We start from the raw sequence: 288,358 nt of genomic DNA, 5'->3' as shown, positions 1-288,358 counted from the left end.
GTTGTCTTTCCTCTGTGAGTCCCCCTGTGTGGAGACCATCCTGCACTGTTGCACTGTTTTCTCTGCTGTAGGAAAGACTGGGAACTGGAGGGAGGTTCCCTGAATAATTTAGACACAACTTCTTACTTGCAGAAGCAACACACCACTTATTTCAATGAGCATAGGGCCCCTGAGCTCTGTAACCCAGGCAGTTACAACCATAAGAGCTATAGTGGCACCCTAAGATCATCATGAATTATGGACTCCTCTTAAATTAAGGGCAGATGCTGAGGGTGGGGAAGAGAAGCTGGCTCCATTATTAGGTCAAGAGCAGAGGCTGGGCAGAAACCAGCACTCAGTTGGTCTCTGGCAGCAGGGTTATTACAGACATTTCTTTTTAGACCTAAGGGGCATGTGAATGTGCAAGTGTGCATGTGAATCCACACATTCTGTCATCCTAAGAATAGATGGCTTTTGTCCGTGGTCAATAAAATGAGAGTGTGTGAGGCAAATGATAGTGCCCTGTACTGGACGGGAAGACTTGCCAGCGCTATTAATTCTGTAATCAAGCCAGGTAAGCCAAACCTGGAGGCTTGGGTCATCCATCCAGGCTGCCTGCCCCCACGGTGCCTCTGGGGGTGAGTGAATCACCTTGTTAGCTCATTTCTAGGCTACCCAGGGAGTGCCCATGTTCAGCCCTCACAGCAGCCTCCTGCTTGGTCCTCCTGAAACTTCTTCTTTGTCTAAGGACAGGAAAAGAACAGCTGGAAGCCACAGAGCCCTTTCACCAGAGCTCAGAGAGCTGCTGGAATAGCAAGACTGCTGGTGCCACCACATTTCCAGCAGCTCTACGGCAGCCAATGGACTCAGGAGTCAGGCAAAACATTGTCACCTTACCCTGGTGGCAGAAGCCTTAGCAACACTGTCTCCAGATGGCTTAGGAAGCATCTTCAACTGAAGACACCATGAGTGCTTCTTCCTGGCATCTTGATGACTTAAGGGTCCTCCTTCAGGATTGGCCATAACAAAGTTCTCCCAAAAAAGCCAAATCACCCAAGGCTGGGAAATGTCAGTAGCCTGCAGATAACTAGCAGAATATCGTTTTATCAGTGGATCATTTCTACCATTTCCTTTGGGCCTAGCCTTCCTTAAGAGAGTTGGTTCAGAAAGCCTAGGTTTGGTTTTCTCAGGGCACTTTTGAGGAACTGCTTTCCTTGGCCAAGTGGATGAATTTAGTTCATTATGGGACTTAGTGTTTAGAATCTCTATCCTGTTCACAGATTTGTTCCCCAAGCTTGGGGTGGCAGGTTCAGCCAGAAAGCACATGGATGAGACCTGGCTTAATGTTCAGCACTGCAAAAAGAGTCATTCTCTAAGAAAACCTTCAGTCAAGAATGGTTAATTGTTTGGAGCCCAAACCTATCTGTGTTCAGAGGTCATTTCTGACAGTGCTTAGGGGACCCCCATTGCAGTGTCTGGAATTAGAACAGGATGACTGCAGCAAGGCAAATGCCTTCACCCCCTACACGCTCTCCAGCTCAATCAAGAATTTGTTTCTGGGGTTGAAGAGGTGGCACAGCAGTAGGGCATTTGCCTTGAACACAGCTGACCTAGGACAGGCCATGATTCGATCCCCCAGCGTCCCATATGGTCCCCCAAGCCAGAAGTGATTTCTGAGCACATAGCCAGAAGTAACCCTTGAGTGTTACCGAGTGTGGCTCAGCCCCCAAAAGAATGTTTTTTAATTGTTTTTGTTTTTGTTGTTGGTTGTTTTGTTTTATTTTGGTTACAGCACACCTAACAGTATTAGTGCTTTGCTCTGGCTTTGTGCCCACAGATTACACCTGGCAGAACTCAAGGGAGCATATGTGGTCCCAGCAACCAATCTGATCTGTCATGCCTGCAAGACAAGCAATATCTACTAAACTATCTCTTCAACCAGTTAGGAATTTTTATAGCTGTAACTTCAACTTTGTATATGAATATTTTGTCTTTTATATATATTGACTCAGAATTGATGGAAGGGAAATGTTATTTAGTTCCTTAAACACTCATTGAATCACTACCATATCATCCTTCCCACCACCATCATCATCACGAGAGCCTTAGGGCCTTCTATCATTTTTTTGTCCCTTAAACACACAAAATAAATCTGAGATAATACATAAATTATAAAATATGTGAGGGGCCAGAGTGATAGCCCAGTGGGTAGGATGCTTGCCTTGCATGCAGCCAACCTGGGTTCAATCCCCAGCATTTATTTTTAAATTTTATATTGGCCACACCTAGCTATACTTCTGAGAGTGCAGAGCCAGGAGTAACCTTGAAGTATAGCTAGGTGTGGCCCAATATAAAAATTAAAAATAAATAAATAAAAAGAAATATATGTACTTGGCTTGTTTTTCAAGTCTGTGTTTTCCCTTTAACATGTATTTCTCTTGCTTGTCTCAGTATCTCTGTTTTTTTTTTATCTAGAGAAGTCTGTTTTCTCTCTGAACGCACATTTATTTCCTTTCTCTCCCCTCACATATTTCTAAGAAAATTTTATTCAATAAAAGTATCTTGCATCACTAAAAAGGATAATAATAAATAAAAATATGTGCACTGTTAACCCTGGGGCATAGCAAAAAGATCTGGTTAAAATTTGAGGGGTATGCAATGGAAAGAAGGCATAGCCAATAAAAAAGTATTTGACGATTGTGGTTCCATTTGTTCCATAAAATTGATATGCCCCAAGGAACATAACTTACTCACTTATTTGTCTACTTTTTCTTTGTTTTTGTTTTTGTTTTTTTTTTTTTGATCATCCCAGCAATGCTCAGGGCTTACTGGCTCTGCACTCAGGGATCATTCCTAGTGGTGCTCAGGGGAACGCAAGTGGTGTCAGTGATAGAAATCATGTAGACCACATGCAAGGCAAGTACCCTACCCAGTAAGCTATCACTCTAGCCCCTCTTCATTCATACTTTTGAGAAAGCTCTTGTGAACACTGAATATTTACTGGGCAAGTAGATGATCATTCCTGCAATTGATCTTTAATCCAAGGAATGATTGATAGTACAAGTTGTTATCATCAGATAATTCTGCCTGTCAAAATTACTGGAAATTTCTGGAAGAATTGAGGGCAAAAATATCAACTGAGGGGCTGGAGAGATAGCATGGAGGTAAGGCGTTTGCCTTTGTCATCGGTTCAAATCCCAGTGTTCCATATGGTCCCTCGTGCTTGCCAGGAGCAATTTCTGAGCATGGAGCCAGGTGTAACCCCCGAGCACTGCTGGGTGTGACCCAAAAACCACACACACACACACACACACACACACACAAATCAGCTGAAACCTATGGAGTCACAAAGTGGTAAAGAAAGAAATGTTGGGACATGGAGAAAATTACTAAGTGGCTTGGCAGTTTTTCTGAAAGTCAGCAAATTTCAATGAACCGGTTACCCATTTGTTCAAATATATAATAGCAAAGTATTTATTCTATACAAGGATCTTCCCTGGGACCAAGGCAGAGGGAAGTACTTGTATGTGTCTCTTTATGACAAGAAAACTACCTAAGAAATTAGGTGATTTTTATCATTATGCTAACCTCAGAGTGTGCAATTATACAAACTTAGATGGTACTGCCATCTATACCCCTAGATTATAGAGCAAAGCCTATTAGGAAACATGGTCATGTAGTCATTTGGTCATGTGAACATGGTCCTGTGATCCAGTGTAGCAGGTCAGCCCCTGAAGAGGTTGACTGATGGAGGGATGGAGAATGAGGCCCTTTTCTTCCAGCTCGGAGCACGCGTCTGCCACCCTGTCTAGCCCACGGTTCTGAGGTGAAACGGCGGGTAAACAGCTCGCAGACAATCAGGCTCGTGGAAATATTTGCTTTATTCGGATGGACAAAACTGAAGTCCAAAGACTCAGATTCAGTTCCATCCAGCAAAAGGCCCTCGCCTTCCACAGACCCTTGCTCTTATAGTCCAGAGTCAGGTCCCACCCAATGGTGGGATCATATACCAACCAATGGTGGAAGCAGAATCAGGTCCTACCCTAGGGTGGGGGCAGAATGCCAGGTCACACCCTAGGGTAGGGCACAATCACCTAATCAGATTAGGGTGAGCAACATAGTAATCCCCCAAAATATTTACATACACAACAATTCCCCCTTTTGTTTTTAGTAAACAAACAATATTGTCTACAATTATTAAAAGAAAAATTAGTCACTAATAAAAGAGCGGCTGTTTGCATAAGCGCATCACAGGAAAATGTAAAGAAAAACTTCTAACCTAAGCACAGGGTGTCTAAAACCAGAAACATGTATCAAGGAATCAACTACAAGCTCCTGAGAAGATAAATCTAAGATGTACATAGAGCTTTCGAAGAGACACCAGAAAGGTTGTGTAGCAGGCAAGAAGAAGCACCTTTTCTTTATTTGTTGTTGTTGGTGGTGGTGGTGGGTCACACCTGGCAGTGCTCAGGAGTTACTCCTGACTCCACGTTCAGAAATCGCTCCTGGCAGATACCGGCATTTGAACCAATGACCTTCTGCATGAAAGGCCAATGCCTCACCTCCATGTTCGGCCTCCATGCTATCTCTCCAGCTTCATTTTCATTCAAGTTCAGGTAGACCAGAAAGCCCATCTTTGAGGGCATTGAACTAGGCCTTTATTTCGGAAGAAGAGGCACATACACCCTCTGCACAGTGGGGAGCCACTGCAATGATGATCAATAGGTATCTGAACTTAGTCCAAGTTCTTAATCCAGTCTGAAGTCCATAAGATGTCTGAAATTGATGTCGACTATTTATAGATGGGAGCTTAAGTCACAAACCAAAACAAAATGTTTAAGGCAGAGACCCTCCCTGTGTAAATAAACAACTTGAGGGCCCATCCAAAATGGATGGAACCTTCTATAAACCTAGTATTTTGCCTATGATGCGCCCAGCAAAAAACCCTTAGAACAGACAAAAATATCATTTAGGAAATTATAGACAATAATATCTAACTCACAAACCTAAAGTCAAGAAAGCAAAACATTAATGTAATACAACATCGATTCCTAATATTAAAAACTAAAATAGAAAAACATTAATTACGATAGTCAAAAGAAGTGTAGTACCAAATATAACTTCAAAGGATTACAGTTATAGGAAAAACAACAGATGAAATTACTACAGAGTTCAATACCAATCTGTAAATATGAGGGGTCTGGAACTCCAAAAAGACCGGCAGAAGACACTTGATGGGTCTGGAAAAGCGGGTTGAAGCCTTGTACAGGAGATAACATCAAGCTGAATAAAGAAGGAAGGCCAGTACAGTCATCCATGTGTTGGGGCATCCCCAAGCGTTACATCATTACATCATAAGTTGGTTGGGCTTCTGTATTTCCTTTGGGATCGGTGCAATCTTGGGGTAGCCATTGTAGAAACGGTCAACAATAGCATTGTGTATGTGGATGGAAAACCAGAAATTCAGATAGCACAGTTTAACTGGGATCCAGAGACTGTGGGTCTTGTCCATGGATCTTTTCTCTGGTGTTACATTGTGACACAAATCCCAGGTGGCTTCATTTCCAACAAGTTTGCAGCATATATGGTGTAAAACTCCAACAGTCACGGATTTCTTCTTCCAGCCGAGATCAGGAAGCTTGTAGTTGTGGGTGAAGGAGATGGGTTGCACATGTGAAATCCTGAAAATTAAAATGTTAAGGACTAGGAAGAGAGAAGGAAGGATAAGGAAGACTAATTTGGGGAAGATAAAGTTAGGAAAAAGGAAACTATATACAAAATATGCAGAACAGACAGACACTAAACAAGACATACATACACAGACTTCACAAAAAATATGGCCATAACACTCACTCATACTAAAAAATATTTGTTGGAAAGGATCCAAAATAGAGCAAAAGAAAAGAGAATTCAGCTGAATCAATTAAAAGCTCCTTAAAATGTAATAGCCGGCAATTGTTTAGATAAATCATTTCAAATTCACTAAAAATATTTTTTTTTTTTGCCTAGCAGATCTGAAAGAGAATTTCATGTGTAATACAAACATGGACAACTCTACTATACGTGTATATCAGTATATATACAAAGTTATTGTATAACAGTAACTTTATGATAATCAATCATAGGCAAGAAGCACTGTGAAGAAAGTCCACCTAAAATTATCATTATGTAAGCGTCTTAAAACCTAAATTGAGGGAAATAAAGCAATGATGTTAAAATAAAAAGAGTGAAAGTCGTTAAATGAGTATACCTAGAAAGAAAAACAACATTAATATGATGAGAAATTTCTCTTTCAGGTGAACCTTGACTAAATTAATTTGTAAAATTTCATGATTAACTGAGACCTAGAGCAATAATGAAATTAAGACATAAATCCATCCTACAAGGAAACACATTGGGGATTCATGATTTTCAATCTATATTCATTGATCATGCCTGTGGAAAGAATCCTAGAGCATTAATAGCAACTGATAAGGAAGTAAAATGATTATCTGGTGTTCATTGTAGATCTCTAAGAAGTATAAAACAGGATGTATGCTGCTGTGGATTTCACCAATGTATTAGGGACTTTTTTGATCTTCTTGTCATCAAAATTGATCCAGTGTTGTTTTGCAGCAATTTTACAGTATGAAGTACAGTGTCCATAGTGAACTTTACCATAATGGTTTGACACCGATGATAAGTTGTATTTCTTAATCTTGCTTTTATTCTCTGAAGTGAATTCCTCTAAATTGAGGTCTTCTAAAGGAAAATCTACATAAGTATGCAATTTTTTTATTTGTTTGCCATCAAAAGCAAAACGTTTCAAGTGTATTATAAGTACTGGTGGCAGTTTCCATAAATACGTTTTCTTTGAAAAATCCCTTCTATTTTTGCAACTGTTGCACAGAACTTTGTTGTCATTTCTTAATTCTTCTTCCTTAAAAAATTCAGTGAGGCATTCCTGTAATGTACATTTATCTGTAGATGTAACAGCCAAAGACAAATGAACAAATGTCTCATAAACCTCAGACTTTTGGTGGCAAGTGAGACACTGGAGTATAGATTTGAATTGTCCTTGAAAGAGATCATAAATAATAGATTTATGAGCCTTTTGGTGTTCTGGACTAAATTGTTCATAATTTTCATTCCCATGAGATGTGTAGTTTTGTCTGTCATTAGATTTACAGTAAGCAAGTCCTGATGTAATCCCTCTATTAGGAACATCAGTAGTTCGTGAGGATCCTGCTGATTGTGTCCAGCAAACTGGTCATTAAGTAAACCAATTGTTACTTTGAAGCTTTCAGGGTTAATATATCTATGAAATCCATTTCCCATGGTTTTGATGAGCCGACCAAATTCTTCGGCTAATTTACCTTCATGCCCCATCGGATTTTTCTTGTTAATATCCTTTTTACAATGATCTTTATAAAAAATACTGAGTTAAGTCTGAAATATTATACAAGCATTGCAATATTGAGTTCATGTAGCAAGAGTTTCCTATATTTTGGAGCCCAGTTAAGACAGGTTCCTGTCTTTCCTTTTGCATCTCAGAGTGTAAGGGTTTATCACTACCATCAGTCTCACTCATTGTATGGTGTGTGACAGCTAAATCGTTCCCTGCCCCAGAGACCTTAGTAATATTACTGCTGTTAGTGTCTGAAGTATTCTGTTTTTTCTCTGAAGGGGAGTTTGTAGTCTGAACCTGATCATTTGTGCTAGCCCGATTTCTAACAAGACGTAATGGAACCCAAAATTTCTTGGGAGGGTCATCATCTATAGAAACATAGGCATAACCCCTTCCTCTTAGGAGAAGATAGCCAGCTATCCATTTTTCATCCTCCTTGATCCAAATAGGTTTATGGGTTGTTTCTTGTCTCTGAATATCTTCTTTAAAATGTCTTTCCGCTGCAGTGTAGCTTTCCCCTTGGGGTAAGTTAAAGTAATTTAGTGTGATAAGAGTCAAAGATAGCAAATCCGTTGGTGGTAAACCTCTTTTTCTATTTTTTTGCAATTGAGTTTTTAAGGTTCTGTGAGTCCTTTCTACAATGGCCTGTCCCCTACAATTGTAAGGAATTCCTCTGAGATGTCTTATCTGCCATTCCTTACAAAAAAATTCAAAAGTTTTGCTAACATAGGCTGGCCCATTATCAGTTTTTATAGAATATGGAATACCCATCACAGAGAAACATTGTAAAAGAAAACTACAAGCAGCCTTAGATTTTTGAGAAGACATGGGAATTGCCCACATAAACCGAGAATAAGTGTCCACCACAACATGAAGATAAGGTTTCCTTGGAAATAAATCTGTTTGAGTTATATCCATTTGCCAAAGTTCGTTAGATTGTAAGCCTCTTGGGTTTGCTCCTGCTATGTGAGTCTTTTTTGTTAACGGTGCACATACGTTGCCGTTTTCTACAATTTCTCTAGCTTGCCTCCATGGAATTTGGTAATTCACATGTAAACGGCGAGCATTTGTGTGTAGGGCTAAATGTTCCTCTACAGGTGATTTAAATATAGGCATTGCTAGCAAGTCAGCAGTTTTATTTCCTTGAGCCATAGGTCCTGGAAGACCTGAGTGGGCTCTAATATGTGTGATGAAGATGGGCTCAGTTCGTTTTTGAAGAAGCTGCTGTAATTGTTTAAGTAAGTCCTGTATGATCGGGTTATTAGCATTAAGGGATGCAGTGGCTATCACATGACATAAATTTACCACATACAAAGAATCAGAAACTATATTCATGGCTTCAGATACATTTTCTAATAGGTAAATTAACGTTGCTAATTCAACTTTCTGTGCAGATTTATATTTGGTATCTATGGTCATATTAATGTTGTCTCCAGTTATTCCTCCTTTTCCATTTTGGGATCCATCAATGTAAAAAACCTTGGCATTGGGGATAGGGGAATCCCGAACAATTGAAGAAATAACAAACTGAGTTTTCTTTAAAAAGTCCCAAATTTTTCCTGCTGGATAATGGGAGAATATTTCTCCTGTGAAATCTGAGAGGGCCCTTTGTAGAGATTCATTAATTGGCAATATTGACTCAATTTCCTTTTTTGGTACTGGCAAAACTATTATATCTGGATCAAAACCTAGTAAAGATATAGATCTGAGTCTTGCCTTGATAATAATCTCTGAAATCAGTTGTAAGTAGGGGACAACTGAGCGAGGTTGTTTGTTATGTAAATACACCCATTCCAAAGGTCCTGACTGTTGCATCAAGGCCCCTGTGGGGGTTTCTATAGTAGGGAAGATTAACAGTAATACCTTTTCTCCTGGGATGAATCTTGAGAGAAACGATTTTTGTAATCTGCTCAAGAAGATGTCCAATTCATTTTTTGCAGCTGTTGTTAAATTTCTCGGGCTATCTAAAGCAGGATCACCCTCCAACGTTTTAAACAGATTAGATAACTCTGCATTTGGGATTCCTAGTGCAGGGCGGAGCCAATTTACGTCACCTAAAAGTCTCTGAAAATCATTAAGCGTTCTGAGGTTTTCTTTTTTGATAGAAAATTTTTGTGGACGTATAGACGTCCGGTCCAAAATAAAACCCAAATATTGATACGGTGGCATTATCTGTATTTTTTCTAAAGCTATTTTCAGTCCTGATGTTTGTAAACAGTCAGTAACATAAGAGTATAATTCCTGTAAATCTGTTTCGTTGTTCATTGTGAGCAAGATATCATCTGTATAATGAAATATCATGGCTTGAGGAAATTTTTCACGAGCAGGGCTCAAAACCTTATCTACAAAAAACTGACACATGGTTGGGGAATTCAGCATGCCTTGGGGGAGAACAGTCCATTGGAAACGTCTGCAGGGATGGGTATTATTGAGAGAAGGAACTGAGAATGCAAAACGTTTTTTATCATCTGGGTGGATAGGAATATGGTAGAAGCAGTCTTTCAGATCAATTATAATTAGTGGCCATTCCTTTGGAATAACTACAGGTGATGGTAAACCAGTCTGCAATTTGCCCATAGGTATCATGGATAAATTTATAGCTCTAAGATCCATCAAAAGTCTCCATTTACCGGATTTCTTTTTTATAGTGAATATAGGTGAATTCCATTGAGAAAAAGATGGTTCAATGTGTCCTAAACTTAGCTGTTCCTCCACTAATTCTGTCAGCACCTTTAATTTATCAGTTTTAAGGGGCCACTGACCTGTCCAAATTGGTTCATCAGATTTCCATTTTATTTTTATTGGTGCTGGTGTTTTTACGGCAGTGGCCCCCACTAAAAATTTTTGGTTTTTAAATCAAAAGAAGGTTCGGGCTCTTCTGGAGCTAATGGGATGTGGAATTCTGCTTTCCACTGTTTGTGTAGGTCACGGCCCCACAGGGATGGTGAAAATGGGCCCACGTGAGGTCTGATTATTGCTTTTTGATTTTCTGGGCCGTAAAATAGTATAGTCCTCGTACTCAACAGACAGGAACTCAGGCCTCCTATTCCTTCTAGGGAATACGGGATTTCCTGAAGAGGCCAATTTTCTGGCCATTCTTTATCAGAAATTACGGTAACCTGAGCACCCGTATCTATCATTCCATCAAAGGGTTTGCCTTCCAAGTGAAGTTTGATCATTGGGTGTTCATCTTTACATTTAGTAACCAGAGCCACGATTGGGTTTTGAGCAGCATCTGGATCTGTGCTTCCAAAACCTCCAATTCTAGTCTTATCTGAAGTCCCAAATTTGACATAAGGCACTATTACTATCTGGGCAATCGCTTCTCCTTTTTTAAAGGTCCATGTAACTGGTACAGTAATAACTACAATGATTTCTCCCATAGAATCTGAGTCAATGACACCAGTGATTACTGATATACCCTTTATGTTGAGGGAACTTCTGCCAAGAATCAAACCCATGGTATCTGGGGGTGGCGGGCCTACAATGCCAGTTTCTAACATGTAAGGGCATGCTCCTGGGTAAATTGTAATGTCCTCTGGGCATAATATGTCTAATCCGGCACTCCCTGAAGTAGAGTGGATTAATTCCCTTATCGTGATGAATTTTCTTGGGCTGGGCTTGGAAGGATTATTGTCTGTGAACTTTGCCCCTGATTTGGAAGGGCCTGGGGGGAGGCCCTGTGGGCATTTCCCTGCATCTAGTATGTGTGTTCTTGGGGAGCTGAATTTATAAGGAGACGACAATTTCTTTTGATATGTCCCTGTTTTCCACAATGGTAGCAGGCGATTTGCCTCCTGGGGACTGTGTTGAAACCTCTACTTAGGTTATTATTAATGAGGTTTCTGGATCTGCAATCTTTCGCCCAGTGGCGACCCCTTTTGCATTTTGGGCAAAGACCTGGTTTCCGGAAAGTGTTCTGTCCCCGAGGGGAGTAAGGCATTGTTCCCTTGGTAACTGGGAAGGTTTGTACTGAGTCTGAGTGGGGTGGGGGTTGGGGTTCCACATAGACATTCTGGCAGGCATAAAGGTAATCATTCAGATCTGACTTTTCATTTAATGTATTCAATACTAATCTACAGGCTGAATTTGCATTATGATAGGCCAAAGATTTTACTAGGAAGTTTCTAATCTCCTCATCTTCCACCTGTAACTTCAGAGCATCTTTAATCTTACCTACAAACTCTGCAAATGACTCATAAGGCCCTTGGGTAATTTTTAAAAAGTTTCCTCTACCAATGCTGTTAGAATCCATTTTTTCCCATGCTGACAATGCAATCTCCCTGATTAAATTTAAGATTTCCTTAGGTAAAGCTGCTTGTGTCTGAATATTTGCAAATTGATTTTCTGCCATCAATAATTCATACGATAGAGTAACACCTGCCACTTGCTTTTTCATACCATCCGGACTATATAATTTAGCTTTTACGCCTTCTGAATAGTACATTTCCCATTCAGTTCGCTGTTTAGACGACAGGCATATTTCAGCGATTCTTTTAAAATCATACAAAGTCCAAGATGAGTTATGACTCCAAAGTCTTAATAGCTCCACACTGTATGGCGATTTTGGCCCATTTTCTTTACATGATCTTTTAAACCGATCTAATTCTTCCATCTGATAGGGTACATAGTTAGAAACATTGACCCCGTCTATAGGGGATAAGGCCTGATAAGCAAAATTATTCTGAATAGAGCTCTGAGACCGAGCATGTGGTTCATCGTTTGAATCTGCTCTGCTCTGCGATTCAATTTTGTGACTAGAAGGAGGCATACTTCGTGGAGTTAGCACTGGAGGTAGATCATTATCTGAGTCCAACTGTCAAGCAATTCACTAGAATCAGGCTTAACATTCTGAGTTGTTTTTCTTCCAGCAAAAATTTCTATATTGTTGATGGTGGGGCTGGATTCGTCAGCCTGCACCTTGGTCTGAGTTTTCGTCAGATAAATTTCCTTATTATCTATACTGGTTTTAGCCTCACCATTTCTACACTTTCTATTTCCTAAATAGAAATAACAGCAAATAACTATGCTCATAATAATAACGTTAGTCAACACAGAAATTCCACAAACTATGATGGCTAGAGACACTACACTTTTCATTTGAAATATAGACCACAACCATCCAACTGCAGTGATTGTCCTTAGATCAAAACCAATTAGTTTTAAACAAAATGGAATGATCCACTTGTATACTAGAGCACCAATGCGTAAGACTAAGGGTGGTAAAATCCACATGACTAACCACAGAAACCATTTGATGGTCAGCATAGGAAATTTCCAATGAAATATTTCACTTACAGTTCTGAGGGTCCAGGGTTCAGGTCCCTGTCCGGGCGTCATTATGTAGCAGGTCAGCCCCTGAAGAGGTTGACTGATGGAGGGATGGAGAATGAGGCCCTTTTCTTCCAGCTCGGAGCACGCGTCTGCCACTCTGTCTAGCCCACGGTTCTGAGGTGAAACGGCAGGTAAACAGCTCGCAGACAATCAGGCTCGTGGAAATATTTGCTTTATTCGGATGGACAAAACTGAAGTCCAAAGACTCAGATTCAGTTCCATCCAGCAAAAGGCCCTCGCCTTCCACAGACCCTTGCTCTTATAGTCCAGAGTCAGGTCCCACCCAATGGTGGGATCATATACCAACCAATGGTGGAAGCAGAATCAGGTCCTACCCTAGGGTGGGGGCAGAATGCCAGGTCACACCCTAGGGTAGGGCACAATCACCTAATCAGATTAGGGTGAGCAACATAGTAATCCCCCAAAATATTTACATACACAACAATCCAGTACTTTGCTAAATAATTTTAAAAATCATAGGCTTCCTCAATATTGTCTCTGTACTAGGTTCTCACTCCAAGGATTTGTACTTGGCAAAAGTTGTCTTCCCAGGAGATTTTTTCATGAGAGAGAGGTGGTGTCAAAGTACTTTTGCTTAGACCCAAATTTGAACCCATAGTTCTGGATATATATTAAAGTGATCAAAATCAGAAAAAATATTGTTTCAAATATTTGAACCATTTTCTGAGTTCAAGATAGTAAGAAAGAAAATTGCCTTGGGACAAGGACTCCTTTGCTTGAGAAAATGATCATCCCAACCCTCAAAGTACGCCACAGCAGAGATGTCCTTGTCAAATGACCCTTTCTCCGCAGCAATAGTTAAATAAAACAAAGCATACTCTTCTAAAATGAACTCATCTCTTTCTAAAACAAATCCTGGCTCAGAGAATCTTCCAAATTGTCAATGTCTGACTGCATTGAGGTCATATAAATGTGGGCACTTTGCTGAACTGAGTAATAGAAACTTAATTGAAATAATATCACATCCCGGAGAGATAGCACAGCAGCATTTGCCTTGCAAGTAGCCGATCCAGGACCAAAGGTGGTTGGTTCGAATCCCGGTGTCCCATATGGTCCCCCGTGCCTCCCAGGAGCTATTTCTGAGCAGACAGCCAGGAGTAACCCCTGAGCAACGCCTGGTGTGGCCCAAATATCAAAAAAAAAAAAAAAAAAAAGAAAGAAAGAAAGAAAGAAAGAAATAATATCACATAAAAACTCGGATACTGGGGCTGGAGAGATAGCATGGAGGTAAGGCATTTGCCTTTCATGCAGGAGGTCATTGGTTCGAATCCTGGTGTCCCATATGGTCCCCCGTGCCTGCCAGGAGCAATTTCTGAGCCTGGAGCCAGGAATAACCCCTGAGCACTGCCGGGTGTAACCCCCCCCCCAAAAAAAAAAAAAACCCCACAAAAACTTGGATACTTTCTCTCCACCTTGCCACATATGGAAAAACTGAGGGCAATTTGGGAAGACAGGAAGCAGATGCAGAATAAGAAAGTGCCCATCAGCAGTTTCTTGGTTAAGTCCCCATGAGAAAGACACCTTAGCTCTACTCTGGGTCCTCTTAGAGCCTAACAATCAATTCTGCATACACTGCTTTGTTGACTAAGTTTAATGGAGTTACCCAAAACTCCTTACACTATGAAAAGAAAAATTAGAATAAAGGCCTTCATGTGGGATTTATGGTTTGCAGTTTCCAAATGCAAATGGTTCCATTGACTTCCATGATCCTGAGAGGTCTCATATTACTTGGAGGAGACTTGCCAAAAAGGAACTTAGACATTGTCTCCTACAGATAACTGTTTGCTCTAGAAAAATGCAGTTGATCATAAAGATTGACTGTGGAAATTCCAGGATGGTGATTGATAGGTAGGCAATGGTGTTACCTCCAAACCAAAGGCAAACTGAAACCCACAAGCCCCACTTAGTGGCTCAAGACTGGAGTGAGTTTTGGACTTCTATCTAACACCATGCACAAAAATCAAATCAAAATGAATTAAAGACCTTGATATCAGACTCGAAACTATAAGGTATATAGAAGAAATGCAGGCAAAACACTCCATTGAGACTAGAGGCATCTTCAAGGAGGAAACACCACTGAGAGAAAAACAAATGGGATTACATTAAACTGAGTCACCCACAGAATGGAAGAAACTATTGACATAACACCCATCAGATAAGGGGCTAATATCTAAGATATACAAGGTACTGGCAGAACCTAACAAGAAAAAAATTATCTAATCCAATAAAAAAAATGGGGAGAAGAATAGAAATTTTCTCAAAGAAGAAATACAGATGGCCAAAAGACAAAATAAAATACTCCACATCACTAATCAACAGGGAGAAGCAAATTAAAACAATGAGATATCATCTCACGCCACAGAGACTGGCACACATCACAAAGAACAAGAACATCCACTGTTGGTGTGGATGATGTGGGGAGAAAGGAAATCTCATTCAGGGATCAGAGAGATAGCATGGAGGTAAGGCGTTTGCCTTGCATGCTGAAGGTCGGTGGTTCAAATCCCAGTGTCCCACATGGTCCCCTGAGCCTGCCAGGAGCAACTTCTGAGCATAAAGCCAGAAGTAAACTCTGAGCACTGCCAGGTGTGACCCCCCCTCCCAAAAAAAAAGGAAATCTTATTCACTGCTGGTGGGAATGCCATCTATCTAGTCTAGTCTTTTTGGAAAACAGTATAGATGTTACTTAAAAAACTGGACATTGAGCTACCATATGATCCAGCAATACCACTTCTAGGGATATACTCTAAGGCCACAAAAACAAATTCAGGGCCCGGAGAGATAGCACAGCGGCATTTGCCTTGCAAGCAGCCGATCCAGGACCAAAGGTTCGAATCCCAGTGTCCCATATGGTCCCCTGTGCCTGCCAGGAGCTATTTCTGAGCAGACAGCCAGTAGTAACCCCTGAGCACTGCCGGGTGTGACCCAAAAACTAAAAAAAAAAAAAAAAAAAAAAATTCAAAAATCCCTTCCTCACACCTATATTCATTACAGTGCTATTTACAATAGCCAGACTCTGGAAATAACCAAGATGCCCTTCAACAGATGAAGGACTAAAGAAACTGTGGCACATATACACAATGAAATATTATGCAGCCGTGAGGAGAGATGAAGGCATAAAATTTTTCTATATGTGGATTACATGGAATCTCTTATGCTGAGTGAAATAAGTCAGAGGGAGAGAGATAGACACAGAATAGTCTAACTCATTTATTGGTTTTAAGAAAAAGTAAGGACATTATTGTAATACTTTCCAGAGACAATAGAGATGAGGACCAGAAGGACTGGCTCACAATATGAAGCTCACCACAAAGAGTGGTGAGTGCAGTTTGGAAAATAATTCCATTAACAACTATCATTACAATCTTAATGAGTGAGAGAACTAGAATGCCTGTCTCAAATACAGGCAGGGGTTGGGAAGGAAGGGGGTATTGTTGGTGGGAATGTTGTACTAGTTAAGAGGGGTGTTCTGTTTATGACTGAAACTCAACTACAATTATGCTTGTAATCATGGTGCTCAAATAAAAATTTTATTAAAAAATACATTAAAAGAATATACAATGAATACTATATGTATCTTGTATATATATATATACACAATTGTATATATATGTATATAGAATGAAATACTATTCAGCTATTAGAAGAAATGAAGTCATGAAATTTGCTTATACCTGGATGGATTTTGAGACGATTATGTTGAGTCAAATATGTCAGAGGGAGAGAGAAAAGCACAAAATAGTCTCACTCATATGTGGGATTTAAAAGAAAAATGAAAGATAGTATAATAATAACACCCAATAGAGATGAGCGCTGAAAGGACCAGCCCATAAAAACAAGCTTAGCACAAAGAGTGGTAAGTGCAGTTAAGAAGTAACTACACTAACAGTTACCATGACAATGATAGAGTGAAATACAGTGCCTGTCTTGAAGACAGGCAGAGAGTGGTGGGAGGGAGAAAATGTTGGCAGAAAAGTTGCACTGGTGAAGGGAGGTGTGCATTTTAAGGCTGAAACCCAATTATGAACTTGTTTGTAACCATTGTGTTTAAATAAAGAAATTATTTAAAAAAAAAAAGACTGGAGTGAGTTTGCCTCTGATGTGGTGTGGTTCTAATTCAGTGGAGAAACAAATACTCAACTGTTTTCATCAAGATTTGTGCTTCTTAGGCTAGAGGTCATCTTCTATGTACTGTGAGCATGGCAAAGTTGATTAAAGGAAAGAGAAGTTTCCTGGGCAAGACAGTGCAATGGAAAGATCCAGAAAGAAAATATTTAAAGGTTGTAAATGTTTTAGATTTGGGGACACCGAGGTCTGTGCTCAGCAGAGAGGATTCTGCTTCAAGTCTCTCTCCTGACTTGGGAGAAGAAAACTGACCCAGCCAGTCATCACATGGATTTGAGCTTCTGGGACTAACCTCAGACAAAAGGGTCTAAAGCAGGGGTCCTGTGAGTTTTAAGAAAACAAGACAGGGGCCGGAGATAATGAAGATAATGCATTTTTCTTGCATGCAGAAGGACGATGGTTTGAACCTGGCATCCCATATGGTCCCCTGAGTCTTCCAGGAGCGATTTCTGAGCATAGAGCCAGGAGTAGCCCCTGAGTGCTGCCAGGTGTGACCCAAAAACCAAAAAGAAAAAGAAAAAGAAAGAAAAGAAAAGAAAACAAGAAAGAAAAGTATTTGGTGTCAGGGGGCTTACAGCCTCATGGACTGAGAATCCTGACTGTCATTTCTACATTACTTATTGTTAAGAAGCAGTAAACACAGGAAGAAGGGGAAACATAACAGGCAGTTGCCTATTCATGCTAATCTAACCTGGCTATGCCTTGACATATCAAAGGAGCCTGGGTCTGCTAATGCAAAAGTCTCTGAGTTGTCTTCTGGAAGATGGGGAAGATAAAAGTGTGAAGACAAGATCCCCATTAAGAGTGAGTTCCCTAAGTGTTCCCTAGTTATAGTAATTAGTAATTAGGGATTAATTTTTGGCCCCTCTCCTCAGACTATCATCTTTCTAGCTAAGTGTATTTATTTCCTGCATGTCCAATAGGTGCCAGAGAATAATCAGAACTCTCACTAGTTTGACTTTCTCAGCATTGCCACCTCATTCTCAGAGATAAGACAGTTGTTTCGTGACAGCTGGGACCTTGATTTAAATTTACCTCAAGGAAGGGAAAGATCTATTTAGCATGGCAAAGAGGAAACTCGTTTTCCTCTTCCTCGGATTTGTTTTATGGTAGTAGCATTGTTTAAAGGGAAAGAGGTTTTGGAATTGTTAAAGAGACCAGCAGGAAAGTGAATGGAAATTCCTGTCTGAATGGAATTTAGTTGTCTGGAATCAGGCCTAGAAGAGATTTTGGTGTAGACATGAATGACCTGGTTCCAACATGAAGCACCATTCTTCATCCATCTCTTCCCAAACAAGCTAGAGATGAGGAAGTGATATGAAGAAGACTGTCTAAGTGCTCTGCTGTCTCATTTCTGTCCTAGCAACTTTGCAAAGGCTATTGAACAAGACAGACAGTGACATCACTTTTAGGTCTGGACTCTAGCATGCTGTCTGCTGCCTCGTCCCTCTTTATTCTCTGTTTATCTCAGTTCAGAGGATGCAAAGAGGACTCAAGGGCAATGGACAACAAACTTAGAAGATGGAAGGAGACTGAATTCCTGAGTGACTGTTGCGAAGAGAGGTGCTTACCTGACCTACTTTGACTTGTGATGTGAGCAAAGATGACAGTTTTCATATGATACCACTGAGATCCTTATTGTTTTGCTAGGACAGCTAACTTGACTGTAACTAAGACAACTTAGTAAAGATATGCCTGGGGTCTTTTTATTACTCATCTGAAGGCCTTGAGACCTCTTAAAAGTTAGGTTTATAGATACATCAATCCAATCCAGCTCCTTTCCTCCAGAGAGCTTGCAATCCCTTAAAAATCTTTGGGGAAAGGAAGGTTCTGCAGAAAGTTAAGGAATGGCTTTGCTTTCCTATTATAGGCACTAGAGCAAGGCAGTCACCAAGGAATGTTTAAGCAAAGATTCTTGTAGAATTTTTCCTTTATCAGAAGTGCCAAGAACTGGGAGTTTGTTTCCCAGTCAGTGAAGTCATTGAGATCCTACCCATTTCCTCTCAGTTCAGCTCACAGTATTTTTCAAAATAGCTTTTCTCTCTGGCTTGTTACTTCCCCGTGACTATGAATAAAACAAAAATCAAACACATGAAAGAGATAGCCTACTGAATTCTTCCTGAGCAAAAAACTTGGTAGCACAGTGCTCTGAAGTATGCATCACTACAGCCCAAACTCAAGACTAAAAAAGAGACCCAGCATTCCTGGTGAACAAGTTGTTTACATGGACTTTATAGACTCTTTTCTTTTAATTCTCCTTCCCTCAGCAACTGAATAAGACATCAAGCCCAAGGTTCACCACAGAGCACCAAAGCAAAGTGGATAACAAAAAGATAGTAAAATGGGTCTGTGACTTTTCAATGTTTTTCTTCCCTTACCTGTTCTAGTAGCAGGTCAACTAAGTCAACCTTGAATAAGTGATAGAAGCCAGACACAAAAGGCCAAGAGTGTATAATTCCATTTATATGAAATATCCAGAATGTTAAATCCTTAGAGACAGAGGCAGATTAGTGGTTGCCAGGCACTGGTGGGGGGAATAGAAGAAGGGGGGGTCAGGGTGATGATGGCTGTTCAGTAGGGATAGGGCAGTTTTGGGGGATGATCAAAATGTTCTGGAACCAGATTAGGAGGAAAGTTGCATAACTTTCTATTAATGTACAAAATGACATTGAACTAGACATTTTCTGTTCTTATTGTTTGGCACTAGACATGGCAGTGCTATAGAGTCTGTGTCCACTGGAGGGGGAGTGGTGACCAGGGAGAAACCATTCCATGCCAGAATCAAATCCAGGCATGCTCATGCAACTACACACTCACACTCTGAGCTTTCTCTCCTGCCCATAACCTGTGCATTGGGTAGTGGGAAAGGGAAGGTCAGGGGGAATGGTTGGGGTCACACCTGGTGAAATTCAGAGCTTATTCCTGCCTATGTGCTTAGGGATCACTCCTGGCAGCACTCAGGCAACCATATGTATTGCTGGGAACTTGAACTGCAGTTGGCCTCTTTACTATCCCTCGAGTCTATAGAAATTTGTTTGTTCATTTTGGGTATTACAACTGATGTTCTCAGGACTTACATCTACCTCTGAGCTCAGGGATCACTGAGCTCAGGGCCATGTTCAGGGAGACCACCTGCAGTTCTGAGGATCCAACTTGAGTCAGCTTCATGCAAGGCTAGTGCCTTCAGTTTTATTTTTATTTTTTTAAAAAAATGTGATTTTTAAAAACAATAAGAACAACAACAACAAAAAAAACCTTTTGTTTGTTCATTGTGGTTCTAGTAATTCTACATAATCTTTGTGATGGTTTTTATGTATATAATTTTAACATCAGGCCCATCACCAGTCTGTCCACCTCCCTGCCCTAAGGGCCCCAAAGTCTCTTGCTTTCTACCCCAGCATGATGTCTTCTCATTCTACCCATGTTGCAAGCAAATCGCATGATTTTGTTCTTTCTTAGAGTCTCTTAGTATTTCATTGTGTATATCAACCATAACTTCTTAATCCATTCATTCATGATTGGGCATTTGGAATGTTTCGATGTCATGGCTATTATACTCAGTGACACAATGGGTATTGATATGCATGTATCCTTTAGAACAGGGGTCTCAAACTCAATTTACCTGGGGGCCGCAGGAGGCAAAGTTGGGGTGATTCTTGAGTGCAAAGTCAGTAGTAAGCCTTGAACATTGGGGGGTGTGACCCAAACAACTAAAACAAAACAAAACAAAAAAGATTCCTCTAGGGCAGGGCCACAAGATGTTGTACGAAAAGCCGCAAACAGCCCTCGGGCAGCAAGTTTGAGACCCCTGCTTTAGAATAAATGTTGATGTGTTGTGGGGATAGATGTCAAGAAGAGATACTGCTGGGTCATATGGAAGATCTGTTGCAGTGTTTGGGGGACACCTCCATATTTCTTTAAATAGAAGCTGAAGCGGAAAACATCCCCATCAACAGTGAATCAGGGCTTCTTTCTCATCCCAAATTCATAAACACTGGCTGTTTACAGACTTTTTTGAAATGTGCCCATTTTCATGGGTGAGATCATATCTCAATCTTGTTTTGATTACATTTTTCTAACCATGAGTAACGATGAGCACTTTTTCATTGGCCTATTGGCTATTTGTATGTCTTCCTTGAGACTCTTGAATGGCGCTTTTTAAAAAATGATCAAATAGGGCCCGGAGAGATAGCACAGCGGCATTTGCCTTGCAAGCAGCCGATCCAGGACCAAAGGTGGTTGGTTCGAATCCCGGTGTCCCATATGGTCCCCCGTGCCTGCCAGGAGCTATTTCTGAGCAGACAGCCAGGAGTAACCCCTGAGCACTGCCGGGTGTGGCCCAAAAACAAAAACAAAAACAAAAAAAAAAAAAGATCAAATAATAACTTGTACATCAGATGACTCTTTCCTCAGTGAAAATCATTTTGACATTTTCAGTAACCATTAATAATGTCAGCTTTAATTGTAGGAGAAATGAAATGCAATGCACTGCCAGCAAACTGGTAAACCCCCAAAACTCAGCATCAGGATGGGGGCCAGATCAATGGGAAAATCTGAAAGGGGAAATCACATGCTTTTCCATTATCTTGGGGGAGGCAGCTAGGAGCAGACCCAGAAGAGGCGGCTCGTGAGCAAACACAGTCTTTGGGTCCTTCCCAGATCCCTCCCCCAAAGGCATGTTACTGCTATTTATAAGTTAGATTCATTTTTAAAAAATCCTTATACCTCCCAAAAATGGGTTGGGTGGCAGACTGCAAGTGGGAAAGCAGAAAAGGAAAGCTGGGTGGTACTGTGGAGAGCCCCCATCTCTGTTTCTGCTGGGGGAGTCTTCAGTGGGTGACTGAACAGACTTACGGCTGGAAGAAATGGAAAAACACTTGCCTTCCCTCTTTGCTTCCTCACCTCCTCACCTAGCTAGCACTACTGCCTGAGCCTAAGCTAGGAGATCCAGGGTGTTCCTGTCAAGGACATTCACTTTATAACAAGGTCCCCTCTCCTGAACCTGAGACCCCAGTCTGTTCTGATAGCTGAGTTTCAACTTACTTTCCAAAATTAGCAGAAGCTCTGCTAGCTCTCCAATTTTTCATGGTCCTGCACAGAAGGCAAACAGCTCTTGGCTATTAAGTCTTTGGTGCTGGTCCTGTTCAGGCTCATCTGTAGATGGCCTGTGGCTTATGGAGCTCCCAAAATTTAGAAAAATTTTAAGCTAGTTCTTTTATCTTATTATTTTGATCTTTTTGTTTATTTGCTTGAGAGCTATCTCTGATTGTGCTTACTTCTGGTTCTGTAATCAGGGATCACTGCAGAGATACCTTAAGGGACAATAGGTGGTGCCAGAGATTGAAGTAGGATTGACCCCATATAAGGTAATTGCCCTCACTGCTGCCCTCACTCTGACCCAAATGTCAATTCTTAAATATAATCATTTTTCTTTATATTACAAATAATAGAGTTGAAAGAGCTCTCTAAGCATTAAAATTTATATAAGATTCCCTCTCTGCCCCTCAGGTGATCTTCTTCATTCCTTCCAAAGACCCCTCCCCCCAGAAATGGGCAGGTCTTACCCTAAAAAAAAGTTATGTAGAAGATGGGGGATGGGGTAACAGTAGGGCATTTGCCTTGCACGCAGCCAATCCAGGACAAATAGTGGTTCAAATCTTGTCATCCCAGATGGTTCCCTCCCACCTCACCCCGTGCCTGCCAGGAGCAATTTCTGAGTACAGAGCCAGGAGTAATCCCTCAGCGCTGCCAGGTATGACCCCAAAACCAAAAAATATAAATAAATAAATAAATAAATAAATAAATAAATAAATAAATAATAAAAAGGAGAAGACTCCAGAAGAAAAGTCCAACCTTAAACTGTCATAGGTAATCCAGGACTCTCTCAGATGGCACAAGGCTGAGATCAGTCCAGAAGGGATTTCTGTAAGCCTCAAAGCTTCACAAAAAAGAATGTAGCAATGTTCTGGAAACTCATTTGCTTCGACTAATTTGGTGTCCACATGGGTGCTGAGCTGGCCTACTAAACCATGTGTGTAGAATTATTAATTATGGAGTCCTGGATGTTGGTGGATGAAGGTGATGGATGGTCAGGCCTTTCTCTGCCAGGCCAGGCACCTACAACCCCTTCAAGCTGACGGGTCTGAAGGTTCAGGGTAGCAGCGAGGAAATGATCCATAGCAGTCAGCAAAAGTCAGGAGACATGAAGCTTTATTAACAATGTCTTAACCACCATGTGTGGCTTCTAGGCTAACCTTTTAAGCAGCCCCTTAAGATGCCCCGAATTTATTCCTGAATCTGCCATATCTCCATGTTGCCTACTTCTGCTGAGCCTTCTTGCTGCATTTTCTACACCCCTACGGCAACCCTTTTGTTACCTTACATAGACTCCTCCCAGATGTGGGCAGGTCTGACCATCGAGTAAAATTAGCATTTAGTCTAGGATGGGGTGACACACGTGAAAAAAAATAAGGGGGTCCAAGGACCTTCTGCAATAATGTGAGGGAGAAGTGCAAGTGGGAGGTTCTATAAAATAGAGATTCGTTAATGAAGGCTCATTGACATACCTAATGTGGTCATTCCCACCTTATTTACATAGGGCATAACCTATCAGAGAGCAGGGATGGCCCAGAAGATACAAAAAAAATATCAGCTCAGATATTGTGTCTGGGGGCTGTAGTAATGTATTGTTCCTGCTACTGATTTTATTCGAGTCAGTCCACAGACATGAATGTACCCATGGAACCTTAAGGATAGAGCTGCAATGTGGAAGTAAGTACCTGGTGGCTAGCTTGCAATTTTTCCTCACCATCTACAAGTACCTTAACTCCAGTTATCCCCACAATGACACTCTGATGATACACATGTTAATGTAGATTCATTTAGACCAATATACCATACTGGAGGGGAGATAAAGTATTAGTGAAGGTGTGTGTGTGTGTGTGTGTGTGTGTGTGTGTCTGTGTGTGTGTGTCTGTGTGTGTGTGTGGTGACAGGGTTGTATGGGAGCTCTATGCTTTCTACTCTGCTTACTGTATACAATAAAAAACATTCTGAAACCTTGATCTATTTTTGTTGTTGTTTTTTGTTTTGGTTTTATTTGTTGTTGTTGTTGTTGTTTTGGGGCCACACCTGTGATGCTCAGGGGTTACTCCTGGCTATGCGCTCAGAAATTGCTCCTGGCTTGGGGGGGCCATATGGGATGCTGGGGGATCGAACCGCAGTCTGTCCTAGGCTAGCGCACACAAGGCAGACGCCTTACCATTTGCGCCACTGCTCTGGCCACTCAAATCTATTTCTAAGCCACAAGAAGTCTCAGATTGTGTGTGTTTGCCTTATTAGCTGTCCTATTTGCAGCTTCTTTGAACCTTTCCATCCCCCTCAGAAGGTCTGACTGTGACATAAGAATTTATAATTCTTAGAAATCTATAATTAGAACTTAATAAATAACAGCTCTAGAAGTGTGGATGTTTGTATCCAAGCCCTTGCAATCAGATGAAGAAAGAATAAAATCTTTTACTTTAATTTCTCAAGCCCTTCTTCCTTTATGGTCCTCAGATCAAGTTGCTACCCCCAATTTATTTCAAATTATGCTTCGATTGATCTCATTCCAGATAGATTAGGTTTTCATTTTAAAATTTTATCTAATTTTATTTCCTATTGCACCTCCTCTTTGTTCTACTATTAACTTGCTTTCCTCTTAACACAATGAGCAGATCCTAAAGTTATGGCTTATTTGTGATCCAAGGGCTTCCTCCATTATATCTTGTTGGAAAAGCCAAAGGTCAAGAAGATGCTGAATTGTAGCTCTTGTGTGTACCTCAAAGCCTTAAACCTCACAGGAGAATGACAGCCTCGCCTCTCTACCTGATACATACATTTTAGTGAATATCTAAAGTCAGTTGTGTGGAGGCCAGAGAGATAATACAGCTAGAAAAATGCTCTGGGATAAGAAGTGACCTTAAGCTCAAAGCCAGGTATAAGATCTGAGCATAGTTAGATGTGGGCCAAAAACAAACCCCCAAAAGGCCAAACCAAAAAAATAAATAGCTAGGTCATTATGAATGAATGAACAAACACACATAGAGCAAGTATAGCCTTTAGAGGTATAACCAGGTCATCAGAACTTTGGGCATGTTTCTTTGTCAGCAGAACAGAAATGGACTCCAGATTAAGAAAGCAGAAAATGCACTGGCTAGAGGCTCGTTGTTGGGACACTGTGGCACCCTAATTCCTGGAAGCAACTTCATGTCACAACATCTTTTAATGCTTGATTGGGCCACAACAGAGCCTTGGCAATGGCAGGCACTCCAGTCCCTGAGGAGTAGGCTTGGGCTATGAAAACTGGTCTGGATACCTCTCTGACAGGCCAGCACTTTAACCTCAGAACCTCCTAGAAATCAGGCCCCAGATAGTTCTCTTTTCCTGCGACTGATGGTTACCTCTATTGGCCAATGGTTCATATCCTCACAAGGATTCCTGGGTTTCCCTTTGAAGTGAAATACCCACAGACTGGTGCATACTGCTGCCTCTGATCTGCTTAGAAGCAAGACCCCACTCCAGTTTGCCTTCCACTCTGGGATCTCACTCTGCAGCCTATGCTAGCCAGACTGGCTTCCCAACTCCCCCTGTTTTCTTTCTCCAATAAAGCCCTTCTTGTCCAGCCAGTTGTCCCTGTCAATCTCCTGTGACAGGGTTGACTATCTATGTCAGGGCAAGGTGGAAATTATCCCTGGGAGTGGCAGACACACTTCCTTTGCGACCTGCTGTCCTGCTTAGCACAGTGTCATCAGAATGGCAGGCAAACCTACATACCTGGATCTGCTTCTTTCAAAGAGAGTTCTGGAAGTTTCTCCACACACTCTAAATCTGACTTCCTCTGTCTCTGATCTCCTCCATCAACTGCTTTTATATCTGCTCTGCCTTCCTTAGTGGTCTAAGATCACTTTCAAATAGAATCACAATAAATTCATAAAGTCCTAAAAATCCCCTGCTTGACCCAATCAAGACAATATCAAGTCTAGAGATTCTCTGCTCTTCCTCTTCATATCTCACACACCCTCCTGGGCCTGTGAGTAAGAATGTCATTTTCTCAACAACTGATAGATGTGGAAAGTGTGATCCACATTCTCAACTTCTGGTGTCACAATCCTAAAAACCAGCCACAAGATCAACTCAGGCTGGAGAAATATCCATAGGAGGCTCCCTACAAGTAGGAGCACACCCAGGCATCCCTAACTGACATTGTGGTAGGTAGGGTGAGATCTATGCTGGTACCAGAAGAGCAGTGGGAACACTTAATGACAGTAGAATTTAGTAGTCTGCTATGAGCATACTGCTAGGTGTCTCTCAAAAGCCACCCCAGAGCTGAAGCAGGTCCCTCTCTGCTCTGGGGACCAGGACTCCTGGGTCCAGAGAAGATGTCATAAGATATATCTAGTCACAGGGCCGGAGAGATAGTATGAAGGTAGGGCATATAGTATGAAGGTAGGGCATTTGCCTTGCATGCAGAAGAATGTTGGTTCGAATCCCAGTATTCCATTTGGTCCCCCGAGCCTGCCAGGAGCGATTTCTGAGCTTAGAGCCAGGAGTGCTGCCGGGTGTGACCCAAAACCAAAAAAAAAAAAAAAAAAAAAAGTTATATCTAGTCATGGGGCCGGAGCAGTAGGGCATTTGCCTTGCACATGGCTGATCTAGGATGGATCGCGGTTTGATCCCCCAGAGTCCCATATAATCCCCCATGTCAGGAGCTATTTCTGAGCATATATCCAGGAGTAAACCCTGCGCATCACCGGATGTGGCCCCCTCCTCAAAAAAGATATATCTAGTCTTCCCTGCCAGAGGCTGATCTCACAACTTTCGTGTGGAGAACAAACAGAAGAAGCAGGAGGCAGGGACCCCCAAGGCGCTTGCTGAGCCCTGGCTTCTGGGCCTACAAGGGCTCTGGCACAGAATTAAACAGGGAGATGGGAGCAACATCCTGGCTGGGTATAGGCTTTGCAGACAGGAGGCATAGGTTCACTTCTCAGCCTCCAATCATGGTTCCCTAAGCACAGTTGTGACATCTAAGCACAGGGCCCCAGAGTAGTCTCTGAGCACTGCTGCGTTTGGCCCAAACACATCAAGAAAATTAATGCAGAAAACTCATAAATCCATTGAAAAGATGACCTGGATATTTGTAATATGGGCTTCAAGTCCATCATTTCATCTCTACAGTGACAGCAGGTCATTCCCACTGCCTTCTTCACATCTGGAAACTCAGGCTTCATTAACTAGACCAGATCAACAGGAATATTTATACATTCCTTTCATAGCAGATCTAAGGTAACCAGGAATAGTATGTCAAATAAGAAAACCCAGAAACTACAAAGCCACAGGTTAACCATGAATACAGCAGTGTATCACCATATTTTACAATATCCTAAAATACCTAGAACCTCACTATCTTTTACAATCACTATTGTCTGTGGCCTTTAAATTTTAAAGTACTTAAAATTAAATATTAAAACATAATTCCTCAGTTACACTAAATCTATTTCAAGTGTTTGATGGCAACAAGTAGCTATATTTATACTTTTTTGGAGAACACAGACTCATAGAGTGCTTCCATATTTTTAGAAAATTTTCTTAAGAAATACTGTTGTGGGATAGAGCCTTGTGAATGATAAGGTGATAACATATCAGAGGCTGTTTTCTGATCATCTTAGATGATAGTCATTTCTCAATCTTAGAAAATGGTCATTTATCAGATGCTGTCCTCATTGCACTTCCTTTAGAGTTCACAACCTTGTGTCTAAAGACCCAATATGCTCCTGTTTTTACTTTCTCCCTTTTAACATCGAATTTCTTGCAGACAGAGAAACTCAAACCAGTAACTTCCTGGAGAAACAGTGAATACTAACTATTCAAATCGGTCCTTTCTTCAAAAGTCCTATGACAATCTTTCACCAAAACAGTATTTCTGATAAATGATATTCTATAGCAACAAAAATGTCAAAATTCCCAGTGTAGAGAAATAACAGTTTAGGCTCTGAGTTTGAACCTCAGTTCCACTACTCACTAAGTAGTTTTATGGCTCATGCTTCAAGTCTGTGTTCTCCCTTGAACATGCATCTCATTTGCTGGTCCATTTCCACTCTGGAGAAGCCTGTGCTTTCTCTAAAACATGCTCTTCTCCCTTTCACTCCTCTCATTTCTTTCTATAAAAGTTGCAATAACACCTTTCAAAAAATAAGTAATTTTGGGGGGGACCAGAGTGATAGCACAGCAGTAAGGCATTTGCCTTGCACGCAGCTGACCAGAATGGACCCTGGTTCAAATCCCAGCAAATCTGGTCCCCCGAGCCTGCTAGGAGTGATTTCTGAGTTCAGAGCCAGGAGTAACCCTGAGCACCCGGTTGTGTGACCCAAAGCCTCCCCGCCAAAATAAGTAATTTTGGCCAAGCTTCTTACTTATGATGCCCCAGCTTGTTTCCTATAATAACAGCATAATCAAGGAGTGAAACTTGAAGAAAGTTATCATTCTTGGCCAATTGCTGGTGTGTCATCCCCACCCCACCCCCGCACCACTTTGAGGTACTAGTCACTTTACTAAGAAAAAGGATATTAGAAAAAATTAAACTTGTCAACAGCTTCCACCATTCATGAAAGAAATAACATCTTTTTAGGAACCCAAAGGTTGAGCAGGAAATTTTAGGTGGTATGAACCTAAAATAATTTAGGTGATTATGAACAGAATCCTCCCACATCAGGAAAAAACGGGGCTGGAGTCTTTGTTCTGACAGCCAGTAATTCCCCTTTCAGTATTTCCTTGGAAACCCTTTTGCAGGTTCACAGTCTGATAGGGAGGGCTACTCAGCCCCCCATGGTCTCAGGTTACGCATTAAGAAGGAAAGCCATATAAAGACCAGGCCAGATGAGTAATATATCACAGCTCATTTATTTTCAAAAGCTTTTTGAGGCAGAAGAAAAGATGGATGGGAGAAATTTTGAAAGCATCGCCATTTTTATGAAGTGAAAAAAAATATCATTTTCCTAAATTAATACTGGGAAGCAGAATTATCTTTGATGAAATAGTTCTCTGAAGCCCAGAGTGGGCGTTATTTCTTTTGTGTTTCTCCCTTGTTGAACAAGAACATGACAGTGAAGGACCATCTGCAAATGTACTTTTCATCCCACCTCATTTATTTCCACCTCCTCTTGTGCCAGACCTAGAAAGAGAAGCAGGAACTTTCAAATGCTTATTTTCTTAATGAGCCTCATATACATTCCCCCAAACCATCAAAAACAATCGTAATTTTTAATATCCTTATTTAAGCACCATGGTTAGAAACATATTTGCATTTGGGTTTCAGTCATAAAAAAAAGTACACCCCCTCACCACTGCAACCTTCCCACCACCAATGCCCCCATATCCCTCCCACTGCCTGTATTCAGGACAGGCATTCTATTTCTCTTACTTACTACCATTGTCATGATAATGTTGGTGTAGTTATTTCTCTAACTGCACTCACCACTCTTTGTGGTTAAGCTTCATATCATGGGCTGGTCCTTCCAGCCCTCATCTCTAATGTCTCTGGGTATTATTAACATACTGTCTTTTATTTTTCTTAAATCCCACAGATGAATGAGACTATTCTGTGTCTATCTCTCTCCCCCTGACTTATTTCACTCAGCATAACAGTTTCCATGTCCATCCATATGTAGGAAAATTTCATGACTCCATTTTTCCTCCATAGTTCTCCCTGCATAGTTGGTGTATTCCTACTAGAAAATCAGTATAAAAAATTAGATGTGAAATTATCATAGAAGCCACATAAGCCCTACAAACAAAACCAACAATAGAATGCTCAACTAGTAATAAAGAGCTTAGTAAACCTTCAGACATGACATAATGACTCCTTTTTGAGATATGAAAATCCTCACAACTTTTTTTTAATTTTTATTTTGACCAAAGTGGATTACACATCTTTCACAGTAATTTTTTAGGTACATAGTGATATTGACTCAGGGGCATTCCCACCACCAATGTTGTCCTCTTTCCACCCCTATTCCCAACATGCATCCCATATCCCCCTCCTTTACCCATGGGATGCTAGTATAAGTGATCCCCTCTGTGTCTAGCATGTTGTAGAGTGGGTGTCAATTCTGTTGTCGTTGGATTTGGATTTGGTGTTTAAGTCTGATCATTTTTTTTATTTCTACTTAATGTTCATATGACTGTCTGGTGTTGGTACTCTTCATTATTTCCCCCTCAATTTGTGAGGCGCAACAAGATGGTTCAAATTATGTGGTTCTATTTGAAGGAAAGAAAAAAATAAATTAAAATGAGGCAAAAATCAAATGAGCAAAAAATGGGAGGAGTTCTTCTAGAGGCTATAAATATCAATCTAAGAGAAGAAAGGGAAAAAGGAAGAGATATAACAACAAAACTAAAAAAAATTTTTTTTAAATCAAACAAAAAACGTGAAAAGCACCATAGCAATAAAGACACCAACCACACAATAAAACCACAAACCTGAAATAAAAAAAGGGGGGAATGGAGAGATAGCATGGAGGTAAGGCATTTGCCTTTCATGCAGAAGGTCATTGGTTCAAATCCCGGCATCCCATATGGTCCCCTGGGCCTGCCAGGAGTGATTTCTAAGTGTGGAGCCAGGAGTAATCCCTGAGCTGCAAGGTGTGCCCCCCCCCACACACACAAAAAAATCAAACGAAAAACGTGAAAAGCACCACAGCAATAAAGACACCAACCACACAATAAAACCATGCTCCTAAAATTAAAAAAAAAAATGGGGGGGGGGCGGAGAGATAGCATGGAGGTAAGGCATTTGCCTTTCATGCAGAAGGTCATTGGTTCGAATTCCGGCATCCCATATGGTCCCCTGAGCCTGCCAGGAGTGATTTCTGGGCATAGAGCCAGGAGTAACCCCTGAGCGCTGCTGGGTGTGACCCCCCCAAAAAAACCCTAAAAAAATAAAAATTAAAATTAAATTAAATTCCTCCCTATGCATCCAAAAACTACAGAGGCACGGCTGGGCTCAGAACACTCCGCATGCCAGGATTTCTGGGCGTGTTTGACTGGTATGTTGGGGGCTCTGGGCAGGACAGCTAGCCATAGGACCCCTGGGCTGACCACTTAGTCCAGGGGAACAAGATTCCCCCCACACCAGGTGGGTCTTCAGGGCCACGCCTGGTTAATCAGACCCTGAGGGGAGGGGGTGAGAAATTCCTCCCTATGCATCCAAAAACTACAGAGGCAAGGCTGGGCTCAGAACACTCCGCATGCCAGGATTTCTGGGCGTGTTTGACTGGTATGTTGGGGGCTCTGGGCAGGACAGCTAGCCATAGGCCCCCTGGGCTGACCACTTAGTCCAGGGGAACAAGATTTCCCCCAACACCAGGCGGGTCTTCAGGGCCACACCTGGTTAATCGGGACCTGGGGGGAGGGGATGAGAAATTCCTCCCTATGCATCCAAAAACTACAGAACCTCGCGCGTCCGCGCGTACTTCATGTATTGAGAGTATTCCTTATTCTTATGTTAGGTTTTGCGTATCCAGAATATTCATTTTTTATTCTGCCCTTTCACACACCCCTACAACGCTCTTTTTTACTCCTTAACTCTCTAACCCCCCCCAAATGTCACTAACCTACATCACTCTTTTTAACTTCAGTAGTATACAAACCTAATCACAGACCAAAGCCATGCAATGTGTGTAACAACCCCAAACTGTTTCAAAAACATACATAAAATGGACACTTATTTCTTTTGAATATTTTGTGTTCTTTCTCCGACAGCTATAATTCTTACTAAATGTTGTCTTATGCAGTGACGATTCTAACCAATTTTTATCTTCTCTTTTTGAGCTGTTTAACAAGGAATTTTGGTGAAAGAGTCCCCCAGTTTAATGCTTATGATTGAACCATATCATGGGAATCGTTGAAATTGTTTTTATGGCCCCCATATGCGCCAATAACACCATGTGGCATTGCTCCTTTTTTGCATAGGCACATTAAAATGGGAAAATACTATACATACAAATAAGATCCTATCTAATAGAAATTGGAACACACAAATCTTGTAGTGCAAAGGGACCTTACACCCTGAACATTGACATAACGACCTGGCACAGACCTCTGAAGAAAGGGCATTTTCCATTCACCCCTGAACCAGGGAAGCCATCCACGAAACATCCAGGCTGGTCTCTAACATCACCTGGAAGCAATCCTCTACCACGGAAGACCCCACACTGCTCAGACATCGACCTGCTCAAAAGAGACTTCCCTTAACACTGAGAAGACTTAACAACAACAACGACCTGCTTACAGGACAGGGCTCCCTGCATTGCCCTTTGATTGTGAGGTGAAACGAGAGGACGCTCCACATCCTGACTTCAATGTAGGATATGAAGATTCCAGGATCTTTAATACAGAAACATGATACCAACAACAGAGACTGTGTGAAAAATAAAAGTATGTTGGCACTACAGACAGTGTCTTGGATTGGACGATCTAGCTTGCCTGGAGCCTAGAGTTGGTCTTGTGCCAGGAAACTTCAGGGGTCGGGTCTCTTTGTATTTAGGCCAAGGTTATTCCTTTCCATGTCCCTCATATTTTGGTGGGCCTATGCAAACAACAATTGCCACTCTAACACCATTTTTACTGTGCTCCTTTGACTCTAATCCTTAAAAAGAACCCACTTAAAATTTGAGGTTAACTTAAGCTAATATGCATGTATATGGAAATGTAAAAAAATACTATGCCTGTAATGTTTAAGGAGTTATGTATGTTTTATGGCTTTAGATTGCCTTGTGTGCAGTTAAGAAATATTATAATGTGTTACAATCTGGGGACTTGAGGGACAAAGTAATTGTACATGGATTCTGTCTTATTTATCTTAATGTTCTTTGGCTGAAATTTCAAAGTTAAGATATCAGCAAGGGGACTTCTGAGAATTATGTTATGGGTGATTGTCCTTCCACTGTAACTTTACCTTGTCCTCTTTCTTTGCATCCTTGTTCTCATAATTAAAAATTAAAAAGTTAATAAAAAAAATTAAAATAAAGAAAAAAAAGAAAACCCTCGGGGAAAAAATAAGCAACAAATCTGATAACTCCTTTACCACTTGGTTGTACTAAGAAAAATTAAATAAATTATTCATACTTTCCCAGGGAAAGGCTTTGAGAGGTTGGAAAACTAGAGATAAAGGTGGAGGGAATGTTTTACTGGTGGTGAGCTTGGTGTTGGAACATTGAATGCCAGAAATAATACTATTAGAACAACTCTTTAAACCATGATATTTAAAATAAAGAAATTTGATTTTTAAAATATGAAGTTTGGGGCCAGAGAGATAGCACAGTGGTAGGGCATTTGCCTTGCACACAGCCAACCTGGGGTGGACCTGGGTTCGATTCCTGGCATCCTATATGGTCCCCAGAACCAGCACGAAGAGATTTCTGAGTGCAGAGTCCGGAGTAACCCCTGAGGACCACTGGGTGTGGCCCCAATTTTTTCTTTTAATGTAGGGTTATGCCTGAACACAGAACCAGGAATAGCCCCTGAGCACTATTAGGTATGGGCCAATTCCCCCTACCCTGGGCAGAAAAATTCTATCAGCTTATTTACTCTTGTTTTTGTTACCTATGCTTTTAGAGTAGCAATAATAAGCAAAGCTCATAAAATTTGGAGGTTTTAGAAAGGTTTACACTCAGCAGGGGTCCTCAAACTTTTTATACAGGAGGCCAATTCACTGTCCTTCAGACTGTTGGAGGACCAGATTATAGTAAAAACAAAAATTATGAACAATTTCTATGCACACTGCATATATCTTATTTAGAAGTGAAGAAACAAAATGGGAATAAATACAATATGTGGCCCACAGGCCATAGTTTGAGGACCATTGGTTTACAGTTTAGGAGTGGAGAAAAAACTGCACAGGTAACAGATTAGATAATATATAAAGATATTATAAGAAAAGATAAGACAGGGCTAGAGCCGTAGCACAGCAGCAGGGTGTTTGCCTTGTACACAGCTGACCCAGGACATATATAAGTTTGATACCCAGCATCCCATATGGTCCCACTAGCCAGGAGTAATTTCTGAGCACAAAGCCAGGAGTTACTCCTGAGTGCTGCCAGGTGTGGCCCCAAAACAAAAACAAACAAAAAAAGAAAGATAAGACAGAGATGAATATTTTCCATACTCAATCTAACACAATTAACAGAAGCAAACTATAGGACCCAGACAGTTTCCAGAGATCATTATAAAGAAATATTTCAGATAAAAGAAGATATATTCAAACTCTGCCCTGTGTGTTTGGGGTAGAAACTGCAGTCAAATAACTACATTGTGAACTATCCTAACATTGAGAATGTGTGAGGGAAATAGAAAACCTGTCTAGAGTACAGATGGGGGCAGAGTGGGGAGAAGGGATATTTGGGACATTGGTGGTGGGAATGTTGCACTGGTGATGGGGGCTGTCTTCTTATATGACTGAAACCCAACCACAATCATGTTTGTAATCAAGGTGTTTAAATAAAATATTATTTTTTAAAAAAAGAAACTGCAATCAAGATGAAACTCACCACAAAGAGTGATGAGTGCTGTTAGAGAAATAACTACACAGAGAACTATCTTAACAATGTGAATGAATGAGGGAAGTAGAAAGGCAGAGGTGGGGTGGGGAGGAGGGAGATTTGGGACATTGGTGATGGTAATGTTGCACTGGTGAAGGGGGTGTGTTCTTTTTTGTTGTTTGTTCATTTTTTTGTTTTGTGGGTCACACCTGGAAGTTCTCAGGGGTTACTCCTGGCTCTATATTCAGAAATTGCTCCTGGCAGGCTTGGGGGACCATTTGGGATGCCAGGATTCGAACCAACATTCTTCTGCATGCAAGGCAAATGCCTTACCTCCATACATCTCTTCGGCCCCAACGGGGGGTGTTCTTTACATGACTGAAACCCAACTACAATCATATTTGTAATCACGGTGTTTATATAAAGATATTAATTTAAAATTAAAAAATAAAAAAAGAAACTGCAGTCAAGAGCTCAGAATTGCTGGGGCCGGGCGGTGGCGCTAAAGGTAAGGTGCCTGCCTTGCCAGCGCTAGCCTTGGACGGACCGATCCCCCGGTGTCCCATATGGTCCCCCAAGCCAGGAGCAACTTCTGAGCGCATAGCCAGGAGTAACCCCTGAGTGTTACCGGGTGTGGCCCAAAAACCAAAAAAAAAAAAAAGAGCTCAGAATTGAATCAGGTTTGGGTGATGTTGTCGAATGTGAGTCATTTCTGTTTATTGGCTCAAAGGAATGAACTCTGAGTGAGAGTCAATATCTGCTTCCCTATGGTCAGAAGTGAAATAAGAGAACATTAGGTGGCACTGAAAGAAGACAAGGTCTGCATTTAAGACCTCTGCCATCCATCCTCACCTCACAATAAAGACACAGCCTTATCCCCTTTTCCTGGAAGGGAGAAGAGGAAGAGACTATCCCATCTGCAAGTATTTCTAGAATAACAGAGCAAAAGAAAACAACTCTTGCCAAATATCAGGTATTTGGTCTCACCATTGGTATGACCAAGAACATTCACTGCTTTACCAACACAAGATCAAGCAGCCCACCCAGTGCCTTTAAGATATCTTCACCCTGACTTCAGCAGGGATTTCATCTGTGTACAATGGGTCATTCCCCCACCGATAATGTTGAGCACCATTGAATCAGCTCTCTTCAGCAATATGAATATGGATCCATTTAGATCAACTTGAGTGCTTTCCAGGATTAGCTCAAGGAAAAATGGCGTCAGTCACATGTGCCTTAAATGAAGTCACCATGTTACGCCTGGGGAAGTCAGGAAATGATTCAGTATACAGTTCATCAGAAGCTTCAATCCTCTGGGCCTCTATTCGTGTCTCCTTTGAGCAATAAGCCTGCAGACTCCTTGCTGTATACACAGCCTCGAGTCACGCTTGCTTCATTTTGGATCCCAGCCTCATATTTATAAACTCTTCTGCCAGACTTCCTTCTTTTATTTCTCCCATACCACCCCCACCCATCCTTCACCATTTGTATTTTAGCTTTGTGTTTTGAAAGACAGTCCCTAAGTCCATGAGGTATTTTCTTCCTTGCATTCTCAACATTTGTGTTGCCCTCCTCTTCCCCCAATCCATTGGAAAATTGCCTGCTCCTCAGGCCTGGTCTCCTAGCAACACTCAGCTCTTCACTGTTTGGGAGCTGGAGGTGTTGAAGGAGCCTAGATGGCAGAGGTGAGAAAGTGAGGAAAGCTCTTGGCTCCCAAGCCCTGAAGTCAAGGATGGCTGCTTCACAGTCACTAGTATATCAGAGCAGAGAGAGTGACTTCCTCTTTTTCTTGGAGATTCAGCCATAAAGAGAACAAGGAATTCACTAAGGAGAGCAGGGCCATAGCTGGATGCTGGAAGCAGACATTTCTATTTGAAGTGTGTTTAGTGATTCTTTACCTAGCTTAACCTAAGTTCTATTGAAAAGTAAGGATAAAAGTGATTTTGGGGCCTGAGTGATAGATAATACAGTAGGGAGGGCATTTACCTTGCATACCAGGTTGGATCGCTGGCATCCCATTCTGGTCTCCCAAGCCCACTAAGAGTAACTCCTGAGTACAGAGCCAGGAGTAAGTCCTGAGCACTGCTGGGTGTATGTACTCTACCCCCAAAAGAAAATAAAAGTGGATAAATGTGATTCTCTGGGGCCGGAGCAGTGGTGCAGCAGTAGGGCGTTTGCCTTGCAAGTGGCTGACCTAGGATGGACCGTGGGATGGACCGTGGTTTGATTCCCAGCGTTCCATATGGTCCCCCAAGCCAAGAGCGATTTCTGAGTGCAAAGCCAGGAGTAACCCCTGAGCATCACTGGGTGTGGCCCAAAAACAAAAACAAAACAAAAAAGTGATTCTCTTGTGTAAAAGAGCACAGGCTGATTCGCAGAGATCTTTTTTTTTTTTTTTTGGTTTTTGGGCCACACCCGTTTGACGCTCAGGGGTTACTCCTGGCTATGAGCTCAGAAATCGCCCCTGGCTTGGGGAGACCATATGGGACGCCGGGGGACCGAACCGCGGTCCGTCCTATGCTAACGCTTGTAAGGCAGACACCTTACCTCTAGCGCCACCTTCCCGGCCCCATTGCAGAGATCTTTGAGAATAAGATCGTTCTAGGCCAGACAGTGTCAGGCAAGTATCTCATTTTTAGTGGAGATTGGTTTTAAAGTGAGTAAATTAGAACCTAAACAATTGAATAACTCTTAGGAGTCATTCTTGGGAGTGATGGCAGAAGAGAGTGGTAGCTAAAGAATATGGTGTCATAGGAAAACATGCCTGTATGCCCAAAAAACAATTGATATACAGTTCACTGCATGCTGGAACCCAACTCAACTGTCATTGCCTCATGCTATTTCTCTCTCCCTTAAGACCTCATGTATAGATATGAAGCATTAATAACTAAACTAGATGAGGACATTGGTGGTCTGGGGAATCTTGGCAAGTTCATCACCCTTGTCAAAACTGATCCTAGTAGAGGCCAGTGCTCTGGGTTTTCTCACTGATCATCAACTCTGGAACCTCACACAACTCTTCTCATCTCTCTCTAGGTTTGGAAAATTGGAAACTTGGCCCAGAATATAAGAAGGTCCTTCTAGCATTAATAGCCTGCAGCTGCAATCAGGTTTGGTCATGGGGTTTATTATTGTACCTTCTGGGGACTAATTTAAGGTAGGAAATGAGCTCAGTATCCCAGTGTTCAAATCAAGAGACGGAGCAATTTTCTCCACAGACCCTGGCAGACAGATTAAGCTACATGTAGATTAAAATTAATCTTAAAGTGGATTAAGCTAAAAGGCAAAGTTCTTAGGGCAGAAGAATACACAATTTTGCCACTTAAAGCACTGGAGAGGAACAAGAAGAGAGAAAACTTAACCCATGGAATTGCAGCTACCTCACACCTTTTCAACACCAGCTGTTCAACCAGTAATCGGTACTAGGAAGCCCAGTAGATCTAGTTCTCAAATGATCTCATTATTCCTTCCCAATTCGTTCAACTGGGAAAGCAAAATTTTGGACTGGATAGTCTCTAGGTTTATTTCCAACTCTAAATTTCTATTATTCCAATGCAAGTTATAATTACCTAATTACTTTTTGTTAACAGCTTTTTCTCTATTCAAAGGGATTGTATATTCAAATCCTTGATAATATGTGCGAAATGTTACAAAGCATTACACTTTGTTTACCAACACTTTTCTACTCCACTACCCTGATACCAATTTATTCTTTCTTGTTTGTTTAAGCTAACCCAGATGCAAACACAAATCTTCCTGATATTTGATACAGTAAATGTCACATTTTAATTTTTGGATTATTTTTACAGTGATTTTAGAGTTGGTAGTAGTAGTGAAGGCAAATGACTATTTTTTTATATATAACTATCATGAATACTATAATTTTGGATTATTAAACCTTCCTATAGGTCAGTTACATTAAATAAAAAGGAACGAGAGGGGAGCAGTTGCCCCCCCAGTCTGGGGGGGGGCAAGTGAGAGGATCGAGAAGCATGCTAGGAATAATGGTGGAGGGAGGACAACACTGGTGGTGGGAATGGCTCTGATTTATTGTCACTATATACCTTAAATATTACTGTGAAAGATTAGTAAATTCACTTTGGTCACAACAAAAATTATTAAAAATAAGTAAATAGGGGCCAGCGAGGTGGCGCTAGAGGTAAGGTGTCTGCCTTGCAAGCACTAGCCAAGGAAGGACCATAGTTCGATTCCCTGGCGTCCCATATGGTCCCCTCAAGCCAGGGGCAATTTCTGAGAGCTTAGCCAGGAATAACACCTGAGCATCAAATGGGTGTGGTCCAAAAAAACAAACAAAAAAATAAGTAAATAAATTTTTTAAAAGGAACAAATTTGTGGTAGAATCCTTGCTCAATAAAAGTAATCTTATATGGATTTACTTAAAATAATGCGATTCTTTTCTTTTTTTTCTTTTGATTTTTGGGCAACTGGCAATTCTTGCAGATCACTGTTGGCTCTGCACTCGTAATTATTCCTGGGCTCAGGAGACTTTTGGAGGTCCTGGGATTAAACCTGTGTTGGTCATGCATGCAAGGCAAAGAGACCTACCTACTATGCTATCACGCTAGCTCCTCAAATATTGAAATTCTTTATATGCAATCCTTAATTTCTGTTACAAAAAATTTTAGTAGAATTTTATATCAGATATTCATTTTATACATATATACATGTATGCACACATGACAAAGAACTTCTATACAGATAACATAAAAACTCAATATGGCAAACACCTTAAGCAGATAGTTCCCAAATGAAGATGGCTGTCTAGTTTACAAAAATGTGTTCAACATAATTAGTCATTAGAGAAAAAAAAAGTTAAAAACACAATAGGGGCTGAAGTGGTAGCACAGTGGTAGGGCATTTGCTTTGCATGCGGCTGACCCAGGACAGACCTGGGTTCAATCCCAGGAATCCCATATGGTCCCCCAAGCCTGCCAGGAGCGATTTCTGAATGCAAAGCCAAGAGTTACCCCTGAGCACTGTTGGGTATGACCCAAAACAAAACACAGTGAAATGCCACCAGCAATCCATTAAAATAAATGAAATTAAATGACTAAAAATACCAGGCATTGGAATGTGGAGTAGCTAACTCTTTTAGTATGGTTGTTAAAAGTATAAATGCTGGGGCCGGAGAGATAGCATGGAGGTAAGGCATTTGCCTTTCATGCAGGAGGTCATCGGTTCGAATCCCGGTGCCCCATATGGTCCCCTGTGCCTGCCAGGAGCAATTTCTGAGCCTGGAGCCAGGAATAACCCCTGAGCACTGCCGGGTGTGACCCAAAAACCACAAAAAAAAAAAAAAGTATAAATGCTACAAGCAAGCACTTATCTATAAAGATAACTGAACACCTATTTTCTGATAGAGCAATTTCAGTTTCAGTTTTTATCCAAGAGACATATTTAATCCAAAACAGACATGTTTTGGGCATGAGTATGAAAGTGGAAAACAAAAGTTATCTCTGTAAATGTCTCAAGCTAAAACAACCCAATTCCAGGTATAAGTGAATGGACAAACATATTTTGGTATCATCAAATTGAAAGGCTACCATAAAACTGAAATGAACAAATTTCTGTTTCATGCACAAAATGGATTAACCTCACAGAGATGGGCATCATTGAAAGAAGTTGAACCAAAAAGAGCACATATCTCCAAGTTCAATATATGACTTTGTAAAACAGTCCATACTTCCCGATTAGGAAAGAGGTCATTGTTTTTCTAGTACTGGGATTAAATTATTGTTGGCCAAGTTCAACCACAAAAAAAGCAGAAATAAACTTCTCAAGGTGACGAAAATGTCCAATACCTATCTATACTGGATCTAAACTCCATTAACAAATGCAATTTTTTAAAAAAATCATCAAACTGTCCTCTGAACATCAATATAATTTCATGTATGTGACTTATTACTTACAAAGTTATTATACAAGAATGGTCATTATATATCACTAACCAGTTTTGCTAAAGAGAAAGGATTTTTGTCCTATGTTGACTCCAATATTTAAGTCCTATGTTTAGTCCTATACATGTTTATATAAAACCAATTGGTTTTCAAAAGAGGTTCATTTGTGCCTTGGTGGCAAAGGGCAATGTTCATAGATGATTGAGATTGACACAACTGAGGGTCAAGCTGGCTTCTTGTGTGAGAAAATTTGCAAAGTACTAATCTCCCCATACAGTGTACATGACAGAACAGCTCCACCACAAAGAATAATGGGCAGCAAATGCTGTAAAACATTTCCTGAAATTATATCCAATTTTGTACCTAAAGGTAGATGAGATGCTCGCATCTATCCTTTGTGCACATCTATGCAAGAATCACAAATATCTAAAGTGACTAAAAAAAAAATTTTTTTTTTTTTGTTTTTGGGCCACACCCGGCAGTGCCCAGGGGTTACTCCTGGCTGTCTGCTCAGAAATAGCTCCTGGCAGGCACGGGGGACCATATGGGACCCCGGGATTCGAACCAACCACCTTGGGTCCTGGATCGGCTGCTTGCAAGGCAAACACCACTGTGCTATCTCTCCGGGCCCTAAAAAAATTTTTGCAGTTGCCATGCTAATAAATAAATTCTTCACCTAACATCATAGTGACCAAGTGAACTGCTAGGTATTGGGATGTAGCTTAGTGATAGAGCAAATGCTTTGCATATGTGAAGTCCTGGGTTGATACCCCAGTCCCCCCCCAAAAAAAAATTAGACTGCCAAAATACAAAACAAAAAAATTTTCAGTTAAAAGCATTCTACTTTTGTTCAACATTGTAGGAACATATGACTAATATAAGGAGTTGTAAGTTTAATGATGATTTTAATGTTGTGTTTCAACTTAACAAGTCATTTCTGGTGAGACTAGTTTTAATGATTATAGTGAAATAAGATTTAGGAGGTGACCAATATAGATCTTTGCATTCGAATGTCATACCATTAGTGAGTTTAGTTTTCAAACATTTTTAATATTCATGATTGGCTTTTGCTAAATGTATTATCTATAGTTCCATGATCAATAGCACCAACCACTGTCAACTGCGACATATAAAACATTCAAAGGACTTCACTTAAGAAGATATTAACATGCATTAACTACTAGGACTTGTGCCTCATTAAAATATTTATTAATATTGTTCTATTTATTAATGTATCAGTGAATTATTTATTCTCTTTTTTATTCATTACTTAACATCTCAGCACTTTTGAGATTTAATTTTGGGGAGAGGGGAATACTCTCAAAATAGACTTATCCAGTTTCATAAAGCTTAATGACATATCCTACCAATATATTCTTGTTTTCCAAAGAATAAGTTAGTTTATGTAAAGTGATTTTTTGAGAATGGCTGGGCCATACCAAGTCATCTGCATATAGGATTGTATGTGTACCAGACCATAGAAAATTATTGTGGGAAGATAATTTGATGATGGGAAAGGTGTACAAGGACTAGGAGTAGATAAATAAAAGCCAAGGAATTAACAGTATGAGGCTAAATTAGTAAAATGTCAGATGAAAGGAGAAATGAATTTTTGTTTTGTTTTATTGCTGTTTTTGCAGAGGGAAAGGAGAGCTCAGCCACACACAGGCTGTGCTCAGGAGCTATTTCGTTCTGTACTTCTGGTGATGCTCAGGGCTCAGACTCAGGCTTTCTCCTGCTTGTGCTCAGCCCATTGTGCTGTCTCCCCACCCCCAACACATGTCCTGTTTGTTTTTTTTAAATTCTGTAGGTGAGTTTTGCCCACCTATCAAATCTGTATTGATTTTAATCATCATTATTGACAGTGATATTAAGCTGAACAGTTAATAGATTTGCCACATACTAAGAATAATTTCTTAGGGGCCTGGGAGATGGGGAAAGAAGTGATCCAATTGAATTTTGAGAGATGAAAGAAACTTAGTTGATGATATTTAAATAAAAATGTAATGCAAAAACAACAGTTGTCATAGCATAAAAATAAACATTGCAAACATTAACATTGTAAACATAAACATAAACATTGTAAAACATCTAAAACTCTGAGACTTTTTTAAAAGTATTTTAAAACTGTTCTTTTGGGTTTTTTGGGTCACACCCAGCAGCGTTCAGGGGTTACTCCTGGCTCTACGCTTAAAAATCGTTCCTGGCAGGCTCGGGGAACCATATGGGATGCTGAGATTTGAACCACCAACCTTTTGCATGCAAGGCAAATGCCTTACCTCCATGCTATCTCTGGCCCCAAAAGTATTTTTAAACTTTTAATTATAATTAATTAATTTGTTTTGGAGTCACACCAAGCAGGGCTCAGGGCTTACTCCTATCTCTGTGATCAGGGATCACACCTAGTGAATTTGGGGGACTATATGGAGTGCCAGAGATCAAAGCAAGTCAGCCTCATGGAAGGCTAATGCCCTACCCACTGTACTATTGTCCTGGATCCAATTTTTCAAATATAAAAAAAAATTTTTTTTAATTTGTTCTTGGGTGTGCCATGCTCAGTTGTGTTCAGGAATCACTCCTGGAAGAATCAGAGGACCATATGGGATGGTGGGAATGGAACCTGGGTTCCAGCTGCATACAATACAAATGTCCTTTCAGGCAGTACTAGTGCTCTGGCCCCTAAACTTCTTTTTCTAAATTACTTTGATTGATTACTTTGTTGATTTCTAGGGACTAAATATTCCTATGAGGACTGATATGGAAATTTCTTAGAAAGTCTGCAATCAACTCTGGCAAGTAGGTGGGCGCCAGCTCTGACAACTAGAAGTAAAATCTAACAGTGAAGAAAACATTTTATCTGTGATCGAATCTTAAACAATTTTGTTTGTATTCTTAATGGCAATGGACTTGGAGAGAAGGAATAAGAACATTTATAATAACCTTATTCTAACACAAATATAACATCAAGGCTAGCCCTTTTAAAGGGGGTTGTACATGGAGAATAATTAATTAGTTCAGGATATTTGTCTGTAAGCATTTACGGAACATCCACAGTGGATTCAGCACTTTTAACTCAGAGTCTATAAATAAGTGGCTTGAATGTGATGGTCAATCTTTAAGGATTTTCTGAAAGTGGAGGAAAAAATCAATAGGGAAATTTAGAGATTAATTTAAAATTGAGTCTATTGCAAACAACAGCTAAGATTCAAAAAAAATGCAAAAAATGCAAAAAGCATAGAAGACAAAGATCCATCAGCTGAAGGGGACCCTAACAGCAGAGCTTATCAAAGCTCTATGTCGTGGTAAGAGATGGCATGACCTCCACAACCAACAATAATGATAACGATAGAAAAGAGAAGAAAATACATTTAAATTTCCCAAAATGGACCTAGAGTCACAGTATAGCTGGTAGGACATTTGCCTTGCAAATGGCTGATCCAGGATCCATCCCTGGCATTCCACAGGGAACCCTGAACTAGTCAGTATTGATCACTGAGCACAGAGCCAGGAGTAAGCCCTGACACTGCCAGAAGTGTCTTAAAACCAAAAATCAAATCAGCTTTACAAAACCAGCCCATGTATACGCTCCTCTGTCCCAGAGGTTTCACCTTCTCTTTACTTTAAGGCTCACTCTATTTCTGGGTCACCCATCTCCCATCTTGGAGTGCATGATCTTCCTTTGACTTGACAAGGTCAAGTCGTTTTGCTCTGCTTCTCTTTCCTTTCTCATATTTTCTCTTCCTTATTATGACTTTGGTGACCACACCTTGTGGTCCTCAGGAGCTATTGCTGGCAGTGCTCCAGAGAACAAATGTAATGTCAGGGATTAAACATGCATTCTCCAGCATTAGCTACATTAAAGACAAGTGTCTGAATTCTGATACTATCTCCCATGTTTTCGTAATGGACTTTTACTTCACTGTCTTTTGTAGAAATTCTTTTCTCCTGCATTGATAGCATAATGTAGTGAGTATTTTAAATCTATTTCTTCCTTCCTTCCTTCCTTCCTTCCTTCCTTCCTTCCTTCCTTCCTTCCTTCCTTCCTTCCTTCCTTCCTTCCTTCTTTTTTTTTTTTTTTTTTTTGGTTTTTGGTTTTTGGGCCACACCCAGCGGTGCTCAGGGGTTACTCCTGGCTGTCTGCTCAGAAATAGCTCCTGGCAGGCATGGGGGACCATATGGGACCCCGGGATTCGAACCAACCACCTTTGGTCCTGGATCGGCTGCTTGCAAGGCAAACGCCGCTGTGCTATCTCTCCGGGCCCTCTTTCTTTCTTTCTTTCTTTCTTTCTTTCTTTCTTTCTTTCTTTCTTTCTTTCTTTCTTTCTTTCTTTCTTTCTTTCTTTCTTTCTTTCTTTCTTTCCTTCCTTCCTTCCTTCCTTCCTTCCTTCCTTCCTTCCTTCCTTCCTTTCTTTCTTTCTTCTTTCTTTCTTTCTTTCTTTCTTTCTTTCTTTCTTTCTTTCTTTCTTTCTTTCTTTCTTTCTTCTTTTCTTTCTTTTTCTTTCTTTCTTCATTCTTTCTTTCTTCCTTTCTTCTTTTACTTCTTCCTTCTTTCTATTTCTTCCTTTCATTCTTTCTTCTTTCCTTCCTTCCTTCCTTTTTCTTCCTTCCTTCCTTCCTTTCCTTTTCTTTCTCTCCTCTCCCCCTCCTTCCCTTCCTTTATTTTTCTTTCATCTCCACCTTTTCTTTTTTCTTTTATTTTTTAACAGCACCACTGATTGATCCCTGGGCCTCTTGACTCTCTTTATTTATTTATTTATTTATTTATTTATTTATTTATTTATTTATTGGTTTTTGGGCCACACCCGGTGACGTTCAGGGGTTATTCTGGCTATGCACTCATAAGTCGCTCCTGGCTTGGGGGACCATATGGGATGCCAGGGGATCGAACCACGGTCCATCCTAGGCTAGCGCTGGCAAGGCAAATACCTTACCTCTAGTGCCACTGCGCCGGCCCCAAGACTCTCTTTTTTTAATCCCTTCTTTTCTCTATTGCTCAGTTTAGCTTCTTTCAGGAAGCCCTCCCTAACCCTTAGTCTTTGGGGGGGGGGGGGTGTTATTATATTCTCCTTTGTATGATTTCCAACTTTCAAAATGTAGTTATGGTTCCTGCTAATTACACTATAAATGTCTTTTGAGTCTATTATTTGTTAGTACAGGCGTGTTTCTTTTGGTATATTAAGTATGAATCATAGGTATAGCTCCCTGCACCTAAGGAGATATTGTTAAGCATATATTGAGTGAGGGGCTCTAGAGAATATTCTAGTGGGTAGGGCACTTGCCTTGCACATGGCTGACCTGGGTTCAATCCCCAAATCACCATATGCTCTCAAGCCCCACCAAAAGGGATCCTTGAGCACAGAGCCAGAAGTATGAACAAATAGGGTAAGGCCCCAAAACAAAACCAAAGAGAAGCATGGAGTGAATGAATGAACGAATAAATAACATATGAAGGTAAACAGTCACAACTACTGCCCTTGAGCACATCACCATCTAGTGGAGAAGAGAGAAACTCGAACATAAACTCGAATACAAACAAGTGCCAAGTTAGAGGATTCTAGATGCAAAGATAAAAACCAAGGGTGAATCCAAAGTGGTGAAGCCTAGAAAGTCAAGCCTCTTGTAAAAAGGCACACCTGAATCAAACTTTCAAAGTTTTCTGGGTAAGAATAGGCACTGAGTGATGCTCAGGACCTGTGCTAGCTTCTGCAGTGGCACCATCCTGAGAGGCCTCAATCACACATGTGGTTTTCTATGCAAGAAAGATGAAAAAGGGAGGAGAGAGTGGCCACCAATAGAACTGAGCATGTACAATGATCCCCAAATACAGTTATCAACTAGAAATCACACCATGGCTGACAGCAGTGCCCTGCCTACTGATTGTTGGAGCAACTGCTAAAAGAAGAAGCAAGTTCCAGCACCAATGCCATACAAGGAGCAAACATGGAAGGTCTGAGAAAGAAAGGCAGGTGATTAACCAAAGGAAATAGCTTCAACTAGGAACTCAGAGGTATGAAAGCTACTGAGGAACAACAGAACATTATGGTCCAGTTCGAATCAGATTCAGTCCTCAAGCATGCTCTGTGGCTGGAGCAGAGACCAGGCCCACCATCCTCCCTCACATCCTGTCCTGTCTGCCAACCAGGTGTGAAAGGACAATAGATAATGCAAAAGGCATGAAAAAAAAAAAACCACAACCAGACAGATATGGCTTTACCCAGTGAGGGGACTAAGAGGTGTGGTCAGGCCTCCCATTCTGGAGAAAAGGACATGAGAGGGTGTTAAAGACCACACAGACCCCTCTTTGAATGACCCATCCATAGCCCATGCTGGAAACAACACTTTAGGTGTCTCTGAGTACATATCTGGTGGCTGCTTTCCTGGTAGTGCTCATGCCTAATGGTGTTCTCTGAGCACATACCTGGTGGTTGTGAATGGGTTTCCTCAACTTGGGTCTCTCCTCCTCCTCAGCAGCCAATATGTCCAACCTGCTTTTCCTCTTCTGCAGAGGGATTGGGCTGTGGTGGTGAGATACACCTTGTAGTGCTCAAAGGCTATTCCTATACTCAAAAGCTCTGTACTCTGGGTTAACCCTGGTAGCACTCCAGGGCATGTGGATGCCGGGATTGCACCCAGGTTGGACACAAGCAAGGTAAGTGCCCTACACCCTACCCAGACTCCTTTTTTTGTTGTTGTTGTTGTTGTGTTTTTGTTTTGGGGCCTACCCGGTGACGCTCAGAGGTTACTCCTGGCTATGCGCTCAGAAGTTGCTCCTGGCTTGGGGGACCATATGGGACACCGGGGGATCGAACCGCAGTCTGTCCTAGGCTAGCGCTGGCAAGGCAGACACCTTACCTCTAGCACCGGCCCCTACTACCCAAACTCTTAAAGCTCAATTTCAGGGGCTTGGAAATAGCTGAGCAGACTTTGGGAGACTATATGTAGTGACAGGAATAGGACTAAGACCAGCCATTTGAAAGGAAGTGTCTTAATAAATTATGCACTCTCTGTTACAGATACTTCCCAAATTTCTTCCTCCCACCCACAAAAAGTTTCTGTTTTGGGACCACACCCGGTAGTGGTCAGAGTTTACTCCTGGCTCTGTGCTCAGAAATCACTCCTGGAAGGCTCAGGGGACCATATGGGATGCCAGGGACCACACCCAGGTCAGGTCCAGGTCATCTGTGTGCAAGGCAAATGCCACCACTGTGCTATCGCTCTGGCTCTGACAAAATTATATTTTAAACCAGAGAGAAAGTATAGAAGTTAAGGTGCTTGCGCTTACATATGACCAACCTTGGTTCAATCTCTAGCACTGCATATGAAGGCCTAGAGTTAGAAATAAGCGCTTAGCACTCTTGGATGTGGTTTAAAATTCAGCTATTAGGGCTGGAGAGATAGCATGGAGATAGGGCATTTGCCTTGCATGCAGAAGGATGGTGGTTCAAATCCCGGCATCCCATATGGTCCCCCGAGCCTGCCAGGAGCGATTTCTGAGTGTAGAGTCAGGAGTAACTCCTGAGCACTTCTGGGTGTGACCAAAAATAAAATTCAGCTATTAAACAAGTACATGACACTTAAAAAACACATTCAAGACTGAATTCTTCTTGACAAATGAATGAAATTTCTGTACTTAGGACAAAAAATTATAAGCTACTTAGAGTTTTCCAGAGTTAACCTGAGAAAGAGGTCAGGGAGAGATTATTAGGATTCAGTCTAGTTTGGTGCTGGACAATCATGAGGTGGGCAGTGAGGAGCACTGTCCACCAGCCTAATATCTAACACTCAGATTCCAAGGACCTCTGCTTTCCTCATTCAGTGCTGACCATGGCTCGCTAACAAAGAGGATGGAAAGCCAGATTATCTGAACAGTACTTATTAGGCAAACGAGACCAGAATAAGTAAAAGGGGAAAATCAGCGCCCAGGTAAAAGAAGAAAGGATTTTCCTCAGGCAGATGTTTCAGCATTTTTAAAAAGTTAGCACCCATCACTCTCCCTTAAGTTTCCCCTTCCCCATCCCACCTCAGCCCTGCAGTTGACCTCAGTCCTGCTGGTCCACCATCACCATGTGCTTCTTCTACCCCTTTGGTCAGTTTCAAAAACATTTAGCTCTGTGGCACTTACTGAACTGGTTATAGTTGGCTGGATGTATAAAATGATTCTTAGTGTAATTTGAATGGTTCTTATTCCTTATGTCCACTGGAATTCTATTAAGATGCTTGTCAGGCTATAGTTAGTGAGTATATTTTCCATATTTTTGTTGGAAAAGGCATTTTGATCTTCTATTTTAAAAATTATTTAAAAATTAAATCATTTTGCCATTGTCACATGAATAGCAATTCAAAGCATAAAATTATTTTACTTCCATTTCTAATTTTTACTGTGTAATTATAGTCTGATCTAATAGTTTGATACCCTCACATTGACTATGGATAAAGGGAAGTAAAGTAATGGCAGAACAAGTGGCTATTCCATGACTTGTGAGTAATTAGAAGCACAGCTGCAAATAACCTCAATAAAGGTAAAGATAAATAAGTAGAATCAATATGCACAAGTCTCTTTATTAAAAACAGTTTGAGATATGAAAAGAAGATCAGACTGATGAAATTATGCAATGAAAAGATGACTGTATTCTTAGGAATAAAGAGATGTATTCTTTCTTTTTCTTTACTGTTCTAAACACTTGTACAGTAACTGTCCTATATTATTTATCTTTAGTAGTACTTTTTATTCAACATTTTATGAATATCACTATTTTGTTATGACCATAATGCTTCTAGCTCTACTTTTCAGTTATGCCCCTCTCTTTTCTAAGGTCATAAATCACTTCCCAGTAAAACAAAACAAGAAATTATGATCTATTATAAATTAACTACCAATAGTAAATTGGAAAATACAAAATGTCATAATTGTAACATTTTTTTTGCCTTTTTTTTTTTACGTGTTCATGCTGTTTATTATGAGGAAAATACAAGTCAAAACAACAAGAAACCATAGCACACCAGTGACAATAGCATAAATAAAAATGATTACAAACAAAACAACCTATGTTGGTGGGAATATGGTAACAAAAGTAACCCTTTTCACAATTAGTGACAATATTATCTGGTTCAGACTCCATGGGGAAACTGTATGGAAATTCTTTTTTTTTTTTTTTTTACAAGTACAACAATTTTAACCAATGGGAGCATAAACACATTTTGATGGCGGGAAGGATAAAGAGGAACCTGGCAGGATGGGGGGAGGGGAAGCAAATTCTTAAACAAATAGCTAATTGATATTTACGCAAATACAATTATTTGTTTAGCCTATTTTTCATTTAGATCTATCTTTTGTGCAAGCAATAAGGATCATAATTTAAACTTTACAAAAACATATCTATAACTACATGCTTGAGAGCAGTTACAAAAACAGGTTCCATGGAAAGGTTAAGGCATCTGGTTAAGCCAGATTCTTTGTGCTGAGCTAAATTTATTTGCAGAGTTTTCTGTTGGTTCGGGGCTATGCAAACTTTTGTGGCTTGAATCAGGCAGGCGGTGGAAAATTCATTCAGAGTTCCTTTGATATGTGGGGTGCTCGATCTCCCACATCTCCCCCTGTTTAGTATACAATATGGAAGGGACAGACGTGCCTCGGTGGACTGGCCACACTGGGTGAAGAGGTGTGGGGCTTCCAGTCACCGCATCTGCTACCCTTGAGTCAGTCGTTTCCAAAGCTTGGCAAGGCGCGAGTGCACAGATTGAGGTCTATGCGCCAGCTCCTCGATAACGTCAAACTTAAGTGGCTGAGAGTTGGCAGGAGGGGAGATGTCAGGTGTCAGCTGGTCTTCTGAGGTGCATAGTTGTTGGTACAGAACCTTTGAGTCCTTTCTGGTTGCTTCATCCACTTGATTCTTTACGAAGGTGGTGAGTTTGCAAAAAGCCCAAGGACCAAAGGAAACAAGCAACATAAAGCCAATGAAGGGCCCCAAAAAGGCTGGGAGCACTGTTGTTATCCATGGAGTGGTAGAAAACCAATTTTTGTACCAGCTCTCACTCTGCTCTATATCTTTTTATCTATTTACTAAATTATCCTCTATGTGTTGAATGCTATCTCTAGCTAAGCCGAATTTATTTTAAAAAGCAACATTTTACTCTAAGGATGACACAAATTCTCCCCCTCCCTCAAAAAAAAATGTTAATTTTGAACCATGGTGGTTATTCTGCACTCTTTGCTAGGAAATCAACAATAGTGTAAACTTCTTTAAGTTTGTAAACATTTTTAGCAACAGTTATAAGGCATTAGCAGATTCTAGAGTATGAACCAATGAATAAATATTTGTGCTTACACCAATAACACCTAGGCCTTTTAATAAGGCTAGGGTGATGGCAGTGTTTGATTTTTGTACTGCAGTGGGGGAGAGACACAAGATTATATTTAAGAGGTAATAAGGCAATTTTTGATCTAACAGTCAATTTAGGCATTAAAACAACCAAAACACAGTGGTACACAGAGATGTATTCTTAATAAAAACAACATGGCTATTTAATTAGAAGATTTACCCCATCCGGTCGGTGAGGTGGCGCTACAGGTAAGGTGTCTGCCTTGCAAGCCCTAGCCAAGGAAGGAATGCGGTTCGATCCCCTGGCATCCCATATGGTCCCCCCAAGCCAGGGGCAATTTCTGAGCACTTAGCCAGGAATAACCCCTGAGCATCAAATCGGTTGGCCCGAAAAACCAAAAAAAAAAAAAAAAAAAGACTTACCCTTTTCATTTCAGATGATAGCACCTACCAAATAATAGCATCTACCAAAAACTGATAAATTACATCTAAAAAATCAAAATTATTGATGTGAAAAAAAATCAAAATTATTGATGTGAAAAAAGGAAAAAGTGAAAATTTTCATTAAAATTATCTAAGGATAGATCCTGGTTCGATTCCTGGCATCCATATGGTCCCTCGTGCCTGCCAGAGCGATTTCTGAATGCAGAGCCAGGAGTAATCCCTGAGCACTGCTGGATATGCACCCCTCCAACAAAACAAAACAAAACAAAACAAAACAAAACAAAACAAAACAAAAAAACCCAAACATTCTTAAGGTTATAGATTTTGACAAGCAGGTCACCCAAAGTAGAGGAGAAATTGATCATTCTAATCAGTGAGGAAAACATAAGGTATTTATCTGTAGGTGGGGGTGGGGGTGGGAGGTTCTAGGGAATTCCAACACCCTGATTAAAGATCTTACTTAAGCATCAGATAAGATGTAACCCAGGTCTGAATGAAATAAAATCCTGGAAATGAGAGCTGAATATCCATGTATCTGCTCAAAGAAGGTCAGGCTCCAGAGCCTAGTAGTTAAGTTGAACAGAAGATAGTGGAAAGATAAGTTGGGTATCTCCCAGCTCTTCTGTGTTCAAGGGGAATCATTCTTTTTTTAGAAAGAAGAGCCTTGAGGAAAATTTATCTTTGTTCTATTTGTTGTTGTTGTTGTTGTTGTTGTTGTTTTTTGGGCTACACCTGGTGACGCTCAGGGGTTATTCCTGGCTATGTGTTCAGAAATTGTTCCTGGCTTGGGGGACCATATAGGGGGATAGAACCACAGTCGGGCCTAGGCTAGCACGCTCAAGGCAGAAGCCTTACAGCTTGCGCCACTCCTCCAGCCCCATGCTCTATTTTTTTTTTCACACTCTTATCTGCCCCTATTCCAAACCTCCTTTTACATTGTCTAGTAAAAATAACGCCCTCATTCCAGTCCTTTAGACAGAACACTTGGGCAAAACTTTAATTGGTCTTTTCCTTCCCTTCCTTCCTTCCTTCCTTCCTTCCTTCCTTCCTTCCTTCCTTCCTTCCTTCCTTCCTTCCTTCCTTCCTTCCTTCCTTCCTTCCTTCCTTCCCTCCCTCCCTCCCTCCCTCCCTCCCTCCCTCCCTCCCTCCCTCCCTTCCTCCCTTCCTTCCCTCCCCTTCCCTTCCTTCCATTCCTCCCTCCTTTCCTCCCTCCCTCCCGCTCTTTCATCCTTCCTCCTTCCAAGTTCACAAGGAGTCACCACTGAGCACTGTCAGGTGAAGCCCCCAAATCAACTAACAAATAAGATTGACCAGGACCTGTGCGGATGCCCTCAGGAACCTGTGATTATGAGAATCTCTGTGTTCACAATCTTAACAGGCCTCTAACCCAACACCGGCTGTTGGAGTGTAAGTTTGTATCTAGATGAATTACTTGGAATACCTCTAACTCTTAGCTGAGAGGTACATCTCCAGGTAAGTAAAGACTGTTATTTCCAGCCATGTGCCATCCTGTGACTGTGCCTGACGCAATCCACCCACTTGCCACAGAAACCATGGCAGCAGGATGCTGGAGAAAGCCCCTGCAGTTTCAGAACTTCCGGGAGGGGAGAGAGTTCAGTTGGTGGACGGGCTGGCACTTCTCTCAAGAGTTTCTGATACTCTAAAAAAAACCCTCACTAATGAGTCTTTTTAATTGCAGTTGGAAAGAAGTCAGAGATTTTGCCATCAGAAGGGAGAGTAAGGAACAATAGATGAGTGCTTCAGGGCAGGACAAGTCCATTGGGTAATGCCAGGGCAGTACCAAACTAGGCACTGAGCCAAATAGAAACTTGCATGATTTTGGTGGTGGTGGTAGTGGCAGTGATGTGTGTGTGTGTATGTGAAAGAGAGAGAGAGAGAGAGAGAGAGAGAGAGAGAGAGAGAGAAAGAGAGAGAGATTGAGAGAGAGAGAAAGAGAGAGAAATGGGGAGAGAGAGAGAAAGAGATTGAGAAAGAGAGAGAAATGGGGAGAGAGAGAGAGAGAGAGAGAGAGAGAGAGAGAGAGAGAGAGAGAGAGAGAGAGAGAGACCTATCATCATACCTGCCTGTGCTCAAGACCCTCTCCTGGCTCTGCTCAAGGATGACTCTTGGTAGGGCTCAAGAATCACATGCACTACGCCAGGGATCAAACTCACAATGCAAGCCCTAAACTCTCTCTCCAGTCCCAGGAGTATGAGAGGTATTCAAGGCGACACCATTTCCTCCCAAACAAGGGTGTTATGTTTTTCATCATTCTGTAGTGAAGGCATCTAAATTTAACTGGAATTCTAGTTTAGTATTGGCATCATATTTTAGGGTTTAGTCATCAATGTGAGCTGACTATTGGAGGAAACACTTCTATTTTCAGATGGTCAGGGAGAGCAGAAGGGGAGAGCTGAAAGTCACCTTTTCAGCAAACTTTGATTACAGTCTGATAAGTCTTCAATGTGGAAGGAAAAGGAGAGCTAATTCAACCATTATCTTCTAGGTATTATCCTGATAATATAGAAATCACTATTTTATTCTGTGAATACAGTTCCCCCGAGCACTGCCATGGAGCTCCCCATCCCAAATTAGAGAGAGGAAAGTAATGGATAGGAATGTGGGCATTAAATTATAGGACACAGTACCAGTACTAGGTGCATATTTGAGGGAAATAAACACTGCCTATGGATGTCTATGTTCCTGGGGGAAACGTGTCTGCAGGTTTTGTGTCAATATTAAAATCATTCTTTCCTGGGACAGGATTGGTAATAACACAGCAGGGACAGTGTTTGCCTTGCACAAGATTAATTCTCAGCATCCCATCTGGTCCCTAAGCATTGCCAGGAGCGATCTGAGTGCAGAGCCGGGGTAACCATTGTGTAACCATTGCCAGGTATGGCCCTTAACAAACAAAAAAAGTTTTTGTCAGTTAAGTGAACTGTTAAATCCAGTTGAATTATATATAATAAGTAGTTTAAGTGCCTTCTCAGAATCACATATTTATATCCATTTTAAAATACAAATATATGATACTTTTTCAAGAAGACTATCCAAGTGGACAATCACAGGCAAGTGCTCTCAACAATATCAAAGTGGGAACCAAGGAGATGTTCCAAGACTGGAACATGTGGTGATACATTGCTGTAGAAGCTCCAGTTCCCCTTTTTATGTCCAGGCAGAGCTCTCCACCCCAGCCCTGATGGCCTTGCCCCAAGGCTGCAGCAGCAAGAACAGTGAAGCCTAGCATGGACTCTTCAGACCCTGCTCAGCCAGCTGTGAATTAGTAGGACTAGCCCTTGGGCCCATGAGCATTGCTGGGAATCACCCCACTCCAAATATATTTGTTTTAAAAATTAAATGGGTTTAAGGTTCTTTTATTCACTTTTGCTTTTTCATTCAGTTATTTTAGCATGTGACATGTTTCTAGAGACAGTGCCTAGAAAGTGGTGCTAAATGAGTCTCCATCCTCTGGGCTCTAGGGTATAACATTGAAAAACTGTTCTGTATCAAGGTAATGCTTTCCCCTACAATGCCAAGTAAAATCTTTCTAGGGCGCACCTCTTGTTCTGTTCCATCATAGTATTGTGGACTTTGCACTCAGCTGAACTGGAACAAACCAAGGCTAGTTCACAGAGCCTTAGACACAAGATATTTTTCTTTTTCTTTTGGTTTTTGGGCTACACCCAGTGGCGTTTAGGGGTTACTCCTGGCTCTGTGCCCCTGGCAGGATCGGGGATCGCTCCTGGAAATCACTCCTGGAAATCACTCCTGGCAAGCTTGGGAATTGAACCCGGGTCTTTCCCGGGTCAGCCGTGTGCAAGGCAAACTCTTACAACTGTGCTATCTCTCTGGCCCCTAGACACGAGATTTATTTCACCTGGGAATGAGAGTGGGCTCTTTTGCTCTGGGCAATAAACAAATACAAAGCAGAGAATTTATACTTCTATAAGCCCCATCGATGGGGTGGGATGTTTCCTCCCAAAAGCAGACAAAGTTAATATTAATAGCAGGAGACCAAAACAATTATGAGGTACCATCTCACACCACAGAGACTGGCACACATCAGAAAGAATGAGAACAAGCAGTGCTGGCGGGAATGTGGAGAGAAAGGAACTCTTATTCACTACTGGTGAAAATGCCATCTAGTCCAACCTTTATAGAAAGCGATATGGAGATTCCTCCAAAAGCTGGAAATTGAGCTCCCATATGATCCAGCTATACCACTCCTAGGGATATACCCTAGGAACACAAAAATACAATACAAAAATCCCTTCCTCACACCTATATTCATTGCAGCACTGTTTACAATAGCCAGACTTTGAAAACAGGCTAGATGTCCCTCAATAGATGAATGGCTAAAGAAACTGTGGTACATATATACACTGGAATAGGATGCAGCTGTCAGAAGAGATGAAGTCATGAAATTTTCCTATACATGGATGTATCTATTATGTTGAGTGAAATAAGTCAGAAGGAGAGAGATAAACACAGAATGGTCTCACTCATCTATGAATTTTGAGAAAAATAAAAGACATTTGTGTAATGATTCTCAAAGACAAAATAGAGGACTGGAAGGTCCAGCTCATGACATGAAGCTCACCACAGAGAGTGATGGGTGCAGTTACAGAAATAATTCACTGAAAACCATCATAACAAAATGTGAATGAATGAGGGAAGTAGAAAGCCTGTCTAGAGTACAGGCCGGTGTGGGGTGGGGAGGACATTGATGATGGAATGTTGCACTGGTAAAGGTATATATATATATATATATAATACTAAACAACAAAAATATATATCCCATTCATAATTTTGCCTTAGGAAATCAAGTACTTTGGAGTCAACTTAATTAAACAGGTGAAATCAATACAAAGAAAACTATAAAAAATAAATAAAAAATGAAAGTGAAAGGGCAGACAAAAGAAAAAAAATAGCAGGAGACCAAAGGAAAGGTTGAGGGAGGTCCAGGGCAGAATATCAGGAACTCCATGGGGAACAGAAGGGAGGACTTTGCAGCTACTCATGAGAACAATTAGTTTTGTTCAGGATGTCACTTTGGTTTTTATTTGTTTCTTTTTTGGGTCTATACCTGGCAGTACTAAGGATTGAGTTCCGGCTCTGCACTCAGAGCACCTACCAGGCTTGGGAGACTGTAAATATGGCCCAAACCCAGGTTGGCTGCATGGAAGGCGAGTGCTCTTCCTGCTGTACTAAGACTCTAGCCCGGATGTCATCCAGTAGGGTCTGTTCTTGGAAACCCTCTAAGAGACACCCCCCCCCTCCATAAATGCCTGCTCCCTGCTACAGCAGCACTTTAAAAATATTATTTTTGTTTGTTTCTTTGATTTTGAGCTGCATCTACTAGGGCTCAGGACTGATTCCTGCCCCTGTACTCAGGGATCACTCCTGACAGTGTTAGGGCAACCTTATGAGGTCTGAAGAGGGCCTTATACAAGGCAAGCATCTTAACCTCTGTACTATTTCACCCAGTAAAAACATCTCTTATGTTGGCTTATATCTCTAGCCTTTTTGTGTCTCTTTTCCTCGCATTACCATCCTGACAATGAGATACCTAAACAAACCGCTCACTACCCTTATCGTGGGAACAGGTTCTGTTCTGCTTTCCTCGGCGCCTTGCATTGGCTGGCTTGGCAAAATAAATAAATAAATAAATAAAGCAACAAGCGTTTGTGGAGTGAATGGATGAAGAAGGAATGAATGGAAAATCACCGGTGACGACAGTCCCAAGCTCGTGACTCGCATCACAGGCACGCTCCTGGGCGTGCAGAAGAAGTACTATGGGAAGGAGGATCGTGGAGGAGGAAGCCCGCTTGGCTAGGATGAGTTTCAGAAAATAAAATAAAATAATAAAATACAATAAATCTCCCTAAAGTCCTAAATCCCTGCCCTCTCCAGCTCCCAAGCACGGGCTGCCCAGTTGAGGAGCATTCTCTTGCATCAGATGCATGAGGCTGCCTGAAAGCCTGGGAGGCCAGTGGGCTGGCGTGGTAGGAGGCTGAGCCAGCCGGCACCGAGCAGCTGACGCCCGAGGCCCGGCTGGCCGAGAGCCAGGGCCAGAGCCAGCGCAGCGCACAGAAACAGATCCAAGGAAGATCCACGTCGCAGACCCCGGCCCAGGGACGCGCGCATGCGCTCACGTGACCGGCCGGGCCCAGCCCCGCGAGTGCGCCTGCGCCTTGCATCCCGGCGCCTGCGCCTAGCCGCCCGACGCCGGCCACTTCCGTCCAGCTGGCCCCGCCCCTGTGTGGCCGGAGTCGCTCCGGCAGGCGAGCGGTGCGCGGGGGTCCGTGCGGAGAGTCGGGCGAGGGGTGCCGGGGTGACCCCCCCACGCCCCGAGCCATGGCCTGTTCCATCGTCCAGTTCTGCTGCTTCCAGGACCTGCAGGCCGCCCGCGACTTCCTCTTTCCTCACTTGAGGGAGGAGACCCCCGGCGGCGCCGTGCGAAGGGACCCCAGTAAGTGCCCTGGCACCCCGCAAACTCGGCCCCCAGCTTGTCTGATCTAATCGGCTCCTAACCCCCACCCCGCGTCTGCACCCCGAGTTTGCTCTCCCGCTCCCCAGCTGTCAGGCCCCTCAGCCAGGACCCTGCCTGCAAGGGCCCATGGTCTCCACCTTACCCCCCCCCCCCGTCTCCCCAAACTCTCTCCGGCGGGGATGAGCTGTGGGGGGTCCGCAAGGGAACGATCACCCTGCACTTGAGAGCGGGACGTGACCCGGAGAAGTTCCCGGCCCCCACCGGGGAAGCCTCGAACCTCCCTCCCTCCGGAACCGGTGATCCGTGGTTTTAGAAAGGGGGTTCGTGCCCTCGAGTTCTCACCTGCACCCCCAGGATCTTCCCTGAGTGACCCCAGTTTGATTGGTTAGAAGGGAGCTGTGTGTGTGCGTTGAGGGGCTGCAGGGTTGGAGGCGTCCTGGGCCCCCACCACCAACAGCTGGTGCCTAGCCTAGGGCTCCTCCTCTCATATTTACAAGCAGCCTGTGGGGCCCCAGAGACCAGACTGGACTTAAGGCTCTTGTTTTGGACAGAAGGTTGATCCCCCGGATCTTCCCCCTCCTAGGGCTCCTCCTCTCACATTTACAAGCAGCCTAGTGGGGCCCCAGAGACTAGACTGGAGTTCAGGCTCTTGCCTTGGACATAAGGTTGATCCCCTGCATCTTCCCCCTTCTCCCACACCTGAAGAACTACCAGGTATGGTCCTTGAGCCCAGAGTCTGGAAGAAGCCTGAGACAGCCCGTGTGCACATTCTTAGAGCCCCTCCACTCCCCCCCCCCAAAAAAAACCCAGCAACAAAAAAATAAAGTGCCAGATTAAACCCTGGGATTTTTTTCATCTGGACTAGCCTTGTGATTTCTGCCCTCTTTAAGAGTTTCTATGTTATGGGAGAACGTTTAACTTAACAGCCCATCCCCTCTGTGTTGTGGTTGAGATAGATGTTGAAGTGGGGGCCAAGGGAGGCCCTGACACTTTAGTGGGATTATTAGCCCCCTCCTCCTCAAAATGAAGTTTAGATGGATGAGGGAGTGAAGGAATGGGGCAAGGTAGTTAGAGCCAGGAATGCTGAATAGAGGTGAGGAGAAAAGGAGGGATCTGGCAGTGGGATGAGGAACTTAGTGTTGAGAAGCCTGTGGGAAGCTTCAGGGAAATTAGAGGGAGGCGCCACTGCCACCTGTAAATGTTGGGGTACTTAAGGTATGTGTGTGTGGTGTGTGTGTGTATGGGGGGGTGGACAGGATGCTACATTAGGCATCTGAGCAAGATCTGCCTCCATCCAGTCTGACTGGACTGAGCAGATTTGAGCATCAAGGCTAGACTCGAGCCCTTAAGGAGCTTTCAGGAAGCAGGACCCAGAAATTCTGGTGATAGTTTGTGGCCCATGTGTTAGTGTGTGTTAGTGTGTGTTTATGAGAGGTGAGGGGGTGGGAACTGATAAAAACCTTTGACTTTGCTTGGGGTTTCGGTATAATCATGAAAGTTGGGTCTAAGATTTGTGTGGTTTCTGTTTTTTGTTTTTTTTTGGGCCACATTCAGTGGTACTCAGGAGTTAACTCCTGGCTCTGCTCAGGATCACACCTGGCGGGCTTAGAGGACAATATGGAAAGTCAGTAATCGAACCCTGATCAGTATTGTGCAGGCAAATGCCCTACCCTTTGTGCTATCGCTGGATTTGGGTGTTTTGAACTTTAAGTGTGTATGGCAGGGGCCAGAGCCATAGCACAGCAGTAGGGCATTTGCCTTGCATGTGGCCAACCGAGGACGGACCCGGGTTTGATTCCCAGCATCCCTTATGGTCCCCCGAGCCAGCCAGGGGCTATTTATGAAGTGTTCAGAGCGAGGAGTAACCTCTGAGCATTGCTGGGTTGTGGGCCCCCCCCCTAAAAAAAGTGTATGGCAGGTGCAGGCAAGGCGAGGGGGATCTTGTGCCCCAACAGATGGAGCCACCTAAAGCTTAGTAGGGAACAAAATAAGGGAGGAGCAGAGAGATAGTACAGTAGAAGGGTTTTTGCCTTGTACATAGCTGACGTGGGTTGGTTCGGTCCCTGGTGTACCATAGGATTCCCCCAAGCCCTGCTTAGGAGTGATCCCTGAGCACAGACCAAGGAGTAACCCCTGAGCATCGCTGGGTGTTGCCCAAAAACAGAACCAAAAAAGAAAATAGTGGGGAGTCCATGGTTGGGGTGTTCACTCAGGAGCTCTCAGCAGAGGATAGTACCAGGTCTATCTTGAGGATAGTGCTAGTTGTGAAATGAGTTGGGGGACTATAGCTGTAACTCTTAGGGTAGGGAAGTGGAGGGCTGAGGAGCAGAGCTAGAGAAAGAGGGGATACAGAGACAGGCTTCGCTGGCAGAGTGGGCAGCAGGCAGCCAGGCCGAAGCCAGTCTAGATAAACCTGGAGAAGCATGATCGGGCACTCGGGACTGTGTCCAGGCATGGGGAGAGCAGGGCATGCTCTTTGGGAGGCTGCCAGGCACCTGCCTGAATGTCAGTGGGTAGTGCCCAGGGCCACCTCCCCTTCCAGCCCACCTGCTCTTCGCCTGGGTATGTTCCATAGTTCCTGAGCCCCTGATTTTTTTCTCTGGTGTCATGGCCCTACCTCACCCTCTGTGCCCTTATTGGCACTTGTTGCAGATGGGCAGTTCTTACCTGCCCTCAGGTTCCACGACCTGTGTTGCCACCCTAGGTCCTCCCTTGGCTTCCTTGGCTGCTTCCTTTGCTTCCTGTTGTTTCTGGATTTGGACCCAGCATGGTGCTGGGCCTGGACTCTCACCTGCAATGCTCAGGTAGCCATGCTCCTGGGCCTCCAGGTTCCAGCTACAAACATGGTCTTTGCTAGGGAATCCGCAAGGCTGTGAGGCCCGGATCTCTGCCCATTTGTGTCTTTTGCTGGGATGTTTGGTGCTTGCTTGCTGCCTCAATCAATGCCAGCCTTCCCGAGAGGCTTTTCTTCACTGGGGAGCTGGAAATGGTCCCTCACTTGGCTTGCAGCTGTGCCAGCTCCTGCCCTACCCTGCCCAGCCCTGCCGTGACACCTTGATACTCAGGTGCATCAACTGTTTTTTCCCAGTATGGGGATCTTTGACTACGTCTGGCTCTCTAGCCCTTGCAGTGCAGCAAGAGATGCCCAGAAACTGGAATTTACCTAAGTATAAAAAATGGGGGTGATACTCAATTGGACGGGGGCTTCCCAAGTGGTACTAAGGCCACTCCTGAGTTGGCTCATGGTTGATGCCAGGGTTTGAGGAGTCAGCACTATGCTCTGCAGTGCTGGGACCATTTTCCCTGACTTTCCATAGTGCTAAGGGGTCTCTGGGCTCTAGTGCTGTGTTCAGGGGCTGGACAGGGCTGGATAGTGAACCCTGCTTTGCTTATCTTTGATGTGAACGTTAATGACTAGTCAGGCCTGGTGGCTGCCATGCTGGCTCTGCTGTGACTCTGTTGGATGGGATATTTGACATTCCTTTCCTAGAGAAGGGGAAGACTTAAGGGAGTTCACTACTTGCTTGGGGCTTTTTGCCACATCCCAGACACTGAGGCTGATTGGAATTTAATGCATATCTGGTTCATTAATCCTTTACATCTTTAGGTATCTATAGAGGTTCCTGTAGTTGCCATACATGGGAAATAAGTGGAGACACTGAAAGTGAATGCTCTGCAGGCAAGAGGGTAGGCTTGGGTGCTGGCACCATATATTTGATCCCTACTGCTGTGTGATCCCTGAGTAGAACACTGGAGGGACTCTCCCTGAACTGAAAGGATTCCCCCCCCCCCATTACTACTGGTTGTGACTCAAACACGTGGAAAAGGAAGAAAACAAAAACTTCTTACGTAATGATTTCCCTTATAAAATTGCCAGTTTAATTCAATTATAGATTTCAGGAATCATTCTATCATTCTGGACTATCTTACGCTAAACAGTGGTTCTTATCAAGAGCATTTCATTAAGAAAATAAGACCCTGGTTCAAATCCTTGTCATTTCATCATTTCCTGAGGGACCCCCTCCCCTCTGGGGTCACTCCTGAGCACAGAGCCAGGAATAATGGCCTCAGCCCTACAACCCTTCTGACCCAGATATACAGAGTTAAAATGAAGTGACTGGAACTTGCCTTAAACTTGCTGATGATTCACTTTGCTTTTCGTCTCCTTTACAAGTGTAGTAAATGATTGCTGTATGGAGAAGCAGAAATCATAGAATCATTTACTTTCCTAGTTTATACAGTTTTACTTTCTTACCCTAACTCATCTTTGAGTATAAAGAAACATATATTAAGAAATTGCCATTAGGGGCAGGAGAGATAGCACAGTGGTAAGCATTTGCCTTAGACGCAGAAGGACGGTAGTTTGAATCCCGGCATTCTATATGGTCCCCCAAGCCTGCCAGGAGTGATTTTTGAGCATAGAGCCAGGTGTAACTCCTGAGCGCTGTTGGTTGTGACCCCCCCAAAAAAACAACAAAAAAAGAAATTGCCATTACTTCTCGTGCATTGAATGTCCTAGATAAATGATAATTTTAAAGGACTAATCATTTGCTTTCTTCCATTACTTTTCTTTTACCAGGTACAGCAGCCATAGAGCTAGTGCCACATGGGCACTCAAACTTGGCACTCCTGTCTTTATTTAAAGTGCCAGTTAACTTGAACTTTCTCAGTTCAGTTGGAAAATGAGATGGTGTTTTGTTTGAAAATGGATCTCAGTGCCCATAGATAGTATAGAGGTTTGGCAACACAATCCACTGCACTTCCACATGATTGGTATCTTTGAGCATTCTTGTACATCCCTGGAGCCTTCCAGATACCTGGATAAACTCTGGTACCTACCACCAGTCATTCTGGGTAATCCCTATCATCACGGGGCTTAGTAGCAATGCATCCTGTGTAATACCTGGTACTGTAGGGGGAGCAGCACTGCATACTGGGTAACCCCTGGCACTACAGGACGGATCAGCATTGCATCCTGGATAATACCAAGGCTTTAAGGCATTGCTCTATTACTGCACTACCTTCTTGGCCCTGTATTTTTTGAGCTCCTGATAGTTTTAAGTTGATGCTGGGGAAAACTTTTGAGGACTGAATACAGGCTTTACAGGTAGGAGTCCTGGCACTGTGTCTCTACTACATGTTGCCTCAACATGAAAAGAGGTGTCCCGAGCAAGTTGGCTTTTACTTGATAGGAGGGCCTTTATTTTGAATTTAGGTTAACCTTGGTATTGTGTGGAAGTTTCTTTTTTCTTTTTTTTTTTTTTTTTTTTTGGTTTTTGGGTCACACCCGGCAGTGCTCAGGAGTTATTCCTGGCTCCAGGCTCAGAAATTGCTCCTAGCAGGCACAGGGGACCATATGGGGCGCCGGGATTCGATCCGATGACCTCCTGCATGAAAGGCAAACGCCTTACCTCCATGCTATCTCTCCGGCTCATGTGTGGAAGTTTCTTAAGCTGTGCTGGTAGAAGTAAGTTGGATAACTGAAAGTAAATCCACTTCCAGATGTGCTGATGAAAGCATTTCACCCCCCCTCCCTCCTTCTCTCATTTTTCTCAGGCTCATTTGCCTCCCACATCTATGTACTGACTTAGTGAGTCACTCCCAAGAGACACTAGAAACTTTGCACTTTTCTCCTTAAGAGTTTTGAGTTAAATTTTGCTATTTAATAGTTACCCAAAATTGTAATTTATGTATGGTCCTTTTCATAAATCACTGCTTCTAATAGACCAGTCTTTGACGGGGAAAAGAAATCCCAGATGATATTAAACTAAATCAACATTTTGCTTAAAGTCGCAGTTTCTAAGACAAGGTTAAAAGAGGACTTACATGATTGCAGCAAATCAGTCAAGATGAGAAGTTTTAATAGTTAGAACCTCATAGTCACAGGAAAACTGTTCTATTCATTGCCCTTTTGGCAGTTATTTTTGGACTGATAGTAAAAATCTGGAATTGTATTTCATGGAGGAAATGCAGTAGAATAAGAATTCAAGGAGAAAAAATAAGAACTGATAAAAATTTTTTTTGAGGGCCTGGAGAGACAGCACAGCGGTGTTTGCCTTGCAAGCAGCTGATCCAGGTGGTTGGTTTGAATCCTGGTGTCCCATATGGTCCCCCGTGCCTGCCAGGAGCTATTTCTGAGCAGGAGTAACCGCTGAGCATCGCCTGGTGTGGCCCCAAAACCAAAAAAAAAAAAAAAATTTCTAAGTGAGAGATCATATTTTAAAATAAATCTTGGAAGGTTTTCTTTCCCTGTCGTAGTTAGAATTCCATGAATTCATTTTAAAGGCTAATACTTTCTTATGAAAAGGCTTGTTTTGATCAGAAGTTAAAGCTTTTGAGTAAGAGATACATTCTTAAATTCTCTGTGGATCATATATGTGCTGAAAGTTTAAAGACATTCTCCTCTGGCTCAATGATGACCAAGTACATGTTTTAAATATCATATCATAATTTAAACAAAATATGGACCCTGCATAGCAGAATTCCTTCCCACTGACCTTGAAAAGTACAGAATTCCCAATTATGTTTTAAAATGCATTATTTTGGTTACTCTCAGCCTTGATGGATGAAAAGCTCTGCTTATAACACTCTTTTTTTTTTTTTTTTTTTTTTGGTTTTTGGTTTTTTGGGTCACATCTGGCAGTGCTCAGAGGTTACTCCTGGCTCTGTGCTCAGAAATCACCCCTGGCAGGCACAGGGGACCATATGGGCTGCCGGGATGTGAACCACCATCCTTCTGGATGTAAGGCAAATGCCCTACCTCCAGGCTATCTCTCAGGCCCCGAAAAGCTCTGCTTATGATGCTGGTTGAAGGGCACCAACCTTCATTGAACAGTTAACAGAAGGCAGGACTGAGCCTGAATAAATTTATTTTTATATAACTAGCAATTTATTATACATTCATCACCTCCATTTTCCTCTCTACCCCATACCCAAAGTATGTACTTGACCTGCTTGCTTTGTTTGAAGGCTTAAGAATCAACTTTGGGATGTATTGAGATTCTAGCTCTTAAATAGGATCTAATGATCTCTCAACTACATCAGGAGGCTGCAAAAATATCCCTTCTACAAATGGGCACAGGGAAGGGAAATCCCCGTCCCCCTCAACCCCAGTGTGCCAAAGCTCCCTGTTCCTAAATTGGATTGGAGGGCAGAAAGCATAGCTTTCATTAATCAGTAGATGGGATTCTAGATCAACCCTCAAATCCGTCTTGCAACTACCCACTAGCTAGTTCTATCTCTTTAACCATTCTTTGTTCCTTACCTTTCCAGAGTGTATTTCCTATGATATCAGGAAATACCCAGTTAAGTTCTCTTTTCTACCCTGTTAATAGAAATTCTATGATTTGGGGCACTGCAAAACAAAACAAAAATGAAAAGGGTGCCCTCTCTCCCCCCAAAGGTCACACAGCTGGTATTTCTGTCTTACTCTTCACGAATGTTTTCAAATGAGACCTGAAGAGCTCCTAGTCACGCGGCAGGAAATTCAGATGGCCGCTGTCTCCTGTGTGATGATTGCATGAGTCATCTGTGGGGTGAGTCGGGTTCTATTCAGACCTGAAACAGAGGCAAAATGGCCCCTCTTTCAGAGCTGCGTAGACACTCGTTCGAGTTTCTGCACACAGCTCTCATATGGATACCATTTTGCTTCTCTATCTCATATGCTTAGCTTGGTGCTCCAACACTCAGGATTCTGGTTTGGTGGATGAAGAAATAAATGGGGGATTGAACGGGCCTTTCTGATGTGCTTTCATTTGATGTTTTCTTTCTGAAATTGTGGTGCATTGATGAATATCTGATAGCAGATTAATAACCAGATCTTTGACTTTAGACATGTTTTTCAGGTGGAAGCTGGTATAGGAGGTAATGGAAGGTATTATTTGCTTACTGTCATATGGTCCTCTGAGCACTGCCCAGGAGTCACTCTTGAGTCAAGAGTCACTCCAGAAATAGCCACTGAGCATCGCCAGGTGTGACCCCAAATCAAATAAAGTAGGTTTCCTAGAATCCTGTACGTGGGATGGTCTGGCTGCTGTCCACTCATAGCTTCGCAATTGCCAGTGAGAAAAACATCATTAACAGGGCAAAGATGGCCTGTGTCAGTCGGATTGCCAAAGAACAAACAGTACTTTTCCTAGTGAGAAAAACAGCCCACAATACTAAAGCACCATCATGGTTTGAAAATAACTGTTCTCAGGGCCAGAGTGATAGACCAGCAGGGAGGGAGGCTTGCCTTGCATGCCAAAGACCAGGGTTTGGTCTCTGTTGTCCCATATGATCCCCAAGCACTGCCAGGAATGATGCTTGAGTGCAAAGTGAGGAATAATCCCTGAACATGATCAGGGATAATCAAACGAAAACTCAGCAAAAAGAAAAGAAAAGAACTATTCTCCTTTGATTTTAGTTGTAAACACAACTGTTCTCTTATCTTTTTTGGGAGGCAGAGAACCATACCTGGTGATGCTCAGAGGTTATTCCTGGCTCTCACTCAGGAATCACTCTAAGTAGTGTATAATGCTCAGAAATTATAATTATATAATCTGGGATGCTGGGGGTCGAACCCAGGTTGATCTTGTATAAGGTGAGCCCCCTCCCCACTGTGCTCTTTCTTAATCCACTAATCTTGTCCTTCTTAGTAAACCATCAGAGTAGAATAAACATTGCAGGATATTTAGGCGCCTGGCTTTTGGGATCTGTGTGGCCTGAGTTCATCCCCCACTGCTACTGCTTCATCCACTGTAGCCTTGGCCTAGCAAGCTTACCACGGTGTTTCCCATAGACATGAGTTGCATTCACGTTGAACTGAGTCACTGTCTCTGAAGTAATGTCACTGTCTCTATGCAGTGCTGTGGACACTCGCTGTTGCTGTTATGTGGGACCCTGCCAGGAGTCTTGAACTTCTACTCTCTGCCCTGCTCATTGGACCCACTTCCATCTCAGCCCCAAAGATATCTTCAAAGTCTCTGTATGAGAAGAGTCCTAGGTGTATTTTTTCCTCTTTCTCAAACCTCCTCTAAGTTTCCTTATGGTGGATTCTAATCTTCACCACATGTTCCTTCTCCTACGCTAGATCTGGATGTACAAGGAGTGTGTTTGGGCTTTTCTCTGCACCCTTACTACGGGATTTGGCACATAGTATTTAGCAGAACATTTGTTAAATTGTTTAATTGATGTGTATGTTGAGCCCTTCTATAAGTTGTGCAGCATTAACCAAGCGAGAGTGCTATTTTAGGACTTACACGGGCCTCACCCATACACTTGGCATATTAGGAAGTAGCAATTTGCTATTGGAGTGCCAAAGATAAGAATATTGCCACAGAGTAATGGGGCAATAATTCCAAGTTCCAGATTCTTTTTTTTTTTTTTTTTTTTTTTTGTGGTTTTTGGGTCACACCCGGCAGCGCTCAGGGGTTATTCCTGGCTCCATGCTCAGAAATTCTCCTGGCAGGCACGGGGGACCATATGGGACACCGGGATGCGAACTGATGACCTCCTGCATGAAAGGCAAACACCTTACCTCCATGCTATCTCTCCGGGCCCATCCAGATTCTTAACTGTTTTTTTTTCTCCTTCTAACTATATGCAATGGATTAATAACAACTTCTGAAGACAGTCTAACTGGAAGCTCTGATTTGTTTCTTTCTTGTTATAAGCATCCTAGGTAGAGGGTTAAGGACTGATTTGAAGTGTTATTCCTCCCAGAATGTTGAAGCTGGTTTAAATATCAGCTTTTGTTACTATCTTTACTACTAGTTTTGAGAACTCAGCTGAGGGTCAGGCCTGGAGTGCTTTGGTGTACTCTGATAAGAGTTTCTAAGGCCAAATATGAGGTATATCTACTGCTGCTTTCCACAATTTATGGTGAGAATGAAATTTGGGGTCATCTACACTAGATCCCAGAGCTCCCAATTCCAGTGCTGAATCCTGGAATTGAACTTCGCTAACTGTTGGTGGTCCCTTATTTCATCTTTATTTGTTTTGTAATTGAACCTGACTTAATCATGTCTATGTATATATTATGTATTTAGTGTAGCAGATCATAGGTAGAGCATTTGGGGCCAGAGAGAAGAGTTAGAGGCCTGATGTGTGCACTGTGTCTGAATCTCTATACCTCCTAGTTCCAGGAGCACTGACAATTCCACACGATCCCCCAAGATTTCTCCCCTCTACCTCATGAAATTGCAGAAGAGAAAGATTTAAAGATAATGATAGACAAGCAAATGGCATGAGTAAAACACACAGATTCTCCTGACACTGTTTATTACCATGTTTATTACACAAACTCAAGCTCCCATGTAAGGTGAACCTAGCTAAAACCCTAAACAGAGGTGTTTGCCCAACTTCCTCTTCCCAGTAACCTCTTACTTTGATATGTAGAGGTCCACCTGGATTTCAGGACTTTCTTCCACCCTGGTGGATTTGGTTCTGGATAATAAAGAGAGAGTACTTCTGGCCTGGGGCACAGAGAGGTCATGAGGCAAAAAACAGGCAGACTCCAATGAATGTCTTTTCTGACTGGCTTGGTGTTATTTCTTCACCCTGCTTCTTCAGACCCGTCTGCCTAATGGGTTAGAAACATGGTGCCTGGGATATTATTCTCTGTGTATTTTTATTTCACACCCCCAGCAATCAAAGCATGCTCTCTCCCTGGAGCCTCAGAGCATATTCATACTTGAGAAAAATCAAAGTATCAGAAAAGTAGGTAAGGAGAAAGTTCTGACTTGGTGCAAAATTCAGGTTTTTGTCATTTCTGTTGCTGACTATCTTGTTTTATAAAAATACACGTTGGGTCTGGAGAGGTAGCACAGTGGTAGGGTATTTGTCTTGCACTCACACGATCTGGGAAGGACCTGGGTTTAATTCCTGGCACCCCATATGCTCCCCCGAGCCTTCCAGGAGTGATTTCTGAGCATAGAGCCAGGAGTAATGCCTGAGCGCTGCCAGCGTAACCCAAAAACCAAAAAATAAATAAAAAAAAAATAAAAACAAAAGACATCTCTTAAGGCAGATGTGTGAATATTTTGATATGCTTTTTGTCAGTGTATGCTTAATATATCTGACGTTCTTAAAGAACTGACATCTATCATTTGAAGAATTTTTCAAGTGACCTTTGCCATTGATTTAAATATAAATAAGCTAGTATTTTAAGACTCATAAGTAACTTACACAGTTTTACTGTTGGCATAAATTTGGAAATTCAGGACAGATGTTTGCTGACTATCACTGCACATATCACAAAATCCTGATACAATGTAATTTGACTACTGTTTCCTTTAGTACAGCCTTATGTTTATCTAATGTAAATTATATAAACAATTTTATATATTGGGTTGGTTGGTTATGCTTAGTGGACAATGTTTAAAAACTGTTTTGTTTGTTTGCTTTTGACTACACCCAGCAGTGCTCAGGAGTCACTATTGGCTCTACACTAAGAAATCACTCCTGGCAGGTTTGGGGAACCATAGGGGATGTTGGGGATCAAACCCATATTGGGTACATGCAAAGTGAGTGCTCTACCTACTGTGCTATCACTCAGGCCCTAAAAACTGTTTTGTTTTGTTTTGTTTTGTTTTGGTTTTTTGGGCCACACCCGGTAACGCTCAGGGGTTACTCCTGGCTATGCGCTCAGAAGTTGCTCCTGGCTTGGGGGACCATATGGGACACCTAAAAACTGTTTTTAAGCTGTATATTTTATGTAGGTGTTTTTTTCTCTTGAAAATAGGTAAATCTAACTGGGAAGATGATGGCTGGGGAGCATGGGAAGAGACGGAGCCCAAAGAACCTGTAAGTCCAGTGTACCTACTTTGTGATGGTGGCATTTTACTTTTTTTAATTTTGTTTAATTTTTAACTTAAAGCATTGTTATTTACAAAGTCATTCATAGTTGGGTTTTAGACATACCATATTTCAGCACCAATCCCACCACCAGTGTTGACCTCTTTCCACCAACGTTCCTAGAGTCCATCCCATGCCACCACCCCCCTCCCTAGTCTGGTTGTTAAAAGTTTGGGCCTTGTGGATTTATTGTTGTTGATACCTTCCTTTACACTACCAATGCACCTGAATCTCCAGCATTTTATTTTTATAATGACAGTGGCCAGAGTCAGTATCAGTGTGACCTTTAAAAATCTTTGCAGAATATGGTCCCCCGTGCCTGCCTGGAGCTATTTCTGAGCAGACAGCCAGGAGTAACCCTTGAGCACCGCCTGGTGTGGCCCAAAAACAAAAACAAAAACAAAAAAAAAATCTTTGCAGAGACAATTCTTGTGTTAGTCATACTAACATCGATACCTAAGTGAGCGAAAGGGAGAATAGTCATCTTTGGATTCTTTCCCTTTCCTTAATTATTCTGACTCTTTCACTTAAGTGTTCACCAGTCGTCTAGTTAGTGCTGGCAAAACTGGGTATGGGGAAAGATGAGAAAAAGGGTGTTATATAGACAAGGTTGGAGATGCTGCATTACTCTCTGTAAGTTAACCTTGAAGGCCTGTACCTTCTTAGAAAAGTCAACTGTATATGGGGTGGTGTTTGTGTGTGTGTGTGTGTGTGTGTGTGTGTGTGTGTGTGTGTGTGTGTGTGTGGCCCCACATCGGGGCTTACTCTGGCTTCTACTCAGAGGTCACTCCTGGTGGGTGCGGGGAACTACCAGGGGATTGAACCTGGGTGGGTTGTGTGCAAAGCAAGTGCTTTACCAGTTGTTCTATCATTCCAGCCTTGCACATGGCATTGGTACAGCCACTTTTGTTGATTAGTAGCTGTGTTCTCGAACCCTATTCCTAAATGGCTGTTCTGAGTAATGCACATCTGAAGTTTTCGTGAGTGACCAATCCTCTGTGATGCTGTGTGTCCAGTGAACATAATTCATTTCCCATCTCTGAGGTGTGCCCTGCAGAACACTTATTATTAAATATATAAAATTGTATAATTGAAGGGTGACTGGGTGGGATTGGTGCTGGAACATTGTATGTCTGAAACTCAATAAAGAGCTTTGTAAATCACGGTGGGGTTAATACTAGTAATAATAATAATAGGGGCTAGAGAGATAGCATGGAGGTAGGGCATTTGCCTTGCACGCAGAAGGACAGTGGTTCAAATCCCTGTATCCCATATGGTCCCTTGAGCACTGCTGTGTGTGACCCAGAAACCAAAAAATAATAATAATAATAAAAATAAAAATGGTCTGTTACTGTTTGCTGTGGGCTAAAGACTGCAGGGAGAATGAGCTAAAATAAAAATTACTTTTCCTTTTTTCTCCCCAACATCTCTTCCCATCCCATCCCCTCATATGCCAAAAATAGAAAGGAATAAACAGACTCAGGCCAAAGTGATAGCAAAGTGGGTAGGGCCTTTTCCTTGCACACAGTTGACCCAGGTTTGATTCCTGGCATCCCATATGGTTCCCCGTGCATACCAGGAGTGATTTCTAAGCGGAGACCAAGGAGTAACCCCTGAGCACCATCAGGTGTAGCCCCCAAACCAAACCAAAACAAAACTTCAAGTCATGAGTTATGTTTTATAGCTAATGAATGTATTGGGGCCAGAGAGATAGCATGGAGGTAGGGCGTTTGCCTTGCATACAGGACAGCGGTTCAAATCCTGGCATCCCATATGGTCTCCTGAGCCTGCCAGGAGTAATTTCTGAGTGAAGAGCCAGGAGTAACCCCACACATACAAGGTGTGACCCCCAAAACAAAGAAAAACAAAACAAAAAATATAACTAATGGATGCATGTATTGTTAACTTTTATAACTAGGTAGGTATTGAGTTTTGTGAAATGTCCAGATAAATCCCCGGTGATGCTATTTTTGTTTTTGTTTTCATTTCATGCCTCACTGGGGAAATTAACTGCCCCATCATATGATGGTGTTGATTTCACATCAGTGGCTTCCAGGGAGAGGTTACTGTTGGGGAGGTTTACAAGAAATCTAATTGGGAGCAAATGCCCTTCAGGTATAAGGCAAAGTAATGAATTTGCAAGAGATGTGCTCATCCTTTAACTCTTTGATGACCTAGAACCCTCTTATGTATGGGTGAATGGATGTAGTATGTATGTATTTATATCTCTCTAAGTCCTCTTTTTCCACCTGAGAGTTTAGCTGGCAATGAAAGATTTGTTGTCCAACCCAGTATTGTTTCATGGGGTGCAGCCTGGAGCAAAAATGCTGCTCTTACCTTCATGGCACCATGACTTTCCTGGAGCCACCTGTGCTGCTGAGGCCTTCCTGAAAGGTCTGGTGCAGTGACCACTTGCTGAGGACCTGGGTTATTCCGTCCCTGTTGCCTGGAGCTGGGAGTAGCCCTTCTCAATAGAGGCAATTTGGAGCATGGCCTGGTGGCTACATTAAGGAGTCAACTGCAGGGAATAGGGGAGTGCTAGAGGCCAGCAGGACACAGGAATCCCTTACCCCACCTTCTGTGAAGACTGGTTCAACCTCAGCGATGCTGAAGCCCAAATCCTATGGACTGCTGGTGAGATCCACTCACCTGTAATCTGGGTATTTCCTGGTAAAATTTATTTGTAAGCCAGGGGTTCCCTGGTGAAATACACTCACCTGTAATCCAGGGGTTCACCAGTGATATCTACTACCTGTAATCTGGGTATACTCTGGTGAAATCGACTCAACTGTAATACAGGGGTTCCCTGATGAGGTCCACTCACCTTTAATCCAGGGGTTCTCTGTTGAGATCCACTCATTTGTAATCGAGGGGTTCCACAGTGAGATCCACTCACCTGTAATTCAGCATCTTCCACTTCTTTGAGTCTGTCCTCAATTTGGCCCCTCACTAGTACTAATGTTACCCTGCATGTACCTGCACAGGTGTTGAAGTTCAAATCTGGGAGCAACAGGCCCAGGACTCTGCCCCCAGTCTTTCTTCCCAGGTGGAACACTCTCCCCTGTTCCTCTTCTTTCCTGCTCTATTGCTGCTGCTCTCCTGGGGCTGTACCACTTCAGGCAGTGCCTTCCTGCTTGGGTCACTGCCAAAGCCCAGGTCTGAGAACCCCTATGACTAACTGCAGTATGTTCAACCCCCGAGTGTTCCCCCTCCCTGCAAGGCTCCATCTGAGCTTACCGGAAGGGGCTGTTTTCTCCTCTCCTGATCTAGCTGCTGTGTGGACAGATTAAAGCAGGGAGAGAGAAGAGGAGCCTGGGGTGTGGCTGGGCCTTGGGTGTCCCCACTGGCTCTCCTCTCCCTGCCCCTTGACTATAAGAAGCGAGAAGGCAGCTGGTGAAGGAAGGTCACAGATTGGTCCCTCTTTCTTTTCCATCCCTTACCTGGGACATCATGGCAACACCCTTTTATTCCCAGCCTTGCCTTGCCTTGCCTTTCCCTGGGGTGTGCAGAGTTTGGATTTCATGAGTCCTTCTCTAGACAGGACTTTTTGTTTCCACCTGGTGGCCAAGAGAGATTGGGCCAGTGGGAGGGTGGGGGGTGAGGCTGTTGGCTGTGGATGACATGTCTCCAATTCCTTCATCACGGCCTCTGGAAACTAGGACTTCAGCACCTCAAGGATCCAAAACCTTCTGTTTCCTACTCAGCGGAAGCAGTGCCTGTTCCTCCAGAGACAGATGGCAGGAAAAACTCAGGGTATTATGGGGGAGGGAGTGGTGCTCAAACTGCAAGCAACCAGCAGGATGAGAGCCTCTTGTGGGCCCCAAGAGGTCCCCTATAAAGACTCCTTCCCCAGGGTCTGCCTGCCAATCCCCAGAGCTTGACTTCCTAGCTGAGCTGGCACAGCTCCTGTTTCCTTCCTTCCTTCCTTCCTTCCTTCCTTCCTTCCTTCCTTCCTTCCTTCCTTCCTTCCTTCCTTCCTTCCTTCCTTCCTTCCTTCCTTCCTTCCTTCCTTCCTTCCTTCCTTCCTTCCTCCCTCCCTCCCTCCCTCCCTCCTTCCTTCCTTCCTTCCTTCCTTCCTTCCTTCCTTCCTTCTTCTCTCTCTCTTTCTTTCTTTTTTTTCTTTCTTTTTTTTTCGTTTTTTTTTCTGTTTTTTTTGGGGGTCACACCTGGTGACACTCAGAGGTTACTCCTGGCTATGCGCTCAGAAATTGCTCCTGGCTTGGGGGACCATATGGGACACTGGGGGATCAAACTGTGGTCCGTCCTAGGTTAGTGCATAGCAAGGCAAATGCCCTACCGCTTGTGTCACTGCTCCAGCCCCTGCTTTCTGACTTTGCTCCTAGCACATGACCCTTTGTTTGATAAATGCTCCACATATGTCAACCTGTGTGACAAATCCCACAGCCCTGTGCCCCATTTCAGAGAAACCCTCCAGAAGAGTGGAAGGGTGTGCTGAGAGAAAAGAAAAGGCCCATGTGAGGTGTGTTCATGCTGCTCTGGCAAGGATATGGAAGCAAGAGAGTGTGTCTGCATATCTACACAGGAGCTTAGCCTATTGTGGGGCTCAGAAGGAACATTAGGGGCCATGAGTATAGGAGTTGGAAAGAGACTTTTTATACTCATTTGAATAGAAATATTGAATTATAAACTCTTTATAGTAAATACATTTTTAATTTAAGAGGAAAATACTTGTTAGATCAAACAGTCTGTGGAATCTCCAAGCATTCCCAGGAGAGGCTTTTTCCTCTGCCCTGTCTCTCTGCACACATGGGTGCTGACTATATTTGCTCACCCAGGGCATCCCTGTTGGACATTCTGTGAATGTCTTGGAGTAAATGTGTTTCTGTTTGCATCTGTGCCTTCTGTTTGTTGGTAGGGGGCTTTTTCTGTTTTTTTTTTTTTTTCTGTTTCATTTTCATGTTCTGCTGCGGCAATAATATTGCCAATTATTTAAAAAGACAGGAAGGTTTCTCTTGCCTCTTTTCCCTCCTGTACCCTTCAAGATAGACCAGTGAATTAGAAAACTGCTGCAGGCGTCTTGCGTCTCAGCATCTCTAGTGGGGAAAAAAATCCTTCACGAGAGGAAAATGGGTAACAGGAGCGGCCAAATATGAAATATGAAATAATAACCACACAAAATAAATTGTATGGGAACCCATGTCTTCAATAGATGTGAGACAGTTTTACTCTTCCATGTTGGTAATATATTTACCCAATCATCCCAGTTTCAGGTATGAAAGGCATTTCCCTGCCTACAAAAGGCGGGGAGTCATAGAAGAAGGGACACAATGACAGCAGGCCCTAAAATATACATATCTAAAACTAGCCAATACAGGTGAAAAGAATCCCAAGCTAAGAGGGAGGAAGTAACATAAGGAGACTGGGGTTTGCATCTTAGCTGGTCCTAGGCTTTTGAGATGCAGATTTATTTGACCAGAGGGGAAACACTATGTAGACTTGGTGCTGAAGATTTGCATGAGTTATTGACTGTAGTTTTGCAAGGTAGAGAATGTGCCAGATAGTAAGAAAGAAGTTGTAATGTCATTATCATGTCATGAATTTCAGAAATATTGCCAGTAATCCACGTAGGGGTATAATTAATATCCACCAACAGGCCTGCTGGCTAAAATATTTCTTGGGGAAATATCAGCTCACTGCTCCAGGAAAGTCTGTAGACACATCTAGTGGGCCTGCTTCCCCTAAAATGGAGATGTCTATGCTGCACGGCGTGGTAGAAAACACTTTTCATTTGAGGATACACAGTGAACTGAAATATACTCATCATTTTTAGATACACAGTAATTGTCGTTTCACCCACAGGAGGAAGAAGGAAATGCCTGCAAAACCCAGAAAACATCTTGGCTTCAGGATTGTGTTTTATCCTTATCGCCAACCAATGACCTTATGGTCATAGCTCGGGAGCAGAAAGCTGTATTTCTTGTGCGTAAGTACTTGCTTGATTGCAGTGACCTTGGTTTTCATGCCCACAACATAATGTCTGAGATTGGATCAATACCTGGATCCTATGGTGATCTGAGAGTATTCTCAATCTGATTGTAGATACTCTATGACACTTGATTTGGTCTGGGTAGTTTTCTTCAGGAACCCTTTATCTCTCTCTCAGTGCTTTTGATTTCTTCTATAGGATCCTTTCTCAACACATCTCTGAAGATCTCTGCAGGGCTCTTCACAAGAGCACTGGCTGGGGCCTAGTTCTCTCCAGGGGCACTGCTCTGTTACCAGACTTAGTTACCTGAGTAACTGAGCCTGACCTTAGTAACAATGGGAAAGAGCCAGGCCCTGATGGATTCACGAATGAATTCTTTCAAACCTTTTAAGAGGAACTACTACCAATCCTGGCCAGGCTCTTCTTTGAAATCGAAAAAACAGGAACACTTCCAAATAGCTTTAATGAAGTCAACATCACCTTAATACCAAAACCTGATAGAGATGCTGCCAAAAAAGAAAATTACAGACCAATATCCCTGATGAACACAGATGCAAAAATCCTCAACAAAATCCTGGCGAACAGGATCCAGTGCCTCATCAAGAAGATCATTCACTTTGATCAAGTAGGCTTCATCCCAGGAATTCAAGGCTGGTTTAACATCTGTAAATCTATCAACATAATACACAACATAAACAACAAGAAAAATAAAAATCACATGGTCATATCAATAGATGCAGAAAAGCATTTGATAAGCTTCAACACCCATTCTTGATGAAAACTCTCAACAAGATAGGAATAAAAGGAACCTTTCTCAATATAGTTAAAGCCATTATCCTCAATGGAGATAAACTAAAATCCTTCCCTCTAAATTCTGGTACAAGACAAGGCTGTCCTCTCTCACCACTCCTATTCAACATAGTACTGGAAGTACTTGCTATAGCAATTAGGCAAGAAAAAGATATCAAGGGAATCCAGATAGAAAAGGAAGAAGTCAAGCTCTCACTGTTTGCAGATGACATGATACTCTACTTAGAAAACCCTAAAGACTCTACCAAAAAGCTTCTAGAAATAATAGATTCATATAGCAAAGTGGCAGGCTACAAAATTAACTCTCAAAAATCAACCTTTTTATACACTAATAATGATAGGGAAGAAATGGACATTAAGAGAACAATCCCTTTCACATTAGTGCCACACAAACTCAAATATCTTGGAGTCAACCTGACTAAAGATGTGAAGGATCTATACAAAGAAAACTACAAAACACTGCTCCAAGAAATAAGAGAGGACACGCGGAAATGGAAACACATACCTTGCTCATGGATTGGCAGGATCAACATCATTAAAATGGCAATACTTCCAAAAGCATTGTACAGATTTAATGCGATTCCTCTGAAGATACCCATGACATTCTTCAAAGAAGTGGATCAAATACTTCTGAAATTCATCTGGAACAATAAACAACCTCGAATAGCTAAAGCACTCCTTGGGAAAAGGAATATGGGAGGCATTAATTTCCCCAATTTTAAGCTGTATTACAAAGCAATAGTTATCAAAACAGCATGGTATTGGAATAAAGACAGACCCTCAGATCAGTGGAATAGGCTTGAGTACTCAGAGAAGGTTCCTCAGACATATAACCACCTAGTTTTTGATAAAAGAGCAAGAAATCCTAAATGGAGCAAGGAAAGCCTATTCAACAAGTGGTGTTGGCACAACTGGTTAGCCACTTGCAAAAAAGCGAACTCAGACCCCCAGCTAACACCATGTACAAAGGTAAAATCCAAATGGATTAAAAATCTTGATATCAGATCTGAAACTATAAGGTATATAGAACAACATGTAGGTGAAACACTCCAGGACATTGAGACTAAAGGCATCTTTAAGGAGGAGACAGCACTTTCCAAACAAGTGGAAGCAGAGATAAAAAGATGGGACTATATTAAGCTGAGAAGCTTCTGCATCTCAAAGGAAATAGTGCCCAGAATACAAAGGCCACCCCACTGAGTGGGAGAAATTATTCACCCAATACCCATCAGATAAAGGGCTAATATCCAAAATTACAAGGTACTGACAGAACTATACAAGAAAAAAACAACTAATCCCATCAAAAAATGGGGAGAAGAAATGAACAGACACTTTGAAAAAGAAGAAAGGCAAATGGCCAAAAGGAACATGAAAAGATGCTCAACATCACTAATCGTCAGGGAGATGCAAATCAAAACTACTATGAGGTATCACCTCACGCCACTGAGATTGGCACACATCACAAAAAAGGAAAACAAGCAGTGCTGGCGGGGATGTGGAGAGGAAGGAACTATTTTTCACTGCTGGTGGGAATGCCATCTAGTACAACCTTTATGGAAAGCGATATGGAGATTCCTTCACAAACTGGAAATTGAGCTTCCATACGATCCAGCTATACCACTCCTAGGAATATACCCGAGGAACACAAAAATACAATACAAAAATTCCTTCTTTACTCCTATATTCATTGCAGCGCTATTTACAATAGCCAGACTCTGGAAACAACCAAGATGCCCTTCAACAGATGAGTGGCTAAAGAAACTGTGGTACATATACACAATGGAATACTATGCAGCCGCCAGGAGAGATGAAGTCATGAAATTTTCCTATACATGGATGTACATGGAATCTATTATGCTGAGTGAAGTAAGTCAGAGGGAGAGAGAAAGACGCAGAATGGTTTCACTCATCTATGGGCTTTAAGAAAAATGAAAGACATTTTTAACAGTATCTCAGAGACAAGAGAGATGAGGGCTGGTAGGTGCAGCTCATGACATGAAGCTCATCACATAGAGTGATGAGTGCAGTTGGAGAGATGACTACACTGAAAACTATCACAACAATGTGAATGATTGAGGGAAGTAGAAAGCCTGTCTCGAGTACAGGTGTAGGAGGGTGGGGAGGAGGGAGATCTGGGAAATTGGTGGTGGGAATGTTGCACTGGTGAAGGGGGGTGTTCTTTACATGACTGTAATCATACAACTATAATCATGTTTGTAATCACAGTGTTTAAATAAAGATAATTATAAAAAAATGGGAAAGAGGTAGTTTGTAGATAACTTAGTCACGGTAGTTCACCATCTTTTAGGGTGGACATCTTCAGTTTATGCTTTTCATTGAAGATTAGGATTATGATTTGGGCATCTGGGAACTGTGAAAAACTGTCAACCTAAGTAAGATAACATTTAAAACATTTCCAGAATGGTTTTCTAAATCTAATGGAAAAATTTCTTTGCTACCTGAAATGAAAAGTACCTACTTATAAATAAAACAAGTGAAGGTATAACTTTGTTCTATAAGCATGGTAGCATCATTCTATGGATTTTACTAAAGGAAGGAGAGATGAACAATTGCAGGACTAAGGTAGAGTTTTATAAAACAATAAGAAAAAATTTAAACACTAGTTTTACTTGTAAAAATCAGATAACATTGAACTGTTAAATTTTTAATAGTTCATTCTAAAGAAAGGGAAATTTTTAAGTCACTTTTGGCATAAGATAGATTTTTATGTATATATATATTTTTTTTTTCAGCAAAATGGAAACATAGTGATAAAGGAAAGGAAGAAATGCAATTTGCTGTTGGTTGGAGTGGTTCTTTAAATGTTGAAGAAGGGTATGTATCAGTTAATACAGATATTTGTATATTTTTGGGTTTTGTGTCACATGTTGTAAAATTAATCCTTGCACACCATGTCTCCAACCCCAGGCATTTGGGTCTGAAGCAGGTAGGGTAGCTGTGAAGAGTTGATAAACCAAGCCAGTCAGGAGAGAATCATGGAGTCAGTGGCTTCTCCCTCTTGGTGTGTTTCTGCATCTCAAAGCCAAACTGAATTTTCTTTATTCTCAGTACAAAGGAAAGAGTAAGATCCAGGGGGACTTTTATATATCAAAGGGCTAGGTGAAATGGGAAGAGGAAATTGAGGGAATGCCTTTGTTTTGGGTTAATGGCTGGGTATCATCTTACAACCCTGCCAGTGTTCCGGGCACACTCCTCACTTTATACTCAGGAATCACTCATAGTGCACTCCGGGGTGCCAGAGATTGAACCTGGGTTGACTGTAGGTAAATGCCCTACCTACTGGACTATATCTCCAGTTAGTATTTTATTTCTCTGTATTAAATGCATATATAAAATTGACCCATGAGTGAATCTACTAAGACATTTTATTATTTAATCAGCATATTCATCAGAGAGCATGATTTAGTCAGCAAATTTAGTTTTATCATCTTGATGTGATTCTTAGAAAAAGTCACAACTCCCTATTAGAGAAAATGTGCTGGGGTGGGGGGCTCTTGGGAATCAAGCCTGGGGCTCTCACATGTGAACTGTATACTTTACCCTTTAAGACATCTTTCCAGCCCCAAAGATTCCAGAAGATTGAGAATTCCTAGTCACCTTGGTGCCTCTTGTCTTGTCCTTTCTCCAGTCCTCATTTTATTTCATCAGAGATGCCTGCGACTTCCTGAAGCCAGCACCTCTTGTGCTCTTGTGCTGCCAATCCCCATTCTAGTAAAAGTTCCCAGCTCCCAGGAAGGAAAGAGAACCTTAAAGAGCTGGAAGCCCAGAAGTTCACCACCTCCACCCAAACCCTCCCTTCGGAACTGGTTGGGAAATGGGAAAAGCTTGGAGTCCCCTTTAAATTCCCCACCGGGACCTACCTCACTGGCCCCCTGGGTGTGTGGCCCAGGGGTAGCCCTGGAATTCCGAAGGAAGGAGGTGGAAGGGTGCTGGGGTGCCCCAAGCCCTGCACCCCTCCTAGACCTGGTTAAAAAGGCCTTTGGCATGGCGGAGGCCTGCCATTCCCCATGCTGGCTAAAGCTCCCAGCTCCCAGGAAGGAAAGAGATCCTTAAAGAGCTGGAAGTCCGATGTTCACCCCCACCCAAGCCCTCCCTCCGGAGCCTGCTGGGAAATGGGGAGAGCTTGGGGTCCCCTTTAACTCTTTGCCAGGACCCACCTCACTGGCCCCCTGGGCATGTGACCGTGGGGTAGACCTGGAGTTCCAGAGGAAGGGGGCTAGGGTGAGTCTGTCTTGTCTTAAAGTAGACCTTTCAGTTTGTCTTTTAAGAATGGTTTTGAGTCTATAAAGATTCTGAGTTGTTGTTTATCCTTGAATCCTTCCTTCAAACCTGAATATACTTTTTTTTTTTTTTTTTTTTTTGTGGGTGAAGTATTTTTGGTGAAACATTCATTTCACTGAGTTTTGTCACAATATCCCCTCACTGCCTTCAGGCCTTGAGGGTTTCTTGTGACAGATCTGCTGTAAATCTTAAGGATGCTCCTTTGAATGTTATTTCCTTTTTTGATTTTGCTCCTTTCAATGTTTTATCCCTATCTGTGGGGTTCATCATTGTCACTAGGATGTGTCTTAGTGCGTTTTCTTTGGATCTCTTTGGATTTCTTTGGATCTCTTATCAGGTTTTGGTTACATGCACTCTTTAACTCTGGAAGTTTTTCTCTGCAATGATGTCCTTGACTGTTGATTCTTCGTGGGTGTTTTCTTCTTGGGTCTTGGAACTTCAGTGATTCTTACGTTGTTTCTGTTAAATTTTTCAAAGACTTCGTTTCTTGTTTGATCACATTCTTTGAAGATTTTTTTCCATCCTCTGATCCTTTATTTCAAGGCTCTTTTCCTATCTCTTCTGTTGTATGGATTTGTTATGCATCTCATCTTCCAGCTCACTAATTTTGACCTCAGCTGCTGTTACTCTGTTGAAGAGGCTTTCCAGTAAGGTTTTTATTTCTTCTTCTTCTTTTTTTTTTTTTTGCATTTTTTTTTCTTTAATTAAACCTTGACTACAAATATGATTGTGATTAGGTTTCAGTCATGTAAAGAACACCCTGGCTTCACCAGTGAAACATTCCCAACACCAATGTCCCAAATCTCCCTCCATCCCACCCCACCCCCACCTGTACTTTAGACAGGCTTTCCAGTTCCCTCATTCATTCACATGATTATGGTAGTTCTCAGTGTAGTTATTTCTATAACTGCACTCACCACTCTTTGTGGTGAGCTTCATGAAGTGAGCTGGAAGTTCCAGCCTTCCTCTCAATGTCTCTGAGGATTGTTGCAAAGATGACTTTTATTTTTCTTAAAACCCATAGATGAGTGAGACTATTCTGCGTCTCTCTCTCTCTCCCTCTGACTTATTTCACTCATGATAGACTCCATGTACATCCATGTATAGGAAAATTTCATGACTTCATTTCTCCTGACGGCTGCATAATATTCCATTGTGTATATGTACCACAGTTTCTTTAGCCATTCGTCTGTTGAAGGGCATCTTGGTTGTTTCCAGAGCCTGGCTATTGTGAATAGCGCTGCAATAAATATAGGTGTGAGGAAGGGGTTTTTGTATTGTATTCTTGTGTTCCTAGGGTATATCCCTAGGAGTAGAATTGCTGGGTTGAATGGGAGCTCAATTTCCAGTTTTTGGAGGAATCTCCATATCGTTTTCCATAGAGGTTGGACTAGATGGCATTCCCACGAGAGGTGGGTAAGAGTTCTTTCTCTCCATGTTCCCGCCATCACTGCTTGTTCTCATTCTTTGTGATGTGTGCCAATCTCTGTGGTGTGAGATGGTATCTCATCGTTGTTTTGATTTGCATCTCCCTGATGATCAGTGATGAGGAGCATTTTTTCATGTGCCTTTTGGACATTTGTATTTCTTTTTTATCAAAGTGTCTGTTGATTTCTTCTCCCCATTTTTTGATGGGACTAGATGTTTTTTTCTTGTAAAATTGTGTCAGTGCCCTGTATATTTTGGATATTAGCCCTTTATCTGATGGGTATTGGGTGAATAGTTTCTCCCACACGGTGGGTAGCTCTTGTATCCTGGGCACTATTTCTTTTGAGGTGCAGAAGGTTCTCAGCTTAATGTATTCCCATCTGTTTATCTCTGCTTCCACTTGTTTGGAAAGTGCAGTTTCCTCCTTGAAGATGTCTTTAGTCTCAATGTCACAGAGTGTTTTACCTATGTGTTGTTCTGTATACCTTATAGTATCAGGTCTTTATCAAGGTCTTTAATCCATTTGGATTTTACCTTCATACATGATATTAACTGGGGGTATATGTTTGCTTTTTTGCAAGTGGATAAACAGTTCTGCCAGCACCATTTGTTGAAGAGGTTTTCCCTGCTCCACTTAGGATTTCTTGCTCCCTTGTCAAAAATTAGGTGATTGTATGTCTGGGGAACATTGTCTGAGAACTCAAGCCTATTCCACTGATCTGTCTTTATTCCAATACCATGCTGTTTTGATAACTATTGCTTTGTAGTACAGTTTAAAGTACTGTAATTACTGAAAGTAATGCCTCCCATTGTCCTTTTCCCTAGGAGTGCTTTAGCTATTCGAGGGTGTTTATTGTTCCAGATGAACTTCATAAGTATTTGATCCACTTCTTTGAAGAATGTCATGGGTATCTTTAGAGGGATCGCATTAAATCTGTACAATGCTTTGGGGAGTATTGCCATTTTAATGATGTTAATCCTGCCAATCCATGAGCAGAGTATGTGTTTCCATTTCCATGTGTCCTCTCTTATTTCTTGGAGCAGGGCTTTATAGTTTTCTTTGTATAGGTCCTTCACATCTTTGGTCAAGTTGACTCCAAGATATTTGAGTTTGTGTGGCACTAATGTGAACGGGATTGCCTTCTTGACGTCCATCTCTTCCCTATCATTATTGGTGTATAAAAAGGCCATTGATTTCTGTGTGTTAATTTTGTAGCCTGCCACCTTGCTATATGAGTCTATTGTTTCTAGAAGCTTTTTGGTAGAGGGTTTTCTAAGTAGAGTATCATGTCATCTGCAAACAGTGAGAGCTTGACTTCTTCCTTTCCTATCTGGATTCCCTTGATATCTTTTATTGCCTGATCACTATAGCAAGCACTTCCAGTACTATGTTGAAGAGGAGTGGTGAAAGCAGACAGCCTTGTCTTGTACCAGAATTTAGAGGAAAGGCTTTTAGTTTTTCTCCGTTGAGGATAATATTTGCCATTGGCTTGTGGTAGATGGCTTTAACTAGGTCGAGAAAGGTTCCTTTCATTCCCATCTTGCTGAGAGTTTTGATCAAGAATGGGTGTTGGACCTTATCAAATGCTTTCTCTGCGTCTATTGATATGATCATGCGATTTTTATTTTTCTTGTTGTTGATGTTGTATGATGTTGATGTTGATAGATTTACGGATGTTAAACCATCCTTGCATTCCTGGGATGAAACCTTTTGGTCGTAGTGTATGATCTTCTTTTTTTCTTTTTTCTTTTTTCATTTTTTTTTTTTTTTTTTTTGGTTTTTGGGCCGTACCCGGCATTGCTCAGGGGTTACTCCTGGCTGTCTGCTCAGAAATAGCTCCTGGCAGGCACGGGGGACCATATGGGACACCGGGATTCGAAACAACCACCTTTGGTCCTGGATTGGCTGCTTGCAAGGCAAATGCCACAGTGCTATCTCTCCGGGCCCGTGTATGATCTTCTTAATGATGCGTTGGATCCTATTTGCCAGGATTTTGTTGAAGATCTTTGCGTCTGCATTCATCAGGGATATTGGTCTGTAATTTTTTTTTTGGCAGCATCTCTGTCTGGTTTTGGTATCAAGGTGATGTTGGCTTCATAAAAGCTCTTTGGGAGTGTTCCCATTTTTTCAATTTCTTGGAAGAGCCTGGCTAGGATTGGATGTAGCTCCTCGTGAAAGGTTTGAAAGAATTCATTAGTAAATCCATCTGGGCCTGGGCTTTTCTTTTTAGGCAGATATTTGATTACAGTTTCAATTTCCTCAGTAGTGATGGGGGTGTTTAGATATGCTATATCCTCCTTACTTAACTGTGGAAGGTTATAAGTGTCCAAGAATTTATCCATTTCTTCTAGGTTCTCATGTTTAGTAGCATAAAGTTTCTCAAAGTAGTCTCTGATTACCCTTTGGATCTCTTCAGTATCTGTCGTGATCTTCCCCTTCTCATTTCTAATATGGGTTATCAGGTTTCTCTCTCTTTCTTTGTGAGTTTTGCCAATGGTCTATCAATCTTGTTTATTTTCTCAAAGAACCAACTTCTGCTTTCTTTGATCTTTCGGATTGTTTTTTGGTTTTCCACTTCATTGATTTCTGCTTTCAGTTTTGTTATTTCCTTCTGTCTCCCTATTTTTGGTTCCTTTTGTTGGTCATTTTCTAATTTTATGAGCTGCGTCATTAAGTTATTCAGGTATGCCCCTTCTTCCTTCCTGATGTGTGCTTGTAAAGCTATAAATTTTCCTCTCAGGACCGCTTTTGCTGTGTTCCATACATTCTGGCAGTTTGTGTCTTCATTATCATTTGTTTCCAGGAAAGTTTTGATTTCCTCTTTGATTTTACCTCAGACCCACTGGTTGTTCAGTAGCAGGCTGTTTAATTTCCAATTGTTAAAGTTTTTCTTCTGTGTGGCTTTGTAGTTCACATCTAATTTCAGAGCCTTGTGGTCAGTAAAGGTAGCCTGCAAGATTCCTATCCTCTTGATTTTTATGAAATTATGTTTTATGTGTCAGCATGTGGTCTGTCCTGGAGAATGACCCATGTACATTGGAGAAGAATGTGTATCCAGGTTTTTTGGGATGGAGTGTCCTATATATATCTACTAGTCCTCTTTCTTCCATTACTTCTTTCAGGGCTAGTATGTTTTTGTTGCGTTTCAGTCTGGTTGACCTATCAAGTGTTGACAGGGCCGTGTTGAGGTCTTCCACAATTATTGTGTTATTATTGAAATCGTTCAAATTTGTCAGTAATTGTATTAGATAATTTGCTGGTCTCTCATTGGGTGCATATATGTTTAATAGTCTGATTTCTTCCTGTTGCACATATCCCTTGATTAGTACATAGTGTCCATCTTTGTCCCTTACAACTTTTTTGAGTATAAAGTTGTTGTCATCAGATATTAATATGGCCACCCCAGCTTTTTTAAGGGTGTTGTTTGATTGGATGATTTTCCTCCAGCCTTTGATTTTGAGCCTATGTTTGTTCTGACTATTCAGGTGTGTTTCTTGTAGGCCGCAGAAGGTTAGATTTATCTTTTTGACCCATTTTGCCACTCTGTATCTTTTAATTGGTGAATTTAGCCCATTGACATTGAGGGAGATGATTGTCATAGGATTTAATGTCATCTTTGTAGATAAGTTTGCTGTGTTTGTTGGTCTCTCTTGTCTTAAAAGTAGACCTTTCAGTTTTTCCTTTAAGGCTGGTTTTTCATTTGTGAAGTTTCTGAGCTGTTGTTTATCCTTCCTTCAAACATGAATGTGAGGGCCCGGAGAGATAGCACGGCGGCGTTTGCCTTGCAAGCAGCCTATCCAGGACCTAAGGTGGTTGGTTTGAATCCTGGTGTCCCATATGGTCCCCCGTGCCTGCCTGGAGCTATTTCTGAGCAGACAGCCAGGAGTAACCCCTGAGCACCACCAGGTGTGGCCCAAAAACCAAAAAAAACCAACAAAAACAAAAAAAGACAAAAAAATCCTGAATGTGAGTCAGGCTAGGTGCAGTATTCTCGGTGAGGCATCCATTTCATTCAGTCTTGTCACAATATCCCACCACTGTCTTCTGGCCTTGAGAGTTTCTTGTGACATGTCTGCTGTAAGTCTTAGGGATGCTCCTTTGAATGTAATTTCCCTTTTTGATCTTGCTGCTTTCAGTAGTCTATCTCTATCTGTGGGATTTGTCATTGTAATGAGGATGTGTCTTGGGGTGTTTTTCTTTGGGTCTCTTTTAGCTGGTACTCTTGGCTCATGCAGGATTTGATTGCATGTAGTCTTTAACTCTGGGAGTATCTCTTTGATAATGTCTTTGACAGTAGATTCTTCCTAGAGATCTCCTACCTGGGCCTCTGAAACTCCAATGATTCTTACGTTGTTTCTGTTGAGTTTATCAAAGACTTCTATTTTCATCTGTTCACATTCCTCGAGTACTTTTTCCATTGCCTGATTGTTTGTCTTAAGGTTCTTTTCCAATTTCTTCTGCTGTGTTGAGTTTTTCTGCATCTCATCTTCCAGCACGCTGATTCTGTTCTCTGCTGCTGTTACCCTGCTGGCAAGGCCATCCACTGAGTTTTTCAGTTCAGCTACTGTGTTTTTAGATATGTTATTTCAGTTTGGAGTTTTCTGATTTTTCTGTCTTTGTGTTCTGTTCAGATCGATCTATGCTTTCTTTGAGTTCTACAAGCATCTTCCATATTAAGTTCCTTCCATTTTAAGTTCCTTATCTGAGAGGTTAATCAGATGGTTGGAATTTTTTAGGTCATCCGAGCAATCGTCTTCATTCTCTGTGCATGGTGTTTGCCTGCAAGGTTTCCCCATCTCACGCTTGTAGTGCGATTTTTTTTCTGCGTGTTGTGGTGGGGTTCATTGGTTAGAAAGAGTGTGCAGCCGTGAAGTGAAGGGGAGCTGCCTTGCTCTTCTGGAGCCTCTTGGAGAACTATTTTTCTGGGCCCTTTTCGGCCCACTCCCAAGAGGTTTCGGAGACAGGACAGTGGAAAAACACACACAGGCAATACTCACAGTTGGGAATCACTGGGCGGGTGTAGATTTTCCCAGCCTGACATCACAAACATGGGACCTTCCTTTCTGCAGAATATTGTAGATAGCCGGTTTTCATGGTAGGACACAGTTCCTTGGTGTTCCGGCCCTTGGATGAGCCTCTGGGACAGCTGTTTTTCTGGGCCCTTTTTGGCCCACTCCCAAGAGGTTTTGGAGACAGGACAGTGGAAAAACACGCACAGGCAACACTCACAGTCAGGAATCACTCGTAAGGTTTTTATTTCACTTACCAAGTTTTTAATCCTGTTATTTTAGTTTGGACTTTACTCATTTCTACTTTCATATCTTCTTGATTCTTTGTTCTCTTCTGTCTTTGCGTTCTCTGAGGATCCACCATATTTCTTCTCTATAGATTTTTTTTGGGGGGAGCGACTCTGAGGATCCTCCATATTTCTTCTCTATAGATTTTTTTTTGGGAGGAGCGGGGTACACCCAGCAGCTTTCAGGGATTACTCCTGGCTCTGCACTCAGAAATCACTCCTGGCAGGCTCAGAGGACCGTATGGGATGCTGGGAAATGAACCAGGGTCCATCCTGTTTTGATCACATGCAAGACAAAAGCCCTACTGCTATTCTACCACTCTGGCCCCCCTTCTCTAAAGATTTGAGAGGCTATCTAGGTGGTTGACACTTTTCATGTCATCAGAGCTATCATCTTCATTCTCTTTGCATGGTGGAGGGCTTGCATTATTTCTCCATTGTCATGCTTGTAGTGTGGCGTTTTCTGTGTGTTGTGCTGGGATTCGTTGACTAGGCCATTTGTAAGTCTGTGGAGTGAAGATGCCTTGCTCCTCTAGCTCCTCCCTTTGGGGGCAGGGTTAGCTTACTTCCATTGACATATGTTACAGGTACCAGGGTTTCTGCTCTTGGGGCAGTGTGGGTCCTGGCACTGTGGGGCTGATGTGTCGGATGGCATCCATGTTAATATGCTCATAGCTGGTGGGAATCAGGCTCCACTCTTTGTGGTCAGAGTCTGCTCATCTTCGTTGATGTGCATTGCATCTGCAGTCTCTGTTGACATGTGTGCAGCTCAGGTGCAGTTTTCTCATCTCACCTCACGGGGATGTGAGTGCTATTTTTTCTCTCAATGCAGGAATAGAAGTGTCCTTAGAGCTTCTGTGCTCCTGACCTAAGCATGTGACTTGGCTTTTGTCTTTCAGGGAATGTGTCACCAGTGTGCTCTGTATCCCGCTAGCAAGCCAGAAGAGGTAAGGGATGTGGGTGCTGCCTGCTGGTACGGCTCAGCCTTGCTTTGGTGTGTGTGAGGCACCGGGGTTCACAGGTTCTATCTGTCCCAGGAGCTCCACTGGCCGCCCAGATTGGACCTGCATCGTGGTGGGCTTCACATCAGGCTATGTGCGCTTCTACACCGAGGTGAGGGCCTGTGGCTTCCCAAAAGCACCAGAGTCGACCACAAACCTTAGGGGCTCAGTGCCTGCTGCTTAGGGGAGTGAGGAGTTGATGATTTCTGGGAAGAGGGGGGACAGAGGTGATGGAGACTTAGGGACTTTTGGAGAGATGATGGGGCTCTTTTTTCTCTGCCCCTTTCTAGAGTGGAGTACTCTTGCTGGCTCAGCTGTTGAATGAGGATCCCGTGCTGCAACTCAAGTGCAGGACCTATGAGATACCTCGGCACCCTGGGGTCACCGAGCAGGTAGGTGGGAGGGAACTGGGGTTCCCGGCACAGTCTGCCACCTTGTGTTCCAGAAATGCCTCCTGCTCAGAGCCCAGGAAGGAGTCAAAATGTTTCTAGTTTTTTTGGAATAGTCACAAGCCAAATTGTAAACTCACTTTCATATCTTTCTAGATTGTATTTAGATTTGAAAATAATAGAGTAGGAGCAAAGAAAGCATTATTAGGTTGGTGACTTTAGACTTACTGTTTCTCAGAAAAGGGGATAGTTTTATAATGGCATCTGCTTTATGTCCATTTGAAGATTTTATTTCTTTTTATTATTTTTTCATAGCATCCTGACTGTGCTCCAGGAGCACACAGATACTCATGACTCTGTGTTAGGGGTTTGCTCCCAGGGATCATATGTGGAACCAAGAATCAAGCCACAGATAATTGCTTGTAGGTTATTCCCTGAACTGTCTGTTTCATGTATCACTTTTCTGTTCGTCCCCTCCCCCCTTTTTTGTTTCTTTGTGGGAAGCCTCTTATGGTGCAAGAGATAACCATGATGATTCTTGACCAGCAGGGCTGTTGGTTCAAAGTGTCCCCTGGTAAAGCTAGGCAATTGCTTCATTTAGTTTGGGATTTGATAGTGCCAGGATCACTGGAGATTGGGCTGAGGATGATGCCTAGCACTGTCTGTTCCCAGCATGGCAGAGCCTATGAGCACAGCTAGGAGACCTGGGGGCTCCCTGCTTTATTGGGTTGAGTAGCACCACGCTTCATTTTTATGAAACCTTTTTGTTGTCATTGTTCATCTCACCAACTGTCTTGAAAGCATTGTTCACTGTTTCCAGAAGCTCTTATTTAGAAGAATTTTAAGTCTTTAGCATTGTTCACTGTTTCCAGAAGCTCTTATTTAGAAGAATTTTAAGTCTTTAGCAAATAGGCATGTTGAGATGAAATTTTTATTTTATTCTTCATGATACTCTGCTTCATGTTTTGTGTGTTGGCTGATTGACAATCATTTGGTCTTAGCATTTTTTTGTTTCTTTTTTTGGGCCACACCTGGCATTGCCTAGGGCAGTGATGGATAACCTTTTTGAGTCCAAATACCCAAACTGCCGCACAATGCCTGGTCCTCCCAATGGCCAGTCTGGCCTTTTTGCCAGGTGAGCTGCAAAGCAGACACTGGCACACTCGCCTCCGACTGCATATCTTAATTGCAGACCCCTTCCCGCGTGCCAGCTGAAAGGCCTTCGAGTGCTACCGCTGGTACTTGTGCCATAGGTTTGCCATCGAGGGCCTAGGGGGTTCTCCTGGCTCTGGGCTGAGAAATTACTCTTGGCAGGCACAGGGGACTATATGGGATGCCAGGGAGCGAACCTGAGTTGACTGTGTGCAAGACAAATGCCCTACTGTGCTGTGCTTTTGCTCCAGCTCAGCATTTTAATTTTTTTTAATGAAATCTGATATTCAGTTATTCTGGGAAAATAATAAGAGATACTTAGGTGGCAATGTTGAATATCTCCAGTAAGTTATCATTTATCCAAACAGAATGAAGAGTTGAGCATCTTATACCCTGCTGCCATTTTGACCATTGATGGATTCAGCCTTTTTCAGTCCTTGCGTGCTTGTCGAAATCAGGTGGCAAAAGGTAATTCTGCTCACATCATCTACTGTTAGCTTTCCTGTAGCTGACTTAAATCAAAACTGATTACATATATCTCCTCAGTTCAAAGGTATCAGGGCTATCTTTAAGAGGGTGCCAGAACTATAGAGTAAGCCAGGCATTGGTGGGTCAACTGCTAAGTAAGAGTCATCAGCTACCTTCCAGACCATAGTGGATGGTGCCCAGCATCAGATAAACAGACCATCTACTCAACAGTGCATCTTGGTGGCCATAGACAGATCTGGGATTCTATGGGGAATCAGCATCGGTCTGTGGAGTTCACTTAGATAGAGCTGAGAAACCAAGTTTCCCACTCAGTCAGAGGCTGCCCCACCAACCTCCCGAAACCCCATGAGTTCACACTCTTCAACTCCCTTCAAAAGTGACACTGCTACCACACAGGGAGGTTTTTTTCTATGTTAGATCTATAGGGAATCCCGACTGGCTTCCTTGGACTAACTTGGAATCCTTTTGACTGGAGGAAAGTGAGAGCCTAAATAGAACATGGATATACTGGCAGCTGCATTATTTTCAGATTTGGGAGATGGGGAAACATGTGCAAAGAAGCCATTTTTATCACAGGAAGAGGATGGTGGTTTGTGAATAAGGATGCTGTCCCTGGCTCTATGCTGGAAGGTCACACCTGGTAGTGCTCAGGGAACCAAGCAGGGCTGAGAGTGAATCTCAAGCCTCTGGGAATCGGGTCCTCCACTGAAATGGATCATTGCTCTCAGTGCAGACCAAAAAATCTCTCTCTTATCACCACTATTTCCTTTTATCAAATTTAAGATCTCAGTGACTTCTGTGCCACTAAGAAGGCAAACTTCTGCTGGCAAAATTTAGACCACTGATCTCCAGTTTTAAAGATAATAAACTTAGGGGAAGAAAAGCAGAAGTGAAAATTCCAGCTTCCCTTTGATCTATTGGGCTTGGTTAAGGAGACCTTTGTGACCATTTTTGAAAGACAAGTTACAGACAATAACTGACAAGTCCGTGAAACTGTAGGTCAATTCATGGTGGGGATCATGAAGCCAGAGCTCAAATGTAAAATGATGTTTCTTCTAGAGGAAAGAAAAATATAAGTCTTAAATAACAATAGAAAAAAGTTGTGATGGTTGATATGATCAAATTCTGAAGTCTTATATGTTTTTAATGTAACAAGCTTTTCTCTTAAGTTAGAATTTGTTTTGAATTTTTATACATATTGTCATAATCCAAGTGTTCAGATTTAATCCACCAAGGTTCTTTTTATCTTGGGAGCATTTAAAGTAGGCCCCATTTGTAGAAAAGCCCAAAGAGACCAGTGAGTTTCTGTCTGGAAGAGTTCTAGCAACATAATGGACCAATAATACACATTCTGCTACAGTTGGTGTTGCCAGCTCTGAGGTGTTCACTAGTTCCATAAAGTCATATTTTTTATTTTGTTTTATTTTTATTAGTATTATTTTTTTTATAAAAATCTTTATTTAAGCACCATGATTACAAGCATGATTGTAATTGGGTTTCAGTCATAAACAAAATACCCCCCCCCCCCTTCACCAGTGCAACATTCCACCAACAATGCCCCCCTCCCTCCTTCCCAACCCCTGCCTGTATTTGAGACAGGCATTTTGCTTCTCTCACTCATTAAGGTTGTCATGATAGTTGTTAGTGTAGTTATTTCCCTAATTGCACTCACCAGTCTTTGTGATGAGCTTCATATTATGAACTGGTCCTTCCAGCCCTCATCTCTATTGTCTCTGGGCATTATTACAGTAATATCCTTAATTTTTCTTAAAATCCATTCATTAGTGAGACTATTCTGTGTCTATCTCTCTCCCTCTGACTTATTTCACTCAGCATAATAGATTCCATGTACATCCACATATAGGAATATTTCATAACTTCATCTCCTGACGGCGGCATAATATTTCATTGTGTATATGTACCACAGCTTCTTTAGTCATTTATCTATTAAAGGACATCTTGGTTATTTCCAGAGTCTGGTTATTGTAAATAGCGCTGCAATGAATATAGGTGTGAGAAAGGAATTTTTGAATTGTGTTTTTGTGTTCTAGGCTATATCCCTAGGGGTGCTATAGTTGGATGATAATGGGAGCTCAATTTCCAGTTTTTTGAGGAATATTCATATTGTTTTCCATAAAGGCTGGACTAGACAGCATTCCCACCAGCAGTGAATAAGAGTTTCTGTTTCTCCACATGCCCGCCAGCACTGATTGTTCTTGTTCTTTGTGATGTGTGCCAGTCTCTTTGGTGTGAGATGGTACCTCATCATTGTTTTCTGATTTCTATCTTTGTCTTCTGTTCAGCTAGAGCTATGTTTTCTTTGATTTCCATGAAGATCTTCCATATTTCTATTCTAAACTCCTTATCTGAGAGGTTAATCAGATGGTTGATATTTTTTGGGTCATCAAAGCTATCATCTTCATTCTCTGCACATAGTGTTTGCCTGCAAGGTTTCCCCATTGTCATGCTTATAGTGTGATTTTTTTTTCCTGCGTGTTATGGTGGGGTTCATTAGTAGAAAAAGTGCGCAGCTGCAAAGTGAAGTGGAGTGGCCATGCTCTTCTGGGACCTCCAGGAGACAGTTTTTTTGGGCCCTTCCTAGCCCTGTGAGGAAAGCTTCAGGAGATCAGAGAAGAGAAACACGCAAAGCCAACAGGTCCCTTCAGCTTCTCGCAGTCACCAATCTCACAGCAGGGCGGACTCCTCCACAGACAAAGGAGTCAGCTCTCTGGCTGGCTCCCTGATAGCCAGTTTTCACTCACTCCGTCTTTCTTGGCCTTTCGGCCTGAGTGGCTCCAGGAGACAGTACCTTGTATATTTTCAATATATACTTGCCCATGAAGTACCAAGTCATTTAGTGCCCTCTTGTTATGAATGGTCTAAAAACAAACTTGCCCACTTACCACAAAATGAAAGTTCAGACTTTCATTTTGCAAATAGAAGAAAAAGAAAAAAAATTTTTTTTTATATTGAAAACTAAAGCTTGTAAAAGGTTGCATTGCCCATATCTAAGTGCCTTTCTTCACTTACCAGAACATCCCAAGAATTCAACATGATTCAAATACATAGTGTGAGGGTTTTTTTTTAACTTTATTAATTGACTGGTTGATTGATTATTTGGGCCATACCCAGTGGTGCTCAGGGATTACTCCTGGCTCTGCACTCAGAAACCGCCCCTAGATGGGGGAACCATATGGGATGCCAGGGATCAAATTGGGCCCTTCCTGGGTTGGCTGCATGCAAGGTAATTGCCCTACTGATGTGCTATCCGGTCCCATGAGGGGGATTTCTGACAAATGGGCCCTTGTGCATGTCTATGTTGGCAGACACAAACCTCTCCTTTCCTTCCTGGCCTTCCCTCCATTCTCCCTGGCATTGCTGGTGCTATCGGCTTTATTGTTCAGCCTGGCCATCATCACTTGTTTTGACTTGAGCTTTACAGAGCTTGCTGGGCATATGCCCCTGCCAGGCACATTTGTTTGTTTCCCATTGAGTCTGCCTGGCAGCTATTTCTAGGAATTTCTTTCATGAAGAGGTAACTTGCTTATTGGGCCTTGGTTGTTGGTTGAGTCTATATTAGTTTCTTGAAGGAGTCAAAACTCACTCTTTTTTTTTTTTTTGGTTTTTGGGCCACGCCCGGCATTGCTCAGGGGTTACTTCTGGCTGTCTGCTCAGAAATAGCTCCTGGCAGGCACAGGAGACCATATGGGACACTGGGATTCCAACCAACCACCTTTGGTCTGGGATTGGCTGCTTGCAAGGCAAACACCGCTGTGCTATCTCTCCGGGCCCTCAAAACTCACTTTTGAATAGTTTCCCCTGCTGAGAGACCCCAGACTCTCCTGGAAAGGCCAGATGTGTGTTGTCTTGTGACAATACTCATCACAGCACTTTAGGTCTTGTTTAAGACATCTCCTTTCTCCTTATTCCTTACTGAATCATGTAATATGTTAAAATGATTTTGGGGTTAAAACTTGATCTATACTACTTTCCTAAGTATAAAGTTTGCATCATCTGATATTAATATGGCCACTCCTGCTTTTTTTTGGGTGTTGTTTGCTTGGATGATTTTCCTCCAGCCTTTTATTTTGAGTCTATGTTTGTTCTGACTATTCAGGTGCGTTTCTTGTAGGCAGCAGAAGGTTGGATTGAGTTTTTTGATCCATTTAGCCACTCTGTGTCTCTTAACTGGTGCATTTAGTCCATTGACATTGAGAGAAAGAATTGTCCTGGGAGTTAGTGCCATCTTTATATTAAAGTTTGGTGTGTTTGTTGGTAAGCCTTGTCTTAAAGTATGCCGTTCAGTTTTTCTTTTAAGAATGGTTTTGAGTCTGTGAAGTTTTTGAGCTGTTGTTTGTCTGTGAAACTATGTATTGTTCCTTCAAACCTAAAAGTGAGTTTTGCTGGGTACAGTATTCTAGGCGAAGCATTTATTTCATTGAGTTTTGTCACTATGTCCCACCACTGCCTTCTGGCCTTGAGTGTTTCTGGTGACAGGTCTGCAGTAAATCTCAAGGATGTTCCCTTAAATGTAATTTCTCTTTTCGATCTTGCTGCTTTCAGAATTCTGTCTCTATCTATGGGATTCGTCATTGTGACTAGAATGTGTCTTGGGGTGTTTTTTCTGGGGTCTCTTTTAGTTGGCACTCTTCGGGCATGCAGGATTTGATCACATGTATTCATTATCTCTGGTAGTTTCTCTTTAATGATGTTCTTGACTGTTGATTCTTCCCGGAGATTTTCTTCCTGAGTCTCTGGGACTCCAATGATTCTTAAGTTGTTTCTGTTGAGCTTATCATAGACTTCTATTTTCATCTGTTCCCATTCTTTGAGTAATTTTTCCATTGTTTGATCATTTGCTTTGAGGCTTTTTTCCAATTTCTTCTGCTGTATGTAATTGTTATGTATCTCATCTTCCAGTGTACTGATTCTATCCTCAGCTGCTGTTAACCTGTGGGAAATCTCAAACATGTTTTTCTTCAATTCATCTACTGAGTTTCTCAGACCTGTTATTTGATCTGAAATTTCCGTTTGGAGTTTTCTCATTTCTATCTTCATATTCTCCTGATTCTTTTTAGTTTTCTCTTCTATACTTTGTTTGAGTTCTTTGAACATGTTCCATATTGCAACTCTAAACTCCTTATCTGAGAGACTGACTAGGTGGTTGATCATGTTCAAGTCATCAGAGTTGCCATCTTCATTCTCTATGTCTGGCACTGGCCCATGTTGTTTCCCCATTGTCACACAAGTACTGCGTGTTTTTCTACGTGTTGTGATTGTATTCATTGGCTAAATGCTGTGCACCGTCGCGAAGGGGAGCGGAGCAACCGTGCTCCTCTGGCTTCTCCCTTTCTGGGCGTGTCGACTCACCTCCACGGAAGGCTCACAGGAAGGCAGGCTGGCAGATGGGCTGCACCCAGGATGAAATCAGGCCAAAAATGCAGGACAGCAGAGTAGAGAGGCAGAAGGGTGCTGGCATCTGAGATCCAGCGAAGTTCAGTGGCTCCTCCCTTTCTGGGCGTGTCGACTCACCTCCACGGAAGGCTCACGGGAAGGCAGACTCCCCGGAAAGTTCACAGGAAGGCAGGCTGGCTGATGAGCCGCACCAAGGGTGAAATCAGGCCGAAAATGCAGGACAGCAGAGTAGAGAGGCAGAAGGGTGCTGGCATCTGAGATCCAGCGAAGTTCAGTGGCTCCTCCCTTTCTGGGCGTGTCGACTCACCTCCACGGAAGGCTCACGGGAAGGCAGACTCCCCGGAAAGCTCACAGGAAAGCAGGCTGGCTGATGAGCCGCACCAAGGGTGAAATCAGGCCGAAAATGCAGGACAGCAGAGTAGAGAGGCAGAAGGGTTCTGGCATCTGAGATCCAGCAGAGTTCGGTGGCTCCTCCCTTTCTGGGCGTGTCGGCTCACCTCCAAGGAAGGCTCACGGGAAGGCAGACTCCCCGGAAAGCTCACAGGAAAGCAGGCTGGCTGATGAGCCGCACCAAGGGTGAAATCAGGCCGAAAATGCAGGACAGCAGAGTAGAGAGGCAGAAGGGTGCTGGCATCTGAGATCCAGCAGAGTTCGGTCTTTATACTTTATACTTTATACTTAGGAAAGTAGTAAGAGACAAAGATGGACATTTTGTATTAATCAAGGGATATGTACAGCAGGAAGAAATCACCCTCCTAAACATATATGCACCGAATGAGGGGCCAGCAAAATATTTAATACAACTGTTGACAGATCTGAAAAATAATATCAATAACAACACAATAATTGTGGGAGACCTCAACACGGCATTGTCAACACTAGACAGGTCAACCAGACTGAAACCCAACAAGAATATACTAGACCTGAGGAGAGAAATGGAAGTAAGAGGCCTAGTAGATATATACAGGACACTCCACCCCCAGAAGCCTGGATACACATTTTTCTCTAATGTACATGGGACATTCTCTAGGATAGACTACATGTTAGCACACAAAACATATCTCCATAATATCAAGAGGATAGAAATTTTGCAGGCTGCCTTTGCTGACCACAAAGCCCTGAAATTATATATAAACTACAAAGGGACACAGAAGAAAAATTTTAACACCTGGAAGTTAAATAGCCTCATACTGAATAATCAGTGGGTCCGAGATGAAATCAAAGAGGAAATCAAAACCTTCCTGAAAACAAATGACAATGGAGACACAATTTATCAGAACCTATGGGACACAGCAAAAGCAGTACTGAGAGGAAAATTTATAGCTTTGCAAGCACACATCAGGAAAGAAGAAGGGGCATACCTGAATAGCTTAATGACGCAGCTCATAGAATTAGAAAGTGCTCAACAAAAGGATCCAAAAATAGGGAGGCAGAAGGAAATAACAAAGCTGAGAGCAGAAATCAATGAAGTGGAAACCAGAAAAACCATCCAAAAGATCAACGAAAGCAGAAGTTGGTTCTTTGAAAAAATAAACAAGATTGATAGACCACTGGCAAAACTAACAAAGAAAGAAAGAGAGAGAAACTTGATAACTCGTATTAGGAATGAAAAAGGAGAGATCACTACTGATATGGTAGAGATTCAAAGGGTAATCAGAAACTACTTTGAGAAACTCTATGCCACTAAAAATGAAAACCTGGAAGAAATGGATAAATTTTTGGAATCTTATAATCTTCCACGATTGAATGAAGAGGATGTAGCATATCTAAACACACCCATTACTATTGAGGAAATTAAGAAAGTAATCAAATGTCTGCCCAAAAACAAAAGCCCAGGCCCAGATGGATTTACTAATGAATTCTTTCAAACCTTTCAAGAGGAACTACTACCAATCCTGGCAAGACTCTTTCATGAAATTGAAAAAACAGGAAAACTTCCAAATAGCTTTTATGAAGCCAACATTACCTTGATACCTAAACCAGACAGAGATGCTACGAAAAAAGAAAATTACAGACCAATATCGCTGATGAATGCAGATGCAAAGATCTTCAACAAAATCCTGGCAAATAGGATTCAATGCCTCATTAAGAAGATCATCCACTACGATCAAGTAGGTTTCATTCCAGGAATGCAAGGCTGGTTTAACATCCGTAAATCTATCAACATAATACACAACATCAACAGCAAGAAAAATAAAAATCACATGATCATATCAATCGACGCAGAGAAAGCATTTGACAAGGTCCAACACCCATTCTTGATCAAAACTCTCAGCAAGATGGGAATGGAGGGAACCTTTCTCAATATAGTTAAGGCCATCTACCACAAGCCAGAGGCAAATATTGTCCTCAATGGAGAAAAACTGAAAGCCTTTCCTCTAAATTCTGGCACAAGACAAGGCTGTCCTCTCTCACCACTTCTATTCAACATAGCACTTGAAGTACTCGCTATAGCGATTAGGCAAGAAAAGGATATCAAGGGAATCCAGATAGGAAAGGAAGAAGTCAAGCTCTCACTGTTTGCAGATGACATGATACTCTACTTAGAAAACCCCAAAGACTCTATCAAAAAGCTTCTAGAAACAATAGACTCATATAGCAAGGTGGCAGGCTACAAAATTAACACACAAAAATCAATGGCCTTCCTATACACCAATACTAATAAGGAAGAAATGGACATTAAGAAAACAACTCCATTCACTATAGTGTCACACAAACTCAAATATCTTGGAATCAACTTGACTAAAAATGTGAAGGACCTATACAAGGAAAACTATAAAACTCTGCTCCAAGAAATAAGAGAGGACACGCGGAAATGGAAGCATATACCCTGCTCATGGATTGGCAGGATTAACATCATTAAAATGGCAATAGTCCCCAAAGCACTGTACAGATTTAATGCGATCCCCCTAAAGATACCCATGACATTCTTCAAAGAAGTGGACCAGGCACTTTTGAAATTTATTTGGAACAATAAACACCCTCGAATAGCTAAAGCAATCATTGGGAAAAAGAATATGGGAGGAATTACTTTCCCCAACTTTAAACTTTACTACAAAGCAATAGTTATTAAAACAGCATGGTATTGGAATAAAGACAGGCCCTCAGATCAGTGGAATAAGCTTGAATACTCAGAGAATGTTCCCCAGACATACAATCATCTAATTTTTGATAAAGGAGCAAAAAATCCTAAATGGAACAAAGAAAGCCTCTTCAACAAGTGGTGTTGGCAAAACTGGGTAGCCACTTGCAAAAAATTGAACTTAGACCCCCAGCTAACATCATGTACGAAGGTAAAATCCAAATGGATTAAAGACCTCGATATCAGCCCCAAAACCATAAGATATATAGAACAATACGTAGGTAAAACACTCCAGGACATTGAGGCTAAAGGCATCTTCAAGGAAGAAACTGCACTCTCCAAGCAAGTGAAAGCAGAAATTAACAGATGGGAATATATTAAGCTGAGAAGCTTCTGCACCTCAAAGGAAGTAGTGCCCAAGATACAAGAGCCACCCACTGAGTGGGAGAAACTATTCACCCAATACCCATCAGATAAGGGGCTAATCTCCAAAATATACAAGGCACTGACAGAACTTTACAAGAAAAAAACATCTAATCCCATCAAAAAATGGGGAGAAGAAATGAACAGACACTTTGACAAAGAAGAAATACAGATGGCCAAAAGACACATGAAAAAGTGCTCCACATCACTAATCATCAGGGAGATGCAAATCAAAACAACGATGAGATACCACTTCACACCACAGAGAATGGCACACATCACAAAGAATGAGAATAAACAGTGTTGGCGGGGATGTGGGGAGAAAGGAACTCTTATCCACTGCTGGTGGGAATGCCGTCTAGTTCAACCTTTATGGAAAGCGATATGGAGATTCCTCCAAAAACTGGAAATCGAGCTCCCATATGATCCAGCTATACCTCTCCTAGGAATATACCCTAGGAACACAAAAATACAATACAAAAACCCCTTCCTTACACCTATATTCATTGCAGCACTATTTACCATAGCAAGACTCTGGAAACAACCAAGATGCCCTTCAACAGACGAATGGCTAAAGAAACTGTGGTACATATACACAATGGAATATTATGCAGCTGTCAGGAGAGATGAAGTCATGAAATTTTCCTATACATGGATGTACACGGAATCTATTATGCTGAGTGAAATAAGTCAGAGAGAGAGAGAAAAATGCAGAATGGTCTCACACATTTATGGGTTTTAAGAAAAATGAAAGACATTCTTGCAATAATAACTTTCAGACACAAAAGAGAAAAGAGCTGGAAGTTCCAGCTCACCTCAGGAAGCTCATCACAAAGAGTGATGAGTTTAGTTGGATAAATAACTACATTTTGAACTGTCCTAATAATGAGAATGTATGAGGGAAATTGAGAACCTGTTTAGAGTACAGGCGGGGGTCGGGTGGGGAGGAGGGAGACTTGGAACATTGGTGATGGGAATGTTGCACTGGTGATGAAAAAAAAAAAAAGAAAAGGTTCTAAAAAAAAAAAAAAAAACTTGATCTATATATACCATTAACTTTGAAATTTCTCATCTTTATCTTGAACAGCTGCAGCCTCAGGCAATGAGAATATTCAGCCCCCACCGCTAGCTTATAAGAAATGGGGTTTGCAAGATATTGACACCGTTATTGATCATGCTAGTATTGGTAAGCATAATGAGTTCAACTTCAATATAAAAAAGTATTAATTTTTTATTGTTTTCTTTAAATGGAATTTACTTATTATACTCTGAAGTATTTTTTTTTTTTTTTTGGTTTTTCGGGCCACACCCGTTTGATGCTCAGGTGTTACTCCTGGCTAAGCGCTCAGAAATTGCCCCTGGCCCATACACCACCAAAGCACAGAGTGCAAGTGATCATGCAAGGAGTCTACAATTATCCCATGACAGTATACTACAGGGGTGGAGAAATCCTATAACTCCTAGGCCAAGGGAATTCCCTCTATAATATCCCCAATACTTAATGTGCCTATTCAGGGGGAAAAAGAAAAAAAACACACAAAATAATCATCTTTCCACACATTTATTTATTGATTGATCGATTTTTTTGACATATTTATTTTGGCGTAGATATTGAAGTTGATATCTCCAATTTTATTTCATTTTATTTTATTTTATCTTATCTTTCTCTTTCTTTTTGCACTCCGGCATGATTTGATTTCAGAACCGAGACTATTGTGTGGTGCTTGTCTTTATTGCTGTAGTGCTCACTGGATATTTAATTTGATATTTCTTTCTGTATTGTTGTAGTGTTTCAATTACCTTTTTCATGTCCTCTCTCAAACTGAGGTTGAAAGCCTCTAGACTGCAGGGGTCCTCAAACTTTTTAAACAGGGGGCCAGTTCACTGTCCTTCAGACTGTTGGAGAGCCAGATTATAGTAAAAACAAAAATTATTAACAAATTTCTATGCACACTGCATATATCTTATTTAGAAGTGAAGAAACAAAATGGGAATAAATACAATATGTGGCCCGCGGGCCGTAGTTTGAGGACCATTGCTCTAGAGTCTAGAAGGTCTCCGCTCATTTTCAAAGTATTTGACTTCTTTTTTTTTTTTTAATTTTTTCTAATTTTGTTTGTTTTGTTTTGGTTTGGTTTGGTTTGGTTTTGGGGCCACACCCAGCGGTGCTCAGGGGTTACTCCTGCCTGTCTGCTCAGAAATATCTCCTGGCAGGCACGGAGGACCATATGGGACACCGGGATTCGAACCAACCACCTTTGGTCTTGGATCGGTTGCTTGCAAGGCAAACGCCGCCGTGCTATCTCTCCGGGCCCATTTTTTCTTATTTTGTACCCCATTCTATTGCTTTTCTTTCCTTCAAACAAAACCACATAACTCGATTTATCTAGCTCCGCCTCTTAAATAGAGGGGGTAACAAGGAAGGGTACCAGGACCAAACAGATATATGACCACTAATAGTGAGCTAGACAAAGAGGGGTCCACCTACTCTAGCAGCCTGGGGGGTGATGGTGGGATATATAGGTTGCAGAAAGGGATCTGGGATGGGGGAGGACAAATTTGGTGATGGGTATTCCCCTGATTCAATGTTAATATGTACTTAAAATACTACTATGAAAGATATGTAAGTCATTGTGATCACAATAAAAATTAAAAAAAAAAAAAAAGAAATTGCCCCTGGCTTGGGGGGACCATATGGGACGCCGGGGGAATCTAACCGCGGTTCTTCCTTGGCTAGCGCTTGCAAGGCAGACACCTTACCTCTAGTGCCACCTCACCGGCCCCTATTTTCATTTTTGGCAATGTTCATGGTTACATGAAAAGAAAATCATTTGGTGCAACATTTGCTCCCACTTTCAAATCACCATAGATTTTATTTCTGGGCACAGTGGTATTACTATACAAATTTTATAGTTATTAGTTACACATGGTTTGACTTAAAGGTATTTCTGCAAAAAAATAGACTTAATTGCCATATCAGTTGGTCTTTTCTTCTTACTGCTTTATTTTTGGTCAGAGGCATCGATTGCCATGTAAGCCCAGTGTCACTACTAAAGGCAGTGTCCAAGTGGGCACTGCTGAATGAGATTCCTCATTCCTATTCCTCTTATCTACACCATATACACAGTTCTCTCCTGGAGCTGCCCTCCTTGATCTTGCCTTCCCTCAGTCACTGCCCTACTCCCCTGCCCCTTGGTGTTCCCACTTTACATAGACACACATGTCTTCCTGATGCTGACACTGAGACTTAGCATTCATTGGGGCGAAGTGATTCATCTGGGGTGACTCAATCCAGAAAGCAGGGGAAGTCCACTCTCCCTACCACCTCCACCAACCAGGAGTGGCCCTGGGCCCTAGCTGGAGGAAGTAAATTACAGGTATCCCAACTTTTGAAGCTTTGGGAAGGGGGCATTGTTGCCTCCAGTGCTGCCTTATAGTCTTCTGTTTGCAGTGGCAGAATTGTCCAGCATGATGCAGGCTGGACTGACAGGCCAACACCCATACACCCCCAACACACATACACATTGGGTACATTTGAGAGTGAGGTTCAGGCACCCTTAGTCTTAGAAGTAGGACTTTTCCAAAAGACGGATGGTTATTCTCCTCTTGGACCCTGTCCGTGTTCCTGTTTTCCCTTGGAGCCTCTGTCCACCTTGTTCTTGTGCTCACAATCCACCCCTTTGCTCCTTTCAGGGCCCAGGCTGGCCTATGCTCTGTCCCCTCCTCTGGGCCAACAAACCAGCCTTGTTATAGGAGCTGGTTAAGGGGATCAAAGGAAATTGGCTTAGGCAAAGCAAGTCTTCTCCTCTCTACTCAACCTATCTCGGCCACCAGAGACAGGGAATATCCAGCCTAGAATATAGTGGGTCCATCTCCTTCCCTCACAGAAAAGAATTTCAGGAGGTAAAATGGTAAAGCAAGGTAGTTTGTTTTGTTTGATTAAAACTTCTAGAAAGATGTGAAAGGAGAGAGAGGAAATGTGTTTAAGACAGAACCACATAGCCTAGCAAGTGAGATACTTGTTTATGGGGAGCTCAGGCATGGAGAGTGAGCCCAGAACAGCCTCTCAGAGAAGGAACATTTCCAGACCAGCGGAGGAGAGAGAGAAGCATATTGTGTTTGCAGCCAGCATTTGAAGGCTCGTGAAGTTGGACATCAGGAGAAAAGACAGAAAGAGCGACTCTCTGTGATTAGGAAGTGAAACGGGTTGAAACAAGGTGTGGGAACACTTGGCAGTGCCTGTTTTGACAAGTAACCCAGTTGTTCTGGGTGCCTAAGAGTCCCTGGCACTGAGAATGCAGGAACGGATCTGGCCTAGGTCTCACACTGAGAGAATAAGTAGTTTTGGCTATTTAAATAGGCATCATCTCAGCTCAGGCGTGTGTGTGTGTTTGTGTGTGTGTGTATGTCTTGGCTAGTCAAACAGGTATCATCTCAGCTCAGGCCTCTGTGTGTGTGTGTGTCCTGGAGAGCATGTGGGAGTTAGGTCCAGAGTGTGTGTGTGTGTGTTAGGTCCAGAGTGTTTGTGTGTGTCCAGAGTGTATGTGTGTGTGTGTGTGTGTGTGTCCAGAGTGTGTGTATGTGTGTGTGTGTGTCCTGGAGAGCATGTAGGAGTTTGTCCTGGAGAGCATGTGGGAGTTAGGTCCAGAGTGTGTGTGTGTCCAGAGTGTGTGTGTGTGTGTGTGTGTGTGTGTCCTGGAGAGCATGTGGGAGTTTGTCCTGGAGAGCATGTGGGAGTTAGGTCCAGAGTGTGTGTGTGTGTGTGTGTGTGTGTGTGTGTGTGTGTGTGTGTGTGTGTGTGTCCAGAGTGTGTGTGTGTGTTTGTGTGTCCTGGAGAGCATATGGGAGTTTGTCCTGGAGACCATGTGGGAGTTAGGTCCAGAGTGTGTGTGTGTGTGTGTGTGTGTGTGTGTGTGTGTGTGTCCAGAGTGTGTGTGTGTGTGTGTGTCCTGGAGGTCATGTGGGAGTTAGGTCCAGACTATAGGGAAGAATTAAGATTTTTAAGGTCATCGATAACATGAACAGGGATTTAGGTCATTTACATGTGCTAGAAGCCACTGAGCACTGAGCAAGAGATAATTGAATTTGGCCTGTTGGGGTGTTTGGAAGAGAGAAAGTCTGTAGTAAAGCTTGTCTAGATTCCTGCTGCCAGGGCCTAATTCTCTGTTAACGCAGACAGCCACTTCCACCTTGGGTAAATAAGCTGATCCCGAGCTGCCCTGTGGTGCTGCCCAAATACAGGCCACATAGCTCCTACTAAATTATCTTTGTTCAATCTTCTAAATCAAACCTGGATTTTATTTTATTTTATTTTATTTTATTTTTGGGGGGGCCACACCCGGCGGTGCTCAGGGGTCACTCCTGGCTGTCTGCTCAGAAATAGCTCCTGGCAGGCACGGGGGACCATATGGGACACCGGGATTCGAACCAACCACCTTTGGTCCTGGATCGGCTGCTTGCAAGGCAAACACCGCTGTGCTATCTCTCCAGGCCCTGGATTTTATTTCTAATATGGGTAACTGGTTTTGAAGCTTTGTTCTATGAACTTGCCTCAGCAAGAGGGAAGGGTAGTTTCTCTCCTGATTTATCTAACAGTTTAGCCTTTCAGTCTCTTTAGGGTCTGTTGAAATTGAAGTGTTAAGGCATCAAATTTTTTATCTTTTATTTATTTGGGAGGGGAGGAGTTTGGGCAATACTCAAGTGTTTCTCTTGACTCTATGCTCAGAAATCATTCCTGGCTGTTCTCAGGGATGCTGGGGGTCAAATTTGGGTCAGCCACGTGCAAATGCCCTCCCTGCTGTGCTATGGCACTGGCCCCAAGTATTTGGAAGCTTTTTAAAGTGAACATGAGAACCAAGTAGTTACCGTGAAACTTAATTCTGGATGGAATCGTGTACAATTCCTCAGATGCCTTCGATCACGTGTTACTGTTTCATCATTAGGTATCATGACCCTGTCCCCTTTTGATCAGATGAAGACCGCATCCAACATTGGAGGATATAATGCCGCGATCAAGAACAGCCCCCCTGCCATGTCCCAGTACATCACTGTTGGCTCCAATCCCTTCACTGGCTTTTTTTATGCCTTAGAGGTGAGTCTCCTGGTATCTGCAACCCTGGGACCACTTGTTTTTCTGACATGGACACACATGGGTGTGGCAGAAAGATATGTTTGTCATCATTTTCAGCCAGCACAGTTTCCCCTGATTGTTTAGACACATTGCATAAGGCTCTGCCTGCAGTACAGCACAGGTGTCCCTATTTTTCTTGCCCTGAATTCTTGGACAGTTGAGCCATCTGTCAGTATTAGCATTAGAGTCTGCATCTCGGGGTGTACCATGACAGTAGTCCATGTGGGGAGCTGAGTAAATCAGGAATTGTAAGGACTAGGTAGGCTGACAGCTAGAGTTGATGTAAGTGGTGAAAATTGTTTCCAAAATAGAGAAAAGTTAGGTGTTAGATTTGGCAGGTCCAATTTCTTATTTTGAGGTAACCTCTGATTTGTCTAAACTGCCCTATATTTTTTTTAAAATAAAAACTAATGAAAGAGGGAGAAGAAACACTTGTATGAAGATGAGAACTCCGTTTCAGGAACCAGAGTTTGCAAAACCAAGAGAAAATAGCATTCCTGCCAGCTTCATGCCCTGCCCTAAAAATGGTTGCAAAGTCAGTGAATGTTTAAAGAGGGAATCAGAGAGATGAAGTAAATTGCTGGTCAGTTTGGCCTCTGAACTGTACAGAGAAAACAATCACATCACTTCCATCCACAGTCCAGTTTTCCTTGGCTTTGAAAGAAATAGATTTCTGTCCTTACTGTATACTTGCTAGTCTGCTAGTTCAGTCTGGACAACCTTCCAGAACTTTGTAACCAAGACCTGCCATATCAAGCCTGAAAGTGCTTCCCATTCCTATCTCTCTGGAAGCTGTTAAACCTTCTCTATCCCATATTCTGTTTTCCAGGGAAGCTCCCAGCCTTTACTGTCCCATGTCGCACTTGCAGTTGCCAGCAAACTCACTTCTGCCCTGTTTAATGCGGCCAGGTAATCACACAACTGCAAAGGACCTTGTTTGCCTGAATTTGATTTCAGTTCCCATTTTCAAAGCCTGCCCTTAGCTGCTCCAAGATCCCTGCTTTGTTCCCAATTCTCTTCTCTGCAGTGGTTGGCTTGGTTGGAAGAGTAAGCATGAAGAAGAAGCCTTTCAGAAGCAGAAGCCAAAGGTCGAACCCGCTACCCCACTAGCTGTTAGGTAAGTCTGCCAGGCACTGCTCCCATTTTAGCGTTGCAGAAACAAATGTGCTGGTAGACTGGCGGATATTGCCATGTGCTGGGAGACTGATGGGTGTTGCCATGTCCTGGTGGTTGACAGGTGTTTCTATGTGCTGATGGACAGACTGTATTGCTTCTTTTGCCCCCTTGTGCTGGTTAAAAGAAATCCCTGTAATGCTTTTTTTGTTTGTTTGTTTGTTTTTGTTTTTGGGCCACACCCAGCAGTGCTTAGTGGTTACTCCTGGCTTAGAGATAACTTGTGATGGTGCTCAGGGGTTACTCCTGGCTATCTGCTCAGAAATAGCTCTTGGCAGGCACGGGGGAACATATGTGACACTGGAATTCGAACCAACCACCTTAGGTTCTGGATCGGCTGCTTGCAAGGCAAACGCTGCTGTGCTATTTCTCCAGCCCCCCTGTAATGCTGTTTTAAATTTTGTAATGTGAAGCTATCTCAGTCTTTCAGTTTTTCAGTTATTTGAAATTTGTAAAGATATGTCACTTAATATTTCATTTGTGCAATAAACACTAAAGGTTCTTATTTAAGTAAGGTGGGGTTACACAAGACATTATCAGGTCCTGGCTTTTTACTCAGGAATCACTCCTGCAGTGCTCAGGAGACCATATGGGGTGATCCAATCCAAGTTGGCTCTGTGCAAGACAAGCCCTCAGCATTTTAAAGTTTCCATAAAAAGAAAGGTTTCATTTGAGGACCAGATAGAGAGGATAAGAGGTGGGGTGCCTGCTTTTTATGCAGCTAGGTCTTCTTTCCCATGTCCAGTGCTGTGCGTGGTCCTGCCAGGAGTGACCCCTAAGTGGTGCTGGAGATGGTGTCAAAATTTTTAAACAAGCCATATTGCAGATATTAGGTGTGGTTAATGAACAAACCATTCAGCTGGTAAGACCTTTAATTATATTAAGACAGATTCAGCCCATTTTGTTTCTACATTTAATGATCTTGTTATATATACATATATTTCTAGGTTGAATTTGAATCTCATTTCATTTTTAATCTCAGATTTGGGCTACCAGACTCTAGACGCCGCGGTGAGAGTATCTGTCTGTCCCCCTGTAACACGCTGGCTGCTGTAACGGATGATTTTGGCAGAGTGATCTTACTGGATGTTTCTCGAGGGATTGCCATACGCATGTGGAAAGGTACATTTGACAGACCTCAAGATGAAAAATCAATTTACCTATTACACCAACAACTTTAAATAGATAAACTGTCTTATCCTTGATTTATGCTTACTTTCATTTACTTATTTCTGGTTTTGGGCCACACCCAGCAGTGCTTAGGGGTTACTCCTGGCTTAGAGATAACTTGTGATGGTGCTCAGAGAACATATGGGGTTCTAGAGATTGAAGCTGGGTCAGCTTTGTGCAAGGCTTACCCTCCCCATTATACTGTTTCTTCAGCCTCCTATGCTTATTAAAACACAACAAAACAGGGGCAGAGCAATCACACTGCAGGAAGGGAGTTTGCGTTCCACAAAGCCAACCCAGATTTGATCTCTTCATAATCCCATAGGGTCCTTCAAACACACCTTCAGGAGTAATTCTTTTTTTTTTTTTTTTTCAATAAATCTTTATTTAAGCACCATGATTACAAGCATGTTTGAGTTGGGTTTCAGTCATAATAGGAATAATTCCTGACACAGAGCCAGCATTATCCCCAAGCACTACCAGGTGTGGCCCCAAAATCAAAACAAAACAAAACCACCAGAAAATAATGAACTGGGCACTGGGGGTCAAACCCAGGGCCTCACACCTATGGTGCTTGTGGCCTTGCCAGTTGAGCTATAGGCCCTGTCCAAAAGGAGACCCCTTTTTGATTACTTCTTTTATCTTGAAAGGAATATAGTGATTGGAAGCAAATAGAGCAGAATATTTGGGCTTGAAAGGACAACAATTGATTCCAGTATTTATTAAAATAAATATTTTCTGTCCAAAAAATAAAAAAAAATTCAAAATGCTTTCCTAGCTTTTCTCCACATGCCCCCTGTTGAGCTAAAGCTCTGCTAGCATTTCCGACACTGAGATGAGATGAATTCTCTTCTATCTGCAGGGTACCGGGATGCACAGGTGGGTTGGATCCAGGTTGTGGAGGACCTGCACGAGCGGGTGCCCGACAAGGCTGACCTTTCCCCCTTCGGGGGCGCTCAGGGCCCAAGCCGTGTGGCACAGTTTTTGGTCATCTATGCTCCACGCCGGGGCATCTTGGAAGTGTGGAGCACACAGCAGGGGCCCCGGGTGGGTGCCTTCAACGTGGGCAAACACTGCAGGTAAGAGGCATGAGGGACTTCTCTCCCTGCTGGTGAAGGGTGGTATGGGCAGACTGGAAAAGGGGTTTCTTGGAGAGTCACTTTTCAGCCCAGATTTCTTGCCTGTGTGCCTGGCATGTTTTTGGGGTGAGTGTTGAATAACTAAGAAATCGCACAGCAAAGGCCTTGGTGCTGCTGCCAAAGTGAAGTTGGCTTTAGGGGTCTGGGGGAGGTCATTGCTGAGTAGTCGAGTGAGCACTTGGCCTGGGATGTGCAAAGCCTTGGGGTTTGATGCCTGGCATTACATAACATACTTAGAAATAACTGCCCTTTGTTCCTGTTCATTTTGAAGGCTGTAGGGGCAAAAGAAAAGTTTTGAGATCCTTGAGGACAAGGTTAAGGGAAACAAATGCACCATTTGCCAATACAGCACTACTGTTTAATTTTCTGACATTTTTAATCTATTTTATTTTATTTTTGGTTTTTGGGTCACACCTAGCAGTGCTCAGGGGTTATTCCTGGCTCTTTGCTCAGAAATTGCTCCTGGCAGGCTCAGGACCATATGGGATGCCGGGACTTGAACCACCGAACTTCTGCATGAAAGGCAAATGCCTTACCTCCATGCTATCTCTCTGGCCCCAATCTATTTTATTTTTATTTTGGGGCATACCTGACTGTTCCACAGACTTCTCCTGACTCTGGCACTCCAGTATCACTCCTGGCAGTGCTCAGGGGACTCTATGAGATGTCAAGGACTGAACCCAGGTCAGCCACATGCAAGGCAAATGCTCTTCTTGCTGTATTAACATTCCAGTCCCCATTTTGTCATTTAAAAAAAAAAAAAACCTGAACTCTAATGATAGAAGCCTGTTTTACTGGTATTTTTACTTGCCTAAATAATGCTCCTGAACTGTCAGGACTTTATTGCTGGGATGAATCCACTTATTGGCAATTTTTTTCTCGTAAGGTTTTTTTTTTTTTTTATTTCTTTTCTTTTCTTTTTTTTTTTTTTTTTTTTTTTTTTTTTTTGATCATATTGACCCATATTTCTTTAGGCTTCTGTCTCCGGGTTACAAAATAATGGGCTTAAACAATGTTACCAGTCAGAATTGGCAGCCACAGACACACCAGATCTGCCTTGTAGACCCAGTGTCTGGAAGCGTGAAGACAGTGAACGTTCCTTTCCATCTAGCCTTGAGGTAAGGCTCAGTGAGTGCTACAGGTCCATGGGACTGCTGGAATGTGCAGTCTCTCTCTGTTGCTTTATAACAAGTATTGTTCCTGTCGTTAGTCTCTTGTCAGACTGAGAACCTTTGCTAGTAAATAGGGAGAAAAGGGGCTGGAGAGATAGCACAATGGTAGGGCGTTTGCCTTGCATGCAGCCGACTTGGGATGGACCTGGGTTCGATTCTCGATATTTCATATGGTCCCTGAAGCCTGCCAGGAGCGATTTCTGAGCACAGAGCCAGGAGTAACACCTGAGTGTCGCTGGCTATGGCCCCAAAAGCCAAAATACATAAATAAAATACAGTTAAATAAATAAATAAATAGGGAGAGAAGAAAGTGGAGGGGCGTGGGAATTTGTTAGAATTAGAAGAAAAACCGGTTCCAATCTCTTGAGAACTTGTGTTCTTGTTTTAGTGATAAGAAGAGTGAACGCGCAAAGGACATGCACTTGGTGAAGAAACTAGCAGCCTTGCTGAAAGCCAAAACTCCCAATCTTGGTTGGTATCCATGAGATAAAGAATGCACTGTTAGGCCATTCTAGAAGTTCCTAGAGGCTCGTATCTGGAACAGTCCAACGTGTTTTATGAGCTGTGATGAGTCCATTTTGGGATTAGGTGAGGTACAGGCAATCACATGTCCGTTTCGCTGGATATTTTCTTGAAAGAACAACATGTTCCAATTCAGGAAGTATTAAAATTGATGACAATGAGCGCAGAAGAGAGAGCCGCCACCTAACTTCTATCTCAACACCACCAGGCCACTGAGCACCTCAGGGCATGATCTCTGAGCATAGAGCCAGGAGTAGCCCACATACACTGTAGGGTGTGACTCCAGCACCCCCCGAAAAAAAATGCATAACAGTGTCAGGGAACACAATCTTCATAGTACAAATTTGTGTCTTTTCTCCCCCCCCCTTTTTTTTCCAGAATCAAGTTGACCTGTAAAATTAATTTTTTTTTTTAATTTTCTCTCTCCAGATTTGGTTGAAAAAGAAATAAAGGAATTGATTCTTGATATAAAGTACCCTGCAACCAAAAAACAGGCAAGTGTGTGAATAATATGTGTTTTTATACATCCTCCTAAGAAACATTTTTTGGATTCCTGGCAGACATGACTGACTGAAAGTCTTCTTTCATTTCTTTCATATTTCTCTCTCTCTATATATATATATGTGTGTGTGTATATATATATATGTACACATACATAATCTCCCCATGCACACACACACACAATCTGTGCAGACTCACCAGACACTTCTCAATGCCAGCCTTACCTCTTCCTGCCTTTTTGTGACCACATTTGTCAGATGTCAGTCACTTCCTTAGCATTTCATTCTCACTCTGGAGTTTTTCTTATTCTTTTAAGCCTTATTTGGCACATCTTGAAACTGGTAATGGTTGACTTACTAGATCACATTAATTCTTTGCTGGGTAAAGCAGCTCACAGTCAGGAACATCCCTCTAAAATGTGAAATGAGGGAAAGGAGAGACGCAAATCTCAAATTGACAACAGAATTGTTGTTTCTAATCTTTAATGTGGCTGAATATTCTCTCCTTAGGCTTTGGAAAGCATTTTGGCAAGTGATCGTTTACCATTTTCCTGTCTAAGAAATATCCTTCAGACTTTAATGGACACATTTAAAAATCAAGGTAATAAGATTTTCACTGATTGGAGATTTTGGTTTCATTTCAAATTCTGGAAGTGATTATAAAATGGTTACTATTATATTTATAACTCAGTGTGGTTACTATTATATTTATAACAGCCAGTATAAACTGGCTTAATGAAGTACTCTCAAATTGGATATCAATTCTTTTTTCTTTCTGTGTGTCTGTCTTTCTTTTTCTTTCTTTTTCTTTTTTTGGTTTTTGGTTTTTGGGTCACACCTAGGGGCACTCCTTGCAGACTCGGGACCATATGGGATGCTAAGGATTGAACGTGAGTTGGCCATGTGCAAGGCAATGCCCTACCCACTGTGCTATCACTCTGGCCCCAATGTTTTATATATATATATATATATATATATATATATATATAATGTAAAACAAATTTTTGGTGAATGATCAACTCCCTTAGTAGGCATTCTTCTTAGATTGCTTTAAAAAGCAATATGCGGGGCCAGAGAAATAGCACAGTGGTAGGGTGTTTAACTTGCATGCAGCTGACTCAGGACAGACCCACATTCAATTCCTGGCATTCCATATGGTCTCCCAACCTGCCAGGAGCAATTTCTGAGTGAAGAGCCAGGAGTAACCCCTGAATGCTGCCCGGTGTGACCCAAAAACAAACAAACAAAAAAAGCAATATGCACCTTATTCCCATCATGGGGCCCCTGTGATAATACAGCAGTTAATGTATTTGCCCTGTATGCAGCCAAATTCACTCTCCACTACCTCATATGGTTTCTGGAGCTGCTGAGAACCATCCTCAAATGACATTGCTCAGTCCTGAGGGTAAACCAAATCATTGTTCATTTGAAGTCCCACCTATAAATGAGACTTTCGAAAATGTCAGGGAATCATTTGGGAAGTTTGAGTTTACAGTTGCTTTAAGGCCTTGGTTAGAACTACATTACTACTGTGCCCTAAGTGAGAATTCTTTTTTTTTTGTTTGTTTGTTTTTGTTTTTGGGCCACACCCGTTTGACGCTCAGGGGTTACTCCTGGCTATGCGCTCAGAAATCACCCCTGGCTTGGGGGGACCATATGGGACACCGGGGGATCGAACCGCGGTCTGTCCTACGCTAGCCTAGTGCTTGCAAGGCAGACACCTTACCTCTAGCGCCACCTTCCCGGCCCCAGTGAGAATTCTTGATGGTTTGCAGTTCTGCCTTCTTAAAGCCTGTATATACCAGATCTAAACTGGTAGGATTGTATGAGGATATTTCTCAACTGCTAATCTCAAGACCTAAAGGACTGGGGATATAGTTCTGCAGGCTCACTACATTTCGATTTAACCTCACGTTCTCCCTAGTACCCTATGGGTGTGGCCCAGTTCCCAACCCCTTCTCTGCCAAAAATAAATAAATAAATAAAAAGAGAGGAATGGAAAAGTCTGGCTGAGAAAGGCTACTATGTGAGATTCCATTCAGAGCCTCTTCCTACAGTCTCTGGTTTAATTGGCATCTGAGCACTGTGCCAGGATCCCCCCACTTCCACCCCCCCACAGCATGCCTGTATATTCTGGGCACTTGGAGAAGATTCTTCTATATGTCTGCTGGCCCAAAAGGCCGAACACCTCCCCCCCATTTCATCCCTGGCTCAACTGGACCCCCAGTACTACCTGCTCCAGACTCTTGTGAACTGCTTTATTATTTTTGTTTGGGGGCTGGGGATTTGTGCCACACCCAGCCAAGTGCTCAGGGATCACTCTGGGGTATGCTTGGAACCGTCTGTGGTGCTGATCGTTCAAACTGGCCACATGCAAGGCAAACACCTGCAACCCTGGACACTCCCTGAGTGAAGATCATTGATTTCTGAATTTCAGTGTTGGCTGACAATATTCCCCATTTTCTTCTTTTTTTTGGGGGGGGGGGGCACACCCGGCGGTGCTCAGGGGTTACTCCTGGCTGTCTGCTCAGAAATAGCTCCTGGCAGGTATGGGGGACCATCTGGGACACCGGGATTCGAACCAACCACCTTTGGTCCTGGATCAGCTGCTTGCAAGGCAAACGCCGCTGTGCTATCTCTTCGGGCCCCATTTTCTTCTTTTTCTCCCCTTTTCCTGCCTCTTTCTTAGAACAACTTATTTCATTAAACAATTTAGACATTTTGCCATGACTAGGAAATTGTCTTTTCCTTCTAAGTTTGTGAAAGTTTAAGCATCTGTTTAATCCAGTGGAGCCTCCTGGAATTGTGTAATACTGAATTTAATTTTAAAAGGCACTATTTGAGTTTCTCTGAGTATTTCACATATTTCTTTTTTTTTTCTTTTAGAGTCTGAATCTGTTGATGAAGGATTGCTGCAGTTTTGTGCCAATAAGCTGAAACTGCTCCATCTTTATGAATCTGTTAGTCAATTAAATTCTCTTGATTTTCATTCAGATGCACCATTTTCTGATAATGTGAGTAATTCCTGAATTATCTCTTAAAATTTCTGAAATGTTTTGTGATTTAAGTATTTTTGGTAAGATAGAGGAAATCAAGAATTATAAAGATTGGGCCAGGGAGATAGCACAGTGGTAGGGCGTTTGCCTTGCATGTGGTCGACCCAGGATGGACCCGGGTTTGATTCCTGACAATTCATATGGTCCCCTGAGCCTGCCAGAAGTGATTTCTGAACTCAAAGCCAGGAGTAATTCCTGAGTGCCATGGGTGTGGCTCCCCCTCAAAAGAAAGAATCATAAAAATTTTGGACACAATTTCCCATACCATAAATACCCCTCAAACACAAAGAAGAAATTTAAAAAATATGAAGATAAACTTTTTTACAAGCTCCCTTGCTGAGTACTGTGTTCCTTGCTGCTAAATATTTATAATTTATGCTAGAGTATTACATTTTGATTGTTTACGCTTGCCTATAAGAATTGTTTTACTCAGTTCTTACATAAGAGGATTTAAAATAATGGTATTAAGTATTCTTTGTGCTTATTCTATGGGAAACATGGGATTGTACCTTGTCATTGTGTTACCTATATTGGGGTACCATATAGCTCATTCCTGGAGTATGTTTTTAAATTTGGGGGGGGGTGTTGGGTTATACCCGGCAGTGCTCAGGGGTTACTCCTGGCTCTATGCTCAGAAATCGCTCCTTGGCAGGCTTGGGGGACCATATGGGATGCTGGGATTCGAATTACCATCCTTCTGCTGCATGCAAGGCAAACACTCTACTTCCATGCTATTTCTCTGCCCCTGTTTTTAAAGTTTTTGCTCTGGATACAGGAAGTGAAGTTTCTAAGAAACCAAGAATATCTCTCCTCTGTCACACAGCTATGATAAACCAAGTCTCAAGACTTCTCTATTTTGAGGGAATTTAGGGCCACACCTAGGTTAACTGAGTGGTCAGGACTCACTTCTGGTGGGATTCAGAGGGACTATATGAGATCGAATTTGGGTTGTCACCATGCAGGGTGCAAGGCCCCAAACTCTCCATCCCCAAAACTTTTTATTTAAAACATTTTTATAGATGGGGACCAGAGTGATAGCACAGTGGGTTGCATGATTGCCTCTCACGTGGCAGACCTGGGCTCAATCCCTGGCATCCTATATGGTCCCCCAAGCCTGCCAGGAGTAATTTCTGAGTGCAGTGCCAGGAGTAGCCCCTGAGAACTGGTAGGTGTGACCCAAAAACAAACATAAAAGACACAAATTTGTGTGTGTGTGTGTGTTTTGGGTCACACCCGGCAGTGCTCAAGGGTTATTCCTGGCTCTAGGCTCAGAAATTGCTCCTGGCAGGCACGGGGGACCATATGGGACGTCAGGATTTGAACCGATGACCTCCTGCATGAAAGGCAAACACCTTACCTCCATGCTATCTCTCTGGCCCCAAAAGACACAAATTTTTAAAGAGAATATTGCAGTATTTTTTCCTCTGTAACTATCACAGTAATAATTCTGTGATTGCCATTATACCTGACACAGCTATCTTTTCTTCACTACCTCCACTGTAAAGCCATTTCACACAGTAAAGGGTCAGGTTCTTGCAGTTGTCTTCAGAGTCTCCTTAACACTCATAAATTCCTCAGTTCCTATGTTTTTCCATCAACATCCTTAGAAGAAACTTAGTCCTTCTAGTTATATGTGATTTTAGAACTAGTTTCTTCTGTTTAGATAAACCCCAGCATAAAACCATCTTCGGTTCAAGAGTAGAGTCAAGGGGAAATTGCTGACTTTTGGTCTCATACTTCAGATGATGGGGCCAACCAAGGGGCTGGTTCCCGAAAGAGACCCATGCTATTTCTAGAATCTTCTCGTGTTTTCAAGGACTTGGCTGTGTTATTAAGGCTTGATGAGCAGGAGCTGTGTAAGCTGCAGGTGTTACTGGAGAAATATAAGCAGGAGAACACCAGGATGACCGTTCGGTTTTCTGATGACCAAGATGGTGCATTGCCCATTAAGACATTCCTGGAATACCTGGAGTATGAGAAAGATGCCATCAGTGTAAAGAAGATAAGTGAAGATGAATATGTGGCTTTAGGTGAGTAGAAGAAAAAAAAAAACTTTCCCCATTACTAGAAGAAAGCCTGGGGAGGAACTGCAATTCGTTTTTTTAGTTGGGAATGAATCCCAGGTCCTGTGCATGTTTAAATCTTTAGTCCCTAGAAGTTACTTTGGGCTGTTTTTATGGTCCTCATGAGTCTGCTGAATCCATGGCCTGATAGTGGGAAGCTTTACTCTCTGTTGGGAACAGTCAAGCCGGTCAACACTGCAGCTCCTCAGGGGCTTCGGCTTGTAGTACTAGAAGTATTTGTCCCAGGGATTGGGAATCCTCCATGATAGACAAGGTCTTATCCCTTCCTGTCCCCACCAGGCAGTTTCTTCTTCTGGAAGTGTTTACACGGAGAGAGCTCCACCGAGGAAATGTGCCAGACACTGGAGGCGGCGGGGCTCAGCCCCCAATTGCTGCTGGTGAGGATCCCTACTTCCCGAATCCATGACTGCCAGGGGTCAACCACGGTTGACCATTGTGGAAAGGGTTTCAGAGAATGTGTGTGAAAACCTATAGATAAATGACAGAGTATTGAGGCCAGGACTTAGCAGTAAGGAGGGCTGAGTGTCATCCTAGGCATATACAAAATAATGGAGCACAACACATACACATACACACAAAGGGAAATTTGGATTTTCCAAAGCTGCTTGAATCCTGTTGTTTACTTTTTATTGTTATTGTTTGTTTTGGGGTCATACCCAGCAGTGCTCAGGGGTTACTCTTGGCTCTGTGCTCAGAAATTACTACTGGCAGTCTTGGAACTATATTGGATGCTGGGGATAGAACCTGGGCTGCGTACTCTCTCTTATTGCTCCAACTTCCCCTAAAGCTGTTTCTTCTTATTGCTCTTGTATACTTAGCCTTGGAGTGCAGAGAGCTAACTCAGTAGGCTGGAGCATGTGCCTGGTGTGCAGGAGGTCAGGTTTGGCCCCTCCAAACTTCATGTAGCTCCCTGAGTACCTCCAAAGACCATGAGCACTAGCCTGTATCTGCTGCCCTTGTGTACTGCAGGGTATGACTTCAAAATCAACTTGGAGGGTTTTTTGGGTTGCTCCTAACAGTGCTTGGGATGTCTGAGGTCCCCCGCCATTCCAACCCCCAGCAATTCTCAGTTAGCCTGGCCATCGGCTCCATGCCAGGATCTGAAGACATAATGCTGCTTAGGCCTACAAAGCTTGTGCCCTAACCACTGAGCTGTCTCCCAGCCCCAAGTCTGATAATCGGTTAGACATTCCTGCTCCCCATTAAGCAAGTCCTGAGTATCTTGGGGTGGCCATGGTAGGGCCAACTCATACTTCCAGCATCTCCCTTGTTCCTTCCATGGGATATGCCCAAGTATTTCACTCAAACTTCCAGGCAGTCTAGTATTATTGGGGTGTCCTGTGTACTGCGCCTATTTATTTGATTTTTGGGCCACACTAGCAGTGCTCAGAAATTACTCCTGGCAGGCTCAGGAGACACTATGGGATGCCCAGATTGAATTCAGATTGGCCACATGCAAGGCAAATGCCCTATCCACTGTGTTTTCACTCTGCACCCTTATTTTTTTTTAATCTTTTAAAACAAAATTCATATTTTATTTAGGGTGAAATCAACTCTACAAAATTGACTTTCTTCACCAAAATAGCAATGATATTTTCACATTATTCACTGGAAAACCCACAAAACAATCACTCTAGAAGGTTTTCCATGTTTTGATATATATCAAGACAAAGCAGTAGATCCAGCCATGGTGAAAAGACAAAAACAACTTACCATATTTTTCGCTCTTTAAGACGCATGCATCGTTTTTAGATGCTCTCTTCCCCTGCACTCAGGTTTCAGCTCCAGGCAGCATTTGCTCCATAAGATGCACTGGGGTCGGGGGTGGGGATGTGTCTTACGGTATGAAAAATATGGTAATTCAGTTGTCAGTCCCTGGGGCTGCCTCTGATTCTGTATGGATTGAACAGTACTCTGGCTTTCATGAAGCCCATGTTCTACTCTTACCGAGGGGATGGGGAGGGAGGAGGGGAAGGGAGGTTAATGTAAGGCATCTGGTGGAAGAAGAAAGGTCCCTTAGGGTAGGTGACCCTCCCCCCCCACATCTCACAAGGTGGCAGCCACCTTCACTTGCTACATGCCTGTACATGGGCGCTTGCGCAAAAGCCACCTCTCACGGAGATGGGGTTTTGATTGCAGACTCTGCTCCTGAGCGTTTGGCTCTCAAAGGAAAAGGCTATTCTGGAGAAGCCACAGTCAATCTGCTGTCTCCACACCATGCTGTCCCTTCTGAGCAAGATGAAAGGTGAGAGAACTGTATCGCCCTTGACAAACTCCAGTGAGTACCAATTCTTAGTTTGTGTCAGCAGAAAAATTATGAGGAGGAGAGCATTTGCCTAACTCCATGAGGGGACTTTGTGTTTCCTGCTTTGGGTATAATTACCCATCTCTTGGAGAAAGACATTTCGTGGCCATTTCTGGCAATAGTGGAACTATTCCCAACAGGGTTTTCTTTTGAAGAGAGGTGAACACAGCACAGAGAAGTGCAGCAGACATGCTTCGCTTAAAGAAGATTCTAGATTTGCACATCTGCTTGCTCAGAAACATGCCAATTCATCTGTGGGGGTTTATTCATAACTTATCACAGGAGATTTTGCTATGCCAGGAGGAGAGCTTGTTCTGGGCACCCTGTATGGAGCCTCCTAACCCCATCCTTACCTTTTTATGCCTCTTCCCACAGTGGCCATCGATGAGGGCTGGGATTCCCAGTCTGTGTCCCCTTGGTGGCAACAGATGTGGACGGCCTGTGTCCAGTCAGAGAACAATGGAGCGGCCCTGCTGTCAGCACACGTGGGTCATGCTGTGGCTGCCCAGCTCTCCAGCAGCGGATCTGAGAAGAAAGTAAGTGCAGATACCAGGTTCCCACATGCCCCCTCACTGCGCCCATCTCTCTGGAACATGCTGCTCTACGTGCATGTCCTGTGATGTCGTGACTGACATGCATCCCCAGCAGGTCTATGATAGAAAGAGGAGGCTTTGGAGCCGGGCACCTTGGGTCTCAGGTGTCTCAGCCCTGCGATCGTGTCCCCCTAGTCTTTGGGTGGGGGGACTTTTGTTTCTGGTCCCAGCTGATCAGATCTCTTTGTTTTATTTTTGGGCCACTCCTAGTAGCACTCAGGGGTTACTCTTGACTTTGTGCTCAAAAATTACTCCTGGCAGGCTCAGTGGACCTTATGGGATGCAGGGGACCAAACTTGGATCAACATGTTGCAACATGTGCAAGGCAAATGCACTCCTATGCTATTACTTTGACCCCAACAGATCTGTTCGGGATGGGCCTGTCCACCCTCATTCTGAGGATGGATGCTGACCTAGGGCTCTGCCCACAGCTCACCAGGACTTTTTTGATAATTTCCCCAGACGACTGCAAATGCCGACTCGGATGGTCTCACCGACTCCTGGGAGGCCCTTTCCCTGGACACTGAGTACTGGAGGCTGTTGCTGAAGCAGCTGGAGGACTGTCTGCTCCTGCAGACACTACTGCTAAGCTGGGCCTCTGCACCTACCACCCGTGTGTCTGCCCTGCAGGCTGAGCCGCTCCCCAGGCTCTCTGTCAGGAAGTTACTGGAAGGTGGCAGAGGTCAGCAGGCTTTCTCCTCTTCCAAGCTATCCTTTTCTGTCTTGCAGGCCCATCTTAGCTCCCATGTGCCACATTGTCAGGCACTGAGTGTGGAAGTAGTGTGATGTAAGGCAGTGTAGATGGGCCATGCCTACACATCACTCTAGTGGGGAGCTGCAGGTTGTCTGGGGGAGCATGTTGGGGTCAGATCTTGGACAAACATGCACTTCTAGTTATGGGTTCTTCTGGGAGAAGAATATGGGGGAACTTTAATACCAGGCAGCCCACTCCTAGGCTAGCACTACTATAAGTTTTGGAGATCACAGGGCTCTACATCCTGGGCCGGCCCTCTTAGGCACACAGGCAGCTTCTGACTTCTGTTTCCTGTTCCCTCCCTGCAGGCGGCATTGCAGACACTGTGGCCAAGTGGATATTTAGGCAGGACCTCAGCCCCAACATCTTGAAGCTGGCCAAGGACAGAGATGCAGAAAATTCAAATGAAGCCCAGGAAGGTGTTCAGAGCGGCTTTCTGGGGGTAGCTGAGATGGAGCTGGACCTGGGAGTCATACCCGGTAATTCCCTGCTCTGGAGATACGTTGTGGCCAGTGGCTGGGGGGTTGGAGGGGGAGGGTGCCCTGTGGCTGTCTGTAAACTGCTCCCTGACCCACAGAGCTGCTGCGCCTGGCCTACGAGCAGTTTCCCTGCAGCCTGGACCTGGATGTGCTTCACGCTCATTGCTGCTGGGAGTATGTGGTCCAGTGGAATAAGGACCCAGAGGTAGGTGTAGGCCCCTGTAGTCCCTTCTTCCTTGCCTCTTCCGACGCCTTTCTGCTATTGTACCTTACTACATGCTGCCAAGATATGATCAGTTTGATTTTTTGATCAATTAGAATTGACCAGATCTGGTTAACTTTGATCAGATTCACATATTCCTAGAGCACTGGGGCTTTCTAGGCATCATGGGCATTGGGGGAGACCTCAGTGGCTTTATCTTAAGGGAGACTCTGATCCCTGAATTGTGTGGGTTTTTTTTTTGTTTGTTTTATTTTTGTTTTTTTTTTTTTGGTTTGTTTTGTTTTGGTTTTTGGGCCATACCTGGAGACACTCAGGGTTACTCCTGGCTCTGCACTTAGAAATTGCTCCTGGCAGTCTTGGATACCAGGGATCAAAGTCTGGTCAGCCGCATGCAAGCCTTACCTGCTGTGCTATCATTCTGGCCCCTGAATTGCATGTTCTTTTTTTTTGGTTTTTGATTTTTGGTTTTGGGGGTCACACCCAGCAGTGCTCAGGGATTACTCCTGGTTCTATGCTCAGAAATCGCCCCTGGCAGGCACAGCGGACCATATGGGATGCCAGGATTCGAACCACCATTCGTCTGCATGAAAGGCAAAACACCTTACCTCCATGCCATCTCTCCAGCCCCAAATTGCATGGTCTTACCTCAACACTCTTGGCTGCTTTGTGTATATGGTTATGTAAGAAACCTCACTTTGTGTTGGAAACACCTCATGAGTAAATGCTGCCTTTTTTTGATTTTCTCTTCTCTCCCTGTATGGAAGGAAGCACGGTATTTGGTCAGATCCATAGAACACTTGAAGCACATTTTTAATGCACACATTCAGAATGGTAAGTAAACCAGGCTCCCAGTCATGGGTCCACTCAGGAGGCAAGGAGTTGGTGGGATTTTTTTTTTAAGTCTTTACTATAGTTTAAGTAACATAGTTACTTAACATAGTTACATACCACTGCTACTTCCAGAGTCCACAAGTCACGAGCTACTTACATAATTGGCCTCAAACCTCCAAACACCATCATTTCCCCAACTTCACTGTAATGACAGCATGTGAAGTGGCAAGTCCCTCCCTGCTGCCCAACAGTGCTGACATTTCCATTTAAATTCAGTGGTTTTTTAAATTAGTATTTCAAACTTTGGATCCACATATAGTCTGTGGTGTTGAGGGACTTTGCCAGGCTCCTTTAGTCATTTAGTCATGTCATTTAGTCACCTGACCCAGGTCTCCTGGGGGGTCGTTTAGTAACCGGGTGGATCCAGGTCTTCTAAGGGATCAAGGAGTGACAGAATGGACCTGGGCCTCCTCCCCAAACCCAGGGAAGCGTGCACCCTGGGCCTTCTGTGTGCACAGCACATGTCCTCAGACCATCTCTCCCACCCAGTTTTGATCCTCATTAAAGAGGCTTCTATTTCACAAATGTTCCACTGGATGTAAGACACTGTATGGCCCCAGATAAGTTGCCCTGTTAGGTTTGAGTGAGAACATGCTGCATTCTGGCCCCCACTCTTGTCCCTCCTTGCAGGCATTGCCCTGATGATGTGGAATACATTCTTGGTTAAACGATTTTCTGCTGCTACCTACTTGATGGATAAGGTGAGCTTTTATCTGACTTTCTTTCTGATTGGCAAGCTTTGGTCTTCTGCATAAACTTAGGAAGACTGTTTGATGGCCTGCCCTGACTTTTTGTCTTAATTCTATATTGTACTTAGGCTTCCTCAAGTCAAATGTAATTCCTAGGCTGGCTCTTGGTAACTTGAAGTAGAATCCAAATCCTCAGAAGAGTGACATACTGATCATCCTCAGCTTACATTCTGGCTGTGATGGTCTGAACAACAGACTTTGAGTAGCAGTGCTCGAGTTTCAGGATTTTGTTACTGCTCTTTCTTTATCTGTGAAGGTTCCAGCACCACAAACCCAGGCAGGATACACAGACACATGGGCGTGGTTTCTGTCCTGTTAGTTCAGGCCCATCACTTGCCTCTGTATAAACTGGGCTTGCTGGAGATGGAGGGATACTCCAGTGGGAAAGGTGTGCCTTGTGCACAGCCAACTTTGGTTCGATCTGCGGCAACCCATATGTCCCCTGAGCCCACCAGTTGTGATACCTGAGCACAGGCCTAAGAGTAAGCCTGGGGCATAGTCTAGTGTGGCCCAAAAACCAGAAAAAGAAAAATAAACAGGTGCATGACTATTTCATCAGCAACTATGGCATTCGTCCTCTGTAAGGGAGAAGCATGCATGTTTGTGGCTGTTGGTCCAGTAAGTTATTTTTGTTTCTCTCCCTGCTGAAAGCCAGTGAGTGGGGCTATGTCTTGCCAGGCCATAGAGCGCCACAGTGCATTGACCGTGGTGCTCATCAGTTTGGTGCCTTTCATCTCAACCCGTGTTAGGATGATGCCTGTGTTTCCATGCCGAAACACCATGCGTTTTGTGTTCTCAGGTTGGAAAAGCCCCGAAGGACAGGCTCTGCCGAAGGGTGAGTGCAGTTCCCTGACTGGGATCTCTTAATCCAGTCCTGATTGCAGCTCGGAGGAGCTAACTGTAGGGCTGGTTGTGCCTGCAACCATGCGGATGGCACCATGAGATGAGAAGCACGGAGAGGTCCCTAAGGAAATTACTCCCAGACTGGGACTGATCTCACTCTTTCAGCCTCTCTAGATGATTCAGTTCCACGTGTGTAGATGTGGGTGGGGAGGGGCTGCTCTGCCTTTGCTTTGGGCATTTGGGCTGTGCTGCAATCCTGGTACCACCCAGTCTTTCAAACACTATCCGGGATGGCCCCCAAATGAAAGGCTGAGGGTTCTAGGGCTCCTAGCTAGTGTATGCATGGGTGCCTGATTGTTGCACTGTGAGAAGGGGCACCTGAGCACAGAGCCAAGTGTAACCACCAAGCACTACTAGATGTGGGACACACACACACAGAGGATTTTTGTTGGCTTTTCCCAGAGGAGCGGCAGGCCTGGTCACTGCTGGAAATGACTGGGTCCCTTTGTACACAGGACGTGGGGATGAGTGACTCGGCCTTAACACCCTTCCTGGGCTCATGCCTGGACCTTCTGCAGACGCTGATGGAGGTAACGGTCTTGGCTACCCCCAAAAGCCCCAAGAAGGCCCCAGTGTAAGAAAGTGTCATCATTCTTGTGGGGTTTATGCCTGTGCTCTGGCTTACCCCAAAGGGAAGGCTGTGTTTCCAGCCAGAAGGGTTTTTCTAAAAGTTCAGTCCTGGGATCTGCACTTCCTCCTCTGTCTCCTCTCACCCCGCAGGCTGATGTGAGCCGAGATGAAATGCAGGCGCCAGTGTTGGACACAGAGGATGCATGGCTCAATGTGGCTGGCCCTGTGTCCATTGTGGAACTGGCCTTGGAGCAGAAGCACGTTCACTACCTGCTAGTGCAGCACCACTCGTTGCTGTGTTCGCTGCTCTTCGCTGTGGCCAGGTTCTCGCTCAAGGCTGTGAAGCCCTTGGCACTCTTCGACAGTAAGGTGGGCCCCCAGTGCTGGGCAGTGCACAGGGTGCTCGGTGCTCAGGGCCTTGTTCATGCCTGCCCCTTCTCCCATATCCTGTGCTGGCCGTGCCTCATTCTGCCATATCTAGATGAATCATTTCCATGCCTGACAATGTCCCCAAAAGGAGGCTTAGAGGTCTCTTGAACATTCTCCTCTCCCACCCCCTCCCACTATCCTCCCCCCAGTGGTCTCAGGTCCCCCCACTGACCCAGCACCTCATCTGATAGCCCCTCCCCAGGGGTCTCCTTCCCTCAGCAGCTGCTCAGATGTATTTGGGAAGGTTAGCATCTTGACTACTGTGCTGCAGAGGCATTAAGGATACTCAGGCCTGTAGAGTTTGTAGTTCAGTAATCTGTACCCTCAACCACTGGCCCAATCTCACTGTGTCTCCATCTCTTAGGGGAAAAATGCCTTCTTCAAAGACCTGACTTCCATCCAGTTACTTCCCAGTGGGGAGATGGACCCAAATATTATTTCAGCACGACAACAGGTTAGTAATTGGATGCTGTTTGACATTTTTCTGGGTAGGGGAAATGTTTCCCCCCACACACACATCTTCTGCCCTTGGGGAGGTGTCCGGGTGCAGACGTTTTGGGAGCCCTGTTATTTCCTTCTTACTAAGCAGCACACAGTCGCTTTGACCTTCCATCTGTCCTGCTTCTAAGGACCCTCTGAGACCCCCTCAAGTGGAGCCCATCCCTCCTGCTTACCAGGCCTCACCCTGTCATTCCCCCATTTCCAAGTTCTTACTGAAGGTCGTGAGTGCTGCTGTCCAGGCCCAGCATCCAGCCCACAAAGATGGGGAGTCTCCCGAAGGGCCTCCTGCCACTCCCCTTGGAAAAGACCCCGACTGGCCAGCTTTGGCCATGGACTTGGCCCTGCACCTGCAAGTGAATGAAGACGTGGTCCGGCGGCATTATGTGGGGGAGCTCTACAGCCATGGGGATGACCAGCGGGGTGAGGAGGTAAGGTACTCCCTGTCCATGGGGGAAACTCAGGATGGTTTTGGGGGATACAGCACCCCCTGTCTGCAGGGGAGCTTCTAGGCAGGCCAGTGGAGCAGTAAGATGTGAAGACCAGACACAATCATATCGAATGACTGAGGCGGAGACACAAGATGAGTCTCCCATGAGAAGGTGATGTCTGGGGCCGAGTTGAGGAGGATGAGGTCCAGTGGGGAGGCTCTTGTGGTCATGATTGATTCAGGCTCCATCCCCACACCGTATACGTGCCCTAAGCCCCAACAGGAGGAATCTTTGAGCACTATCAAGTATGGCCCCAACTCCCCGCCCCCCTAAAAAAAACCCACATGTCACTATAGGAGGCTGGCGGGGGTGGGGGTGGGGGGGCTTTTGAGCTGAGCCGTGCACGTTTGCAAGGAAGCGCAAGCAGTGATTGTCTTCATGGATTGAGCTCCAGCCTCTTGTGAAATTGCCTCCTGGGACCCAGTCTTGGTGCCAAGAGAGCAGTAGGCAACAGCAGAACCATGGATTTTGGACTTGGTACTCACAGCACTCCGTCCTCCATCTCCGCAGGCCATACTCCAGGTCCATGACAAGGAGGTTCTGGCCTCACAGCTGCTGGTGCTCACGGGCCAGCGGTTGGCGCATGCGTTGCTGCACACGCAGGCCCGGGAGGGAATGGAGCTGCTGGCCCGTCTGCCACCCACACTCTGCACCTGGCTCAAGGCCATGGTAAGGAGGCCTGGCCTAGAGGGCTGGAGAGGAGCCTGGGGCTCAGCACCGGCCCAGTGCCATGCTAACTCTACCCCCATCCCGCCTGCAGGATCCCCAGGACCTGCAGAACACGGACGTGCCCATTGCCACCACAGCTAAGCTCGTAGGCAGAGTGATCGAGCTGCTGCCTGAGAACCACGGCCAGTACAGTGTGGCCCTGCACCTCACTGAGGCTGTCGAGGCCCTGTCTCTGCCCGGCTCGGGGGCACAGTGACGCCGGTACTCAGGTTTTATATGCGAGTCCTATGAGACTCCGAACTGTGCTGTTCCTGACCTGATTCCTCTCGTTTGCTCGCCCCCAAGACACACTCTCACGTGGTTTCCACGTGTCTTTTTGCTCCAACAGCGGTTACATCACTGCCCAACCCTCCTCTCTCCCCCCCACTTGCATGTGACAGATGAGGTTCCTGTGAGTTGCAACAACTCACAGCCCACATGCCGCTGTCACTGTGTGTACCCATGTGTGGTGCCTCAGTCACAGCCATGGGGAAACAGCCCCCTCTCCTGGGTGCAGCTGAGAGACTGCGGAGACTGGTGGGGCCCAGAGCAGAAGTGTATCCATGGTTCCCATGTCCATCTAAGATGCCACACGGGACCATGACCTGGAGTACGTGCCAAAACTGACCCAAAGGAGCAAGCCTAGCAGCGAGAGTCCTAGTACAAGTCAAAATTAGCTTTTGTTTTTGTTTTCCTTTTTAAACCAAGATCTAGAACTATCCACATCAGGTCACTGTAAAAAATGTATTATCTTGTAAAGCTTATGTTCAAAACAAAAGGGCAAAGAAGCTAAACCTTTTTAGTCCAACTTTATTTTTCTTACAAGTGTTCAGAAATGTCTGCTTCTGGAACCAGACATAGGGCAGACAGACGAGGCTGAGATGGGACTACGTCAGCAAACCTACCTCACAGCTGGCCAGATGGTGAAAGGCGGCCAGCTCTGCGCTCCCATGCCCAGAGTAACACTACAGTGCTGAGGGAGGAATCAATTATCAGTAAAAATCAAATGAACCGAAGCTTCCTTACACAGTGCACTGAGCTCTGTCCATCCTGGAATGTCCACACCCCCTGGGCTCAATGTGGGCAGAGTAGAGCATCACATCCTTAAAGGGAGGATGCCAGTGCCGCAGGTGCCCAGGTGAGACCTATGAACAAGAGTGTCAGACAAGCAGAGCAGCTTGTTTTGAGTTGAGTCTGGGTGAGGCCTGTAAGCCTGACGGGGAGCAGGTGGGAGGCCATCACTGGAGCGGCCTCATGTGCCATTCCCCCCCACTCCAAGTTTCCTCCAGTCTATACTTAGGCAGCTCTGAAAGCCATTAAGGGTCTGGAGGCTGCTCAGAGAAGCCCAAAGTTCTAGCATTTACTTCAAGTCATGGGATTCCGCTAATAACTCTTGATAACAACCCGGCTGTTCTGCTGTGACATTGTCAACTTTGAGTCCCTAGTTGGAGCTATAATCCTCAAGGTCACCATTCATGGGATTGGGAGTTGAAATCAAATTCCTGGGTTAAGAACTGCTGTGAGGACCAGGAGGTTGGAGGCTGCAGCACATGTGGGGCCATGCTGGGGCGAGTGGAAGGGAAATGTGGAGCAGGGCCAGGAACGGGGGCAGTGGTGCTCTTTGTAGCTGAGGGCCTGATCCCACACACAGGCAGTTCCTTATTGTGCCATCCCTTCGGGGGCTTTTGGTGTGAATCTGGTAGGGAGGAACGGAAATACCCAGGAAGAGCAGTGAAGGGTCAGATCCTGTGGCTGCAGTGGCTGTGCAATAGGCCAGGCTGAGCAGCCCTTTTCTAGAGGGGCCTCACACTCCCCACACCTTCCCGAGGTGTTGGGCCTTGTACCAGGAATCTCTGCAGAGCAGTGACTGGGATGGGTAGGTCCTATCTGTCGGGGGAGAGAAGAGGCTGAGCCAGAACAGGTTGATAAAGGGGCTGATGTGCGCAAATGGTAAGGAGAAAAGAATTGACCTTTATTAGAAGAACTCTAAAGTCAGAATAAAAGTGATTAAATTGCTTTCAAAACAAAGCAGGGCTTGGTGTAAAACTAACGCGACAAAACTGGAAACAGGCAATGTGACATTACTTGCATCGGTTCTTCCTTTAATTTATGAGATGCTATTTTCCACATTCTCAAGTGTAACCATGAAACTTCCTCTCACTCAGATAGGAAACTAATTTGTTGGGCTTCAAATTTTGTCTGCTTGAGTAGAATTAGCCATTCCTAGGGAAAGATGGACACCAATCTTAACCTGTTTATAAGAAGCACTATCCTCTATTGTAATGTACTGTAAGAAGTGAAATTCTGTAAATACTGCTATTTTCGGTCTGCTCACTGTTGTGAACTTATGTATATCAGTAAAGTAAATTTTCAGCTTTCACGTTTCTTCCTCCCCTCTTGTTTATAGCACTTGCTTCTGTTGCAACAGCAAAAAAACCTCAAACAAGTTCCTCTGAATAAGTTGAGTTGCTAGTCAGGTGGGATATTATTACTCCTCTCTGTAAACATACCTCTGCTTCAGACACATTTTTAAACTTGACATTCAAAACTGAACCAGAAGGGCCAGAGTGATAGCATAAGCGGTAGGGCGTTTGCCTTGCATGCTTTGACCTGGGACAGACCAGGGTTTGATCCCCAGCATCCCATATGGTCCCGAGCCTGCCAGGAGCGATTTCTGAGCACAGAGCTAGGAGTAACCCCTGAGCGCTGCCAAGTGTGACCACAAAACAACAACAGAAAACAAACAGCGGTAGGCACAGCAGGGAGGACACTTGCTTTGCACACAGCCAGCCTGGGTTTCATTTCCGGCATCCCATAGGGTCCCCTGAGCCCGCTAGGAGTGATTCCTGAGTGCAGACCAGGAGTAAGCCCTGAGTATTGCCGGGTGTGGCCCCAAAGTAAGAAAAGATACTTGAAACTTATACACCAGCACCAATAATTTTCCAGAAAGCCTTTATTTTTATACATTATAGAACTTAAATAGTTTGTCAAAAACGATATATAAAATATTTTCTGCTTGGCCAGTCAGGGTCCAGCAGACTTGGTGTGTGGGATTTGAAAATCTACAAACCAAACATCTCCACATGTACATATGTATATATTACTATACACATACACACCTTTAAACTTCCTTACAGGAAAAATCCCAACAGGCCCTTCCTCCCACCCTTGATAACCAGGTGCTGGACTGTCTGTCCATGTCTATCCACATCAGTCAGTGCCACAGGCAGGTGCTACTTGCCACCCAGCACATCTGTGCAACGGGGGCAGAGCTGCCCCGTAGCCTCGGCCGTGTGTTTCCAGCAGCGTGGGCACTTCTCCTTGGTGGTGGGGAGGACGATGACGGTGTACGCAGCCTCTTCCCGGATGTCTGGGAGGACAGTATGCGGGAACCACAGTAACTGCAGTGACCAGGCCCACCCACCTCACGCTCCCTTTCCTGCCTTAGCTAGGCAGGACACACAGCTCAGCTGGACCAAGGCTCATGCTTGGTCACTGCTGTTCCGACTCTACCTGGGGGTCACCCACCCAGAAAACACGCAGCAATGCCTCCCATCACCTCCTCCTCACCTTCCATATTGATAACGAAGGTCCCTCGGTGTGTGGCCACCTCATCAGTTTGTGGGCCTGGCTCCTGGGAGAGCAATGTGGTCTTTGATGCCATCATTAGCTCGTTCAGCTGTGAAGTGCTGGACGTCTCCTCACCCTGCAACATCTGGGGGCAACAGAGGGGTCAGGGGGGCTGAATCCCACACCACACAGGGCAGAGCAGCGACCACTGCTGGGCCAGGTAAGAACCATGTGTGCAGTTGGGCCCCTGAGAGGCTGAAACATGCCTTCAGTGGGGCTATAGGGGGGTAGTGCATACTGTGACTCCACCTGGCCAGCTGCCAAGTGGCTATTTTGAGTCACAAAACATTGTGTCCAGTGGGCTGGAGAGAGTACAATGTGGAAGACACTTCTGCACTTCTGACCCAGTTCCATCCCCAGCCCTCCAAGGAGTGACCAGCATTAAGCACGGAGCCAGGGGTAAGCCCTGAGCACTACTGAGCTGAGCGAATGTAGCCCAGAAACACAATAACACATGAAAACCAGAGACAACCCATGTCAGGCAAGGTCCTGTGAGGCTTGTTTCCAAAGTGCCGGGTGCATACCTCGATGATCTCAAAGAGCAGCCCTGGCTCTATGACTATGACCAGCTCGTACTCAGCTGGGTTTTGGCCTGGGATGCTCCCCAGGAAGCAATCTCTCATGGCACATGCGCTCTCTATGGCCTCCTCCAGGCCTGGCCTCTTCCAGAGGGAGCTTGTCTGGATCCAGCCTGTGCGGAACACACTCTTGGGCTCTGAAAAGACAAACAGCATAGCTGACATGGAACTCCAAGCTACCCCACAGGGTCTCAGGCCTGGGAATGGACTGGGTGTGTGCTGGGTCCTGAGTGTGACCTCCAGGAGGACAGTTGCCTTTGCTCACTGGAAGGCCTGAGTGAGATCCCACAGGAAAGTACAGGCTACTTTGAATAAACTAAATGGTGGGGCCAGGGTGATAGCACATTTGCCTTGTACTTGGCTGACCTGGGTTTAATTCTTAGAATTCCATATGGTTCCCTGAGCCTTGCCAGGATTGAGTATTAATTGGATCTGTCTTAGGACAGTAAGATTAAGGGTGAATCTTCCTTCACTTTCTAGGCTTTCTAAAGCTGATTTTCTTTCTTTTTTTTTGGTTTTTGAGTCACACCTGGCTTTGCTCAGGGGTTACTCCTGGCTCTATGCTCAGAAATCGCTCCTGGCTGGCATGGGGGACCATATGGGATGCCGGGATTCGAACCACTGTCCTGCATGCAAGGCAAACACCCTACCTCCATGCTATCTCTCCAGACCCATAGAGCTGATTTTCTATGATACGATTGGGAACTTGTTTGCTCATCATGAGGTTGTGAGCCTAAAACCTGGGCTCCAGCCCCAACTCAAAGGCCCTGGAAGTGTCTTCTCTCCGCAGCCTTAAGTTGCTCCCACACTCCACCCTAAACCCTAAACCCCTTCCTGCTCAGCAAGTAGGTGTGGACTCAGAAGTGTCCCCACACACCTCCAACTATATCTACTGCACACAGGCACCCCACCCCCCATCAGCAAGCCAGCCAGCGTTTCTCACCCTTCACATACGGAATGTGCTGGAACACCTCTTCAGCCAAGTGCGGTAGAATGGGCGCCAGAGCACGGACCAGGACATCCAGAACCTCATCCAACACTGTCTGGCATGAGCGCCGCTTGGGGTCACTGGCGCTTTCACAGTATAGCCTGGAACAGAACACAGACCTCACACTGCTGCCACTGACCCAGACATGGGGTTTTGGTTTCTGAGAACACACCTGGAGGTGCTCCAGAATCACCCCTGAAGGTGCTAGGGGGACCATATATAAGGCCAGGTACAGGACTAGGGTTAGCAAAGTAAAACTTTCACCCAGGCTCTTGGACCCCTCTGCCCTTTTTTTGTTTTGGTGGAGGGCCACACCCAGTTGCACTCAGGGTTCACTCTGCACTCAGAAATTACTCAAAGGGTGCTCAAGGGACCCTATAGGATCCTGGGGATCAAGCTTGGGTCAGCCACAAAAGCAATGGAAGGCAGATGCACTCCCCACTGTACTAGCACCCAGACCCCCCAGCAATTTTTTTTAAGAAATACAAGTTACATGGTTTGCCACTTTTTGGCATAGTTTTTTTTCTTTCAGTTTCTTTTTCTTTTAATTAATATCTTATTTAAACACCTTGATTACGAACATGATTGTAGTTGGGTTTCAGTCATGTAAAGAACACCTCCCTTCACCAGTGCGACATTCCCATCAGCAATGGCCCAAATCTCCCTTCTCCCCACCCCACTCCTGCCTGTACTCTAGACAGGCTTTCTACTTCCCTCATTCATTCACTTTGTTAGGATAGTTCTCAATGTAGTTATTTCTCTAACTTCACTAATCACTCTTTGTGTGAGCTTCATGTCATGAGCTGGACCTTTCAGCTCTCCTCTCTTTTGTCGCTGTGAATTATTGCAAAAATGCCATTTTTAATCGAAGATAAAATAGTTGGGGCAGCCAGAGTGATAGGACAGCAGGCAGTTCACTGGCTTTGCACATGGGCAACCCAGGTTTGATCCTTAGCACGCCATATAGTACCTTGAGCCTTACCAGGAGTGATTCCTGAGTGCAGAGACAGGAGTGAAATCTAAGTGCAGCTGGGTGTGGTCCCCAAGATATAAAGAAAAACTGCCTAGGCTGGACTTCTAACTCAGAGGGCTGAGCATGAACTCTGCAGAGAAGGCCCGGATTCGATCCCTGGCACCATTTTATCCTCCACAACACAGTTAGGAACTGCCTGAGCACTATTGAGTGTGGCCCCAAAACAAATAGAAAAAAACAAAACAAACAAACAAAAAAACACAACCCTTACAGCTCCAGAAAGACTGCTGGAGTCTGCAGCACAGAGTTCCTGAATGTGGGGGACAGGCGACTTACACCAACACTAAGTCTCCTGAAGCGATGACAGGAGGGCCTAGCTCGGATCCCCTGGGTGGCCCCCCCACCCCCACCAGAACAAGGGGCCACCAGGACATGGCCTGGCCCTGAGCTACAGTTCAGCACTAGCCTCTCTTCTTTTGCCACCTCCTTCAGACATACATGATAGGCTAGCTACTGGCACCATCGTACGAATGAACGAACGGTAAGATGGCCCAAGTTGGAATGTGAGAGGTGGCATAGCCCACCTATAGGTTGGCTCCCTCTTGGCCCTCAGTGGCATTGACCGCTCCCTCCCATCCCAATCCCAAGCTGTACATACCGATCTTTGATTATGCTGAAATAAAACTGAGAAAGTTCCCTGGTATAAAATGCTTGTAATAGTCGAACAACTTTTCCAAAATCATACTGCTTATAGGAATCCGTAACCTAGGAAACAGCCATATTGGAGGCCGGAATAAGCCAGTGGAAATGCATGTAAATACATTAAACACATCCCTTTGAAATTTGCTCCAGAAGCTGGATCCGCTGGTGCCAGTACTCCAACCCTGGAACCCTCTGCTGCTAACCAAGCTCCAGCCCCAGCCTGGGCCAGTCCCAGTTCTGAACTGTGCATGTTGCTGTGGACATACCAAGTGCAAATTGCTTAGGAGAGGAGTACCAGGAGGAGAAGCCTGCCCCCATCATCCCCAGTACCCCCAGCAGCCCAACCTCACTTCCCCCCAAGGACAGTCACCCTCTCAAGCACTGACAATGCCCCCTGAGCCTGGCAGACACCCACCTTATTGGCCAGATCCTGGAGCAGGTGCAGCATGTACTGGTCCACCACGTACATGTCCTTTGCAGGGACCGAGTCTGCCTCTGGGCGGAAGTCAGCCAGGTTCCCCAGGAGAAAGCGGAGTGTGTTTCTCAGCTACGTAGAAGAGGCAAAGGCGAAATAGTATATAGGCAGGGGTCTCAAACTCGCGGCCCGCAAACCGTTTACGGCCCTCTGTACATCATTTTGTGGCCCTGCCCTAGAGGAATCTTTTTTTGTTGCGTTTTGTTTTGTTTGGGTCACACCCCCAATGTTCAAGGCTTACTACTGACTTTGCACTCAGGGATCACCCCGACTTTGCCTCCTGCGGCCCCCAGGTAAATTGAGTTTGAGACCCCTGAGAGAAATGAGGCCTTTAACTCCTGTTAAAAAGCACCTTATTTCTTTGCATTTAAATTTGATGTAACCTACATTGCTTTCTTAATAGGAGGCCTCTATTTTTTTAAATATCATTCCTAACTAAGAATAGGAATCTGTCCTGAGCGACAGTACAGCGGGCAGGACACTTGCCTGGCAGTGAAATTGACTGGGGTTCAAAACCTAGACCCATATGGTCCCCTGAGCCTGCCAGGAGTAATCCCTGAGAACTGCAGGGTGTATCCCCAAAACCAAACCAAAATCAAAACTATATAGCTGTTCAAATCTTGTTTTAGTAAAACACAAAAGGCAGTACTTTTCCATTAAAAATGAGACTGTATGTTTTCAAGTTGTTCCTTCCGAGACTATGGTGAGGGGCACACCTGGCAGAGACAATGGCAATGGTGCCTGAGCTGGGCCTAGGCCTGGCACAAGGAGACCTGCACTCTGCCGCTGAGACCTGGCCTCAGTCAAGTGAGCATGGGTCCCCTAGACTTAGACACACACTGCACTCACTGGCGTTGGTGACAACCAGGCAGGCTGGCGACCTCCTCATACCTGGCCGACCCACCTTGCTGATATCGTCCCTTGCGGCTCCAAGCACTGATTGGCAGAGTGTCACCTCAGTGAAGACGTTGGACTCGGCTACCCACCAGCGGAGCACGTCGGCACCGTAAGGCGGCTCCTGGCTGTGGTCCTGGCAGGGAGGAGAAAATGGAGATCACAACCTGGGATCAGGCCCCACAGATAAAGGTGAGGGAGGTGCTGACCAGGCAGTGGAGAGTCCCAGCTCATCTTGGGCAGACCCTAGTCACTGTCTCTGCCCATCAACCCCTGAGCACAGCCTTGACCTCCTCTCTGTAACGGAGGTCTGCTCTATCAGTATCCTGTGATAGTCCTGCACATGAGCAGGGTTCAAGAAGCTTAAAGGAGGCTAAAGGTGGCAGGAGACAGTGCCATCCCCTAAATGCAGAATCAATGCGCCAGCAACTGAGCTGCCTTGTGATGCGTTGTGATGGTTTCCTCACCCTCAGAGTGCCACTAACCCAAACGGGCTAGGCATGACTCAGTGGAGACTCCTGCCCAAATCACAGCAAAAAGTCCTAAAAAGCCCACGCCTCCACAGCCCCACACTCAAATCACATGCTCTTCACAGACAAATCTAGAAGGCAAACAGATCCTCTGGCCTTGGTGCTCTGAAGAACGCACAGGAAGAGCTTGGGCTGTTGAGGAGAGTGTCCCAACACCAAGCTGAAAGGCCTCGCCTGGGCCCACCTACCGGCCCTCCATTGATCACAACGTCGGGGTCAATGACGTTGCCCAGGGACTTGGACATCTTCTCTCCTGTCTCTCCCACAGTGAAGCCGTGTACCACCACGGTCCTGAGGAGAGGGGAAGGCTGTCACTAGCCCAGTCCACCCATAACATCTTCGTCTGATGCAAAAACAAAGGCCAGGCTTTCCCCAACAGGCTCCAAGGAAGATCTTGTCTAGAGGCCTAATGCTTATTAGCAGGACTGTGGGATGCAAGGCACTTCCTGTGGCCAAGACTTACCGTCTCAGTTCCCTGAGCAAGACCTGAGCATGTGAAAAGCCTGTCACGTGGGGAAACTGGCTCAGGGCTCAGTGTGGATCATGCCAGGCTGCCTACTACCAGGGGTGAACTGAATAGCCCAGTTCCATAAACCAGAACTATGGGAGTAGCCCCCCATTACGTTACACAAAAACACATAAACACAGAGATGTACTGAGGCAGCTTTTCAGTGTAGGATAACAGGAATCCTGAACAATTTAAGCATCATATTAGAATCTTTTTATGTACTTACTTTTTTGGTATTGGACTAGAACCAGCAGTGCTCAGGGCTTACCCCTGGTTCTGCACTTTGGGACCATTCCTGACGGGGCTTGGGGGAGACTATATGAGGTCCTAGGGATTTAACCTAAAGTACCCTCCTGGCCATACTATTGCTTTGGGGCCTGCCAGGATCTTTCTGATTAGAACTTCTAGCCATAGGGGCCTGAGCAATAACAGTACAGCAGGTAGGGCGATTGCTTTGTATACTGCTTACCCAGGTTTGATCCCTGGCATACCATAAGGATCCCTGAGCCTGCCAGTAATGATTTTTGAACACAGAGCCAAGAGTAGCCCAAGTGCTGCCAGGTGTGGCCCCAAAACCAAAAACCAAATGTGGTAGCCCCTCCCCCAACTTCCTGTTTATCCCACCTGGAGGGTCAGACCCACCCACACCTGGGAGGGGTCTGAAGTTTGGAATAAAGGTGTTGCCTGAAGGGAAAAGGGCAGAAAAAAAAAGTAGCAAGGAACTGTGGAGATGAGCAGGAAGGGAGACAGAGAGAGAGCTCCTGAGAGAAAGAGATGAGTTAGGCATATGGCGGATAGGGCCATGAAATAAACCGAGCTGACTCCGATGAAACTCTTGACTGCTTGTGATTATTTCTACGCTGTTATCCTGTGCCTTCAGACTTTCAGACCAAAGGGGCTACAGGTGCGTAGTGCCATGCCGAGAAAGGCCTCACCCCAACCTAGGACCTTATATTTTATATTAATACAACAACCCTCCCAAAAAAAGAACTTCTAGCTACAAAGTTGAATTGAATTAGGAACCTTTTATTTTTATTTACATTTATTTACATTTTATTTACTTAATATTATTATTACTACTACTACTACTATTATTGTTGTTATTAAGCACCAGGCAGTGCTCAGGTTTCATTCTTGGCTCTATGTTCAGGGGTCCTTCCTGGTGGAGGGCTCAGGGGACCATAAATGGTACTAGGGATAGAACCCAGGTCAGATATGTGCAAGGCAAGTGACCTGTCTTCTGGATTCTATCTGGTCCTCAATATTCTCAATTTAACCAAATTCAAAAAAGGAGAATATTTATTCATCTGCATAAGCAGAAGCTGTGTGAGGTCCCCACATCCCAAGGGGTTCCCTCTCTGCTGAGCCCCCACTCTTGCCTCCCTTGCCTGTGTAAGGGGGCCTGGCCAGATGAAAGGTGTATGTCTGGGCTGTGGCAGGGCACACAGCACTCAGGGGCCCCGAGAAGACTAAGGAGAACATCAGCAAAGAACTCAGGGGTATTCAGAGTGAGCACGTGCTCAGTGGACCCTCCCAAGGCACTGCTGGTTCCCCCACTCATGTGAGACTCACTTAAAAGGGGCCTGCTTCATGGTGGCCACACTCGTCAGCAGGGAGGACTGGAACCAGCCCCCGAGCTGGTCTTTGCCTTCCAGGTACAAGTCTGCTCTTTGCTCTGTACATCAGAGAATAAAACATGTCAGAAGGGCATAAAATGAAGCTACTGAAGTAGGAAAAGTGACACTGAGTCAGGGCATCATTTGTATCATCAGTATCCCCCTCCTGCCAACTTTTAATCAAGAAGAAGAGAATAAACCTGGGGCAAGGGTGGCTGCTGAACCCCAGAGCTTTATAGGTTATAAACCAAGGGCAGGGTGATAACAGGTGATTAGAAGCCTAACCTGGGAGGATACTGCTCCACTCAAAGAGCTAAGGACCCTCCAGATTAGGGGCAGCCCAGGGTCAAGGGCAATATTCCCAAACACTCTCTCGAGTAAGGTCCCCAGGCAGGGTCCTCAGTGGCTGGCCATCAGATTACACCAGAGCCAAGAAGTCAAACAATGCAGTACAGACGGTCTCCTGAAGGGGAGCTGATGCCCTAAGGTGAAGGACATGGGGTCACGCCTTCCAGGCCACCAATGGAAACTCAGCCAGGACCACACCCCGCAAAACACACAGGAAACAGTCAAGGCCACAGCAGAGGCAGGGCTGAGAGGAAGCGTGGAAGGAACCTGACATCTCCTAAGATACCATGAGGGATGCCCCTGACTGTAGCCACCACACCTCCACAGGAGAAAGTGCCATGGCTCTGAGCCCTAGTGAGGCTGGGGGATTCAGTTCAGGATGGGGAGCACCAGGATCCCCGCACACAGCTAACCCTGTTCTGATCCTCTATACCACAGGGACTCCTGAGCACTGTCGAGAGCAGCCCCTCAGCACCTCTACCTCAGTGCAGCCCTAACTCAAGCCCCCAGAGCAGACATCAAATCCAATTAGAGCCGATAAACCAGTACCATTGGTGGGAAAGGCAGGTATCTATCTCTGCAGGATCAGCTGAGCCATCACTAAACTTACCAGGCAGAACCGCAGACCAAGACGTCCCGCTATCGAACCAGATGTCCAGGATGTCCTGGCCTGGCACATACTCCAGGCCATCTGGGCCACCAGCCTAAGGGATAATACAGAGGGGGACAAGGCAGCCAGAGGTCACAACAGACACTGGGACCCAGGCACAGTTTGTGGAGACCAGCATCTTAGGGAGCCAGCATCTTTTACTCATGAACACGGCCCAGTGACAGGGACTTTGAGTTCCAGCCTCACCATAGCACCCTGCCAAGTCCCTGCACCAAATATCTATGTCCACTCATGGCTCCTGCACTGGTAGCTGTCCAGGTTTTTCTAAATTCCCATAAATTACCTTCCAACTTGGATTCTTATTTGTGAGGCTACCAGGCAGCTGGACTCCAGACCCCACCAAGTGGAGGTGCCTTTGGGGGGCACTGTTTCTCTCAGTCCTGTCTTAGCCACTGGGGCCCTCCTGACTGTAGGGAACAGGCCACTCCATCCCTGCCTTACCAGGCTCCCTGACAGCCACTTACTCTTATAGAAGCTAAACTTACCAGCTTGCTGGGAGGCTGAGCCCCACAAAACCACTGACGAGCAGTGTAGCCACGTACCCGAAAGGGCCTTACACAATTGACAGGCACTCACCTGCGCCAGGACTTCAGCGGGTAGCAACTGCTCAGGGGGAAGCGTCCACCAGACACTGCTACCATGCGCCTCCACTAGCTCAGTGAGGTGCGTCATAGTGTTGCTGTTGGAAGGCAGAAGGAGAAACGGGATCATCAGAAAAACAATTCTGAACATTTTCAAATGGAGAAAAAAGTAACAGGGTCCCCGCCTGTGCCCCTGGCCTCTCCCTCAAATGTTAGTGGCATAGGGCCCGAAGAGAGTACAGCGGCGTTTGCCTTGCAAGCAGCTGATCCAGGACCAAAGGTGGTTGGTTCGAATCCCGGTGTCCCATATGGTCCCCCATGCCTGCCAGGAGCTATTTCTGAGCAGACAGCCAGGAGTAACCCCTGAGCACTGCCGGGGTGGCTCAAAAACAAAATAAATAAATAAATAAATAAATAAATAAATAAATAAATAAATAAAATAAAAACAAAAACAAAAAAATGTTAGTGGCATCACATTCACCAGCCAAGTCTGGCTGTCCTCTTGTGTCAGTCAGTACAGTAACATTAATGTGATCCCATGTATCAGGGGCTGGAGCAACAGAACATTGGGGAAGGTACTTGCTTTTTCTTGCCTTGCACATGGCTGAGCCAGGTTCAATCTCTGGCACTTCATATCGTTCCCTGAGCTACAGGAGTAATTTCTGAATGCAGATCCAAGAATGATCTCTGAGCACAGAGCCAGGAGAAACCCTGAGCACGGATGGATGTGACCCAAAAATAAAAAACCAACCCAAAAAAGTATGTCGTTCTGATGTTTGAGCTCTGATGAATTGAGCTCATATATAAAAGGCCCAGAATAATGCCAGGTGTATATTAACAAGTATCATACCCTTACTAACATTCACTGACTTTTCCAAATCACACAAATTTACAGTTGATTCTGTGAACCAGTTACCAAAATGCATACCCAGATAAATGTTCTGACTCACATCCACACAGCGAGACCTACTCAGATCTCACTTTCCTCCCTAACACACTCCATTAATGAAACAACTAAGAAGTCAATGGAAATGCATGGAAGAGCTTTAAGACATTCCTCTGGATGACTATACATAGTCAAAGTATTGATTCTGACCCTACTCATTCCCAGATAAAATTAAGTGTGGGTGAAAATGCTGTTGTGGGAAGTGGGAATTACAAATTAGGCTCCACAGCTGAAAGTTCAAATTAAAAACAAACAAAAAAAAAAAAAATAGGGGCCGGAGAGATAGCATGGAAGTAAGGCATGTTTTCCTTGCATGCAGAAGGACAGTGATTCGAATCCCAGCATCCCATATGGTCCCCTGAGCCTGCCAGGAGCGATTTCTGAGCGTAGAGCCAGGAGTAACCCCTGACTGCTGCCAGGAACTGGTATCCCATGAAGAAAATTTAAAGAAAAGATGTAATATAACATCATCATTTTAAGAACTGAATATAATAAGAATGTTAAAATAGGCACAAGTCCATATTTTAAATGGACTTTAGCAGTAAAGATAAACTTTATGAAACCATAAAAATTTTGTGCAATAAATATGCCTAGTGTGGCAATATGTAGTTACATATTACTGGCTTATTTAGTTTGCACAGAACATTTTATCTTTTAATAGGAATATGTGTAATAAAAAATCTGAATAAACCCAATGCTATTTATTACTCTCAAAGAAAGACTAAAAGAGACAACAGCAAGTAAGTTTTCATGCACCTATGCTTCCAAGAAAACAAGAAGCTTACAACAATGGGAAGAATTTCATCAAAATTTCATGAATTCTGAAAAGACGATTCTACATTATGAATGCTATATGCACCTTTTCTTTTTTTTTTTTTTATCACAATGCAATTGTAGGTGAAGAATAAAATAAGAAGAAACCCATTTTAATTGGGCTGGGAAAGAAACAGACTAAAAAGTAAAGATCTGTGGGGAGGTCACAGCATAGAAGCTGAGCACAGGCCTTGCTTGAGGTCAAGTTTGAGTCCAGCACAGTGAAAAAATAAAGGGACACATGTGAAAGCAAAGGTGGGGACCACAGCACTGAGGGCACTGGTTTTGCATGCAGCTGATCTGGGTTCAATCCCCGGCATCCCATCAGGCCCCGTGAGCTCACAGGAATGAGCTCTGAATGCAGAGTGTGCTAACAACCCCCCACCCCCCAAAAAAAATAAACAAGAAAGAAAGAAAAGAAAATGGTTGAAATTTCATGCTAACTTAAATACTGGTACAGGGAAGGTCACATACACATTAGTTTCCTCAGAACTTTCATGAGCACTAATGGAGCTCACACAGAAAGTATTTGGAAGAGTCTGGCATCACAGGGCAGCATGGGCTCCTTCAACCTGGAGCCGGAGCCAGAGCCTCAGTGCCACAGCTTCAAATCTTAGTTTCCAGCCATATTCACTTCTGTCAGGGCCCCGCTAGCTAGCCCAGGAGAACTGCTTCACTGTTTCAGGATTGGATGCCAGGCCCCATCAGCATAAGAGGCCTGGTAGGGCAGGAGGGAGCCAGTGGCAGATTAGCCTGTGGACAGAGCAAGTCCAAAGAGCAGCTTTGAGCTAGCTCTTATCAAACTGATAGGGGCAGACCTGGCCTGAGCTTCTGTTCCCTCGATGGCTGCAAACAGTCATGAGAAGGATGAGATATGAAGCCAAAACCATGGCAGCTCACTGTCGGGGGGTGGGGAGGAGTTGCGGGGGTATTAGATGGAGGGGTAACACATACCCAGCAGCAGTCTTGGCAGCAGCACAGATCTCAGAATGCTGGTGGGGGGGTCGTAAGGCCTCCAGACCCCACACATGCAATCCTGTGTCACATTCTTGGCCTTTAAAATTTGACTAAGCAGGAGAGATAGCATGGAGGCAAGGCGTTTGCCTTGCATCCAGAAGGAGAATGGTTCGAATCCCACATCCCATATGGTCCCCAGAGCCTGCCAGAAGTGATTTCTGAGCGGAGCCAGGTGTGACCCAAAAAACAAAAAACAAACAAACAAAAAAACTTTGACCAATGGTCAAGAGAAAAGCCCCAGAGTGAAGGGTGCTCTGAGGCCAGGAGTATGGGACCAATCCCCTGCATAGCTCATGTCCCAAGTAAGGGAACTCACACGCTCCCTGTACAAGGCCAAATCACTGAGACAGAGTTTCCTTTACATATACCAGGTTAATACCAGTTAAGAGCCTCAAACATGCGGGCAACTGTTCTATCCCTGAGCCAATTCCAGCCAGGAAGAACATCTATTTTCCTTTCAGTTCATTTCACAGTACCTCTTTTATTTGGGGAGAGTGTGGGGGCACACCCAGCAGCACTAAGGGGTTGTTCCTGGCTCTGTGCTCAGAAATTGCTCCCGGCAGGCTCATAGGACCCTATGGGATGCCGGAAATCGAACCCAGGTCTGTTCAGGGTCAACAGTATGCAAGACAAATGCCCTACCACTGTGATATCTCTCTGGTCCCCCCTTTGGGGGCAGGGGGAGATTTCCATTTTATTTTTATTATTTCACAGTATCTCTTTAAAACTACATAATAGTGGTGATTAAATCTAATCACCACTATTAAAAACTCTGCATACACAGAAGTAAATAGCACTTCCTGATAGCATACATATAATAAATCCCGCCAAGCAAAAACTTTTTTTGTTTTGTTTTGTTCTGTTTTTGATTTCCAATGTATTTCCAAATGATTTCCAAACTGCACTGTTTTAAAGAGAAAAGAGAAGGCAGGCGTATTTATTTGTTTTGTTTGAGGGCCATACCCAGCTGTGCTTAGGAGTTACTTCTTGCTCTGTGCTCAGAAGTCACTCCTGACAGAGTTCATGGGACCATGTGGAATGCTGGTGATCAAATCCAGGTCAGCTGAGTGCAAAGCAAGAGTCCTACCTGCTCTTGCTCTGGCCCCCAAGGTAGCTTTATTAATAGCTCTTATCTCTGACATTTAGAGTAAGAGATGTTTCTTCATACCACAAAACAGGATTAGGTTAACATATAAAATAGTATATGTTCTGTAATTTAGTGTGTGTGTGTGTGTGTGTGTGTGTGTGTGTGTGTGTGTGTGTGTGTACAATGTACATATATAAAATCATTTTCTCTTGGTTTGGGGCCACACCTGATGGGGCTCAGGGAAAAATAAACTACAGAGAAGGCTGCCTGAACAATTTTCAGATATATAATGTGACTTCAAAGACAAAAACCTCCCAGGCTGGAGCTAGACTGGGATGCTAAGCTGTGCTGGGTTACATGTTATATGTGCAGGATGCCTGGGTTTTATCTGCCCAGCCACCTCCAGTACCGTTGGGTATATGTAGGGTATTTCTTATATTAAAACAACAGGTATAGACTTCAGAAAACAAAAGACCAAAAAAATTTATAATCTAAACCAATCAAAATTTAAGTTCACAGATTTTTATTCTCACAAGGAACTGAGACTATTCTTAATATCCGATAAGTATTATAAATACACGCCTAACTAATCTAAAAAAATCACAGTAAATGAGGGTTTATAAAAGTGGGTGAAACCACTTATCACCATCTAACCTACCTTCTACCTCACTTAAGCTTCCATTTAAATGGTGGATTTCGTAAAGTAATAAGCCCATCATAAAACATTGTACTTTGCACAGGGACCTTATCTAACCCCAGGAATTATGTGTCTCTGCTTAGGTCTCAATCAAGGAAATCTCTCAAGGTATAGGAGCCTCTATCACACCAACCAATCATCCTCAGCCTCCTATCAACTGGGCTGAGGGTTTATTTAGCGAGTTTTTGGCAATAAGCACATTAGATGCTTGGGCAGAAGACGAGGCAATGTTAGGCTTCCTGTGCTTTATCACCGCCAAGCTCTATTCATTAAGACTATTAAGAACTTGAAGATAATTTTTCTTCCAAACGTTCCTGAATAACAGTGAGGTAAGGGGCTAAATGTTTCATCCCCCTTTGTTAAAATTCTCAAGCAATGACATTGGGTGGTGGGGTTTCTATTCTTTTTTTTTTGTTGTTTGTTTTTTTGGTTTTTGGGCCACACCCGTTTGACGCTCAGGGGTTACTCCTGGCTAGGCGCTCAGAAATCGCCCCTGGCTTGGGGGGACCATATGGGACGCCGGGGGATCGAACCGTGGTCCGTCCTACGCTAGCGCTTGCAAGGCAGACACCTTACCTCTAGCGCCACCTTCCCGGCCCCGGGGTTTCTATTCTTAATTAAGTCTGAGACTTCTATTTTCAAGTAAGTTAGGTTGGAGAACATTTTCTTTCTTTAATTAACATTAGCAACCTTCTCCACCAAGAGTCATGTTAATAATGACATATGGCTATGTGCTCAAGGTAACACTCAAATAAATGAGAATTTTCTCACTCATCTGAGTACATTTCTGTATTTTCCAGAGGTCATTACATTCCTATTTCTTTTATGGTTGGTGCTACCTACTGCATAATATTATTAAAAGGACTGCGATAACTGGAAACGATTAAAAAAAATCTTACTAAACTTCCTTCTGAGTGACCCAATGTTTTTAATTTATTTTCATGTCAAAATAGTATTTGTCTTTATTAAAACCAGATTTCTCTTACATGGTACAAATATTATCTCAAGGAAATGCTATTCATTAATCAAGACTATTCCCTGCGAAACAAGATGATTCACTGCAAGTCTTCTACCAAGAGAAGTAGACTCTGGGGCGCCTTCTGGAGTCACTGAATGTAACAGCAACTCCATGTGGACGGAGCTAAATTCCAGTGGAGATGCTGTTACTCTCAGCGGCTTCAACTTGGCTTCAGTTCCTGCAGTACCAAGGCCCAAGCAGAGGAGCACCGCCAGTCTGAGTCTCCTTACAGGAAGAAAACTAACAGCCTTTAGTCTGTGTCACAGAACTGATGAGATATGAGGAAGGAGCATCCTCCCCCCAAGTCTGCTGGGGGGTAGGGGGCCAAGGACCTGGGACGAGGCGGTGCACAGGAGCATGACCTATGAACTGACAGACAGACAGCTCGGCCTGCCTGTCACTTCTATAGGCCAAATTCTGTGACCCAACAGCACCCTCCATATTGGCTTATACCCATGTACAAAAGGCAATGTAACAGCCTCAGAAAGATACTAGCAGCAAATAAACACAGTTGATCCTCAGGAAAAGGTGTTCTTGTTTCTCTGATGTGAAACCATTCATCCCACCTGACTCACCCACTTGTCCACCCACCCACCATTCTATTGGCACTGTCCGGGGCTCCAATGAAATATTTTGTTCTATTTGCAAATATATGTATAAGGCCTACTTCAATGACTTACAGAAAATTACTTAAACATCCTATTAGCTAAGCAGTGAAAAGGAAAAACAGTGGTAGTAGCTTCCAAACAAGAAATTCTCTCTAGTGTGAATTTTATACAGTACTTGTATAGACTGATCTTAGTAGAGATCAATACTATACTGTAATACTTAGTAGATTCTACAGTACTTAATAGATATATCAAAGCAGGAGCAGTTAACCTTATCAAACTCTGCTTGATAAAAACAGACAATATTGGGGCCAGAGAGATAGCACAGCAGTACAGCATTTGCCTCGCATGTAACTGAACATGAACATGTGACCCAGGAGGGACCCTGTCTGATTCCTGGCATCCCCATATGATCCCTCAGCCTGCCAGGGGCTATTTCTGCATGCAGAACCAGGAGTGACCTCTGAGCACTGCTGGGTGTGGCCCCCAAACTAATCAATCACTAAATAAAGTGTTTAAAAAAAAGAATAGATAATATTTCATCTTAAGACTCAAATATTACTGCCTCATTTGTGATACGACTGAAATGCCTGACCCTGATCTCCCAGTCTCTAGCCCCCAGTCTTAATCCTTACACTCTGGTATTCAAGAATCCTCCCCACCTGCCTCTTCCAACCTTTCTTACTCTTCCTGTCTACACACACTTGAGTCCAAAACGTCCCGTTCACTCCTTCCCATTCAGTGCCTAATGTCATCTCCTGCTCAAATGTCACATTCTTTATGCAAATGGGATGATCAGTGGTTTAACATTAGCTTGGACACAGCTAATGTTGACAAGGAAAGGCTTCATTTGTCTGTGGTGGTAGGGCCACAACCAGGGATGTACAGGGGTGAAGCCAAATGTGGTGCTTGGTGGGTAGGACATGGTACAAGGTCAGGGTCCTGGCCTCCCATGGGCAATGCATTGTTCTGGTCCAAGAAAGTAGAATCTTTCAGCAAAAAATGATGACCAGCTACTAAGGCAGAGCAACCTCCAGGAGCGTTACAATCCTGTGGGTTTATGCGTGCATGAATGCATGCATGCATGTGTGTGTGTGTGTGTGTGTGTGTGTTCACTTTTCACAACCACGTGTGTATATGCGACCCCTAATCATCTTAACAACAAGAGAGACTGGGGATAGGGGGTGTCAAGGAGGGAGGCAGGTGTGGCTGATTTGAGACCCTGGAAACCTCTAATCCTGGGGCGTGGCCCCATCTAGAGCCCGCATCTGTACCTTCTCCAAAAAAGAAAAAGAAAATAAAGGCAAGGAAAAAGGGGACTTTAAGAAAAGAAGGAGGAAAAGAACAAAAGTCACACACCCCTAAAGGCTGATGGCGCTGGGTTTGCTGACACCTTATTCATTCTATGACAATGCTAGAACAGATCGGTCTTAGCTTCTAAACACCTACAGTGAGAAACTGTGTGCTGCAGAACCTCAATCATGTGAGCGTGTGAGAGGTACACAAAAGAGTTCTTTAGGGTATGAGGGAGGGAAGTAGATAATATGAAATGGTTTGGTCTGGAAGGATGCATTCATAAAACATGATCAACAGTTCTTACCATAGGGGGGGAAATCATCATATGAAAGGATCTTTGTGAAATTTGATTTATAACTTCCTAAAGATTTCACTTCAAAAATATTTTCTAGGGGTCTGGAGAGATAGCACAGCGGCGTTTGCCTTGCAAGAAGCGGATCCAGGACCAAAGGTGGTTGGTTTGAATCCTGGTGTCCCATTTGGTCCCTTGTGCCTGCCAGGAGCTATTTCTGAGCAGACAGCCAGGAGTAACCCCTGAGCAACGCTGGGTGTGGCCCAAAAAACAAAAACCAAAAATATATATATATATATATATATATTTTTTTTCCCCTAGGGGCTGGAGAGATAGCACAGTGGTAGGGTGTTTGTCTTGCTCGCAGCCGACACAGAAGGGATGGTGGTTTGATTCCTGGCATCTCAATATGGTCCCTAGAGTCTGCCAGGAGTGACTTCTGAGTGCAGAGTCAGGAGTGACCACTGAGCGCCACTGGGTGTGACCCAAAAACAAACAAACAAAAAATTTCTGGAGCTGGAAAGATAGTATAGTGGGTACTTGCCGTCTATGCAGCAGACCCGGGGTTTGAACCCCAGCATCCCATATAGTCCCCTATGCTTCACCAGGAGTGACTGCAGAGCCATTGAGTACTGCCGGGTGTGGTACCAAAAACAAAACAATTATTTTTTTCCCCTTAATCTATCCTAGAATATTCCAGTCCACTGTTTTTCCAACCTCTGGGTATGTAAGATACCCAACTAGCCAGAAAAGCTGAAATCATGTAGCTGTACCTGTTGATCAAGACTTCGTCCTTTGTTTTATGATGAAATACGGGAATGGGAACACCCCAAACTCTCTGCCTTGAGATGCACCAGTAGGGCCGTCGATCCAGTGTCTCCACCATGGCATTCAGAGCTGAACCCGGAATGAATTTCACTTTCTTCAACATGTCCTGCAACAGATCACCGAGCAAGTCAATTCGAGACAGTGGGACCAATCTTTGAGATTGGCACTATTTATCCTAAGACACTCAACTTTTAGGATCTTTACAGCTACTCAAGAGGTACCCTGAGTACCTAAGAAACTGAAGAAGAAGCCTCTGGATTTCAGAGGAATCTAGTGAAATTCAAAAATAATCACAAGAGCAGATTTCAGGGACAGGGCAGAGGGCACCTGCCTCATAAGCAGCTATCTCCGGATTCAATTCCTAATACCACTAAGAGTGATCCTGGAGCACAAAGTTAGAGGTAAGTCCTGGTGTGGCCCAAAAACTCAAACACTCAAAAATAAAATCAATCAATCAATCAATCAATAAAATCTTGTCTTTAGCACCAAACTTCAGTTTTCTGTAACCAAGAATCTGGTGAGGGGCCAGAGCGATAGCATAGCAGGTAGGGCGTTGGCCTTACACATGGCTCACCCAAGTTATTTCTGGCATTCCATATGGTTCCCTGAGCCTGCCAGGAGCGACTTCTGAGTACAGAGCCAGGAGTAACCCTGAGCACCCCTGGGTGTGGACCCCCCTCAAAAAAAAATCTGTTGAGATGGAAGCCACAAATCTTAGCATTTATAAGTGACAAAAAGTTTTCAGAGGAATGTAAAAATAAAAAAGCAAAGCATATAATAGTCTTTCTCATGGGTGGGTACTCGACACAAACAAAACCTAAAATAATCCTCAGAGCTTTGGTGCTCATTACAGCACTGCATCAAACTCCAAGATTCCAGCTGCCATGCCAAATATCTTTTTTTTTTTTTTTGCGGGGATGGGTGGGGTCCGCAAATCAGCAATGCTAAGGATTAAGTCCTGGCTCAGCACTTAGGCATCACTCTCTGATGGTACATTGGGGGGGAGCATATGGGATGCTGTGGATTGAGCCTGTCTGGGTTGGCCATGTGCAAGGCATTTAAATGCTTTACTTGCTATACCTCACTCCAGCCCATGTCAAATATCTTTATAGTCAAACTAGCTAATTTTATATTCAATCTGGTTAACAAATTTTGATGTTCTTTTACTCAATAAAATCAGAATGTCTATGAGCTACACAAACAAAAAGAGCTGAAGTGTATGTTAGTCTTCAGAACACCAGCCATGATACGTTTGTTAACTCAAAGCAACAATTTTCCCAATGACCTGCAATTTCAATCTGAAGGGAAAGGTCCTCAGAGTTTTATTGATGCTTATCAATTCTGTTTTAGACACCGTTCAGAGTGTTTCTGAAGGTTTGTTCATTTGGAGGTGTAGGGGTTTGAGCAGTATTCAAGGGCTACTTTGGCTGTGCTTGGCAAACATGCCTGGGGTGACTGAGGTGTCAGGGATAAAAGCAGCTGGCTGCGTGTAAGGTAAGCACCTTACCTAAGCCCTTGTATTAGCTCTATAGCTCCTACTCAAAGACCTTATATTCATGGGCCTGAAGTTTAGGCTGACAAGATTATCCTTTTTAAACAGATGTAGAAACTAAGGTTCTAAAAGGTTCAATCATTTGTTAATAAGCTCAGTTCTGTACCGATGATGCCAAAACTGGACAATAAAGGAACAAAAACCCAAAGTCCTCAAAGTCCACAGTACTGTAAAATGAACTGGATAGAACAGAATTCCCATCTACTCTCTAAACCACACCTCTCTCAAAAATTGCACAAATCTTGCCAGCCAAAAGCAGAATGGATGGACTCAGCAGAACAGTGCTCATACCTTGGCTGTATTCTTAACATCTGCGATGTTTACAAACCACTGCTTGCTGGCGCGGATGATCACTGGTTTCTTAGTCCTCCAGTCATAGGGATAGCTGTGAACCAATTTCTCCTCTTTCACCAAGTTCTTTGCAGCCTGAAGCATCTTTATAACTTCAAACACACACACAAGTGTCAATAATATTGAGCTCATGAGAAAGTACAAGAAAAATCCTAGTAGCTCTCTAAATTCACAGGAAGCACTAAGTCTTGAACAAGAAGGTGCTAGTCACAGTATCCATTACCCATGCCAGGGAAACGGCTCAAAGGCAAGCACATGCTTAGTGAGTAGAGAACCTGGGTTCAATACTGGCCGTTTGTCCTGGGGCACTATGCTGGGAGCAGTCCTGAGGCCCTCCAGGTATGGTCCCAAAACATAAGCAAAATGCTTCCATTGCCAGGAACCAAAGGTATAGCCTGCGAATCACCTGCTGCCCAAATAAACAAGAAAAAGAGTAGCAGGATGGTAAAAGAGCAATGATAGTCTCATCATCCGGAGTCCAGCCTGGAAATTCAGGCCCTTAATTTCTTATACTCTGAATCCTCACACAGTTCCCAGGTAATTCACAGAACTTAGATGTTAAGTTCTGCACCCCCAAAAGAGAATCTCCATTCCTAACCCCTTGTCCCTGTGAAAAGGAGCTTACATAAAAATGGTGTTTGCCAATGCAATGAAGATGAGGTGAGAGAGGACCCTAAATCCAACCCAGGGGGTCTGTATACAAGGAAACAAAAACAAAAGAGAAAAGGAAGCGGAAATGACAGGGATACAGTGGAAAGCAGCAGGAGGAGGGGTAGGGTGTTAGCTGGGGCCCCCAGAGCTTCCTAGGGTAGCCCTGAACTGTGGTGGGTCCACATTTCCCATCAATGGAACTTCACAACGGGACCAGGACAGTACCAAGCATTGGTCTCGAAGGACCAAGAACAAAGGCAGGATTTCAATTCCCGTACCCCTGTACTTCTACTCTATAAGCCCAGAAGGTCAGTGCACACAGGAAGGTAATAGGACTCAAGAGCTGTACGTGAGCAATGAGTATGCTTACAGGAGTCAGTTCCCAGGCCCCCGCTTGGCTGCAGATAAGTTACTCAGAGGTGGGTCATCCTGCCCACTAACAGGTCTGATCTGCTCATCAAACAAATGGAGAGAAAGATAGGCAAAGCCTCAACACTCTAAGCCAAATGGCCAGATAAAACCCAGCCTAAGCTGGCAAAGAAAAGCTGCAAGGCATGTGGGCTGCCATGTGGAAAACACGCAAACATTTAAGCTGCCAGCAAGAAAGACCAACACTCACCCACATCTGTCCCCTCTTTAAGGACAGGCTTATTCTTAAGTTCAGGGCCTGCAGCATCCATGAAAACTCCATCTTCATCCACCAAACAATCCTGAAAAAAAAAAAAAAAAAAAAAAAAAACCAACATTTCAGGCCATTCAAGTAAAACAGGATGACATTTTACAGGACAACAATTAAGAAGGAAACCTCCTGGTTGTGTCTGGTGTTTCACTCCATTGAAAACCTAGGTACTTAGACCCAGTTGCTAAGGAATAGTGAACCTACACACCTCAAACATCAAAGGCCGGGGCCGAAGAGATAGCACAGCGGCGTTTGCCTTGCAAGCAGCCGATCCAGGACCAAAGGTGGTTGGTTCGAATCCCGGTGTCCCATATGGTCCCCCGTGCCTGCCAGGAGCTATTTCTGAGCAGAACAGCCAGTGCATCCCTAAGGCACAGTGAAAAAAGTCTACACTAGGAACACCTTTTGCCTGGTGCCCACTGATGCTTGCATGAGGCTTGGGTTCCATCTCTGGCCTGACAATAGAATAATTTCAGAGGTGGACAGATGATTCTGCGTCATGTCCGTTGTTCTGACTTTAGTTTAGGCAACACGATGACTATAGTGTGACCTTCCATGGTTCCGATGTGGTCACTGCGCCATCACCATCATTGTAGCAGCCAGACCCTCCACCAGAGTACTCGGGTCACTTCTGGCTTACCTTTTTGTCCCCCAGATCCCACAGACTTGCCTTTTCATCTAAATAAAGAAACTTGAATGGTTTTACCCATTTTTAATCAAAATTTAGAGAAGTTTAAAGTTGATTTTCTTTCACCAAGAAAGAAAATTGAATTGCTCCATTCTGAAGTCATCATGTGCCTAAATAACTCAACACTTGGAAAAAACCCTGACATAATATACATTCTTTTATTTGTTAGGAGGGAGGTACTTACCCTGCCTCACATAAGAGGTCCTCAGGGTCTGCTTCTGGCTCTGTGCTCATAGGAACCTAATTGGCGGTGATGATGCATTTGAGGGTTGCCCAAATACAACTATCTCTTTGGCTGCTCTATATTCTTAACCTCTAACTGTATGCTGATTTTGAGCTAATTCTTCCAATAACTCTTTCTTAATTCATATTAATTAATGATGCCTTCAAGTACTGCATAAATCTAAGTATTTCACAATGCAACTATGACAAAAATTAAGTTTCTGTATGAAAAATTATATAATTGGGGCCAGAGAGATAGTACAGTGGTTAAGGTGCTTGCCTTGTACACAGTGGACCTGGGTTCATCCCCAACATCCCACATGGTCTACCAAGCACTGCTGAACTGATTTCAGAGCACAGAGCCAGAAGGAACCTTTGAGCATCGCTGGGTATGGCCCCAGAATAAAACAAGTGAGCATTTATCCATTTCATCCTGCCAAAGCAGGAATGAGAAGGAAAAAAAGAAGAGCAGTACCACAGCCAAGTTGTGCTGAGAAGCTACACTGTAGTCATCCATGCCATGGGCAGGAGCTGTGTGCACCAGCCCTGTTCCTTTAGTCATGGTCACATGATTGGCAGCTAGAAGAGGAGACGCTCTGTCGGGGATCACAGGATGAGCGCAAGTGCTTTCTTCTAAGTCTGCACCTGGGGGAGAGGAAATCACACCAAAAGATCACTTTTGAATGGCAACTGGACTTTCAGAATAGCAAAAGGCAGCAGGAGAAAAGTAGAGGCTCTCAAACAAGGCTGAGATTTGAGTTCCAGCTGCCCTATTTGAGTCTCACAGACTGAGACTACACAAAACTTGTAAGGCAAGAGTGATAATACGATGGGCAGGGTGCTGACCTTGCATAAAGCCAACCTGGATTTGATCCCCAGCATCCAAGATGGTCCCCCAAGTACCAGCTGGAGAGATACCTGAGCATAGAGCCTTGAGGAGCAGGGAGCACTACTGGATATAGCCCAAAAGTCAAAAAAATAAAAATAAAAACAAACCAAACAACAAAATGTAAGGATAAACTGGATTCACGTATTTTAAGCATTTTGAGCATTTAGCACAGTATTTACTACATTAAGCTCCCCACCCTTTTGGGGGGGGGGGGGCACATCTGGCAGCGCTCAGGGGTTACTCCTGGCTCTATGCTCAGAAATTGCTCCTGGCATGCTTGGGGGACCATATGGGATGCTATGATTCGAACCACCGTCCTTCTTCATGCAAGGCAAACGCCCTGCCTCCATGCTATCTCTCCGGCCCTCAAACTCTCCTTTCTGAAAAAACCTCATAAGCTCTTCTTGTTGCTTAGCATTGCATTTTATCACTAGAAAATATTTTTATTAACAGGAAAATCTTTAAGATTGTTTCAATTTTTAACTTTAGATTCTTAATTTTTTTTGTTTGCTTGTTTTTGGTCACACGCAGTGATTCTCAGGGGCCACTCATGGCTATGTGCTCAGAAATCACTCCTGGCTTGGGGGAACACATGGGACGCCAGGGGATTGAAACCTCGATCCATCCTAGGCTAGCGCACGCAAGGCAGATGCCTTACTGCTTGTGCCACTGCTCTAGGATCTTAATTTTTATTAATTTTAACATTAGGATGTGTTGTTTTCCAATTAATTCACCATAAGTCATAAAACTGTAAATCAGCCTCTTCAGTTCTTTCCTCTATAGTCTATTAACCCACTCCCTGCGATTCCTTCCTCGAGGTCTAATTTTTTTTTTTGACTTTTGGTATTTGAGTCACACCCAGCAGCACTCAGGGGTTACTACTGGCTCTTCATTCAAAAATCTCTCCTCTCGGGGCCCGGAGAGATAGCACAGCAGCATTTGCCTTGCAAGCAGCCGCGATCCAGGACCAAAGGTGGTTGGTTCGAATCCCGGTGTCCCATATGGTCCCCCGTGCCTGCCAGGAGCTATTTCTGAGCAGACAGCCAGAAGTAACCCCTGAGCACTGCCGGGTGTGACCCAAAAACAAAACAAAAAAAAATCTCTCCTCTTTCAGGGGACCAAATGGGATGTCAGGATTCAAAGCACCATCCTTCTGCATGCAAGGCAAATGCCCTACCTCCATGTTATCTCTCTGGCCCTCGAGGTCTAATTTTTAAATCTTTTGTGCTATGGCTCCTTATGCATGCTCTACAACTGAGCCACATGCCAGCCTGCAGGATAAGAAAGGAGCACTACTCCAACAAGATTCTCAGGTAATACTACTTCTGACAGGATTCCTAGAATGGAGGTATTGCCTGACAGGATTCCTAGGAAGGGAGCACTTCCTTTGAGCAGCTCCTAGATCCTGAACTCCTCATCTTTGCAGTTGTGCCTGTCAGAACAGCTGTAGCTCCTGACCTGGAAATGTTGAGATAACCTCCATAGTGGTCTCCAAAGCAGAAGCAACAACAGCTACTTTCTCTTCAGCTAGTATGTAGAAGTCACCAGATTTGGAACATTTCACCAGAGCATAACTAAAATAAAACATGAAGAGATCATTAAGAATGCAGAAAAGGATGTCTTAAATGTCTTCTCTCATTTTCAGAAAAGCTAACTTTAAAAAAGATAGTGCCGGAGATTAGCATGGAGGTAGGGTGTTTGTCTTGCATGCAGAAGGATGGTGGTTTGAATCCTGTCATCCCATATGGTCCCCAGAGCCTGCCAGGAACAATTTCTGAGCGCAGAGCCAGAAGTAATCCCTGAGCGCTGCCAGGTGTGACCCCAAAACCAAAATTAATAAAGAAAACTAAAAGATACTATTCTCGCCTCCTTCACAATTTTTCAGAAAACCTGAAAACAAGGTATTAAATGAAATCATCTGAAGCTTATGTCTACATAACACCATCTCTTCATTTCTAGAGATCAAGATGAAATATATTTACAATAATGCTAAAGGAAGAGTTAGTCCTAGTTTCATTAATAATGAGCAGAGATAGTACAGAAGGTAAGAGGCTTGCTTGCATGTGGCCAACCCTAGTTTAATTCCCAGGACCACATATGGTCCCACACACACACTACGAGGGTTTACTCCTGAGAAGAGATAGGAGTAGACCCCAAACACTGATAGTTATAACCCCACAAACCGCGCTTGCCCCAAAATGTGTTCATATACCTACTTTGAGTCTGGCTTATAACAAACAGCCTCATTGGCTGGAATTGTCCAAGGCTGGGTGGTCCAGACTAAAACACTAATTGGAGAAGCACCATCTGTGAAAATCCAATTTCCAACATGTTTATTAGTAACTGTTACACCTTTAGCCACTTTCATAAACTCAAGTAACAAAGAAATCCTACCTATGAGAGATGCCAGCTTAGGGGGAGGTTTTAATAGAGGAAATTTGACATATACTGATCGACTGACATGCTTAGAATTATATTCTAGTTCCGCTTCAGCCAAGGCAGTCCTGTGGTTTAAAGAACATTACATGTAACTATAAGAAGGGTTCTGAAAACATTTCCCTTTAATGACTAAGAAGTAAACATACCTTGATGAAGGGGACCAAAACACAGGCTTGTAAGATCGATAAACCAAGCCCTATAAAATAAAAGCATAACATATAAAAGCTGAATATTTTTACCACATTAATGTACTCAAAGGGGAGGGATTCATCACCTTCTCATAGAGTTGGTAGAAAATCTTTAACTGTTTAGCCTCGTATTTCCCATCAAATGTATAATAGCAATTATTCCAGTCTGCCATTATTCCCCAACGAATAAATGCTGCTTTCTGTTTCTCAATTGCTGCTTTAGCAAATGATCTAGCTAAAGAGAGAGAAAGAGAGAAAAAAAGGCTTTTGAAAACCAACAAGTTTTTTTTTTTTTTTGGTTTTGGGGTCACACCTGGCAGTGCTCAGGGGTTATTCCTTGCTCTGCGCTCAGAAGTCACTCTTGGCAGGCTTGGACGACTATATGGGAATGCTAGGAATTGAACCCATGTCCATCCCAGATCAGCCACATGTAAGGCAAACACCCTACCACCATGCTATTGCTCTGGCCCCACAAATTTTATTTATCTTAAATGTAGCTGAGGGCTGGAGATATTCAATGAGCTGACAGTGAGCTGTGCATGCCAGAGGCTGGGCATGATTCATCATACTACATGATCTCCCATGCTCTGCCAGGAATGACCTCCAAGCACTACAAGGAGTGATCCTGAGCTCAGAGTCAGGAAAAGCCTCCAAGCACTGCTGGGTATGGTCCCAAAGCAAACTGAAAAAACCCCAGGGTTTAGCATACAACTAAACACAAGTATTGTAACAGACTAGAAAATGTGCATGTGCAATACTGGATATGAAAAGTACTTTAAAATGCAAAGTTGTTCATACAATACAACTAAAAACTAACTAGAATTTTGAAACTTAAAATTCTGCTAATCTTTGGTATCTTACATCAAATAATCTTACAATTAGAATTAAAAAACCTTCTCTAGGGACCAGAGCAATAGTACAGCGGGAAGGGCATTTGCTTTGCATGTGGCTCAATGCCTGGCATTCCATATGGTCCATCCAAGCCTGCCAGGAGGAATATCTTCCTTTCTTTTTTTATTTTGGTTTTTGGGTCACACCCAGCAGCACTTAGGGGTTACTCCTGGCTCTACTCTCAGAAATTCCAAGAGAAATTTCTGAGCACCAGCTGGGTGTAGGTCAAATAAAAATTAAAATAAAAAAAAATAAATAAAAAAAAAAAGCAAACGGGGGCCAGGCCAGAGAGATAGCACAGCGGTAGGATGTTGGCCTTGCATGCAGCTGATTCAGGAAGGACGGTGGTTTGAATCTCGGTATTCTATATGATCCTCTGTGCCCGCCAGGGGCGATTTCTGAGTACAGAGCCAGGAGTAACCCATGAGTGTTATTGGGTGTGGGCCAAAAACCAAAAACCAAACAAACAAACAAAAAAGCAAACAGGGGCCAGAGCTGTGGCGCAGGCCCTAAGGAATCTGCCTTGCGCATGCTAGCCTAGGACAACCTTGGTTCTATCCCTGGCATCCCATATGGTCGGGATAGCCAGGAGTAACCCGAGTGTCACTGGGTGTGGCCAAAAAAAAAAAAAAAGCAAATAACAACAATAATAACAAAATAAATAAACCTTGAGAGCCAGTGACATGGAGATGTGGCTTAGTCTAGATAAAGTCCACAGTTCAATCCCTGACACAGCAGAAAAAGAACAAAAAGAGTTTTAAAAAAATAGAATATTCATGGAACTGGACAGATAGCATAGCAATAGGGCGTTTGCCTTGCATGCAGCTGAGCCAGGACTGACAGTAGTTCAAATCCTGGCATATGGTCCCTTGAGCCTGCCAGGGACCATTTCTGAGTGCAGAGCCAGGAGTAACCCCTGAGTGCTGCTGAGTGTGACCCACAAACAAACAAACAAAAAAAAATTTAGAATATTGGGCCAGAGTGATAGCACAGCAGTAGGGGGGGGGGGTTGCCTTGCACAACCTGGGACGAATCCAAGTTCAATTCTCGGCATTCCATATGGTTCCTTAAGCCTGTCAAGAGCGATTTCTGAGCACAGAGCCAGGAGTAACCCGAGTGCTGCCAAGTATGGTCAAAGAACCAAAATGTAATAATAAATAAAATAAAATAAAATAAAATATTAAGTTCAGAAAGTAACAAACAAGGCAGGAAGTGGCCTAAAAGGACTGAAGGCACATTACTTGCACTTGGGAACTTACATGAAGTATCTGTGAGGCTGAGTCCTAGGATACAGCCCCCTGACCACTACTAAGCATAACTCGAGAACCCCAGTATGACCCAAAACACAAAAAGGGGGAGAAAGGAAAAGGTCAGAAATAATGACCACCTCATTACACAAATACACATACACAAAATACAGTAAATGCAATCTAAGTCAATGATAATCTGTTGCCAAGTACAAAAATCCTTACATCTTAACCAAAAAGATAATGAAGCCTGCAAAAACAGATGATTCCTCCCTGATCCAATCTCCTGAAAGAGATAAATCAAATAAAATAAAGAAATAAAGGGCCAGAGTGATAGCATGGTGATAGGGCGTTTGCCTTGCACACAACCAACCCGGGTCACCTAGGCATCCCATATGGTCCCCACGCCTGCCAGGAGTGATTTCTAAGTGTAGAGACAAAATAACTCCTGAGCACAGCTGGGAGTGGCACCAAAAAAAAAAAAAATTACACACACACACAAAAAAAGAGAAGGAAATAAGTAACAAATAAAGATAATTTAGAATGGGGGGTTGCAGAGCGACAGCACAGCAGTAAATGCCTTGCATGCAGACCACCCGGGAGGAACCTGGTTTGATTCCTGGCATCCCATGTGGTACCCTCAGCCTGCCAGGGGGGGATTTCTGAGCACAGAGCCAGGAGTAACCTCTGAGCTCCACCGGGTGTGGCCAAAAAAAAAAAAAGGACAAACTGGCCAAAGAAAAAGAATTCAACAAGAGAAGCTCTCAAGCCTGGGACAGCTGTGCCTGCACTGCAAGTGGGAGGTGAGAAGGTAACCAGAACGACAACAGAAACCATGGCCAAGTACCACTAAATAGTGGGGACCATTCTCAGCATTGCTCAGAAATCAAGAAAGAATGAACACCGCTCACAGAACTCAGGGGACCCCTAGCATGAAAACAAAATGTTCCGAGGACTTCTAGCACCAGCTCCTAAAACTCAGAGGCCTACAGCACCAAATCACATGGCTCAGGGCATCTCTAGCTACACATCACTTAACTAGAGCCCAAAGCATCAATCTCACATAATTCAGGAGGTCCATAGCATACCTCAGAGGGTCTTCAGAACCACAAATCCCTAGCAATGCCTCACACGTATCAGGGGCCACTAGCAACCAACAGTACCTTAGCATCTTGGGCTCCCAGAATAACCTCAAACAAATCAAGGATCTCTAGCACCACCAAACATAGATCAGGGGACACCAAATACTATCGTATGCTGGTCAAGGGGTCCCAAGCACCACCCCACACAGTTCAAGAGGCCCAAGCACAACCTTACACTGCTCAGAACCCTCTAGCACCAAGTCACAAAGATCTAGGGGCACCTAATACCAGCTCACATAGCTCAGAGGGTTCCAAGCACCTACTCACACAAATCAGGTGGTCCAAGAACCACGTCACACAGCCCAAAGGGTACTTGGCACCACGGGCCCATAACACCACCTCAAACAAATCAACGGACCTAAATATCACCACACAGATCAGGAAACTCCTTGCTCCAAAGCACCATCTGATACTGCTTGGGGGTGGGGGTTGGAGGTGCAAGCATACCCCGCACAACTCAGAGGGCCCATAGCAGCACCTCACACAAATCAAGGGGCCCCAAGGATCACTTCATACAGCTAAGAGGGGCCCTAGATCTGCCTCACACAGCTCAGGAGGCTCCTATCACCACCTCACATAGCTATGGGGCCCAAAGCACAACTCACACAGCTCAGGGGGTTCCTAGCACCACTTCACAAAACACAAAGGCTACTTACCACCTCAATGAACACAAGGGTCCTATGCACAACTAGCATCACATCTCAGGGGACCACTATGACCACGATACACTATTCAGGGAGCTTCTGGCACGACTTCATTCTGCTCAGGAGGCCCCTAGCACCAATGTACAAAGAGAGGGGGGCAAAAGCATCACCTCCCACAGCTCACAAAACAGGGGACCCCCAGTACTACCTCAAACTGAAGGGACCCTTGCACTGCCTCACAAGGTCAGAGGGCCCTTAGCAACACCTCACAGAGTTCCAAGGATCACTACCTGTGCAGAGGGTTCCTAACAAGAGCTCATACTGCTCAGGGACCCCTAGCAACACTTCACATAGTTCAGAGGATCCTCAGCACCACAAAACCTTAGCACTGCCTCACACATAATAGGGGACCCCTAGCATACTTCACCCAACACAAAGTATCCTTAAATCCTTGAGCCCCTAGCACTACCTTGAACAACTGAAGGGTCCCTTGCACTAACTAACAAGCTCATGTGGCTCCTAACACCACCTTACATGGTGCAAAGGAACACTAGGACCATAACACAGTGTGCAGGGGCTTCTAGCAAGAGCTCACACTGCTCAGAGGGCCCAAAATACCACCTCACACAGCCCAGAGAGCACCTAGAACCACTTGACATACCTCAGAGGTGCCCAGGTACTCATAGCTTCACTTCACACAGATCAAGGAGGCCCTAGCACCAACTCACACAGCCCAAAGAGCCCTTAGCACTAGGGGACTCTAGCACCTCAAAGAATATAAAGGTTCCTACCACCATCTCACACATATCAGCAGGCCCTGAACATCACCTCAGGAGCTCAGGAGGCCCCTATAACTACCTCACACAGCTCACAGGTTCCCTAGGATCATAAGCCTCTAGTACCACTTCACACAGGTCGGGGGCGGGGGGCTTTAGCACCACCTCACACAGCACAGAGAGCCCCTAGCACAACCTCACACAGATCAGGTGACAACTAAAACCACCACACAACAAGAGACCAGTAGCACCACGTCACACTGCTCAGGAGGTCCCACACTACTCACACAGCCCACAGGGTCCCTACTATCAAGGGCACTTAGCACCACCACACTCAGATCAGGTGATCTCTGGCACCACCTCACACAGAACAGGGTAGCCCTAGCACCAACTAACACAGTCCACAGAATATCTAGCACTACCCTCACATGTTCAGGGGACAAAAACACCACTCCAGACTGCACAGGGAGACCCTAATTACCACCTCAAAAACACTGTGGGACACCTAGAACTAGCTCACAAACATTAGAGGGTCATCAGCACTACAGGACCCTAGCATCACATCAAACAGATCAGGGAGCCCTTACCACCAATACAAATAACCCATGGGTCATCAACACATGCAGCCCTAACATCACCTCAAATAATGAGGATCCATAACAACACTTCATACATTTAGGTGTCCCTAGCACCATCACACAGAGGTCAGAGAGCCCCTAGCACCAACTCATAAAATCAGTGGCCCCTAGCACCATTTCATAGTTTTGTGGGATTCCCTAGCACCTCTCATATAGCTAAAGAACTCTAGCACCCTCTCACACAGATCTGGGGCACCTAGGACTAGCTCACAAAGGTTGGAGTGTCCTCAGCACAACAGGACCCTAGCATTACATCATACAGATCAGAAGGTCCCTAACAGCAACAAACAACCCAAGGGTCATCAGTACATGGGACCTTAACACCATCTCAAACAATAAGGATGCATAAAAATACCTCACACATTCAGAGGTCCCTAGCAACACCACATAGCTCATACAGCTCAGAGGGCCCCTAGCACCACCTCATAAAATCAGTGGGTCCCTAGCACCATTTCTTATTTCATAGGGAGTCCCTAGCACCAACTCATATAGCTCAGAGGACCCTGAGCACCACCTCACAAATCAGTGGGTCCCTAGCACCACTTCATATTTCATAGGAAGTCCCTAGCATCAACTCATTCAGCTCAGAGAGTCCCTAGCACCCTCACATATCTTTGAGGGTCCCCAGCACTACATAACCCGAGCATCACCTCAAATAGAACAGGGGCCCCAAGCACCAACACAAACAACCCAAGAATCATCAGCACCTGAGGTCCTAACACCACCTCAAGCAATAAGGATTCATAACAACACTTCATACATTCAGGGGGGGACCATCACATATATGTCAGAGGACCCCTAGCACCACCTTATAAAATCAGTGGGTCCCTAGCACCATTTTATATTTCATAGGGTGTCCCTAGCATAGAACAGGGGCCCCAAGCACCAACACAAACAACCCAAGATTCATCAGCACCTGATGTCGTAACACCACCTCAAGCAATAAGGATCCATAACACTTCACACATTTAGGGGCCCCTAAAAACCATCATACACAGTTCAGGGGGCCCCTAGCACCAAGTCAAAAAATCAGTGGCCTCTAGCACCATTTATACTCTAGCATTCTCTCACACAGATCTAGGGCACCTAGGACTAGCTCACGAAGATTAAAGGGTCCTCAGCATAACAGGACCCCAGCATCACACCATAGAGATCAGAGGGCCCCTAGCAGCAACACAAACAACCCGTGTCATCAGCACATGGGGCCCTAACACCACCTAAAACAGTAAGGATCTATAACACCTCACACATTCAGGGTTCCCTAGCACCATCACATATAGTTCAGAGGGCCCCTAGCACCACCTCAGAAAATAAGTGGGTCCCTAGCACCATTTCATATTTCATAGCAAGTCCTAAGCATCAACTCATATAGCTCAGAGAGACTCTACCACCCTCACACACAGATAAAGGGGCACCTAGCACGAGCTCACAAAGCTTTGAGGGTCCCCAGCACTACAGGACTCCAGCATAGCCTCAAATAAAACAGGGGCCCCAAACACCAATGCAAAGAATCCAAGGGTCATCATCAACACCTGAGGCCTTAACACCACCTCAATTAAAAAGGATCCATAATAACACTTCACACAACCTGGGGTCCCTAGCACCATCTTAAAATATTAGTGGGTCCCTAGCACCATTTAATAGTTCATAGTGAATCCCTAGCACCAATTCATAGAGCTCAGAGGACCCCTAGCACCACCTCAGAAAATCAGTGGGTCCCTAGCACCATTTCATAGTGTATAGGGAGCCCCCCTAGTACCATCTCATATAGCTCAAAGACTCTAGTCTAACAACATCTCAAAGAGATCTGAGGGCACCTAACACTAACTAGGTCACAAAATTTAGTGGGTTCCCAATACTATAGGGCCCTAGCATAGCCTCAAATAGACCAGGGGCCCCTAGCACCAACATAAATAACCCAAGGGTCAACGGTACCTGAGACCCTAATACCACCTCAAAGAATAAATATCCATAATAATACTTCACAAATTCATGGGTCCCTAGCACCATAACAAATAGTGCAAAGTGTCCCCTAGCACCATTTTAAAGTCCACAGGGGGGCCCCTAGTACCCATCACATAATTCTATAGGGCCCCTAGCACCAATTCAGAAAATTAGTGGCCTCTAGCATCCATTTCATATGTTTTTGGGGATTCCCTAGCACCTCCATAGAGCTGAAGAATTCTAGCACCCTCTCATACAGATCTGGGGCACCTAGAACTAGCTCACGAAGATTAGACTCAGCAGGGTTCTCAAACTCAATTTACCTGGGGGCCCCAGGAGGCAAAGTTGGGGTGATCCTTGAGTGCAAAGTCAGTAGTAATCCTTGAACGTTGGGGGGTATGACCCAAACAACTAAAACAAAACAAAAAAAGATTCCTCTAGGGCAGGAGGGCCGTTTGCGGCCCGTGGGCTGCAAGTTTGAGACCCCTGGATTAGAGGATCCTCAGCATAACAGAACCCTAGCATCACATCGAACGTATCAGGGAGCCCCTATCACCAACACCAAGAACCCAAATGTCATCAGCACATGGGACCCTAACACCACCTCAAATAATAAGGATCCATAAAAATACTTCACACAATCAGGGGTCCCTAACACCACCATATATAGCACAGAGGGCCCCTAGCACCATTTCTTTTCTTTCTTTCTTTCTTTCTTTTTTTTTTTTTTTTTTTGTTGTTTGTTTTTGGGTCACACCCCGGCATTGCTCAGGAATTACTCATGCTCTATGCTCAGAAATCGCTCCTGGCAGGCTCGGGGAACCATATGGGATGCTGGGATTTGAACCACCAACCCTTCTGTATGAAAGGCAAATGCCTTACCCTCCATGCTCTCTCTCCATCCCCGCCTAGCACCATTTCATATTTCATAGGAGTCCCCTAGCATCAACTCATATAGCTTAAGGACTCTAGCATCCTCTCACACAGATATGAGGGCACCTAGCACTAGCTCACAAAGCTTTGAAGGTCCCCAGCTCTACTGGACTCCAGCATCATCTCATATATAACAGGGGCCCCAAACACCAACACAAACAACCCAAGGGTCATCAGCACATGGGGCCCTAACACCACCTCAAATAATAAGAATCCATAACAATACTTCACACATTCAGGGGTTCCTAGCACACCACACACAGATATGGGGCCCCTAGCACCTCTTAAAAAATCAGTGAGCCTCTAGCACCATTTTATACTTTATAGGGAGTCCTTAGCACCAATTCATAGAGCTCAGGAACCCTAGCACCATGTCATATAGATATGCAGGCACCTAGCACTTGCTCAGAAAGCTTAGAGGGCCCCAGCACTACAGGACTCTAGCACCACCTCACACAGATTTGGGGACACTTAGCATGAGCTCACACAGCTTAGAAAGTTCCCATCACCACAGAACCCTAGCACAGCCTCAGAGAGAACAGGGATCCCTAGGACCAAAACACATGTCCCAAATGGTCCTCAGTACCTCAAGTCTTAACACTACCTCAAACAATAAGGATTCCTAACACCACCCCCACCCCCCACACAATAGTGGGCCCCCAGCACCACTTCATATAGTTCAGGGAGTCCCTCACACAATTATTGGGTCCCTAGCACCACTTTATAATACTCAGTCTGTAACAGTCCCCCTAACACCAACACAAATAACCCAAAGGTCCTAGGCACCTGGGATCCTAAAACAAGGGTCCCCAGCACCAGCTCATAATTCTCAGGAGTCCCTAGCACCAACTCATATAGCTCAGAGGGCCCCTAGCACTCCTTCATACTGCTCAGGGAGTCCCTAGCATCACCTCACATAATCGCTGGGCCCAAATCATCACTTTATACTAATCAGGGAATCCCTAGCAAGGCCTCACACAGATCAGGGATCCCCAGCACCAGCTCATAATTCTCAGGAGTCCCTAGCACCACTCATATAGTTTCAGTGGGACCCTCCTACTATCTAACACTGCTCAGAGTCCCTAGCACCACCTGACACAATCATGAGTCCCTAGCACCACTTCTTATTGCTCACAGGAGTCCTAGCACCACTTCCTATAGCTCAGGTGACCCTAGCACCACCTAATAGTGGTGCTATAATCCCCTTAGCTACATCTTACAAACATCTGAGGCACCTCATACCAGCTTACATAACACAGGCCCTTAGCACTGTCTCACGAAGTTCAGAGGGGCCTCTACTACCAACACACATAGAAAAGCTCTCTCAGTGGGGGTTCTATATTCACTCTGGTATCTGCCCCTTTATTTCCCGACACTTGTGCAGTACATGCCCACAGACCATAGTTTGGGAAAAGTGTAGCCAACAGATCAATCCAAGGGTCCTCGGCACCTCGGGCTTTAACACCACCTCAGACAATAAGAATCCCTAACACCACCTCACAATCTCTAGGGGCCCTATCACTATCTCAGATAGCTCAGATGAACCCTAGCGCTACCTCACACTGTTAAGGAGGTCCCAAGCACCATTGAACACAGCTCAGTGGGCCCATATCACACAGATCAGGGTAACAGAAGCATCACAGCACACAGCTCAAGGGACCCCTAGCACCACATCTAGAGCCCACAAGGTCTCTAGCATTAAGAGCCTCTAGTCTAGCCCCACCTCACACTGCTCAGTGGTTCCCTAACACCACCTCACATAGATTACGGAGCCCCAAGTATCACCTCACACAGTTAAGGGGAACCCTAGTACAACTCCCATAGCCCACAGTGTCCCTAGAATCAAGGCCCCCTAGCCCACAGTGTCCCTAGAATCAAGGCCCCTTGAGCACCACCTCACACAGATTAGTGGGCCCCTAACACCACCTTATATAAAGCAGGGTCTCCTAGAACCCCCTCAGACAGTTCACAGGTTCCCTAGCACCACCACATAGAAATCTGGAAGTCCCTATCACCACCTATCATATAGCTCCCTAGCAAAACCTCACAGAGATCGGGGGTCTCCTAGAACCACCTCATATACTTGCTCAGAGGGTCCCTAGCACCACCTCATATAGCGCACAGTGTCCCTAGCACAATTTCTGTTCAGAGGGCCCCTAGCATCCCCTCAAATAGCCTACTGGTTCCCTTGCTTCATATCCCATAACCTTGTAGTTTCTTAGCACTACTTCACACTGCCAGGTGACCCTGAGCAACACCAAACATTGCTAGATGGGGTCTCCAGTGCACACTCCATGCCAAATAGACCTTGAGCTCCAATCTTAACCACAGAGTAGACCATAGTACTCAGTTCTCAGTTTGCCCACTGGGATTCTCAGTCTTGCTAATGAAGACCATTTGTGATCTCTAAAACAGATATGTTATCCAGGAATGACAAGAATAATTGCTACTAAACTTCTGAACCAAACTGTGACAGAAGAGAAGAGAATAAAAATATATTTCTATCTAGAGGTTGAATAAATACATTTGTATTTAATTTAATTGACCTGAATAGGTCAAGTCCTAGTCAATAAATAAATAAATAAATAAATAAATAAATAAATAAATAAATAGATAAATAAAAAACACCAGCCAAATGTCACAAATGTCTCAAGTCTAGAAAACAGAGTCACCTTGAAAAGGCTTGTGGATCACTCCTCCATTGGCAAACCATTAGACCGCATTCTGTCTAGTCAACATAGACTGTTGGGTTTCCAACAGATCTCAGGGATAACCAAAAAAATTAAAGTACAGACATTTTTCTTTGCTTTGGCCCAGCTCTTCCAGAATACCCCATATTTACAGATAATAACAAAAAAAAAAAAAAGAGAGAATTTACCTTTCTCCCTAATTTCCACAGGTGAAAGATCTTGCGCTTTCCTCGCCGGAGTTTCTGCTAGGACTTTGACTTCTATGGGCAGCCCATGACAGTCCCCAGCCAGGGGACAAAGTGTATTTTTGTTCCTTTCATCATATGTACCGATTTGCTATGTCTTTCAAAATCTGCAAGGAGAAAATGAGAATCACTGACAATTTGGTAGTCATCTTTGTGAGGTGGTGTGGTGTGAGGAAGGCCAAAGTGGAGTGGCGGGGGAAGGGTGTTCCACAAGGGAGGAACCAGTCCCATCCCTAAAATACTCATTTTAGCAAGCTGGACAATTCAGCGCCCAGGCCCAGCCATTCAAAGTGTGGCTTGGCCAGCTCTGCTGAGGAGCGACATGTGCTGCTGGTGAGCAAACTCAGAGTCCCACACTTCTATGCACTTATGCAGCATGAGAATGAGCCCCAGCATCCACCCAGAATTCTTTTCCCAGTTCTCTTTTTCTTGGATACTCTTCTGACAAGGAGTTAATCCAGGCCTCGTTCATATAAGTATATCAACCACTCTCTGAATAAGCTCTCTGGTCCTAGATCCCCTTCTTTTCTAATCTTTAGGGGAGAAGAGTTTGGGATATTAAGCAATAAATAGCTGTTACTAAGGGTTTATTCCAAGTGGGGCTAGAGGGATCATTGTTAAGTGAGATTGAACTGGGGCTGGCCACATGCAAGGCAAATAACTTTACCCTTTCTAACTCTGCTTTCCTAGTCTTACTGTTTTGTTTTTTGTTTTGGGGCTATACCTAGGAGTGCTCAGAAGTTATTCCTGGCTCTACACATAGAAATAACGCCTGCTGGTGTTCGAAAGAACCATGTGGGAATGCCGGGGATCAACTCAGGCTGGTCATGTGTAAGACAAGCATCCTATTTGCTATACTGTCTCTCCACTCCCCTCTTTTTTGATGTAACTTTAAAACACAAAGCAAGTCACATTTTTTTTCCTATACTTTTAATTATGTCACCATGATTAAACTTAACAAAGTTATTTCATAATAAAGTGGTTTAGAGGCATTCAATGGTCCAATACCTATCCCATCATCAGTGAGTGTCATTTTTTTTTTTGAAGAATTTACATCAGGCCAGGAAAATAATGAAGTAGAAAAATCTTCCAAATGAAAAGTCAACTGCCTGAACACAAGACCTGAATTCTTTTCTAGACTCAGAGAAACACTGGCTGCAGGCAACAACAGTTTTGCTTCGCAAAAGGCAAGTATGTGAAATACCCTGCTCTACTTAGCCAAATAATATGATCACTTGGGGTTTCACTGGGGTGGCATATAAACATTGAAGATCTCAAGGTGAGGAGAAAAATAAAATGATTTTCATTAAATCTGCTATAAATAAGGAGCTTGAAAAACAGCCTGTACTAAACCCAGCTGTTTTCTGGAAGGCTCCCACTGATGTCAGCTCAGAGTAGATCATGGAGCCTATTCAAGCAGACTGACCTTCACCAGAGAAATTAGAACGAAAGCCCCTGTGAGACTAGGGAGATTCAAGGGCAGTCTCTTAAAGGAACCCTGAGCTCTTGCTCAATTCCTTACTATCTAAAACCAGCCCAGCGGCCACCATCAAAACCCAAACAAAACCCTAAACCTGGTCAGACTGTGCAGAGGACTTGAGCAGAGCCAGTCTAGGTTCTATCTCTATGGAGCAGGGACAACTAGTCTTCTTCCCCTCAGTGGCCTTCCTCCCCACTCTGACCTTTCTCCCCTCAATGGCCTTCCTCCCCACAAGGCCATTCTCCCCCTCAGTGGGTTTTCTCCCCCACAACTCCCCTCCAGAGTATGTAATGCTATTGCATTTCTGTCTCTCATAACCCACATGCAAACCCACAAGTAATACCAAGAATCTGTTTTTTTGCCTCTATAGCTGCATCTCTCTCGGCTCATGGTAATATCCCCTTTCTTAGGATCCCCTTCTCAAGCTCTACAACCTTTAGAGTCTACAGCCAACATGGTACCTAAACGTGTTCCTACTAAGACAAACCTGAACAACATTTATGAGGTTACACTAAACCTAGTTTGATCCTGTCACCATATAGTCCCCTGAACACCAGTGGATGTGCCCCAAGGAACCCTTCCTCTCAAAAAAGACATGCATCAGATCCTGGGCCTCACTATTCAAAACCCACTCATGGTTTCTAACTACATTCAGGGTAAAATCCCAAACCCTTTCATGGCCACTAAGACATGGATCTTGTGCCTTCTCTGGCCTGGGCTAACACAACACCCCCTTTCTGTTTCAGCAACCAACATTCCAATACACGAGGGCAATGTGCACTCCAAGGTCTCTGCACCTCCCATTCACTGCCTCCCACCAGGACCCAATCCCACTGGGACCAACAGCTGGTCACAACCAAACCATTCAGCTCTTATCTCCCTCCAGCTCCACTGTCATCTCTCTCTGTTTGAGCTACTAGAGCAAAACACCATCAAAGGCAAGGTGACATGATGGATGAGGGGTTCTCAGCACTCAAGACCAAGGCCCTTCAGAATCTGTGCATGGCAAGGCTACATACCAGTTTGCAGACCAAATCCATCTCCAGCGTTAGTTACACTCAACGCTCATGCCCACCTCCAAACACCAACATACAACAGGGTTTCCATTTCAGTAGAAGTAAGTGGGGGATAGGCAGATAGAATCCAGTGCAGAGTAAACACTCTAAACACAATACATGTCTGACTTCTCTGGCTGAAGAAATCTTCTGGACTAGGACATACTTTCCCTAGAAGAAGATTTTGTTCAGCGCTTGTCTCATGATAACTTAAATGATGCCTAGCCTAGAGTGGCCACTTGATAATTACTTCCTGAATCAAATTCCATTTACCAGTGTCAAAGTAGGCTCCAGGCAAATACAGCAAGGCTCTTTTTTGCATCTACTCACCACATGGTTAATTCCCACTAAAGCTTTCCTTTTATGTACTACTGCAAAATTTACAACAAACAAAATTCACAAAGTTAGAATCCAAACTTTATTTTGTTTTGGGGCTATACCTGGCCAGTGCTCATGGGTTACTCCTCGGCTCTGCACTCAGAAATCATTCCTGGGAAGGCTTCGTGACCACATGGAATGCTGAAGATAGAACTTGGGTCAGGGCCGGAGGAGATAGTTCTGGAGCAGTGGTCGGCAACCTTTTTTTTCAACTGAGCCAAATCTCGCCAAAACCACTATTGAAATTTATTTTGAGAGCCACACAGGGCGCGCACTGACAGAGGCTAGGAGCAGAGTCCTGACTCCTGGAGCGGCCACCCTTCACACAGAAGAGCCAAATTAAAAGTGTAAAGAGACACATGTGGCTCGCATGGTTGCCGACCACTAGTCTGGAGGTAAGGTGTCTCTGCCTTCCATGCAGAAGGATGGTAATTCGAATCCCAGCATCCCATATAATACCCCATGTCTGCCAGAGGCGATTTCTGAGCATAGAGCCAGGAGTAACCCCTGAGTGCTTCCGGGTGTGACCCAAAAACCAAAAAAAAAAAAAAAACTTGGATCAGCCGTGTGCAAGGCAAATGCCCTACTCCCTGTGTTATAGCTATGGTCCCAAAATCCAAACTTATGAACTAGAGCAATAGTACAACAGGGGAAGTATCTGCCTTGCATACAGCCAACTGGGGTTCAACCCCAGGCATCCCATACAGTCCCTCAAGTACAACAAAAGTAATTATCCCTGAGCAATGCTAGGTGTGACCTAAAAGCCAACAAGAAAGAATATAAACTATAATGCCTACCCAATGAAGACACTGCATCAAGAATGACAGGCCATAGTTACCTTATTTAAAGCATGTCCCACGTGAGGGTCACCATTTGCATAAGGAGGTCCATCATGAAGAAAAAATTCCTTCTTTACTTTTCTTTCTCTTTGCCACGAATAAAGTTCTGAAAATCCACATTTCTATTTAAAAAAAAGAACATCCTGTAAACACACACTCCTGACTGACCATCTGTTGTCTGGGGCAACCACATCCAGTAGAGTTTAGCAAGCCTTGTGGAACCGGGGGTCAAACATTCCTTTTGCAACCACAGTCTGCACACTTGCCCTCAGAGCCAGCCTGGTCACTGAATCTGAAACTTTAAACACCAGCCAGCATTTGCTTACTTCATATCTCACTGCAATCTTTTCCAAATGAGTATTATTTTCAAGGTTTATGGGGTTTTTTGTTTTGTTTGTTTCGTTTTGGAGCCACATTTGGTGATGCTCAGGAGTTACTCCTGGCTCTGCATTCAGAAATCACTCCTAGCAGAGCTCTAGGGACCATATAGAATGTTGGATATTGAATCTGGTTTAGCCACATGCAAGGCAAGTGCCCTACCCCACATCCCAGCAAAAATGAATGAGGTTTCTAAGATACCTGAGGTGCCAAAGAGCCCTCAACAGGTCATATTGGTTCTTGCATGTAGAAGGACAGGATTCTATGCCCAGCAAAGCAGGAAAGTATCTCCCTCCCCTTTGCACTCCCAAGGACTCCTTCAGGAAATCCCTATCACTGCAGGGTGTGTCCTAAATCTAAAATAAAATGCATATCTGAGTAGCTACCACTTTATATTTCTTGTTTTTCTCTTTTTAAATTAGTTGTTGGGTTAACACCCCAGTAGTGCTCCCAGCTTACTTCCAGAACACTCCTGGCAGGGCTGGAGTCCCCCAGACTGACCCAGTGACCCCAGAGCACCAATTTGTGATAAGTATTAAGAGCTAGCACTAGGGTTAGGGTTGGGATTTATTTTTTTTTAATTAAAAGCTCAGAATTGGGGGCAGGTGAGGTGGCGCTAGAAGTAAGGTGTCTGCCTTGCAAGCGCTAGCCAAGGACGGACCGCGGTTCAATCCCCCAGTGTCCCATATGGTCCCCCCAAGCCAGGGCAATTTCTGAGCGCTTAGCCAGGAGTAACCCCTGAGCATCAAATGGGTGTGGCCCGAAAAACAAAAACAAAACAAAAAAAAAGCTCAGAACTGGAGCAATAGTACAGTGAGTAGGGGATTTGCTTTACACATGACTAACTCAAGTACAATCCTCAGGAGTCCCAGGGTCCTGAGCACTGCCAGGAGTAATTTATGAGTGCAGAACCAGGAGTAGGCCGTGAACACTGCAGTGTGTGGCCCCCAAACAAACAAAAATTTGATTTAATTTAAAATAAAATCTCATTGGGGCCAGAGAAATAGCACAGCAGCGTTTGCCTTGCAAGCAGCCGATCCAGGACCTAAGGTGGTTGGTTCGAATCCCGCGTCCCATGTGGTCCCCCGGGCCTGCCAGGAGCTATTTCTGAGCAGATAGCCAGGAGTAACCCCTGAGCACTGCCGGGTGTGGCCCAAAAAACCAAAACAAATAAAATAAAATAAAATAAAATCTCACAGCCTGGGAATCTAGTCAAAGGGCTGGCTGAGCACATACTTTGCACACAGGAGGTTCAGGCTCTTTCAGTTCAAGCAACCTATGCCTTCTAGGGCACTTCGCAAGGTGTAATCCACCCCTCCCAGAAAAGTAAAAGTTCCCTCCGAATGGGGAAAGAAAAGCAAAGTTTCCGGGGTGGGGGGTATTCTGTAAATACCACTCACTAATCGATCCATCAAAAAACTCAGAGCCACTGGACTCCCCCTGATGCCAAGCAGTGAGCTTCCACTTTCCCTGGGGACCGTGACTGCCGGTGCACTTACTAGTGCACGTTGCTCGCTTTCTGCAAGCTACTGTGTAAAGAAATCCTAATCGGACAGGGTTTTGTCTAAACTGAAAACAGGGACACCACATCAAAGAGGGGCGCTCCAGTCAGGGCTTCCCATTTCACTCAGAGTTCGGACCTGGGCGTGGTCCCTGCCCTGCTTTCTCCAACCCCAGTGGACGTCCCTGCTTCCAGGGCAAAGCATGATTAGCACGGTTCTCCCCAGAACAGAACAGAGATCACACCCTGCGCCCCCTGTACCCGCCCCCCCACACACTCACCTGCTGGATCTCCAGCTCCATGTCGGGCTGCTGGCGGCCCAGCAGCTTCATGGGGAAGCTGGTCTGCGGCAGCAGCACGGTGTCCCGGTACTTGCCGCTCCGCGCGTCCTGCAGCTGCTCGCTGGCCCCGCTGACCGCCCGCACCCGGAGTCTCCATGGTGGCGCCCCTTTCCACCCCAATCCGCAGGGGAAACGGGGCGGCGCCCACCAATTCCGCGCGGTGGCCAGGGCCGTGGGCCCCGATCGGCCAGGGAGCACCCCCCAACGCATGGCTGACCAAGCCTGGCCTCCCCAATAGCGGTGACTCCGGCCCGACTCCGGGCTCCAGGGGACCCCAGGGTAAAGCGCCGCGAGTGGGACTGAAATGCGCAGGCGCTGTGACTCGGAAGGGGCGGGGCATCTAGTGACCCCGAGATCACTAGTCAGGTCACTTCCGGGTCGCGGCTGCAGCCCTGGGGTTGGCTGGAACACGGGTAGTGAAGGTGTCCCTGGGCCCTGGTACTTACTTCCCCATGCCTTTCTTTGAGCCCCGTCAGTCAAACCCATGATCACCCCCGGTGACGTGTCACTAGTATAAAATTATCAATTTCAATCCTTTTTCAGACCTCTTGGGATTTGTTGGGAATTTTACCGGCACAGCACTCACTCAATACGGACTCCTTTTCGAGTGCTCTCTTGACTGCTAAGACTCGCTTAGTGGGAAGCACTACTTTCTCGGAGAGTGGAATTCATGCGGAAGCCTCAGTTGCCCTGGCCGGCTGCTGTGAGCAGTCCCATTTTTTCTTACTGCCATCCTACTATTTTTTTTGTTTGTTTGTTTGTTTTGGGGCCACACCCGGCGGTGCTCAGGGGGTTACCCCTGCCTGCGTTCACAAATTGCTCCTGACAGGCTCAGAGGACCATATGGGATGCCCGGAATCGAACTGGATGGGCTGTGTGCAAGGCAAACGCCCTACTACTTACTGTGCTGTTTGTGTGCTATTGCTCTGGCTCCCACCATTATCCTACCTTTTTTTTTTTTTTTTTTTTTTGGTTTTTGGTTTTTGGGTCACACCCAGCACCGCTTGGGTTACTCCTGGCTCTATGCTCAGAAATCGCCCCTGGCAGGCACAGGGGACCATATGAGATACCGGGATTCGAACCACCATCCTTCTACAAGAAAGGCAAACGCCTTACCTCCATGCTATCTCTCCGGCCCCCTACATTTTTTTTTTAACATAGCTGTAATTCCCCCAGAATCTAGTATACTGCCTCAGAGCTTAGAGACTAAGCTCTAAGACTAAGATAATGGGCAATGCCTAAAGCAAATGGCCAAACCCAAAAGACTCAGATCAGCCAGGATATTTGCATTCTTTGTAATATTTTTATTAATTGATAAAGAATACAAAGAGCCTTTTAAGACTGTTTTCCTGTCAAGCCATTCCCCACACCTCAACACCTCAAAGACATAACTTAAAAGTTAGTCCAATGCTAAGTTCTTTCCCATATGGGGAGTTCCTTTTCTCTCTACATTCCAGTAAACTTTCCTACTTTCTCACTCGGAGTCTGAGAATCTTGATCACTCAGTATTTTCCTTCTTGAAAATATTGAGGAACCTGGGATAATGAACCAATGAGAGCCTTGCCAAAACTACTTCCTGCATCAATGCCACCATTAAAAACCACCTTGCTCTTTCAAATTCCTTCTATCCTAGGTCTCATCTCGTCTGGGTCCACTTCTGTTCCGGGGTTTCAGACAGATTCTGCTCAATATTGGATGACCATCGCTGCCTTTTCACAGTCAATTATTTTTGGGCACTGCTTTCCTAATGTTTGTAACCTTAAGGCACAACATCTAAACTTTGCATCTGAAATAAAGAGGCTCGACAGGTAAGTCTGCAAAAATGAAAGTAAATAAATATCCACGCAAATTAGGACAAGCACACTAATTTCCAGCACAAGCACGAGGCCCTGGACTGGATTTTGGGCACTCCCACCCCAACGTGGAAAATGGAATGAAGAAAAAGACAGCATAAAATGGGGTCCAGTTCGAAGAACTGGCGCAGATGGGTCACAGTGACCCCCTCTGGCCCCCAGTTTTACATGACATTAGAGCCAAGTGGAAAAAGTGCCAGGTTACTTGCACCCAACCTGGGTGCGCCCAAGCGTCACGCAGGCGCAGAAGTCCAGCCAGGACTAACTGGTAAGCTCCGCGCATGCCCAGAAGTCCGAGCCGCTGGCTCCGCCCAGGTCCTCTCCTTTGACAGCTCGGGCTGGCCAGTGGCTGTACTGCGCGGTTTGCTTACCCGGGGAGCAACTCCTCTCACTTTGTTCCCATCTGATCACAATCGGTAAGTTTCTCTCGGTGTTGAGTCCCCGCTGTTCCCCCTCGTGCAAGGATTTGAGAAGATTCCGGGACTGATTTCTTTGGTGGTGGTACGTGGATGTGATTGCAGGCTGGTTGCCTCTTGGTCTAGTTCTGTTCGGAAGATGTTTTCGTGGTGCCGGAGCTGCCTTTCGGGGCTCCTTGCATGCAAGGCTTGTGCTTTGTCGCAGAACCGCTTCCCTGCCCCCTTTTCTGACCCAGTTTCCCGAGTGTCAACATTGGAGTCGTTGCTGCTTTTGTTTTTCTATTCCGGGCTCTTCTCAGGACCAGAGAGAATAGAGCGATGATGACCAACAGGCCTGGTGCAGGCATACGGGACTTAGACGGTCCGTGTCTGAAATTGAATTTCATCCAATACCTATCTTCTTCCTACTCTCTTTCATGCTTTGCAGACTTTTGGGTTGTTGCTTTTATTTTGAGCCACACTGGCTCTGCGCTCGCTGGGGAATTATTCCTGGTGGTGCTTAGTGGATCCTATGGGATGCCGAGGATCGAACCCGGGTCGCCTGCTTTTAAGGCGAGCACCCTTCTCCGCTGTACTATTGCTCCAGCCCCAGTTTACAGACTTGTAATTGATCGGGGTGGCCTTGAAGGTAGCATTGGTAGTGCAAGCGATTTGTGCGTTCTGCAAGGCCTCCTCCCGCTTCACAGCCTGGTGGACGGGATTCAGAAGCGAGTTTTTGAGCCGTGCCGTGCCCGGCCTGTCCTTTTCTGTTTATACATGTCTTAGCACGTAAAGTATCTTTGGGGCGTCTTTCATACGCAGTAAAGTTGAGCACGTATTATTTAATGGCCGCTACTTTTCTTTTACTATAAATTGCCTATACCTGACTTCCACACATTTTGTTAGCTTGTTCATCATTTATGTGTCAATCTAGTTAACGCTAATCTAGTTAAGCCCTTTGGGAACAGAAACTGATTCCTCTAGTATGAGATTAGTATTTTATGCTTGTTCATAGTATTTGAGCCATATATATATGTAAAATTATTTTAACTTTTTATACAAATATAAAAACCTATTTTATGAGTTCTTTCTTTCTTTCTTTCTTTTCTTTTCTTTCTTTTCTTTTCTTTTTCTTTTTTTGGTTTTTCGGGCCACACCCGTTTGGTGCTCAGGGGTTACTCCTGGCTAAGCGCTCAGAAATTGCCCCTGGCTTGGGGGGACCATATGGGACGCAGGGGGATCTAACCTTGGTCCTTCCTTGACTAGCGCTTGCCAGCAGACACTTTACCTCGAGCGCCTCCTCGCTGGCCCCTATCAGTTCTTTCTTTAAAAGCATATTTAAAAGTTCCTTATTTGGGGTGGGGTTCGGAAGGATTGTGCAGGCTAAAAGTGGTCACTTACAATGTGGTTGATCCCACACCTGCTCCTGGGGCACACTGTCAGGAGTAGCCTTTGAGCACCTCTGAGCATAACACCAAAATCCCACTGTAGGGTCTGGAGAGATAGCACAGAGGTAGGGCATTTGCCTTAGATGCTGAAGGACAGTGGTTCGAATCCCTGCATCCCAGATGGTCCCCCGAGTCTGCCAGGAGCGATTTCTGAGCATAGAGCCAGGAGTAACCTCTGAGTGCTGCCAGGTGTGACCCAAAAACCCAAAAACAAACAAACAACAAAGAAAACAAAATCCCACTGTAAGAAAAACACCCTTAATTAGCCAGATTAAGAACCATTCCCCCCTACATTAAACCCTCTAATGTCATGGTTCCATTTCAAAATATTAATACTGTTCTAATGCCTCCATTTAAAAAATCAAATATATTTTTCTGGAATTACATAGCATTATTATAATTTATATAAAATGTAAAAGGAATTTGCCTTTTTTCCTGACACTTCTGCATAGCCACTTCAGTGTGTTTTTTTGTTTTGGTTTGGTTTTTGGACTATTGGGGAATCTAGAGACCACACCCAACGGTCCTCAGGGGGTTACTACTGGTAACCCCTGCAGTACTCAGGGGTGATTCCTGGCAGTGCTTGGGGGATCATATGGGATGTCGGGGATCAAACCCAGGTCAGCTGTGTGCAAGGCAAATGCCATACCCACTGAGCTAACACTCTGGCCCCCTTTCATGTGTTTTGACCTATCTAAAATTTTTATTTTAGGGGCAGAGTGATAGCACAGCATGCCTTACTTGAGGCTGACCCAACACAGACCCGGGTTCAATTCCCGGCATTGAAGATATGGTCCCCTGAGCCTGATAGAATAATTCTGAGCACAGAGCCAGGAGTAACCCCAGAGCGCCGCCAGGTGTGACCCTAAAACCAAAATAAATAAATAAATAAATAACATTTTAATTTTACTGTTCCTCTGATTCTGTCTGATATGAAAGTATTAGATTGGCTCTGGTTTTATAGTGACACTGGTAAATAAGAGAATTGTTCTTTTTTCAGAATTTGTTTTGCTGTGCTCACATGGCCTTGAACCTTAATCACCCTTGGTCAGACTCCAAAAATGATAAAAATCAGGGACTCATCATTCATTATCTTTATCTGAAATTCAAATATTCTCAGTTATTTGATTCCTAGTGTTCCTGTCTTGCTGGGCTAGCTCAGCTGGCAGCTATAATGATTTTGTTTTTGTGGCTTTGTTTGTATTTCACATTGGCTTCACTCCCATAAGGGCTCATGACCTTGTGGTGCTAGGGATTGAACCAGAGTCAGCTTCATCCAAGGGAAGTGTTTTAATCCCTGTATGACTTCTCTGGCCTGTAAATATTTTATAAGGCCATATATGAGCGATGGATTTTCTTAAGTATTGTATAACCTCTTTTTATCCATACTAACTCTCAAGGCTAGAATGTTCTGAAATGGAAGTGGCACCAGAATTCAGAATCACACTGTAATTGAATCCCAGCTTTACCAATCCAACTAGCTTAACAGAAGCTAGAGGAACCAGCAGAACAATAAGAATGAACATGGGCGCTGGAGCAATGGTTTGGTGGGGAGGGAGCTTGCCTTGCATGCAGTAGATGTAAGTTTGATCCCTGGCACCCCTTAAATTCCCTAGCCCACCAGGAGTGATTCTTGAACATAGAACCGAGCATAAGACCTGAACACTACAGAATGTGACCCAAAAACAAAACAAAAAAAGAATAAGCCTGGATATGTGATTTTCCATGGACTGCTCACTTCATCATTGCTCCAGTCCATGCTAATATGACCCATGTTTTTCAGATTGATACAGAGAACCTGGGAGCCTTTTCTGTGGACATTTCTAATACACACAGGAGCTGAGATAGGAACAGAGGGTGATAGGCCTGTGCCATGAGCCTATGGTTCAGTAAACTTCTAGAAAGGTGTGTTTAGTTACTTTCTTTGGGCCACACCCAGTGGTGTTGAGAGCTTATTCCTGGCTCTGTGCTCAGGAATGATTCTTTTTTTTTTTTTTTTTTTTTGGTTTTTGGGCCACACCCGTCGTTGCTCAGGGGTTACTCCTGGCTGTCTGCTCAGAAATAGCTCCTGGCAGGCACAGGGGACCATATGGGACACCGGGATTCGAACCAACCACCTTTGGTCCTGAATCGGCTGCTTGCAAGGCAAACACCGCTGTGCTATCTCTCTGGGCCCTCAGGAATGATTCTTTTTTTTTTTTTTTTTTTTTTTTTTTTTTGTTTTTGGGCCACACCCGGTGACGCTCAGGGGTTACACCTGGCTATGCGCTCAGAAGTCGCTCCTGGCTTGGGGGACCATATGGGACGCCGGGGGATCGAACCGCGGTCCGTCTCCTAGGCTAGCGCAGGTAAGGCAGGCACCTTACCTCGAGCGCCACCGCCCGGCCCCAGGAATGATTCTTAACAGCTCAGAGTGGGCAGCGTGCAAGGCAAACACCCTACCTACTGTGCTATTGCTCTAGCCCCCGTAATCACAAAACTAGGAATAAGCCCTGAGTACTGCTTGATGTGACCCCCACCAAAGAAAAATTAAAAAGTGGTTTATAGGAGCTCTTAATAGATGATTCTTTTGCTTTATATCAAATCTGATGGTTCACATTTTTATAAAATTGAGGTTCACTTGATTATTTTTTTATATTTTATATTTATATATTTTTTCTGGGTCATACTCCTCAGTATTCACGAGCTTCTCACAGCTCTGTGATTAGGAATTATTTCTCAAGGATTTTGGAGTACCAGGTGTTGCTGGGGATGAAATTTGAGCCTCCCCCAGCCATGGAGCTATATCAGGCCAAAAACTGAGGTTAACTTGGAATACTGGTTCCTAACTTCAGTCTGCACTGCATGGGAGATGTAGTATGTAGTCAAAGTCTAAAGTCTTCCTGGAGAGAAATGAATTAGCACCATGGACTGGGCAGCAGTCAGTCAAGTAACTGAGTCAGCATGAAGTCAGACAAAACCTAGTGATTGCTCAAAGGTAAATGATATGGGAAAAGTTGGAACCCTGACCAGCTGAGAAGGACCACCTGTCCTTCCCAGGTGAGTCTTACATAAGATAGGGACTGTGGAGCTTCCCCTCAAGACCAGCGTTGCCACACTGGGCAGTGTCTCTCGGTGGTACAGCCTAGTTGTCTGAAATTGCCTTTACTGGTTCAGGGGAAACCAGATCCCTGGCTGGTCAGAGGTACCAGGGAAGAAGGGCAAACTAAGTATGTGGTGAATATATTTCCCATGTTCTCAGTGACATGCTCCAGTGAGCAAATTAGTCATTTTCATGTTTTTATTTCACATGAAATACTTAGTTTGCTGGGAAGATGAATGTTTATGAGGTTATAAGGTAACCAACACAGAGGCCAGATAGCACAGTGGCCAACCCGGGTTTGATCCATGGCACTCCATATGGTTCCCTGAGCCCCATCAGAAGTGATTCCTGAGTGATTCCTGAGAAAATCCTGAGCACTGCTGGATGTGGCCCCCAATTAAAACTAAACAAACAAAAAAACCCAAAAAATTCACAGTTCAAATACATAGCACCCCATTTTAATTTGATTCCAAATATCTTAGTTAATTCCTTAGCTAGGGAATTAATTCTTTCATTCCAAAGAAACATCAGTAAATGTGGTTTGAATGAAAGCCATGTTCATGAACCCAGCACATGCCTTGAAAGTAACAGCATATCCCTTGGTTTCCCTTAGGCCTCACCATGGCTTCTGGTCACTCAGTGCTGATGCGGCTGGTGGCCTCATCCTATTCCATTGCACAGAAGGCTGGAGGGATCGTCCGGCAGGTCATTGCTGAGGGAGACCTGGGCATTGTGGAGAAGGTAATCAGAGTCTCAGCTCAGCCTCACCACTGAAACCTCAGCCTCACCACTGTGGTTTAGCTGAAGGTGGGACAATCTACAGGCTTCAATCATGGAATCATCTTCTGCCTCCCCAAGGAGATTAGAAGACCCGAGTTCAAAATTTTCCATTTAAAAAAAAATTTTAGTTTTGGAGTGGTTTTGGGTTCAGGGGAGCCAAACCTGTGGTGTTCCACAGAGCCAGAAATAGCTTACAAGCACACATGAGAATGTCCCCCTAAACCATAAATAAATATTCTAAAGTAAATATAAGGCCAGAGTGATAGTCCAACAGGGAGGTCATTTGCCTTGTATGCAACTGACCCAGATTCCATCCTTAGCATTCTTGTATAGTCCCCCAAACACTGCCAGCGGTAATTTCTAAGTTTAGAGCCAGGAGTCAGCCCTGAGCATCACCTGATCTCACCCAAAACAAAGGAAAAATTCTTCATGAGACCAACCCAAGTTGACTCTCAAACACCACATATGGTCCCCAAAGACCTATCAGAAGTGATCCCTGAGTGCAGAGCCAGGAGTAACCCCTAAGCTCAGCTGGGTGTGACCCCCAAAACAAATTAGTAAATAAATACATATTTAAAAGTTTCTTATTCTGGGTTCTTAATGTTTACTCCTGGCAATGCTCAGAGGAATTTGGAATATTCCCATGTTAGGGATCAAACCCAGATCAGTCGCATGCAAGGAAAATAAATGCTTTATGCACTGCACTTTCCAGTCCTCCCCCCAAAAAATCTACTTGTGAAACTTCTGTCACTATTAATCTCATGAGAAAAGCCAAAGCATATAATTACTTATTGGCATATTTGTCATTAGTCCTGTGAACTGGCAAATAGACAGGGTGAGTAAAATGATAGACACCCAGGCATGAGAAACTGAGACAGCCTGCATCACATTAACATTCTTGGTTCTCTGTGTAGACCAGCGCCGTGGACTTGCAGACCAAGGCAGACCGCTTGGTTCAGATGAGCATATGCTCCTCACTGGCACGCAAGTTCCCCAGACTGACCATTATTGGGGAAGAGGTGAGTTTTATTGATCTAATCTCTCCTCACATTGTAGATTTGGCATTTCCACTTTGTACATCACTCCAAGGTAGTAGCTCCATAGTTTTGCAAAAGCAAAAGCAAAACAAAAAACTAGAAATGAAACTGAAAACCCCACAAACATTATATCTACTGTTTGAAATAAGATTAGTAGCCCTATCCCAGAGACCTGTCAAAATGTGGATTTGTAATTTTGGTTCATTTCTAAGACAGATGTCAGAATATTGTTACTAATAGATATTATTGTTCAACAGGTGAACAGGTAGAATTCTGGAACTTTGGGATAAAATGTATGGATGTTACTATGTCTGTTAGGGTATCTTGCACACTTACTTACAGATTATGCCTGTCGTGTAAAAGTGGAAGAACTAACCTTTTGATAGATGAAATGTGTTTTAGAGAGATTAGAAGTGTTTAATTTTAGAGTACTTGTAACTGCTTTCCCTTTTGTCAATGCTTAAAAACTCTGCTCAGGATAATAAAATTGAATCTGGTGTAGTCAACTTTAATGAGCCATATATGGTCATATTTTGTCATTTTACTTGATTCCCTTTATTATTTCTCAATCTCTTTCTCTGATCCCCTTGTCCTCAGGTTACTTTAATTTTGTTCTTTGTGTCTACTGTGTTATTTTTGGTTTGTTCTTCTGTTATCTTTACTTGTATATTTACTTTGTTTGGTGTTTGGGCCATACCTGGCAGTGCTCAGGGGTTACTCCTGACTCTGCGTTCAAAAATTGCTCCTAGCATATGAAATGCTGGGATTCAAATCACCTTCCGTCACAAACCAAACCTGGTTTGGTTGTGTTCAAGGCAAATGCCCTCCCACTGTGCTATCACTCCAGCTCCTCTACTTTTTTTTTTTAACTTTACTTTCATTTCTCCTCCTAGGCTCACTTATCTGATGCCTATGTTATGGAATGTTTTGCCTGCATGATATTCAGGCTCTGTGAATTAGGTCTTACATGTAGGTCTTTAATGCCTTTATTTAAATTTTGTTTTGCGGGGCTCAGGAGTCACCCTGAGTAGTGTGCAGGGAGACTACATATAGTGCTGGACATTCGAACTGGGGCTGGTGAAATACAAAACAACTACCTTAATCCAGTACTATATCTCTGGCTACTCTAACACATTTGGGATTTACTTCCTTTTATTTTTATTTTCTTCACAACTGGTAATACTCAAGGGTTACTCCTGACTCTACTCTCAGAAATTATTCTTTTTGTTTGTTTGTTTGTTTTGTTTTGGGGTCATACCTGGCAGTGCTCAGGGGTTACTCCTGGGGCCAGGCGGTGGCGCTAAAGGTAAAGTGCCTGCCTTGCCTGCGCTAGCCTTGGACGGACTGCGGTTCGATCCCCCGGTGTCCCATATGGTCCCCCAAGCCAGGAGCAACTTCTGAGCACATAGCCAGGAGTAACCCCTGAGCGTTACCGGGTGTGGCCCAAAAACCAAAAAAAAAAAAAGGGGGGGGTTACTCCTGGCTCTGTGCTCAGAAATCGCTCCTGGCAGGCTCAGGGGACCATATGGGACTCCGGGATTTGAACCACTGTCATTCTACATGCAAAGGCAAACATCCTACCTCCATGCTATCTCTCCAGCCCCAGGAATTATTCTTGGCAGTGCTTGGTAGACCATATGGGATGTCAGGGATTGAATCCAGGTCTCTGTGTGCAACGCAAATGCCCACTTTACTATTTTGATGACCTATTTAGATTCACTTCTATATGTGAGGTTTGTAGTGGTCCAGCATCAGTCTCATGACTGGGGCTGTCTAGCTTTCCAAATATAATTTGTTTAAAAGACTTATTTGCTTTAAAAGCTCTATACACAGAGGCTAGAGTGATAGTATAACAGGTAAGGTGACTTTCCTTGCACATTGCCTGCCTGATTTGATCTTACACATTCCCTATATTACCTATGCCTTCCAGGAGTAATTCCTGAGCATCACAAAGTGTGGCCAAAAAAAAAAAAAATACAAAAACAACAACAAAAAAGAAAGAAAAGAAAAGCTCTATAAATGTGAGATTAGCATAAGGGATAACAATACCATGCTCCTTTCGTTGCTAATATGGCTAGTATTCTCATCTCTAACCTGTCTTGTGACCATCTGTGTCCTCTGCATTAGGATCTTCCTTCTCAAGAAGTGGACCAGGAGCTGATTGAAGATGGGCAGTGGGAGGAGATACTGAAGCAGCCATGCCCAGCCCAGTACAAGGCCATCAGGGAGGAAGATGTATGAGCCGCTCTCTCCATTTCTCATTGCACTGCAATCTTTGCCAACAGAAAGGATGGGAAAGTTTGCTTATAACAAGGAAAAGCCAGAAATTAAAAAATAGGGACAGCTGAATCTAAAACTCTTTCACAGCCAACATAGAATGCCAGGTGGTTCTAAAGGCTGTTACCCTGTTAATTCAGAGTTCATTTAACTGAGTTCTCCTCCTGAATTATTTTTTGTTTGTTTGTTTGTTTTGGGCCACACCCAGCAGTGCTTAGGGGTTATGCCTGGCAAACTTGGGGGACCATATTGGATGCTGGGAATCAAATCTGGGTTCGGTCCATACCAGGTTGGCCACATGCAAGGCAAATGCCCTACTGCTGTGCTATTGTTCTGGCCCATCCTGAGCTATTCTTAAATGCACTTTCAGGTGATCTCATTCATTATTAATACTTATGCTTAATTTTTTCTTTTTTATATTTTAGCTTGTGGTCTGGGTTGATCCTCTAGATGGTACCAAGGAATATACTGAAGGTTAGTATATTTTGTTTAAAATTTAGAATTCCAGGGCTGGAGCAATATTCCAGCAAGTAAGGCACTTGCACTTGACTGACCCATGTTCAATATTCAGCATCCCATATGGTCCTCTAAGCCTGTCATGAGTGATTCTTGAGTGAAGATACAGGAATAAAGCCTGAGCACAGCTAGATGTGGCCCCAAAACAATCTTTGAGCAGTTCCAAGCTACTGCCAAAAACTTTTTTTTTTTGTTTTTTGGGCCACACCCATTTGATGCTCAGGGGTTACTCCTGGCTAAGTGCTCAGAAATTGCCCCTGGCTTGGGGGGACCCTATGGGACTCCGGGGAATCGAATCTCAGTCCTTCCTTAGCTAGCGCTTGCAAGGCAGACACCTTACCTTTAGCGCCACCTCACTGGCCCCAAGAAACATTTTATTGTCATCTACTTCTCTCTCACAGGGCTCCTTGACAACGTCACTGTTCTTATTGGAATTGCTTATGAAGGAAAGGCCATAGCTGGAGTTATCAACCAGCCCTATTATAACTATCAGGTATGATCGTAAGTGCCAAAAAAGTACTACATTAAATAAACTCCAGCAGCTTTATATGCTTTTTTTTAAATTTATTTATTTTTTTTTTGGTTTTTGGGTCACACCTGGTGTTGCTCAGGGGTTACTCCTGGTTGTCTTGCTCAGAAATAGCTCCTGGCAGGCACGGGGGAACATATGGTTCACTGGGATTCAAACCAACCATCTTTGGTCCTGGATCGGCTGCTTGCAAGGCAAACGGCGCTGTGCTATCTCTCCAGGCCCCCCTGAAACTTTCTAAGCTAGTGATTTCTTGCTTGATTACACACACACTCTGGGTCCAGACTTTCAGAATAGAGATTCTGAAGTTACATCCCCAAACAGCGTCATATCCATAGATGTTGGAGCAGGCATTTCTCTCTATGGCTATGTGTACACAGAAGTGCCTGTTCCATACATGTATGGAATTCATTTATAGATCATATAAACATGTGCCTTAGCTCTTCATTATCATGAAAAATGCAATGGTTAAGAATTTACTGCTTCCATTCTTGACCAGGCCTGATTGATAGGTGCTTCTTGAAGTGCCATGAAGAAATGAGCCTTTTCTACCAAGCAAAAATGCTAACCATGGTGCTGGAAAGATGCACAGTGGATAGGGTGTTTGACTTGCATGTGGCTGACCTGGGTTCAAACCTTGGCATCCCATATGGTACCCTGAACCTGTCCCCTGAATCTGAACTCAGTGATTCCTGAATGCAGAACTAAGAGTAACCCCTGAGCACCACCAGGTATGGGCCAACCCTACTACCTACAAAGATGCTAACTGTTGTTTTCAGGGTAATACTGCTTCCTGCCTGAGCTTGAGTCAGTGCTCCTACCAGAACTTTCTTGTACTGTTTTCCACTTATTTTACATCTGTCATCTGCTTGGCTTTCTGTTATATTTTCAAGAGTTGTCTTTCCTATAAGCATGGAACTGATATAATTCTAAAGCAGAACACACCCTAAGTCATATTAAATTACAAAAGAAATTGGGGCCAGAACAATAGTATAGTGGGAGGAGTCATACCTTACATGAAGTCAATCCCAATTCCATTCTTAGAATCCAAGAGGGTCCCTGAGCACTGCCAGGAGTTAACCCTGAGTGCAGAGCCAGGAGTATTCCTGAATATCTCAAGGTGTGGCAACCCCATCCCCCCAAAAATCACCAAAGAAATTGCTGGGATATTGAATCAAAGAAATCAGAAAGTATAGATATGTAATATTAGAGGTATTAACTTTTGTTGACCTTATTAGAATTTGGAGGAAATAGAGCCATTATTAGAACTTCTGAATTTCCAGTTGGAGTTAAGAGCAAGGTTGATCTGTTTGTGTTTTTCTTTTTTTTTTTTGTTTTGGTTTTTGGGCCACACCCGTTTGACGCTCAGGGGTACTCCTGGCTATGCACTCAGAAATCGCCCCTGGCTTGGGGGACCATATGGGACGCCGGGGGTTCGAACCGTGGTCCGTCCTACACTAGCGCCTGCAAGGTAGACACCTTACCTCTAGCGCCACCTTCCCGGCCCCTTGTGTTTTTCTCTGTCAAATGTTTATAACTTTTTATTTGAATCATGTGCATCTTAGGATTTTTTTTTACAAAAATAGTTCTGTGCTACTGAGAAAGTCTCTCGTGACATTCTTTAAGTGACTTGAGCCTGATTTAAGTGTTTCTAGAGCATCACTGGGAAATGCACACGTAAGATTACATTTCCTTTAAGTTAATGTTCTGAAGTGGAGCAGTTAACCAATAGCAATGCAGTGCATGGCTGCTTTCATCCCATGAACACACTCTGAGTGCTTCAGAGTTGTTAATTTCATTACTTCTGAGATCAGAAAAAAAACTTGTATTCATTTTTCACAGAGAAATGAAAAGGAGAAGTTAAGGGAACACAGAAACTCAGCGAAGGTGAGAAAAACAGTGAAGGCCTGGCCTCATCGCCAGGTAGAAGGGGAAAGGGGGGCAGCTTGTGGTCCCCAGGTAGCTTGATCCTTCCTCTGTACCCCTTTGTTTCTCTGGCCTGCCTCTCCCTTGACCTCATCCCCTCTCCACAGTCTCTAATTTTCCTCTCTTGCCTCTCTCTGTTATGCCTCAGCATCTGTTGCAGCAAGTTGCTCGGCTCTCTTGGTGGCATCCAAGGCAGATTATTCCATTTCCAATAGTCCTGGCATATTTAGAGCCAAAACCTAATGAGTGAGCTACCAGACTCATGGGATTTTTGTGCATTATCATGCTTACTACTCACACAATCCTGGAAAGTCAACCCTGTCCCTTTTTATGCTTCTATCCTGCTTAAAAAATCTGGGAAGGCTGGGGGCCAGAGATAGCATGGAGACAGGGTGTTTGCCTTGCATGCAGAAGGATGGTGGGTCGAATCCTGGCATCCCATATGTTCCTCTGAGCCTGCCAGGAGTGATTTCTGAGCTTAGAGCCAGGAGAAACCCTTGAGTGCTGCTGGGTGTGACCCAAAAAGCAAACAAAATAATCTTAGAAGGCACTCTCGGAGGGTAGAGTCGGAGCTGAGATCGACCAGAAGTGGTCACCTGGAGGCCTTTATGCAGGGGACCTGCCATTGGACAAAGGGCCTGGTGCTTGAGGAAGCTCTCTTGGTGGTGCTCTAAGAGGAAACAGGTAGGGGGGCCAGAGCAATGGCACAGTGCATGTGGCTGACCCAGTTTGATCCCTGGCATCTCATGGTTCCCGAGCCTGCCAGGAGTGATATCTGAACATAGAGCTAGGATTAACCCTGAGCACTGCTAGGTGTGGCCCCAAAACAAAACAAAACAAACACACACACACAAAAAAAACAAAGAGGGAATAGTTAAGTTTGAGTTGGGACTGACTACAAGTGGCTGCCTGGAGACCTTTATACAGGGGGCCTGCTATAGGACAAAGGGCTTAGTGCACAGAAGCCAATTGAAACAAGGCAGGTTATGTTGGCAGGTTAAGCTCTGAACACAGTTAATTAAGTCTGCCGTTGGTTCTGATCTTCCTAGAACCCTCAGTCAGGATATTTCATGCTCCAAATCTCCAAATTTCCTCATCTAGGAAAGAAGGACTTGGTGGGTTTGTTTGGGGGAGTTGAAGGAGGTTAGCACTGAGTCTGGAGGTGATCTCCTTGTGCCTCAGAAAAGCTGTAAGTGCATAGGTGTTATGTTGATTTTGGGGTGCTTTGATGACAGCATGTCCTATTAGGTGTCCATTTACACTCCATGCAATCCAGACTCTGGAGTTGATTAGTTCCATTACTGGGGTTGAGATTCTTTAACCTTTGCAAATTAAACCTCAAGGTCAGAACTTGCCTTAGCATGGCCATGTTGGCCTGCAGCTGCATGCAATGGCCTTATCTGGCTCTGCTCTAATGCCATAGAACCAAAGTTCATGCTCCTCATTCCAGTTTCCTGGTAACCCTAATTGGGCTACCCGAGTAACCCTGATCAGGTACAGTAAAGTAGTAATCTACACATAGTGTTTGCTTTCCAAGACTTCAATTCCTTTTGAATATAGCGTTTCAGACACAGTAATGAGCTCTTCAGGTGAGCCAGAGGAAACCAGGAGGCATTAGTAGAAGGGCTTTCACAGAGGACTCCAGAAAAAAACACTTAAATACCTCTTCAGGACCTTAGAGACACAAGTGTTGGCCAAACACAGCCATGAGACTCATCCACTAACTCATGGGAAAATATCTCCATCGTGTGTTGCTATTGCCCTTTCTAACAATTCTGTGTTTGGATTTTCTCAAAACCATGACTTGGTAATACTGGCCAGCTGCTCTGTGGAGAGCTCGCATTTTCCTCCAAATGATGACATGCTTTGTTTTCTCCTTTGTGTAGGCAGGCCCAGATGCCGTGCTGGGGAGGACCATCTGGGGAGTTTTGGGCTTAGGTGCCTTTGGGTTCCAGCTGAAAGAAGTGCCCGCAGGGAAACACATCATCACGACCACCCGGTCCCATAGCAACAAGCTAGTGACAGAGTGTGTTGCTGCCATGAACCCTGATGACGTGGTTCGCGTAGGTGGAGCAGGAAACAAGGTAGGAGAGCGTCTATCACCCAGAAAAAATGCACTGGGGTCATGGGAAATGTGCCCTTAAAACACCAGAAATACTGGGGCTAGAGAGATAGTACAGGTGAGGCACTTGCTTTGGATACATCTGCTCCAGACAACCCTGGTTTGATGTTAGTTAGTACCTGGGCACCACTGGGGATCACTCATGAGCACAGAGCCAGGAGTTATACCTGAGCACTGCTAGTGAGCATCCACACCAATATTTAAAATTTCCTGAATAAGAATGTGAGAATGCACTCAAGAATATAATTTAGGGGCCAGAGCAATAGCACAGCACATAGGGCTTTTGCCTTGTATCAAGCCAACCCAGGTTCAATTCCTGGCGTCCCATATAGTCTCCTGAGCCTACCAGAAGTAATTTCTGAACACAGAGCAAGAGTAACCTGAGTGATGCCAGGGTTGACCAAAAAACAAAACCAAAAAGGAATGTATGGGCCGGATAAATAGCATGGAGGTGGAGTATTTGCCTTGCATGCAGAAGACGGTGGTTTGAATCCCGGCATCCCATATGGTCCCCCAAGCCTGCCAGGAGCAATTTCTGAGCATAGAGCCAGGAGTAACCCCTGAGCACTGCCAGGTGTGACGAAAAACCAAAAAAAAAAATGTAATTTGTTATTAGAATCATTTCCTAGCACCATTTGGACTTACCCACAATTTAGGGTCTCAATCTTTTTAATTTTTTTTTTTTGTTCGTTTTGTTTTTTGGGTCACACCCAGCAGCGATCAGGGGGTTACTCCTGGCTCTATGCTCAGAAATCACTCCTGGCAGGCTCAGGGGACCATATGAGATGTTGGGATTCAAACCACTCTCCTTCTGCATGCAAGGCAAACAAACGCCTTACCTCCATGCTATCTCTCTGGCCGCAGGTCTCAATCTTTTTAGAAGACAGTTTGGTGATGTGATGTGGGTAAACCCCACACCTCTGGTCAAATGTTTTTTTCCCCAAAATCCTTGCGGGTTACTTCCAGAGCTTTCTTTGGTGGGTTCTGAGAGGAGGCCTGCTTGCCCAACTCTTCCCCATTCTCTAAACTTGGCCTCTGAGGAACTAGATAGGTGGTCCCAATCTCAGCTGTGTCCTTACCCCTAATCTCATGTGGTTGCTCCCGGTCATCACCCTGATAACGCCCTCCTGTCCCCCCTCCATATGGTGATATTATATGTCTTCTCTGTGTGTCCACATAATTCCAGGATCAGTTAAATGTCTGGTAAATATTTTGTTGTGTCTGAAGCTGGAATGATAGATAGTAAAGTCGGGAGGGCATTTGCCTGCTGACACATGTTTGAGCCCCAGCATCCCATGTTATCCCCCAAGCATTCCAGGAGTAATTTCTGAGCACAAAGTCAGAAGTAGTAACCTCTGAAAGTTGATAGGTGTGGCCTAAAATCAAACAAAAAAATTTTGTGTCTATTAAGAGAAATTCTTGAAATATACCAGATAGAAGCAGTTTCTCTTACTACTTCTCAATATTTTTGCCATACAGATTATTCAGCTGATAGAAGGCAAAGCATCTGCATATGTGTTTGCAAGTCCAGGCTGTAAGAAGTGGGATACATGCGCTCCTGAAGTAATTTTACATGCTGTAGGAGGTCAGTCTGTCTCTCTTTCTGGGAAATCTTGTTTATCCTTCTATTAGTCAAAATTATACTATACTTTTATATTTCTCATGAGTTAAGACTTAATCTCTTTGTGGTTATTTTTTTTTTTTTTTGGCAGTTCCAGGGATCAAACAAACTCTGTCCTTCTGAGGCTAGAGATATAGTACAGGGGTCAAGGCAATTGCTTTGCATTTGGCCAACCCCAGTTCAATTCTGGAATCACATATGGTACTCCAAGCCTTTAGGAGTGATCCTTGAGCACAGAGCCTGAACACTGAGTATGTGCTGAGCTCCACCAAATGTGGCCCCAACCCTTCCATCCCCAAAGCAGAAACCAAACCTAGGAGCTCATACAAGTATCTTTCTCATTTTAAGTAGAATTAACATTAATTACATATGTAATTAAGTGGTACATAGGTTAGCCAAAGCAACTGAAAATAACTAGAAATGGAGCTGGAGCGAATAGCACACAGGGTAATGCATTTGTCTTGCACATGCTGACCTGGGTTCAATTCCTGGCATCCTATGTGGTTCCCCAAGCCTACCAGGAGTGATTTCTGAGCAGAGAGCCAGAAGTAACCCAAGTGCCACTGTTTGTGGTCTAAAAACAAACAAACAAACAACCTAGAACTGGGGGCAGAGAAGTACAGTGGATGAAACATGTGCCTTGCATGTGGTTTGATCCCTAGCACCTCATATTGTTTCCCCCACCACCACCACCAGGAATTATTTGAAATATTTAAAGCTCTGTACCTTTCCTTAGTCTCTCTCCCCCTTTATACCCTTTATAAGTAAAAATTGGGGGCAGAGAGAGATTACAGTGGGTAGGATGTTTTGGCCTTGCACGGGGTTGAATCACAGGATTCTAAAATCACAGGATTTTAGAATAAGCCTTGAATGGGTGTGATACTAGAACCCTAAGGATGCAGTCTTCACTATTGTTGTTTTTTCTATAGGCAAGTTAACTGATATCCACGGCAATGCCCTTCAGTACAATAAGGAAGTGAAGCACATGAACTCGGCAGGTGTTCTGGCCTCCTTGAGGAATTTTGACTACTATGCTAGCCGTGTTCCAGAGTCTGTGAAAAAGGCACTTGTCCCCTAAAGGGATGGCTCCTTCGCTTAGCACTTGGTTCTCAAAGCCACAGCTTGTCATATGGATGTAATTAGTGGTCTGCCTTAATCAGTTACTGAGCAATTCAGACTTTGTTATTTGGGAATGGAAAAATGATTTAGAGAGCTTATTCTGACTAATCACCTGCACCATGTTGGCATCTGGAGAATTTGTGAAGTGCTCTGATATGTATCTTTTTCTCCTCCTGTTGATAAAAATTCCAGTGGACTGTCCAGTTTTGCTCTGCAATCAGCAGAACAAGTTCTTTAGGGCACTGAAACACAAGTTGTAACTTGAATTATACTGTTTTTCATAGTAATTTTTAAAGTTTTCCTATTCCAATGACTAAAAATGTCATGTTGATGAAAATACATTTATGGGTAGTCTCTTTATAATAAATTATTTAATTCTGACTCTGTGATCTTCACCAGCTTTTTTATTTTTAAACATTTGGCTAGTATAAGTTCTCTCCTGTGGACATTCATACATTCTTTTAGGTTAGCGGCCACACCCTGTGATGATAGAGCCCTTTCTCTGTACATGCATGATGGATCTGAAAACTGGTTGAGAAGGCAACGGTGCTGACAGCTGGCTCTGAGAAGAGTAAAACAGTTGAGTAAGGCTGAGTATCTTAAAGTGAACTTGGGAGGCAGGCAGCGTCTGGTCAAGTGCAATGCTCATTTTAGGTTTCTTTTTCTTAGGGGTCCACACCAGCAGCACACCAGGACTTACTCCTGGTTCTGCATTCAAGGATCTTTCCTGGCTGGGCTCAGATGATTAGCAGTGCTGGGGATTTAATCAGACTCAACCCCGTGCAAGGCTAAAATGTCCTACCCGCTGTAATCTCTCTCTGCCCCCAATTTTTACTTATAAAAGAGATAAATGGGGAGAGAGACTAAGAAAAGGTACAGAGCTTTAAATATTTTAAGGATCAACTTTAAATATCTTAAGTATCATTTAAATGGGTGAAATGTCCTGTGGGACTCCCAGTCACATTCTGTAGTCACAGAGAAGAGTGGACAGAGACACAGAAAAACTGGAGTATGTAAGAAGTTTTTGGAAACCAAGAGGTTCATCAATAGAGGTAGCAAAACAGGTTACTTGGATATTTGTTTAAATTAATGATCTCAGGACTCTCTGTTTCCCTAGTACAAGAGGTGAGAAAAGTCATTCAGTATGAAGTTTTTTTTTTTTTAAAGGCCGCAGAGTGCAAATGAACAGCAACAGTTTATATATTACATGGGATGTTTTCACTCAATAACATTTTGTGAGCTCACCTCTGCTGCTTGCACATTGTTTCATAAAGGGTCAGACTGCTTGTGCATTACAGAGGTGCGCCCCCAAAAGACCTTACTAAGTACAATGGGCGTTCCTTCTCTGGCCCTGGAAAACAAACAAACAAACAAAAAACCTCAGGTCTTATACCCAGACACTACCAAAATAAAAAACGGTCAATTAGAAACGGCTGGCTCCGCTCATCCCCAGACTGGACAGGTATTATATGCTTGGCAAAGGTGCTTCAAGGATTTGGCTGTGTTCCCAAATACTTGGGAGCCAGAAGCAGGAGCCCAGTTCCGTGTCGAGGTTTATTCAGATGAACGTCCTCCTCAGTAAAAAACGTTCTGGGGGCCAGTGAGATAGCATGGAGGTAAAGCGTTTGCCTTTCATGCAGAAGGTCATCAGTTCGAATCCCGGCGTTCCATAAGGTCCCCCGTGCCTGCCAGAAGCAATTTCTGAGCATGGAGCCAGGAGCAACTCCTGAGCACTGCCGGGTGTGACCCAAAAACCACCAAAAAACAAACAAAAAAACCCCCAACGTTTTGAAGGTGTCTGCCTTGCAAGCGCTAGCCAAGGAAGGACCGCGGTTCGATCCCCCGGCGTCCCATATGGCCCCTCAAGCCAGGGGCAATTTCTGAGCGCTTAGTCCGGAGTAACCCCTGAGCATCAAACGGGTGTGGCCCGAAAAAGCAAAAAGAGACAAAAAACAGAAACGTTCTGACAACGTGCCTGCCTCGTGCTCAGCCAGTTCCACTTTACCACTTTCCAATAGCTAGAAAGAACGACTCGGATTCCTCTGGTTATAAGCCGGAATCCAAACCCCAGGCGGGCCCAAAAAGACGGCGCGGAGGCGGCGCGCGGTGATGACGCAAACGCTGTGCGCGAATATGGCGACCCCGCCGCACAGGGTCCCGCCCCGCCGTCCACAGTAGCAACGGAGTCGGCGCGACGTGATGACGCTGACGGCATGTGCGTCCGGGCTAGACCCGGGTGCAGAGACCGGCGCGTAGTGATGACACACTAGTGTGTGCGACGACGACAGCGGCGGCGGCCACGGCGCAGGGGCGGACCGAGGGCGAGGCAGCAGCGTCCGGCGCGTGCACACGTTGCAGCATCTTGCTGTCTGCTTCGTCGGGAGTGGAGTGGAGCGGGCGGCCCGGCGGGCGCTCTGACGGCTCGATTGGCGGCCATGGCGACGCTCTGTCTGACCGTGAATGCGGGAGACCCTCCTCTGGGTAAGGGCCGGACCGAGCGGGTTGCGTCAGCCAGGGTGGAGCGGGGCGGGCGTGATCGCAGCTCCGGTCCCTGTGCCTTGGCCGTCGCGATCCCGGCCGTCCATCGGGGCCTGGGGCTGACTGTGCGGGGTCCGCCCAGCCCCATGTCTTGGAGGGAGTAGCGGTAGCACGGGGATGCTACGGTCTCCTCCGAGTTCCAGGCTCCCTTTCTGGGGCGCGCTTTCTGCCCTCCAGCTCGTTCGCTCTCCCGGAGACAGCGTGGTTTTCCCCTTTAAATTTCCCACTTTACTTCGCATCTTAAAGCTTAGGACAAGTTTGAGGCGCCCCGCATCTTCGCACTCGGTCGAGTTTTCTCCCCCACCCCCCATCTTGGAGCCACGTTTCATCCGGATCAAAGTGACAGACAGGCAGCTAGTCTGACCAGCTGAATTGCATTTGTCTTTTAATTGAAGGTGGAGGATGTAATTGTCCTCAGTGCTTGTGGACTCTAGGGCTGCTGTACCCCTCGTTCTGTAGCTTATTAACTCAGCACTGCTCAGAACTGTCATCTTTCCCATGCATCTTCCACGCGACCGGGTATTAATTGATTTGCCAGTTATTGATCGCTGGCTTATGACATCAGATGTTTTATAAAGTGACTTTGGAGATTGCACAAAAACCCATTAAAATAGAGGTATAGTATAATACAAGTATACTCCTAGTTCTTAATTTTGGTGTTGAGAGAGATCTAGCACAGAAGCTGCATTTGAATAGCTATTGATGAGTGCGTTTTCACTCAGGTTTTTTTTTTCTTTTTGGTTTTTTTTTTTTTTTTTTTTTTTGGTTTTTGGGTCACACCCGGCAGTGCTCAGGGGTTACTCCTGGCTCCATGCTCAGAAATTGCTCCTGGCAGGCACGGGGGACCATATGGGACGCCAGGATTCGAACCGATGACCTGCATGAAAGGCAAACGCCTTACCTCCATGCTATCTCTCCGGCCCCTTCACTCTTAGGTTTTGTGAATTTGTACATCCCTTGTCAGCTAGGAGTAGCTCCCAGTAATATGGGAGGTCAGAGCTTCACACCCTCCTCCCTTTCATTTGGAGGGGGGGCGCACCCTGCTTACTTTGTAGCCCCGTAGACGTTCCAGGTTTATCTTGCATCTCCCTTCTCCCCCACCTTGCTTTTATTGGAATGTGAGGTTTAGAAACCCAGATGTGGTTGTCGGCTGGCCAACCCACTTTGAGGGGAGAAGGAGAGACAGTGCAGAGGCTGGTTGCTTGGTAAGGTTGACCTGGGTTCCATCCTTGGCACAGATAAGGCCTCCAGAAGTAAACCCTAACTGTTGGTGTATGTGACTCAAAAACCGGGATTGGGGGAAGGGGACACAGATCAATTTAGAAAATACTATGTAGTGAGAAGAAATTGAACTTGTTTTAGTGTCTGGTCCATACTGCCTACGGACACAGTCAGATCCTGACACTCTGAATCCACCCATTTTGGCTAACCCCTCCTGACCTACTTTCTGTCTCTGAAGTGCCGTCTCCCTTTTAATATTATTCAAGAGCTGAACTCTTTAGAACCTCGCACACGGTGCTCCCGTGGATACTAATAACCTGAGCATTTATGCAGGGAACTCTTCCATCATCTGTTCTTTCCAGGAAGGAGACTAATTGTGCCTTTATAGAGCTGAACAGAAACACCAGCAGCTGCAGTTGTCCATGGCTGCATTAGGGGCTCTACAATTGTCCTAGCTAGAAGGCGGTCCTGTTTACAGACCAGTGAAAATTGCTTGCTGGACTTGAGTGACTGGTTGATTCATCCTTGTATTTTGTGATTCAGCTTTTAAATACTATGTTGTTTGCAACGGGAAATATGTCCTTTTATCTCATTCTTTATAGGAGCTTTGCTGGCAGTAGAACATGTGAAAAATAATGTCAGTATTTCTGTCGAAGAAGGGAAAGAGAATATTCTTCGTGTGTCTGAGTAAGTGCTTTTATGTTTTTATTCTTAGTGCAGAGTGGCATTTTAAAAGATAAATAAGATTAAATCTATGCTTGTTTTATGTGCTTATTAGCATAGTATCTCTAAAGAGAAATACATTTCTTCATGTTGTAAAAGAAGTTAAATCTTGGGGCTGGGAAGGTGGCGCTAGAGGTAAGGTGTCTGCCTTGCAAGCGCTAGTGTAGGACGGACCGTGGTTCAATCCCCTGGCGTCCCATATGGTCACCCCAAGCTAGGGGCGATTTCTGAGTGCATAGCCAGGAGTAACCCCTGAGTGTCAAACGGGTGTGGCCCAAAAACCAAAAAACAAAACAACAACAACAAAAAAGTTAAATCTTTAACAAACTATCTGGTCCCACTTGTTTCAGAGAAGTGAGCAATCTCGGGGAAGATCTAAGCATTTTTGGGGTTGGGAGTGGGCCAGACCTGGTGCTGCTCAGGGGTTACTCCTGACTGCACTCAGAAGTTACTTCTGACAGGTTCAGGGAGCCTTATGGGATGCCAAAGATTGAACCTGGGTTAGATGCATGTAAGGCAAATGCTATTGCACCAGCCTTGGCATGATTGTTTTTTATTTTTGTAGTACTAGGATGGATCTCCAGGCCTCAATGCAGAGTTTCACTGCCAGGGCTCACACTCCAGTGGACCTCACCAGCTTTTTTATTTACTTATTTTTGCAGTTCTGGGGGTTGAACTCTGGGGCTCACACATGCAAGGCAGGTGCTCTACCACTGATCTGCATCTAAGGCCCTGGGCTGTTTTTCATCTCTGATTCTGGGTACTAGGTTACTCTTTTTGATTTTGAATTATACCCAGCAGTCCTCAGAGGACCTTTTGGAAAGTAAGGGTTGAACTTGGGTCAGCTGCTCATAAGGCAAGTGCTTTACCTGCTGTACTACCCCTCCAACCCCTGGATACTTTTTTTAATATGGTCACTTAAAATGCTTCTATTTGGGGACATGAAATAATTTTTTTTCCTGTGACTTGTCCCTGTTTTCTGTTCCTTCTATGGATGTTAGGATTGGTCATTTTCTCAAGTTTGTCTATTTTGTAATCATTTTGTTATGTTTTCTGAAGAGGCCTTCAGCTCCATCAGACCATTTTTCTCTCATTTTGCATCCCCTGACCCCAAATTTCTGATACTCTTAAGGAGGTGGGTGGTGATAATTGCTGGGTCCCAATATCTCCTAGCTCTGCACACAGAAGGTTTGCTCTTAGCAGTGCTCAGAAGTCCATATGGGGTGCTGAGGATTGAAATCAGGTCAGCTGCATGGAAAGCAAGCTCTTTCCCCACTGTCCTATCATTTTGGACCAGACTTGAGAGTTTTTCTAAAGCACTGTTGGTATTTCTTTCTACCCTGAGAACTGACAGAACCAACCTCTACGATGACATGGTCTCGACTGCTTTAACTGGGCATATTTTAAGTATCCTCTGTCCCTTATGATTATTTTCTCTCTTCCTACTGGACAGTTGTGTAGAAAGTCACAGAGAGACAAGAGTCACAGTGCTGCTCTGAAGTGAACTGGTGGGCTTAGCTGAACTGATAAAGTCGGGACTTGGTACATGTCTAGGACAAATAAGAAAGGCTTGTTTTTTGCCTCTGTGGCAAGGCAGATGCCTCTAGCCCAGTGTTGCCTTTTCTGCTCATTTCTTGGGACTCACTGATTAGCTCCTGGCTTGGGGACACTCACCTCCTGCTTCTGTTGCAGAAATGTGGTGTTCACTGACCTCCATTCCATACTTCGCTACCTGGCCCGGGTGGCAGTGTCAGCTGGCCTCTACGGCTCGAACCAGCTAGAGCACACCGAGGTAAGGCCCAGCTGGCCCGGGATGTGTCTCAAGATCTTCTCCTGCTTCTCAGAAGAACTGAACTATTGGCTCTTACACTCTGGGCCTGTTTGAAAAGAGGTTGTTGACTCCAACTAAATTATTTAGAGAATTTGCATCTGATTTTCGGTGGTTGGGGACAACTCACGGGCATTAAGTTTAGACTTTGAATCTCAGGTCAGCTGTTCTGCTGGGACCAGTGTGGGATCTATTTTAGTTTACCAGGGCTAGATCTTTTTCTTTGGTCTTTTTGAGCCATACTCAGTGGTACTCGGGTTAGTTTCTGGCTCTGCACTCAGGAATCACTCCTGGCAGGCTCGGGAACCATATGGGATGTTGGGGATCAAACCTGGATGCAAGGTAAGCACCTTCACTCGCTGTTCTATTGCTCCGGCCCAGGGCTGGATCTTTATACAGTTTTTTTTGTTTGTTTGTTTTTTGTTTTTTGTTTTTTGCATCCTAAGCATTGCTCAGCAGTCACTCTAAGCAGTGCTTGACCAGTCAGGATGTCAATTTCAAGTGACATAGTGAGGATGTGGTGCTCTGAAGGCTTGGCATGACCAGGTCCCCTGGGCCTGTCCCATCAGTGTATTACCAGGCATTGGTCTGGAGCTTGCCAAATGTGTTCCCTAAGCCCTGTGCAAGCTCCCTTAACTTCTCTGTAGGCCATTTGCTGTGACGCACATGCTGAGAAACTTAGAAGAGCTGAGAGTTTTTCCTCAATGTCGCACGCATGTGTGGTTTGGGTCCAGTTTTCTTGTCTAATTGTATCTTGGTTATTTAATTATAGGAACATTAGCTTCGGGCCCTGCTCTTTAGATCATTGGTTTGGGCCACATGGTTCCAGGGTTTGAGATAGTGGGTCTCTTATACAAGAGACCTGAACCCCAGCCCTTGGGGTCCTCCCCTGTGCCCCTTACGTCTTTTTTCCCCCTTCTTCCCTGAAATACCCTTGTTCTCTTCTCTCTGTTCCTCCCAAGCCCTTGAGGTCTTAATGTAATTGTGAATCCTGCAGTGTTTATCATCTCTTTCCAGATCGATCACTGGTTGGAGTTCAGTGCGACGAAATTGTCTTCGTGTGATTCCTTTTCTTCTGCACTTAACGAACTCAACATGGGCCTGTCTCTGAGGACCTACTTAGTTGGAAACACTCTGAGCTTAGCAGATTTGTGTGTCTGGGCCACCCTGAAAGGTAGCTGGATGTTCTGTTTCGACTGAAGAGTAGCCTGTGATTTTTTTTTTTTTTTTGGTTTTTGGGTCACACCCGGTGACGCTCAGAAGTCGCTCCTGGCTTGGGGGACCATATGGGACATATGGGGATCAAACCTCGATCCATCCAAGGCTAGCGCAGGCAAGGCAGGCACCTTACCTCTAGCGCCACCGCCCGGCCCCTAGCCTGTGATTTTGTGCTTTTTTTTTTGGTTTTGGTTTTGGTTTTTGGGCCACACCCATTTGACGCTCAGGGGTTACTCCTGGCTATGCGCTCAGAAATCGCCCCTGGCTTGGGGAAGACCATATGGGACGCCGGGGGATCGAACCACGGTCCGTCCTATGCTAGTGCTTGCAAGGCAGACATCTTACCTCTAGCACCACCTTCCCGGCCCCTGATTTTGTGCCTTTTTTTTTTTTAATTTTTTTTTTATGGTTTTTGGTTTTTGGGCCACACCCGGCAGTGCTCAGGGGTTACTCCTGGCTGTCTGCTCAGAAATAGCTCCTGGCAGGCACAGGGGACCATATGGGACACCGGGATCGGACCAACCACCTTTGGTCCTGGATCGGCTGTTTGCAAGGCAAACACCACTATGCTATCTCTCCGGGCCCTGATTTTGTGCTTTTTAATAATGGAATATTCTGTGCCCAGAGCTATAGTAAAATTGGGCGATTCTTTGCCTTCCAAGTGGCTGGCCCAGGTTTGAGCCCCAGCATGCCATTTGGTCTCCTGAGCCCCACCAGCTATAATTTCTGTGGAAGAGCCAGGAATAACACCTTAGCAATGTCGAGTCTGATCCAATAAACAAAAGAAAAAAAGAAGAAACCATAAAAAAGTTGGAATATTCTATTGGCTAAGAAGCGCACAGCTTCCCATTCATGTGTGTGTGTGTGTGTGTGTGTGTGTTTGTATGTTTGTGTGTATATGCCTACCTGCCTGCCATGGGCATTGCTTTGCAGCATTAAACTGCAAATCACAATTTTATACTTGTTCATTTGCTTCAGTTACCCAGACAGAGAAATTGGTTTCTGAAATTGTGGTTCCCCCAATGCTTCTGAACCTATTTGCCCACAGGAAGTGCCGCATGGCAGGAAGAGTTGACACAGGGCAAAGGCCCAGTGCATGTTAAGCGCTGGTTCGGCTTCCTGCAAGCCCAGCAGCCCTTCCGGTCAGTCGGCGCCAAGTGGAGCATTTCCCCAGCCAGAGCCAAAGGGGTGAGTTAGAAAACACTTCAGATTTAAAGTTTCAGTTGGTTTTTCTCTTGGTCACACTGGTGGAGCTCAGGGCTTCACTCCTGGCTCTTTACTCAGAAAGCTCCTGGTGGGACTTGGGGGACCATAGGTTGTGCCAGGATTGGAACCTGGATCTGCTGTGTGCAAGGCAGCCTGAACATATGTGGCAAAGTCTTTATTTTTAAAGCTCCGGTGATAGGCTTAGAAGATGGCACAAAGGGCGGACTCCAGGCTCATTTCCCACACTGCTTGGCAGTGTACCTAGAGTCCCTGAGTACTGCCAGACATAGCACAAAAGCATATACAGGAAAAGACCCAGAAAGGTTTCAGCCAGGTAGGTGGCCTGAAATCTGGGACACGTGTGATGCATGCAAGAGTCCAGGTCTATCCCCCAGAAAGTCCCCAAGTCTCCATCATGAGCAGTTCCTCCTAGACATCACTGGGGTGTCTGCTGTTACCTCCCTGAGGACCAGCTCTGCCCACACCAGAAGCATCAAAAACATTTTCCAGTGAGGTGATTTGGAAGCTGGATTCGAATGTCATATTTTGTGTAGTGGTTTCAAATACAACCTTCCCCCATCCTTCACCTCTTTGCCCACATGAGTCTGCATATTCTAGTTTTATCTTTGCGATGCACTTGATCCCTATTCCACACTGTTATCATTCATTACCCATACATTTTTGATTTGTTTATGTTGCAGCCCTGACTTCCTCTTTTGAAGGAATGGTACAAGGTAGGGCATGGTTTTGGCCATACCTGGCAATTGCTTGGGGGGCCGTGCAGTGCTGGATATTGAACCCAGGGCACCTGCCTTCAGGACATGATGTGTTCTAGCCCTCTAGTCTTACTCCCTGGCTTTCTTTTCTCCCCCTAGGGTCATGCATGCAGTGCCAGAGGTCGGATCCATATCCTTACACAGGCCGGGCATTGGCTTTAATATGGGAACTACATAGCTGTTCACAAGCTTCTTCCACTCTTTTGAGTGCCTCTTCTGTCCTGTCTGGCCTTTTCAGTATTAAGAAATCCAAAGTAGTGGTCACTGAGTTCCATTGCCAAAATATTAAAGTCCATCTTCCCATTTCTTTTTTTTTTGTTTGTTTGATTTTGTTTTTGGGCCACACCCGGCGTTGCTCAGGGATTACTCCTGGTTGTTTGCTCAGAAATAGCTCCTGGCAGGCACAGGGGACCATATAGGACACCGGTATTCGAACCAACATCTTCCCATTTCTACTCTCTTTGTTTTTCTCCCTTGCCTACCCCTCCAATTTTTCTCGCCTAACAGTAACCTGATTTTCCTGCCTTTGAATCTCATGTTCTTTTCCTCAGAATAATTGTTCAGCAGCAGATACTTTCCTCCCTGGTTTCAAGCCTTAGTGTGTTCCTGTCACTTCTGCAGCCTTTTCTGCTAGTCCTGGGTGCAGTTGGTGTTTTTTAGCTGTCGGCTTGCTTTACACACTGTGTGTCCATTATTCATATTGGGTTGATTGAAACCCTTGACAAGGATTTGAGGCCCCCCTGTGCAGGAATGTTAGGCCTCATTTTTCTCATAACTGCCTTGTAGTAGGTGATGAATTATATGTTTAGATGTGTAACAGCGTAACAGTTTTTGTCCCACATTTCAGGCAGCTGAGAAGAAGGCAGATGTGGGCAAGTTTATTGAGCTTCCTGGCGCTGAGATGGGGAAAGTCACCGTCCGGTTTCCACCAGAGGCTAGTGGGTAAGTCCACGGGCTTTGTATTGGGCTTATGTTTCAGAAAAGCTTGTAGGACAGCGATTCAATATTTTAACTATTCATAGCCTCTGCACTCCTGGATTACTCCAGCAGGGGTGCTGGGGATGGAACCTGGGTCAGCTTCATGTTGACCTCTTCCTGTTGGGCTCTCTCTCCAGCCCTCCACTGTTTATCTTAGTGCTCCTTTAGTTTGTGTTTATGTGCAGCTTGTGTGTAGCATCTATGATGTGAGGTGAGCTGTGTGATTTTTCTCATGCAGCCCTGAATCTTGGCAGATCTTAGGAAAGAGTTGGAAGTGTTTCCATTTATTTCATAAAGGAATTGGGAAGCTGATGCCTACACCATCCTAGCAACTGCCAAACTCATCCCTTCTGTGATCCGTGCATTAGAGCAGCTGTCTGAACAGTGTGACTCTGATTTTCTCTAGCTGGACAGTTAAACTAAATTATTTAGTGACTGGCTGGCTGTTTTCCTCTGAGCCTCCTTTAGGTTTGGCCTTGTAAGAACTGCACTTGGTGCTTCATTCAGATTTAGTATCCTTAAATCCTTAAGCATCTTTAAGTATGAGAGAGGTGATCATATTGGCTCATGTACTGATTCTTCTAGGTGTGAGGTTTATTAACTTGTAGCTACTTGTAGTAAGAGATGAGGTTTTTTGTTTTGCATGTTTTGGGGGTAACACTCAGATGAAGGCAGGTGCTTTGTCATGGAGACATTTTTTTCTCACCCTTTTAATATACTTTTAGTTTCGTAGCAGATTGGAGCTTATAGGGAAACTGCACAAACTATTATTTTAAACAGAGTTTCCGTATGCCCAGCACCATGTTTTCCCATGTGTCATTATGTTCAGATGCTACTGTTGTCACAGTTAAATAAAGCAGAACTGAAATTCAGGATTACTTGCATTCCAAACAAAACTTTTCCTTCATTTTTCCTTGGACCCACTCTATCTGTCCTAAGCTGGGGGTGCTCCCCTTTATTTTAGGCAGAAAGTGTTTTAATATTCTTGTTTTCCCTCTTTTTGGGGGGATTCATACCTGGTGGTGCTGGGGAAGCGGGCGCTGATCCTCTTGTGCCCAGAGGATCATGTGATGCTGATGCTGGGGATCAAATTCTGGCACTCTGTGCTGTGCCTGGTGAGCTCTCTGGCTCTCTGAAAGCATTGCTTAGTGCCTGTCTGCCATTATGTGTGCAGATAAATCCTTTTAAATTGATCTAGCATGCCACATGGGGTTCTGGCATATGGGTTGATTTTTAAAATGACAAACACCAGGTTGTGCTTTTCCTACCTGTTTCTTTTTTCCTATTCCTTTCTTTTTATTTATTTATTTATTTATTTTTTGGTCTTCGGTTTTTTTGAGCCATGCCTTGGCAGTGCTTAGGGGATACTCCTAACTCTACACTCAGAAATTATTCCTGGAAAGCTCGGGACCTTATGAGATACCAGGGATTGAACCTGGGTCAGCTGCAGGCAAATACCCTACCACTATGCTATTACTCCAGCCCTTCTTCCTGTTTCTATGGGCTGCAGTCCTGGAACAGGTACTGTAAAACTGCCCGAGCACAGGAGACGAATCTGTTGTGCAGGAGCACATCAAATACCTGCCTTGCTTCGTGCTTCTTGTGCTTGCTTTGCTCCATTATGGATATATTTTCATCACTGTGGGTGTTGATCTCATACCCACCTCCCCAGTGTTGATTTATATCAATCAGTGGTGTCTGATTGATGGGACTGTTGAGTGGATTAGTCCACACCCAACAGTGCTTATGGCTTACTCCTGGCTCTTTTCTCAGGGATCACTCCCAGCTCTGCTGGGTGTTGAGAACTAACCCATGTCATCATGTGCAAGGTACAGGCACCCTACCTGCTGTTCTAGCTTTCTGGCCTCTGTTGATTTGGTTCCTTATCCTTAGGCCCTTAAGAGTTGTAACGGATGGAGTGTTAGTCTAGGCTCTAGACTGAGCTGCAGGATTATCTGCTTCCAGTCCTCTGATATCTAAAACAAAACAGAATCCTGGAGACAGGGACAGCCTTTCCTGTACTGACTTTCCATTCTCTCAAGCTCCTTATTTTCTTGCTTAGCACAGGGGCTGCCTCATTCTAAATAGAATCCCAGTTCTCACTAGCCGTGGGTCTGACTAAACATGCTGCCACACATTGCAAAAATCTTTGGCAGGAGTTTTCCTTCATATTTTTTCCAGATTGTAAGTGCTCATAGTAATGTGTTCCTTTGTGAGATTTTACGTATGGACTGTTTTGTTTTTTTTTATGATTATTTGATAGGTGTGAGAGTTGTTGTCTCCCCACCTCTTCTCTCAGGCTCAAGATTTTATCAGTCCTACGACTAGAAATTGAAAATGGGATGGGAAAAGTAGCTAGCAGGTCTTTGGTTTCATTCTCATCTCCTCACAGAAGTTCAGGTGAAGTTTTTAGTTCAAATTTGCTGATAAGTCTGCTGTATTTTGGTTGTAGTTACTTGCACATTGGGCATGCAAAAGCTGCTCTTCTGAACCAGCACTACCAGCTCAACTTTAAAGGGAAGCTCATCATGAGATTTGATGACACCAACCCTGAAAAAGAGAAGGAAGATTTTGAGAAGGTAATTAAAGTTGGACTGATGAGCCTTTGCCAGACAGTGGACCTAATCCCTTCAAAGGACTAGAATTGATTTTGTTTATTTCCTCAGTTACTTCTTCCCTGACCTCAGCCCAGAAGATATTTGAGCCCCTCTTTAATCCCTCCAAAACTTTCCTTTTGTTTTTCTCTTCCTTGGCTGTAAAATAATTCACATGTGTGAAATCACCCCACAAGCGCATGGGTCTGATAAAGCAGGGTAGCATCGAAGTATTAATTAACCAAGCAGGTCAGGAGAGAGTCATGGAGTTTGTTTGCTTTTCACCTTGTGGTATCTTTCTGAGCCCGCCAAATTCAAACTGTCTTTATTCTTCCAGAACAAAATCCACCAGGTAGGGCAGGGAAGAGTGATCCAGATGAGCTTTTACATATCAAAGGAAGAGGTTTAAGGGAAAGAGGAAGATGGGGGTGGTCTTTGTTTTTGGTTAATAGCTGGGTGTCATCTTACAACTGCAGGCTTCTGTTATAAATAAAACAAAAATCTTTTTAGAAAGGCTACAAGTTTTGTTCTGCTGTTGTCCACCAGAGAGGCAGGAACCCCAGATCAGAACTTAGAAAAGTGGTTTTTATTTTGCATAGGCACAGTGAAAGTTGGCTGTAAAACCATCAAAGGTTAGAGTGTATATGTCATTTTCAAAACAAACAGCTTTTTTCATATCTTTGTCATATACATGTCACAAATTTTTCATAGACTCTCTAAACATAAACATTAGAGAACAAAACAATAGCTATTAAAATCTATACAGGTAGAGCATAAAATTTAACCAACAATTTAATGACCAATGCAAATACCGTCAAGAGATAAACCTAGAAGAATGGTATAGGAGGTTCTGAAAGCAGCTTCTCAGTTGGGTTTTGGTTGGGCGTAGATCCTTTATCTTCTGCTCCATCTTCTTCACCTGCTGTACTAGGCTGCTGAGGTTGCTTGGTACAGAAAGGCCTTTGGTTCCTGGGTCAGAATCTAAGGGGTGGGTGCACTTATCTCCCTGCTATTGGTACCACTCAGTGGGGTGTTTTGACTTCTACCCCATCAAGTGACCTCGATAAGCTGTTGCAGGTTGCCAGACCCAGATCCTCGAACAAAGCACCTTTGCTGGAAGAAAGGTGGCCTCAGCCACTGGGACACTGCTCAATTTTCAGCTCACTCCCCTTCTGCTTCTGTCCTACCAGAGGGGACCTCTGCTACCATGGGTGGTGGAGTAGCTAAGTGACAAGCCCAAAGTAACATGAAGCTGTTCAGAGCAGGAGTTATGTGCATCAATGTTCTGGTGATGGCCACTGCACAATGAGTCCAGTTGAAGGAGACTGTAATGGTGATTACCCACCAGAGGGTCAAATAACTCTTCTTGGATCCCTGCTTGAGTGTCAGTTGTAAAATAAATCATATGTTGTGATATCACCGCACACACCATATCTCTAACCCTAGGCAAGCAGGTCTGAAAAAGTAGAGTAGCAGCGAAGGAGTCAGTCAGGAGAGAGTCATGGAGTCAGTTTGCTTTTCATCTCTGTCTGAGCCTGCCAAAGCCAATCTGCTCTTTGTTTTCAGTCCAACTGGGTGGGGGAGGATGGAGTAAGATCCAGGTGGGCAAACCCCCCCCCCCCAAAAAAAAAAAGTGGGGGACCCGGAGAGATAGCACAACAGTGTTTGCCTTGCAAGCAGCTGATCCAGGACCAAAGGTGGTTGGTTCGAATCCCGGTGTCCCACATGGTCCCCCATGCCTGCCAGGAGCTATTTCTGAGCAGACTGCCAGGAGTAACTAACCCCTGAGCGCTGCTGGGTGTGGCCCAAAAACCAAAAAAAAAAAAAAAAAAAAAAAGATCCAGGTGGGCTTTTACATATGAAAGGACTAGGTGAAAAGGAAAGAGGAAATTGGATGGGGGGACCTTTGTTTTGGATTAGTAGCTGGGTGTCCATCTTAGACTCTGTCATTGTGAAATTGGCCTTAAGTGCTGCAGTTTTCTGTAGTGTCAGTGTGAAATGCTCACTAGAGGTTAATTTCTTTGTCAGTTCATTGTAAGTTTATGGTGAAATAGACACCAAGTCTGTGTTGACAGATGTGAAGACACCCTCAGCTCTTCTCTTTATTTAGAAGCAAGGGGGAGTTGGGGTTTGTTCCTGTGGTTATTTATAAATGGCTTTTCCAGAGTACATGGAAAGCTCCATCACTATGTCAGCTTTCTCAGCTGAAAATGTGGATGCATGAACATGATCTTTGGTTTTTTGTTTTTGGGTTCTTTTTTTCTTGTTTAATGCTATTTTGTCTAATATTATCCAGGTTGTGTAAGCCTCATGGCTATCATTCCCTTTGCCCACATACAGTGTTAGGGCCTGAAAATGACAGACATACCTGGGTGCCCGAGCTCATTGGCTGTTGCTTTTGGGGTTTCCCTGCAGGTTATCTTGGAAGATGTTGCTATGTTGCATATCAAGCCAGATCAGTTCACCTATACCTCAGACCATTTTGAAACCATCATGAAGTACGCAGAGAAGCTGATTGAAGAAGGGAAGGCATATGTGGACGACACCCCAGCAGAGCAGATGAAGGCCGAGCGTGAGCAGAGAGCAGAATCCAGGCATCGAGGAAACTGTAAGCCACTGGCAATGCTTTTCACTCACCCGCTTCTCATGTCCTCTTTCTGTGACTGTCTTCACGGAAGCCCACCTGGGAATACTGCCCAGTTAGGACTCATCTCTTAGGAATCCTTCTTTCCTGCTGTTGAGGGGAGTGGGGGTGTTGTTGTCTCCTTGGTGCTCAGAGCGATAGGTGGCCTAGGGGGCCAGGAAGTCCTGGACATTGATCCCCCCTCCCCCCCCACTTCACATAGCCAAGGGCTAGAGCCCTTTCCCAAACCAGAAATATCTGTTCTTTGCCCTTCTGTCCATTTTGGCTTCCTAGTTAGTATAACAGCAAGTTGTGAAGTGCACCCCTCTAATACCTTTCAATGCAACATCTCTTCATAGCGCCTCAGCTGACTCTCAGCCTTTAGAATGTAAAGTGTTTGATGTTATGCTATTCACTGCCAAGTCTTCCTCCCTCCCTCCCTCCCTCCCTCCCTCCCTCCCTCCCTCCCTCCCTCTCTCCCTCCCTCCCTCCCTCCCTTCCTTCCTCCCTCCCTCCCTCCTATCCTCCCTCCCTTCCATCCTCCCTCCCGCCCTCTCTTCTTCCTTTCTTCCTCTTCCCTTCCTTTCTCCTTCCCTCCCACATGTAAATGTGAATGTAGTATGTAAGTGTTGCTCTTGTCCCATATATCTGAAATAGCACTTGGCAGAAAAAACCAAAGACCAGCACACTCTTATGTTCGTTCCTTGTTTCTGTGCTTCTGAATTGGGCCAATTTCCTTCTGTGGTGACGTGCTAAAACTCCCACATGGCTGTTTAAATCTCAGCTGCTACATTTGAGAACTCTAGGAAATGAAAACTGTTACTGCAAACTTCTTTTTATTGTCTCTTTTATTTTATTTTTAGCTTTTTGTTCTGGGCCAGCCACACCAATCATTGCTCAGCAGTTATTCCTGACTCTGCTCAGGAGTGACTCCTGGCCGTGACTTGAGGAACCATAGGCAGTGCCAGGGATCAAACTGGAGTAGGAGCTGCCCCGTACAAGGCAATTTATTCACAGTACACTTTCTCTGGCTGCTCTTTTAATTTTTAAAATTTCTCCATATTTTTAGAGCTCTCATTGGACTTTCATTTATTTGTGGAGGTCAGTGCTGGGCATCACCAGGACTATATCTGGCTTTGCTAAATGGCCACGGATAGCCAGAGATTGACCCAGGGCCTTATGCGTGGAACATGCAGCCCAGCCCTCTGAGCTGGAACCCATTATTTCTTATCAGACTTTTAATATAGATGGAGACTTCTAGAGCTTTTGGGGGAGAGTGAAACTTGTCTCATGCTATTTCTATCATCTCATTTTGGTCATTCCAGAATCCCCTGCTTTCCACAGGAATGACTGGAAGGGCTTTCAGGATGCTGTGTGCTCAAATTCTCAGCTCAGACCATATTCTTTGGCTGTGCATGACAGGTACCCACAGCCTCCGGCTGGGCCAGCTTGCCCTATGCTCTGGACTGAGTGAGACAAGCCTGCACTGAGACACAGACAGGAGGAGTTGTGTGCTGGGTGGCAAATGAAAAGGCTCAGTGAGAGATAACCTAAACCTTGTTCTTCCTCTTCCCCTTCATCAGTTCTCTCAGGAATGTGGGTTGATTTTAGCTCTTCTCTGGTGAGATGGCAACACTTCTTGTTCTGTGAGCTTTCCAAAACAAAACCATGCCCTTACTCTTCACACCAGGGGTCTCAAACTCAATTTACCTGGGGGTCACAGGAGGCAAAGTAGGGGTGATCCTTGAGTGCAAAGTCAGTAGTAAGCCTTGAACATTGGGGGGTGTGACCCAAACAACTAAAACAAAATAAAACAAAACAAAAAAAAGAGTCCTCTAGGGCAGGGCCACAAAATGTTGTACGGAGGGTCGTTTGCGTCCCGAGATCCCTGCTTCACACTTTACAATCAGCCCTAGCCCTAGCACAGGATTTTTCAATGAAAGAAAGTGTTTGTAACTGGAAGGGGAAGGTGGGGAAATTAAGATCCAGGCATCTTGGAGCTCTATTTTGAATTGCCCCTGTGAGTAGTAACTGAGCTAACACGCTTCTTTTCTAGCTATCGAAAAAAATCGACAGATGTGGGAAGAAATGAAGAAAGGAAGCCCCTTTGGCCAGTCTTGCTGTCTGCGAGCCAAGATTGACATGAGCAGCAACAACGGGTGCATGAGGGACCCCACGCTGTACCGCTGCAAGATTCAGCCACACCCAAGAACTGGAACCAAGTACAAGTACGTGAGTCTCTTTGGCTGGGGACTTTTTTCTGAGGTGCCTTATGAACCAGGAGAGGGCACAGAGTAGTCAGGAGGTTGGAGTGAGTTCACTTCGAGTCCATTTGGCCTTTACAGGTGTCTGTGATTTTGTGTGTGTGTGTGTGTGTGTGTGTGTGTGTGTGTGTGTGTGTGTGTGTGTGTGTGTGTGTTTTTACTAGGAGCTGGGCCTTCACCTTGCAGTGTTTGGAGGCTGTTCCTGGCTGTGTGCTCAGGCGTGGCACCTGACAATGTTGGGAATCAACTGGGGTTGGCCAGCCCCCTGTCTCATTGCCCAGCCCCTGCAGGCCAATTTTCTTTTTTTTTTTTGGTTTTTCAGGCCACACCCATTTGATGCTCAGGGGTTACTCCTGGCTAAGCGCTCAGAAATTGCGCCTGGCTTGGGGGAACCATATGGGACGCTGGGGGATGAACCGTGGTTCTTCCTTGGCTAGCACTTGCAAGGCAGACACCTTACCTCTAGCGCCACCTCGCCGGCCCCTGCAGGCTAATTTTCTTTCAGGACTTGTTTCTTCATGCCGCATTTTGCTCAGGCTCTCTGACTGAAGATCGTGGCACTGGAAAGGCCCTTCCTTGGGATCTCTGCAATTAATCTAGAACCTGTTTTCACTCTGTCAATAAGGTTACTTCATTTTTAGTTAAAGATGCTTTTCTGCCAATTATAAACTTAGATTCTGCTGTGCAAAAATTCAGAAAAGTGGTAGGATAAAAAATTATGAAAATAGTGAGCATTATGAGAAATTACCATGTTTGGTCCAAAGAGATAGGGCAGCAGGGAGGGTTCTCTTCTTGCATGTCACCAACTTAGATTAGATCCCTGGCATCCCCTATGTTCACTGAGCTCTAGCAGGAGTAAGTCCTGAGCACTGCTGGATATGCCGGGTATTTTTATGGCTCCCCCCAAAAAAAGATACTAGAAACTTTTTTTTTTCTATTTTGACTTATTTTCTGTGCTGTTTGTACTTATGGTCAGATCAACAAAAATTTTTTTTCCTGCAAACTCTCCCTTATCCCTGTCAGTTAGTTTTCAGGTAACCATAGAATAGATTTCTAGGTAAAATCGTAAACTAGATATCTTATATGTTTTTAGAAGCCTACTACATGAAAATATCGAAGAAATTGGTAAAGGTTGATAGTTATGCGTGTGTGTGTGTGTGTGTGTGTGTGTGTGTGTGTACCAACACAGTAACACAGTGTGATTAAATAAACTCTTTTACTCCCAGTAAAAGACCCAGTGGTGCTTAGGGGTTACTTTTGGCTCTATGCGTGTGTGTGTGTGTGTGTGTGTGTGTGTGTGTGTGTGTGTGTGTGTGTGTGTGTACCAACACAGTAACACAGTGTGATTAAATAAACTCTTTTACTCCCAGTAAAAGACCCAGTGGTGCTTAGGGGTTACTTTTGGCTCTATGCGTGTGTGTGTGTGTGTGTGTGTGTGTGTGTGTGTGTGTGTGTGTACCAACACAGTAACACAGTGTGATTAAATAAACTCTTTTACTCCCAGTAAAAGACCCAGTGGTGCTTAGGGGTTACTTTTGGCTCTACACTCTGGGATCACTCCTGGTAGTGCTCACTGTACTGTACCTATGGGGTGCCAGGAATTCAACTGGGTCAGAAGTGTGCAAGGCAAATGCCCTCCTCAGTACTATTGGTCTTGCTGCATTCCTTCATTTTTAGCAGGATGATTGCTTCTTTTTTAGTAAACAACAGTTGGAGAAGTACATTAGAATATATACATTTTACGGTTTGTTGATATTATAAAGCTAAATCACCCTAACCCCCCAGTTACTCTTCATTACTTCCCTACCATGATTCACATTGGCCATTACTAAAAGGGTCGTAGAATTTAAATTTGCTGTGTTCATACTGTTCTCTTAAATTGCAACTTTATTTTTTTTGTTTAGTCAAATAAGTGAGCAATGTACTTGTCTTCACAGTGTATAGCTACTGATTAATAGGAGTCATAGTACCTGTGGGTATTTCAGAAATTTCCTAACTTGGGAAGAACCGAAATGGTATTGTTACAACTGTATTTAAGGCAAAAAAGGAAATACTGCTTCACATGGATTTTATTTTCAAAATGCCCCTTTTTCCCCTAGTGTTTACCCGACGTACGATTTTGCCTGCCCCATAGTTGACAGCATCGAGGGAGTGACTCATGCCCTGAGGACCACCGAGTACCATGACCGAGACGAGCAGTTTTACTGGATCATCGAAGCCTTGGGCATTCGGAAACCTTACATCTGGGAGTACAGCCGGCTGAACCTCAACAACACTGTGCTCTCCAAGAGGAAGCTCACCTGGTTTGTCGATGAGGGTCTCGTGGACGGCTGGTATGTGACTAGGAATTCCCAGCCCATTGGACTAGATAGAACAGTAATTTTAGAGCCCCTCTACAGGCCTGGGAGGATGCATGGAGAGCTGGATTGGGGATTATATACTATTGCTTCAGTCCACCTAAGATTTTTTTTACCTGAATGAGCAAGAGTCTGTAGACTTTGTATTGACCTCTCTTCACAGTTCAGTGTGGTCCCCAAAAGCAAAATATATGTGTTACACACTGTATTCCCAACAATTACTATGGCTCTGAATTTGATAGAAGGCCCATCTGTCTGTGGTCCTGCACATTGGGTGTTGCAAACCCACTTGATAGAGTTTTTAGCTCAGACCTACTTTTGTAGGGGTATAGTTCAGCAGCATGGGACTTGCAGTGCAAGTGAGACCCTGGGTTTGATCCCTGGCACCTCAAAAAGTAGAAAATAAAAGACGTTTTAAGATACTGGATACTGCGCCAGAGGTATAGCATAGCAGAGCGGGCTTTTGCCGTGCACGCTGCTGACCCGGGTTCAATCTCTGACACCATAAGGTCTCCCGAGTATGCCAGGAGTAACTCCTGAGCTACTACCAGATGTGGCCCCAAAACAGGAAACAAACAAACAGAAAAGGTAGTGGATTCTGCGTGCCCTAAAGCTGCCACTTTAGCATCTATATTTTACAAACGTGCCTTCACTGTGTCCAGCGGGCCGGATCAAACATGGCAGCAGCAGTTCTTCCCTGCCTGGCTGTGCTCTGCCCATTGGCTGTACCTGTTTGTGCTGTTCCCTGAAGCATTGGTGCCTGCTCTTTAGAAACTGTTTGTGGTTCGTTACACTCTCCCTCTTCCTCAGGGATGACCCCCGCTTCCCCACAGTGCGTGGTGTTCTGCGGAGAGGGATGACGGTGGAGGGGCTGAAGCAGTTCATCGCTGCCCAGGTGAGCTCCCCCTCACCACCATCACTGGACCTTCTGGCATCTTCTGTTTCTTTAGCCTCTCCTGTTGCCACTGTTCCTTAGATGGCACAGCCTATGTGGGATTTTTTTCAAGAACATATTTCACAGTGTCTGTGATAGAGTTTTGTGCTTGAAACTTCTAGCTTAGAAATAACAGTCATCTGGACTGTAGTCATCCAGCACAGCCAGTTTCTGTAAAAATCACAACTATATAGTGTGTATTTTTTTTATTGTAAGAATTTATTTAAGAGACAAAATTGATTAACATATTGAGGTAAACTGACTGACATAACATAATATAGTAACATAACATAACATATAATTTTATAATATACACTTTTTTTTTTTTTGGTTTTTGGGCCACACCCGGTGGTGCTCAGGGGTTATTCCTGACTGTCTGCTCAGAAATAGCTGCTGGCAGGCACAGGGGACCATATGGGACACCAGGATTTGAACCAACCACCTTTGGTCCTGGATCGGCTGCTTGCAAGGCAGACACCGCTGTGCTATCTCTCTGGGCCCTAATTATATAATATAATAATACATGTAAGTCAGCGAACATTTCTAAATAAAACACAATTTTTTTTTGATCATAATGACTTACATATCTTTCACAGTTGTATTTTAGGTACATATTAACATTGAATCAGGGGGATATCCATATATAGTGTGTATTTTTTAAATGGTGTTTTATATCCATCAGAAGTATACTTGCAAGCATTTATTTGATTTATTTTATTTTTTGCTAACCTGCATTTGTTTCATTTAAGGACAATTTTCTAACCTTGTGATTGCATGATTGATAAATGGTTTCTTGTTTCTCTAGGGCTCCTCACGATCGGTCGTGAACATGGAATGGGACAAAATTTGGGCATTTAACAAAAAGGTACACATTTTGGTTATGGTCCTCTTTTTTATGCTCCTCTTGAATGATACAATTAGAATTCATTAATTTTTCTCACGATAGCAAACAGTTTGTGAAGGGTATTGTCATTTTGCAGTATTTGAGGAAAATGGAATGTTTTGGGGTTCCACACCCAGTGGTGAGCAGGGGTTAGGTTATCGCTGGCTCTGCACTCAGGAATCATTCCTGGCAGTGCTCAGGGGACCATATGGGATGCTGGAAATAGAACCTGCATCAGCCATGTACAAGGCACACGTACCTTATCTGCTGTACTATTGCTCTGGGCTCTGTTTTCCCTTTTTAAACAGGGAAATGACATTAAATTTATTTATAAACAAGTAGCAGTGATTAAAGCAAACACACCCAGAGTTATGGGGGGATGGTAACAGTTTTTCCTTCCATCGTTTTTGAACATTCTGCATTTCATTTTTCTGCTTCCAAGCTGCGAGCGCTCTGTAAGAAGGTATTTCTTAATGCTTCTCCTTGCCTTCCTCGGCACATAGCTCTGAGCATAATATATGTCATCTATAACATGAGATGTTACCCAGCTTTGAAGCACAATCACATTTATCTGACTTGCCTATCCAAACCCATTGAAAATGGATTATTTTTAGTTTAAAAAAAAATCACGTCCTCTGATATTTTAGGGGCAAAGGGACTATTGGGCAAATCCCATACCTCGGTGTGCTGAGAGGACACAAGTTTTATTTGGTTGTACTGAAGGTCCATTTGTGTAATTCCTGTGTCTTAGTGAATTTCACTATTGAGAAAACTGTTCTCAGCCCAGGGTTCCTGTCTTATTGACATTCCTAATTGTAAATTGGAAGCAGACACTTTGATGCTGTCGCCAGACACATGGTTGGAGCTCGGTTCTGTGATTGTGCCCTGCCTAGTCTTGGTTGGTTTTTCTGGCCAGCCAGGCCTTGCCTGGAGAAGTACTGCTTGTCTCGCATGTGCTATGAATCTGCTTGCTCTGGTCTGGTCATGTCTGGCCTGTGTGTCCCCACATCAAGGGATTAGTAATTGGTTCTCACTGTTGCTGCAGTTACTAATATCCAACAAAGCTGAATCAACAGGCAGGGATCACTCTGGTGCATATTCCTAAGTGAAACATATCAGAACATATCAGGTTTGACTAAAGCTGCATAACACGTTCAGAGATCCGTCTAGGAGTCCAGAATTGCCTCAGAACGAACATTTTTCTTGTCTTTCTTTCAATGACTCTTTCTGCTTTTCTTCTATTCTTCTCCCTGGAGACAGCTCTTTTCTTTCTTTAGTTTGGGGTGGGATGGGGTGATGTTTGTTTTCTAGATCTTTGGATGACATCAATGGGTCCCTCTCAGACATTGGCATTTAGACTGTCACTCCTCTTCCTCCCAGTTCCCCAGATTGCCACATGCCAGCCAGTGCCATTAAGGTGGTGCTACCTCTGGCCAAGCCATTTGTTGGTGTTCCATGTCCAAGAGGAAGGCAGCTGGCCACTCCTAGGAGGCAGCATATTTTCAGCTCCTGGAGTTAGCATATTTTCAGCTCCTGGAGTTGTGTGGCTCCAATCTCTACCTCTGGGCCGGTCCCTCCAGACTTGAGCCAAACAGAGGAAAATCCTTCCTGCTGTCAGGGGCTGTGGGAAGACTTGGGAACAGGTGCATATTTTCTGGTTCACTATCCTGAGTCATGAGGCTTATTTACCATTAAACACCATCTGAAAGAACAGCAGCTCCAGTAAGGGCAATCAGAAAAAAAGTTGGACTCTTACCAATTTCCCTTTAAAAAAAAAACCTGTTGGTTTTTGTGCCACACCTGGCTTTGCACACTCTGCTCAGGGATTACTCCTGGTGGACTAAGGATCTCTGTGGTGCAGGGATTGAACTCAGGTCAACCAACATGCAAGGCCAGCACCCTCCCCTGTCTACTATTCTGTCTCCAGCCCTTGTTTTGTTTCTGTCATTGGTCTTCACAACGTCTTTCCGCCCCTCTTTTCCTTCCTTTCCCCAGGTCCTCGGCTCTCACTTGGCATTCCTATTATTTTTAATTTCATTTTATTTTTTTTATCACTTAACCAACTTTATTACATACATGATTGTATTTGGGTTTCAGTCATGCAATTTTTAATCTGATTTCTCTTTCATTTGTGTGTCACTTGCAAATAAAACTCAATTATTCTTTTGTGTTTTATTTTGGACCATATACAACAGAGCTTGGGCATCCCTTCGAGCTCTGAGCTGGTAGTGCTCTGGGGACTCTGAAGTGCCAGGAATTGAACCTGGCTTCCAGTTTGCAATGGATATGCGTGGCCTAGGAGACCTCTCTCCAGCCATGCAGATTAAGTCTGAGGGGTGCATCAATGCACAATAGTAAGATAGCACTATGAGGTGAACATTGAGGGCAGAGCTGGGCATCCCTGGATTATGGCCCCAAAAAGATGAGCACACAGCCTACCATTGACCTACCCTCCCTCTGAAGTGACTGGGCTACTGGTTTTCTTGGGCTTCCTTCTCACCTCAGTACCAACCAGCTGATGATTCTTCTGTGTCTGAACCAAGTGAGGTATATATCTAGTTCCACAATAAGCCTTTCCTAGACATTTGCAGGAGACATTTTTATCACAACCCATGTTGCTATTTTCTCTTTATGTTCAAGGACAGTCTTCTTAGTTAAGGCAGCTATGAAAGGCTCATTCACAGCTGTGACTACTGGTCTCTACCTGCTTGCAAGACTTTAGTCCAATAATCATGTTAGTTTTTTTCTTGTGATGATTATATAATCTTTCCCCCCAAACACTCTCCAAGTGTTTGGGTGAATCTCCACCCACCTCCCAAGTCAGGAACAGTTTCTATAAATAAAGGTATGTTTAGTAATACCTAGCTGGAGACAGGGCAGCTATTCCAGGTTAGGTGAGGCTCTGGGGGGTCTCAAGCCTGGCCTCTCTCTTATGCCTGTTCTTTTGCACATAATTCCCTGAAAGCCTTAGAGCTAACTTTAGGAATAAATAGTTGAAAACCACGCTCTTTTTTTTGTTTTTTTTTTTTTTTTTGGTTTTTGGTTTTTAGGCCACACCCGGCGGTGCTCAGGGGTTACTCCTGACTGTCTGCTCAGAAATAGCTCCTGGCAGGCACGGGGGACCATGTGGGACACCAGGATTCGAACCAACCACCTTAGGTCCTGGATTGGCTGCTTGCAAGGCAAACACCGCTGTGTTATCTCTCCGGGCCTGAAAACCACACTCTTGAGAATATATTTTAGTATTGTGCCATTTCAGAATGAGATATATTAATAGGCCGAGCCCAAGAGGCGCCAAGCTCCTTCAATCTTGACTCCCTATAGGATGCTCCTTCAGGGTGTTTCTGCTCTGGATGTGGCTGTGAGAGTCACCCCCCCCTTGGGGTTTGAGGGGTTCAGGGATTTAAGGGAGATTTTTATTTATTTATTTATTTATTTATTTATTTATTTATTTATTTATTTGTGGTTTTTGGGTCACACCTGGGAGTGCTCAGGGGTTATTCCTGGCTCCAGGCTCAAAAATTGCTCCTGGCAGGCATGGGGGACCATATGGGACACCGGGATTCAAACCGATGACCTCCTGCATGAAAGGCAAATGCCTTACCTCCATGCTATCTCTCTGGCCCCTTAAGGGAGATTTTTCAGCGTGGTGTTAGTAAGTTTTCTTTTTCTTGTGACAAGAAAGGCCTGGGCTCATCTTGGCTGCCTCCGTTTCTCTTTACTATTGTGATTGTCCCTCTCAAGAAACAAGCCATGAAAGGAGACAGACCCTAGGTCCCTCTGGAAACCTGTGGAGACTGAAGAGATGATGAGCAGGGTCTGGCTTTTCTCACCCTTTCTGGCCTGGGTGTCAGGATACAGGCTGTAGGCTCCAGAGTTGCCTAATTCTAGCGCCTAAGGCCGTTTTCCTCAGGGTGGAGTCAGGTCACCTCTTTCCAGGAAAGCCCAGTTGTGAGAGTCCTTCAGAATGGACTGATTCTGGGATGCCAGGTCCCTTAGTATCTCTACAAAGCCGCAAGATGATTACTTTCTAACAGAGTTGGGGATTGTTTATAAGATGTGCTGACATGCTGCTTAAAACTCGATTGTTTCTCTTAACTGGTCCTGGGAATACCCTCCGCATTTTTCCTGCAGCCTTAGTTTATGTTTCTTTGTCTCTTTTTTTATTTGGCAATAAAATGTTCGGGAACCACAGCCACGTTGGTAGCCACATGACAAGTCCAGTTTCTAAGTTACTGTCAGCCCTAAAGGAACACACCTATTTAGACACCAATGTGAATTTGAAGCCACCTAATGTTCAGAAATAAAAGGAGGTAACAGATTAATCTACTTGCAACAAGAACTAACTAAACCTTCTGATACAAAGATACAAAGATTTTCACAAATGTTCTTGCTGTTGTGCTTTTTTCCCCTTTATCCTTATTTTTGTCTTTTTAAATTTTGCTCACATCTGGAAACAAATGCATAATGATTAACTATGTCAACTATATGATACACAATCTCTAATCTATAATATTGTTTTTAGAAATGCTAGGAAAAAATTGGGGCAGGTGAACTGCCCCCCAAAAAATAACAAACCAAATTAGTAAATGCAGTAACAAAGAAGCCAGTTAGTATTCCTGGCTGTTGCCGTCCCAATTAGGTGTGAACTGATCCAACTGATGAGATGTGAACTAACTGACCATCTAATGGTAAAACTTTCTGTTGCAGGTCATTGACCCTGTGGCCCCCCGGTATGTCGCCTTACTGAAGAGGGAAGTGGTCCCAGTGAACGTCCCTGAGGCGCGGGAGGAGATGAAAGAAGTGGCCAAGCACCCAAAGGTCCCTGTAGTCCCCTCCCCCATCTTCACCTCGTGTTGTGTCTGTCCCAGAAGCAGAAAGAGCGAGACTATGAGGGGAATGTGCTTTGGGGGCAGTGGCAAGATTGGATTCTTTAGAGCAGCTCCTTCCAGTGTCCCCCAGCTCTGCTCAGGAGCATCATGGTTTTGAGGCTGGTTCTCAGCATTGGACACTGTAGGGTCGAAATGTAGTGTGATCTCTCTTTCTCTCTCTCTCTCTCTCTCTCTCTCTCTCTCTCTCTCTCTCTCTCTCTCTCTCCCCCTCTCCCCTCTCTCCTCTCTCTCCTCTCTCTCTCTCTCCCCTCTCTTTCTCTCTCTCTCTCTCTCTCTCTCTCTCTCTCTCTCTCTCTCTCTCTCTCTCTCTCTCTCTCTCTCTCTCTCTCTCTCTCTCTCTCCCTCTTTCCTCTCTCTCCTCTCTCTCCTCCCCTCAAGCCTGCGCTCTGCCCCCGGAAGTAAAAACCCTGGCTCAGCACTAGATAATTCTCTACAGTGTGGAGAGAGCTCCATGCTTGCTTATTGTTTTGTAGACAAGTTTGCCTTTGTGTGTTTTAAGGAAGAAACGAGATTATATGTGTCTGAATATATTTATTTTTGAGGGGGTCATACCGGGTCATGCTGAAGGGGCTACTCCCAGCTCTGTTCTTCAGAGTCACTCACAGCAAGGCTCAGTGCAGATGTGATGTTGGGGAGCTGGAACTAGAGCCCCTGAATGTAAAGTATAAGCTCAACCCCTCCAGACTCTAGACTTAGTCTCACAATAGACTCATGCTCGCTACTGGGCCCAAGGTATGACTGACTGTGACAGTCTTTCTCTTGGCATATGGCAATATTGCTTTTCCTTTTAAGTATGCGAGTTATTTTATGGGAACCAGTTAAGATCAGGCAGGGAGGGGCCGGGCGGTGGCGCTGGAGGCAAGGTGCCTGCCTTGCCTGCGCTAGCCTAGGACGGACCGCGGTTCGATCCCTCGGCGTCCCATATGGTCCCCCAAGAAGCCAGGAGCAACTTCTGAGCACATAGCCAGGAGTAACCCCTGAGCGTCAAAGGGTGTGGCCCCCCCCCAAAAAAAAAACAAAAAAAGATCAGGCAGGGAGGTATGGGTGTGTGTGTGTGTGTGTGTGTGTGTGTGTGTGTGTCTTATCAGATGAAAAGTGGTGCTTATATTACCCATTCTGGTTAGCTTAAGTGTCAGGTTTACCTAATGTTTTTACATTGGAATAGGCAGATTTATTTATTTATTTTGGTTCATGTGTTTTGGGGCCATATCAAGCTGTGCTCAGGGTTTAAATCCTGCTCAGGGGGGCCGGGAAGGTGGCGCTAGAGGTAAGGTGTCTGCCTTGCAAGCGCTAGCAAAGGACGGACCGTGGTTCAATCCCCCGGCGTCCCATATGGTCCCCCCAAGCCAGGGACGATTTCTGAGGACATAGCCAGGAGTAATCCCTGAGCGTCAAATGGGTGTGGCCCAAAAACAAACAAACAAAAAAATCCTGCTCAGGGTTCACTCCTGGTAGAGCTCTGAAACATTTTTTTGGGTGCAGGGGATGCAACCTAGATCTGCCTCATACAAAGCAAGTGTTCAACCTGCGACTATCTGTCTAGCCCTTGGACACAAAATTTTTTTCTCCCCAGAATGCTTCCCTGTTAAAATATAATTGAGTCAGAGGGTTTAAATGACACAGATGCCACTTGTTTAACAAGAACTAATTAGGAAGCACTTGGAATGGAAACAGGATTGCTACTTTCACATTTATTTTGCAAATTCTTTATACAAATTCTGTCCAACAAAAGCTGAAATGTAACAAGTAGAGAAGAATGAAACCTTATTTCATTCCAGTGCTTTTCTCTTCTGAACTTGGAGAAGATTTTCTCTCCTTGCACAAAGACCACCTATCCATATCTGGTGCCTTGAGGCCTTCCCTGTATACATATAATCAAATCCTGTTGTAGAGACTAGTTTGTGCTTGACTGTACTTCCCAAGGGACTTAGAGATCTCCACTGCAAGAGAACAGATGCAGATTGCAGATTCTAGCTGGAGACTCTAAAAGGCAAAGAGCATTTCAGCTCTGAGAACAGAAATGACTGTCAGGTGGCTGGTGGGATTCAAACTCACGAACAGTTCCTGTTTGGTTGTGATGAGCGAATGTAAATAATTCTGTTTTGGGTTCAGTCCATTGTTTCAGCCAACACACTCCTATTTCTCCCTCTAGAATCCTGACGTGGGCCTGAAACCAGTGTGGTATGGCCCTAAAGTATTCATTGAAGGGGCCGATGCAGATACGCTGTCCGAGGGGGAGATGGTGACATTCATCAACTGGGGCAACATCAACATTACTAAAGTGCACAAGTAAGAACTGTGGGTGCATTTGGTTTGGTTTTGTCTTTGGGTTTGGGGCTACACCTAGCGGTGCTCAGGGATTAAAATTCCTTAATCTGTGTATCACAAATACAGAACAAGATAATGCATTTATGGCATGTGTGGTTAGCTCATTCGTTTTTTAACTTTCTAATCTTACCATCCAGAAATGCAGAAGGGAAAATTGTCTCTCTTGATGCAAAATTAAATCTGGAGAACAAAGACTACAAGAAAACAACAAAGATCACATGGCTTGCAGAAAGCTCCCGTGCACCCCCTATCCCCACCGTCTGCGTCACGTACGAGCACTTGATCACAAAGCCTGTGCTTGGCAAAGATGAAGATTTTAAGCAGTATATTAACAGGAATACGAAGGTACCTTCCCACAGACACTGAAGCATCTTTCCCTGCTTACAGATGAGAACTACGAAAGCTGCTCCAGGGATTTTGCTGTTCAAAATGGAAACAATTTATAGAGTTTAGTTAAACGTAACCCTGTGCTCCCATTTTATATGGGATGGAAAGTGCAGCCCTGTGAGGCTTAAGAGTGTGTGTGCGGGCCCAGAATGACAGCACATTGGGTATGCTCACCTTGCATGCAGCCAAGCTGGGTTACATTCCTGGCATGCTCCTTAGTTCTCTGGGTACCACCAGGAGTGATCCCTGAGCACAGAGTCAGGAGCACTGCCATGTGTGGGCAACCCCCAAAATGGAATTTGTGCAAGGCCAAGTGGTAGGTGGTGGAGCTGGGTCTGGGACATGGGCACCCTGGCTGTGTCTCCGTATCTGCTCACATTGCGTTTCCCACATATTCAGTATCTGTCTGCAGGATACCTGTCAAGTTACTAAAAGGTTACCTGAAGCCACTTAGTTCATGATATTAACTTGCAAATGTTACCACCACAGCTGCTAATCTGTTTCGTTGGGTTTTTTGTTAATTGTTTTTGTCGTGCACCCCCCCCCCCAACACACACACTGAAGCATCCAACTGTTTTAGATCTCTTTAATATGGGAGCCTAAAGTTAAAGAACATTCCAACTTTAGATGGAGAGGGTGGGACATGAGTGCTTTGTTTAAGAGTTGGTTTAGGTGCTCTGGTTTTGAGGAAGTCTGTTTGACTCTTTCTGCATAGCATGAAGAGCTCATGCTTGGCGATCCCTGCCTTAAAGACTTGAGGAAAGGTGACATCATACAGCTGCAGAGACGAGGCTTCTTCATCTGCGACCAGCCCTATGAGCCTGTTAGGTAAGGAGATGGGACAGAGTATCTTCGAGGAAGTGCCCCTGAGGAAGCTCGCCCATCACACAGTATCAGGAATCAAGCTGGGTATTTTGGTTTTGTTTCTGAGTCACATTGGTGGTGCTCAGGGGTCACTCCTATCTCTGTGTTAGGTAGTCAGTATCTCAGGGCTTGAGCTTGGAGTTTTTGGTTTTGGGTCACACCTGTAATGCTCAGTGATTATTCCTGTCTTGGGACCCTTTGGGATGTTGGGGATTGGACCCAGGCTGGCTACATACGAGGCAAATGCCTCCCAGCAATTTTATTGCTCTAGCCCTGATTATTTTTATTTGGTGGTTTTAATTCACTCTTGGTTATGCTTAGGATATACTTCCTCCTGCCTCTGTGCTCAGGCTTTTGCCACAATATTTGAAGAGATTATTTTCCCAGAAGAGTCTCTGAGCAATAATAGATATTGCTCATTTTTGTGCCTCTTTTGTTGAGTGTGGGACACTGACCACAGCCTCTCAGAGTCGTGCCTGCTGATTATCAGGGCAGTGAGGTGTGATTTGCCCAACCCTTCCTTCTTCGGGACAGGCCTGTGTGTAGCAGGTTTCTTAGTTCTAGTGACCTCTGCAGTGCTTGTGGGTGATGTGGCACAGAGCTCTTGTGAGGGACTTTTGATTGTGAGCAGGGTGAGTTTTTCAGCTCAGATGTACCAGCCAGTGCCAATGAAATCATCTGGGAACTCACTTTGTGGTTGCTGCCTGAATATCTTGGGTCTTACTGGTTTTCAGCCCATATAGTTGCAAGGAAGCCCCGTGCGTCTTGATATATATTCCAGACGGGCACACTAAGGAGATGCCAACCTCTGGGTCGAAAGAGAAGGCCAAAGTGGAAACAACCAAAATTGAGGTATGGCTGAACTTGCCAGCTCATTTGTTTTAATGAGTTTAAATATCAAATATGTGTGTGTTTGTATTTCTTTTCCATTTTTTTTTTTTAAGTTTTTGGGTATACCTGGGTTACTACTGATGGTGATCATGAGACCATATGCTCATATGGAATGCTGAGAATTGAATCAGAGTTGACCTTGTGCAAGGCAGATGCGATACCCTCCCCACTGTGCTATCGCTCTAGGCCCTCAAATATATTTTTAATAAGCTGTAATCTTACATTTTCAAAAAGATCCACTAAATGTAATCAATGTCTTTTTTTTTTTTGATGTTTGGGCCACACCCAGTGACACTCAGGGAATACTCCTGGCTATGCGCTCAGAAATTGCTCCTGGCTTGGGATGCTGGGATTGAACCAAGGTCCATCTTGGGTCAGCTGGATGCAAGGCAAACGCCCTACCATTGCTCTATTGCTCTGGCCCCATCTATGTGCTCAAGGGTTACTCCTGGCTGTCTGCTCAGAAATAGCTCCTAATAGGCACGGGGGACCATATGGGACACCGGGATTCGAACCAACCACCTTTGGTCCTGGATCGGCTGCTTGCAAGGCAAACGCCGCTGTGCTATCTCTCCAGGCCCCAATGTCATTTTTTAAAACTATAATTAGAATTATCATAAACTATCAAAAGGCACGTTAAGAACAAATCCTAAACAGGAACTTCCTATACGTATAGGTATTCCAGTTCTCATAAACCTCAACTGAAATGATAGAACACAGTGATAAACCAGGAACCCCGCATCCTTTAAAATAGCAGCAGTGTTTGTGCCGGGCTTCGAGAATCAGAATTACAGATGCTTGCCTGGCATTCTCACATGTACCCAGGAGACATTCGTTTGCTTATAGGATTTTTGTTGTTTTTTTTACATATGGCTTCAAGCCACCATGCAACATAGGGCTCTTTTGTTTTGTTTTTATTGTTTTGGGACCACACCCTGTGGTATTGGGGATTGACTCCTGGCTCTGCACTCAGAGATTACTCTTGGCGGTGCTTGGTGGCCATATCCCTGCTGGTGGTGGGCCAATGCCAGGGATTGAAGCCTTGCAGATTCTTTCCTTTCCTTAACTGTATTCTTGTAGCCCTACTCTGTAGCCCCACAGAAACATTTGAGGTGGGGGTGGACAATATTTGGTCACATCCAAAGTGTTCAGAGTTTATCTTGGCTCTGCACTCAGGAATGACTCCTCACAGGCTTGGGGGACCACATTGGGTACTGGGGATTGAACCTGAGTTGGCTGCATGCAAGACAAGTTTCCTTCCTGCTATACTTTCGCTCTGCCTTCGCCTTTTAAGTAAATAAATAAATAAATGATTACTTCTGTCTTGAAACATGGACACTTTGATATCTTCTGAGGGGAGATATCTTTAACCCCATCTTAACTTTGCCTCCATAGGCTCCTTCGTCAAAGATACGAGCTGCTCCTGCCTCAAGTACTTCTTATGCTGCTGCAGATGATGCTTCAGGTCTGTACAGCCGTGTGGCTGCTCAGGGCGATGCAGTGCGTGAGTTAAAGGCCAGGAAAGCCCCCAAAGATGAGGTTGACGCAGCCGTCCAGCAGCTTTTGGCACTGAAAGCGGAGTATAAAGAGAAAACGGGCCAGGAATACAAGGCTGGAAGTCCTCCCACTGCTGCTCCCCCGAAGGCAGTTCCCAGTGCCTTGTCTGGCCATGCTCTCTACCAGGAGGTCGCTGCCCAGGGCGAGGTGGTCCGGAAGCTAAAGGCTGAGAAAGCCCCCAAGGTCAGTGCTCTGAAACAAGTCATGGTTTTTGCCAGGAAACTGAGCTCAGGCCTTGTGGGTAGTGGTGCTAGGTGTGAAGACTGTGCCAGGTTCTGATTCCCTCGGAGTGCCGAACTCTAGAGATGTATTCACCATCAGGGGCTTTGCAGGGTTTGGGAGGAACAGATCCCCGATCCCATGTTAGCAATGGGGATGAAATGCTGGGGATTGTAGGAGGACAGGGTGCTGAAGCCCTTTCTATTACAAGTAAGCTCACAGTGGAGGGATGGTGGTGCTGGGGATTGAACCCCCCAGGATCCCCGCTGACTGGCACGTTCCCTGCCACTGAGCTACATTCCCAGCCCGTAGGGACCCATGTTCCCAATTTTATCAGACATCAGAGCTAGTAGGGTGCTTGAGCTTTCTGGTGCTTGAGTTCATACTCTGAACAGGGCCAGCAGAGACACTTTCTCTAATGCCATCTGATGATATGGCTGGCCTAGAGACCCTGTCCCAGTATCCTCGGTGAGAATAACACCAGAAGTGACACATTTGGCATCTGCTCCAGGAACTATAGTTGTCGAGTGGTGTTTGACTAGAGACAGTCCCAGATTCTTCCTAGAGAACCTTCAGATGATAGCAAATTTGGATTGAAATGTTGGTTTTAGTCCTGTTTTTGGACTCTTGAAGAAAAATATTTAGCTAGATAGGTTAAAGCACATTCACTCCTAGTTCTAAAACTAATGACTGAAAATGTGAAAAGTTTGAAATATTTATCTTGTTTTTTTACCCCCTCTTTGCTCAGGCTAAAATTACCGAAGCTGTGGAATGCTTACTGGCCCTGAAAGCTAAGTACAAAGAGCAGACTGGGAAAGACTATGTCCCTGGTCAGCCCCTGTCCTCCCCAAGTGCAGATTCAAGTCAAGCCAAAGGCTCTCAGCCCAGCGGTCCAGAAACACCTGAAGCCAAAGCCCTTTTTAACCAAGTGGCATCTCAAGGGGAGACAGTGAGAAAGCTCAAAGCCGAGAAGGCCTCGAAGGTCAGTCAGTGCGTGGTCAGTCATGTGGGTTATTTTGAGGGGAAAGAAGATGCATGGACAGGTCACTGCTAGAGATCACTTTGGCTACCCCAGAGTACTTGGAGACAGGGAGGGGGTCCCCAGGGCTATTTTCACCCTATGATGCCAAGGATTGGACTGGAGTAGGCCACATGTGAGGCCTGGGGCCTCCTGTGCTATAATCTATTTGTTCCTATTGTTCCTATTTTGATTTACTTTGGTACCCATCTGGCAATGTTTAGGACTTACTCTCAGCTTTGTGTTCAGGGATCACTTTAGGAGCTCAGGAGATCATCTGTGGTTCCAGGGATTAGCCTGGGCCAGGTGTTTTGTTTTTTTGTTTTTTGTTTTGTTTTTGGTTTTTGGGCCATACCCGGTGACACTCAGGTTATGCGCTCAGAAATCACTCCTGGCTTGGGGAACCATGTATGCCAGGGAATCAAACCGAAGTCCGTCCTCACCCATTGTCACCTTGGACATCATGGAACGCTGTGCTTGGTCTTGATCCTCTCTAGTTTGAAGGTCCTGAGTGAGCACTAGACCCTTTGAACTGAGCCCATTGCTCAGTTCACCCTTGCTGTATGCTCTGTGATTTTCATTTGTTGTGGCTCTGGTTTGCTTTTGTCTTGTTGATTTTGTTTGTTTGTTTGTTTTGTTTTGGGTTGTTCTGGGGGCTAGTCCTGGCTGTGCTAAAGACTCACTCCTCGTAGTCCCAGTTGTGAAGCCAAGTCTTCTAAATTGCAAAGCCATTTCAAATGACAAATTTTATTTTGTGTGCGGGAATAGTTTGTTCTAATCATACCATCATTATAACAGTAGGGTTTTTTTTTCTTTCTTTCTTTTTTTTTTGGTTTTTGGGCCACACCCAGCGTTGCTCAGGGGTTACTCCTGGCTGTCTGTTCAGAAATAGCTCCTGGCAGGCACGGGGGACCATATGGGACACCGGGATTCGAACCAACCACCTTTGGTCCTGGATCGGCTGCTTGCAAGGCGAACACCGCTGTGCTATCTCTCCGGGCCCTTCTTTCTTTTTTTTTAATGTTGTGTTGAGGCTAGTTTGATACACTTCTCTCCCATTTGCAAACTTGTGCTCTTGCACTTTGAGTCATCATCCCTGCCCCAGGAGCAGGATTTTGTTGGTGTAAATTGATTTGGAACTTGGAGGTTTCACCAGTCCCAGAGAATCACTTGCTGTCATTCATTTATCATTGGGAAATGGTTGAAGTTGGGAGAGGCTTCAGTGTCTTTAATGACTCTTATTAGTGCTTCCCAATGGAGCTTTCTGGGCTGGTGGAAATGGTTCTGTTCAGGACTAGCTCTATAGAGCTGAGAAAACCCAGGTACTGAATTAGGGAGTTCGGGGGAATCCTAACTAGACTAGACTAGACCTCCCAGCAGGCGGGCCTGTCCTGTGCTTAGGCACTGCTCAGGGTTGATTATTCAAAATCAAACCTTGCATGTGACTGACACATACACACAAGCCTTAAATGTGAAACACATATCCTCCCTTCCTCTCTCCTTCTGTCAAGTTGGTGGGATTTGTTTTTGCTTTTAATTTATCTTGAACCACTTTAAACTTTTGTAGCCCCTTGTGGCTCTTGCTGCTGTTTGGACCATTCTGTTCTGGGCGGAGCTGCTTTTCCGTCCCTCTTTTGCAGTCTGGGCCCTGCCTATCTTGTTAGCTGCTATTCCCAACCCATACCCAACCCTCTGCTGTGACCACTCAGATCTGCTTGCTGAGCTGTAGTGCAGAATTGGTCTCCTCGAGTGTGGATGGTGGTGGAAACTTCCCAATTCTGCATCTCCTCCATTACAGGACCAGGTGGACGGGGCCGTGCAGCAGCTCCTCCAGCTGAAGGCTCAGTACAAGTCCCTGACTGGGGTGGACTATAAGCCAGTCTCTGCCACTGGGACTGAGGACAAAGACAAGAGAAAGAAAGAGAAAGAAAACAAATCTGAGAAACAGAACAAGCCTGAGAAACAGAGTGATGGTCCAAAGAAGGAGGCTGCCAAGAACCCAGGCGGTGGGCTGTCATCCGGTGGGGCTGGAGAGGGCCAAGGGCCTAAAAAGCAGACTAGGTAAGAAGGCATGGACCCTGCCTGAGGCTTGTCCATTTTCACCTTCCCCCTGGGCAGAGATGAAGGGATTTATATTATCTGAATTTCCCATCTGCAGGCTGGGTCTGGAGGCCAAGAAGGAAGAGAACCTCGCAGATTGGTACTCTCAGGTAAGTCGCTTTTGGCTGATTTTCAGCTTTGAGGTTTTCAGAGGCTGGTTTCTTTGTCTAGACATAGTAGTAAGGGGCACTGTCCCAACCGCCACTGACCTAGTGTTTCCCTACAGTGCAGAGACGAGGGGAGCAGACTTGGGGGACTGTCTGAAGCAGGAGCAGAGTGTGGGAGGTGACAGGCATTTAGAGTCAAGAAGTCACATGAAGATGGTTCCATTGTGTTTGGTGCCCCCTTCACCTTCAAGTGTGATAGGTTGCTTCCTGGGATGCTGGGGGTGAGACCAAGCATGAACTCAGCCTTTTAGGCTCTCTCCAGCTTCCAGTGCCAAGGAGAAGAACTAGCCTCAGAGTCTCGGGTGGTGGCAGGAGGACCCAGAGTGTTTAGACTGTTCTCTGTGCCCTGCTTGGTCTTCTCAGTCTAGAAGGTTTTTTATCTATATGAAGAAAAAGTCCCAGCAGCAGACACCTCCCAAGTTGGCGTTGACCAGATTCTTTTTTTTTTTTTTTGGTTTTTTTTGGTTTTTGGGCCACACCCGGTAATGCTCAGGGATTACTCCTGGCTTGGGGGACCATATGGGACCCCGGGGGATCGAATCGTGGTCCATCCAAGGCTAACACAGGCAAGGTAGGCACCTTACCTCTAGTGCCACTGCCCAGCCCGAACCAAATTCTTTTTTTTTTTTTTTTTTTTTTTGGTTTTTGGGCCACGTCCGGCGGTGCTCAGGAGCTACTCCTGGCTGTCTGCTCAGAAACAGCTCCTGGCAGGCACGGGGGACCATATGGGACATCGGGATTCGAACCAACCACCTTTGGTCCTGGATCGGCTGCTTGCAAGGCAAACACCGCTGTGCTATCTCTTCGGGCCCTCGATCAGATTCTTGATGCTTGGCATGTAGTTTACTTTAGACTTTACAGACTACTTTTTTTGTTTTGTTTTGTTTTTTAACCTTTTTGGCCCATGCCCAGCAATGCTCAGGTACTGAGCATCCTGGTACTGAGCTCAGGGACTATGTGAGATGTCTGGAATCAGGCTTTGGTTGGCTATGTGCAAGACATGTTCTGTCCATTGTATGGTCTCACTGATCCCTATATTATCTCTTCTTTTTATTTTTTTATTATTCTGTTTAGGTTTTTGATTTGGGGGCACATCCATTAATACTCTGGGCTTAGTCCTGGCTCTATAGTCAGTAATCAGTCCTAAAAGTCTCAGAAGACCCTATGGGATGCCAGGGATCAAATCCAAGTCAGCAAAGTCCAAGACTTGATATTCCAAGACTATCACTATAGCCTAATTGTCATCTTTCTTAAAGGTCATCACAAAGGCAGAAATGATTGAATACTACGATGTGAGTGGCTGCTACATTCTTAGGCCCTGGGCATATTCCATTTGGGAATCCATCAAGGCCTTTTTTGACATGGAGATCAAGAAGCTAGGCGTGGAGAATTGCTACTTCCCCATGTTCGTGTCCCAGAGCGCACTGGAGACCGAGAAGACGCATGTGGCTGACTTCGCCCCTGAGGTGAATCTTGCACTAGAGCAGCAACTTACAGCCATATCACAGCTGCCAGTTTAGAGTACTCTGGGTTTTGTTAGTGTGGTGGTATTCTGGGGTCACACCTGGCATTGCTTAGGGCTCATTCCTGGTTGTGCACTTAGGGTCACTCCTGGCTGAGCTCAGGGGACCAGATGAGATGCCAGGGATCAAATCTGAGCAGTGATATGCAAAGCAAGTACCCTGCACACTTGCTCTGGTTCCTTCCCTAAAGGAAGTGACCTATATAAAGCCACTTCAAAACTTCAAACCTTATGTTTCCACCTGCTTCTTGTTATGGTTGCATTTGTCATGTTAATAAGCAGGTATTTCCAGTTGCCCATAGGGATGGAGCCAGGGTTGAAGAGAGAAACGTGGCCTGCTGTGTCCTTCTAAAGTGCTCTTCAGAAGTGTCTGGAAAAGGGTCTTTCTCTTCTAGGTCGCTTGGGTAACGAGATCTGGGAAAACTGAGCTGGCAGAACCCATTGCTGTCCGCCCCACCAGTGAGACAGGTGAGTCAGGAATCAAGGTGATTCTTCTCTACTCAGATTCCTGGTGGTCAAGAGAATTTGGAGAGCTCAGTTGGCTAAGCGCAGGCTTTCCCCTAGTGGTTCACATCTTGACACTAGTTCTATTCCAGAGTATACATCCACTATGGCCCAGAACAGACAAAATGATTGCCTTTTGTGAGTTTGTTTTTCATCAGGGCTTCTGGCTGATTTGATCTCAGCTCTGCATAAATCCCTTGAGTACAGCCAGGATTGAACGCTGAGTGAGCTCTGAGCACAGCTGTATGCGGCCCAAATCCCCCCATTCTCACATCACCGCCCATGCCCCCCAAAGAGAAGAAAAAGGACTTTGATGATTTCCTGTTACATGCTGTAATGTTGAGAACTTCCTAAGGGAACTTTCTGTTGTAACTAATAAAACTACAAGCACTAATGTTAGATGCCTCAGCCATATGCAGAGTCGTCATTTGTTTGATATAGCTATATCTGTGAGGCTCCTGTAGTTTCCTAAGTGACACATTTAAATTGGTTATTTTCAGCTGTATAATGAGGAAAGTGGAAGGAGTTTTTTTTAGCTCTTAACTTTCAGGGAGAGAGGGTTTGGGCTAACTAGTTTCCCTTTCATCTTGTGGAGTGACTGTGACCATCACTTGGGTGTTTTGAGCCCTTGAGCTTGTTTACATCTTCATTTCAGTGTGTTCAAGATTGTTTGTTCTTTATTTAATTCTTTTAGTAGCAAGTATAGAAAATACAATGAGAGGAGCTGGAGTGATAGCATTGTGGTAGGGCACTTGCCTTCCACACGGCAGATCAGGATGAACCTGGTTCGATCTCCGGCATCCCATATGGTTCCCCGTGCCAGGAGCGATTTCTGAGCGCAGAGCCAGGAGTAACCCCTGACCAACACCGGATGTGGCCCCAAAAACCAAACAAACAAAAATACAGTGAGAAACTTATGATGTATTGGTTATGGTAGCTTTTATTCCACATCAGATTGCAAAGTGTGTCTTGCTTTGCCGATCATCAGAACTCTGGGGGCTCCTCCTCTTGAACTCACTCCCACAGAGAGATAGCTGCATCAGGCTAACCCCAGCCTCAGTTCTTAGTGTCTGTGAGGTGGAACTACTGGGGTCAACACATCATTCAACTTCTCTAAGCTCAGTTTCCACAGTTTTAGTAACAAACCTACATGACTTCTTGGATTGAGAGTGAGATTTGAATAGATAATGCATAGAATTTAGGATCCAGCATGGCATATACTCTAAAAGACATTTATTTGTTTGTTTGAAGGCTTTTGATTTTGTTTTGGGACCTGGTTATACTTAGGGCTTATTCTTGGCTCTGCTTAGGGGTCATTTCTGGTAGGGTTTCAGGGACCATATTTGGTGCCAGGGAAAATCAGACCTTGTGTGGTCTCATGCAAGGCAATTGCCTTACTTGTCTCTTTATCCTCTGGTTACTAGGGATTTTGTTTTTTGCAGTCCCAGAGGTCAAATACAGCCTTGAGCATGGACTTCACGAGGTGTTTTTTGGCTAACACAGGATAGCAGAAGACTCATAACGTAGGACCATGTGTCTCAGATGCCAGAGCCCCATATCTGCGTTGTTTTCCACCTGACCACCAGGAGTGATCCCCTTTAAAAATCTGCCCAGGGAGAGCAGTTAGATTCAACATCAAGCATAAATAACCTTGTTTAGAATAGAAAATGTGGTCAGGCTGGAGTAGACCTGTGTGAAGGCATCTGCTCTTTGAGCAGTTAATGCCTGTCACTCATTGGCCACAGTCAGGGCCTGTTTGCCTGCCTGTGTCTTGAGTTCTTGCGATTCAAGCTGTCAGCCTACTTCTCAGTCTGCAGAGTAACCTGCGTTTTTGTCTCCACAGTCATGTATCCTGCCTATGCCAAGTGGGTACAGTCCCACCGCGACCTGCCTGTGCGACTCAACCAGTGGTGCAATGTAGTGGTAGGTGCACTCGTCTGCCAGGTGCTCAGGAGTTTGCCAGGAGCTGCCCCTGGTCTTTTCCTTAGTTTCCTCTATAAAGGATGCATTGTAGGGACTTTTTCTAAAATTAGACCCTTGGGTTATTGTTCTATTCATACTGGATTCTCAGGCGTCTACTGTTTCAACATGAGCCTCGCACCAGAGTTTCCATGCCCCTCCTATCCCCAGCTTGCAATCTTAATGGGCACATTTTGAAGGTGAGTTAGTGCAGTTTAGGTTGGTCCATGCTCAATACTGATGGCTCTGGGCTTAGCTCTGTAGCTATACCTCACTGTACCCACTGACATGCCTAAGGTTTGGCCCCTGTCTCTTCCTGCCCACCTCTTCTTATACCCAACCTCCTTTTCTGTCTGCCCTGGCTTTGATTACTGTTGTCTAGGACATAGTTTGCCCATTGTGGGTGCCCTGCATTCCCGTGTAACGGGGTCCTGTAGGGAAGTGTGGACATCTGCTATTGGACCCTTTTTGCAGTATTATGGGCCCCAGGTAGGATTCCTGCTTGCCCTGCCTCCTGAGTTTGCTGGTGAAACTGGCCACCCTGTTGGTGATGGGGTTTGTGGTCTCTGGTCTCTTGCAGCGGTGGGAGTTCAAGCATCCTCAGCCCTTTCTGCGTACTCGTGAGTTCCTCTGGCAGGAAGGCCACAGCGCATTTGCTACATATGAAGAAGCAGCGGAAGAGGTAGGAAAAGCATTTCATTGCTTGGGTTCCTGTCACTTTTTTTTTTTTCCTCCCCCCTCCTGTCACTTTTAAATAATGCACTGTTCTCTGATCACTGAGTAAGCATTCAGGAATGAAGGAAGACAAATTGGATTAGTTATTCCCCAAAAAGAGCACATTAAAATTTGATTTTTGATACTTAAAACCCTCACTACTCTCGTAGCTTTTCTAATTACAAGAAAGTTGTCTTATTCCAGGTGCTTTCTCCATGGTACTTAGTTTTCGGTGGTTGACTTAGCTCTGTAATAGGTCAAGTTCCTGATGACATTCAAAATGTTGCTCCAGGTCCTGCAGATACTCGACCTGTATGCTCAGGTGTACGAAGATCTTCTGGCCATTCCTGTCGTCAAAGGGAGAAAGACCGAGAAGGAGAAGTTCGCTGGCGGGGACTACACCACCACAGTGGAGGCTTTCATTTCAGCCAGTGGCAGAGCCATCCAGGTAGGGTCTGCTGCCTACACCCCAAATGCAACAGACACTTTTCCAAGCAGCTCTCTTCCAAGCAGCTCTCCTTGTGGGGTGTGGGTTCTAAGGGATAGTTGGCTTTGCTGTGCAGACCAAATGTTCAGTCTTGGACTGCATCTGGAACCTTTACCCCAGACATGCACTCCAACCCTTTGAGCAGTGTAGAGTCCAATGAGTATCTCCTGTGTCTGGTGAGTCTCATTAGACCTCCCATTCATTTCTCAGTTAAGACATGGCTGTGGGCCGGGCGGTGGCGCTAAAGGTAAGGTGCCTGCCTTGCCTGCGCTAGCCTTGGACGGACCGCGGTTCGATCCCCTGGTGTCCCATATGGTCCCCCAAGCCAGGAGCAACTTCTGAGCGCATAGCCAGGAGTAACCCCTGAGCGTTACCGGGTGTGGCCCAAAAACCAAAAACCAGAAAAAAAAAAAAAAAAAAAGACATGGCTGATACCTTAAATCCATAGTCAGATGAGCGGTTTCTTCTTCACCTGTGTAGTTATCCTTACTCTTGAGAAAGAGACAACTCAGAGCAATACATCAAGCACAGTCTCTTTATGAGCTATATATATTGAATATATAAAAGCCAAGAAAAAGAATATATTTACCGCCCAGTTGGAAACTTGTAATCTTCATCATCACTGTCAAGGACATTTTTGTTCATAACTAAAGTTTCTTTCTGTTCTAGGGAGCTACTTCCCATCACTTGGGACAGAACTTTTCCAAGATGTTTGAAATCATTTTTGAAGACCCTAAGATGCCAGGAGAGAAGCAGTTTGCCTATCAGAACTCCTGGGGCCTGACAACGCGCACCATCGGCGTCATGACCATGGTCCATGGGGACAACATGGGCTTGGTCTTACCGCCCCGGGTGGCCTGCGTCCAGGTGAGAGAGGGAAAGTTTTTTTTTATTCTATAAGATACACTGTGATCGGGCCCAGAGAGATAGCACAGCGGTGTTTGCCTTGCAAGCAGCCGATCCAGGACCAAAGGTGGTTGGTTCGAATCCCGGTGTCCCATATGGTCCCCTGTGCCTGCCAGGAGCTATTTCTGAGCAGACAGCCAGGAGTAACCACTGAGCATTGCTGGGTGTTTTCCAAAAAAAAAAAAAAAAAAAGATACACTGTGATCAAATATATGTACTAAAGAAAATGTGCAAATGTATCTCATTTGTGGGTTGGTTTACCCCCCAATAAGTATTATTAGGTACTTGATATAAAACTTTTTTTTAGGAATTAGGCTCCTGAATGTTTTGTGACAGTCATATGGTCCATTTGAAGTGGATAGTATATAGCTAACAGGTAGTCTACATGGATTGGAAATCTTAGAGGTTTAGAGGCAGTGATGGGGCTGATTCTTGGCCATTAATTAAGAGGTGATAGGACAGTGCAGCCATGTGCTGTTTTCTTCATCTGAAAGGGAGATTCTCTGCCGGCTTCCAGGTGGTTGTCATTCCCTGTGGCATCACGAATGCTCTTTCTGAAGAAGACAGAGAAGCTCTGATTGCAAAATGCAATGATTACCGAAAGCGATTGGTCACCAATAACATCCGGGTCCGAGTCGATTTGCGAGACAACTATTCTCCAGGTTGGAAATTCAACCACTGGGAACTCAAAGTAAGTTCTCCAGGGCAGCACTTCCTGCCACATGCCTGCCTAGTCTCTTTTTCCTTCCTATAGCTTCCATAATGTTTGACCCTTTTTGCTGTTGTTTTGAGTGCTGTGGGTTGAACATGCTTGGGGGCGGGGGAATCCCTGCAGTGCTGGAAGAAGGCATGAACCCCCCATTGTTTCTGGGACGTGGAGCCTCCCAACTGCTTTCTTTTCTGGCCCACCTACCGTTTTTCTGTCATGGCCCAAAAGCTTATGTTTATGCCATCTCTCAGTGGGCAGTTACTGTTATGGAGCTTGTGTTCATGATCTTAGATTAGGGGTGATTAAACAGCCTACTCTAGATCATATTTATTCCTCACCTTGGCCCTTCAACCTTTTCTCCTTCTCTTGGCCCCCTTATATCCTCATTTTCACAGTTTTTACTTACCATTCCCTGGGGTATCCTGGGGGCCCATGGGAAATGCTGGTCTGGACAGTAATTTGCTGCTCCTGAGCTCAGAGCCAGATGGGCAGTAGCTAGTAGTAGCCAGGCAGTAGGCTGTTTCTCAGACCATCCTTAGACTTTTATCATATTCCTGGAATTGATTCTGTCCACCTCTCAGGAACATGAACTTTTTCTTTTTTTTCCTTATTTGCTGATGCCTTCGCTTTGAGCTTGTTTGCTTCACAGTGGATAAAGCCAGGAGAAGGCAGCTCTGCCCTTAGAAACACCCGTGAGCCACCTTGATCCTCCTCGCTGTTTTCCAGGGCGTCCCCATCCGGCTGGAAGTAGGGCCCCGAGATCTGAAGAGTCGTCAGTTTGTGGCGGTCCGACGTGATACAGGGGAGAAACTGACAATTGCTGACGCAGAGGCCGAGCCAAGGCTGCAGGTGCTGTTGGAAGACATCCATGCCAGCCTCTTCCGCAGGTGAACACTGCCTGGGCATCCCAAAGGGATGGCTCCTCCTGGCACCACTCTTGTCCTTTCAGTTATCTTGGTTTGGGGCCCCTACATCCGGCTATGCCTGTGACTTATCCTTTGTACTCAGAAATTACTTCTCAGGATTGAACCTGGGCTTGTCATGTACAAGGCAAATGCCCTGCTAGCTGGACTGTAGTGATCACCTGCCCAAGACTGAGAAAGAGAAGGAGGGAGGGAGCGTGGGAAGGAAGGAGTGATAGAGAGAGGGATAGAAAACATGTATCCTTTTTATTCCTCCTGGAACCTGAGGCCTACTGCTGCCACTTGGGGGTTTCTGGGAGAGAGAGGTGGAGATTCACTGAGCAGAGGTGGCGGGGGAAGCCCATAGTCCCAGGTTCTATAGGGCGGAGGGGGGTGGGGGGATAGATACAAAGCAGGTAGCATCTTGCCTATGCTTTATCTCTGGTCCCCCACAGACCGGCTGGAGGTGCTCTGGTCACTATCCTGGAAACCCCCACCAATGGTCCAAATTTTTCTTTTTATATCCACTATGAACAGGGCAAGGTGGCAGGGGTGGGGGAGCATGTCCAGGTTCAACTGCCATTACAGTGGGGTTATCCAGGTTTCGTGTCCATATCCACTGCAATTACATCAACAAACTAGACTATCTCTTTAGCTCAAATGTTGCATCTTTTTTGGTTTGGAGCCACACCCAATGTGTGGATAGGAATGATTGGGGGACCATACGGGATGCCGGGGATCGAATCTTAATTGCTATTTTTTAAGTTAGTCCTTTTATTTAACAATACATTTGCTTGGCTTGCTCACTTAAGCCCCTATTTTGCCTTGAACATATATCTTTGCTTGCTTTTTTTTTTACTTGGCCGAAGGCTGGGTTCTCTCTGGAATACATTTTCCTCTCTTCCTTTCCCCTCACTTTCTAAGTATATTTTGTTCAACAAAAATGATCTTGCTTCAATTAAAAAAAAAAGATTCTTTTTTTCTTGTTATCTTCCTTAATAATGAAAAATAAGACGATATAGGTAGGTAGTACTTACTTGCTGGATGAATCTATGTGTGAAGGTGATGTTCATTATTGTTCTTTGTGCTTAGGGTCACACCCGACAGTGCTTGGAGGACCATGTGGTGTTGGGGGATCCAGCCCCAGCTGCCTTATATAGAGCAGTGTCTGGCCCTATGTGCTGCCTCTGGGCTGGGGTGATTGTTTTTTAGGACCTATTCTTTTTTTTTTTTTTTTTTTTTTTTTTTTTTGGTTTTTGGGTCACTCCCCGGTAAGGCTCAGGGGTTACTCCTGGCTATGTGCTCAGAAGTTGCTCCTGGCTTGGGGGACCATATGGGACACTGGGGGATCGAACCGCGGTCCGTCCAAGGCTAGCGCAGGCAAGGCAGGCACCTAACCTTTAGCGCCACCGCCCGGCCCCTATTCTTTTTTTTTTTGTTTGTTTGTTTTGTTTTGTTTTGTTTTGGGGGAAGCACACCTGGTGACAATTCGGGTTACTCCTGGCTATGCACTCAGAAATCACTCCTGGCTTGGGGGACGCCATATGGGACACCAGGGAATCGAACTGCGGTTCATTCTAGGCTAGCACAGGCAAGGCAGACACCTTACAGCTTGCGCCACCACTCCGGCCCCTAGGACCCATTCTTGGGGGGGCCTGATCTCATGCTTATACCCAAGTCCTCTGCTTTTGTTCTCATACAAGATGCTACTAAATGTCTTGCGATTTATTTTTAGCATTGGCTTTTGGATCTGGATGTGCATATTTAGTGTAGAGAAATTAAAAAATACCAGAAACATAAAGAAGAAAGTACCTACTTCCGGCTTTCTACCTCTGGATCTGGTTGTCATAGCATCTGGTCCATTTCCTTCTCATTTTCTGCATGGGTGGTTGAATTCAGTCTGTAGGTTTTCTACTAACACTTTCTTCATTTATGACATTTCTTCATGAAATTTGTGTTTCCTTTTGAAATTTTCTACATTTAAGCAACTGGCTAAGATGCAGGTCTTTTGAGTAGATCTAAGTTCTGGATAGAGTATTAAGAAAAAATCTGAGTTGGACTAACCTCCATTTCCTATTTCTCAGAAAGAATTCTGATTCTTTTGCTTCATGCTAACGTTCACATCCAAAGAGACTAACTCATAATTCATTATGACATGTTCAGGCTGTGTTACTGTGGCCTCTGGTCATTTGGGCCCTTGGGTCTCAGTGCACAAGAGATGGTACCAGACAGTTGTTTCACTCTTAGAGTCTCTCGGGCAACAGACTGACCAGGTTTTAGACAGGATTTCATCAGGCTCAGAAGTACCTGTTGCCACTTGGAAACAACCCTGCCTCTCCTTCAGAGGTTAAGTGACTGTCCCCATGGCTCGTGGCTGCATCTCCATGGCCAGAACATAGTCATAGGAAGTGGAGAGGAGCTGAGCCAGGCCCAGCCGTCTCAGCACCACCTTACTGAAGGACCAGTCAGAGGTGGGGCCAGATGGATTTGGAGGTATAGCAAGATATAGCAGGTATAGCCTTGGTTTAGAGATTCTGAAGAAAGCACCTTCACGCCCCTGACTGGTACCGGGCAAACCCTCCTGTGAAGCCACTTCCACTGTAGTAGCATGTGGCTAAGATCTGAATGCTTCTGCCTTCAGGACAAGATCACATCTTTGATCTGCGTCTCTTTGTGATCCTCATTGCTTATGACCTGAGTATTTGGTGTTTGCCAGGCTGTCTGAGAAATGAACCAGACAGATCCTTGCAGGTCTTGTCTCATGAGGCCTAGAACCCAGATAGCTGAGCTGGGGAGAGATGGGATAAGCCCATCCCATTCTAATGGGATTTCATTCCAGCCTTCTGGTTTGTTAGGCAACAAGTCTATTCATGCTGGTCTGGTTTCTCTGGGACTGATCTGGTCTCTATTTTTAGGAAAGTGAGTCTTTATTTCTGCTTGTTTTGTCTCCTCAGGGCCTCTGAAGATCTCAAGACCCACATGGTCGTCTCAGACACAATGGAAGACTTCCAGAAGGCCCTCGATTCTGGGAAGGTAAGAAGCCTGGGAAAGAATGAAAGTGAGAGACCAATTGAGGCAGGATCTGGGGAGTGCTTTGCTCACTACAATGGCCTACCTCTAGTGCAGAGCCTGAGGTCTGGCCAGGTCTGGTCCCATCCCCATGATATATGATGCATATGATGCATGAGGTTGAAGTCAGTGAACTTATGCATGGCATTAATTTCTTCATAAGGCCTCTCACAAAAAGAATCGCAAAGCACCAAGTACTTCATTTCCCACAAGCTTTCAGGCTGCTCTCATTTGGGATAACCCTTTGGCCTGATTATGTAAAAGCTGCTTCTTGTGCCTGGTATGTTGGCTAAACAACATTCATTCCAAACCCTGCTGTTTTCATTATCCTGCCATCATTTTGTTTTTTCAGCTTGATGTAAATGCCTACACTGTTTGTTGTAGTTTTTTGAATACAGTTTGCAGACTCCTGAAATAACACAGTCCCATTCCTTACAGTTCTCTGAGATATACTTACCCAGATCTTTATTTACTGAACTTTCTATAGGAGGGAAATACTATTGTCTAGACTTGGTTTTCAAAATGAATGGGTCTTTTGAGCTCCTTAAAACTGCAGAGGTTGGTACAGTGGGAAGAGTTCTTGCCTTGCAAACAGCTAACTCAGTTCAGTCCCTGCATCTCATATGGTTCCTTGAGTCCTAGGAGTGATTCCTGAGCAGAACAGGAGTAATTCATGAGTGCCACTCAACCCCTGCCAGAGTCCAGCCCCCGATAAACAGGCTTAAAGCAGGAGCACTATGAGGATTAAGAAAATAAAGCAGGGGCTGGAGCAATAGCACAGTGGTAGGGCATTTTCCATGCAAGCAGTGAACCCAGGATGGACCCTGGTTCATTCCCGACATCCCATATGATCCCCTGAGCCTGCCAGGAATGATTATCGAGCGCAGAGCCCTAGTGATTCCCTGATGCCACTGGCCCAAAAAAGAAGAAAGAAAATAAAACAGACATAAGAAAGAAAAGTGTGGAGTCAGGGGGCACCCAGTCTCATCGACTGAGAACCTGACTGTCCTTCATGTACAGCACTTACTATTCAGGATAATCAGCATGGGAGTTGGGCTAACTAATCTAGCTAATGCTAACCGAGCCTGAATAGGGTTGGGTTTTTTTTTTGTCTGTTTGTTTTTTATTTGGTTTTTGGTTTTGGGGCCACACCTGGTGTACTCAGGCGTTACTCCTGGCTATGTGTTCAGAAATCGCTCCTGGCTCGGGGGACCATATGGGACACCGGGGACTGAACTGAGGTCTGTCCTGGATCAGCCGCATGCAAGGCAAACGCCCTTCTGCTGCACTATCACTCCGGGCCCCAGCCTGAATAGGTTTTTATTTTTATTTCTTTAGTTTGTTTTGGGGCCACAACCAGCATCGATAGAGGGTTACTCATGGCTATGTGCTCAGAAATTGCTTCTAGCTTGGGGGACCACATGGGACGCTGGGGAATCGAACTGCGATCCGTCCTAGGTTAGCTGCATGCAAGACAAACGCCCTACCACTTGTGCCACCACTCTGGCCCCCTGAATAGGTTTTTATATCTCAAAGGGGGAAGTTGGACGTATGGAGGAAGAATCTAATGTAAAAGTCTCTGAATTATCTTCCTCCGGGTGAAGTGGCAGGGCAAAAGAGTGAATACAGAACCCTCATTCCACAGGGCGTTCTGGTAATTCAAGAAGCAAGAGTCCTTATCACCTTTTTTCTGCCCCTCCCTTCAGACTATTAACTCTCTAGCTAAATATTTTTATTTATTGGATGTCTTCATATTTAACACCCCCCCCCAAAAAAAACCAAAAAGCTTTATTTTTTCTATTTAGTCATTTCACAACTCTTAATTTTTATTCTGTGTTCAGATGCAGGTGTTCCTAGCTGAAACTTTGAATGTTTATAAAAGAAAAAAAAAACAGGAGGAGATCCTTGTTTTCAAAGTGATGAACAACTGGAATAAATCACTAACTTAGGTGTTTGGAGTTGACATACTTGATCATACAGGAGAAAGCCACAAGTCTGGTCTGTCTGAGTGATCCCAGGTGACACTCAAGCAGACCGAGGACAGAATTTAGATTTCTCTTCTTCCTTGTTTTTTTTTTTTTTAAACTAATGCTGAGAGTATGTGGCAAAGCTTTAACTACACAGTCAGAACCACCTCGTAGTTCTCTTACTAAAATTTACTGGGAAGATGTTCATCTCTCAATTAGTATCAACTAAAAATAATACATATCAGGTGACATTCAAAATCTCTCTGTATCCACAGCCCTCATTTCTGAACTTCCTGTTCCTGCTTTGCACCTTTTTAATTCTCCTCTTGAGACTTTACTTTTTTCCAGAAATGATTGTCTGCATTAGATGTTTGCCTGTGTGAAATTTCCTAGATCTGCCTTGATAGCAGAAAATAAATCCAGTCGCCACTGGATTTCTTGCAGCACCATCTCTAAAATACATTGGCTCTGTGTTAATAAATCAATAGAGTAACTTGGTTAATCTAGTTACTTGCTTTTTCAAAGAAATAAGCCTCAGTACAGTAGTGGAATCTTATCTTTATACTAATAGTAGATAAGCTTCTGGAGTGACTCCACATCAGTTCTGGAATAGCAGATAGTGTTTAAGCACTGGGGAGCCAGCAGGGCAGCTCTTGTGGTTGTGCTTCATCCTTCTTGCCCCTGCTGCAGGTGCAAGTATGGTCCCTGCCTATCCTAAAGCCTTTGGTGTACTTGGTGCTGGGTTGGCTCAGGCGGGGGAGGAGGAAGGGAGTCATGGGCACTCAGGTATAGGTAGGACTTTACTTTGTACCTCTTGCCTATTCAGAGAAATAGAAAAGCAAATCTGATGTATAGGCCTCGTGTGGGCATATTTTTCAAGGGGGGTGATGTTAATGTGGGGTCCTCTACATGTGGTGTGTGATCACTGTGGGAAACCTTTTTTCAAGCTTCTAAAGGAGATCCCTAAGATCCCTAATCATTCTTGTTTTGTTTTGTTTTTTTTTGTCCTTCGGGCCACACCCTTTTGATGCTCAGGGGTTACTCCTGGCTAAGCGCTCAGAAATTGCCCCTGGCTTGGGAGGACCATATGGACGCTGGGGGTGGGGTGGGGAGAATCCAACCGTGGTCCTGATCCTTGGCTAGCACTTGCAAGGCAGACACCTTACCTCTAGCACCACCTCGCTGGCCCCGAGATCCCTAATCATTCTTTTTTTTTGGTTTTTGGGCCACACCTGGCGTTGCTCAGGGGTTACTCCTGGCTGTCTGCTCAGAAATAGCTCCTGGGTCCGGGCGGTGGCGCTAAAGGTAAGGTGCCTGCCTTGCCTGCGCTAGCCTTGGACGGACCGCGGTTCGATCCCCCGGCATCCCATATGGTCCCCCAAGCCAGGAGCAACTTCTGAGCACATAGCCAGGAGTAACCCCTGTGCATTACCGGGTGTGGCCCAAAAACCAAAAAAAAAAAAAAAAAAAAAAAAGAAATAGCTCCTGGCAGGCACGGGGGACCATATGGGATGCCGGGATTTGAACCAACCACCTTTGGTCCTGGATCGGCTGCTTGCAAGGCAAATGCCGCTGTGCTATCTCTCCGGGCCCCCTAATCATTCTTAAAACAACATGTGGTAATGTAGCCTGCTTACCTAAGTCTCTGAATTTCCCCTTCTACAAGTACGTCATAATTCAGTTGGATTCCTGCAACTATCTTCCCAGAGTGACCTAGTGTTTTAAGTCTGTCCAGACCAGCTTGTGGAAATACATTTTCTTTTTTTTTTTTTTTTTTCTTTTGGTTTTTGGGCCACACCCTGTGACGCTCAGGGGTTACTCCTGGCTATGCGCTCAGAAGTTGTTCCTGGCTTCTTGGGGGACCATATGGGACGCCGGGGGATCGAACCGCGGTCCGTCCTAGGCTAGCGCAGGCAAGGCAGGCACCTTACCTCCAGCGCCACCGCCCGGCCCCGGAAATACATTTTCCATTGTAAATATTGAGATGGGTCGAGACAGATCTTAGCCACACATTTATAATCTGAGTCCAATTTGTATCATTACTCCAGATATCCAGGTGTTTAATACAGTAAGGAGCAAGAGGACCATACTGAGTACAAGCTTTTATAAACTGACTGAGATTGTGTATACTTAAACTTTCATAGGTTAAAGCCATTTCATCCTCTTGGTTGGGAAAATTTATTTCTCAGTCTATCTCATTACTGATTCCTTGCAGAACTGGCCCCTGAGGTCAGATATTTTTCCAATAATGTCTTTCAGAATCTGTATTTATCACTAGTCACAGTGGACACACAGCACTGCAGTTCTCAAGTCTTGGGATTTCCTGTCAATGTTTGTACAAGGGAACCCAATATACTGTCTGTTGCAAAAAACAGTTTTTTAAACATAAGTATGGGGGCAAGTGAATTAAAATCCTTTCTATGACTAAATTATATGCTTCAAATAATGGACATCTTAGGGGTTGTACCTAAGTATTACTAAAAAAAGTGAAAACATTTTTACATATAAAATTTGCATTTGAGAGTGGGTTCACATGCTTGTAATTCTTTTAAATTTCAAATGAAACAATATAAACTTTTCTCATGCTTAGTAATTCTTATGTCTTCAGTAATCTAAACATGAAATCTAAACATGACGTTTGTGCATGGCTTTTGCTTCCTGTTTTTCCAGTGTATGTGCTGGTGACATAACCAGTCAGCACTGGGCAGTGAGAAGCCATTTCAGCTCTTCAAGTGCTTGGCTTCTTTGTTTTTTTTTTTTTTGTTTGTTTGTTTGTTTGTTTGTTTTGTTTTTCTGGGCCACACCCGGCGGTGCTCAGGGATTACTCCTAGCTGTCTGCTCAGAAATAGCTCCTGGCAGGCACGAGGGACCATATGGGACACCGGGATTCGAACCAACCACCTTTGGTCCTGGATCGGCTGCTTGCAAGGCAAATGTCGCTGTGCTTTCTCCGAAGTGCTTGGCTTCTTGTTGTTTCCGTTTTCATTGCAAATGTGCTACATAAATATTTTCCAGGCTACTTATAATAAATAACCAGCCTTGCCTTTGTTTCCTCCCCCCTTCCACCCATCCCACTTACCATATTTTCCGACCCCCTAATTTTACAGTTAAAACATAGTTTTAGGCCTATATTCGCAGTATCAGACATAATGTTCCTGTGCTGCAACTGTCTGTACCACAGTGAGCCAATCACAACAAGCAAAGGTTCAAAGGTTATACTGTAATAGACTTCCTCTCTGACTCTGGCCAATCTGAGCAGGCTTTTTACAGTGTAGATTCGGGTAGAGAACATTGTCTAATTTGCATGCATAAAAAGCCTACTTGGATTGGCTGAATTAGAAAGGCGGTCCGAGCAGCTTTGCAGTGATTGGTGCAGGATCGAGTTGGAAAGTTTGTTTCATGGCAATATCCAGATGAGTTTCGTTTAGCAGCATATCAAAACGTTTTTCGGGATATACTCGGCGTATAAGATGACCCCCGATTTTCGGTTGACTTTTTTATTTCAAAAGTCGTCTTATATGCCGGAAAATAAGATCACCCCAACTCTTTGGCTGAGGAAAGACACATTTTCTAGATAAATGGGACTTTTGTTTTTCAAATATTTGCACTGTAATAAAAATGACTCAATGCCCCAGAGTATGTTAAAACTGGGAAGATTCCCTGATCCACTTCACTGTCACAGATAAAACTTGGGGTAGCACTTGCCACCCGCCTCCAGTGTCAGTTGCCTGGTTCCAATATGAAAGAGAGGACTCGACTTCCCTCAGCTTTCTCTTTGGGCCACACTAGGTTCATCCATGCTATTAGTGGTTCACAGACCGTCACTGTGGAGTCCTGGGGTATGTGTGTACCGCATGAAGCTCTTCCTGAGCAGAGTGGACAGCAGCAGGCTTGCAGGGGTTGAGGATGCCAGGGAGACCATCTGATCTGTTTGGCTCATATGTGCTTTTGGTGTAGATGGAAGGATTACATACAAACTGCCTTTCTCTCTCTGACCAGATTGTGCAGATTCCCTTCTGTGGGGAGATTGCCTGTGAGGATTGGATCAAGAAAACCACAGCCAGGTAAGCTCGCAGGCTCTCGACGCACCCCTTGGCCCATCCTGCTGTGCCCACGGCCCACCCTTTTGGGGCTGATGCACATGTGTCCTTGCTTCTCGTTTCAGGGATCAGGATCTGGAGCCCGGGGCTCCGTCCATGGGGGCCAAGAGCCTTTGCATACCCTTCCAGCCACTCCAGGAGCTGCAGCCCGGAGCAAGATGTATCTGCAGCAAGAACCCAGCCAAGTACTACACTTTGTTTGGCCGGAGCTACTAGGGGACTACCAGCCCACCCCACTTTTTAAACTCTTGGTACTAACTTCCCAGCTAGAGACCGTTTTATGAATTTTTTTTTAAAATAAAAGTTCCAAAAGGAAGTTTCAGGGCACAAACACCTTAGGCCTAAAGTATCTGGAATGGAGGCTTTTCTGTAAACAACCTGGTAATAAATTTCAAGAGCTGTAGCTGTTCTGTAGACTTGTTTGTAAAATACCTAGATTGCTAGTTGGAGAGGAAGGTCCTGCCTCACACCCCGCAAGCCAGGTCATTTCAACCTCCACCTTCCTCGAGGGAGAATTTCTTTCATGGACTCCTGCAGAGTATGAACTGACCTTAATGCTCTGCTTTAAAAATCCAGCAGCAAAGGGCACCTCACCTTGCATACAACCTAGCAACCCATCTGGTTCCCTGAGCCCCACCAGCAGTCAGCCTGGAGTACCACCGGGTAGGACCCAAAAAAAAACAAACAAACAAAATAAATAAAAGAAAAATAACAGATTTTACCAACTGCAGAGCTGGAGAGGGGGAGCTCTCCCTATTGCATGTGGCTGTGTCTCTGGACCTTGATCCTATCTTGCAAATAAGCTGAGAACTGGGTGCCACCAGGGGTCGCTCCTGAGCTCAGGGCCAGGAAAAGACCTTGTGCAATTGCAGTATTGGGCCCGGAGAGATAGCACAGCGGTGTTTGCCTTGCAAGCAGCCGATCCAGGACCAAAGGTGGTTGGTTCGAATCTCGGTGTCCCATAAGGTCCCCCGTGCCTGCCAGGAGCTATTTCTGAGCAGACAGCCAGGAGTAACCCCTGAGCACCACTGGGTGTGGCCCAAAAACCAAAAAAAAAAAAAAAAAAAAAAAGAGAGAGAGAGGATTTGGGCCCTTCCCAGTGGTGAGAACCCCACACCTCACTAGAATGTGAACTCCAGAGCACCACAGAACTATTTTCTGGAATCACACACTGAGAGTAGATGAGACATGTTTAGGACTAATGCTCTCTGCCAGAGATTAGAGCACATGCCTCAGACCGCACAACCTGATGGGTCAGTCCTGTGCAGGAATCATGTGCCACAGTGGGGTTGGGGGCCACTGCTGCTGGCACTGGGGATAATTTGGTGGAGCGCTGTAACCCAGGCCTCACTCTGGCATGTACTCTGTCTCCAGCTTGTCGGATATTTTCAGTTCCTATGTCAGGTCTATCACCAACAGAGAGACTGGGAAGAAGGGGCTGGACTGATCCAAGTTTGATTCTGTTTTGTTTGTTTGTTTTGTTTTTGGGTTACACCCGGCAGCGCTCAGGGGCTGCTCCTGGCTCTACACTCAGAAATTGCCCCCAGCAGGCTCAGGGGACCATATGGGATGCCGGGATTCGAACCACCATCCTTCTGCATGCAAGAAGGATGCTCCATTCTATCTCTCCGGCTCCCCTCCCCCAAGTTAGATTCTGGAACCACCTCAGCACCTCTGAGCCCCTCCAGGAGTGATTTCTGAGCACAAAGTCAGGAGTGAGCACTGAGAAACACCAAGTGACCCAAATACCTCATGTCCCCAAAATAAACCAAAAACTTTCCTTAGTTCAGCTCTACCTCTATAGCCAAGCTCATCTGTCCTGATTGTCCCCCTAACAGCAGGGGTGTCCATGCGTTGGTGTGCCTGGAAGCTTTCGGAAAACTGTCCTTGGTATCACCATCTCAGGCCACGGAATCAGGAGCACCGTCTCCTCGGGACTCGGGGTCAGGAACACCATTTCCAGGCTGTGGGGTCAGGAGCACCACCTCCATCTCAGGCTAGGTGGCCAAGCCAGAATATTCTTGAACCTTTTCTTTCCTCAGTCTCTTACTTCAGGCAAACAATACACAGTATATATCATACCCAGTCTATTTCATATGGTATATATCAGTACATGTCACATGGTATGTGTGACATGTGGTATATGTTACAGTATGTTAGTGGTATATCACAGTATATGTGTCACATGGTGTACATACCACACACAATATATTACATGTGCTATATGTTACACAGTATGTATCAGTATATGTCACACAGTATATATCACAGTGCCACAGTATGTTCATTAGCTACATTTGGCAAGACTAGTTTTGGGAGAGTCCAAATTTTATCTGTAGGATTGTAACTGCAGGGGATCATTATAGGGTTTACTAATTTAGGGTCTGGCATACTGACCCCTACTCTCTCCAATAATATTTAGGTATCTAATGCACTGACCATCTATTTCTTTCCGCTTTCCTGCATTTCTTTGGTTGCCTCATCCAGTCAATTTTGTGCTCAGGGCTGACTCCTGGCTCTATGCTCAATGATCACTCCTGTATGTGGTACAGGGAATTGAACTGGGGTCAACTGCATGCAAGGCAGGTGCCTTCACCCATGTTAGCTCTCTGGCTCCTAATACCATATTCTGTTACCTCATGTTTATCATTCACAGTTTGTGCATTTTCCTGGACCCCAGATGTGCCTCACTTGCTGCAGTGACTCCTCTGTGAGTCCCTATTAGAGTCTCAGACTTTATTCCCCACCCTGTCGCACATCCTGGATCTTCCCTTTATCTCAGCAGCTTATCATCCTTCCAAGCCCAGATGCTCCACATAGCCTGGCTGGTTCACTCGCACTGTTGCCAAAGCTTTATCCAGGCTTTGGATCCAAATTCCAATGGCAGCTAAGTCAAGCTAGCTTCACAGCACTGTGCACATGTATCTGCTGAGGTCCATGCACTTAGTTTGATTCTGTGCTGTGACTCTCTTGAAGTTTTTTTTTTTTTTTTTCTTTCTTTGGTTTTTGGGTTACACATGGTGGCATTCAGGGGTTACTCCTGTCTGCACTCAGAAATTGCTCCTGGCAAGCTCGAGTGACCATATGGGATGCTGGAATTCAAACCACCATCCGTACTGGATCAGCTGCATGCAAGGCAAACACCCTACTGCTGTGCTCTCTCCGGCCCTGTCTCTTGAAGTTCTTAATGAAAGGGAAACCTGTGATCAAATAACCTGACAGTCGTTCCTTTAAGCATGATCGATATGCATTTGAATGTCTCTGTGTTTCCATTGTTGGACAGCCAGTCACCAGAACCTTTTCTTTTCCTCTCCCCCTCCCCCCCCTTTTTTTTGAAAATTGGACCATACTTCGGAGTGCTAAGGGTTTTCTCCTGGCTCTATACTCAAGGATCACTCCTGGAAGGCTCCGGGAACTGTACGTAGTGTCATCAATTAAACCCTGGTCAGATGCCTAGAAGGCAAGTGATTTACCAGCTGGCCTATCATCTATCTCTCCAACCCCAGCCTCCAATGATTCATATAAAAAACAAGCCTGTGGTCTTGTCACTCTTAGCTTCCAAGCTTTCCCATGTGTTTGCTCTTCTCTTTATCCCCTCTATATCATCGCAGACCCCTTCTTCACTCTTGGCTCCACCTCTTACGTTCTGAATGTCCCACTCCCTTGGTTCCCACTGTTAGAAAAATCTTCCGGGCCGGAGAGATAGCATGGAGGTAAGGCGTTTGCCTTTCATGCAGAAGGTCATCGGTTTGAATCCCGGTGTCCCATATGGTCCCATATGGTCCCCCGTGCCTGCCAGGAGCAATTTCTGAGCCTGGAGCCAGGAATAACCCCTGAGCACTGCCGGGTGTGACCCAAAAACCACAAAAAAAAAAAAAAAAAAAAAGAAAGAAAAATCTTCCCATGAGCACAGTGCAGTTTCTTACTTCCTATGGGACTTCAGACGAAGAAATCTATCTCGGAAAATTCTTCCCTGTGTGGTCGATTTCAAATCTAAAGCATTTTTTTATTACTGGGATAGGAGTGTTGGGTCATTCCTGGTGGTGTTTAGAGGTCTTCCAGGCTGTGGTGGGGATTCAAACCAGTTTTGGCCGAGTGCAAGGGAAGCACCTTAACCTCTGTGCGCTCTCAGGCAAGCTGAACGAGCCTAAGGGTGAGAAGATCTGAGCTGTGCAGGGCAAAGGGGCAGGGGAGAAAGGAGTATCCAGAGGGGATCCAGGAGAAGCGAAGGTGCAATTCCAGACCCCAGGCCCCGTGTCCTGTGCAGAGAAACTGCTGTTTCAGATGGAGCTGAGAGCAGGAAGAGATCCCAAGGCTGCTGCTAACTCAGTCTACTTCCTATGTCAATCATCTCTCAAACACTGGAAGAATGACCCAAAGACAGGGGCTCTGGAAAAGTCAATGGCTCAGCCCATTGGACACATAATAACAACCTTCCCCCCAGTTCAGCTGTTAAATTGAGAAACAATTGAGTAGAATCTTTAGTTCTGTAGTTCTTTCTAGGTCATCTCATGAGAATAAAATCACAAAAATAAGAACTATAGGCCACTACAGGTTTAGAGACTTGGGATCTGTTAAACTTTTTTACTCTGAATTAAAACTGTAATGTTTATCTTTTCATTGATTGGTCCTTAGTTTATGGTTCTGTGGAATACTGGGAGGTCACTTTGCCCTATATTATGTATTGTCACCCCATAATGAATGTTCCTGTGTCCTCCACCAGAGACCTTACCTGCCCCATATGCTCTCTGGCTGCCCCCATACTTTTCTCCAAACCTAGGAGTTAGTTTTGTTTTGTTTTTGCTTTTGTTTTCCATGAATGGGTGATATTTGTCAGATAATAATAAAAAACTACCACAAAACTTCCCCGTCAAACATCAAGCAAGACAATTTGGCTTTTCCCAAAACAAAAACAAATTTAGGGACTAGAGCGATTATACAGAGAGAGGGAATTTGCCTTTGCACACGGATGACCTGGGTTTGATCCCCCACATCCCATATGGTTTTTCCAAGCACCACCTGGAGTGATTCCAGAGTCGTCAGGAGTAAGCCCTGAGCATCCCAGAGTGTGGCCCCAAAACAAAAAACAAAAATTCAAAACGAGTAGATGAGCGAGAAAGAGAGAATTGTGGGTAGGGCACTTGCCTTGCTGCTGGCTGACAAGCAGTAGTTCCCTGACACCCCATATGATCCTTCGAGCCTCAACAGGAGTGATCCCTGAGCACAGAGCCAAGAGTGGTCCCTGAGCAGAGCGAGGTGTGGCCTAAACCCAGCCCCAAATAAGACCATTTGGCTTCTTCCTGAGTCTAAAAGAGGTGGACAGGTTTACATTTAGTAGGGCTTCCTGGAAGGATATTTTACCTTACTTGCTGAGAATGCTTGGAGTCCCGCAGCTATTTATTCCATTCCAGGGGCTGGGAGCATTTCACTCCTAGTTGCCTTTCTCTGCCTGAAGCTTCCATCTCCAGCTCACTGAGACTCTAGAATATTCCCCAGTGGGTGGATGGAGTCAACAACCTTCACAGCTCTTTCCGCACCAGGTAGATAAGATTCCAGTGATGTGACATGTGGAGTCTGGGAGGCCAAGGTCAAGCAACAGAGATGCTACAGCAAGACCCAAAAAGACCAAAAGGTGCTGGGGTGCAGGACCACCCACACGGGACCCACTGAGCTCCCAAGAGATCCTTCCGGTGGGCGGGCCTGCCTAGCACCTTCCCTTTCCCTGCGCTGTCAGGTTCACGTGACACCCTCTCCTGCTAATTGCCCTTTACACCGAGTTATGGTTTTATAGGGGCCTATAAAAGGTGATTTCCAAAGATCAGCAAGCGGGGAGCGATGCAGGCGGGCATCGGGCCCAAGGCTCAGACGCGAGGCCGCCATGGGCCGGTACTCGGGCCGCAGTTGCCGGCTGATCCTCATGTGCGTCGTCAGCCTCCTGCTCTTCGTGTTGGAGCTGGCCGTGGCCTACATCGGCAACTCGCTGTCACTGGCCTCGGACGCCTTCGCCGTCCTCTCGCACCTGGTGTCCATGATCATCGGTCTCTGCAGCCTCTGGGCCAGCCACGTCCAGCAGCACCGCAAGGGCACGTTCGGCCTGATGCGCGCTGACGTGGTGGGTGCGTTCGGCAACTCGCTCTTCGCTGTGGCGCTGATGTTCAGCATCCTGGTGGAGGCCGTCAAGCGCTACGTCACTCCGCAGAAGACCGAGCAGCCCCTGCTGGTACTGGGCGCCGGCATCGTCGGACTGTTCTTCAATGTCCTCAACTATGTCATCTTCCTGGACTGCTGCTACTGCTCGGGACGCAAAGCCCGGGAGGATGTTGAGGCAGGTAAGACGCAGGCTGCCTCCTCTCTGGCTTGCAGGGGGAGTCCCCCCCCCCCATCTGTGTTAGATTTGTTTTTTTTTCTGTTTGTTTTGGGGCCACACTGGCAATGCTCAGGAATTAGGACACACACACACACACACACACACACACACACACACACACACACCACCACCACCACCACCACCACCACCACCCCTGTATTAGATCTGCACACACACACACACACACACACACACGCACACACACGCACACACACACACACACACATACACACACACACCTACCTGTGTTAGATCTGCTTTCTTTTTCTGTTTGTTTTGGGGCCACACGGGAAATGCTCAGGTATTAGGGAATTATTCCTGGCAGTAGGAGGAACGCGGTGTGCAAGGCAAGTGCCCTCCCGGCTGTACTTCCAGCCCTTAGATCTGCTTCTCCCCCACACTGAGCCTTAACTCAAGGTACTTCTCAGAATAGTCACCTCCTGGGCGAAGTTCCCGGAGACTGAGGGCAGCCGGCATCTCCTTGATTCTGGGAAATTTCTGTGGGAAGGGAAAAGTGTTGAGATAGGAAGAGGGATGGGCGTAGGCAGGCTGTAGCCCCTCAAGTTTGCTGGAAGTGGACTGGAAATAGACAAGAAGTGGACAGGAAGTGGTCTGGAAGTCACTTTTTAGTAAGGAGCTCATATTTCTTGACTCAGACGTGTAACCTGGTTCCTGGAATGAAAAGCCAATGTTTCAGTGTTGCTCATAAAATTAAAAAAAAATTGTCTTGGTCTCTGCCACCTGTTCAAAAGCTTTAGCAATTGGTGGAAAAGCAGGCTAAGTGGAGAGAAACAGATTGGGGAAACAGTGCAAGTGTCTCCAGTTAATTCTCCTTTTATGGAAATATTTGGGTCTATTGTTTCCAGCTTCCTTTTAGACATCTAGTGTTAATTATTTAACACAACAATCTAGAAGGCCATGGCAATTTTTAGGAGGGTTTTAAGAGTGTGTAATCCATGTATTAGGTTGAGGCTGGCGAGATAGTACAAGGGTTAAGGGAATTGCCTTACAGACAAGTCCGCACTAGTTTTGACCCTGGCATCATATACTGTCCCCCAATCAGCACCAGGAGTAACCCCTGTGTGCACAGCCAGAAGTAGCCCCTGAACATTGCTTTTGGACTTCCCAAAAGCAGAAACTACACAAAGTCCTTAGGTCTGTGTCAAAAGCTTGAACTAAATCTTGGAAGAGAACTAAAAACTTCAGGCAAATCCAAAGGACAGAACATTAGGTGGTGCTATGTTTATTGTCATAGAATAAATGAAGAATTATGTACATTCTTATTTTTATTTATTTGCATATACATAAATCATCATATTTAAAGTGGCCAAGGATATACTTCAGGGGTAGAGCACATGGTTTTCATAGGTGAGAACCAAGTTGGATCCTGGCTGTATAACAAGCCACAAGCACCACCAGATATAGCTGCTGTTGAAACAATAAATTAGGGTGGAGAGAGCCAGGAGTAATCCCTGGGCACTGCTGGGTGTTGCCTCAGACAAAACAAAGCAAAAACAAATATATAAAAACTCCAAAACAAAACAAAAGATTTGGGCCCAAGAGATAGAACCTCCAGACTTTGCCTTGAATGCCCCCACCCAGATTTGATCCCCAGGACTCTATATGGTCCTCTGACCCCTATCAGGAGTGAGCCCTGAGTATTGCTGGGTGTAGGTACAAAAAGAACAAGCAAAAATGTTGTGTAAATGAGAAATTTTCAGTATTTTTGAAAAGAATTTTGCAACATGAACAGAGCAGTTCAGAGTATGGATCTACCTCTGGGCAGTCTTTTGTTGGTTTGGGGGTGGCACACAACCCAATGCTCAGGCAACGTTCAGGGCCACTCCTGGTGGTTTTGAAGGGGATTGTAAGGCATTTGACTGGGTCAGACAAGTACAAGGCCAGTGCCTTCTCCACTACCCTGTAACTTTGAATCCTCTGGGCAATCTGATGGCTACTTCAAAGGATTCTAGGGCATTTCTGAGAAAGGGACTCTGCAGGGCACTCAGCAGACACCTGACTCAGTGGAGCATCTGAATTTTCTTTTTACAGCACAGATCTTTGAATTACACACTGACTCATCTCGTTTATTCTAAAGCTCATCGGAATTGAAAGGAATTTCAAGCTTTTCTTTTCCCAGTAGTTTTCTCTGACTGTAAAGATATTTTGTAACTCAACTTGGAACCTCAGGGTGCAAGCTTGGGTTTTCATTGTAACCCTCAGATCTTCATTTCTGTGGTACATTGTGTTAGTCCTGGGCCCAATCCTTTACTCTTTTCTGTCTTAATTTCACTGTAGTAGGACATGTCTTATGAAAACATTTCTATTTGTGTTAGGGTAAAAGGGAAGAAACAAGAAACTCATGCCCATCTAATTGAACTGATGTGGCCCTCCTGTTAGAGAACAGTAACACTTTGTTTAGATCAGCCATGGAAAAATGACAACTTGAGATTCTAAATCATAAAGTCCACACATGTGAGATAAGAGAAATATTGGTTATTGCTCAGTGTTTCTTTCTTAGCAAAGCTGCTGACTTGAAACAAGTGGTCAGTCTTGACACTAGAATTTTAACTTTTAATGAGTTTTCTGCTACATTTCTGTTTGTTTCAAAATTGGCTTTTATCTCGATGTTTATCTGAATGTAACAAAAAGGGGTCACAGTTTTGACAAGCAGGAAAATTGATAACTATAGTTTGGTTTTGATAAACTGAGTTATCGCTGAGCGGGTCTTAGTGAAGCTGCTTGGAAGAAGTGCTTTCCCAACTTTCCATGCTTGCTAGATGTCAAGAAACTTCTGTCATTTCATCCTGACTCCAAGCTTTCTAGAGTCTTAGTTCCAGAATTAAGGCTTTATATGATTCCATGTTCAACTTGAAATAGCAATACAATAAGATACAATAAATACAATAGGAAATCAATATACCCTATAGTCAATGTTTTTTTAAGATGTGATTTTTATGTTAACATTATTATTTTTTTGTTTTTGTTTTATATTTGGGTCATATCTGGTGTGTTCAGGGGTTACTCCTGACCGTGCTTAGGGGTCATTCCTGGTGTTGCTCGGGGGACCAGATGGGATGCCAGGGATTGAATATGGGTCAGCCACATGCAAGGCAAAAGTCCTACCCACTGTGCTATCACTATCGCCAGCCTTAACACTTTTTTGGTAGAATTTGGTAAACTGCTAATTTCCTCTATTAAATTATTTATTTTTGTTTTGAGGCCACACTGGTTGTGCTAAGCTCTTACTTCTGTCTCTGTGCTCAGAAATCCCTCCTGACAGGTTTAGGGTGCTAGGGCTCAAATTCAGTTCAGCTGTGTGTAAGGCCAGGGCCTTACCCACTGTATTATTGCTAAGGCCCCTATTAAAATGTTAAATGTGTCTAAAACCTCCAGGTTATTTTAGGATAGCTCAAGGGGGGGACATTATGTCTCCAGTTATGTACTTCTCACTTTAGCTGAAATATCTTGATATTCTTCTCAGTACTGAAGTCAATTCAAAGCAAAATTTAATGTTAAATGAATTCCATTAATGGGCATTGAGTGAAGTTTAATAATCGCTCACTTTCTTTCTTTCTTTCTTTCTTTCTTTCTTTCTTTCTTTCTTTCTTTCTTTCTTTCTTTCTTTCTTTCTTTCTTTCTTTCTTTCTTTCTTTCTTTCTTTCTTTCTTTCTTTCTTTCTTTCCTTCTTTCACTTTCTCTCTCTCTTTCTCTCTCTCTTTCTCTTTCTTTCTCTCTTTCTCTCTCTCTTTCTTTCTCTTCTTTCTTCTCTTTCTTTCTTTCTTTCTTTCTTTCTTTCATTTCTTTCTTCTTTCCTTTCTTTCTTTCTATCTTTCTTTCTTTCTTTCTTTCTTTCTTTCTTTCTTTTCTTTCTTTCTTTTCCTCTCCTCTCTCTCTCCTCTCTCTTCTTTTCTTTCTTCTTTCTTTCTTTCTTTCTTTCTTTCTTTCTTCTTCTTCTTTCTTTCTTTCTTTTCTTTCTTTCTTCTTCTTCTTTTTTGGTTTTTGGGCCACACCCGTTTGACGTTCAGGGGTGCTATGCACTCAGAAATCGCCCCTGCTTGGGGGGACCATATGGAACACCAGGGATGGAACCTCGGTCTGTCCTACGCTAGCGCTTGCAAGGCAGACACCTTACCTCTAGCGCCACCTTCCCGGCCCTGCCCACTTTATTTCTTACTTTTTTTTTGGTTTTGGGGCCACACCTGGTGGCGCTCAGGGGTTATTCCTAGCTCTGGTTCAGAAAATCACTCCTGGCAGGTTTGGGGCCATATAGGATACCAGGAATCAAACTTGGGTCCATCCCAGTCAGCAGCGACAAATGCCCTAATGCTATGCTCACTCTGGCCCCAAAATTGGATTTTTAATGTCAAAAAGTCTACCTAAATTTCAGGTAAAGTCTTTAAGATCAAACATTTTTGTAATTGATACTGAAAAGGGGCAGCAAAGATGGTACAGAACTTAAGGCTCTCTACTTTACTTTGCATATGGCTGATCCCAGATTGATCCCCAGAAAAAATACAAATTGGCTTCCTGAGTCCTTCCAGAAGTGATATCTAAACACAGAACAGGAATAACCTGGGTACTGATGTACCTGGGTACACACACACCACACACACACACCACACACACACACACACACACAACACCCCTGCATTTATATATAGATTTTAACTATATACAAATGTAAAGTAATTGCTTATCCATTTGAAACTCGTTTAATTGTCATATGATAATTTGTCCACAATAATTAAAAAATACACTTGATGACTGGAAACATAATTCAGCACTAAGGCACTTGTTCTGCACATGTAGGTCTCTGGTTTTGATCCCCACTATCCCACACACACAAAAATAACACTTGCAAAATAGAAAGGAATTTTTGTATGTCTAGAACTGTCCCACACACCCATAATTTCTTAAACCAGGAGACATGGTAGCTCCTTCCTTAGCAATTGATACCAGGTAATTCCTCATTTCTTTACTGAAAGCTGAATTGGATACGGAGCCAAGTGATAGCACAGCAGGTAGAGTATTTGCTTGGCATGCAGCAGACCTTGGTTTGATCTCTAACATCCCATATGGTTCCTCTGAGCACTGCCAGGAGTGGCCCAAATCATCATCATCATCTTCTTCTTCTTCTCTTCTTCTTCTTCTTCTTCTTCTCTTCTCTTCTTCTTCTCTTCTTCTTCTCTTCTTCTTCTTCTTCTTTCTTCTTCTCCTTTTTCCCTTTTCTTCCTTCTTCTTCCTTCTTTCTTCTTCTTCCTCCTTCTTCTTCTTCCTTCTTCTTCTTCTTCTTCTTCTTCTTCTTCTTCTTCTTCTTCTTCTTCTTCTTCTTCTTCTTCTTCTTCTTCTTCTTCTCCTTTTTCTCCTTTTTCTCCTTCTTCCTTCTTCTTCCTTCTTTCTTCTTCTTCTTCCTCCTTCTTTCTTCTTCCTCTTCTTCCTCCTCCTCCTTCCTCTTCTTCCTCTTCTTTTTTCCTCTTCTTCTTTCTCCTCTTCCTCTTCTTCCTCTCCCTCTTCTTCTTCCTCTTCTTCCTCTTCTCTTCTTCATTTCCTCTCCTCCCCCCACCTCTACCTCCTACTTTCCTCCCCCTCCTCCTCCTTTTTTCTTCCTTCTGCTCTCTCTCATTCTCTCTCTCTCTCATTCTCTCTCTCTTTCTCTCTCTCTCTCTCTCCAAACTACCCAACCAACTTGTCTTGGTTCTGGACAGATTTCAGTTGTTCTGTTTGCCTGGATGCAGATTTTATTTGTATTTCATGTCTGAGGTCATAGAAAATACAAAAAGAACAATCAAAACCACTAACTTCTTTTTGTTTGTTTGTTTTTTTTTGTTATTGTTTTTTTGGGCTACACCTGACAGTGCTCAGTGGTTATTCCTGGCTTTGCACTCAGAAATCACTCCTGGCAGAATTAGGGGACCATATGGGATGCCAGGGATCAAACCCAGGCCTGTCCAGATGGCATGCAAGGCAAACACCCTAACACTATGCTATCACTCTGACTTCTGATTTAATTGAACAGATAAGTTTTTAACCTTCCCTGAGATTTATTAAGAATAAACCTGCATGTCAGGAAGGTCTGAGAGAAGTGTTCAATGAAGAGTGCATCATTTGCATGTGTGAGGCTCAGAGTCTGATCCCCTGCATTGCAAAAACATTAAGCGGGGTGAGAGATAAGACTGGAGTCTTTTTCAATCTTGGGCTCTGTCTTGAGCACCACCAGTGTGGCCCAAACTTCCTCCCTAATTCCCACCCTGCAAAATAAAGCAGAGAAAGATGTCTGGCCAGTGATATAGATGAAAAGAGACACCTGTTCGATGGGCATCAGCTGGTGTAATTCATCTCACATTTGCAAATGGCTGTGTGTGGCTCAGAGGCAGAGCACAGGCCTGGTATGCATGAGGCCTTGGGATCAAGCCTTCACTGAGAAAAAGGCCAAATAATGAGGATAGACAAGTGCTTGGGGCAAAAGTGAAAAAAGGCAAAAATTTCAAACATCAAGAAAAAAAATGATGAAATAGATGTCAAAATTCCATCTTTTGCTTGATCATGAATGTAATAGGGGAAATTACACTTATTCACACATCCTGGTCCCCTCCACTGGTGGGAAAGAGACATACATTTTGGGGAGATACAGGTACATTCAGAGTCCCCTCAGTGATTCTCACCCTTACTGACTATATTTGCTTCCCTCACAATCTCCCTACTCCTTTACAAGTGTGTACCTAATTTCTGATCTACACAGCTCCCAAGTTGAGCTCAGAAGCCCAGCTATACACTCTTCTATTCTTGGTCTGTGGGGCAGGATAGTTAAATGTGAGGGCCTGAGGCCGGGGTGATATTTGTACACTCGGGTGTGGGAAATTCCACCCATGTTTCTCTCCAGGCCACCCAAACCTGAATTTTTTTGCTTTGGTTTTTATTATTTTGGTCTTTTTGGCCACACCTGGTGGCGCTCAGGGGTTACTCCTGGTTCTATGCTCAAAAATTACTCCTGGCAGGTTCGAGGGATCATATGGGATGCAGGAGATCAAACCTGGGTCTGCTGTATGCAAGCCAAATGCCCTACCTGCTGTACTATCTCTCCGGCTCTAGCATTTGAATTTTTATGCCCATATTATTTTTTTTAAATTTCTCAGCCTTTTGTTTTCTTTAAAATTTACCTTTTAGTTACAGAAGAGATAGTATAAGAGATAGTAAGGCACTTGCCTTGCAGGCAACTGACTTGGATTTGATCCTCAGCACCACATTGGGTCCCTGGAACCCTATCAGGAGTGATCCCTGAGCTTAGACCCAGTTTGTCAGCCCTGAGCACAGCCAGTGGTGGTGGCCCTATGGCAAGGGAAAGGAAACAAAACTTCCTTTCTAGAACTGTGTCCTTGGCTTTAACAGTGATTGCTGGTCTTGATTTGAAACTAAAGGTAACTGCATGCTACAGTTCAGGCCAGGCTTCTCATGTATGTAATTTGTAATTTAGCAAATGCATATGAAATATGCTTCTCAATTGATTGCTTTGTGGCCTTTTGGCTAAGATCAAGTGAAATGTGCTTCTTTCATTTGGGGGGGCATACTCAATAGTGAGAGGCTACTTTCAGCTATTTGCTTGGGGCAGGGGGTGTCTTTCCTGATATTGTTGAGGGGGCCAGTGCAATGTTAGAGCTAGAACCCAAGTACCACTGTGTGTTCTCTGTCCACTGAACCCTCTCTCTGGCCCCTATGATAATTTTGGTTTCAAATAGAAGCGCCTCACCACCCACCTCTCTCTGCACTTTTCTGTCCTTGCTCAGCCTTATTCATAGCTGAGGTGAGTTTAGAGCTTTGATGTTCTGGAGCTCTTGGAAATTTCTAGCTAAAACTTCAGACTTTAAGCTGATGGGAGCCTAGCACGAGGTGGGGTGGTGGGCACTGAAAGAAAAGCCCATCTCCTCCTTTGGGGGCATCCAGACGCAAACAGCATAGGCTGGTCCTAAGAGGGTTAGGACAAGTGTGATTATTGGGTTTGCATCCCCACTGTCAGTGGTGAGGCCCAGGATCTTCCCCAGAGACCGCTCTGCCACTGCCCTGGGACAAGGTCCTGGCATAAGATCATTGCCTTTCTTTCTGCCATGGAATGACAGGGAATTTGTCATTAATAAGCCAGATTCACCTGATCTTAAAGGCCACAGAAGGCATCACTTTATGTCTGTTCATTTCTGGCAGTGGGGAGGGTGCTTAACTTGTATGTGTTTTACCCAGGTTCAATCCTGGCATTCAGTGAAGTTCCCTGAGCCTGCCAGGAGTCCTGAGCACAGAGCCAGGAGGAATCCCTGAGCACTGCTGGATATGGCCCCAAAACAAAAGCATATATGACATATCTGGTACTCTCTGAATACCAGCATGGGTTTTGAACTCAGCACTCCCACAGGAAGAGCAGGTGGGCCACATTGGGGGAGTTTTTCATCCAGCATCTAGGCACCCATCTTCATTCTCTTTCTGATGCTGGTGGCAGCCTGCCTCACATTCAGAAATGGAGCTTTGGGTTTGTTCAAGGATGGAGGAAAGGAAAATTGGAAATGAGGGGCACTATCCATCTGTGAAGTGAAATGCAGGGTGGGGTGAGTGGAGAAACCAGACCCTTTTCTCTTGGCACTTTCTTCCCATGGCAGAGGCTCCTCTGATCCTAACAAATGAAGCTGTAACAGAGTGAGGGTTTACTGGCATCTAGTTTATCAGGCGCTGAGCATGTGCTGAGAACCATTCTCACTCATTGCAAAGAACATGGTTTGCAAAATCCTTTGCATGTGTGGATAGTTGCTGATTCTGTGTTTCAAATGAGAAAACAGAGTTTGGAAATCACATCCAGGGCCCGGAGAGATAGCACAGCGGCGTTTGCCTTGCAAGCATCCGATCCAGGACCAAAGGTGGTTGGTTCGAATCCCAGTGTCCCATATGGTCCCCCGTGCCTGCCAGGAGCTATTTCTGAGCAGACAGCCAGGAGTAACCCCTGAGCAATGCCCAAATACCAAAAAAAAAAAAAAAAAAAGGAAATCACATCCAGAATCATAGAGCAGATTTATAGTGGTGTACAAAGAAATTCAAAACTCAACTGTCAGGCTTGGACCTCCAAAGTATCTTGGTCGGTGAAAAAGGATTAGGCAATGGTCATAAAATAACAAAATGCAATTTAATGCATTAAAAACTGGGCAGGAAAGTGTTTATGGGCTGAGTTTGCATGCTTCATATGTGAGGGACCTGTGTTTGATCTGTATTGTTGGTCCTGTGAGTATCCCCAGAGTGACTCAAGCACTTTTTGGGGAGTAGCTCTTAGGCACAACCCTCATACACAATGAATCAAATCTCCATTTCAATAAGTGCATGACCTCTAGAAAGTTACTTGCACTACCTAAATCTCAGTTCCTTCCTTTGTAAAGTGGGTGATTGATCCCTACCTCTTAGAGATGTGCCAGGAATGAGTTTCTGCTGCTCTGTAAAGGGGCCTTCAGTTTGGTGCTTAGAACTGTGACTGGCAGTGATTTTTCCAAAGGGTAGAGTGACTGCAGAACATCGAGGGGCCCCAGAACATTAGAGGGAAAGTTCTGAGGTCCCTAGCTTAGCTGTGATCCAGTTGGGACTACAGGTTGCTTCATACTGGGAGAGCAGCTGGCTGCTGACAACCATGTGAGAGCACTGTCCTATCTGTGTTCAGTTTCCAGCACTCCTGGAAACCACATGGAGATGGGCCAGGCTGGTGGTGGGCAAGCTTTGTCCTTAGTGGGATGCAATGAAAAAAAGCAACTTCCAATTTTTTTCCCTAGGGCCTGCATTCTGGTCCAGGAGAGGAAACCAAGCCACTTTGCATATCATTTTAGATAACTTCTCTATTTTATTTTTTTCTTTTTAATTTAATTTTATTGTTTTGGTTCTTGGGCCATACCCAGTGGTGTTCAAGGATTACTTCTGGTTCTGCATTCAGAAATTACTCCTGGTGTGCTCACAGAACCACATAGGATGGCTGGGGATGGAACCTAGGTCAATTTTGTGCAAGGCAAGCACTTTACTAGCTGTACTTCTGTTTGGTCCCTTCCTACCTGTATTGTTTTCACCTCCTGCACCTATTTAAAAAAATTTCTTTGTTTGATTTTGGGCCATACCTTGCGGTTCTCAGGGATTACTCCTGGCTCTTCGCTCAGAAATCAATCACTCCTGGCAGGCTTGGGGTCCATTTGGGATGCTGGGGATCGAACCCAGCTCTGTCCCGGGTTGACTGTGTGCAAGGCAAATGCCCTATTGCTGTGCTATGGCTCCGGCCCTATTTAAAAAAATAATATATGTGTGTGTATATATATGTATATGTATATATATATGTATATATATGTTATATATTTTGGGTCACACCCGGTAGTACTCAGGGGTCACTCCTGGCTCTATGCTCAGAAATCGCTCCTGGCAGGCTCAAAGGACCATATGGGATTTCGGGATTCGAACCACTATCCTTCTGCATGCAAGGCAAACACCCAACCTCCATGCTATCTCTCCAGCCTCCTATTTTAAATATTTTAAAGATGTAAAAAATTGGGCCCGGAGAGATAGCACAGTGGCGTTTGCCTTGCAAGCAGCCAATCCAGGACCTAAGGTGGTTGGTTCGAATCCCGGTGTCCCATATGGTCCCCCGTGCCTGCCAGGAGCTATTTCTGAGCAGACAGCCAGGAGTAACCCCTGAGTACCGCCGGGTGTGACCCAAAAACCAAAAACCAAAAAAAAAAAAAAAAAAAAAAGACGTAAAAAATTTAAATATTTTAAATCCTGTGTCTTTCTTTCCATAACTAAACCCATCCTCAATTTTTGTTTTTGTTTTGTTTTTGAGCTACAAAGACTATACTCAAGTGTTACTCCTGGGTCTACACTCAGGAATCACTCTTGACAGTTCTTGGGGAAACATATGAGGTTCTGGAGGTTGAACCACTTACATGCACTCTTTTACTAGGATGCCTGCAACTGTTTCCTTCCTCCTCTTCCTTATTCAGTGTTTAAGATAGCTCTTTGTCAAAAGGCATAACTACGGGTGTAATATAAATCTATGAGTTGTAAGACCCCCCCAGATCTCTACCCCTTTGAAAAAGCAGAGTAGTAGCAAAAATTAATAAACTAAGCCAGTCAGCTACTTGCATCATGAATCTAGGATGAGTCGAGGCTGGAGTCAAAGATAGACAGTGAGGAAAGCAAGAACCCACAGATTGAGAGAACCTAGCATGTAGGAGACCTCATGTGGTTCCAGGCACTACTTATGGGCCCCAAGCACCCCCAGGAATGAGCACAGAGCTAGGAGTAGGCCCTGACACTGCTGGGTGTGGACTGTACCCCTTATCCCCAACTTCAACAAAAGCAACAGTTCAGGTTCAGATAAAATTGGTTTGAAGCTGGAGTGATAACTGAGTAGGGTGTCTTGCATGCAGTCGTATGGTCCCCAGCATCCCATATGGTCCCCCAAGCTTGCCAGGAGTGATTTCTGAGCACAGAACCAGGAGTAACCCCTAAGCACTGCTGGGTGTGGCCCAAAACCCAAAAATGATAAAAGGTTTGAGAGGAAGCCTGGATAGTCCCAGGTGAGGCCTTAGTTAATAGGACTGAGGCAGCTAAATTAAATTGAAGAGTTCAACTTCCTCTCACCAGGGTTCATGATGGGACTATACAAGGGCAGGAAGGGGGGCAGGAGGAGAAAATCCTCTAGTCCTGCCCCTGGTGCCTCACACCCTCCAGCTTTGCCTGCTTGGATCTCCGTGAAAAACTAAATCAAGCTCCCAAATATATGGGAACTACCACTCCCATTTTAGGAAGAAATGTCTCAGTGCCTTCTTTGAAATCCTTGAAGGTGAAAAACTAAAATTGCACCCTCTCCTCAATTGCATCTATTTTTTAAATGATATTTTTATTTAAATACCATGATTACAAACATGTTTGTAGTTGGGTGTCAGTCATAAAATGAACACCCCCCTGGGGCCAGAGTGATAGTACGGCGGTAAGCTGTTTGCCTTGCACGAGGCCCACACAGGACGGATCCCTGTTCGAATCCTGGAATCTAGTATGGTACCCGAGCCTGCCAGGAGCGACTTTTGAGTGCCATCGGGTGTGATCCAAAACAAAACAAAACAACAACAACAACAACAAACACCCTCCCTTAATCTGTACAACATTTCCACCACCAATGCCCCCATCTTCCACCTCCCCCACCCCCTGCCTGTAGGCATTCTATTTCTCTCACTCACTACCATTGTCATGATAGTTGTCAGTGTAGTTATTTCTCTAACTGCACTCACTACTCTTTGTGGTGAACTTCATATCATGAGATGGTCCATCTAACCCTCATCTCTATTGTCTCTGTGCATTATTACAATAATGTCTTTTATTTTTCTTAAAACTCATAGACCATTCTGGCCATTGCCCCTATTTTGTATCTATTGTACCTACTGTCACCAACTCTATTGTCTCAGGTGTGGGGAGGTTCTGGCCTCAGCATCCCTAGGGGGCGCTGTTGCTCATGTTGGGACGCACTCGTCCAATTGCCCTGGGACAATTGGGCTCTTGCATCCTGCCTTCTGACCCTGTTTCCAGCATGGCCATTTATATGCAAACCCTCTGACAACAGAGCATTGGGACAGTGAGTTTATTTCTTACATGAATCCTGAGTATGTATCTGAGTATGTTCAGTGGCCTTCCCTCCTGTGTGATTCACAGCGACATATGATGAAGTGAAAGTCTCAAGATAATGGCTGTCTCCAGCCTGGTCTCATTGTGGCCAAACTTGAGTCAGATCCTCATATAGTGAGATTTGTGGAGGCAGTGGATACAAGGGAGCCCTCAGGTGGTAGCTTGGTGGCTCCTTCCAGCAATGATCAGCCAACCAGGTCTGCAGCTCAATGAGAGGACCTGAGGGTGCAGTGCTGTTTGTGGAACGTGGAGTGTTTGCGGTGATCCCTGCAAGCCCAGCTGTGTCCCAGGCGCCTGGCAATGCAGGGGGTTGGGGAAGGACCATGTCATGCTGGGAATGGAACTGGGCTTGGCCACATGCATCGCATGTGCCTTAACCACTAGATTATCCAGAATAAGATTTTGTTTCTTTGTTTTGGGACCACACCTGGCTGTGTGCAGGATTTTACTCTTGGTTCTGTGCTCTGAAATCACTCCTGATGGAGTCCAGGGACCATATAGAATGCCAGGGATCTAATCCAGCCTGGCTACATTCAAGGCGACTACTCTGCCTGCTGTACTATCGCTCCAGACTCATTATATATATATATATATATATATATATATATATATATATATATATATATATATATATATATAGGGATAAACAGTGAAGAAGAATGAGGGTGCTCCCACGCGGTGTGAGAGATTCTGGGGCCCTTCTGTCCACACTGAGGCAGGCTATGTGAGGCTAACTGTTAAGTGCTTGGATCTGGAGTTGTTGGGGTACCGTGGCACCAAGGTGCAGACCTGGGGGAATCTTGAGATGTGCTGGGGATTGAACTCAGGGCATCCACCACCGGGCATATACTCTAGCCCTTTGAACAATCTCCCAGATCCTGAAAAAAATCTTTGCGAGTACGGGAACATTCATAGAGCTTTTATGACTATGTATTATTACCTTTGTTCTATTTTATTGTTGGTGATTGTAATGAGACATAGTAATCTCTCACTAAGTCATATATAAATGAAATTCTCGTGTTTTTATATACATAGGATTAAAAGTAACAGCCTATATGGGGGCCCAGTATTATCTGTGGCTTTAGACATTCGCTGGGGTTTTTATACTATGTATTTTCTCTAATAAGGAGATTCTAAGAACTCAATTAATTAATAACAGCAATTAAAAGAACTTTTCTCCAAAGGACCTGGGTTCCATTCCTGATACTACATAGGGTCCCTGAGCCTTACCAGGAGTGATTACCTGAGCAGAGATGGAAGTAAACCATTTTTTTAGTTGAGTTCTTTTTATTTAAAAAATTTTAAAATTACTTTATTTGAACACAGTGGCTTACAAAGTTGTACCTTATAGAGGTGGGGTTTTTCCCCCACAATTACAAAGTTCTTGATCGAGTTTTAGTCATAAAATGTCCAACCCTTCATCATGAGATGTAACTCCAAATTAAAAAAAGAAAACCCTCAGTTTAATAATACAACTCTCTCCTAAATCAAATTATGAAGGATGGGCCCGGAGAAATAGCACAGCGGCGTTTGCCTTGCAAGCAGCCGATCCAGGACCAAAGGTGGTTGGTTCAAATCCCGGTGTCCCATATTGTCCCCCAAGCCTGCCAGGAGCTATTTCTGAGCAGACAGTCAGGAGTAGCCCCTGAGCACCACCGGATGTGGCCCAAAAACCAAAACAAAAAAAAATATTATGAAGGAAAAAATAAAATAAAAATGAATACCTTTGATTTATGAGTTAGCCCAAGCCCTGATTATTCCTGTAAAGACCATTGAGAGGTGAGAGGCTCACTAGCCCCCCCACCCCCAAAGCTGCATTTCTGTGTGAGAAAGTCAGGGTTGACTCTGGTCCAAACAACAAAACGAGGAACTGATGAGATGAGGGTCTGGAAGCAAATGTTGATGCAGGAAATAATGTCCACAGTGAAAAGGTATAAGAATGGGTTCAGGAAATTCAGCATTCATGCAAGGAATCCCACCATACAAGCCTTCTGCTCCTAAGAAGGAAAGCAGCTTAGTGGAAGCTCGAGGAATGAGCACCTGTCTTCTTCAGATCTCTGCTTTTATTGACAAGAACCAGGCCACACCCTAGGGTGGAAGAGGAATAATACCATGTAGGGAATAAGCCAATAATTCCATTACCAGCTCACACCCTAGGGTAGAGTATGAATATTGATTAGGGTGGGACCAGTTATCCAACAGATGATCTGTGTGAGCCACCGATGACTTGCATTTGCATGTGGCTTAATGATGCCGACAGCAGCACTGATGTCGATGTGCTAAATTTGTTTTTTGCTTGAAGTCATGTTGCGTTATGTCAGTGTTTGCATTTCAGCTGAACACCCAGGTGAATCTGGGCAGAGTTCGATGAGTCTCTAATGAAAGGTCTTTTCCCTCCTCTGCTATGGTCTGTCTCCTTGGTTTTTGTGGAAGCCCAGGACTGAAGATGGGCAGGTCTGGCTCCCCCTGCTGCTAACTGACTATATTGCTCTGCAGTGCCAGGATTTCTTTGCTCCCCAGGAAGCCCCCAGCTTGACTCCTAACTAGAGAACATTTAGACATGAAAATTTTCTGATCTCGTCTACTTACCTTGCTCCAAGAAACTTCTTTCTTCTTCTCTTACTATCTTCTCTCTGTCTTTGTCTCTCTTTCTCTTCAGTTGAACTGAAGCTTAGTAAACAGATGAGTCTTAAGTACCCCTCCCGGCTGCAGCGACTGTAGAGGTGACAGCACATGTATGGCTTGGGACCCAGTCAGTTTGAGCCCCATTACCACTTGCCCCCCAACACAACAGCTCAGGGTTCCGTCAGGTGCTGGTTTTCCTCCTTCCCTGTGTTCTTTTCTTCACTTTTTCTTCCCTCTGGACTGGAATACCCTTGAGAGCTGGGGTCCCTCTGGATTGTTCTTTGCCACATTCCCAAAACCAGGGCCTGGAATGTGGTTGCCCAGGGACCTTTTCATAGTTTCTGAGTCCCTTCAGCTCACTGGGGACTTGCAACTAAAAGGCCTGGGCTGGGACAAAACTTTTTACCCTGTGCTCCCACCAGCTCCCTGTGCACTCTGGACTCATACCCTCCTCCCTAGCATGCAGCAGCATCATGGCATCAATGGGCTGGTGTGGTGGTGGTGGTGTGTGGGTTGTGGGGTGTGTGTGTGTGTGTGTGTGTGTGTGTGTCTTCAAAGCTGCCCCACTGCAGCCAGAATTACAGACTCTGTCAAGGGCGAGTCCTCAGTTTCCTGAAACAAAGAGGTGGCTTTCATTTCTGGATGATTCTTTCTGAACATCCTCTTATTCTAAGATTGTCCATGTATCAGGAGCTCGACCCCTGTTGTCAAATTTTCATAGTACTGCAGCTGCCCTGGGGAAAAGATCTGTCTCTTCTCTGAAGGAAGAATTTGGTGCCTTGCTCAATATATTCATTCTTTCCCCCAAAGAGAACATTGTCTGTTGTCAGGTAAAGCTAGAATGAAAGTTGTGGCCCGGGTAACAAGAGAGCAGCCTTGACATGGCTGACCAGGTTCAACCCCTAGTTTCCCATAAGGCCACCCCCAAACCCCATCAAGAGTGCTTCCTGAGGGCCTGGAGAGATAGCACAAGGTGTTTGCCTTGCAAGCAGCTGATCCAGGACCAAAGGTGGTTGGTTCGAATTCCGATGTTCCATATGGTCCCCCGTGCCTGCCAGGAGCTATTTCTGAGCAGACAGCCAGGAGTAGCCCCTGAGCACCACTGGGTGTGGCCCAAAAACCAAAAAAAAAAAAAAAGAGTGCTTCCTGAGCACCAAGCAGGAGTAAACTCTGAGCACATCTGGGTGTGGCCCTAAAACCAAAAAATAAAATATAAATAAATATAAAATAAAAGCAAAGGTGCTGGAGAGATAGTACAGCAGGTAGGACATTTGCCTTGCATATGGCAGACCCTGGTTTGATCTCGGCATCCCATAGGGATGGACATATAATAAGAGCTTACTAAATCTTCTACTATTATATTAATGGTGATACATTAGTGATATAATAATTTTTGCAAATGAGATTGCTACTACTTTTTTCCCTTTATTTTGTTTTTCTTCTCTTTCATTTTTTTCTTTCAATTTTTTCAGTAACTTTGCTTTCATTTATCTGGAAAAAATTGTATTATGATCAACTATGTCAACTATCTGTTGCTTTTTCTTTAGATAAATACAAAAATCAATAAAATATTAGGCGAAGAAAAGGAAATGTGTAAACAGTTTTTTAGCTTTTTCCATAGGAATCTAAAAATAAATGGGTAGTTTACAAAAAGTAAAACTGAGGGAACACAATTAATTAAGCAAGCTAATAAGATGTTGAATTTTATGTCTGTGTGTAATCTAGAAACAAATGTTTTATAGTCAGTAACTGAAAATAATTGAACTCTTAAGAACTATGGCAAATGAGACATTGAATTTGTTCAGTTTGTTGTACAAAACTAGACTGTATAAAAACAAGCCTTTGGTTTCTAGATATTTCTTTGAAAAACCAGCTTTATTCAAGCCAAGGGTTTTACTAAAATATTTTATATTAATTGTTTTGGTTTTGGTTTTGTCTTTTGGTCCACACCTGGTGGTGCTCAGGGGTTACTCCTGGCTCTGTTCTCAGAAATTGCTCCTGATAGGCTCAGAGGACCATATGGGATGCCGGGGATCAAATTCAGGTCAGTTCAGAGTCAGAATCGTGAAAGGTAACAGCCCTACCACTGTGCTATCACTCCGGCCCCAAGAAGGTAGTTCTGAGGCCAAGTCTCTCCATTACAGACTTTATGATTTTCTTAAAATTACAGGATTTGGGCTCCTCACCTGGAACTCTGAAAAGCTTACCCTACAATTCAGGGCATGTTTGTTTCTGTTCTTTTGCTTGTTTGTTTGTTTTTGGGCAGTGCTCAGGGGTTATTCCTGGCTCTATGCTCAGAAATCACTCCTGGCAGGCTCAGGGGACCATATGGGATGCCGAGATTTGAACCACTGTCCTTCTGCATGCAAGGCAAATACCTTACCTCCATGCTATCTCTCTGCCCCCTGTTTCTGTTCTTTTGTTTGTCTTTTTTTGGCCATACATGGCAGAGCTCAGTGTCTACTCTGTGTGGTTCTGGGGAATCAAATCTGGGGTGGTAAAGCAAGTTCCTCATCTACTGTATTATCTCTCATGCCCCATGCAGGTCTCTAATTACTCTTTGGGGTACATACCTCTTAGAGGTTCTTTATATACTCATTTTATTTGGGGGATGGATATGATGTGCTCATAGCTTTCTTCTGGCTCTATGCTCATAGATCACTCATGATGGTTCTCAGTGGGCCATATGGGGTGCTGAGTATGGAACCTGAGTTGATTGTGTGTAAGGCAAGAGCCCTACTTGCTCAGACCCCCAAGCACAGTCTTCTTTCTTTCCTTCTTTCTTTTTTCCTTTTTCCCTCCTTTCCTTCTTTCCTTCCTCCCATCTTTCCTCACTTCCTTCCCATCCTTCCTCCCTCTTTATTCCTCCCTCTTTCTTTCCTTCCTTCCCATCCTTCCTCCCTCTTTATTCCTCCCTCTTTCTTCCCTTCCTCCCTTCCTTCCTCCCTTCCTTTCTCCCTTCCTTCCTCCCTTCCTGCCACCCTCCCTGCCACCCTCCTTTTCTTTCTTTCTTTCTTTCTTTCTTTCTTTCTTTCTTTCTTTCTTTCTTTTCTTTCTTTCTTCTTTCTTTCTTTCTTTCTTTTTTTTCTATCTTTCTTTCTTATTTTTCTTTCTCTTTCTTTCTTTCTTTCTTTCTTCTTTCTTTCTTTCTTTTCTTTCTTTCTTTCTTTCTCTCTATCTTTCTTTCTTTCTTTCTTCTTTCTTTCTTTCTTTCTTTCTTTCTTTTCTTTCTTTCTTTCTTTCTTTCTTTCTTTCTTTCTCTCTCTCTCTCTCTCTCTCTCTCTCTCTCCCTCCCTCCCTCCCTCCCTCCCTCCCTCCCTCCCTCCCTCCCTCCCTCCCTCCCTCCCTCCCTCCCTCCCTCTCCCTCCCTCCCTCCCTCCCTCCCTTCCTTCCTTCCTTCCTTCCTTCCTTCCTTCCTTCCTTCCTTCCTTCCTTCCTTCCTTCCTTCCTTCCTTCCTCATGAGATACAAAGTTGTTGATAGTTGAATTTTGGTCATACAATACCCCAACACCCATCCCTTCATCAGTGTTAATTTCCCACCACCAATTTCCCCAGATTTTCTTCTGTCTTCCCACCCCTACTCCTATACTCAGCCTACCTCTAAGATAGATACTTTTCTTCTCTCTCTTTTTTCTTTTCTTTGTTTGTTTGTTTTGTTTTGGGGCCATACCCGGAGACGCCCAGGGGCCATTCCTGGCTATGCACCCAGAAATTGCTCCTGGGATGTCAGGGGTTTGGTGGGGGGGTCGAACCTCTGGCCCCCCTTTTTTCTTTATTTTCTTCCTTTTAGGTACCCTGGTTTGCAGAACTGTTATTGAAGGGATATCATGCACAACACGTTACTTCCTTTCAATTCCTAGTTCTTGTTCAGACTGACCTTTCCCAACTGTTGTCACAGTGGGCCCTTCTCTGCCCTAAATGTCCTCCCTCATCATTTCTTTTTTTAAATATAATTTTAATTTTAATTATAGTGGCTTACATATCATTGACAATAATATTTTAGGTACATATTAACATAAAATCAGGGGAATTCTCATCACCGAATTGTCCTCCCTCCACCTCAGTTCTTGTCCTTCTTCCCATATCCTCTTCCCTTACCCCCGGGGCTGCTAGAATAAGTGGTCCCCTCTGTGCCTAGCTTTCTACTTAGTGGTCTTACACCTATTTGGTCTTGGTACCTCCTTATTCCCCCCCCCCTCAATTGGGGGAAGGGACTAGATAGTTCAAGTTATGCGGTTTTGTTTGAAGAAGAGAAAAGTAATAACCTGGAGAAAAAAAAGAAAAAAAGAATCAGATACTCCGGAAATGGGCAGAGTCCTTCTAGAGGCTTTCATCCTTGGTTTGAGAGACGAAGGGGAAAAAGAAGGTGAAACAGCACAACAGTACATAAAGAACTGTCAAATAGGGGCCGGCGAGGTGGTGCTAGAGGTAAGGTGTCTGCCTTGCAAGCGCTAGCCAAGGAAGGACCACGGTTCGATCCCCCGGTGTCCCATATGGTCCCCCCAAGCCAGGGGCAATTTCTGAGCGCTTAGCCAGGAGTAACCCCTGAGCATCAAACGGGTGTGGCCTGAAAAAACCAAAAAAAAAAAAAAAAAAAAAAAAAAAAGAACTGTCAAATAAAATATCCAGTGAGCATTCCAAAAAAATAAACAAACAAAACAAAACAAAAAACAAGGGTAAGCACCATATAAAAGCCATGGTATCGAGATTAAAAAAAAATGTGGCAGAGCACATAAGAAAAGAAAAGAAAATAAATAAATAAATATAAATAGAGACATCCACTTCAATAGCCAAACCACAACAATGAAATTAACAAAAAATAGATAAGTAAATAATAATAAAAAAATGTTTTGTGCTTTTTTTCCCTCTCCTGCAGATGCACAGTAAATATTGGGGTCATTGTCTTTGAGCACCCTGTTCTCAAATGCATGTGTGTCTCCTTGGTCCTCCTGACAGGCAGAACTAGGTGTGGAGTGACCCCCACCCTCATGGTTACACCCCTGAGCCCTGGGCTGTGACTTCTTATCTGTGAGCAGGACAGTGATGGTGCCTTGGGCTGGGTGATAAGGCTCTGAAGTCCTGGGCTCTCTCTTCCCCAGAGGACACAGAATGCTGCTGGCAGAGCTGAGGGGCCCCTGAAGAAAGGCTTCCCCTTCTCCCCAAGGCTCAGCTGGGACCAGCACTTGGTTCCCTGCCCTGTGCACAGTATCAGGTCACCTTTGGGCAGGGGGAGAGCAGTGCTCTATCCTCTGTCCACTGGTGCCCAGGAATCCTGCTCCCTGCGTGCTGTTGGCCAGCTCTGCTCCTGTGCTGACTAGGACTTTGTGGACCCAGCTCCCTGCCAGCCTCCTCGATCTCACCCTCACCCACACCTCTTCCTGTTGCCTTTTTTTTTTTTTTAATGAGCAGTAAAATCTTGGAGGGTTTCCCGGTGCCAGCTGTTGCTACTGCCTGCCCACCTGTTTGACCCTCCAACTGTGCCAACAAGCCCTCAGCCACCCCACATGCCAATAAGCCAGGCAGACTCTAATTTGGGACTTGCTGAGGTTTCTGGATCTTACTGGTAGTGCTCAGGGATCCGCCCTGATTCTCAGGGTTCAGTCCTGGCTCTATTCTCGAAGATTAGTCCTGGCTCTGTGCTCAAGGATTACTCCTGACTCTGTGGTCAGGGATCACTCCTGGTGGGTTTAGGGGACCATATGGGATGCCAGAGATGAAATTTGGCCAGCTGCATGCAGAGTAAGCACTCTGCTCACTTCCTGCTTTAAACATTAATACTGATGGTGGCAGATGTGAACAGGTCAGGTTCTAGATAGGGTGCGATGTCCCTGGAGTCTTTATTCTGGTGGTTCTTCTGAGGTAAAGGGAATTCCCTTTCTAAGGGGTCCGCTGACCACGACCCAGAGCCTCATAGGTCACCAGAAGGCTGACTGGCATTTTCCAGGTGATCCTGGGCAGGGCTAGGGCTAGAGTGACCATGCCCTCCTGCTGGACCCTGAGGCTGGATGGGGAAGGGGAATGGAGATTCAACCTGGGCAAAGAGAATCAAAACCAAACTCACAGTCCTGAATGTGGTCACCCCCTATGTCCGCCTCTCTACACTGACCAAGAGGGCCCTGACCCTCCTCTTCCAGGGCCCCATGCTGGGTAACTCCTGTTTGGAAAGGAAACCCCCCATAACAGGAACGCCTCAGTATTTTCCTCATCCCCATTGTGGCTTTTGAGGTCGCAGCAATGTTGTTCGCAGGTTCTGTGCTGGAACTGATCACTGATCGTTCCCCTCTAGCAAGGCGGGCGCCTGCAGTCCGATCGAACCAGAGAGGTCCAAGTCCTTTGCGCGCAAGGCGAACGCTTTCTGCTTTCTCTTCTTTTACCAGCCCCTGCCAAGAAGGCTCCAGAGAAATTCCTGAATTGTGCTGAAACTCCCCGCAGTACAGAGGCACGAGCGTATGTGCCCTGCTTCTAAAGTGGGGCCTGCTCCCAGTTGGCCAATTTCCCCTGGCAAGGAAGGAGCCTGGGCTGGGCGCAGAGATTAAGGGGGACAGACAGAACAAGAGGCAGGGTTGAGGGTGAGAAAGCCCAGCCACGGTGGCCGGAGAGTGGGAGAAAAACACGGGTGGGCCCGGCCCTGCTGCGTCTGGGCACGTAGGCTCCGATGGACACGTCCAGCCCCGCGTCCACGCCCCAGGACACATTAGGCTCTTATCTCTGGGGTCAACAGTCAGGGCGTTGGGGAAATGAGGAAAGCTTCAGATCTTGAGCGAACCCCTCCTCTGTTGAAGAGAGTTTTGTCTGCAGGGCGTGGCTGCGCGAGCGCCCCTTTCTCTCCTTTCCGCAGCTCCCCAGATCTGGCCCCTATCATAAGCCGGACCTCGGCGGCCTGGCGCGCAGCCAACAGGCTCGGGGCGCGGGGCGTGCGGGAGGAGCCGGGGCAGGCGGGAGGCCGGGCAGGTCCCCGCGGGGCGGGTAGAAACGAGGCCGCCGGCAGCCTTGACTTGCATTAGGGGCGCGGGACACGGTGAGCGGCGGGGAGGGGACGCGCGGTCCCCACATGCAGCGGCGACCATGGGGCGCTACTCGGGCAAGACGTGCCGGCTGCTCTTCATGCTGGTGCTCACCGTGGCTTTCTTCGTGGCCGAGCTGGTGTCGGGCTACCTGGGCAACTCCATCGCGCTGCTGTCCGACTCGTTCAATATGCTGTCGGACCTCATCTCGCTGTGCGTGGGGCTGGGCACGGGCTACCTGGCCCGGCGGCCCCCCCGGGGCAGCGGCGCGTCCTACGGCTACGTGCGCGCCGAGGTGGTGGGCGCCCTGAGCAACGCAGTCTTTCTGGCCGCGCTCTGCTTCACCATCCTGGTGGAGGCCCTGCTGCGCCTGGGGCGGCCCGAGCGCATCGACGACCCCGAGCTGGTGCTCATTGTGGGCGCGCTCGGACTGGCGGTCAACGTGCTGGGGCTGCTCATCTTCCAGGACTGCGGCTCCTGTTGCACCCCGCGTCGCCGCCGCCGCCCAGCCCAGCGTTGCGCGCCCGGAAAACCCTCCGAGCAGGGCTCAGCCACTGCCGCTATCTCCACCACCACCACCGGCTCCGGCCCCGGTGGCCTCCGGGACGGGAAGAACGCACAGGGGGCCACCGTGTTCGCCAACGTAGCAGGTGCCTTTCGGATGCAGCCTCCTCGGGGACCGCTAGGCGCACCCCTTCTTGTCCCCGCGCTTTCACTCCGCGTGCTCTGCCCACGCCTTCTTTCTCTGGCAGCTAGTTTTGCTTGTTTAAAAAAAGGGGGGGGGGAGAGCAATTTCTTTTGTTTAGGCAATGAATTAATTCTAAGAACACAATGGATTAATTCTATTAACACACGCTCCCCTTTCTCCCAATCTCTTTTTCCCCCCCTTGCATTTCCCCTGGGAACCCCCTTTTCTCTCATTTTGTTTCTCTTCTTTCTCCTAGTCACTCTGCATAGTAATGTGGTCTTCTTGAAAACTGGTTATTATATTCTTCTTAATTATTATTATTATTATTACAAATATTGCCTTTGCGCATCGTGTGTGTGTGTGTGTGTGTGTAGAGCAGGTTTTTCCTTGCTTCACTTTTGGGTCATTAACTTGAACTCTGAATGAAGTCTAAAGGTGGATCATTAGGCTTATCTCAAGGCCAAAATGCAGGCTGCCTGGGATTGTTTGCGCTGGTGTGTGTGTGTGTGTGTGTGTGTGTGTGTGTGTGTGTGTGTGTGTGTGTGTGTGACAGAGAGAGAGAGAGAGAGAGAGAGAGAGAGAGAGAGAGAGAGAGAGAAATTTTTTTAAATCCCCAGACCTCTTTTTGAGTTCCCTACTTCTTTTTGTTTGTAGAACTTATACACAACACAAGGTTTCTTCTTTGAATGCAGGTGATTCCCTGAATGCCCAGAGCGAACCCGAGCTGGAGGAAACTTTGCAAAAGGAGAAAAAGTCAGACGCCCTGAATATCCGAGGTAGGAAGGACTTGGGGTTGGGGGTGGTGAGGGGGAGCTCGGTTCAGGGTTCAGACGGGCATTTTCTATGAGTTAGCCTGTTCTAAGGTGTATTTGAAAGTGGACCTGCTGCAGAGCGCACTCTGATCTGGGGCTCTTGCCTAATCTCTGCATCGATCTGGGGACCCAGTCTTGCTAATGATTGATCCTTGACCCAGCTTCGCCCCATGCACTCTGCAGGCTGCATACTCAAATCCGTAAAAGCTGAAGTCCTGGGATTTGGTGCATACATAGAAATCACCAGCATCCATGCAGTGTTGGTGTAGCATGCAAAAATCGTGGGTGGCTGGATCCACAAGGTTCCGTGTCCCTCCTGATAAAGCTGTTGGCTCTTCCCATTGCACTTCCAGACCCCAGTGGGGGTTCTGGTGAGACACACGGGGAGAAAGCCAATCAGCTCTTTCCCAGCTCTGTGTTCAAGATCATAAGCAACCATAAAAAAGGTCAGCTGGAACATTTAGCAGTTTCTCTGGCCTCTGAGGACATTGCTCAACTCCTCTCCCTCAATGTCTTGAGCACTGACTGGGCATCAAACTCTGCGAATTTTGACAAATTAACAACTATCTGCAGCCTTTTCCCTTAAGATGGTTTGAGCTAAGCCTGTAGACCGAAAGAGAAGCAAATCACCTAGGAGATTGCTTCATGTTGTAAGGTCTCACTTCTGATTTGTGATGTGATGCTCAAGATAGACCCACAGGTTAAAGCAGAAAAGAACTATAGGAACACATGCATACCCAAAGTTTCAGTGAATTCATTGAAATTCTCAGTAAATTCATTGAAATTCAGATCAACCAAGAGTTTGCTAAAGAGCTTGGCAGTTCATCTTTTTTGGAAAAAGAGAATAAATCATGAAAATAATAATATTGTAGGTTTTTAAAGAATCCACTATCATGCCAGTTTAATTTTTCCAAGCACGTTTTAGGACTTAGTCATTCCTATCTTATAATAGAGTTAAGAAGGAATTATATGGAGGTGGAAAGAAGTAACTAACAAGCAAGTTAATATACTAGTAGTTATTGAGATCTTGTTTGGAAAGTCATAATGTAAAGGAAATGATATATGATCTTGGGAATTTTATTACAAAGTTCCTGGGAAGAAATAGAGCCCAAACTCATAGAACCTGAGTGCAGAGCCAGGAGTAAGCCTTGAGCATTGCCAGTAGTGGCCCATGTGTGACCACAGAAGGTGCTTGGGATTGAACCCAGTCATATGTGCAAGGCAAAACACCTTGCTTGCTGTACTATAGCTCTGGTTCAACATGTAACATTCTTTTTTTTTTTTTTTTTGGTTTTTGGTTTTTGGGCCACACCCGTTTGACGCTCAGGGGTTACTCCTGGCTATGTGCTCAGAAATCGCCCCTGGCTTGGGGGGACCATATGGGACGCCGGGGGATCGAACCGCGGTCCGTTCCTTGGTAGTGCTTACAAGGCAGACACCTTATCTCCAGCGCCACCTTCCGGGCCCCTCAACCTGTAACATTCTTAAAACAACGTGGTGTGTACATGTTAGCTAGGTCATAGTCATTACTATGAAAGGGATGGAAATTATTCTCATGTTCCAATTAGTCATCCATTAATCAAATACTTTTGCATGCCTACCTTGCAAATCTTCCATGCTACAACAGAAATGAAGGAAAGATGGGGGTGTCCCTCACCTCTCTTATGGTCTAACCTAGGACCCCAGGCCTACATGCACAAAACAGTGCAGATTGGCCCAGCAATAGAAACCAGGTCAAGGACGTTTAAGAAACATTTGGTATTCATGTTTTCATTTTCATTATGAACTTGATTAGCATCTTTTAAAAACTAAAATACCATTGGCTGATAACATTCTATAATGTTTCAGATGTATAATATTGTACTTTGTTATCTGGATAAGTTGCCTTATACTCCCCAACAAAACGGCGGTTTCCTTGGGGCCAGAACAATAGCACAGCGAGTAGGCTTTTGCCTTGCATACAACCCAGGTTTGATCCCTGATATCCCATGTAGTTTCCTGAGCCTGCCAGATGTTTTTCCAGAAATCACTGTAGATTTCTGAGCAGAGCCAGGAGTAACCCTTGAATAGCACCGGGTGTGGCCCCAACCCCCCAAAGTGTGGTTCCCATCTATCCATTTGTTACCCTACAGCTGAACCTGGTGGTGCCCACTGTGTTTTTCTCCTAACCTAAGCATTTGTTCTTGTTTACTCTCTGGTATGTGTAGCCTCCCTATTTTCTTTGTGACTCGGGATAGGAATTTAAAAAGCTCCTTTTGGAGTGACATTTTGGGTTGTAGATGTGAGGGCCCAGAACTAGAATTATGAAGCTACTGGATGTAGTTATTGAATCAGAATCTTGTTATTTAAATAAGCAATCTGAAAGAAGGAGATGTGGATATTTTTATTATTCCAGTGTTTCTTTATTTTGGAAGGGGGCAGGTAGCATTGTCATAACATTAAATGTTTTTGTTTTGGGGCCATACCTGGCAGTGCTCAGGGTTACTCCTGGATATGAACTTAGGTATCCCTCTTGGCAGACTCTGGAGAGATGTGAGATGCCAGGGGTCCAACCATCTGTCCTATCTCTCCGGCCCCAAAAGGAAATATTTCTTTATAAAACTCCCACTGGCAGGATATTTACTGCATCCACCAGTTTATCTTTGTCTTTCTGATGATGATACCCAGCTTGGCTGTGTGTCATATTGTCTCTGGAACCTTTCTATATGCTTCCTTCACTTAAAGACATCCGCTGTTTGTTTTCTGTTTTGTTTTTGTATTATTTTATTGCTATTTGTTGGTTTGTTTGCCACATCCAGCAGTAACTCCTGGCTCTGTATTCAGGGATCACTCTAGTGGGTCTCTGGGGACCCTACAGGATGCCAGTTATCGAGTCTGGGTAAGCCACAGGCAAGGCAAGCACCTTCTCCAATGTACAATTGCTTGGACCCATTTTATTTGATGGGAACTAATGGTATTCTTATGCAGTTCTAAAGCCAAATGCCATTTAATTTGGTTGGGGCTGTGTGAGATATGGGTTCATGAAATGGGTTCAAGAAAAGAGAAGACAATCAAAAGCTCCCTCCTCTCTTTGAAGGTCATACCCAGCTCTGCTCAGTGACTGTTTCGCCCTTCTCCTGCTCTGTGCTCAATCCTAGCAATGCTCAAGGGGCCCACCTGTGGTTCAGGGGATCAAATCATGGTCAACTGTATGCAGGGCAAGTGCCTTGACCCTTGTCCTCTTTTTCTGGCCTTGTGTCCTCCTCAGAAAGATGTTCCCTGCAGGAACAGCAGGGGATGTGACTCAGTGGCAGAGCACGCATGTGTGTAGATAGGGTTTAGGATTCCCTGGTAGCAGCCCTCTCCTGCCAATTGCCCTGCATAAATAAATAAATAAATAAATAAATAAATAAATAAATAAATAAATAAATAAATAAATGTATGACTAAAATAATAACTGAAAGCTGGCACCCCAGCGTGTAGCATAGTGAGTGGGGAGAGTTAAGTCAGCGGCTCAGATTTTCTCTGGCTTGGGGCTAGAGTGATAGCACAGTGGATAGGGTGTTTGCCTTGCATGCAACTGATCTGGGTTTGAGCCCCAGCATTTCATATGATTCCCTAAGTACTGCCAGAGTGATCCTGAGTGCAGAGCCAGGGGTTAATCTCGAATATTGCTGGTGTGGCCCCCAAACAAACAAAACCCTCAAATCTTCCCACCCAGGGCTAGGAATCTGGGCACTGCTTTTCTTTGCCAACTCTGTCTACAGGATGTTTTCATGCTGCTCCACCCTAGCTGGTTCTGAATGTCCCCTTGTGCTGTGTGCTGAACAATCTGCTTTTTCCCCCAGGTGTGCTTCTGCATGTGATGGGGGATGCCCTCGGCTCGGTGGTGGTAGTTGTCACTGCTGTCATCTTCTATGTGCTGCCCCTGAAAAAAGAGGACCCATGTAACTGGCAGTGCTACATCGACCCCAGCCTGACCATCATCATGGTCATCATCATCCTGTCCTCAGCCTTCCCCCTCATCAAGGAGACAGCTGCTATCCTGCTGCAGATGGTCCCCAAGGGCGTCAACATGGAGGTTCTGAGTAAGTCTGCCCCCCAACCCAACCCAGAAATATACCCAGGCCCTTTGGACACCTGATACTCTTGTTTTGTTGCCTGAGACAATCAGTGACGCTCTTGTTTGGGAGTGGGAAACACCTGAGATGCCCAAGGCTTACTCCTGCCTCTGTACTCATGGATCACTCCTGATGGACTCATGGGACCATTTGCCTTGCTGGGGTGCAAACCCCCTAAACTTCAGTCTTCATGAGACAGTGATTCTGAACTCCAGGACCCCAAATTCATTTCAGGGCACATTTTCCCCATCACTGAGCTTGGGTTAGTCTCATTCCTGGTTGTTTTCCTTGTCAATATATACATACATATGTATATATACACACATACATACATATAGAGACATATGTATACATATATACATACACCTCAAGTAGTGCTCAGGAGGGCCAGGGGCCCCATCTTGATTGCCCTTCAGTGCTGGGGATATACCACCTCCTACCCACCCCTCAGTGGGGCTCAGGGGCCTCTCGTGCTTCATCTACCTGGTGATGCTCAGAGGTCCTCATCATGCTGGGATCTGAAACCGGGTCATGTCAGCCACAGCCTCTAGCCCTTGTGCTGTGTCCCAATTCCACAATAGTATATGTGGATTCAAGTGAGGCCACTTCTGGGCCAGGCACTTGCTCCTTATTTCTGGTCCTCTGCAACATGCATCTTTCATCTTCTGTGCCAAGGATCTACTCCTTATTCTCCATCCCCTGAAACTTCATTTCTCTTATCTTCTAGGCCCTACTTGCTTTCTGATGAATGGTTCTGAATGGGTCTGCAGCTGACCTGTTTCCCTTTACTGTCTAAGCTTGCTTTCACCTTTGCTCAGGAACTAAATCTCCAGCAGAGTCAACCTCTTATGCTCAGAACCACACAGGGTTGAGGGCTAGCTGATTAGCAACTTTCAGCATTTTTTTCCTGGCAGGTGTCAGGGAGCAGCTAAATAGTGCAACTTGATTTCTGGCCTTGATCAGTGAAGTCTATGAAAATTTTTTGGGGGTGGGTGGGGTGGGGAGGCATCCTGAAGATGTTGGTGGGCAGTGTGGTGTCAGGGATGAAATTTGGGGCTTCACATTTGTGCCTTGAAGACAGGCGATCAAACCTTGGTGTCACATAGGGTCCTCTGAGCACCATCATGAATGATCTCTGAGTACAAACAAGTGTGCTTCCCCTTCCCCACAAAATAAACAAATAAGTGAAAAGTCTAGTAATAAAAATACTTTTTGGGTGAGGGGAATGCCAGAGACTGAGCCAGACTGACCTTGAAGCATGACCATTCTCTGAGCTGTATCTCAAGCCCTTTGTAACCTGGTAGATTAATTTCCAGGGCTTTGCTCATTATTCTGAGTAATTCTTTGCAGAAGCCTTGGATGTAACCTCATCAGCATCCTTACAGTAAGATAAGGGAACCAGGTACCTGGGTTAGGTCAGGAGCTCAGTCAGTGAGGTAGTAAATGAGTCATCTGGGTTTCAAAGTGAACTTGGCTTCTGGCCTTTGCTCACATCCCTTTTTTGCCAACCACACATATTTAAGAAAGTTTGGCAAATACCCTCAGTCCTAAGATAAGAAAATAGAAATGTCTCATAATCCTACCATCCAGGAATTAACCACACTTTGTGTGTGTGTGTGTGTGTGTGTGTGTGCGCGCGCGTGTGTGTGTGCGTGTGCGCACGTGAACTGATAGTTGAAATAAAAGAGAAAGAAAAGCACAAGAGGACAGGAAAGAATTTTGTCAAGTATAATACACCTTAGCTGTTTGCTTTTATTTCATCACTTGGAAACAGTTTGTAAATATGTAAATCTTCTCTCATCTCTGTAAATATTTGACTTTCTTGTCTGGATCATATTCTATCACAGAATTAATTTAACTATTCTCTTCTTGCCATTTATTTTCTTTATAAGTTGTTAAGTCTTATCCCAATAAATAGTTGCTTATTTCCCTTATGTTAAATGTCTAAGACAGTTGGCAAAGTTTTTTTTTTTTTTTGATGGGGGAAGGTTGGGCCACACCTGGTGATACTCCGGGGTTACTTCTGACTTTGTGCTCAGAAATCGCTCCTGGCAGACTTGGCAGGACCATGTGGGATGCTGGAAATTGGACCCGGATGCCTCACAGGCATGTGTGAAAGGCAAACATCCTACCACTGTGCTATCACTCCAGCCTCAAAGATTTTTTTTTGTTTATTTTTTTGTTTTTTGGGTCACACCCGGCAGCACTCAGGGGTTATTCCTGGCTCTATGCTCAGAAATCACTCCTGGCAGGTTCAAGGGATCATATGGAATGCTGGGATTTGAACCACCGTCCTTCTGCATGCAAGGCAAATGCCCTACATCCATTCTATCTCTCCAGCCCCAAGATTTTTATTTATCTAGTTAAAATTGTTGTAAATTTAAGTTAGTTTCAATATGGCCTAGGTTTCAAGTGTGCAGCATTATATATCAATGTTTGTGTTTAAATATAGGCATTGTATTTGTCACTCAAAGTCTAGTTGACATCCTTTGCCTTATTTGAATTCATATTACAGATAATCCCTTTCTTTCCTCTTTATTTTTGGTGGCCCAGGGATTGAACCAGGTCTCATGCATGTGGAAATAGTCATGTAGGCCCATAGGTGTTTATTACACATATTTTTGGAATTGCTACTTTATTTATTTAAGGTTTGACTTTGGGGGCCACATCTGGCAGTGCTCAAAGCTTACTATTGGCTCTGTCCTCAGGGATCACTCCTGGCAGTGCTTAGGGGATTTTATGTGTTGCCAGGGATTGGAAGGGGTCTGATTGTGTGCAAGGCAAGCGTGCTATCACTCTAGCCCTGAAATTTGCCATTAAAAATAAATTATGATTATTATTGGTCCCAGGGTAAGTTCTGCCCAGTTGTGGTTGTCAGTCTTTTGTATTTAGTGGGCCAAGGGAATTCCCTTTCTAATCTTCCCAATATTTACTGTACCTATAAAAAAAAGGAAACAAAAGAAGCACAATTTTATTCGTTTGTTTGTTTGTTTTGGTCACACCGGGTGGTACTCAAGGGTTATTCCTGGCTCTGTGCTCAGAAATTGCTCCTGGCAGGCATGGGGGATTCATGTGGGATGCAGGGATTCAAACCATCATCCATACTGGATTAGCTGCATGCAAGGCCTACATCTGTGCTATCTCTCGATTTCTTTTTTTTTTTTTTTTCATGCTCGTGGTTATTGTTTGGTTATCTTTATTGCTGTGGTGCTTTTTTTGTAGTCACTGGTTTCAGGTGTTTTTTGGGCCACACCCAGCAGTGCTCAGGGGTTACTCCTGGCTGTCTGTTCAGAAATAGCTCCTGGCAGGCACGGGGGACCATATGGGACACCGGGATTCGAACCAACCACCTTTGGTCCTGGATCGGCTGCTTGCAAGGCAAACACTGCTGTGCTATCTCTCCGGGCCCTGGTTTCAGGTTTTGTTTAATTTTTTTGTGGTTGTGGTTTTTTGGTTTTGTTTTGTTTTGTTTGTTTGTTTGTTTGTTTTTGTACTTTTGTATTTTTTGTTTTGTTTTGTTTTGTTTTTGGGTCACACCTGGCAGTGTTCAAGTTTACTCCTGCCTCTAGGCTCAGAAATCGCTCCTGGCAGGCTTGGGGAACCATCTGGGATGCCGGGATTCAAACCACCGTCCTTCTGCATGCAAGGCAAACACCCTACCTCCATGCTATCTCTCTGGTCCTGTACTTTTGTATTTTTGTTATGTTTATCTTCTTTTTTCCCCTTTCTTCTTTTTATTTATTTTTAATTTTTTTTGTTTTGAGGTCATACCCGGCAGCACTCAGGATTTATTACTGGCTCTATGCTCAGAAATTGCTCCTGGCAGGCTCGGGGGACCACATGGGATGCCAGGATTCGCACCACCATCCTTCTGCATCTAAAGCAAATACCCTACCGCTGTGCTATCTCTCCAGCTCCTCCCTTTCTTCTTTTAAATTGATATTTATAACCTCTAGATGGACTCCTCCCAGTTTTTTTGTTTGTGTTTTGAGATTTTTCTTTCTTTTCTTTTTTTTTCAAACAGAACCACATAACTTGAATCATCTTGTTCTGCCTCATAAATTGAGGGAAATAGGGCCCGGAGAGATAGCACAGTGGTGTTTGCCTTGCAAGCAGCCGATCCAGGACCAAAGGTGTTTGGTTCAAATCCCCGTGTCCCATATGGTCCCCCGTGCCTGCCAGGAGCTATTTCTGAGCAGACAGCCAGGAGTAACCCCTGAGCACCGCTGGGTGTGGCCCAAAAACCAAAAAAAATTAAAAAAATAAAAAAATAAAAAAAATAAATTGAGGGAAATAAAATGAATGGTTCCAGGACCAAACAGTCGTATGAACATTGAGTAGAAATAAAAAAAAATGATCAGACTTAAACATTAAACTCAAAGTCAACGACAACAGAATTGATACCAATCTACAACAAGCTATATACAGAGGAGACCAGTTATACTAGCAGTTCGGAGGGCAAAGGAGGGGGATATGAGATGCATGCTGGGAACAGTGATGGAGGGAGGACAACACTGGTTTTGGGAATGCCCCTGATTCAATGTCACTATGTACCTTAAATATTACTGTGAAATATTTGTCACAAATTATTTCTTTGGTCACAATAAAAAGTATTTAAAAACACACAAGCAAGCAAACAAAAATAGATTATTATTGTTATTATTATTTGTTTGTTTATTTGAGGACCATACCCAATGGTGCTCAAGACTTACTCCTGGCTTTGTGCTTACTCTTGGAGAGTTCAGGAGACTATATGGGGTGCTGATATTGAACCTGGATCAGCTGTTTGCAAGCCAAACACCCTACTTGCTGTACTTGGCTCAGGCCCCTGGAAGTTGCCATTTTTTTTTTTTGTGGTTTTTGGGTCACACCCGGCAGTGCTCAGGGGTTACTCATGGCTCCATGCTCAGAAATTGCTCCTGGCAGGCACGGGGGACCATATGGGACGCTGGAATTCGAACCGATGACCTCTTGCATGAAAGGCAAACGCCTTACCTCCATGCTATCTCTCCAGCCCGGAAGTTGCCATTTTTAATTGACTGTGTATGTGCAATAGAAGCCACCTGAGTCGACAAAGAGGATGTTGGGAAAACTGCTCAGGAAGATAAGTGAGGCTCTATCCTTCAAGTTACCCTGGGGAGCCAGAGCCATTTCAGTGTGAAGATGCAAAGGACCACTGTCCCTCCTTTATCTGTCCCCCTGTTTTCTTACCTGTGCTCATCTTGGCTCCTTTTCATTCCAGCGAGCAACCTCTTGGCTGTGCCGGGCGTCAGCAGCATCCATGAAATGCACATCTGGGAACTGATCAATGGAAAGAGCATCGCTACCCTGCATGTCAAGTATGACAAGGACAGGGGCTATCAGGATGCCAGCCAGAAAATCCGAGAGCTCTTCCACCAGGTGGGCATCCACAACGTGACCATCCAGTTTGAGCAGGTGGATGGGATGGAGCCATCAGGCCAGGACTCCCAGGCTCTTTGCAGCTCACCCTGCATCTCTGGGGCCTGCAAGAAGCATCTTTGCTGTCCACCTCGAGCTCTGCCCCTGACCCATGTTAACGGCTGTGCTGAGCACAATGGCTGTCCTCCAGGGGCAAACCTTGGGAGGCAAGCAGCCACACACATAGCCATCAGTTTGACTTCAGATGACGTGAGTGATGGAGGACACACGGATACCAGGACTCAGGAGAACCAGCAGTATGTCAACAGCACTCATTTCTGAGCCAGGCAGCATGAGCAGGCTGTCTAGATGAGGCCCAAATGAACAGGCTGTATAGATAAAGCCCTTTGGTACCACCAGATATTGGGCTCACTAAGGTGCTCTGTGCTGAGAGAGGGGCACGTACAAAGAAGATGCTGTAGTTTTGAGGGGAATGTAATATCCCCCCTGCCTCAGCCTAGGTGTTCTGTGCTGCTCCTCACCACTTTTGCTCGGAATACCCTTCTTTTGAAGCTCACTTACTCACCTCTCTATCAGGAGTCCAGGGTTCTGGCCACATCCACCACTGTACTTATTTTATAAACTGACAAGAGCCATTTGGCTGACTGACAGCTGAGTAAGCACAGAGGCTGCAGCAGTGTGGCCCTTTCTTCAGAACCAGAAAAACAATTGCTCTTGCTCTCCTGAAATTCTCCTGGAGGATCAGCCAAAAGGAACTTGAGGGGGTCCCTGCCACTGCAGAAATGTTGTCTTTGAGTTATTTGGGAAATGAATGTAAAATGAATTATCCACAGAGGTATAAAAAGGATTTGGAGAACATGGAAGGAGACTTGATTTTGGGGGGAAAGAGGATTGGAACCAAACAATGTATTTGGTGAGATGAAGAGAAAACAAACATTGTCTTCCATCTAGGCCCCAACAGTGATTTCAGTGTTTAAATATATGAAATGTCTTCCCCTCTCCCAACTTGGAAGTGCAGTGCTGTTTCTATTCCTTTAGGCAGAACACATGTACTTTATACTGTCTTGTAACTTTCTGGGGGCTGTTTGCCTTCATTTGCTTCCACCATTACTGTTTGTCTGTATTTCCTCTGAGTCTTCTTTTATGTAACCATATGGATCTATGGGGGTGTTAACTAGGAGAAAATGAATATTCCTGGAAGAGAAGAATGCATTGATTGAGTATTTATTCTTGCCAGTACTTTCACTAGATATAATTTTGATTATTTATCATAGTTGCCAACTTGATAGAGGAGAGACTATTTAAGTGAACAATGAAAATGAATTTAATTGGATCAAATGACTTTGGGACACCTCCTCCTTCTGTCACTTAACCATCAATGATGATCAAGTTCAAATAAACTTAGTAGGTTTGGATTAAAGCCATCACCCCTCTGCAACGGTATTGGAGAAGCACTTGGTGTGAAATAGATTGTTCAGGGAGGAACACTCCAGTCAGAAGAGTCTCAAGTAGGGAGGGAAAAATGGACCAAAGAACTAGAAACTTCTTTGCTAAGTGGCAGAATTGACTGAAATATTCATCCCTTTAACTCTTTTTTTTTGGGAGTGGGGGTGTTTGGACAACACATGGTGGTGCTCAGGGATTATTCCTGGTTTTGTGCTCAGAAATTATTCCTAGCAGGCTTGGAGGACTATCTGGAATGACGGAGATCAAACCCAGGTTGGCCATGTGCGAGGCAAATGCCCTATCCACTGTGCTATCTCTATGTCCCCTCATCCCTTCGACTCTGAGTGTTGGGTAGGGTTCAGATATTGACATCAGAAGATCTGGATTAGTCATGGGAAAAGGCAGCCACATTTTTTTTCTGCATATACATCACTGAAAAATGTGGCTAAAATTTGATGACTGAAGTAAGTTACTATGATCACTAGGGTAGGAACTTTTTATTGTGTGCAAGACTTTCATCTGAATTTATGCTGACTGTGATTTAGGTGAATAGAAGAATCCCTAAATCAGTTTTTATCCTTAGAAGTTTATTGAATTGGTTCTACGTACATCATAATTAAAAGGAGTTAAAATATAAGATAATATTTTAGTACTGATTATTAAAAATCAGACAGCTATTCTCACCAAACAGAGGATTTCTCTCTGCAATGCACCAAATGGACCAAATTCCCTAGATAAATAGGAGATGTGAAATTTTGATGGGAACCAAAGAAGAAATTTATTTCTCATCTCCAAAGAGGAATCTCTAATTTGATTTCACATTAAGCTTTTTTTATTGTTGGAGAGAAGGGAGAAAAAACAGCAATTTGACATATTTTGTGCAGTTGACTAAAAGAATGCATGTGAGTTTACAGCTCAATAATACTCTTGAATTAATCTTCAGAATATTTATTGGAAAAGGGCATTAATTCCAATATAATTAAATTTCTCCCCAGGAAAACATCTTGAAGGGCCTTTTTATAGATATAAAAAATTCTGAAGTAGAGTTAATAGAAAATATGACCTTAGTCGGACTTTGATGCTGAGTGTCCTTAATAATATTTGAACAAGTGGTTGAAGTGCAATACTTTTTTGTTTTGTTTTTGGGCCACACCCATCGGTTACTTTTGGCTCTGCACTTAGAAATTGCTCTTGACAGGCTCAGGGGACTATATAGTATACCGAGGATTGAACCTGGGTCTGTCCCAAGTTGGCAGTGTGCAAGGCAAATGCCCTACCGCTGTGCTATCACTCTGGCCCAAAATACTTTTGTTTTAGTTTAGGGAACTGCACGTGTCACTTCAGAAGCCTGCAGGAAGGTGACTTTACTTTACTCTTGCTCTTTTTTGACCTGCATTTCAGTTCTCTTGAGGAAATATGAGTCCCTCATATTTATGAGTCCACCCTCCTGCGCATTGAATCCCAGCTCTGCTGGGAGTAACTGGTGCCATGATGAAATCTAGACTTAATTTCTTTCCTTTTTTGGTTTTGGGGCTACATGTTGTGTTCACAGCTCCTTCCTAGCTTTGTGCTCCAGGAATTGCTGTTAGTGGTATTTAGGAAACAGGATGGGGTGAAGAGGATTAAATCCGGATTAGCGGGGCCTGAGAGATAGCATGGAGGTAAGGCGTTTGCCTTTCATGTAGAAGGTCATCGGTTCGTATCCCAGCATCCCATATGGTCCCCCATACTGCCAGGAGCAATTTCTGAGCATGAAGCCAGGAGTAACCCCTGAGCACTGCTGGGTGTGACCCCAAACCCCCCTCCCCCAAAATCCAGATTAGCTATATGCAAGGCAAGCACCTTATCTGCTATTCTATCTTTCTGGCCCTTGACCTATATATTTAAACAACTTTTGTTCTTGAGATTTAAAACATCCTGTCCCTTACATAGAGTTTTTGTGTACTTAAAACATTCCAGAAAATTCCCTTAAAATATATTTTTAGTTTGGGGTTTCTTTGTCCATTTTAATTTTTATTAATATTATGTTTTGAGATAATAGTGGTATATGTCTCTGCCTTCTTTTAAGATAGAAAATAGTTGTTCAAAAGTATCAGGCATACTCTGTGTGTTGAGTTTTTTTGGGGGGGGGGATTTGGGCCACACCCAGTGATGCTCAGATGTTATTCCTGGCTATGCACTCAGAAATCACTCTTTGCTTGGGGGATGATATGGGACATCAGAGGATTGAACTCAAGTCCTTCCTGAGTCAGCTGCGTGCAAGGCAAAGCCCTACCACTGTGCCATTGCCCCAGCCCTGTGTATTGAGTTTTTTTGGGTTCACACCTGGTTGTGCTCAGGACTTACTCCTGGCTCTGAACTCTTGTTTTTTTGTTTGTTTGTTTGTTTGTTTGTTTTTGGGTCAGACCTGGCAGCGCTCAGGGGTTACTCCTGTCTCTGTGCTCAGAAATCACTCCTGGCAGGCACAGGGGACCATATGGGATGCCAGAATTTGAACCACTGTCCGTCCTGAATTGGCTGCATGCAAGGCAAATGCCCTACCACTGTGCTATCTCTCCAGTCCTGGCTCTGCACTCTTTTTTTTTTTTTTTTTGGGTCATACCCGGCAGTGCTCAGGGGTTACTCCTGGCTCTATGCTCAGAAATCGCCCCTGGCAGGCTCGGGGGACCATATGGGATGCCGGGATTTGAACCACCATCCTTCTGCATGAAAGGCAAACGCCTTACCTCAATGCTATCTCCCGGCCCCGCGGTTCTGCTCTCTTTTGGTATTGGGGTGGGGACCATATGGATTCCAGGGATTAAACTTGAGTCGGTTTCTTGCAAGGTAACTGCCTTCTCCACTGTACTACCACCCTGGTCCTTCTGCACTATGAGGAACAGCCTTCATGTGGGTGAAGCTGCAGCTATAGGGACAACCCTTTTTCTGTTTCCTCTGTGCTGACCTGAAACCACGGGGGCAACATTCTTCTTCCTGTTTTCTCTGTCCATATTGCAATGCCATCTCCAGGGATCACTAGGTTTCTGCCCCATTTTCTACTGTTTTGAAAAACAGAAGCTGTGACATTTTTTATGCTATCTGGTCATTCATTAGTTTCCATAGTTAACAGGAAGACATGTATTGATTATCCTTTTGGGGGAGCACACTCTGTGATATTCAGGGGTTACTCCTGGCTCTACACTCAGAAATTGCTTCTGGCAGGCTCGGGGGACCTTATGGGATGCTGGGGATTGAACCCAGATCGCCCACCTGCAAAGCAAATGCCCTACCTGCTGTGCTATCACTCTGGCCTATCCTATTTTATTTTGGAAAAATATCAACAAAATTGGGAAAAACTTAAGGAAGAATTTGGGTGCATACCCTTAATTCTTAAGAGGTTATTCCTGGATCTGCATTCAGGAATCAATCCTGGAAGGCTCAGAGGCCATATATGATGCCAGGGATCCATGTGCAAGTTGACTGTGCTACACGCTAAACTATCACGATGGCCTCTTGAGAAATTTTTTTTTTAATTTTTCATATGTAGTTATTGCTGTTATGGCG

The 288,358-nt window shown here is 44.5% G+C and overlaps 5 protein-coding genes across 7 annotated transcripts; 4 read left to right on the top strand and 1 right to left on the bottom strand.

Annotated features, from left to right (window-relative positions):
- The first annotated feature begins 57,359 nt into the window (after window positions 1–57,359).
- RAB3GAP2 (RAB3 GTPase activating non-catalytic protein subunit 2) lies at window positions 57,360–128,083 on the top strand. The gene is made up of 35 exons (XM_049769503.1): window positions 57,360–57,575; window positions 69,319–69,380; window positions 75,252–75,375; window positions 78,942–79,023; window positions 88,115–88,162; window positions 88,253–88,328; window positions 88,507–88,608; window positions 90,126–90,225; window positions 100,254–100,352; window positions 105,109–105,257; window positions 106,126–106,205; window positions 106,324–106,413; window positions 107,452–107,591; window positions 108,502–108,718; window positions 109,753–109,896; window positions 110,339–110,421; window positions 110,902–110,966; window positions 111,483–111,573; window positions 113,859–113,986; window positions 115,845–116,058; window positions 116,392–116,489; window positions 118,252–118,357; window positions 118,793–118,953; window positions 119,473–119,692; window positions 120,073–120,243; window positions 120,342–120,448; window positions 121,231–121,297; window positions 121,988–122,058; window positions 122,906–122,941; window positions 123,465–123,539; window positions 123,730–123,948; window positions 124,373–124,462; window positions 124,716–124,937; window positions 125,508–125,666; window positions 125,758–128,083. Exons 1-35 carry the CDS (start codon window positions 57,461–57,463, stop codon window positions 125,920–125,922), a joined length of 4,176 nt encoding a protein of 1,391 aa, XP_049625460.1. The 5' UTR covers window positions 57,360–57,460; the 3' UTR covers window positions 125,923–128,083.
- Window positions 128,084–128,640: 557 nt separating this feature from the next.
- On the bottom strand, window positions 128,641–171,864 carry IARS2 (isoleucyl-tRNA synthetase 2, mitochondrial). Its single transcript, XM_049769505.1, is given in 25 exon segments — window positions 128,641–129,075; window positions 129,276–129,420; window positions 129,860–130,050; window positions 130,857–131,002; window positions 132,533–132,639; window positions 132,992–133,123; window positions 133,956–134,081; window positions 134,664–134,766; window positions 136,556–136,658; window positions 137,558–137,651; window positions 138,194–138,296; window positions 146,746–146,906; window positions 148,644–148,795; window positions 149,974–150,064; window positions 151,419–151,588; window positions 153,291–153,406; window positions 154,049–154,139; window positions 154,227–154,336; window positions 154,418–154,467; window positions 154,546–154,694; window positions 165,553–165,649; window positions 165,652–165,692; window positions 165,695–165,716; window positions 169,361–169,483; window positions 171,522–171,864. Coding segments are annotated over 25 exon segments (3,030 nt in total). The 5' UTR covers window positions 171,792–171,864; the 3' UTR covers window positions 128,641–128,938.
- Window positions 171,865–173,668: 1,804 nt separating this feature from the next.
- BPNT1 (3'(2'), 5'-bisphosphate nucleotidase 1) lies at window positions 173,669–190,503 on the top strand. Of its 2 annotated transcripts, XM_049769535.1 has the most exons (10): window positions 173,670–173,850; window positions 178,973–179,100; window positions 180,054–180,158; window positions 182,304–182,411; window positions 182,879–182,927; window positions 183,371–183,462; window positions 185,341–185,385; window positions 187,311–187,508; window positions 189,026–189,131; window positions 190,097–190,503. In XM_049769535.1, the coding sequence occupies exons 2-10, from the start codon at window positions 178,981–178,983 to the stop codon at window positions 190,243–190,245; spliced, it is 972 nt and encodes a 323-aa protein (XP_049625492.1). In that variant the 5' UTR covers window positions 173,670–173,850; window positions 178,973–178,980; the 3' UTR covers window positions 190,246–190,503. The 2 variants fall into 2 exon arrangements, with proteins under 2 accessions (XP_049625493.1, XP_049625492.1); XM_049769536.1 differs by lacking the exon at window positions 185,341–185,385 and having other exon boundaries at window positions 173,669–173,850.
- Window positions 190,504–192,611: 2,108 nt separating this feature from the next.
- Window positions 192,612–244,094, top strand: EPRS1 (glutamyl-prolyl-tRNA synthetase 1). Its single transcript, XM_049769543.1, has 32 exons — window positions 192,612–192,767; window positions 194,648–194,732; window positions 196,461–196,560; window positions 197,614–197,770; window positions 198,863–199,002; window positions 200,644–200,738; window positions 203,227–203,353; window positions 205,784–205,976; window positions 208,048–208,219; window positions 210,355–210,588; window positions 211,423–211,507; window positions 212,352–212,411; window positions 217,140–217,250; window positions 219,474–219,610; window positions 219,787–219,994; window positions 220,752–220,864; window positions 221,635–221,752; window positions 223,187–223,531; window positions 224,316–224,549; window positions 226,384–226,646; window positions 226,744–226,795; window positions 228,109–228,318; window positions 228,770–228,842; window positions 230,722–230,801; window positions 231,418–231,519; window positions 231,844–231,999; window positions 232,708–232,905; window positions 233,462–233,635; window positions 234,380–234,540; window positions 237,510–237,588; window positions 243,591–243,655; window positions 243,757–244,094. The coding sequence occupies exons 1-32, from the start codon at window positions 192,722–192,724 to the stop codon at window positions 243,905–243,907; spliced, it is 4,524 nt and encodes a 1,507-aa protein (XP_049625500.1). The 5' UTR covers window positions 192,612–192,721; the 3' UTR covers window positions 243,908–244,094.
- A 4,920-nt stretch (window positions 244,095–249,014) lies between these two features.
- On the top strand, window positions 249,015–284,554 carry SLC30A10 (solute carrier family 30 member 10). 2 transcript variants are annotated; one of them, XM_049769520.1, is made up of 4 exons: window positions 249,015–250,020; window positions 273,750–273,833; window positions 277,697–277,936; window positions 283,212–284,554. In XM_049769520.1, the coding sequence occupies exons 1-4, from the start codon at window positions 249,570–249,572 to the stop codon at window positions 283,688–283,690; spliced, it is 1,254 nt and encodes a 417-aa protein (XP_049625477.1). In that variant the 5' UTR covers window positions 249,015–249,569; the 3' UTR covers window positions 283,691–284,554. The 2 variants fall into 2 exon arrangements, with proteins under 2 accessions (XP_049625477.1, XP_049625475.1); XM_049769518.1 differs by lacking the exon at window positions 249,015–250,020 and adding an exon at window positions 271,975–273,019.
- The last annotated feature ends 3,804 nt before the right edge of the window (window positions 284,555–288,358 follow it).

This window comes from Suncus etruscus, chromosome 3, assembly GCF_024139225.1.
Source record: "Suncus etruscus isolate mSunEtr1 chromosome 3, mSunEtr1.pri.cur, whole genome shotgun sequence".
NCBI lineage: Eukaryota > Metazoa > Chordata > Mammalia > Eulipotyphla > Soricidae > Suncus > Suncus etruscus.
The sequence above is the reverse complement of the archived record's forward strand: the minus strand, read 5'-3'. Positions and strand labels throughout refer to the sequence as shown.

Bases quoted from the DNA above. Each gene is read 5' to 3' on its own strand.
- RAB3GAP2 (XM_049769503.1), top strand. From the start codon at position 57,461: ATGGCCTGTTCCATCGTCCAGTTCTGCTGCTTCCAGGACCTGCAGGCC. The intron at 79,024-88,114 runs GTATGTATCAGT...TTTGTCTTTCAG, and splicing joins TCTTTAAATGTTGAAGAAGG to GGAATGTGTCACCAGTGTGC. The intron at 113,987-115,844 runs GTGAGTAATTCC...CGTGTTTTCAAG, and splicing joins ATGCACCATTTTCTGATAAT to GACTTGGCTGTGTTATTAAG.
- SLC30A10 (XM_049769518.1), top strand. From the start codon at position 272,431: ATGGGGCGCTACTCGGGCAAGACGTGCCGGCTGCTCTTCATGCTGGTG. The intron at 273,020-273,749 runs GTGCCTTTCGGA...CTTTGAATGCAG, and splicing joins CGTGTTCGCCAACGTAGCAG to GTGATTCCCTGAATGCCCAG. The intron at 273,834-277,696 runs GTAGGAAGGACT...TTTTTCCCCCAG, and splicing joins AGACGCCCTGAATATCCGAG to GTGTGCTTCTGCATGTGATG.
- BPNT1 (XM_049769535.1), top strand. From the start codon at position 178,981: ATGGCTTCTGGTCACTCAGTGCTGATGCGGCTGGTGGCCTCATCCTAT. The intron at 182,412-182,878 runs GTATGAGCCGCT...TTTATATTTTAG, and splicing joins AGGCCATCAGGGAGGAAGAT to CTTGTGGTCTGGGTTGATCC. The intron at 182,928-183,370 runs GTTAGTATATTT...TCTCTCTCACAG, and splicing joins TACCAAGGAATATACTGAAG to GGCTCCTTGACAACGTCACT.
- EPRS1 (XM_049769543.1), top strand. From the start codon at position 192,722: ATGGCGACGCTCTGTCTGACCGTGAATGCGGGAGACCCTCCTCTGG. The intron at 199,003-200,643 runs GTGAGTTAGAAA...CCCACATTTCAG, and splicing joins CCCCAGCCAGAGCCAAAGGG to GCAGCTGAGAAGAAGGCAGA. The intron at 210,589-211,422 runs GTATGTGACTAG...CCTCTTCCTCAG, and splicing joins GAGGGTCTCGTGGACGGCTG to GGATGACCCCCGCTTCCCCA.